The sequence below is a fragment of the Pan troglodytes genome, chromosome 4 (assembly GCF_028858775.2).
Source record: "Pan troglodytes isolate AG18354 chromosome 4, NHGRI_mPanTro3-v2.0_pri, whole genome shotgun sequence".
NCBI lineage: Eukaryota > Metazoa > Chordata > Mammalia > Primates > Hominidae > Pan > Pan troglodytes.
The window spans coordinates 147685368-147944771 of NC_072402.2; the positions used below are offsets into that span (position 1 = coordinate 147685368).

General features: G+C 48.6%; 7 protein-coding genes, 1 non-coding gene and 1 pseudogene across 16 annotated transcripts; 4 read left to right on the forward strand and 5 right to left on the reverse strand.

The window, feature by feature from the left end:
* The first annotated feature begins 326 nt into the window (after positions 1-326).
* On the forward strand, positions 327-28190 carry SLC26A2 (solute carrier family 26 member 2). Of its 2 annotated transcripts, none has more exons than XM_016954023.3 (3): positions 327-524; positions 18423-19146; positions 21090-22811. In XM_016954023.3, the coding sequence occupies exons 1-3, from the start codon at positions 463-465 to the stop codon at positions 22608-22610; spliced, it is 2307 nt and encodes a 768-aa protein (XP_016809512.1). In that variant the 5' UTR covers positions 327-462; the 3' UTR covers positions 22611-22811. The 2 variants fall into 2 exon arrangements, with proteins under 2 accessions (XP_016809512.1, XP_016809513.1); XM_016954024.3 differs by lacking the exon at positions 327-524 and adding an exon at positions 1637-1769 and having other exon boundaries at positions 21090-28190.
* A 5726-nt stretch (positions 28191-33916) lies between these two features.
* On the reverse strand, positions 33917-41954 carry TIGD6 (tigger transposable element derived 6). Of its 2 annotated transcripts, XM_054684056.2 has the most exons (3): positions 41261-41367; positions 40715-41103; positions 33917-37222 (listed from the first exon to the last, which is right to left on the reverse strand). In XM_054684056.2, exon 3 carries the CDS (start codon positions 37139-37141, stop codon positions 35576-35578), a length of 1566 nt encoding a protein of 521 aa, XP_054540031.1. In that variant the 5' UTR covers positions 37142-37222; positions 40715-41103; positions 41261-41367; the 3' UTR covers positions 33917-35575.
* On the forward strand, positions 41491-94679 carry HMGXB3 (HMG-box containing 3). Of its 2 annotated transcripts, XM_009449938.4 has the most exons (20): positions 41491-41966; positions 45636-45774; positions 47267-47441; positions 50897-51394; positions 53032-53130; positions 59670-59801; positions 65379-65797; positions 67850-68025; positions 68164-68261; positions 72271-72369; positions 73983-74132; positions 78167-78468; positions 78928-79055; positions 82273-82404; positions 83314-83498; positions 86992-87211; positions 89176-89309; positions 90120-90236; positions 91802-92011; positions 93275-94679. In XM_009449938.4, the coding sequence occupies exons 2-20, from the start codon at positions 45638-45640 to the stop codon at positions 93740-93742; spliced, it is 3879 nt and encodes a 1292-aa protein (XP_009448213.1). In that variant the 5' UTR covers positions 41491-41966; positions 45636-45637; the 3' UTR covers positions 93743-94679. The 2 variants fall into 2 exon arrangements, with proteins under 2 accessions (XP_009448213.1, XP_063666881.1); XM_063810811.1 differs by lacking the exon at positions 50897-51394 and having other exon boundaries at positions 41833-41966.
* LOC107974544 (small ribosomal subunit protein uS10-like) lies at positions 62648-63440 on the reverse strand (annotated as a pseudogene).
* Positions 70879-70982, reverse strand: LOC112209369 (small nucleolar RNA U13). Its single transcript, XR_002944106.1, has one exon. It is a non-coding gene; the product is annotated as a small nucleolar RNA U13 (small nucleolar RNA).
* Positions 94680-94845: 166 nt separating the features above from the next.
* CSF1R (colony stimulating factor 1 receptor) lies at positions 94846-134137 on the reverse strand. Its single transcript, XM_016954026.4, has 23 exons — positions 134052-134137; positions 132986-133090; positions 127919-128147; positions 122401-122658; positions 121687-121971; positions 119753-119889; positions 118927-119086; positions 114938-115130; positions 112088-112203; positions 111814-111934; positions 111505-111695; positions 109818-109933; positions 103305-103431; positions 103072-103176; positions 102443-102553; positions 101285-101447; positions 99050-99138; positions 98833-98930; positions 97762-97884; positions 97569-97680; positions 96784-96883; positions 95869-95977; positions 94846-95771 (listed from the first exon to the last, which is right to left on the reverse strand). The coding sequence occupies exons 3-23, from the start codon at positions 127965-127967 to the stop codon at positions 95616-95618; spliced, it is 2919 nt and encodes a 972-aa protein (XP_016809515.2). The 5' UTR covers positions 127968-128147; positions 132986-133090; positions 134052-134137; the 3' UTR covers positions 94846-95615.
* Positions 134138-154496: 20359 nt separating this feature from the next.
* PDGFRB (platelet derived growth factor receptor beta) lies at positions 154497-196499 on the reverse strand. Of its 5 annotated transcripts, none has more exons than XM_016954030.3 (24): positions 196018-196499; positions 178064-178114; positions 177672-177717; positions 176219-176542; positions 175414-175680; positions 174545-174672; positions 174250-174424; positions 173398-173590; positions 172627-172742; positions 171187-171310; positions 170405-170616; positions 167158-167252; positions 166084-166216; positions 165366-165470; positions 164889-164999; positions 163681-163840; positions 162539-162699; positions 161867-161985; positions 161551-161673; positions 160675-160786; positions 160130-160229; positions 159410-159515; positions 158281-158513; positions 154497-156603 (listed from the first exon to the last, which is right to left on the reverse strand). In XM_016954030.3, exons 3-24 carry the CDS (start codon positions 177709-177711, stop codon positions 156420-156422), a joined length of 3321 nt encoding a protein of 1106 aa, XP_016809519.2. In that variant the 5' UTR covers positions 177712-177717; positions 178064-178114; positions 196018-196499; the 3' UTR covers positions 154497-156419. The 5 variants fall into 5 exon arrangements, with proteins under 5 accessions (XP_016809519.2, XP_054540672.1, XP_016809517.2 ...); XM_054684697.2 differs by lacking the exon at positions 178064-178114 and adding an exon at positions 183624-183772; XM_016954028.3 differs by lacking the exon at positions 178064-178114.
* Positions 196500-207472: 10973 nt separating this feature from the next.
* CDX1 (caudal type homeobox 1) lies at positions 207473-225147 on the forward strand. The gene is made up of 3 exons (XM_016954032.3): positions 207473-207917; positions 223356-223501; positions 224062-225147. Exons 1-3 carry the CDS (start codon positions 207473-207475, stop codon positions 224266-224268), a joined length of 798 nt encoding a protein of 265 aa, XP_016809521.2. The 3' UTR covers positions 224269-225147.
* A 5310-nt stretch (positions 225148-230457) lies between these two features.
* Positions 230458-251500, forward strand: SLC6A7 (solute carrier family 6 member 7). Of its 2 annotated transcripts, XM_527072.7 has the most exons (14): positions 230458-230860; positions 235219-235402; positions 237208-237339; positions 237534-237768; positions 239655-239793; positions 241516-241650; positions 242774-242877; positions 243006-243130; positions 244096-244208; positions 244325-244456; positions 244954-245053; positions 245249-245349; positions 245882-246049; positions 249835-251500. In XM_527072.7, exons 1-14 carry the CDS (start codon positions 230828-230830, stop codon positions 250042-250044), a joined length of 1911 nt encoding a protein of 636 aa, XP_527072.4. In that variant the 5' UTR covers positions 230458-230827; the 3' UTR covers positions 250045-251500. The 2 variants fall into 2 exon arrangements, with proteins under 2 accessions (XP_527072.4, XP_054540673.1); XM_054684698.1 differs by lacking the exons at positions 230458-230860; positions 235219-235402 and adding an exon at positions 235411-237029.
* Positions 251501-259404: the final 7904 nt, after the last annotated feature.

Sequence of the window (259404 nt, forward strand, 5' to 3'; positions counted from 1 at the left end):
TCACCAAAAAAAGAAGAATCATAATATGGCACCTCCTCTAAAGCTGTTGTGAGGATTAACTCATGTAATGAATGTGAAGAGTTCTGTGCAGGCACGTGATAAACATCCAGAAACTGTTTATTCTGCTTGTTGTGCAGTCTTTAGGGCTTAAACAAAGTAGTTTACACTGATTGCCTTACCTGACCCTCTCCAGGACTCTGGGTGCTAGGGCATTAACTACCCTTTGAAAGGTGAAAACATTGATGCCCATTGAGGTGAAATGATTTGTCTTCAGCCACAAGGGGCAGCATCAGGAGTAGAACCCAAGTGTTCGTGTTCTGATTCCCAAGACAGCTTATGACGTTTTGGAAACTCTGAATCTGATGGGTGACAGAAACTTGGGGATCATCTCTAGATAAGAAAGGGAGTTCCTTGAATGACTGTGAAGACGTTCACCGGAAAGGGAAGGAAAGGAAGTTAATTATGCTTCCTTCACAGGCCCTCCTTCACCCCCATCTAGTGGGCACATGCAAGCTACAAACAAGGTGAGGAATGAACAAATTAATACATACTCAATAGTGGCCAGTTCGAGGCAGATAATTAAATCAAGATGACCTGAAAGGATGTGACTGGCTGTGGCTAGTTTACACCCTGTGGCTAGTTTACACAGGGTGGTCAGGGACGGCCTCGCCATGGAGAGGGCTGGTGTTTTGGCTGAGACCTGAGAGACCAGAAGAAATCTGATAGCCAGAACCAATGTTTAGGTCCCTAAAGAGAACAAGCGTGGCGAGCAAAGGGGGCCAGTATGGGTGGAGATCAGCGAGGGAGGGGGGCAGAGATGAGTGCCCGAAGCACACAGTACCTTGGCATAGGGAGGGTTTGATTTTACCTACAAATGCCATTAAACCCACTAAGGATTTTAACAAAAACTACAATTACATTTTAATTTACATTTTATTTTTTATAGAGACAAGGTTCCGCTATACTGCCCAGGTTGACCTCGAACCCCTGGGTTCAAGCGATCCTCCCTACTCGGTCCCCCAAAGTGCTGGGATTACAAGCGTGAGCCACTGCGCCCGGCCTTTTCATTTACATTTTAGCCTTCTGGTTACTGGACTCTTTGACGGGGAATGAGTTATAGTGAGGCAAGAGCCTCTAACATTCTAGGAGCTCTTTTCCCGTTCGGGGCCTCAATTTCCCGTTCTACAAAGGCGGGTGGGAGGGAACGGGGTCCCAAGAAGTACTGGATAAAGAGGTGGCCGATCGCAAACGCTGAGCACTTCAAAACTCTGGGCAGAGCGCTTCCGCGCCTCTCCTGCTATTTCACCCTGGCCACAGGCTAGCCGCCGAGGCCGGTCATCCGCTCTTTCCGCGGAGGAGTCAACGCCACAGAAGCAGCGGCGGAACCTCTCTAAGAATCCGTCCAGCTTGTGCTCTTCTGTCCAGGGCAGCCAATCGCGAGGAGGAGAGTAGTCAGAGGGCGGCACCCTCCCCGGTCTGGGCCGAGTTATTGGCTGGTGGTAGCGTCGCTCGCCCGGCAGTACCACGTGACGGCCTCGGCCGCGGGCGTTTACACTGGCTCTGCCTCCGGCATCTCTTCGCCGGTGCGTCCTCGCCGCGCCCGTAGGTCCCGGCAGCCGGGCCCCGCCTCCTTCGGAGTCCGAGCGATGGGCGGGGAAAGGGACGGGCAGGTATAGCTCTGTCGGCGCCGCGGTGTCCACCTCAGTCCGGCCACGGTGGAAGACGCGTGCCGCGGCGCCTGGTTGCCTGCAGCGGCCCGGACCCGAGAGGTGAGAAGAGGGAAGCGGACCAGGGAAGAGGGAGGGAGCGGTGCTGGCCGCCAAGCGGTCAGCGGGCCCCTCCCAGAGTCATTCTGCCTGGGTCCCCGCGCGGTAGAATCCCAGATCAGGGGTCGCCGCCGTGGAGCGGGGCGTGCGTCAGGTTATTTCCCGGGTGGTCCGGGGCCGGGCGAGTCGCACTGCACCCTGGTGATCCGGGCCTGCCCGTCTGGCTGGCGGCTGCCCACCCGCCCTCCATCCCGCGTATCTCGCCGTATCTCGCCGGGTGCCACGCACTCCGCTGCTTTTCCAGTCCTCGTTGATCCGTCTCGAACCTAGATATCTGGAATAGGGATCGAGGAGATAGGAGCCACCACCACCTCGGACAGATGGGGAAACTGAGGCCGGCACAGGCGAGACGGCTTGGTTATCTTGGTTATTAAGAATCACACACCCGATTAAGTACAAAATCAGGACCTGTTCTTTCGGACTCACACACTAAGTTGGAATTATTTCACTGGATGGATGGAAACACTGAGAAGATAGAGAGGGCCCAGAGCCTTGCCTAAAAATACACAGCAAGTCTTTTGCAGAGCTGGGACTTGTACCCAGCTCTCCAAACTCATAGACTATCAGGCTGGGCTCCTTCCTTGCACAGATTGGGGATCACAGTGAGTTAGAAACGTTCAGAACTTAAATTGCCTTCCGGCGCCCATTCTAGTTAACCTGTTTTTTCTCCTTGTCCCCAACAGTTCTTTATGTGAAATCTACAACTAATGTGATATGCAATACTAGATTAAGCAGAACTTTCTGTTTTTGAAAATTGAATCAATAAGAAATGGAGGGCCAAAGCTGTGGGAAAGGAATGGACCCTTTAAAAACAGGAATCTCAAGGCAGGATATAGCAAGGGACAGAGACTAATAGCTGTCGTTTATTGAGTAAATGCTATGTGCCAGGCACTGTGGTAGGTAGTTGTGTTAGCCTTACAAACCAGCAAGTTAGGTAATGTTACTCCATTTTACAGGTCAGAAATTGATGCTGAGTACAGTGAAGTTTTCCAAAACCATTGCCATACGACTGCTGAGCAGTATAGCTGGGATCTGAACAGAGATCTGTTTGACTTCCAGAACACATCCAGTGATTCTCCAAGTGTGGTCCTAAGCTCACTGGTTCAGCATCATCTAGCGTGTGGAGTCCTGGATCTCATCCTTGGATTTGCAGGGGTGGTCCTAGGAAGCTAACGGCTCTCTGTATTTGACAATTATTGTACTGTAATGTGCTGCCTCCTAGGGGAAGATCTAGAGATGAACATACTCTGGGCTAGGGGTAATTTTTGAGGAAAAAAAAAATCACTTTTTTTTATTTCTGATTTGACTTTTTTTTTTTTGAGACCAGGTCTCACTCTGTCATCCAGGCTAGGAGTGCAGGGGCGCGATCTAGGCTCACTGCAGCATTGACCTCGTGGGTTCAAGCAAACCTTCCACCTCAGCTTCCTGAGTAGCTGGAACCACAGGTGCACGCTACCATACCTGGCTAGTTTTGTAGTTTTTGTAGAGATGGTGTTTCACCATGTTGCCCAGTCAGGTTTCAAACTCCTGAGCTCAAGCAATCCTCCTGCCTTGGCCTTCCAAAGTGCTGGGATTACAGGCATGAGCCACTGTGCACTGCCCACACTTTTATTTTTTATTTTCCCCCGTGATTGACAGAAGGATAATCACACTTTTAGTGAATGTAAACCCCCAGGCAGATGCTTGCCAAGCTTAATTTCTTGACATAAGCTTGGTTTTGGCATGTGGGGGCGGAAGAGTGGGGTTGGAGAGTTAAGTGAGAATGGGGAAAGTAACTCCTTTTTCCTTATCATATAGCTGTTAAATTCTAATTCACTCAACAGATACTTGCTAAGCATTTATTAGGTGCAAGACATGTTCAAGACACTGAGAATACAGCTTTGAACAAAACAGAGCAAGTCAGTGCCCTCATGTGAAAGACAATTAACAATGTGTGGTATGGAATGGTGAGAAGAGCTATGGAGAAAAATAAAGCAAAGGGCATAGGAGTGCAAGGCAGGGCTGGGCCCAGGAGGAAGACATGGAAATGGCAGCAATGGCAGTGGTGCTATATATATATATATTTTTTTTTTTTTTTTTTTTTTGAGATGGAGTTTCACTCTTGTTGCCCAGGCTGGAGTGCGGTGGCGCCATCTTGGCTCACTACAATCTCTGCCTCCTGGGTTCAAGTGATTCTCCTTTGTCAGCCTCCCAAGTAGCTGGGATTACAGGCACATGCCACCACGCCTGGCTAATTTTTTTTTTTTTTCTTTTTTTGAGACAGAGTCTCACTTTGTCTCCAGGCTGGAGTGCAGTGGCGCGATCTTGGCTCACTGCAACCTCTGCCTCCCAGGTTCAGGTGATTCTCCTGCCTCAGCCTCCCGAGTAGCTGGGACCACAGGCATGTGCCACCACGTCCGGCTAATCTTTTTATTTTTAGTAGAGACGGGGTTTCACCATGTTGGCCAGGATGGTCTCAATTTCATGACCTCGTGATCCGCCTGCCTCCGCCTCCCAAAGTACTGGGATTACAAGCGTGAGCCACCGCGCCTGGCCTAATTTTTTGTATTTTTTAGTAGAGAGGGGGTTTCACCATGTTGGCCAGGCTGGTCTCGAACTCCTGGCCTCAGGTGATCCACCTGCCTTGGCCCCCCAAAGTGCTAGGATTACAGGCATGAGCCCCTGCACCCGGCCTGCTATTTTGCATATTTGTTTAACTTTTTTTTTTTTTTTTTGTGGAGATAAGATCTTGCTATGTTACCCAGGCTGGTCTCGAACTCCTGGCCTCAAAGTGATCTTCCTGCCTTGGCCTCTCAAAGCGCTGGGATTACAGACATGAACCACTGTGCCTGGCCTTTGTTTTATATATTGTGTCTAGGAAGGGACCGATTTATATAAGGTGTCATTTGAGGTTGGGCAATGAGCAAAGGCCCCAAGGGCAAAGGCTGCTTGATATTTTCATGGACTGGTGATTGGAACACTAGTGCATAGGAGGAAGCAAGACAGTGGCAGTTTTAGGCTCATGCATAGAAGCTTATACCAACGTTTTTAGACCATATTTGGTAGGAGGTAGGGAGCCAGTGCAGATTTTTGGGGAGCATATCCAAATGGTTGACCTCATCTTGCTAATGAATGCTTCTTTTGAAGAAGAGGCATAGTGCTTTAAAAATGTAGGTTCAGGCTGAGCTCTTCCTTGGCTCATGCGTATAATCCCAGCAATTTGGGAGGCCGTGGCAGGCAGATCACTTGAGCTCAGGAGTTCAAGACCAGCCTGGACAACATGGCGAAAACCTGTCTCTACAAAAAATACAAAAAAATAGCTGGGCATGGTGGCGTGCACTTGTGATCCCAGCTACTCAGGAGGCTGAGGTGGGAGGATCGCTTGAGCCCAGGAGGTGGAGGTTGCAGTGAACTGAGATCATGCCACTGCACTCCAGCCTGGATAACAGAGTGAGACCCCATCTCAAAAATAAAAATAAAAAATAGCCAGGCGTGGTGGCTCACGCCTGTAATCCCAGCACTTTAGGAGGCCGAGGCGGGCGGATCACGAGGTCAGGAGCTCGAGACCATCCTGGCTAACACGGTGAAACTCTGTCTCTACTAAAAATACAAAAAATTAGCCAGGTGTGGTGGCGGGCACCTGTAGTCCCAGCTACTTGGGAGGCTTAGGCAGGAGAATGGCATGAACCCAGGAGGAGGAGCTTGCAGTGAGCCAAGATTGCGCCACTGCACTCCAGCCTGGGCAACAGAGTAAGACTCTGTCTCAAAAATAAAAAATTTAAAAAAAAAATGTAGGTTCAGTATTAGAGGAAACTGAGTGACCATTATACAGGAACTGTATACTATTTTTGCAACTTTTCTGCAAGTCCACAGTTATTTCAAAATAAAATTTTTTTTTAAATGTAGGTTCAATAAAGTGTTTAAGGCTGAACTATGCCTGCAACTTTCAAATAGTTGAAAAACAATAACGACAAAACCCATATAAGTATGAAGAGAGAGTGTGTTAACTTATGAACTGTAAAATTGCTAAATAGGTGAATTGTTAGTATGGAAGTGTTCCATGTATCATTCTTTCAACTTTTCTGAAGATTTAAAAACAGCTTCAAAATAAGCAATCAAGCGACAGTATACGTTTGAATCAGGCAGGCTTGTTCAAGTCATGATTCCCCTACTTACAAGCTGTGTGTGGCTGGGCGCGGTGGCTCACGCCTGTAATCCCAGCAGTTTGGGAGGCTGAGGCAGGCGGATCACAAGGTCTGGAGATGAGACCATCCTGGCCAACATGGTGAAACCCTGTCTCTACTAAAAATACAAAAATTAGCCGGGCATGGTGGCAGGCGCCTGTAGTCCCAGCTACTCAGGTGGCTGAGGCAGGAGAATCGCTTGAACCTGGGAGATGGAGGTTGCAGTGAGCCGAGATCACACCACTGCATTTCAGCCTGGGCAACAGAGCAAGACTCTGTCTCAAAAAAAAAAAAAAAAAAAAACTGTGTGAAGTATTGGAAAATTATTTCTAAACTACATATTCTAGTCTAGTTTATTTTTATTAAAAATATATTTTTAATTTTTTTTTTTCTTACACTGTAGCTCTTACCAGTCTAGTCTGAGATTTTTCCATATAAGAGAGGAGACTTACTTTGGTTGTTGACTTGTTCACATTAATGCTGGGTTAATGTTAAGACTTCAGGTTTTCCACAAACTTGAGATCTTTAGGTTGTTTTTAGGTCGACTCTAGTTTTCCTGTAATTATCTGATGTATATACACTTACAGAGACTGGCATAGGCAATCTATTAGAGGAAAAAGGTTAGGAGTCAGGATACTTGGGTTCTGGATCCATCTCTGCCTTTAAGTAGCAAATGATTTCACTAATCTGAACCTTTATTTATTTATTTTATTTTATTTTTTGAGACAGAGTCTTGTCTGTCACCTAGGCTAGAGTGCAGTGGCGCAATCTCAACTCACTGCAACCTCCGTCTCCTGGGTTCAAGTGATTCTTGTGCCTCAGCCTCCCAAGTAGCAGGGATTATAGGCATGTGCTACCACGCCTGGCTAATTTTTGGATTTTTAGTAGAGATAGAATTTCACCATGTGGGCCAGGCTGGTCTTGGACTCCTGAGCTCAAGTGATCCGCATGCCTCGGCCTTCCTAAGTGCTGAGATTATAGTTGTAAACCACTGGTACCCAGCTGAACTCTTATTTCTTACCAAAAAATCATGGCGGTTGGATTTCTTGATCTCTGTCTAGCTCTAAAGTCCTGTAATTCAGGAAAACTACCACTTAATGATTTGATCATTTAGTTTGAACTGTCTCATGGTTGGGACAGAGGGTTATGACTGCCTGGAGTCCAGGGCTCCTGACAACAGGTTACTTTTTCTACTGACCCTCACTGCCTGTGGTTTTAGATTGTGTTATGTGTTAAAAGCAGTTACTTAAACACACATACACAAACATGCATATCACACCATATTTACAACAGGTTGTGAAGCTCAGTTTTAAATGGCGTAGATTTCTTAGGAAAATCCCGGTACAGGTTGAGTATCCCTTATCTGAAATGCTTGGGACTGGCAGTGTTTCCAATTTCTGAATTTTTTTTTAAATATTTGTTTTATACTTACTAGTTGAGCATCTCCAATCTGGAAATCCAAATTGCTCCAGTGAGCATTTCTTTTGAGCATCATGTTGGTGCTCAAAAGTTTCAGATTTTGGTGCATTTTTGATTTTGGATTTTTGAATTAGGGATACTCAACCTGTATCTGATTAATATGTCATCAAATCTATCCAATGAAGCTGTCATATTTTAAAACTAAATATAACTGTTTTTAGAAAAATATTACAAAAAGAAATAAAACCTTGCTTAGATACTTCCTCCCAAAGTTGTGTGTGTCTGGGGACTTAAGAAATACATTTCCCAAGGCTGCGTATCCAGAGTATTGGAACATTCAGTGACGATTTCTTAGGAATTGAAATATAAACTGCAATTGAAAACAAAATGACTTAGCTGGGCACAGCGGCGTGTGTCCATAATACCAGCTAATCTGGAAGCTGAAGTGGGGGATTGTTTGAGGCCAGGAGTTCAAGGCTGCAGTGAACTATGATCATGCCACTGCACTCCAGTCTGAGCAACAGAGTGAGACTGTGTCTCTTAAAGAAAAGAAAAAGAAAATTATGTAACAGGTTATATTCAAGCTACTCTTTTCCCCTTCAGATAAGAATTAGACTTTATAGCTTTATTGTAGTATAATTGACATACAATAAGCTGTACATATTTCAAAGGTACTCTCTCTATATATATACATAAAACTGTCACCACAATCAAGATAGTGAACATATCCATCAATCCCCAAAATCTCCTCATGCCCCTTTGTAATCTCTCCCTCCTACCCCACCTTACTTCCTATCCTGAAATAGCCACTGATTTACTTTCTGTCACTATAAATTAGTATAAACTTTTTTTCTTTCTTTCTTTTGGTGGAGGTGTCAGGAAATGAACTTGAGGACTGATTAGTTTGCACTTTGTAAAGTTTCTGTTCCTGAAATCTCCTTCATCTAATATTAATGTAGTGTACAATGCAGTGGCACGAAGTACGTGCACAATGGTGTGTAACCATTACTACTATTTATTTCCAAAACTTGAAATGGAAACTCTGTAACCAGTAACACCACTTCCCCCAGTACCCAGTAAACTCTATTTGCTTTCTCTATGTATATGCCTATTCTCTCTCTCTCTCTGTATATATATATTTTTGTTGTTGTTGTTGTTATTCTGTCACCTGGGCTAGAGTGCAGTGGCATGATCATAGCTCACTTCAACCTTGACCTCCTTGGCTCAAGCAATCCTCCCTCCTCAGCCTCCCAAAGTGCTGGGATTATAAGCATGAGCCACCCTGCCTGGCCCGTTTTGCCTTTTCTAGATATTTTGTATAGGTGGAATCATACAATACTTGTCCTTTTGTGTCCTTTTTTTTTTTTTTAGATCCAGCTCTTTTTTTTTTATTTTTTATTTGTTTGCATCGTGTCTGTCTTTTGCTTAACATAAGGGTGTTAAGGTTCCTCCATGTTGTAGATGAAGAGTATCAGAACTTAATTCCTTTTTAATAGTCAAATAATATTGCATTTTATGGTTATACCATGCTTTATCTGTTCATCTGTTGATGGACACTTGGATTGTTTTCACCTTTTGGCTATTGTAAATAGTGCTGTTATGAACATTAGTATACAAATATCTGTCTGAGTTACAGTTTTTAGTCCTTTGAGTATAAGCGGAATTACTAGGTCATATAGCAGTGCTGTGTTTAACTTTTTGAGGAACCACCAAACTGTTTTTCCACAGTGTTGGCACCATTTTACATTTCTACCAGCAATTTATCAAATGTATCAACTTTTTTTTAAATTTTATTTATTTTATTTTTTACACAGAGTCTCGCTCTGTCACTCAGGCTGGAGTGCAGTGGCGCAATCTTGGCTCACTGCAAGCTCCGCCTCCTGGGTTCACGCCATTCTCCTGCCTCAGCTGCCTGAGTAGCTGGGACTACAGGCGCCCGCCACCACGCCCGGCTAATTTTTTTTTTTTTTTTTTTTTTTGTATTTTTAGTAGAGATGGGGTTTCACCATGTTAGCCAGGATGGTCTTGATCTCCTGACCTTGTGATCCGCGTGCCTCGGCCTCCCAAAGTGCTGGGATTACAGGCGTGAGCTACCGTGCCCGGCCTCAACTGTCTTTTTTTTGAGACGGACTCTCGCTCTGTTGCCCCAGCTGGAGTGCAGTGGCGCGATCTTGGCTCACTGCAACCTCCACCTCCTGGGTTCAAGTGATTCTTTGTGTCTCAGCTTGCTGAGTAGCTGGGATTACAGGTGTGCGGGTGTACACCACCACACCCAGCTTATTTTTGTATTTTTGGTAGAGACAGGGTTTTGCCATGTTGCCCAGGCTGGTCTCGAACTCCTGACCTCAAGCGATTCACCCGCCTTGGCCTCCCAAAGTGCTGGGATTACACGTGTGAGCCACTGTGCCCGGCCTCAAATGTCTTTTAAAGAAACAAATATTTTTGTCCAACAAAAGTCAAAGCTAATTCTTCTTGGAGAAGTTTTTGTTAAAATAACTTTTTAAAATAAAAACCATTCTGTCCATCAAAAACTTTATTAGATACTTCCTGTATGTGCCTAATTCTATGCTAGGTATTATGATAGTACACAAAAAGTGTAGAACATCTTGAATAATTTTAATCTAGTTAGGAAGATAAAGCACATATTCAACAAACGTTTATTGAACATATAAATGGAATTCAGCGGAGAATGAGATACTGTAGACCTTTCACTCTGCCCCATTTATTTTTCCAATTTTGGCTTCTCTCCTGTACTTGAGAACCACATTTCTAATTGCCTGCTGGACACACCATCTGGACATATTATAAAAATCTCAAATCTAAAAAACCCAAAGTCAGATTTTTTGCTGCTTCCTATCTTTCCATTTTCTTCTCCATCTTCCTGTATATCATCCTTCCTTTTGTGTGGTCCTTCTCAGATTTCATCTTAGATTTGCCTGTGTATGTCCTTTAAGCACCACCTCTTACCTAGTTGTACCACTGAAATGGCAAACCTCCTGCCCTTTCCTGCCTTGGAAGTTAGGCCTTTGGTAACTGTAGCTTAGAGGATGAACTCGTGACTTCTTGGAATTACATAAAAACTAATCTTTCACTCCAGCCTTATCTCCTACAACTTCGCCCTTGGAACCTAGTGTGACCTTTTCCTGGGTCTTGGACTATACTGTGATCTTTCACTTGCCTGAGTTATCTTTTCCCTTTTTATTAACGTTGCAGCTTCCTACTTCACGTTGGCCTGCAGTGTATTCTCTACTCTCAGAATACTCTAAACCTTTCTGTTATGGTACCTAGAATGCTGTTTAAAACTCTGTCTTAATCCACTGATTTTGGGTAGAAATTGGGTTCTTATTCATTTTAGCAAGAATTTACTGAACCTCTACTGTATGTGCTAAGCATCGTTCTAGATAATGGAAATATAATAAGTACAAGAAAGACTGTAAATAATAGTTTTGCTTATAAGTAATATAATTTCAGAAGTCTGAAGTGCTATGAAGAAAATAAAGCCAGATAAGGATATAGGGAATGCTGGGAAGGAGGTGTTATTTTATTTGGTTGGGATGGTCAAGGAAGGTTTCTGTGAGGAGGTGACATATAAACTGAGGCCAGGCATGGTGGCTCACACCTGTAATCCCAGCACTTTGGGAGGCAGAAGTGGAAGAATTGATTGAGCCCAGGAGTTCGAGACCAGCCTGGGAAACATAGCAAGACCCTGTCTCTACAAAGAAATAAAAACAAATTAGCCAGGTATCGTGGCGTGTACCTGTAGTCCTAGCTACTTGGGAGGCTGAGGTGGGAGGATTGCTTGGGCCTAGGAGTTCAAGGCTGTAGTGAGCTATGACCATGCCACTGCACTCTAACCTGAGTGACAGAGTGAGATCCTGTCACTAAAAAAGAAAAATAAAAGCTGAGACCCAAAGGATGAGAACATACCTGTATAGCTCTGGGAGATTATTATTCTAGGCAAAGACAACTTGAGCAAGTACAGTGACCCTAAGAATGGAATCAACTTGGCATGTTCCAGCAACTGCAAAAAAGCCAGTAGGGCAAAAAGGGAGGCAGTGTTCAGATCTTGCAGGCTACTAGAATATTCCAGGTGAGAGAGGATGGTAGGACAATAGTAAGAAGTGACTGGATTACAAATAGTTTGGGCAGTGGGGAGAAGATAAATATATTATTCAAGGCACAACAGACAGGATTTACTGATGGATTATATATGGGAGCATGGCATAGAGGAAAGAAAGATTGACACCTAAGTTTGGGGTCTAGGTTCTGATGCATTGTGTCTAGCACAGTGGTTAGCTTATAGTAGGAGCTTAAAATATGTGTGTAATTTAATGAAGACCAGTACCCAACCTCTAGGAGCTCACATAGAAACGTTAGCCAATCCAGCTGGAGAAGGCTTGTTGACACTTGAGGACATTCATGGAGTAAGCATGGGTTGCAGGCCCATTTAACACAGATGGATCTGAGTTTTCCTCTGATGAGTTGTTGTCTTCCTCCAAAGGATCCTTTTCCTCTCACAGTATTAACTTCTCAATCTAGGGCAAGGGCCTGGAAAGTAGCCTGTGCCATCCTGGTTGTAGGCATCAGTGAATGAAATGGAGAGGAATACAGAAGGCTTTGCTCATCCTTGGCATCCCTGGGCCTTTATAGTGCTGTGATCTTCCCTGGACTTGTCTGACAACAGTGAGTTAGAGGATCCGATGGTACTATATACATGGAGAATCTGTCTTGGTTGTACCTGTTTATAGTTTAGTTTTCTTTTTCTTTTTTCTTTTCTTTTTCTGAGGGTCTCATTCTGTCACCCAGGCTAGAGTACAGTGGTGTGATCTCAGCTCACTTCAGCCTCCACCTCCCAGATTCAAGCGATTCTCCTGCCTCAGCCTCCTGAGTAGCTGGGATTACAGGCATGCGCCACCACGTCTGGCTGACTTTTCTATTTTTAGTAGAAATGGGTTTTCATCATGTTGCCCAGGCTGATCTCGAACTCCTGGCCTCAAGCAAGCCACCTGCCTCAGCCTCCCAAAGTGCTGGGATTACAGGTGTGAGCCACTGTGCCTGGCCTAGTTTTGTTTTTCTAAAACCACCTTCAACTATTTTTTATCTGTAAAAGACAAAAGGTAAAATATTAGTTGCTTTAGTGGAAAAAGAATGAAATAATATAACATCAGACCAGAAGATATATAATTATTTGCCAAATGAGTAGATATAGTAAGTGACTTTCTCAAAATCTTTCAGGGCCTATGCATTGCCTGCAGATTCAAGTCTAGCTTTCTTAACCCGGCATAAAGGGCCCTCCAGAATCCCCCTCAGGTACCTTTATGGGCTCCTCCCACTAATCCCCCATAACCATTCTCTGTTTTAAACATAACATTCTCATTTCTGATTCTTTTCCTCCAACATTAGAACTATTGCTGTTTGTTTTTTCTTCTCCCTTACCCATATTCCAAGTCTTCTTTCATCCTTTCAAACCTGACCTAGACTTCAGAGCCCAGGTTAGATATGTTCCTCCCTTGAAAACTTTCTAAACAAACTATTCTTAAACTCCTTCATATTTCTCCCCTGCTTAGATGCCATAATCATAGTAGTCAGCAGCTTCTAGTTTTATTTAGCAGTGAGTTTGTAGCATACATACAGAGGTAAACCAAAGCATGATTATGGAACTTTGTGGGTTCAGACTGGTGGCTGAATTAGTTCTACTCGTAGGACTGTTTCTGAGTGAATACATAAGTTTCTAAGAGCTAGAGATGGGAAAGGACCATGGCCATGAATGTAGAGAAAGGGAGAGTTGGGAACAACATTGTTGATATTATTACTGGATCACTTTGTGTAGCAGCTAGGTGAAACTGGAATGTGTAGAGTAGCTGAATTTTAAGGTGTTCAGAAATATCTGAAATTAGAGAAGCTAATTATAGGTAGGTGGTAGGAGTAGTACCATATTAAAAAAGGATCTTTTCTTGGGATCCCAAAATATGCATTTTATTACCTTGCTCTGTCATTTATAAGCTGAATAAATTACTAAATTGGGCCAGTCCTTTCACTTTTAACCTATGTATGTCTTTATATTTAAAGTGGGTTTCAAGTAGACAGCATATACTTGGGTCTTATTTTTTAATCCTATCTGACAGTCTCCATTTTTAATTAGCATGTTTAGACCATTCATATTTAATACGATATGTTTGGATTAAACTCTACCATCTTACTGGCTGTCTTCCGTTTGTTCCATCTGTTTTTTATGTTTTATCTTCCTTTTCTACTTTCTCTTGAGTTGAGAGTTTTTTATGATTCTATTTTATCTCTACTATTATTACTTATACCTTTTTAAAAATGTAGTGGTTACTGTTAGGTTTAAATGTACATGTTTAATCAGAGCCTATGTTCAAATAAGATACCATTTCACATCTAGTGTAAGACCTTACAGTTTGCTGAGCATGGTGGCTCATGCCTGTAGTCCCAGCACTTTGGGAGACCAAAGTAGGAGGATCACTTGAGCCCAGGAGTTTGAGACCAGCCTGGGCAACATAGTGAGACCTCATCTCTATTTAAAAAAATAATAATAATCAGAAAATTTTAAAAAGACTTTAAAATTCCCAATTCCCCCTCCCATTCTGTGTGGTTGTTGTCACACATTTATTTTGCATATGCTATAAAGTACATTCCCATTTTTGGTTTAAACAGTTATCTTTTAGAGCAATTAAACATTTTTTAATTGAAAAAATGAATTTTACTTTATCTTCATTTGTTCCATTTCCTGGACTTTCTTTGTTATGTAGAACTGAATTTCTGATTGGTGTATTCTTTTTGGCTAAAGAACCTTCCTGAAACTGTCTCTCTCTCTCTCTGTGTCTCTCTCTGTGTTTCTCTCTCTTTCCCCATCTCTTCTTCTCCTTCCCACTCCCTCTCTGTCTCTCTCCCTGTCTCCCCTCCTCTCTCTCTCCCCTTCCCCCCACATATATATGGTGCTGGTCTGCTGGCCTTAAATCCTCTCGGTGTTTATCTGAGAAAGTTTTTATTTCTTTTTCATATTTTATTTTATTTAAGACAGAGTCTCTCCCTGTCACCCAGGCTAAAGTGCAGTGGTGTGATCACGGCTCATTGCAGCCTCAACCTCTTAGGCTCAAGCAGTCTTCCTACCTCAGCCTCCCAAGTAGCTGGGACCATAGGCACACACCACCATGCCTGGCCTCTTATCTTTTAAAATATTTTTTCTAGGTAAAGAATTCTATGTTAAAAGTTATATTTCTGGGGTCAGATGTGGTGGCTCACACCTGTAATCCTAGCACTTTGGGAGGCCAGGGTGGGAGGATCACTTGAGGCCAAGAGTTTGGGAACCAGCCTGGGGAGCTTAGTAGCAAGACCTTGTCTCTACAAAAAAATTAAAAAATTAGCCAGGCTTGGTCGTGCATACCTGTAATCCTCGCTACTCAGGAGGCTGAGGTGGGAGAATCACTTGAGCCCAGGAGTTCGAGGCCATGGTGAGCCATAATTGCATGTCACTGCACTTCAGCCTGGGCAACAGGGCAAGACCCTATTTCTATAAAAGATATATATTTCTTTGATACAAAGATACCACTCCATCATGTTCTGGCCTCCATGATTTCCAATAAGAAGTCTGCTATAATTCTTATTTTTGTTTCTGTATAAGTAATATATGTTTTTTCTTTGTCTTCAGGATTTTCTCTTTATCTTTTGTTTTCAGCAGCTTTAATATCATATGTGTAGGTGAGGGTTTTTGTTTTCTTTTTGTTTTTATATTTACTCTTCTTGGAATTCTCTAAGATTCTTGGAGATAGATTATATATTATATATATATGTATTTTTTTTTTGAGACAGAGTTTTGCTTTGTCACCATGCTGGAGTGCAGTGGCGCGATCTTGGCTCGCTGCAGCCTCCGCCTCCCAGGTTCAAGCAATTCTCCTGCCTCAGCCTCCTGAGTAGCTGGGACTACAGGAGCGCGCCACCATGCCCAGCTAATTTTTGTATTTTTTTAGAAGAGACGGGGTTTCACCATGTTGGCCAGGATGGTCTTGATCTCTTGACCTTGTGATCTGCCTGCTTTGGCCTCCGGAAGTGTTGGAATTACAGGTGTGAGCCACTGCGCCCGGCCTTTTTTTTCTTTTCTTTTTTTTTTGAGAAGGAGTTTTCCTCTTGCTGTCCAGACAGGAGTGCAATGGCGTGATCTCGGCTCACTGCAACCTCCAGTTCCTGGGTTCCAGTGATTCTCCTGCCTCGGCCTCCTGAGTAGCTGGGATTACAGGCGTGTGCCACCATGCCTGACTAATTTTGTATTTTTAGTAGAGACCGGGTTTCACCATGTTGGTCATGCTGGTCTCGAACTCCTGGCCTCAGGTTACTTGGATCTATATTTTGATGTCTCTTATTAATTTTGGAAATTTCTTGGCCATTATATCTTGAAATGTTTCTTCTGCCCATTCTCTCTCTTCTTTTGGTATTCTAATTATGCATATGTTTGATACTTTGATGTGTCCCGCAGCTCTTGGATGTTATGTTACATTGTTGATATTGGGGTTTTTTTGTTTTGTTTCGTTATTTAAACTGTTTCTGCGTTTTAGTTTAGCTAATTTCTGTTTATCTGTCTTTTTGAGTTCATTGATTCTTTCTTTGGCTTTCAGGTCTACTAATGATCCTATCGAAGGCATTCATCATCTCTGTTACTGTGTTTTTCACTTTTAGCATTCCTTGTTTGATTTTTTCTTACAGTTTCCATTTCTTTGTTTTACTTTCTATGTGAATTTTTATCTATATTCTTCCCAGATAGCAGCCATACTGGGCAAGATTTGGATTCCCTTAGTTTTTTCTTATGTCTCTTTTGCATATCTTAGGTTTGGAAAAACCTTTTCACCCAGAAATCACCAAGAGCTCTCCAAAATAGGACGTTGGTGCACTCAAGCTAGCTCTAGAAAGCAGGAAATGACAGGAGAGTCACAGACTGGTTGCATTGTAGAGCAAAGAGCTGCTGGGTGTATCCATCAACCTGACTGATTTTCTCAGGGTCAGTGGTCACCTAAGTCTATTCTTTCTTTCCTTATCTACTTCAGAAGACCATCAAAATATTTACTCATGTTAAACCTAAACAAAATGAATATGGGTTACTTTTACATATCTTGTGTTCTTGAATAAGTCATAGGTCCTGGATTTTGGCAGTTTGGTAACATAAGGTTTATAGAACTTCACAAGGGCCCATTTTTCTGTCAGTTCCAAAACAAGAAACTTCCTGAGTCCTTCATCTAAAATATATTGTCTCGGCTGGGTGCGGTGGCTCGTGCCTGTTATCCCAGCACTTTGGGAGGCTGAGGCGGATGGATCACCTGAGGTTAGGAGTTCGAGACCAGCCTGACCAATATGGTGAAACCCTGTCTCTACTAAAAATGCAAAAATTAGCCGGGCGTGGTGGCATGCACCTGTAATCCCAGCTACTCAGGAGGCTGAGATAAGAGAATTGCTTGAACCCAGGAGGAGGAGGTTGTAGTGAGCTGAGATTGCACCACTGCACTCCAGCCTGGGCGACAGAGTGAAACTCTGTCTCAAAAAAAAAAAATTGTCTCTATCTGGCCACAGTCACAAATGTTTGTTCATTTGTTCATTCATTCATTCAAATGTTTTGTAAGCCTGCTATCTCAGCGTTACTACATTACATTCAGATTACACTGATGAACAAGATGTCTTTCCTCCAGGAGCTAGAGACATTCCTACTTCACTAATACAAGAGTGTGGTTAGTACTCTAATGGAGGTGCAACATGCTATGGGACACAGAGGGTGTAGTATTTCATTTGGGCTAGGGGAGATTGGTTAGTGCTTTCTGGAAAAGGTAGCATTGTAACTGGGTTTTAAAAAATTATTAAGATCTTGACAGGCAAAGAGGTGGATGGCCATTCTAAGCTAAGTAAACAGCTTATGTAAAGGCACTAATTCATGAAGCATTTGGTAAACAATTTATGTTCTATTCCTTTGAGAGCCTGGTTCATTTTCTTCTCTTACTCCGGTTATTAGACTTATTATTTGTTGTTGTCCTTTCTCTTTTTCTGGCTATTTTTACCTCCTTTGTTTTCCTGTAGTTCCTCATGGTAGATCTTATGGCATTAGTTTTATAGTCTAGGACACAGAGATGAAGGATCACCTGTATTGCCTCCAAGTGGAAGTGCAGGGCAACATTATTTCTCTATTTAACCTGTGTTTCAGAGTGTGTACTTAGAATAGTAAAGTGAATCTTGCATGAATGTAGGCCCTGCCCACAGGGCAGATGACTCCATACTAGAACATAGTGGAATAGACAAAAACCTTCTACAGCATGTATGAGACACTTGGCCCATCGACCCTCTTCATGCCCTTTACAGTCAGCACCCTCATATTGACTTCTCTCTCCTCTTTCCTACCAAGCAAGGGAGTACTGTTCAAAGACGCAAATGCATTCTGCCCTAGTTTCTTTTTATTGCTAAAAACATTTATCTTTACCCTGCAACCTACTTTTTCTTCTATTTATTTTCAACATTTAGCAGGTTGTTTAAAAAGCGACCAAAAAATAAAAAAGGACCATCTTCCTTGTTTCAGGGACTGGTAGGCAGGGGTTAAGGTTAAGGTAGGGGTTAAGACCAGATCCTATTTTGCAGTCTGCCCGGGAGGTGAAAAACCTGGGAAGAAGACCGCTGGTAGCATATGTATGGAAAGGAGACAGGCTGCCCTTACATCTTTTCAGGAGGAAAAACTGCCAGGGGGAGCCAGGCATATATGGAGAAGAATCCTTAATGGTTTATACTCTTGGGAAGTCCTATACCCAGCCAGTTATTTGCTTTGACTTGGCTGTTTAAGGTCTGGTTCTGGTCTTTTTTTTTTCCCCTAACCAAGACAAATGAGGCTCAATTAAGGAAAAGGGACATAAGATACCTATTCCAAAACTGAATTCCTTTTAACTCTCATGAAATGACAAATAGAATTGTTAGTATATGTGAGCACTGAGAATTACTTTATTGATGAACACTGGTATTTTCTCTGGTGTAGGAAGCTGAACCATCTATCTCCAGAAATGTCTTCAGAAAGTAAAGAGCAACATGACGTTTCACCCAGAGACTCAGCTGAAGGAAATGACAGTTATCCATCTGGGATCCATCTGGAACTTCAAAGGGAATCAAGTACTGACTTCAAGCAATTTGAGACCAATGATCAATGCAGACCTTATCATAGGATCCTTATTGAGCGTCAAGAGAAATCAGATACAAACTTCAAGGAGTTTGTTATTAAAAAGCTGCAGAAGAATTGCCAGTGCAGTCCAGCCAAAGCCAAAAATATGATTTTAGGTTTCCTTCCTGTTTTGCAGTGGCTCCCAAAATACGACCTAAAGAAAAACATTTTAGGGGATGTGATGTCAGGCTTGATTGTGGGCATATTATTGGTGCCCCAGTCCATTGCTTATTCCCTGCTGGCTGGCCAAGAACCTGTCTATGGTCTGTACACATCTTTTTTTGCCAGCATCATTTATTTTCTCTTGGGTACCTCCCGTCACATCTCTGTGGGCATTTTTGGAGTACTGTGCCTTATGATTGGTGAGACAGTTGACCGAGAACTACAGAAAGCTGGCTATGACAATGCCCATAGTGCTCCTTCCTTAGGAATGGTTTCAAATGGGAGCACATTATTAAATCATACATCAGACAGGATATGTGACAAAAGTTGCTATGCAATTATGGTTGGCAGCACTGTAACCTTTATAGCTGGAGTTTATCAGGTAAGCAGCAATGAAACAATTGGTTATTTCTAGAAAAGTAATCTAGTACATGAAATCTCATATCTCTAAGGGATCTGAGGAATCACAATAATTAAAGGTATCATTTATTGAGAGTTCAGGATATATGAAGGGTAGAGGCAAAATTCAAACCCTAACCTGACTCCACAGGTAATATAAGGCTGGTTCACTGGACCTCCACCACCCAGTACAACTCCTTAATTTTACATGTCAGAAAATCTTGGCTTTGCTTGAGATTATTTGTGGCTGGTTATTGGCAGAGTCAGCATTAGCAGTTAGGCAAGTGGGTAACAGAATGGGGTTGAGAGTGCAGGAGTTTCTCACTTTTTTTTTTTTTTTTTCTGGAGACAGGGTCTCACTCTGTCACGCTGGAGTACAGTGGCACTATCTTAGTTCACTGCAATGTCCGCCTCCCTGGCTCAAGCAGTCCTCCTACCTCAACCTCCTGAGTAGCTAGGACTACAGGCACATGCTACCACACCTGGCTAATTTTATTTTATTTTATTTTATTTATTTATTTATTTTTTTTGTGGAGAGAGGGTTTTGCCACGTTGCCCAGGCTGGTTTCCAACTCCTGAGCTCAAGCAATCCTCCCGTCTTGGCCTCCCAAAGTGCTGGGATTATAGCCATGAGCCACCACACCCAGCCTCAAATTCTAAATGTCTCTTGCCTTCCATTAAAATTGCTGATCTATTGAGCAACTCTTACTAAAGGTAGTGGTTGTCTTGGATTGTTGGGGAGGGAGGGAAAAAGTTGGGGACCACAGTTTCATATTATCAGCCAGGAGAAAGGATAAGAAATCAAATTCTTGAGTCTCCCATAGAATCCACTAATCTGTCATTATCATCATGCCCCTGGCTTTTGGCATCCAGGAGTCAGTGCCAGGATTAAACCTTCTCTAATGCAGGCATTTCAAACCAACAAGGGAAGGGGAAGAGTAGCTCACTTTAGTTGGTGCTCAGATGAGTGGGGAGGGAGAGTGAAGATGGTGTGAAGATGAGCTGTCTACTCATATATAATGGTAAATAATAAGTCTACTTACTTATTTATTATTTATTCATTTATTTATAAAGAGACAGGGTCTCTCTATGACCAAACTCCTGGGCTCAAGTGATCCTCCCAATATTGCCTCCCCAAATGCTGGGATTACAGGCATGAGCCATCACGCCCAACCAACTTTTGCCTTTTTGTTAGTATGTCCCACCAAGAAGGAAGAAGGCATAACAATTCTGAAAACTTATTAGACAGAGGAAAATATAAAGAAGTAAAAATGCAGAATTTTTATTAATATGGGAGACAGTGTGGCATAAGTACATATATACTGCATGAGAATGGTTTCTTAGTATGAGGTTAAAGATAAGTCTACAATAATTTTTAAAGTGTGATTCTACTTTGATGTAAATCTAATTTTTTGTTTTACCAATTAAAACTTCACTTGTACACTTGCTCTTAGCCAAGAGGCTGAGAAGCAGTAAGACTTCACTTTTACAGTAGTGATTTGTAATTTAAGGAAAATACATGGTTTCTTAACTAGAAGAATTTTTTCCAATTTGAAGTTTTCTTGTGGATCCTTGAGAATGTTTTTCTTTTAAAAGAGGTCTGTTCTTTGTGATGGGAAGAATGAAAAAAAAAAAGAGGTATGAACCTTATTCAAGTTTAAGAAATGTATGAAAAGAAAGAAATCCAAAGTTCCTGTCTCACCTGGGTTAATAAGTAACAGTGTGACCTTGGGCAAGTTGCTTAGCCCTTTAAACATAATTTTCATCTTTGTAAAATGAGAAGATTGATATATGATTGTGTTTATTCTAGCTCTGACATTCTGTGATGCTCTGATGATATGTCTCCATGCAAGAAATGTCAGGATAATATAAAATTTAGAAGTTCTTTTCCATTTATATTTAACACTTCTATATCCTTCCTTCCAGGTAGCGATGGGCTTCTTTCAAGTGGGTTTTGTTTCTGTCTACCTCTCAGATGCCTTGCTGAGTGGATTTGTCACTGGTGCCTCCTTCACTATTCTTACATCTCAGGCCAAGTATCTTCTTGGGCTCAACCTTCCTCGGACTAATGGTGTGGGCTCACTCATCACTACCTGGATACATGTCTTCAGAAACATCCATAAGACCAATCTCTGTGATCTTATCACCAGCCTTTTGTGCCTTTTGGTTCTTTTGCCAACCAAAGAACTCAATGAACACTTCAAATCCAAGCTTAAGGCACCGATTCCTATTGAACTTGTTGTTGTTGTAGCAGCCACATTAGCCTCTCATTTTGGAAAACTACATGAAAATTATAATTCTAGTATTGCTGGACATATTCCCACTGGGTTTATGCCACCCAAAGTACCAGAATGGAACCTAATTCCTAGTGTGGCTGTAGATGCAATAGCTATTTCCATCATTGGTTTTGCTATCACTGTATCACTTTCTGAGATGTTTGCCAAGAAACATGGTTACACAGTCAAAGCAAACCAGGAAATGTATGCCATTGGCTTTTGTAATATCATCCCTTCCTTCTTCCACTGTTTTACTACTAGTGCAGCTCTTGCAAAGACATTGGTTAAAGAATCAACAGGCTGCCATACTCAGCTTTCTGGTGTGGTAACAGCCCTGGTTCTTTTGTTGGTCCTCCTAGTAATAGCTCCTTTGTTCTATTCCCTTCAAAAAAGTGTCCTTGGTGTGATCACAATTGTAAATCTACGGGGAGCCCTTCGTAAATTTAGGGATCTTCCCAAAATGTGGAGTATTAGTAGAATGGATACAGTTATCTGGTTTGTTACTATGCTGTCCTCTGCACTGCTAAGTACTGAAATAGGCCTACTTGTTGGGGTTTGTTTTTCTATGTTTTGTGTCATCCTCCGCACTCAGAAGCCAAAGAGTTCATTGCTTGGCTTGGTGGAAGAGTCTGAGGTCTTTGAATCTGTGTCTGCTTACAAGAACCTTCAGACTAAGCCAGGCATCAAGATTTTCCGCTTTGTAGCCCCTCTCTACTACATAAACAAAGAATGCTTTAAATCTGCTTTATACAAACAAACTGTCAACCCAATCTTAATAAAGGTGGCTTGGAAGAAGGCAGCAAAGAGAAAGATCAAAGAAAAAGTAGTGACTCTTGGTGGAATCCAGGATGAAATGTCAGTGCAACTTTCCCATGATCCCTTAGAGCTGCATACTATAGTGATTGACTGCAGTGCAATTCAATTTTTAGATACAGCAGGGATCCACACACTGAAAGAAGTTCGCAGAGATTATGAAGCCATTGGAATCCAGGTTCTGCTGGCTCAGTGCAATCCCTCTGTGAGGGATTCCCTAATCAACGGAGAATATTGCAAAAAGGAAGAAGAAAACCTTCTCTTCTATAGTGTGTATGAAGCGATGGCTTTTGCAGAAGTATCTAAAAATCAGAAAGGAGTATGTGTTCCCAATGGTCTGAGTCTTAGTAGTGATTAATTGAGAAGGTAGATAGAAGAATGTCTAGCCAATAGGTTAAAATTTCAAGTGTCCAACATTTCCCAGTTCCACAGTGGGAAATTTTGCACACTTGAAATTTTAACCAAGTGGCTAGATATTATTCCTCCTTTGAAGCTAATGGCATTTGTATATACACACTGCAGCAGAGCTTGTAGCTGGACAGAGTCAAAAAGAAGAAAATACGGTTTCAGGCTTTCTTGCAGATATGAAGTATTCTTGGAATGCAATAAGTATGTACTGAACTGTACTGTAAAGTAGCTCCAAAACTTAATTACTCTCCTGTTTTAGGGGTTATACATTTGGACTGTGCATTCTCCAAGAGATGAAGCGGTGAAGTTGGGATTTACATTGGAAGTGCTGTAGACTTCTTTATGTGGCTCAGTGGAGAGAGGGAAAGAATGTTGCACCTGCTCTAGTACCATAGGTCAAGAGGCTTCTGGATCACAAAGTCATAACTAGACAGGTTTGTTCTTGTAGTTTTCTATCCCCAGTCTTTGCTCCCCAGATGGCAGTAGTTTTTAGTAGGAAAGTGCCATTCCTGTCCTTAAGGCACAGTCTCATCAGAAGTCTAATACCTGGGCAGGTTTGTAACATCCTGAGAGCCAGCCTGACATTAGACAGAATACCCTTTGTAATACATTGGAAATTTTTACTCATGCCTTTTTGTTTAGGATAAATAGGTAAGCACAAAGAGCTCTTCAAAATCAGAAAAAACAATAGGAGTCCTTCCTTGTCTTTTCTGTGATCTCTGTCCTTGTTTCTGAGACTTTCTCTACCATTAAGCTCTATTTTAGCTTTTAGTTATTCTAGTTTGTTTCCCATGGAATCTGTCCTAAACTGGTGTTTTTGTCAGTGACAGTCTTGCCAGTCAGCAATTTCTAACAGCATTTTAAATGAGTTTGATGTACAGTAAATATTGATGACAATGACAGCTTTTAACTCTTCAAGTCACCTAAAGCTATTATGCGGGAGGATTTAGAAGTCACATTCATAAAACCCAAGTGCTATGGGTGTATTATTCATGATAGCTGGTCCACAGGTCATGAATTCAGGAGGAATTTGCTTTCAAAAAGCAAGAATGTCCAACACTGAAAGTTTATAGTTTTATATTTGGACCTTGAAAGGTAAGAAAAAACCAGGTTCTCCAAAGTTAGGAATAGGGAACTAATTTATGAAACAGCCATCTTTAAAAAAAAAAAAAAAAGTAAACTGCAAAAGTACAAAATCATTTTTCAATCTGTTCCCAGTTTCTAAACAATTTCAAATATTTATGAGAAGCAAACCCTATGTGTAGGGCATCTGTTGGAGTGGGATGCTTTTAGACATATATTAAGTATGTACATGTTTAATATGTATATTTAAAATGCATATATATTTTATTATATCTATATTATCCTATATAGATATATGTAACTTAGCTTTATTGTTAGCTCCATAAGCTGCCAGTGTTGCTTTTCTGTTGGTAGAGCTCTCCCATTTGGTGACATGGAAAATACCTTTCCATTATCACAACAAAGCAGTTGCTCAGTAGAAAGTCTGGATTTCTGTCTTATAGGTGATTTCTGTCTTATAGGTGATTATAATCAAGTGTAGGCTTCCTGAATTTTGACATCCTTTTAGAACTTGGGTCTGGAATTCCAGAAATGTTAATTGCTGCTTGTATTTGTTCTTGTTTGTTTTTAGCCAGTATTTGCCCTTTCTATCCAGCCTTATGAATAATAGCAGTAAAATCACAGTATCTTGGTCAGTCTTTATTTTTTTCCTTTTTTCTTTTTTAAGAGACAGTCATCCAGGCCAGAGTGCAGTTTGATCATAGCTTACTGAAGCTTCCAACTCCTGGGCTCAAGTTATCCTTCCATTTTGGCCGCCTGAGTAGCTAGACCATAGGTATGCATCACCACACCCTGCTAATTCTTTAAATTTTTTCTAGAGAGAGGGTCTCACTGTGTTGCCCAGGCTGGTCTCAAACTCCAGGCTCAAGCAATCCTTCAGCCTCAGCCTCCCAGAGTGTTGGGATTACAGGCGTGAGCCACTGCACTTGGCCCAGTTATTTATTTTTAATCTCTCTTGCCCTTCTCCCAAGGCAGGCTTAAGTTGAGACTATTATAGGTGTCTAATAACCTGTAACAGAGTAATGAGTACATGCTTAAGATGTTATAATTAGCCAACACCAACACAGCAAAAAATATAATTCCAGCCAAAGATTTTGGAAAATCCCTCAGAAGGAGGGATAACAGGATTTGACCTTTACCAGCGATTTCTGTCCATATGTGGATGTAAACAGTTCTGGAACGTTATGCATGCAGTTAGCGAATCCTTGAATTATGTTCTGGTTTGTACTTGTCCCATCCATCCAAACAAACAAGAGATTCTGCTTTTGGTAGCCATCTGTAGAAACATTTAAGATGTCACTAGAATTTACATTTCATCCTCTCTACTTGGGTTGAGGTTGCCTATACTTGCATATTGTTAAAATGTTTTGGTTGCTGATATTCAGAGGAATGAAACCTGGAACCAAAGCCTAATTTGCCGATAAAAAAACTGTTTTTGGCCAGGTGCAGTGGCTCATGCCTGTAATCCCAGCACGTTGGGAGGCCAAGGCGGGTGGATCACCTGAATTCAGGAGTTCGAGACCATCCTGGCTAACACTGTGAAACCTCGTCTCTACTAAAAATACAAAAAATTAGCGGGGCATGGTGGCACGCACCTGTAGTCCCAGCTACTCAGGAGGCTGAGGCAGGAGAATTACTTGAACCCAGGAGGCAGAGGTTGCAGTAAGCAGAGATTGTGCCACTGGACTCCAGCCTGGGTGACAGAGGGAGACTCCGTCTCAAACAAACAAACAAAAAACTGTTTTCATTTGCTCTCTTGACCAAAGGATAGGACTTTAGTTCATTAAGCATTATTTTAAACACTATATTGATACAAAAATATCTTGCTTACTCTAAACTTTAGAGTCTAAATGAAGCTTTTTCTCAGTACAAAATTCTGAGTATCATAAAATGGTTATTTAATTGAAACGTAGTGTGGTATACTCTTGATGGTTAGAACTCTTACAGCCTTATTTATTTTTAAATTTGTTACAGCCAAAGGGTTGGAGTGTGCCAGTGCACAGGTAGACTAAGGAAAACATTATAGAGGAGCGAAGGGAACAGACCATTGAAAAGACTATTATCTGACCAGTGGAGGCAGAAAAGAGAGGAACCCGGTTGAATAGGATCCAATCCCTGGTTAGCCTCCACACAATAATAGGGAGACAAGGATTAGGAGCCATACCTCCGAGAGCAAGGTCTCTTTCTAGAGCAAATTTCTCTTTCTAGAAGGGGAGGGTCACAGGGTCACAGATTCACCAAAGCTGAAAGGGCTGAGGAGCTCATGGTAGCCTGGGTTGACCTACTCTGGAGCACGGTGTCTTCCTTCTAAACTGAGTGACTGTAGTACTATCTGTGCCTCTGATGGTAATAAAACTGACAGATGTCTATTTTTTTTTTAAGTAGGACCAAAGGAAAACAAGATTTAGATAGTCTGACTTTGCTTTTGAACAACAGACATTGCAAGTCAAAATTGTTGTCAAATTTACATATGGTAAATGATGAACTTTAAAAATGTGTCCAGGTGTTAGATGAGTTCATTAGACTCTTTTAATGCTAATGGCTAGTACGTTTTAACAAAACAGCAGTTCTCTGCTGCAATATTCCCATAGTAAGTGGTCATTTAAGAACATGTTAGGGTTAGCCCTGATCTGAATATAGAAGTGAGAAAAGGGCTACAGTGCATTTCTTGGTAACTTAAATTGAGTCTTGAAGTTATAATGATCCATTCGAGTTCTGTGATCCTTATTGTTCTTAATTGTGTTTCTCTATGTATTGTTACAGATGAGCCATACGTTTCTTTGTATCAATGTAGACATGACTTCAGATACCTCTGAGGACCTACCCAGCAGTCTAGGACCCTGGGCCAAGTGCTGGGACTATGGTACTAAATCCAGTAGATGGGCTGTGTAGCAACTCTCCCAGGGAACACACTAGGGTACTTAGGGAGGTGCTTTGTGGAGCATGTTGAAGCTTTGAGATCTGAGCAGGAGGCAGTGATGTCCCTGGTCTATTCAGGGAAAGATTTCAGTGTGAAATGGTAAACATCCAATTGACAGGATTTAGATTTTGCTTAGTTTTTCTGCTTTTTAATGTTTCTATCCCCCATCTCAGTGTTTTCTTTATCCATCCCAGTGATGCCTTATTTGAAACTGGGCTTAAACTGCAAAAAGAATGAAGTTGGATTTAGGGAGCTGTTAGATCATTGAGTGGTGTTGAGAGTGAAGTTTCACTAGCAGTGAAGTTTCCTTGAGCCTAAAATAAAAAGAAAAAATTAAAAAGAATCAGTTTTTTAAATTAAAAAAATAGAAAGCTGTTAGGCTCCTAATTTGTGGGGTTTTTTTTGTAAAAACAGTTTAGATAATCCTGAATGCAATCATTAACTTGGTTGCTAATTACAAGAATGAAAATTATAATGGAAAAGGACAAAATAATATACCAGCTGGTTTGTTATTATAGTCCGTGTATTAAAATACTATTGAAATACGTTAAAGGTAAATTTTTAAGGTTTAAAAAAAATTTAGTAACTTACAGGGATGGAGAATTTAGATGTCAGAGGTGGGGAGATTTATTTTTATAAGGTAATTTTTATCCTGATAAGGACTTAAAAAAAAGTTTTGCAACTGAAATTTTAAAGTAAACATGTTAAGTACAGTTAAAAAGTAATATAAGCATTATAGTAAATAGTGGATTCTCTGGTGTGTATTTTTTATCTCAGTGTTGAAAATTGGAAAAGAATGGACTGAAGTCTAAAAACTGGAATAATGAAGGACACTAAATGCCTTTATTGTAGATACTATGTTTGTAAGTCTATAGCTAAGCAACTTAAGCCAAAAAGGTCTTTCAACTGAAGCTTTAATCAACTTATTTTGGAGATGTTCTCTTCCCTTATCTCATGCGCCATCCCTAAAATAATAAGATACATGGGATCAAATAGCCCTTGCCTTTTCAACACAAATCAGTTGGAAAATTATGGTTTGAGTCCTGTTGCTGCCATGGCTTCTGTTTCTCAGAAATGAGTGTGTATGAACATACCGATCTATGTAATAGGCTACCTTTTTTTGTCTTCTTTGGAACTTTGTACACAAACCAAGACAATATCAGGCTGACAGGTGAATGAACTTAAATTCTCAGTCTTGTCTATTCACCAAAAAAGTATACTGCCTGTTTTTTCTTTAATTATTCAAGGTTGATGACTTTTAGGAACATGTTTTATACTGTATTTTTTAATTAAAGCAAGTGCCTTGATGTAATTCCATGTAAATCATTGCTTAACCCTCTTATGGGATGAGGATGAGTTATTAATGTATTGCAGCCTACTGGAAAGGAGGGGGAGTTGGTTAATAGCAGATACTTTTCTTCTAGAAGCTTATGTTTTATGCTGTTTATTATGTAAGATCCTGTATGTGTTGAGATTTAGAGGTTTCATTTATTTTGTCTGCTAATAAATTGTTACTCTAATAATACATTACTCTGTATTTAAATTATTTAAGTGCAAGGAGGGTTCTGACTAAAACACATTTAGGCCCCAGTGAGTTTTAAAATACCATCTGTTGGCCAGGCTCAGTGGCCCACACCTATAATCCCAGCATTTTGGGAGGCTGAGGCGGGTGCATCACCTGAAGTCAGGAGTTCAAGACCAGCCTGGCCAACGTGGTGAAACCCCGTCTCTACTAAAAATGCAAAAATTAGCTGGGTTTGGTGATGCACACCTGTAGTCCCAGCTACTCAAGAGGCTGGGGCATGAGAATTGCTCGAACCTGGGAGGCAGAGGTTGCAGTGAGCCGAGATCACACCACTGCACTCCAGGCTGGGTGACAGAGCGAGACTCTGTCTCAAAAAAATACATAAATAAAATAAAATATGATGTGTTAGGCTGGGCGCGGTGGCTCACGCCTGTAATCCCAGCACTTTGGGAGGCTGAGGCAGGTGGATCACGAGGTCAGGAGTTCAAGACCAGCCTGGCCAAGATGGTGAAACCCCGTCTCTACTAAAAATACAAAAACTAGCTGCGCGTGGTGGCAGGCACCTGTAATCCCAGCTACTCGGGAGGCTTGCGGCAGAGAATTGCTTGAACCCAGGAGGCAGGGGTTGCAGTGAGCCAAGATCAGGCCATTGCACTCCAGCCTGGACGACAGAGCGAAACTCCATCTAAAGAAAAAAAAAAATCATCTGTTACATTTGGAGAGTAATTCAGTCATTGATGTTTCCCAGTCATAACAAAAGGATCTGTCCTCGGAGAAGGACATAAAGAAATCCAATTCTTTTTCCTTTATGGTCTTGAATGAGTCACTTAAACCTTTGGTGAAGAGGGGAGGAGGACTAGATTGCTTGAGGACCCTTTTTGTTTTTTGTTTGTTTGTTTTGAGACAGGGTCTTGCTCTGTCGCTCAGGCTAGAAGTGCAGTGGTGCAATCATGGCTCACTGCAGTCTTGACCTGGGCTTAATCAATCCTCCTGCTTCAGCCTCCTGAGCAGCTGGGGCTATAGGTGTGTGCCACTACACTCCGGCTAGTCTCTTCTATTTTTCGTAGAGACGGGGTTTTACCATGTTGCCCAGGTTGATCTTGAACTCCTGGGCTCAAGCATTCCTCCCGCCTTGGCCTTCCAAAATGCTGGGATTATAGGCGTGCGTGACTCCTATTCCATACAGTGCTGGGATCAGAAAGCCCAATTTTGGATCATGTTTTACTACTATCTTAACTCTGAATTTGGGCAAGTGACCTTTGAGCCACATTTTTTTTCCATCAGTAAATAGAGGCTAACACCTTCTGATGACTAAGTGAGAGAACTAGGAGTAGACTCCTGATTGGAGCACACCATTTTGTAAGGAAATAGAGCACTACTCTCACCCTATACATGCCATGAAGCCTCTCCCAGAATGTCCTCCTCTTTATGCCTCGCTCAGTTCATGAGGGTACAGGGTTAAGGACAGTTTTTAGTCCTCCTTTTGCAGTAACCCTGAGCATTCTCCCAACCTCATTCCCACCTCACAGAGTGAAGGAGTTGAATAGTCTAAGGGTCCTTCCAGTCTTACCGTAGTGTGCACTCCTGCCTGTGAGCAGCACCTAGGATCCAGAGCCCTGTGAGGTACACTCAGTCATTCTCGAGCATCTCTGTCAGCCATCTTGGAGGGCCTCACTTCCCCATCTGTCCTTTCAGGGCTTGTGTCCTTGGCCTCTTCTCTCTTCACTTAATACCACTGCTTAAGTATTTTGTTTTCAGATCCAGTGGAGGCTGATGAAAGTATGACTCAGGGAGATAGCCACATGTGCAGGTATACACGTACAGTTCTAAAAAGGTTGGCTCATGGACTCTCATATGTTGAACACCTTGCATTATAAGCCCACTCTACATAACTTCATCCACATGTATGTCCTCAATCACCTTGCTATCTGTGGCAGCCAAAAAATATTTCTAGCCTAACCATTCTAGAACGCCAAACAGTCTGTCTGTCTGTATATAAATCTCCAGGGCTGGTTGTTAACAGACAACTGCCTGGATGCCCAGAGACATCTCACATGTAACATGACCCTCAAACTTGTCTTCCTTTCCCCTGGTAACATACATTGATCATGGCACGACCCAGCCACTTAAGCAGAAACCTGAAATTTCATGAAATGTCCCTTTACAACTCCCACACTAAATCCATCTTACCTTGTAAATGCCTCTCAAATCCAACGTTTTTCCTACCCCTCAGTGTTAATTATTTCTCTTCAGTACTATACCACAGCCTAACTAGTTTATCTGCTTTTCTACAATCTAACCTCCATACTAGTTATCAATTATTTCACTTAAAAAGAAGTTGACCATTGCTACTTGTCAGGGCAAGTAGAAGGGGTCTCTAGTGTCTTTAGGATAAGTTCAAAATAAATGGTCTAACCCACAAGACTTAAAAAACTCTGCCCTTACATCTTCAGCCTTTCATTCTACCACACATCCTTTGCTTGGCATACCACCCACCAACCTTAGGTGCTCCCAAATGGGCCATTAAAAAAAAATACCCCAGGCCTTTATATATGCTGTTCTGCCAGGAGTTGCCTCCCAGCCCCATCTCCCTAACTCCCTACTTTTCATTCCAGATACTTATCAAATGTCCCTTTTCCTTAGCAACATTTCCTACTGAATTCCTCTTCTCTCATTCAGGGGCTCCTTTAGGGTCCACCTCTATACTCCTGTATATCTTTGCATATCCTCTAAAATGACATTTACCACTCATAAAGAGTAAAATATATTATTTGCATATTCTCTGAAATGACATTTACCACTCACTCCCCCACGTCCCGTCTATCTCTTCTACTAAGCTGCTTGAGAGTAGGGCCATGTGCTCCATCCTTAGAGCTCCTATGACCTGCAGTGGGTTTATAAGGTTAAAGAAGTTATTACTGCAAACATGGATATGTTTGTTGTGTAATTATTTCCCTAATACTGCCTCATTTCCAGAGCTTGAGTGTCTATCCACGATCAGTTACATAGCCTATGTTTTTTTGGTTTTGGGTTTTTGCCTTTTTTTGAGACAGGGTCTTGCTCTTTCACCCAGGCTGGAGTGCAGTGGCACAATCATGGCTCACTGCAGTCTCAAACTCCTAGGCTCAAGTAATTCTTCCGCCTCAGCCTTCCGAGTAGCTGGGATTACAGGCATGAGCCACCACATCTGACTAATTTCATTTTTGTAGGAACGGGGTCTTGCTATGTTGCTCAGGCTGCTCTCAAACTCCTGGGCTCAAGCATTCATCCTGCCTCAGCCACCCAAAGTGCTGGGATTATAGACATGAGCCACCATGCTCAGCCTGGCCTATGGTTATTAATAGGTTGGGAAAAGTCTCTAGAGAAGAGATGGTATGTAATGGAGGGGATTAGGTGGTCCCAGGCAGTTACTTCTAGGTAAATTGTTTGAACAAGTCCAACATCCTATGTCTCTTCCTTCTTTCCTTGTTGCCTTCCCTCTCAATCTGTACCACATCAGAGAAATTACAAGTGGCAGCTCCGAAGGTTTCTTCAGTTGACGCTGTCTCCCTATGTAGTCCACCTGTGCCCTCTGGTGGCCACAGTATGCTACCACATTCCACTTTAAAGATAAGTCTGGCTTCAGGTAGCATGAACAGCAGTTTAATAGGTCCACAACCTTGGAATTAAATTATCTGAGTCTACTGTGGTTTTGTATTATGATTTACTAAAAATATTAAATAATAAGTAAACAGTGCTTGAAATATAATAGACAATAAATCTTAACTTTACTTGCTTTTGAATCAGGGCCCCTATGAGTAATGGCACAGAAAACTCCTTGAATTATCATCTATTGATTAGGCTGGTGGCTCTCAAACACTGAACCCCAAGACCTGTCAGTGAACCCCAAGACCTGCTGATAAGGCAGGTCCTTGACTCTAGATGATACTCATTATGTTCCAAATAGGGATGGAATGACAATAGAGTGCATTTATAGAACACTTAGTCTCAGGTACACCTTTTTATCCTCATGACAACACAATTGAGGTAGGTGCCTAGGTATAGTATGTTGGCCTACAGAGAGGATTAGTCAACTGGAGCAGAAGTGGGGTTGCCACTCAAGTGAGGTTGGAGTGACCAAAGAGGCATGGAGAAGCCACAGAAAGCCTGACGAGGGATAATATCAACCTCTTTTAGCTTAACAAAGTACCAAAAACCCCTGATATCCAATAGAATCGAAGTGTTAGCCAGTGTAAACTGAACTAAAAATTTTTCTTTTTCGGATGATTTCCATCTTCCGATGGAAGTCCAGGATCTAAATCATGATAAATTAAGTAAATCAAGAATGTTAAATTTGTTATTATTATTATTATTATTATTTTAGATGGTGTTTCACTCTGTCACCCAGGCTGGAGTGCAGTGGCAACCTCCACCTCTAGGGTTCAAGCGGTTCTCCTGCCTCACTCTCCCAAGTAGCTGGTATTACAGGTGCCCACCATCATGCCCAGCTAATTTTTGTATTTTTAGTAGAGACAGGGTTTCACCATGTTGGCCAGGCTGGTCTCTAACTCCTGACCTCAGGCAAACTGCCCGCCTCGGCTTCCCAAAGTGCTGGGATGTGTGAGCCACCACACCCGGCCAGGGACGTTAAATTTGTTTTTTTAAAAAAGCAAGTTTAAGCACATATTTACTGAACATCTACTATATGCAAAGCACTTAGACAAGCCCTTTCATACTAAAGTCCTGTGTGTACAAATGAAAGCCAACAGAAGTCCTGCAATGACTTTTTGGTGGAGGGACATGGGTTCAACTATAAATAGTATATATTCTATATACTTATCAAATTACATTATATATAATTCATTATCAAAGAACAGAGATTATAACCTGGATTGGAATTATATTTGAGGCAACTATATTCATGGAAAAATTTTGCAAACCCTTTTAAATGGAATAAAACCCTACCTTATCTCCAAGCCATTTCTATTAGAATCAATGCTTAATACAGCTTTAAAAATAAGGTGGCTTCAACACATTGTACGTGTCTATCAATTTATACACAAATGTTTTTTGAAGTGCCTATGATGTGTCCAGCACAGTCCTAGGCACCGTTAAGATTATAAAGGTTGACTGATCCCTGCTGTTATGGAACTTACAGTCTAAAGAGCCAGAGAACATCTAGAAAACATCTAAGTATTTGAGTGGTACAGACAAGAAGTTTGGAGGAGATGAGGGGAAAACAGGTGGAGTAGTTGCTGGAGTCTCCAAGAAAGCCTGGAAGAAAGAGGATTCCAGTTAGTTCCTGAATGTGTAGGGCCTAGCTTAGAAAACAGGATGAGGCATTTGGGCAAGGCACACAGGCAGAAGTCGGTATGCAGTAAAAGAAAACAATGGCCTCTTCGGGGAGCATTATGTACACAGAATTGTATCGAGCTAACAAGTTGGAAATGCAGGTTGTAGTCAACTATAGAGGATACTAAAACTCAGCTGAATAGTTTTTTTTGTAGGCATTTGAAAGCCACTACAGACACTTGGGCAGGGGAAATGGTGTGATGCCAATAGATCAAACAATATGTGCAGAATGGACTGCAGGAGAAAGGTGAGGGAAGGAATTAGATACTGTGGCAGTAATCCTGACACAAGAGGATGATGACAGCAATTAAGGAGCTGACAAAGAAATACAACCACAGGACTTAGCCAGAAGAGTTTGCCTCTCCCACATGTTAAGAATTTAAAATATGTACAGTACTTTTAATTCAAATGATCATATTAGTTTATTAAAAGAAAAAATATCCAAAATAAGCTATAAAATAAGCAATTTAAACATCTGCTTTTTTCAGTGATTGTTTTGTTAATGTGGAAGCAACATTTTCTATGATTAATCTGCTGTTATCTGTTTTGACTGAGCTACTACAGAAAGAAAAATCACTGAATTGCTATGGGTTTCTGAAATATCCAAAAAATTAACCTGAAGCAGGGGGAAAAATGACATCACACCATTAGCAGGTATTGTGTGAAACTTCTAAAAATGAAACTGACATTTATCTGACTTATTAGGAATAAATACTCTCTAATGAACTCTCTAATGATCCTCTCACCCTTTCTGGAAAGTGAGAGGCACGCTGGGCTGTACGTTCTCCCCCATGATTCTGATTAACAGGATGCTCTATTATTATAACCTCCCTCCCTGGTTGTGTCCATGTCTTATTAAATTTTTTTTTTTTTAGAGATGAGGGTCTCGCTGTGTTGGCCAGTCTGGTCTCAAACTCCTTGCCTCAAGTGATCTTCCCAATGTGCTGGGATTACAGGCATGAGCCACCATGCCCAGCCTATGTCTTAAATGCACTGTATTTCCTTGTACTCCAGATCCCTATTAGTGAAATGCCTATTAAAACATTTCGTAAGGCCAGCATGGCAGTGTGCATTCAGTTGTCCCATCTATTTGGGGGGATGGCTTGAGGCCAGGAGTTAGAGAGAGTAGTGTGTTATAATCATGCCTGTGAATAACCACTGCATTCCAGCCTAGGCAATATAACAAGACCCCATCTTTAAAAACAAACAAACAAACAAACAAATGAACAAACAGAAGTCTTGTAGTGCTTCCAGCAAATCAGCAGAAAGGAAAAAAGAGCTCTAGAGTAAGAACAGTTGATTCTTTTTTTAACAATTAGTGATGGGGGAGTATTCAGATGGCCAGCTAAAGAGAGAAGTTCTAGAACTCAGCTAGACCAGTGTATTGCTTTATTTAAATTGGCTCAATATCCTATCTAAAGCTAGACCAGTGGTTTTCAAAGCATGGACTGCATCAGCTGAGAATGTGTTAGAAATGCAAATTTTTGGGTCCCACCTGAGGTCTACTGTATCAAACTCTGGGGGTGGGCCTAGCAGCCTTGGGTTTTAACAAGCCTTCCAAGTGATTCTGATGTGAGCTAAATTTGGAAGCCCCTGAGATACACTTACTGGAAAGAAGCTGGACCCAGGCCCACAGTGTACTTGATGTTCCTGTGGTTGGTTCAGTTTTCAAATTTGTCTGCACATTGCAATCACCTGGAGAGCTTCAAAACTACCAATGCCTGTGACCCATCACCAAAGATTGTGATTTAATAGGCCTGGGATATGGCCTGAGCTTTGGAATTTTTAAAGGATTCTCAAGTGATCCTAATTTGCAGACAAGTTTGGAAACCCTTGGATGAATCAAAATACATCTTGAATCAAGGACCAGAGACAGCCAAAAACAAAAGAAAAGAAAACACACATATTAGTCAAATTCCATTCAAAGAAGTTTCCTGGCTATTTCAGAGTACTGGAATGTTGTCATAATAACATTGCTTTACTTAAATTGGCTCAACAACCTATCTAAAGAAATCTTTATTCTTGTAAACTACATTTTCTGAAATAAATTCCTGCATTATTTTGTTTGGAGGAAATCTGTAATTTTGGAATCAATAAGGGTTTGTGTCACTCTTTTCATTAAATATTCATCTATGCCATTTAATTGTCCAAAAATGGCATCAGGAATGTCTACACAAGTGGAAAGGAACTGTCTAAGTTTCTGTACACTTGATATGGCTTCTATGATGGTGACTTTTGGTTGCTCTGGTAAAGATACCTCCCCTTCATCTTCACTTCCTGCTTCACTGGTATTTTCGCCAGCCACCATGTCCTGGATGATGTCTGTGTCCTGAGAGATAATGAGATCATCATCTGCAGTAACAAAGTCCTGGAAATTTACTTCATTTGGGACACAGGTGGCAATAGCCACTGTGTGCCACAACTTTTCAATGGCAATGTCTGGTTCACTGGCTGCTGATTCTGTGTCACATTCTGCAAATTCCATAGGGATGATGCCTGCCTTCTGCCAACATTTCACCACTGTGGATGGCTTGACTGACCACCACGCTGCAGCAATCATGTCGATGGCCTGCTTGATGTCCACCTCTTCTTGATCCTCACTGCTGTTGAGCTTGAGGAGGATCTGTTTTAGAAGGTGGCTCCGGTACAGTACTTTCATGGTGTGAATTATGCCAAGATTCAGTGGCTGCAGGACAGCAGTACAGTTGGAGGGCAGATACCCAACCTGAATCCTTTCCAAGTGTGGAAGCATGTTATGAGCAGAGCAGTTGTCTATGAGCAAGAGGATCCGGCGTTCCGCCCTCTTCATCCTGGCATCCACTTGCATCAGCCACTCATTAAACAGATCCCTTGTCATCCAAGCCCACTGGTTGGCTCGGTAATCACAAGGGAGGGAATGAATGTTCTTGAGGCAGTGTGGGCTGGCTGACCTACCAACAATCAATGGTCTCATTTTTTCAGTCCCCGAGGCATTGCAACAAAAGAGTGCTGTCAACCGCTGCTTTGCTTTCTTGCCCCCTCTACAGTGGTCTCCTTTAGCAGCAAGTGTGTGCTGGGGAAGCAACTGGAAAAACACTCCTGTCTCATCAGCATTAAAGATATCATCTGGGCTGTAGTCAGCAATCAGTTTTATAATTTCCCCTGCATGCCACTCGTTAATCTTATCTATTCCTAGACCATTCATTAACCTGTCACTATCTTCTCTACAGACTGCTTTCAAAGCAATTCCGTGGCGATCTCTAAATCTGTTCAGCCAGCCCACACTTGCTTGAAAATTGTCATAGCCAAGCATGTTGGCCAAGTTTAGTGCTTTTTTCCGAATGACAGAACCAGTCACAAGAATGTTTTTGGCATGGATTTCTTGAAGCCAAGCAAAAACAGCCTTATCAATGTCATCATAAAGAGCGCTCCTCAACCTTTTCCGCTGGGGTCCCACGGATGCCTCCCGCACCTTTTCTTCAAATTTGGTGCGATCCTTTAAGAATGTAGATAAAGTAGAGGGAGTGATACCAAATTCTTTTGCCACATCACCTTTCCTCTTGCCTGAGTCTACAGCTCCCACAACTTTCATTTTCTCCTCCAGAGAGAACTGCCGACGCTTCTTGTTCCCCTTGTTTGCCATTTCCAGGGAATGAGGGCTGGCCACAACTAACAGGACTGTCTGGTTCCTCCTCGTGGCTTGCTTTGCCCCAAGTGTGGAAAACTGAGAAGACAAAAAGGAGTACCTATCAGGAAACAATGGATTTCCCCTAAAAGATGGTTCAGGATTTTTACAAATTGTATTAGGAAAGGACAATTTACGGTCAAAGTAAAGAGAAGATAGGATTCATGCTACTGACTTTCTGTAGAGGCTACTTGTAAAGACTCATAGAATGTTTGAAACAGAAGTGATCTTATCTAGTTTACTTAAACATTCTGAACCTCCATAAAAATGGGAATAACAATGTTTGCTCTGCCTACCATGAGAACAGATTGAAATAACAGGCAGTGAAAGAGCTTTGCAAATAGCATTGCACTGTATACATTCCGAGTTATTATCCAGCTTCTTTGATGGACACAGAAACTGGGGCCCTGGGAAGGGGCCTACCCGGGTTCATGCAGCTTAGATTTCTTAACTCAGATTACTATTTCTGCCAGGCCATGGTCCTGCTTGAAATTCCACCAAAATGAGATCTTCAAAGCTCTACCACCATCTGGCCTGGAAAGATTTTTACTGTGGGAAGATGTTTCTGGTAGCCATACATTCATTTTATATTTACAGGTGCCAAGCTTTAAGGGTAGAGTAATGAACAAAAGAGTCAAGGTCCCTGTTCTTATGAAATATAAAATGTGGTGGGAAAGATAAAAAGTAAACAGATAATTACAGAGGGTGATACGTGCTATAAAGGAAATAAAGACTATGACAAGGAATAAAAGAGGAAGATCTACTTATTATACAAAGGGTGGTCAGGGATGTCCTCACTAAGATGGCACTGAAGCTGAGATCTCCAAGAATATGGGGAAAGGGCTGTCCAGCAAAAGACATAGCATCAGCAAAACCTCAAAAGCAAAAATAGGCCAGGCGCTGTGGCTCATGACTGTAATCCCAGCACTTTGGGAGGCCAAGGCGGCCAGACCAGCCTGGCCAACATGGCGAAACTCCGATTCTACTAAAAATACAAAAATTAGCTGGGCTTGGTGGCGGGTGCCTGTAATCCCAGCTACTTGGGATGCTAAGGCAGGAGAATCACTTGAACCCAGGAGGCAGAGGTTGCAGTGAGCTGAGATCGTACATTTGCATTCTAGCCTGGGCAACAAGAGCAAGATTCTGTCTCAAAAACAACAACAACAACAACAACAAAACAAAACAAAAAAACACACACACACACCAAAAATAGCTTGAGGTATTCAGGGAACTGAAATATTTGCATGAATCCAAGTATATGACAAAGATGGGTGGCCAGACCATTCAAAGATGCCATGGTAGGCTGGATGGGGTGGCTTACGCCTTAATCCCAGCACTTTGGGAGGCCGACGCGGGTGGATCACGAGGTCAGGATATCGAGACCATCCTGGCCAACATGGTGAAACCCTGTCTCTACTAAAAATACAAAAAAAATTAGCCGGGCGTGGTGGCGGGCGCCTGTAGTCCCAGCTACTCGGGAGGCTGAGGCAGGAGAATGGTGTGAACCCGGGAGGCGGAGCTTGCAGTGAGCTGAGATCGCGCCACTGCACTCCAGTCTGAGTGACAGAGCAAGACTCTGTCTCAAAAAAAAAAAAAAAAAATTAACTGGGTGTGTTGGCGCATGCCTGTAATCCCAGCTACTCGGGAGGCAGAGGCACAAGAATCGCTTGAACCCAGGAGGCGGAGGTTGCAGTGGGCCAAGATCACACCACTGCACTCCAGCCTGGAGACAGAGCGAGCCTCCATCTCAAACAAACAAACAAAAAAAGATGCCATGGTAAAGAATTGGTATTTTGAGTGCAACAGAAATCCACGGATGTTTTCAGGCATTTTAAAAGGATCACTTTGGCTGTTTTGTGGAAAATGGATCAAAGAGGCAAAGAGACCAATTAGGTGACAGATTATGGCAGAAGTGATGGGCAGGTTGTAGTACAGTCCCTCTCTGGGCCTATTTTCTTTTTTTCCTTTTTTTTAAAATATATATTTTTGAAAAGTCCCATGGTTGCAAACCACAAGCCCAGATGATGCCTAAGGTCCTTCCAGATTTAAGTCTTGGACCCTAGATAGGTGCTTCAAACTCAAATGCCTTTAGGGGCCAGGATGGTGGCGTAAGTGAGTGAAACAGGGATTGAAGTATTTGGAGAATGGTGTGGTGTATCCTGTCTAGAAGTACTCAGAATTTAAAACAAACAGTCCCCCTGCCCCACGCTGGTCCAACAAAACATGATCCAGCAGTAGCAGTTTTGGGTAATTGCCTTCGTAGGCATTTTATCATGAGAATCCTCAAAGGACAAGAGAACCTGCTGTGACTTTATGCTATGACTGTCCCTTCTCAAGGGTAGATTTTTACTATCACCTCTATACATGTATCCATCCATTCATGACATGTACTATGTATAAAGCAGTATGCTTGATGCCAGCCATACAGAGATGAATGGAGCATAGTGCCCACCTTTGAGGAGCCTACCAGGGAAGACAAACACTAGAGCATGTGAAAACTAAATCAGAGGTTACGGAGTACTACTGGAACATAAAAGTGCAGATAATCAACTGGAATGGAGCATGGATGGGCAGTGCACTTCAAAGAGGGAATAATATGGTGGGCCTTAAAGAATAAACAAATAGGAACTCATGAGATGAAAGGAAATATTTAACATGAAAGGCAATGAAATACTATATAGGAAATAGAATGTCCTGGTCAGGAACAAAAAATTCTTTGGAGAAGAAAGCAAGGACCAAATCACAGGAAGTCCTAGTTAGGTTTCTAGCTTGCTTTGGGGGCATTAAGAGGCTTTTGACGGTTTTTTGGTTTTGTTTTTCTGGAATGACATGATCAGATTTACAATACAGTCTTTTGGTTGCAGGGTAGAGAACCTAATGGGTAAAGTTGATTTTCCTAAGAGATGGCCTTAAATCTGAAGATAAAAGCAGGCTAAACAGTTTGGATGTTAATTTGAGTGCAATAGGAAGCTACTGAAGGATTTTAAGGAAGGAGAGATGACTGCTGTGTAAAGAATGGAAGGGTATCAGAGAAAAAAGCAGGAGTCCACATGAGATAATGGTGGCTTGGATTAGAGTAGTAATAGAGAGATGGTGAGTAGTAGTCAGTCTGGGGCTGTTTTTGCAAGCCCTGTGCTGGACCGGATGTGAGGTGAAGGAGGAGTCAAGGATAACGCCCAGGTTTCTGGTTTGAGCACTGAGGAATCCAGCGGATGATGGTGCCATTTACTGAGGTGGGAGGATCTACTGCGTAAACCTCATTTGTTAAGCACTTTACATGCTTAATATTGCTTACTTGTGGCAGGGCTGGGATTCAAACCCAGGAGGCTCACAACAAAGCTAGCACTCCAAACACTACAGAGTGCTAGATAGCTGGTTCTGGGAACTACTAATATTGAGAGGAGACATAGAAAGAGAATGAAGCAAGAGCCAAATCAGACAAGTCTTGGTCAAGCTAAGACGTCTGAATTTTATTTTAAGTGAATGAGACACTGGAGGGTTTTAAGCAGGGAGTGACTTGATCAGACTTACAGTGCAAAATGATCAATCTGACTGCTTCGTGGAGAATAGATTGTAGAGGGGATGTGGGGAGAACTACATCAGTCCAGGCAGGAGATGATGGTGGCTAGAAGGTTGGTGATGGCGGTAGATGCAGAGAAGTAGGCAGACTGGAATACAGTGAGGGTTGTGCGGGAACTTGTACAAATGTGGACAACTTGTGACACTGGAGAGAAAGGACAATCCAATCCAATCCCTATTTGATTTACGGAGGCTCTCCATACGGTCATTCAGCTCAGCTTGAGTCACTCCAGGAACTCACTACCATCACTATTCGTGGGCCAGTGGGAGAGACGGATTGAGGGCAGATCACTGGAGTGATGAAGGCGCTACTTGATGCGGCACTACGTATGAACCCGATCCTGAATGAGAGGGAAAGACTGAGACAGGCTGAGGTCAGGCCTTGAACGTCGTGCTGAGGAGGGGGTGGTATTGTAGGCTTCCCAGCGCCCGACGTGGCTCTGAAAGGTGAGGCGGGGCCTAGATCCCTCACGCTCAGCACAGCCCCGCCCCCGTTACCTGAACGCCCCACAGCAGTGCCCGGGGTCTGAGCGGCCGGGGCGTCCCACCGCCGGCAGCTACAGCTTCCTCCTCCGCCCGGGACCTCTGGCCGGAAGCAGTCCGTTCGCCTTACTAGACCCCCTCCAAGCCTTTGAGCAGTTCGTGTGGGTCCGCCCCCAAGCTAGGGCTGGGCTGTTGCGCTTGCGCCAGGGGTCGCATGCAGTCACGCGCCGCCGACCGCTTCCGGTGCGCCGCGAGGGCCGCCGGGACGGGTCTCCCTGGCGATCCGTGGTGTGCCGCTCCTGCCGGTGCAGCCGCCAAACCGGTGCCTCGGTGACGACCGTGTCCCTGCCGTCTTCCTCGAGCTCCCCGGGGCTTGACCCCCGGGGCCCTCGGCAGGCATCGGTGAGGAGCCTGCGGAGCGAACCTGTGCTCCTATTCTTGCCCTTCAGGACCCCATATCGCGACTCCGAGGAGGGGAAGCGAGAGGGGCTGTCGCGACTCCGCGCCGTGTGTCGCCGGGCGGGGCCGCGGGGCCGGGGCTCCTTCAGCCCCCGGGATGCGCGCGCGAGCCCTCGCCTCCACTTCCTTGTTGCTGCTGTCACGACTGGAGCCGCCTCTCGCCGACAGCGGGGAGCGCGAGTGCGCCAGCCATCCCCCTCGTCGAGCCGCCGGGCCAAGCGCCTCCGGGAATGTGAGCGGCGCAGCTTGCACGCTCCTCCGGGTAAGTCCCGCCTTCGAGGGCCGCGCCGAGCCGCTGGGCGACCTCGAGTTGGATGCTGCGGCTCTCTGAGCCTCTACTGAGTCTTCCACAAAGTAGGGCCACTGAGCCTTAGTGTCCTCCTTCCGCAATCCGTATGGGACATTCGGATGTCCCAGACGTCTTAGCTTGACCAAGACTTTGTCTGGTTTGGCTCTTGCTTCATTCATGACCCAGAATGAGGGAAAGGAGCTAGCCCAGAGTCAAACTGTGGCCCATGGCTGAGCCCTCAAAGGCCATCTCGTGAGATTCCAAGGAGGATCTGATGGGACAGAGAAAGTGTCTCGCATATTTCAGGTATTGACCTTAACTCTGTTTTACAGATGAAATAACGGAGACTTAGGGTAAGTGGATTTGCTTAAGGTCAGAGGTCCCCGTGCTGGTGCGACTGGTGTAGCCTGTACTAGAACCCGGATTTTCTGTCCTCTAGAGCCCTTCGTTTTTAACCTTAAATTGTCCTGCCTCGAGTCTGATAACAAACTTGTACTCAGGCTTAGAACAGGGTAATAAAACAAACAAAACCGTAGGGTGTTGTCTTCCTGCCCTCAGCCCAAGGTGGCTGTAATGACTGTTTCCTAACCCGTTTTGCGCAGGGTGCTTAGTACCCTATATGCCATTCATTACAGATGCTCTCCTGCAGTTACTGCCCTTCTCCACAAGGCTTTCAGCCGCCCAGAAGTCAATTCAGGGCAAAAAAGCGCAGTCCCCACGTAGCCTTGATTTGAACTACTGCTTCCCTTATCCTTTACTGGCCTATTGCTTACCCAGCCAAGTTGTAGACTGTGTTCTCTTCCTGGGTTGCACTATGGCAGTTAGAATGTAGGTTTTTGTTTTGTTTTTCTTTGTTAGTTTAGTTTTTGTTTTTAATAGGAAGAGGAATCATTTAGAGATGACAGAGAACTAGGAAGAACCTAAGGAATAATGTGTGCTTTACCTGGGGTATATCCTGAAAATTATAGGTGAAATACAGTGTGTCTGCAATTTCTAGGAGAGGTTTTTTGTTGTTGTAGTTGTTTGTTTGTTTTTTTAAGCTTTCGCAACATTGTCAAAAGAATAGGATTCTTGCCTCCAAAATACTAGGAGCCACTGGGTTCATCCTTTTCTCACAGTAGAAACAGTTGAAATTTAGGATGTGGAATAGACTTCTCTGAGATCATAAGGTTAGAGTTTAGGTCTCTTGACTCCACATGCAGTGCTCATTATACCTTATTTGTGGAGTGAGGTCTAAATGAGAGGTGTGTGGGCTTTGTACTGCACGTATCAGTCCCATATTTACCACCACAACTGCCTCTTCCCAGAATTCTAAATTTCCTCCTGACAGATTTTCAGGGGCAACTATGTTATTTCCTTCTTGTCAAATTCAAGTGGTTTCTGTGAGCCTTTCTCCCTCCAAGGATTGAGACTTGTGGTAAAAGTCCAATTTAGAACTTGGCTACAAAAAAAACCTAACTCTTCTTGAACTGGTTATTAAGTTTTTTATGCCTCTTTTCCTAGACATAAAAGCTGTTAGTAGATTCTCTGTTTTTTAGCCCAGCACCAGAGAGCTGATGTTGGTTGGTCAGATAACTGTTTAGATCTGTGCTGTCTCTAGCTCCTAGCATATGTTGCTATTTCAGTTAATTACAATTGGCCAGGTGTGGTGGTGGCTCATGCCTGTAATCCCAGCACTTTGGGAGGCCAAGGCAGGAGGATTGCTTGAGCCTAGGAGTTTGAGACCAGCTTGGATAATATAATGAGATCTCATCTCTACAAACAATTTAAAAATTTGCCAGACGTGGTGGTGCACATGTGTAGTCCCAGCTACTTGGGAGGCCAAGGTGGGAAGATCACTTGAGCCTGGGAGGTGGAGACTGCAGTGAGACAGGATCTCATCACTGCACTCCAGCCCAGGGGACAGAGTGAGACCTTGTCTTAAAAATAAATAAATTTAAAAATAAAACTAATTCAATTCTTCAGTCACACTAGCCATATTTCAAGTGCTCGATAGCCATATGTGGCTGGTGGCTACTATATTTGACAGCACAGATGTAGAACATTTCCATCATCAGAGTTTATTGAACAGTGCTGGTTTGGAGGGTTGCCAGTAGAGATGGATAGCAGTGTAGCATAATGAAAGAAGGCCCAGGGAGTTGGATTTTTGAGTTAAAAATCTCTCTCTCAAGTCCCTGCTTGGGCTTGGTGGCCTTGGGAAGGTTGTTAAGCATCTCAGACACAGATAATAGTCTTTAACAGAGGCTAGATGTGGTGGCTCACGCTTGTAATTACAGCACTTTGGGAGGCTGAGGTAAGAGGATCGCTTGAGCCCAGGAGTTCAAGACCAGCCTGGACAACATAGCGAGATTTCATCTCTATTATTATTTTTTAAATTATATAAAATAAAAAAAAAAACTTAATGAACTCTTCCATTTTTTTTTTTCTGCCAATTACCTGACTTTAGGATTGAACCCAGCTGGGCACAGTGTAATCCCACTCATGCCTGTAATACCAACAGTTTGAGAGGCCAAGGTGGGCAGATCGCCTGAGTCCAGGATTTTGAGACCAGCCTGGCCAACATGGCAAAACCCCATCTCTCCAAAAAATTAGCCAGGTGTGATGACATCACCTGTAGTCCCAGCTACTCAGGAGGCTGAGGTGGAAGGATTGCTTGAGCCCAGGAGGTCAAGACTGTAGTGAGCCCAGAGTGTGCCACTGTACTCTAGTGACAGAGTGAGACCCTGTCTCAAAAAACAAAAACAAAAAACCCAAAAACAAACCCTTTTCATTTGCATAGCACTTGACTATTTTCTTTTTTTTTTTTAATTAAAAAAGATTTTTATTTTTTTAATAGAGATGGGGTCTCACTATGTTGACCAAGCTGGCTGGCCTCAAACTCCTGGCCTCAAGCAACCCTCCCATCTCAGCCTCCCAAAGTGCTGAGATTATAGGCGTGAGTCACTGCGCCCATCCAATTATTTTTAAATAGAGTTGTGTCTATTGTATCCTTTGAGTCTTATCACTATATATCTGTGGGAAGGTAGTTGAGACATGTCTTTTTTTATACATGAGAGAAAGAAAGCTGAACAAAAAGCAGCTAAAAGACCTGCCCAAAATTGCACAAGCTGGCAGAGTATAAAGAAATCTTTTACATACAGGCCCTTACTACATGTTTGAGTGAATCAATGAAGGCATTTGCTTAAGTTGATGAAACATAGGAGGAATGGGCCAGAACTTCTGATTCCTGGCCAAGCATTTTTTTTAACCTGTTTCCATATAGAATTGTTATAATTTGGGGCTAATAAATTTTTGTGTTAAAGGGGTGGGTGGGTACTGTATCCCATGAATGTAAGTGAATATAAGTGAAAAGTATTTCTAAGGCAGTGGTCACAAACTTGCCCGGTCTGAGGAATCACCTGAGGCATTTGTTAAGCATGTGGATTTCCATACCCTCGGGAGATTCTGCTCCAGGAGGGCTGAAGTGGAGCTCTGGAATCTGTATGTTAAACAACCAAGCCAGGTGCTTCTTAGGATATATTGGGTTTGGGAAATGTCTAAGCCTTAAGGCACTGGCAGAGGTAAGGGGTTATTTGATCAGGAAGCTGCTGCCCCTCTTAGGGTAGATTCTGGAAACTTTATTTTGACTTTCCTTTCCTTTAGCCATGGACGCATCATATGATGGTACTGAGGTAACTGTCGTGATGGAGGAAATTGAGGAAGCCTATTGTTACACCTCTCCTGGGCCACCCAAGAAGAAGAAAAAGTATAAAATACATGGAGAAAAGACAAAGAAACCCAGGTTAGCCAACACATTTTGGTTGCTGCTAGCATTTATAAACAGAAGTTGCTTGGAGAGCTGCATTGAGGAAAACTTTTAAGACTCTTTGAAAAAGAGTGTTATTATTGAAGTCCTGTGTCGAGGGATGGGGAGTGGGAAGTGGAGGGATTTCTGCCAGCATTGCCATTACTGGCCAGACTTTGCTTTTGTTTTCAAGTTGTCACAGGAAATTGTACCATACCGATGGTAGAAGCTAGGTACAAAAGAGCTACATTATTTATTATTATGCCATTGTTGTTATTTAAACATTTAAAACAAAGCATTAATAAAATTACAAAATTAGAAATAAGGCTGGGCGTGATGGCTCATGCCTGTAATCCCAGCACTTTGGAAGGCTGAGACGGGTGGATCACCTGAGGTCAGGAGTTCGAGACCAGCCTGACCAACGTGGAGAAACCCCGTCTCTACTAAAAATACAAAATTAGCCGGGCGTGGTGGCGCACACCTGTAATCCCAGCTGCTTGGGAGGCTGAGGCAGGAGAATCACTTGAATCTGGGAAGCGGAGGTTGCGGTGAGCTAAGATTGTGCCATTGCACTACAGCTTGGCCAACAAGAACGAAACTCCTCTCAAAAAAAAAAAAAGAAAAGAAAAGAAAAAAAAACCACACAAAAAGAAAGAATACCAATTATATCTGTACAGAATATCCAAATTGTAGCTCTAATTTCGCTCTTGACTGTGAATACCTCAAACTTGCTGAAACTACCAGCATTGGTCATTTTGATTGGTCTGCTTGCTTCCCTCTCTCATCCTTGGGGAGGTGCCATCGACCAGGTTGGTGACCAAAGGCTGCGTAGAGGAGTACGGAGTGTGAGTGATAACCAGCCCCTTGAGGAAGCTTTCCCTGAGAGTGGAATGACAGGACAGGACACCTGTATCTATCTTTGCTTCTGTTGGGTTTAAAATCATTCCTGCACAAAAAGCGATCTTTAGGAAAGCCGGTCAAATGAGCCTTTGCTTCCAGGTTTCTGAAGGGGAAACAGCCACTTGCTATCTTTACCATTCATTTTCCCCTCCTCCCTTGGAGCCCCTTATCTTCCTGGGTAGTTACTCCTGACTGTAATATAGTGGCTCTAATGTAGTAACTTTAATATGGTAGCTTATATAAGCATTTCTCCTATACCATGAGTTTTTATATTACAAATTGATTGTAATATAATTTGTGTTGTACTGACAGCTATCAGTTATAATCAGGAATAAGATTATAACTTATTATAACACCATTTGAGGATGTTATTTAAATGTTTGTTTGCTTGACTTTCAGTCCCTATTTAGATAAATGCTTAGAAATGAGAAGCTAGGTTTTATCAACCTCTTGACTACCCATATCTTAGCATAGTAGTACTTACTGGTTGAATGAAGTCCTGGGTCGAGGGATGGGGAGTGGGAAGTGGAGGGATTTCTGCCAGCATTGCCATTACTGGGAAAGCCTGAAGAAGTCATTGCTTCCTCAGGTCTGCTTACCTTCTGTACTATTACGACATCTACCTGAAAGTGCAGCAGGAGCTCCCCCACCTCCCTCAGTCTGAGATCAATAAGAAGATTAGTGAGAGTTGGAGGCTTCTCAGCGTGGCCGAGAGGAGTTACTACTTGGAGAAAGCCAAACTAGAGAAGGAAGGTTTGGATCCTGTAAGTAATTTTTTTTTCCAGCTATTTTTTCCACTGGTTTAGTGATGAAGGCCTTGGGGAAACCAAGCCCCTTGTTCTGTTTCCTTTTCTTTTTTTGGGAAAACTTTCATCGTTTTATCCTTCTTGACTCTGAGCTTGCTTGTTTCCATTTTGATAATGCCCTGCACTCTCTTGTCCTCTTCGGTTGCAGCAATACGTGGAGCTGACATTTTTTTGTGTTTTCTGCAGTGAGCCTTAGGTTCCTTTTCTAAGTTTTAGTGTAACTTGGAGCCCCTCGTAGTTATTATAAATAGTAGCTTTAATGTAGTAAACTTTAATATAGTAGTTTATATAGGCATTTCTCCTACACCATGAGTTTTCATATTACAGATTGAATGTAATATATTGTACTAACTGCTATCAGTTATAATCAGGAATAAGGTTTGCATGTTTAGAGGTAGATAGAGCTGCTTGTGTAATACAGTACCACATTATTTTGTTAGCACTGGTGGTTGGAAACTATGCTAAAAGCAAAAATGCAAGTAAAGCCAAAGATGGTGGAGGAGACCAAGGCTTTGGGTGCTTGGGTTAAAGGACTAACAAGGAAGCATTTAGAATTATGTCTGTCAGCATTTTCTTATTTCTAGTTCACAATAACAAAATACACTGACAGCTATTTAAACTGCTGGGTTTTTGTTTTTTTGAGAGTATCCCTGTCATGGCATAAACTGCTGTTTTTTTAAACTGAAATTCCTGCAGGAAGAATAACCTTGCTGTTGCAGGCTGGAACCTTTTATCCTTAACTCCTTATTTCAATAGAAACAATTGTCTGTAACTTCTATTTTGGTAATGTAGAGCAACAGCAACAACTACGTTATAGCAGAACAAGTTGTATTTTCCCTTATTGGAGCTCATCAGCTACTGCCATTTAAATTATTTTTGTGCTTATTGGCCTGGCATTCTTTCTGGGAGAGCTTTGTCTTACCTACAGGCTTGGAGATGCTACTCTCTGCTCCCTCCTCTAGGTGATTTGTTTATTAACAGTGAATCTGGGAAATAATCCCTGTAGTGGAGTGGAGATGGAGTCTAAGAAAAGCTTATCTACTCCCTTTGGTTTCCTTATTATAATAAAATCAGCTGTCTAGGCTGGGTGTGGTAGCTCATGCCCATAATCCCAGCACTTTAGGAGGCTGAGGTGGGAGGATCACTTGAGCCCAGGAGTTTAAGACTAGCCTGGGCAAGATGGTGAAACTCTATCTCTACAAAAAATAGGAAAAGATTAGCCAGGCGTGGTGGCATACACCTGTAGTCCCAGCCACTCAGGAAGCTGATGTGGGAGGATCACTTGAGCCGGGGAAGTGGAGGTTGCAGTGAGCCGTGATTGTGCCACTGCACTCTAGCCTGGGCAACAGAGTGAGACTGTTTCACACACACACACACACACACACACACACACACACACACAAATCAGCAATCTTTTTGTGCATGATAAAATCCTACGTAATCCTGGAGTGATTTGATTTTTAAAACTACACACTAATGTAGATCATTATCAAGACTTTAAAAAAATTTAAATCATCTGCAATGATTCTTCCTTATTTACATGCTTATTTCTATCTACCACTATCTCTACCACTGCCACCAAGAACATGAGTAGGTTAGTTCTGATAATAGCTGAGTGACCATTTTAACTTTTGAGTCTTGGTTTCCTCATCTGTAAAATGGCAGTAGTCTCTTCTCATAATGTTTAAAATAGGTAATGTAAATCACCTAGCTGAATTCTTGATAATACTGACATAATAAATATTACCCTTTAGTAGATTAAACATTCATTGACTATATAATAAGGAAAAGTGGCATTTATTGAGTACCTGGAATGTAGTAAGACTGAGTGAAGCTTTATGTGCTGTGTTTGACCTCTCCCAGACTGCCTGGTGTGATGGGAAGACCCTCAATGCCCACATACCTTGGGAGCCTGTCAGAGCCCTGTGGCAGGCTGTCCTCCTTAGCAGCCCTTCAGGTCTCTTGCCAAGTGCAGGTTCCAGTGTTATGCCTTCTAGTCTATAAAATGAGTATCATTCAGGCCTTCCAGGTTTCTTTGTGCTTGGATTTGTGAAGTCCAGGCCATGCTGTGTGTATTTGCCACCATTTAGTCTTGTTCTCCTAACATGGCTGCTTCAAAGGGTGGCTTGAGAATGCCATTTCCCCATTACCTCTCCAATAAAGGCTCCATAAAAGATTCAGTCCATCTGCTTTTATGTTTCATCTGAGTGCTGCTTTTAACTTTTCATTTCTGAGTGCTTCCTTTATGCCTTAAGTAGTCTCATCGACTTCTTGCCTTTGATTTATTGAAGAATCCTTTTGTAGTTGACTTTAGTGTTCATTTTAAAAGATACTTCTGAAATTATTTTTTTGTTCTGTTTAATTTTAGGTCTCATTTAACTGTTCACTTTGAACTTTTCTGTTTTCCTTATTGGGTGCCTTTAAGTTTAAATTGAAAAAATAAAACATAAATGACTTTTTCTTGGTGCCAATTAGCCATTCAGGACTGTGCTTTTTAGTACCTGGCCTTCTTGATACTTAGAAGACCTGGCCTGGAGTCCCAGCTTTACTGTTTACTAATTTTGTGTTTAGGGAAAGTTTACCTCCCTGAGTTTCATCCTAAATTTTCTCATTTGTTAAATGGGAATAATAATCTTATCTAACATAATAGTGTTGTTTTTAAGATAAAATCAGATAATGTGTTTGAAAACATTTTCTAAACCTGAAGGTACTGGGTCATTGTTAATATTCACATTTTTTTCCGTAGTATATTCAGGACCTTGTCACATAACCCCTTCTATATATACTTTCTGTCACGAAGCCTTCTAATGAAGACCCTTAGCTTTGTGATCTGTTCATCCTCTTCTTTGTAAGTCTGGGGAAAACCAGTGAGGTCAGAATGCTTACTTGCTGCCTTGAGTTTCATCTTAGCCTGTTAACTTGTATTTTATGCTTTTTGGGTTTTTATTGAGCGTTATACATTCTAATGTTTGAATCTTATGCTGCTTTGGAATCCTAAAGTATCAGAGCTCAAAAGGAACTCATAAATTGCCAGATTTAGCTCCCTTGTTTTACAGATGGGGCAGCTGAGGCCTCAGGAGGGGAAAGGATTTGCTCAAGGCTATGCCAGACCTCAGGTTCCAGCTCACAGTTTCATATGGCAAGACCAGTGCTCTTTCCAGAGTTCAGTCCATGCTGTTTCCTGTGTGACTGAGTGAATAAGCTACATTGGCTAAATTGTGATTCAAATGAAGATGACACTGCTGTTGACAGGGGCTGACCTTATCTGAATTAGGTCAAGAGAGTAGAGTTTTTCCAGTCCCTTTGGAGGAAAAAAAAAAGAACTTAACACATATATATATCTTTCTCTCTCCATGTGGTCTTAGTCCATTTATCTCTGCTTGTCTCCCCCTTCCTGGCTTCCTCATCCTCAGAACTCTAAGCTCTCTGCACTGACTGCTGTGGTTCCGGACATCCCAGGTTTCCGCAAGATCCTCCCACGCTCAGATTATATCATCATCCCCAAGAGCAGCCTGCAGGAGGACCGGAGCTGCCCTCAGCTAGAGCTATGTGTGGCTCAGAACCAGATGTCCCCGAAAGGACCTCCTCTTGTGTCCAACACTGCCCCGGAGACAGTGCCCAGCCATGCAGGCATGGCAGAGCAGTGCCTGGCTGTGGAGGCCCTGGCTGAGGAGGTGGGAGCCCTTACCCAGTCAGGTGCTGTACAGGAGATTGCCACCTCAGAGATCCTCAGCCAGGATGTGCTCCTAGAGGACGCTTCCCTAGAAGTAGGGGAGAGCCACCAACCTTACCAGACAAGCCTGGTAATTGAAGAGACCTTGGTGAATGGCTCACCAGACCTCCCCACTGGAAGCCTGGCTGTGCCCCACCCCCAGGTTGGGGAGAGTGTATCAGTGGTAACAGTCATGAGGGTAAGTGGCTTTGGTACTGAAGTCTTTGGCTTTGTCTGGAGTTACTTAAAGGGCAGCTAGCACCATACGGTGTGATTCCAGAGCAGTGGTAATCAAGAGTACTGGTGTGGCACTTACTGATACTGCAGTTCTCTTGAATGTGTCTTGCCCCTGGGCTCACTCCAGAGTTCTTTGAAATTTCTCAGGCACTCTTACCAACTCTTTGCCCAGCTTAGCCAGAATTTTCTTCACATGAGATGGTTCATAAGCTACATTAGCAAGAAAGCTGCAAATTGTATTTGAATTATCCACGAGTCAAAGCTAGGATCTGTCAGGCAATTTAGTATCAGTCAGGATTTTATGTTTTCTGAAGACTGCTTCCTTTTCTTGAAATAATGGGATTTCACTCTGTTGCCCAAGCTGGTCTTGCATTCCTGGGCTTAAGCAGTCCTCCTGCCTCAGCCTCCCAAGTAGCCAGGATTATAGGCTTGTCCACCACACTGGCTCCCTGAAGACTATTTCAGCAAACAGTGGCACCTTGAGCTGTGTAGAAGAATTTTCACACAAGACCTGTACCCAGGTCTTCCTGGATTCAGATGGGGTAGGAAGAAAAAAGTTATCTTCAAGGCCAGGTTGATGGGACTAACCTCTGAGAAAGAGGAAGCAAGTTTCTACAGTGGCCTAAGTGTCATTCTCAGTTGAGGGGAAAACAGCACTTTTAGTGATCCCAACAACCTCATCCCCTAGAAGTGGAAGTGGAGAGAAACTGCTACCATGCCATAGTATAATATATAACCTGCCCTCTATAACCTTGGAGAGGATAGCATTCTCAGAGATGGGAGTCTTTCTGTGCAGGCTAAGAGGACCAGCTTGCTGTAGCCCTTATGGCCTGGGCAGAAGAGAACAAGTACCCCTGCAATCTGTCCCAGGGCTAAATCCTTATTTATTGCCTCAGTGCTGTTTATGATAATGAAGCGTGCAACTAGCTGGTTCTTGTTGTTGTTGGTTGGTTTTTTTTTTTTTGAGACGGAGTTTTGCTCTTGTCACCCAGGCTGGAGTGCAGTGGCACAATCTCTGCTCACTGCAACCTCCACCTCCCGGGTTCAAGAGATTCTCCTGCCTCAGCCTCCAAGTAGCTGGGATTACAAGCATGCGCCACCACGCCTGGCTAATTTTTGTATTTTTTTTTTTAGTAGAGATAGGGTTTCACCACGTTGGCCAGGCTGGTCTTGAACTCCTGACCTCAGGTGATCCGCCCGCCTCGGCCTCCCAAAGTGCTGGGATTACAGGCGTGAGCCGCCGCACCCGGCCGCCACTAGCCTGTTTAAAGCAGGTAAATAGGGTGCTGAGAACACTTGAAAGGGTTAGAATTGGATTCTCTCACTAACTGCTTATGTGATCTTAGAAGTCCTAAATGTCTTAGAACCTCAGTTTTCTCATCTATAAAATAAACATAGCACACTTCCTGTGGAAATAGTTTTCTCTTTGTTCTTAATTAAACTTTTTGAGATAATCATAAATTCATTCCTTTTGATAAGTACATTGGGATGAGTATACTGTCTGTTATTAAACTTAATCCAGGCTTCCAGTGTTGAGTGGCCTGGGTGTTCTTTATTACTCTGTTTCAGTGAAACTGTCCTTCTCTTCATTGCCCATAGGATTCCAGTGAGAGTAGCTCCTCTGCACCAGCCACACAGTTCATCATGTTGCCTCTGCCTGCCTACTCGGTTGTGGAGAACCCCACCTCCATCAAACTGGTCAGTACTGTATGTGGGGGATTGATGGCAATTAGGGTGTCATAAGCATTTTTTTTCTAAGTAAATTTGTCTTTTTTTCTTTCTGAGCTACCAGTTGTAGGACCAAGAAGATTTCTAAAAGTCTTAGAACCTCAGGATGCGAGGACTGGCAAAGATTTCAGGGATTATGTGGTCCATATGTTCTTAATGAGGGTGAGGGGGTTGTAGATAGATCTCCATGGGATCCATGAACTCACCTCAAGTTTTATGCAAACTTTTTTCCTGGAATGGATTCCATGACTTTTATAAAATTTTCGTAAGCATACATGATTTAGGAAAATGAGCAGCCACTGATCTAATTCAATACTGTGATCGTACAGATTAGGAAAAGGGCCATAGGAGAGAAAGGACTTGTTCAAGGTTACAAGACAAGTCAGACTGGATTCGTTTCTTGATTCCCAGTTGATATTTTTTTCAGCATCGGGGCTGAGATTTATCCCTGTTTATCTTTTTCTCACACTATTATAAATGGCATTTTTAGAAAATTTTCAATATCTGATTGCCTACAACTAGTATATCATAATACAATTGATTGCTTTGTATATTGGGCTTGTATGCTGCAACTTTGCTTAACTCACTTATTAGTTCTGATAACTTTTGTAGATGCTGTTGGGTTTTCTACAAAGTTAATCATGCTGTCTACAAGTAATGACAGTTTTATATCTCCTTTCTGATTTGAATTCCTTCTTTTTCTTGCCTTATGATATTGTCTAGGACTTCTGGTACAATGCTGAATAGAAGTGGTAAGAGCAGACATCTTTGTCTTGTCCTCATGTAAGGAGGAAAGGATTCAGTCCTTCTTCATTAAGTATATTAACTATAGGTTTTTCCTACATGCCCTTTATCATGTTTAGGTAGTTCCCTCTATTCCTAATTTCTGAAAGCTTTTATCAGGAATGCATGTTGGATTTTGTCAAATGCTTTTTCTGTGTCTATTGAGAGTATTATAAGAATTTTCCGGAAGTTGGTTAAGGTGGTGAATTTCACTATTACTCAAATTTTAAACCACCCTTGTATTCCTGGGACAAACCCCATTTGACAGTGATGTATTATCCCTCTCATAGATTGTTGGATTTCATTTGCTAAAAAGTTTGCTCAGAATTTGGCTCAGAATTTCCTTATACAGTCTCTGTCCACTTTTCATATCAGGGTAATGCTTGCCTCTTAAAATGACTTGGGAAGTATTTTCTCCACCTCAGTTCTTTTCCTTAAATGGTAGTATTACCAGTGAAGTCATCTGGGCCTGGAGTTTTCTTTGTGAGAAGGTTTTTAACTGCAAGCCCAATTTTAAAAATATATATAGGACTATTCAGACTGTCTCTTTGAGTGAGCATTTGGTATTTTGGCTTTCAAGGAATTTGTCCATTTCATTTAGGCTGTCAAATTTATTGACATAAAGTTGTTCATAACATTCCCTTATTACCCTGTAATAGGCAATGTACTTATCTACAAAGATAATTTGAACTGTTGTTTCCCTATTGCTGACAGATGAAAAAGTTTAGACCTTAAAATAATACCTGATTGTTGGCCACTTCTGGTTAAGGCCACTCTTTCCAGCTTTCCAGTGACAGGTAATGCTTTACATTACAACCAACTAATATTCTAAGATTCTTAGAAATGGACAAACCACTTGTTGCTTATTTTGGTTGTTTCTGGACAGTTACTACCTGTGTGGAAAAATTCAGGGTGCTAAACAACAGTGTCACTTTATGGCCTGGTACTACACTAGAGCATGTCACAAGTTCGCAAGGGCGGTGGCTGCTCCCTCTACTAACGGATACTACCAGAGACCTTCACACAGTGCAGGCCTCGGTTACTAACACCTAAATATTAACACCCATGGGATTTGCAGTCCCTATGTTCATGTCTAGTACTTGGGTAAGCTCCACACCAGGCACATATTGTTTTATGCAATCTTTAAAGACATCTGCAATAGACAATATGCAGTTTAAACAAACTGTGAGGTTTATAAACAGAGAATTCTTTACATTTGCTATTATGTCATAACAGGCACAATCTGAAATACAATTTTGTACTAGCAGTGTATAAAAATACTTTTAAACGATACTTTCGATAGGTACAGTAGCACTTTAAAGAAAACCACTGTGTAGTTATTCCTTTTGAGGACCTACTAAAACAGTTCAACTTACTGCCCCCAGCTACATCTAAAGCACGAATGTGGAAAGCAAGTTCTCTTACCCAGGTACACACCACACACACCCACATGCTGAAACAGTCTCCATTTATGATGCATGCTGATGAGGCATCAATCTCAAACAGAGTATGAGATGACAGTGTTTGGTGCCTGTTTCCATTTCCAGGTTTGGTATGAATGAACAAGAGGCAAAGGCAAGGTGGAGTCTGTGTATGGGCCCTCTCTAGGAGTTTAATCTGGCATATCAATATTTAACTTGGGAGGTGGGGGAACATATTTCCCAGGGCTCTGGATTAAAACTACCTGGTCTTCCCAAACACTGGAGCAATTTTCGGAGCTTCTGGAACCAATATTTCTTCAGCACCTTCGCTATCTTCCTGATGGAGATCATATGAAATGTTCCCATATTCTCTTAAAAATGGGAAAATTTCAAGCAGAAACTGGCAGAAGTCTCTGCGAATACCAAACCACCAATGATTGCCCCTTTTTGGCCTAAATGTTGTGGTCATTAAAGTTAGTAACAAAAGCCAAAGGGGGACAAATATGGAGATATAGGAGAATGTATTGCGGCCATCCAGTCTGTGAACCAGCAGGACCTCAAAGGTGAGCAGGGCACGATGACAGTCGTTATCCAGCTGATGGCCATGGTCACGTGTGTTCTTCACTGCCCTGGTAGTTCTCATTTGTTCTTTTTCTAGTTTCTTAAGGTAGAAGCTGATGTCATTGATTCAAAACCTTTCTTTTCTTTTCTTTTTTTTTGGTAGATAAGGTTTCACTCTGTTGCCCATGTTAGAGTGCAGTGGCACAATCATGGCTTACTGCATCCTTGACTTCCTGGGATCCACCTACCTGCCCCAGTCTCTCAGGTAGCTGGGACCACAGGTGCATACCACCACACCCAGCTAATTGTTTTAAATTATTTGCAGAGATGGGGGTCTTTCTATGTTGCCCAGGCTGGTCTTAGAACTCCTGGGCTCAAGCAATCCTCCTGCCTTGGCCTCCAAAAGTATTGGAATTACAGGTGTGAGCCACCGTGCCCAGCTCTTTCTTTCTTTTCTTTTTTTTTTTTTTTTTTTTTTTTTTGAGACGGAGTCTCGCTCTGTCGCCCAGGCTGGAGTGCAGTGGCGCGATCTCGGCTCACTGCAAGCTCTGCCCCCCGGGTTCACGCCATTCTCCTGCCTCAGCCTCCCGAGTAGCTGGGACTACAGGCGCCCGCTATCACGCCCGGCTAATTTTTTGTATTTTTAGTAGAGACGGGGTTTCACCGTGTTAGCCAGGATGGTCTCGATCTCCTGACCTCGTGATCCGCCCGCCTCGGCCTCCCAAAGTGCTGGGATTACAGGCGTGAGCCACCGCGCCCGGCCTCTTTCTTTCTTTTCTAATGTAGGTGCTTACTGCTATGAATTTCCCTCTAAGCACTGCTTTAGTGGCATTCCACAAATTCTGATATGGTGTGTTTTCATTTTCATTCAATTCAAATACTTTCTAATTTACTTCTTTGACCTATAAGATATTTAGAAGCGTATTATTTACTCTGCAAATATTTGGGGATTTTCCAGATATCTTTCTCTTATTGATTAATAATTTAATTCCACTGTGGCCTGACCTTTTTGATTTATTTAAACTGAATCCCTTTAAATTTATTGAGACTTGTCTTACGGCCCAGAATGTGGTCTGTCTTGATAAATGTTATGTACACTTGAAGAGAATGCGTAGTCTGCTATTGGGTGGAATGTTCTATACATATCTAATTAGGTCAAGTTGATTGATAACGTTCAACCCTTTTATATCCTTACTGATTTTGTCTACTTGTTCTATCAATTACAAGAGAAGGCATCTGGCCGGGCACAGTGATATGTGCCTGTAACCCTAGCACTTTGAGAGACTGAGGCAGAAGGATTGCTTGAGCCCAGGAGTTCAAGACCAGCCTGGACAAGGCAGGGAGACCCTGTCTCTACAAAAAGCAATAAATAGTTGAGTGTGGTGGTACACACCTATAGTCCCAGCTACTCAGGGCTGAGGTGGGAGGATTGCTTGGGCCCAGTAGTTGGAGGATACAGTGAGCTGTGATCGTGCCACTGCACTGTAGCCTGAGCAACAGAGTGAGACTCTGTCTCAAAAAAAAAAAAAAAAGGAGGTGACATTTAACTATCCTTGTAGATTTGTCTGTTTCTTACAGTTCTCTTAATTTTTGTCACAAATTTTGACTCTCTTGCGAAGTATGTAAACATGTAGGATTGTTGTGCCCTCTTGATAAATTGACCCCTTTGTTATTACAAAATGACCTTTATCTCTAGTAATCTTTGCTCTGAAATCTACTTTGTCTAATATCTAGCTTTTAAAAATTATTGTTACATCAAGAAATATATTTTTCCATCCTTTTAACTAATTTATATCTACGTAAAGTGTTTTTGTTTTGTTCTGCTTTGTGTAGATAGCATATAGTTTCAATATAAAAGCAAGACCCTCTGACAGTCTCTGTCTTTAAAAGAGGTGGTTTAAGCCATTTATATTTAATATGATTATTGATATGGTTACATTTAGATCTATTATCTTATTATTTGTCTCATCAATTTTGTTCTGCCTTCTTCTGATATAAGTATTTTTTATGGATCTGCTTTCTTTTATTGGCTTATTAGCTATTGACTTTGTTTTGGTTATTTTAGTAGTTTCTTTAGGGCTGAAGTACATATTTTTAACTTATAAGTTTATCTTCAGAAATCTCTGCTGCAGATAAACAATATGTTGTAGATAATAAAGCTGCAATATTTTAAAATAGGAACAGCCTGCAGCTTTGACTCATGGAGAAACTGGTTATTTCTCCTGAGTCTTTATTCTCCTGGAAATTACTGTTCTTTCATGCTCTAATAAATGTCAGCCAAGCACTTCAAAAAAAGTGTTTTATGATTAATACTTAGGACTGAAATGTCATCCTTGAACATTAGCACTTTTTTTCCTAAAGTCATTTCTCTAGCCTACTTAACAATGTTAAGAATTTCCAAGTTCATGGTAATTTACTTATGAAACTAACCTATCTTAAATTTTTACTCTGCTTTCTTGAGGTGTTCAGAATGAGAATTATACATTGGCCACAACCTGAGAAAGGATCAGAGATGTTTTATATTCCAGTATTAATAGTCTCTCACAAGCATGTAGAATCTAAGTGAATGTTTTCTCATTTCTTATCTCACTTTCTCAGCAAGACACGCCTATAAAATAGGAAGAACAGGCGATTTTACAGAGGAAGAAACTCAGGGCCCAAGAGTTAAGGTTCCTTACCACCAGGTCACTCAGTGTATTAGTGGCAAAATTGGAACCCAAAGCCTGGTCTTCCTCTTTTTGGTGCCATACCACTTCACGCTCATCCTTGACTTAATACCACTGTCATAATTGGAAGCCATAATTGAAGCCTTTTCCTTAGGCTTCCTTGCAGAGGTAGCTAATGGTAGTTTGGTGTTTCCCCAAGGAAGCTTTTTGCATTTTGGCTGGGCTAGGGAAGCTGGGATTAATAGCTGAGTAAATATTCATATGTGACAGAACAAATATGACAGAGAAATGGGTTTTTTTCCAGCCTTAATCTAGAAGCGGAGCATGACTAATGAATGAGTCGTTTTTATTTGTAGCTGAAATATTATAACCCATAGTAATACATTTTGCTCAAAGGGAGATCAGTGGAGATGATAAGAGCCAGTGGCTATATATATTAATATGCAAATAACTACATTCTGTTGAGTATCAAAGGATAGGGCCTGGCTTATAGTCCTGAACTGCCCTTATTTTTTCAGTGACCATGGATCTATTTTTATTCTGAATCCCAGGTCCTTGGTTGTCTGAAGAATGAAGATGAAGCAAATTCTTTGAAGTATTTAGACCAGAGGGTGCAGCTGGATGCATAGAAGGAATGTTGGGCCAAGAATAGAGAAATATGGGTTCTAGGTCTAGCTCTGCCCTTGATTGATGATTTGAGGCAAAGCATTTAAACCTCAGTAGTAATAATACGTACTTAATACGATTGCTGAGAGTATTAAATGAAATATTGGTAAAGTGTTTAGCACTGTGTGGTGCCTAGCTCAATGCATAGCAACTATCACTTTCTTCATTCTTCTGGTACCTAACTGTAATGTTGGGCAGTTGTCTTTCCCCATTTGAACTTAGTTTCTCCATTTCTAAAGAGTGAATTTGTTGTATTGTAGGACCTTTCCAACACTGACCTTTTCTGATATGATTATGAATTGGTTATCTTTCCACAAGCTTGTGACCTCCTGGTGTTGCTGTGATTATAGTGGTCATCAGTCTGAGAGAGGTTGGATTGTTCTGTTGATTCTGATGTGCTCTTTATTTACAGACCACTACATATACCCGCCGGGGCCATGGGACATGCACCAGCCCAGGGTGCTCCTTTACATATGTCACCAGGCACAAGCCACCTAAGTGCCCTACCTGTGGTAACTTCCTAGGAGGGAAGTGGATCCCAAAGGTAAGGTCCATTGGCTGTTGCTGCTTTGGAAGCCTCACAGAATAGACTTTCTGTTTGCCATTAGGAACAGGTGATTTTTAAAAAGTTAACATTTGTTTTTACTGTCTGACTATACAAGTAAATCATTTCCATTGTATATAGTTTGTTTAAAAAATACAAAAGAGAAATGGAATAAATTGTTATCCAAACTCATATACCATCCAAAGAAAAGCCATTATTAACATTTTGGTGTACTTCTTTCCAGTCTTTTTTTCTGTGAATAAGTTCTGTATCTGTTTTTTTCTTCTTCTTTCCCTTCTTTTTTTTTTTTCCAGTAGAGATGGGGTCTTCCTTTGTTGCTCTGGCCTCAAACAGTCTCCTGTCTCGGCCTCCCAAAGTGCTGGGATTACAGCACTGTGAGCACTGTTTTCCCTTTTATTTTTCTTTCTGTTTTTTCGTGGATATCTCCAATACTATAATATTTTGCTTTTTTTAGTTTAACATATCATGCCTTTAAATATTCTTCAAAATAGTACCTGTTTCATAATTTCCATGAACTACTACACCATGTTTATTTACTTGTTTCTGTCATCCCCCGTCTGTATTTAGAGATGTCTGTATCTATATGTCTTTAACATTTTTATTTAACACTCATCATCAGTTAACAATGTTTCTGTTTATGTCACATTGTGAGTTCCTTAATGACCTTGGTATCTCCCACAGCCTTTGCCCATAGAAGACACTCAATAAATAAATGAGCATCACAGCTGTGCCCTTCTGAAGTTCCGTTTAACACGTTGTCACCTGTGTATGCTTGGTGCGAACTAGATAAAACATACATACTTGCCACATTTTTTATATGAAACTATACATTTTAAGGGCTAAAATGGATGGAAGAGGCAGTAAATTCTCACCTAGTTCAGAGAGGAGAGACATTTATAAGGACTGGGACAGACAGGGAAGGTTTTATAGAAGAGAGAGAGTTGAAGATTCAACAGAATTTGGGTGGGTAGAAAAGGAAAGAGAGGACATTATTTTAGTGAAAATGGCTTAGGTTAGGTTTGTGATTATCACATGTTTAACTCAGCATGGTCCAAACTTGTATGTGTAGAAAAACCTTGTATAGCAGCATACCTTAAACTTCTCTGGGGCAATTTTCACATCTCTTTGAGAAATACTGGGATGGTGACTTTTGCCCTCTGGATGAGTGTTTTGGCTTCTGGCTAAGTTCAGGGTAGCACTAATTCCAGGAGACAGGATAGTTAAGAACACAATTCTGGAGTTAGCTACCTCAGTTCAGACCCCTGCTTCCCAAGGTTTTTAACTATGTAATCTTGGTCAAGACAGTCTATATCTGTTCCTGGATTTAAGTTTTGTCTCATCTGTCAATGGAAGTTAGTACCTACTTCATTAGGGATGTTAGCAGGGTCAAATAAGATTATCCATATAGACTAAATGGCAGTTTCTGGTACATATTAAATCCTCAGTGAATGTCCTGCTATCATCATGATAGACATCAATGTAATTATTAGCCCTACTATTGCTCTTCATGTTGTCAGGAAGGGCCTAGGGCTAATGTCTCACAGGAGGTTTTGTCTAAGGCTCTTGTGCCATCTTCTCTGATGTGCCTCTGTGAAGCCATCAGTGTATTCACAATGTATTCCCCAAAAAGGCAGTTCTCTAACTGCAGTGGGGAGATTGAACTGGATAGTAGTCAGAATCTTCCTTGGCCTTTCTTGACCAATGCGAAGCAGGTCTCTCAAATGACCATATTTCCTGTGCTTATGCATGAAAGACTGTCAGTGATCACTGTGGGCTTATCCCTCCTTCAGGCTATTTTTACTTTGGCTTTTTCATTTCTTGTATGTGTGGCTTTCTTTTTCATTTCTTGTATGTGTGGTTTTTTTTCCACTTTGAAATAACTTTTTTTTGGGGGGACAGAGTCTCTTGCTATGTTGCCTAGGCCCATTTCAAATTCTTGGTCTCAAGTGATCCTCCTGCCTCAGCTTCCTGAGTAGCTGGTACTATAGGCATATGACATCATACCATCATACCTGGCTTTAACTGAAACAACTTTTTTTTTTTTTTTTTTTTTTGAAGATAGAGTCTTGCTCTATTGTCCAGGCTGGATAGCACGATCTCAGCTCACTGCAACCTCTACCTCCCTGGTTCAAGTGATCCTTATGTCTCAGCCTCCCGAGTAGCTGGGATTACAGGCATGTGCCACCACAGCCAGCTAGGTTTTTTTGTATTTTTAGTAGAAATGGGATTTCACCATGTTGGCCAGGCTGGTGTCGAACTCCTGGCCTCAAGTGATCCACCTGCCTCGGCCTCCCAAAGTGTTGGGATTACATGTGTGAGCCATGGTGCCCAGCCTGAAAAACTTTAGAGCCATGGTTCTCTTACTAAGATCAAGCTCATGGCATGAAAACAATTTTTTTCTTAGCTACCTTCCCCCTATCTTGACTTGCTAAGTCAGAATTTACCAATGTGTTTTGCAAGGATTACCATGTCAAGAGTAGATACTGTGATTTCTAAAGCTTATAGAAACAGAATGAGTGAGAGAAGACAGGTAACATTTTACCATCAGTGCACTTAGAATTTTAGAAATAAATTGACTTTGATTATCAGCTACTTCAACTCTTTTGAGTTTCCAGCTAAGGAAAAATAGATTTTGAAAAAGCGACTTACTAAATTCACACAGCCAATTATCCCATTGCCTTTTCCACTAAACCACACTTCTCAGGCATTGCTACGCTGTTTAGCTGCAGAATGTAAGACAAGCTTGTCCAACCTATGGCCCAGGATGGCTTTGAATGAAGCCCAACACAAATTCATAAACTATCTTAAAACATTGAGATTTTTTGTTTTTTAACAACTGGTAATCAATGTATTAAAATAGTTGACTTAAGCATCTGCAGTGGTGACTTGCACCTCAACTCCTGGCTCAGTACTGATGGAAGTAATTTGCTTAACAATCTCAGAAGGACTGTGCAAGTCAATTAGTTGCTTGTGGATTCTCCTATGGAAACATTCCTATGTCTTAGAACCTTGACCACAAGTTTTTCTTGTAGTGATTCTCAAAGTCTTGGTAGGCATTCGAACTGATCCTTTCACTGAGATTCTTTTCCTTTGCTCCTCTGATCAAGTCAGCACACATCTTCTCCAGGGATTTTATGTTGCAGCTCGTTAGAGTGATTTGAATTCGGTGAATTGCCACCTCCAGCTCCATGGGTGTTTTTCCGGTGTCTTTAAAAGCCTTGGCTGCAGCGGGCTTCCTGACCGACTTGTTCCTTGGCGAGAGAGAACAGCGGTGAGTCAGGAGCAGGAGCGGGCAGGAGCGGGCGGACCGCAGCTCCGCACCACCTACGACCGTGTCTTCCTCAAAGAGCAAAACATTATGATATTTTTTTGTGTGTGATTATTTTTATTTTTTTAGGCTCATCAGCTATTGTTAGTGTTAGTGTATTTTATGTGTGACTCAAGACAATTCTTCCAGTGTGGCCCAGGGAAGCCAAAATTGGACACCCCGATCTATTAATAAGATTTCTTGAATTCTGATTTTTGAGGCAGCAAGTATAATTTGTCTCTAAAAGCTCTAAGTGTGTTTGTGCCAGCCAGGAAATGACTCACCTTTTGTTGTATTGTTCTAGAGTTCATACTGGCTAAAATTAGCCCAAGAAATATGTGGCATAGTTCCCAAAGAGTTGGATAAAACAAAAGATAGTATATAAGGCTGTTTAGCTCAAGGTTTCATTCTTAAGGCTCTCTGATGGCAGCAGTTGAGGTCTCTCTGAGCCTGCAGCCTCAGAGAATTTTGAAAGTAACATCTAAAATGAGTAGGCTGAGTTAATGAAATGTGAGATCACCAGGTAGAGTTGTTTTGCTCAGATTGCTTAAATTACCCAATCTTTCTGCGGTGATTTTTGTCTAAAATAGCCTACTTAGTAGGCAGTGTTTGCTCAAAAATCTTATCTCAAAAAATGAGTTTAGTCTCCTGTTTTTCTATAAAATTTTCCCTCTCCTGCAGTAAATAAGCTCTGTGCACTTGACTTGGAATTTTTCTCCATGTTAACTCACTCTTAGGGGCTATTATGTGTTAGAATCTGAGAATGCTTTACCAAAGAGCTCTTAAGAGGTCACCTGTTACTGGCTCTTTTTTTTTTTTTTTTTTCCAGACAGGGACAGGGTCTCGCTCTGTCACCCAGGCATGAATACAGCTCGTGCAGCCTCAGCCTCCTGGGGTCAAGTGATCCTGCCACCTCAGCCTCTCGAGTAGCTGGGAACACAGGCACACAGGCTGCATACCACCATGCCTGGTTAATTTTTTTTTTTTTTTTTTTTTGTAGAGATGTGGTCTTGCCATGTTTCCCAAACTGGTCTTGAACTCCTGGGCTTAGGTGAGCCTCTTGCCTCAGTTTCCCAAAGACTTAGGATCACGGGCATGAGCCATGACGCCTGGCTGTTACCAGTTCCGAACTAGAAGTGCAATATGCAGATGGCTTTGGAAATGTTGAGGGTTTTTTGGGTAGTAAGCGACTGGGAGATAAATCATTGAAATTTAGTGACATTGGCACAGACACTAAACTTTCTGTAATGTGCAGGGAGGTCCTACACACTATAGAATTAGGTCACCCAAAATGCTGTCTGGCTCCTGTTGACAAATACTGAGAGCCCAATCCTTTGCTATTTCATAAGGGGAAATGAGGATTCAATTGAAGCTTGCCTTATACCACATAACTAATTAGGAGGGGAGCTAAGCTTGATAGAACCCAGCCTTTATGTTTCCTAGTTTACAGTGCCCTTCATGATATACATGGTGGGTAGAAAACCTTTCTGAAGACAACCACTATTTAAAAACATTTTTTAAAAGCGTATGTGTGTATATATAATACTATTATTTCCACTGCAGTGCTAATTGGATAAAAGCTAAGACACCAAGGACTTTTTAAAGCCAGGTCTAGCTAAAATAGCAGCTGCCATTTTTAGTGAGTTTGAATATTTGTAGCACATAATAATGCATGAGTTAATTTGATCCAGTGCAAAGTATGTGACATATGTGTAAGTCATTCTTAAGACTCACCTTAAAGAATCTGGGACAAAAAACAGAATTTTTCCCAAAGGAGATGGGAAAATTTGAATCTGTCCGCATGAGGTTGCGGCCACATTGGGATTAACTGAATCTCATAAAAGGACCACCAAGGTGAACAACTTAGGGCCTTTAGGCCCTGTATGGCAGTATGTCACCCTCTTTCTAGACACACAGAAGTAGGCTTTGAATAATGTAAAACTAAATGTAAAACTAAAAAATGCCAACATTTGGTTGATGAGACCTGGAGAAGCTTTTCAATAAGAATTTATTAGAAGATGAACAGTTTTATTCAAATGAAGGCATTTAATACTATAGTGAAAGGAACCTGTAGCCAGAAAACTTAGATTCAGGCTAGTTTTACACTTGAGATCTTAAGTTAACTTCTTCCTTTCATGGACCTTAGTTTCCTTATTTGTTGCCCATATGTTATTAAAAATGAGAGAATGTTTGTGAATGTCATCAACTGTAAAATCCCTTATGTATACAAGGCATTCTTATTTTTCTAGGAAAAGCCAGCCAAAGTAAAAGTGGAATTGGCTTCTGGCGTCTCTTCCAAAGGCTCTGTGGTGAAAAGAAATCAGCAACCTGTCACCACTGAGCAAAATTCCTCTAAGGAAAATGCCTCCAAACTGACTCTGGAGAATTCGGAAGCTGTAAGCCAGCTCCTGAACGTAGCTCCTCCCAGAGAAGTAGGTGAGGAGAGTGAGTGGGAGGAAGTGATCATCTCCGATGCCCATGTTTTGATTAAGGAAGCTCCTGGGAATTGTGGTACAGCAGTCACTAAGACGCCAGTCGTCAAAAGTGGTGTGCAGCCTGAGGTCACTCTGGGGACAACTGACAATGACAGTCCTGGAGCAGACGTACCAACACCATCCGAGGGGACAAGTACCTCCAGTCCACTCCCTGCTCCTAAAAAACCTACAGGGTAAGTCAGTGTGTTTGTATAATATAGAGTTGTATTTAAAATAACAGCTTTGGAAATGCCCCATGTTTCTTTTATCCCATGTCTGTACAGCATGCCTGAGAGAGGCAGCAGAGACCAGGCAATGGTTCCTGTTTTAGAGATACAGAAACCAAGGCCTAGAGATATATAAAGATTGTCCCTCCCCCTGGACTCTGCTATTCATGTACTGCTGTCAGATTACTTACACATCTCTTCTTGTCAGTCTCCCTAAAGCATTAATTAGAGTCTTGCTGGTATAGGCTCTGGGCAGTATTAAAACTATGAGTTACCAGTCCTGGATACTGGATTTGGAAAGAGAATCTTTATTAAAAGCATCCTGTAGAAAGGGTTCTGGCCTTATAGTCAGAGAACTCAGTACTGGTTCTGACTGTTTCTGGCTTCTGTTTGACCTTGGGCATTGTCACTTCATGTCTCTTCACCTCAGTTCTCTCCTCTGAAGAATCTTGAGTTGGATATAGAAAATCTTATCCTCACAGGCTGACTGTACAAACTGAAGATTGTATATAAAACATGCAACCAAGTACCTTGCAAGTCGGAGGAAGTCACTATCTTTTTCTCCCCTTTTCCTCCTTAAATGCTTAATTGGATTCTGTGTATATCCCTTCCCTGAGGAAGTTGTGTTCTTGTAACTGAAGACCCTTATTTGTATCAGTGGTTCTCAACTGGTAACAATTGTGCCCACAATGAACACCAGAAGCCAATTCCACTTTTAACTTTGGCTGGCTTTTCCTGGAAAAATAAGAATACCTTGTATACCTTGTATGCAAATATGTATGTGTGTGTGTGTATATATATTTTTCCCACTTTTTTTTTTTAACACAAATCATAGCACAACATACATACTTCTACATCTTGTTTTTTATTTTTATGTTTATTTTTATTGTTTGAGACATGATCTCTCTTTGTCATTCAGTCTGGAGTGCAGTGGTGCGAACACAGCTCCCTGAAGCCTCACCCTCCCAGGCTCAATCGATCTTCCCACCTCAGCCTCTGGAGTAGGTGGGACTACAGGCACGCACTACCACACCTGGCTAATTTTTGTATTTTTTTTTTTTTGTAGAGATGGGGTTTTGCCATGTTGCCCACACTGGTCTTGAACTCCTGGGCTCAGGTGATCTGCCCGCCTTGGCCTCCCAAATACATCTTGCTTTTTTTTGGGATGGAATCTCGCTCTGTCGCCCAGGCTGGAGTGCAGTGGCGCCATCTCATCTCACTGCAAGCTCCGCCTCCCGGGTCCATGCCATTCTCCTGCCTCAGCCTCCCGAGTAGCTGGGACTACAGGCACCTGCCACCACGCCTGGCTAATTTTTTGTATTTTTAGTAGAGATGGAGTTTCACCGTGTTAGCCAGGATGGTCTTGATCTCCTGACCTTGTGATCCACCCGCCTTGGCCTCCCAAAGTGCTGGGATTACAGGCATGAGCTACCGCGCCCGGCCCCATCTTGCTTTTTTTAAAAAAAATCATGTAGCAATATACTTTGGCGATGGTTTTGTATATTTAAAGGATGAAGCTGTGCACTTTAGACCTTTCGTTTGAGACACGTAAATCACTCTAGCAAATGTTTATTGAGGCCTCCTCTGTGGTATAGGCCATGTGCTCAACATTGGTGCTGCAAAGATGAAGCAAACATGGACTCTGTTCTCTAGGGTCTCTAAGCTGCTGTCATAAGTATATGCTCTAACTAGAGGTAGATTAGATGTTATAGCTATAATAGCGATTGGCATTACACTCTATAGACATCGTTTTACACTTCTGTGTCTTCGCAATGACCCCATACTGTATAGGTAATTACTGTTCCATTTTACATATTAGAAACTTGAAGTTAACAGAAGAATGAAATTACTTGTCCAGGGCCACACAGCTATTTAGTGGTTGAATTTGAACTCAATCTGTCTAAAGCTTGACAGTTTAACCCCAATACTATCCTCTAAGAAAGCACTATATAGAGACTGCGCTTTGGTTTTCTTCCCTTTGTTCCAGAATTTCCAGATTTCTCTTCTTATTCTTTTCAGAGTTGACCTGCTTACCCCTGGGTCCAGGGCTCCAGAGCTTAAAGGCAGAGCACGGGGCAAGCCCTCATTACTGGCTGCAGCAAGACCCATGAGAGCAATTTTGCCAGCCCCAGTTAACGTGGGGCGAGGCAGCAGCATGGGACTGCCCAGGGCCAGGCAGGCCTTTTCCCTGAGTGGTAAGGGCTGGGACATACCTGGGATGGAGGGGCTGTCTGACAGGAAAGGGACAGGAGTGGGGGGTTGAGAACGGACATAGAGACTTGGGGAGACTCTGAATGCACTTAAGTCACCAGTTTGGCTCCTGGTTCTCTCAGATAAGACTCCCTCTGTGAGGACTTGTGGTCTGAAGCCAAGCACACTGAAGCAGCTGGGCCAGCCCATTCAACAGCCATCTGGCCCTGGTGAGGTGAAGGTAAGGCCCATTTTCCAGAGTGGGAGCTGTTTGAGGGTCTGGCTGCTTCCATTTAATGTATCAAAGCTATAGGTAAAGGCACATCCCAGTTCTTACACGTTGGCAGACCTCTGGGTGAAGGTTAACATGAATGATTTATCTGTTTTTTAAGTAATTTCTTAAAACTTAAGTGAATACATGTTTTTAAACCTTTTACTTAGAAATAATTTATAACTTAGAAAAAAGTCACAAAAATAAAAATAGTACAGAGAACACCCATATACTCTTTACCCATAGTGACCTATTGTTAATGTATTATCCCATTTTGCTTTATCTTTTATGTTCATGTGTGTTCCCCCACCATATGTGGGTGTGTACACATTGCATGTGTGTAAAATACACATTATAGCGTAAGTTATGCCTTTATGCTTGTTTGTGTATTTCATAAGAATGGGGATTTTTTTTTTTTGGTGGCAGGGTCTCACTCTGTCACCCAGGCTGGAGTGCAGTGGCACAATCTTGGCTCACTGCAACCTCCACCTCCTGGGTTCAAGTGGTTCTCCTGCCTCAGCCTTTCCTGAGTAGCTGGGATTACAGGAGCACACCACCACGCCCGGCTAACTTTTGTATTGTTGGTAGATATGGGGTTTCACCATGTTGGCCAGGCTGGCCTTGAACTCCTGACCTCAAGTGATCCACCCACCTCCAAAGTGCTGGGATTACAGGCGTGAGCCACCACGCCCGGCCTAGAATAGGGATATTCTTTTACTGAAACATTGATGTATACCTTTACTCTCCCATTCATATTCCAAATTGTGTCAATTCGACCTGTGAACCCTGAAAATCTGAGACAGGTCTCAGTTAATTTAGAAATTTGGCTTATTTTGCCAAAATTGAGGACATGCACCTGGGACACAGCCTCAGGAGGTCCTGATGACATGTGTCCAAGGTGGTCAGAGCACAGTTTGGTTTTATACATTCTAGGGGGACATCAGTCAACATACACAAGATGAACATTGGTTCAGTCTGGAAAGGCAGGACAACTGGAAGCAAAGGCAGGAAGACTCAAAGCAGGGAGGGGACTTATAGGTTATAGGTAGGTAAGAGACAAGTGGTTGCATCCTTCTGAGTTTCTGATTAGCATTTCCAAAGGACACAGTCAGATATGCATTTATCTCAGTGAGCAGAGGGTGACTTTGAATAGAATGGGAGGCAGGTTGGCCCTAAGCAGTTCCCAGCTTGACTTTTCCGTTTAGCATAGAGATTTGGGGGCCCCAAGATTTATTTTCTTTTCACAGACCCAATTTTATATATATATATGTATATATATATGTATGTGTGTATATATATGTGTATATATATATGTGTGTGATATATATGTGTATATATGTGTGTGTATATATATAATATATATATAATATATAATATATATATTATATATTATATATTATAATATATATATTTATATATATATTTATATATATATTTATATATATATAATATAAATAATATAAATATATTATATTTATATATATTATATATATTTATATAATATAATATAAATAATATAAATATATTATATTTATATATTATATATAAATATATAATATATAAATATATATAATATATAAATATATAAAAAATATAAATATATAAATAAAATAAATATAAATAAATATATATATATATATAAATATATATAATTATATATAAATATATATAAAATATATTATATATATAAATATTTATATATATATTATATAAATTTATATATATATAAATATATATATTTATATAATATATAAAATATATATATATTTTTTTCTCCAGAAACAAGGTCTTGCTTTGTTGCCCAGGCCGGAGTGCAGTGGTGCAGTCATAGCTCACTGCAGCCTCTAACTCCTGGGCTCAAGGAATCCTCCCAACTCAGCCTCCTGAGTAGCTGGGTACACAGGCAGGTACCACCATACCAAGCTAATTTTTAAATTTTTTTTTTGTAGAAACGGGGTGTCTTGCTATGTTGCCCAGGCTGATCTCAAACTCCTGGCCTTAAGCGATCCTCTTCCCTCCTCGGCCTCCCAAAGTACTGGGATTACAGGCATTAGCCACCTCCCCAGTGTCTTCTTTATTTTATTGTATATTTTTAAAGCCCCTCCTATTCTAGGACAGTTCCTTTATATAGCATATTTTTCTCCAGTCTGTGATCCAGTCTAGGATCAGATATTAACATTTAGTTGTCATGTCTCTTTAGCTTCCTTTTAAAAATGAATGCATGGTTGTAAAAAATATAGAAAATTCAGGTAAAGGAGAAAGAAAAGTCCCTCATGATCCTGCCACCCAGAATGACCATCTGATGTGCTTTCAGGTCTTTTCCTGAATTTGTGTGTGTTTATTTTTTAATACAGTTTTTTAAAAATCAGAAACTTGGCATGTGTTTATTTTTTAATACAGTTTTTTAAAAATCAGAAACTTGGCTCTTACTCCATATACTAGTTTGTGGCTTATATTTTTCACTTCATTTAGTGATACAGATATTAAAAATTTTCTGTGTGTCCAAATTCCATGGATTAGTGGGGTTGGTTGGTTGGTTTTTTGGCTATATGTAGCTAGAATAGTTATCAAGTTTTTTTTTTTTTCATGTCAAATGGGTAATGTGCTGACGTTATAATGAGGTTTGAGGGAGGCACATCTCACCCATGTGCATGAATACCAGATTGTCATACTTGTGAGCTATAAAAGGATCTCTCAAAATTTCCTAAGTTAGCATTTTTCAAGCTTTTGATCATGACCCTCAGTAACAGGCATATTTTTTATTACTGCCCAGTAAACATATATACTAAAGGTTTAATGAAGCTGTGCCCTTACTATATGCAGTCACTTTTTTTTTCTCATTCCTATTTGCAAAATGCTGGTTTCAACCCATTAAATTAATGTTATGACACCTCATTGGATTGTGACCTGTAGTTTGAAAACTGTGTCATGGACCAGGTTGGAATAGGAAAACGGGTCTGCCATCTCCCTTGTCATGTGTTCTTTGTCAGTTAACTTCCTTTCTTTAACAGTTTTACATTTGCCCTGACAGGAATATCAACTGGCTTTTACTTTGAGAACTGTTTTGTTTTCCACACAGATGTGGCAGCTCTGGGTGTATGTGTGATCTTGCGGTGTAGAAGGAAGGTATCTGGTTAGCGTCGGTAGTTTTGTAGATTTCCAGCCCCTAGATTCCCTTCGTGTACACTCTGTTACTTGGGTAAACCCCAGTCTTCTCTGTAAATAGTTTCCTTTTGATTGGTGACATTGGGTATTTGTTAAAAGCCACAAGCTCTTTTACTAGTCTTAAACCAGTAAAGAGGTACATGAGATATTCAGAAAATCAACTTAAATTCATTATTATAGAATAATTTTAATTTTGTATGCTTTATCTTTTCTTTCTTTTTTTTAGCTATATAAGTAAAATATACATTCCTTATAAAACATTTGAGGCCAGGCTTGGTGGCTCATGCCTGTAATCCCAGCACTTTGGGAGGCTGAGGTGGGAGCATTGCTTGAGTCCAGCAGTTCAAGACCAGCCTGGGCAACATAGTGAGACCCACATCGCTACCAAAAAAAAAGCAAATTTTGTAGATAGTGGTAAAGAGGGAGAAACAACCATGATTGTCCTCTTACCCTGTGACATTTTAGTGAATAGTCTTTCAGACATCTTTCTATGCAAAGTTGTTCAACCATGTATTTATATGTATAAAAGCTATTATGTGCTTTTATAACTCAGTAGTAGTTGTAAATCTGATTCATGGTGTTTCTAATACATGGTATTAGAAACTGCACAGAAGCATGTGGCAAGGCCTGGACTTGAGCATGACACTCAGCCTTTGGTGGGCTGGTGACTGCCAACTGGCAGTCCAGAGGGCTCATTTGGAGAATAGCTCTACAAATTCCCCAGGAAAGCATTCCCTCAAGTCGTTTCAGGACATGGGACCTCAGGAGTTTGGCTAAGGTTCAAAAGCACTAAATAATTTGTTCTGATCCACAGCTACCAAGTGGCCCATCCAACAGGACTTCTCAGGTGAAAGTTGTGGAGGTCAAGCCCGATATGTTTCCTCCATATAAGTACAGCTGCACTGTCACATTGGTAAGTATGCAGCTAGGTGGTGGTGGGTTGACATGGAGGTTGTTTTGATTTTGTGGTTGAAGGTCAGTAGGAGGCTGGGGGAGAGGGTGGTGGTAGCTGGGATGGAGAACAGGGTCAGGTATAGATTGTTAATGATGAAGATCCCATCCCTGATGCAAATAATAGCTACTGGATGAATCTGCTGGGTTGTTTTGGTCTCTTTCCAGGTGAGATTTATAAAGTGTAGGACAGCTGAGATTAGTGTATTTTTATTGAGAGTTGCCAGAGATGAGAATCTAGTCCAGATTTAACATTTAGCTGTCTTGGAACCTTTTAGCTTAGAAAGGGTGTTCCACAGTACATTTAGGCGACGTTGCCTTTTTCTCCCTAAAACAGAGTCCAGTTCAACACGAGTATCTTAAAGTAAAATAGAGAAGTACTTTAGTAAAGCAGCTTATTTTGTTTAGCCTAGTGTTTCCCACAGGGTTTTCCCTTTATTTTTAACATAACACATATTAACATCCTAATAGACAAATGTGTGACATTGGGATCACCCTTTTGTAGGGCAGGCAGCATAGAGCAGGGAAATAAATGCTAGACAGCTGAGAGACCTGGTCCAAAAGGAGTTCTGGCTCTGCTGCTAGCATGCCATATGCCACTGGGCAAGATTCTTTCCTTCTGTGGTCCTCAGTTTCACTATCTATAAAGTGCTGCATTGGTTTAGACATCTTTGGGGCATCTGTCACTCTCAACATTCTCTAATTCTGTTGATGCTTAAAGTATCAACCAGCCAGATGTCTTTTGGCAGTTTCTCTAGCTGATTTGATTAAGATGAACAGATTTTGAGAGAACAGCTAGATTTTTTTAAAGTCTTGCCTCATAATGGCAGACAGGTTCAGAAAGGGTCATTCATTCCTTCAAAAAATATTTATTGAGCCCATATTCTGTGCCAGGATCTGTACTGGGGATTCAGTAGCAAACAAGACAGCACAATGTGATGGGTTAATGTCTGGCCTGACCTGATCCCTAAGGAGAATGTGTCTCTTATCCTGGAGATCTGCTCAGGTTTCTTTCTCTTGTGACCTAAATATAATCACTACCTTTTCCATGCCTTCACTCACCACTCCCTTTGGCTACAGGAGGCAACTAGATTTACCATTTAGGGGGAACTACCCCTGAGTAGACCCTCTCTTCTGCTGATTAGATAGTAACTTGTCATAGGAGCTTAGATGCTAGAGCTTTGAGCTTTAATAGTCTGTAAGTCACAGTTTGTCTTCAGGCAGGGCTTGAACTCTTTAGTTCACCAGTCTCAAGCACTCTTTGTTTAAACAGACCTGCTTTACTCCACCAACTGCCTGGACCCTGAAGGCATTTGAGTTTCTGACCATTGAGAGTCAACTCTCCTGTTTCACAGATAGGGAAGGACTGGACTGGATTTGCCAAAAATTTACAGCCTGTATTAAAAGTAAAAGAGTTAACTGCAGAAAAGGTTAAGGCTCTTGAAGTTAGGCTGAATCTGGTTTGCAGTTGCCACTCTCTTCTCTGATTTACTGTCAGCTGCTCATTCTGGTTCTGGGTTCTGCCCAGGTTTAATTTAATTTTTGTAGAATTGAACACTGGTCTTACTTTTTTAGGATTTGGGCCTGGCTACATCAAGAGGCCGGGGAAAGTGCAAGAATCCCTCTTGTAGCTATGTCTACACCAACAGGCACAAACCTCGGATTTGTCCCAGCTGTGGTGTTAACCTTGCCAAAGACCGGACTGAGAAAACCACCAAGGCTATCGTGAGTTCCTTCCCCCAAACACATCCCCTGGCCTGTTCTGGGCTCTGTTAGTGAACCTGTCTTAGTAGAAATAAGAAGATTTTTAAAGTACATGGTGGTAGTTAGAGCATCCAAACTGGAACCAGTTGGTGGGTTCTGAACCTGAGCAAGTGCCGCCTTTTCTCTGAGCCTCCTTGTCCCCATTGCCAGGGTGAAGGGGTTGACTAGGTATCTTGATCTCTGAGAACCAAGAGTTCACTCACTGCAGAGAATGATGTAGCACAGGCCTTAAGTAGGAGTGAAAGGAGAGGGACGAAAGGGTTGCATCCTCTTACCGCTGAGGCCTGATACAAGACCTGTAAGTTGATTTACTGTTTCGGTAAATAGAGAATGCCAACCTAAGACTTTGCAGATTAGACCACCGCTGCTTTCTCAGGCTCCTTGGAAAGCTTTTAGTTAATCAAAGCTTTATTTCTAGCAGTCTAGGCAGCCCTCCTCTCTGAAGTTGGGCCAAACTACTTGGGTAGTAAAATACATTCCACTTGGCTCCTTAGGGCTGCTATTATTATTATTACTATTACCAGGAAAAATGGGCATTTTCAGAGGTCCTCAGAATTTCCATATGAGTTTTTTAAAGTGAACAGAAAATGGTGGCACTTGAGGCAGCAAATGGAAGGACTAAAATAAGGGTGAGAAGAGAAATGTCACTGGTCTGCCTTGGGGAAAGAGGGGATGGCACACAGAACAGGTCAGGACCTGAGATGGAGCCTGGTCACTCCAGATCAAGGCTGGACCTTGAAAGGCAGGCACGTTTTGAATGGAAGGGGAAGGCATGCCATACTTAAGTCTCTCCCACTAGACTGTAGTCTGGTGAGTGAACATGAAGTGTGAGTATGGATAAAGATAAGTGTGAGTGATAAGGATAAGTGTGAGTGAACATGAAGAGTGTTCCATTTGGCTGGAGGAGATGGCGTGGGGGCATGGGGTGGGAGAAGGGGTGTTACGGAAAATAAGACGTGAAAAGCATCTTGGAACCATGTCATGGAAGGTCTTGTCAGTTTGTTCTTTAGTCAGTGGGGTCCTACTGAATGTCCTTGAGCCGGGGAGAAGCCTAGAGGAAAGTTATTTCAAGAGGGGAATTTATGGGATGAGAGTTTGGGAGTAGACAGGACTACAGAGGTGGGGAGAACTGCTTCAAGCTTAAAGGTTTATTTGTATATGGAGGGAGGCCTTTTTGATGATGAATCTCACCCTGGTCTCCAGAGTCTGTTTCTGTGCTTGAGGTGATGTTCTGAGGTTATTGTCCTTGTGAGAAAGGAAAGTGGAACCAAAGTATGTGGGCACTAATGGCTTGGTGGGAAAAACACTGGGGCTGGGAGTGACCCTGAGTTGGAAGCTTCCCTCTCCCGAGCTTTAGTTTCTCCATTGGTAAAGTAAGGTGGGAAAGGTAGATTGGATCTGGGCATTTTACTCTTAGAGACAGGAGCCTTAGAGAAGACTGATAATTGAGTTTCAAGGAGTTTATAAATCCCTGAAATTGCATGCAAAATGGGTCCGTAGCTTTCATCAGATTCTCTTGCTCCACTGGATGCCTGCTGCTGGAAGTAAGCTTTCTTCCCGGATTTTCAGTGGGTTTCAATGTGCTCTTCTTGCCATAGCATTGATCACACCCCATATTGACTGCTTTTCTTAACTCCCTGTGAGACCACAATCTCTTCTAGGGCAGGTATGTCTGTTTTTCCTGCACCTTCTAACCCTGGAGCTTACATATACAAAGTGTGTCTATCTGTAATTAGGAGATAGAATTGAGTTCTGTGTAGGTAGAAGCTCTGAGCGTTCCTTTCTCCTTCCAGTTCATTTTAGCTATTTGCGCGGTTTGCAGTGGAAGTGGGTGTTACTCTCTAGATCTAGGATGATGAAGGAACTTAACTTCTCAGGTGACATAGGAAATTATCTAGGGACCTCTTGCCAATTTCAAATCCCACTCTTAAACTTACATCCATCTGTATTTGGTTAACTGAGAACTGCCCACCCCCAGGACCCTCATCTGCAGACCTTCCATCACTTTCCAATCTCCTAAAGTTTGGAGAAATACAGTGTAATTACTGCTTTCCAGAAAATAAAGCACTGGTCAGAACCACGGGGACCTTCTTGTGTGTTGTCATTTGGAGCCCCCTGGTAGCCAGATGTTTTCACATCTCTGAGCTGGAATGGTCTTTAGTCCTTTCTATCCTTCATCTCTGGCGAGAGTCACGGGACAGTATTCCTGCCAAGTGGTCTTCCAGCTGTGGTTTCATAGTCATGACTGAGAACACACAGCCTCTCGGGGCAGCTCATTCTAGTGTTAGTCAGCTCTTCTGTAGCCACTGATTAATTAATTCTCTCAGCCAGCATATATTGAATGCCTGCTATGGGCCAGGCTTTCAGAGATGAATAGGACATGGCCCTTTCCCTTGAAGAGCTTACAGTCTATTGGGAGAGAAAGATAACCAAGCTATTACAAATGAAAGTTGTCATAGGTATGCAGAGTTAATAAAAAGCTCCTTATTAAGTGTCCTAGTCTGTTTTGTGATGCTATAAAAGAATACCTGAGGCTAGGCAATTTATAAAGCAAAGAGGTTTATGTGGCTCATAATTTGGCAGTCTGTACAAGAAGCATAGCACCAACATCTTTTTTGGTGAGGGCCTCAGACTGCCTCCACTCATGGTGGAAGGCAAGGGGAGCCAGCATGCATAGAGATCACATACAGAAAGAGGAAGCGAAACTCATTCACCACCTGTCTTGCCCCTGCCCCACGATAATCTACTCATGAGGGATCTGCCCCCCTGACCCAAGTACCTCCCTTTAGGACCTGCCTCCAACGTTGGGGATCACATTTCAACATGAGATTTGGAGACGGTAAACATCCAAACTATAGCATTAAGCATTTAACTTCTACAGAGCCATGTATAATATGTCCATCACATATGAATCAGTATCTTATGTGTGTCTCAGGCATCATGCTGGTTGGGAATCAGTAAATAAGCAGAATCCTACCCTTACTGAAGCGGGGAGGGTGGTGGTTTAGCAGCTATCAGATGATGAATTCTGCAGTCAAGGGGTGCACTCAGAGAACACAAAGCGGGGAGTGATTTATGCAGCCTTGGCAAAAAGGATCAGGGAGAAGCTCCATTGAAGAGAGACCTGCTTGAGAAAGACCTATTTTTAATGAGTATTTCAGAACATTGTTCCTGGAAGCCTCTGACTGGTATACAAAATTACCTTGTACCCAGAAGCCACCGAGAATTAAAGACAGATAACTTTAAGCAGTGCAGATACTTGTTTTTGTATCAAAACTATCATTCATAGAGCCTTCATTGCACCATAGGCATTGTGCTAAGTGCTTTACTTATAATATCTTACTTAATCTGTATAATGGCTCTAAGAGATTACTATTTTTATGCCCCATTTCACAGATGAGGAAATTGAGACTCAGAAAGATTAAGTAAATTGCCTTGGGTCCCACATAAACAGCTGTTAAGTGGCATATCCAGAACTGAAACCTGGGTCTGTTATCCTCTAAACCCCATACCTGATGAATGAGAGCTAAGTGTTGAATCCATTACCAAGAGTTGTATATAATCCTCTCATTTACTGATACAGGTTGACTATCCCGTATCTGAAGTGCTTGATACCAGAAGTGTTTTGGATTATTTCATAATTTGCAATATTTGCAGAATACATACTGCTTGAGCATCCCTAATCCAGTTATTCAAAATCTGAGATGTCTAATGAGCATATCCCTTGAATGTTGTCTCAGTGGTCAAAAAATTTCAGATTTCAGAGCATTTTGGATCGGGGTGCTCAACCTGTAGAGAAACTGAGCCCCACAGAGAAAAATAACCAGCCTTTAGTCACACAGTGAGTTATTAGCTGAGCTGGTTAGGAACCTAGGTTTGCCACCTATCAGTCATGGGCCCCATCTGTCTGCTGCTCCCAGACTTTTATTATTTTAGCCTGAAGCTGGCTCTTTTCTTGCTCTGAGTGCTTGGTGATCAATCCACTCTCTTCCCAGGAGGTGAGCTCACCACTCCCAGATGTACTGAATGCCACAGAGCCCCTGAGCACAGCCCAGAGGGAGATCCAGCGCCAGTCCACACTGCAGCTGCTGCGCAAAGTCCTGCAGATTCCTGAGAATGAGTCAGAGCTGGCTGAGGTCTTCGCCTTGATTCATGAACTCAACAGCTCTCGACTTATCTTGTCCAACGTGAGTGAGGAGACAGTCACCATCGAGCAAACCTCTTGGTCGAATTATTATGAGTCTCCATCCACGCAGTGCCTTCTCTGTAGCAGCCCATTATTCAAAGGGGGACAAAAGTAAGCACCCCTTAACTCTGCCCCTAGCTGCCCCATCCCATTTGGCTCATACTGCTCTTTTCTTCAGAAAACATTAAAACTATAACTGTGAAGATGTTATTCTCTGCCGTTTTTAGGCTTCCTTTAACTTTCTGATTGCTGAAAGTAAAGTAATTGGTAATTATCATTTCTGTTGAAATGCCTGAAAGTTATCACCAGATTAGGATTTAGTTTACATCTGGACTGCCCCACACAATATTTAGGTTTGGGAGTTCATTGGGATTGGTTAAATTATGTAATAAATTCAGAGTTACATTAATTGTAGGGACGATTCCACAGATTCCAACAAAGTGGAAATACCTACCTAGAAAATCCTAAGCTCCAGCAAATGAGAATTTGCCATTGATCACTGAGCCCTGGAACTCCATAAAGAAGTCTCTTTCCCTTCTTTTTTTTTGTTGGTGATGTTTCTGGTACTAGCTCCCTGGCTGGGCCCCAGGAGTGCTGGCTGCTGACAGCCAGCCGTCTGCAGACAGTGACTGCCCAGGTGAAGATGTGTCTGAACCCCCATTGTCTGGCCCTGCACAGCTTCATAGACATCTACACAGGTGGGTGCCAACCTTCTCTTCCCTCAGAGCATCCCAAAGCAGGCTTGGGAACTGCCTCTATGGATGAGACCTCTGGCCCTTTGAGGACTGGGCCTTCTCAGATGGGGCTTCTGAGGAAGGGGGAGTCTTCCTAAATGTCTTAGTCCCACAAGATGACTTTGACCTCTCAAGTGTTGAAGCTCTCAACTGGGATCTTTAAAATAACAGATCTTCATTGTGGAAGGGCTGGAAAATGCAGACAAATAAAAAGAGGAAACAAAAAATCAAGAGCATTGCTACTGCCATGAGATAAACACTTATTTAACGATGTGATCAATCTTCCAGAAATGTTTATTCATCTGTGCAGAATATAAGAAATTATAGGATGTATAGGTTTATAGTCTTTCTTTGAACAAAAGTACGGTTGTGCTAGATGTTGTTTTGGAATGTGCTTTTTAAACTTAGGGGTACATCGTGGGCATCTTCCTGTGCCAGCAAGTAGAGAAGTACATGACCATTTTTATAGGGATTATGGTGCTCCAGTTTACACTTTTGTGATTCAGTCTTTGTGTACAGCCCTAATTTGTCTTTTGGACAAATACTCAGAAGTGGAATTGCTGCACATTTACCCTTTCCTCCCCTATTATTCATCAACATCAGGCATTTGTGGAACACTCACCGTGTACCAGCCATTTTAAGACTTTGGTCAAATCCTAAGTTTTGTTTGTAGAATTGAGTGCTGAAGATGAAAGTGTATTTTTGATGTATTCTCTTTGTCTTAGAACTTAATGGTGCTTTATTTTGAATTCATGTTTTTAATGTCTTATATTATTAGATTGAGTTTGTACTATTTTATGCTCTTGCCAACAGTTAACAAAAGTGCCTATTACCCTGTTGTCTATCCAGGCTAGTACTCAGGATTATATATTTATTTAGTCAAGATGTATTTTAAAATTTACATGTAGTTAAGTGTGTTGCTCCAAGTTCCATAAGTTCTGACAGATGCACTAAGTGGTGTAACTACCTTCACAATCAATATATAGAACAGGTCTATCACCCAAAACATTCTCTTTTACTGTTCCTTTGTATTTAAACCCATCCCTCTCCCCCAACCTCTGGTAACTGTTTGATCTCATCTTTATCCATATAGTGTTCTCTTTCCCAGAATGTCATGTAAAAGCAATTATGGCACGTAGCCTTTTGAGTCTGGCTTCTTTCAGTAAGTTAATCCTTTGAGAGTCATCCATATTGTGTTTATCAGTGATTTATTCCTTTTTATTGTGGAGTAGTTTTCTGTGGTGTGGATGTACCACAGGTTGTTTATCTGTTCCCCATGGGAGGATATTTGGTTTGCTACCGGTGTTTGGCAGTTACAAATAGAGCTGCTACAAATATTTGTGTACCAGCTTTTGTGTGAACCTAAGTTTTCATTTCTCTTGGGTAAATACCTAGGAGTCAGATTGCTGGGTCATGTGGTAAGTGTGTGTTTAATTTTATAAGAAAACTGCATTACCAAAGTGGCTGTACCATTTTGCATTCGTTCCCACAAAGCGTAAAAGTTACAGTTTGCTCTACATGCCAATACTTAGCATTATCTGTTTTTGTTTTTCAGCCATTCTAATAGGTGTGTCTCCGTATAAATTGTAGAGTCAGCTTGTCAATATCTACAAAGTCCTGCTTGAATTTTAATTGAATTGTGTTCAATCTGTACACATCAATTTGGGAAATTTTGACATGCCTAACAATGTTGAATCTTCCAGTCCATAGTCTTTCTCTCCATTTTAATAGGTTGTCAGTTTTTCTAGTTTCAGCATATAGGTCCTGCCCATATTTTGGTAGACTTACATATAAGTATTTTACTTTTTTTTTTCAGTGCTAAATGACATGGTTCAATTTCTAGCTATTCATTGCTAGTATAGAAATATAATTAAGTTTGTTGACTTTGTTTTTGTAAATATTATAATTTTTTTAAGTTTATCAATTTTATAGGTAAAAACTTGTGTATAATCAGGTAATTTGTTGTATTTCTTTGTAGTAGGTAGAGTATATGTCCTTTTTATGATCCTTTATGGGTTTTTTTTCTATAGTAAATTTCTTTTGTGTTTTCATTCTTCTTTTGGGCTTTTTTGTTGACAGTTTTCTCCCAGTTTATCGCTCTATTTATTCCGTTTTACCTCTAGCCTGTCAGAATGTGATATCAGTTGTCTTTTACATTTGTACTTGGTGATTTCTGGGGGCGTCATGACTTTTTTGCTTTTTAAAAAATATTTGTATGGGACCAGAGCTTTGCTCTCCCTTGTGATTTCAGCCTTTGCACTTCTCCTTACCCTTCTTCACTGGGAACACATATTCCAAAATTAGCTTTTGTGCAGATTAGTGCATTATGTTTTGTGCACATATAAAATCACCCACTTTTATTTGTCTTAAATTGACTGCGCTTAAATTCCTCAGATTCATTCATTTCAGGATTTGGTGTTGGAGTGATTTCATAGCCTTTGTTGTACCCCTTACACATTCATGAGCTAAAGGATGCTCCTGGCCTTTCCCCAGGTGAAGTTGTGTGAGGTGTAAAGGAAGAGTGATACCTTTGGTCCTGAGGACTGAGCTGGGTGGGAAGAAAGTGTTTCTTTTTTTTATTGAGGGAAAAAAAGATCTACTATATGTACTATTTCATTATTGTTTGTTTGTTTGTTTATTGATGTATTATAGGCAACTTTGTGTCAGAACAGTTAGATCTACTTCTTTTTAAAAAAAAATGGATTCCATGTTGGAATACTTTATTCTTTTTAATGCTTTCTATTTTATGAATTCACCATAAATTAATTAACCCTTTCCCTATTGATGGGCATTTAGTTGTGGGGTTTTTGTTTTGCCTTTTTTAAGATATATAACTTGAATAAAATAGAGATGGGGCTTTGCTGTGTTGTCCAGGCTGGTCTTGAACTCCTGGGCTCAAGCGATCCTCCCACCTTGGGAGACTACAGGTCTCCCAAAGTGCTGAGACTACAGGCATGAGATTACAGGCCATACCTGGCCTGTTTTGTTTTTTTGAGATGGAGTCTCTCACTGTGTTACCCAAGCTAGTCGACAACTTCTGGGCTCAAGCGATCCTCCTGCCTCATCCTCCCAAGTGCCTGCAACTACAGGCACGCGCCACCGCACCCAGCTGGTGTGTATTCTATTTTTTGCCGTTGTGTATGATACATTAATTTCCTTGTTGCCTCTTCTTAACCTGCAGGTCTCTTTAATGTGGGGAACAAGCTGCTGGTAAGCCTGGACTTGCTTTTTGCAATCAGAAATCAGATCAAGCTCGGAGAGGACCCCAGAGTGTCCATCAATGTTGTTCTGAAGTCGGTGCAGGAGCAGACAGGTAAAAGTTGTTTTCTTCCCTTTCCCAAGGTTAGTCCTAAGCTCCCTGGGAATTTTCAGTGATGGCATTTGGTTAAAAGACTCATTTTGAAGAAGAGTCTGATTATTTTGAAAAGGAAACATTCTTGACTTCCTAATACACTCTTCCTTTTGAATTTTACAAATGCCAAACTAATTTTGGAAAGCATGAATCTTTCTGTGCATCCAGGGACCCTTAGCAAGAGATTACGAGTGACTTGTAGAAGTACCTTCTTTGGTCATAGGGAGACTTGGCCCCATTGCATGTTAGACTCATTCTGACCACACAGCTCCTGGATATCTGCTTCCAGTCCCAAGGCTCATGCCAAGACCTAAGAGTGAGGACCATCCTTTCTGTCTAGAATATTTTTCCTCCATGCCCTCTTTACTCCTATTAGTGCTTTTCCCATCCCATTCCTATAGGCTCCAATCCCCCTCTACCTTACCTGCTGTGAGAACAGATGGAGTAGAGCAAAGGTGCTAGAGTTACATGGGCCTGTGTTTCAGTCTTGGCTCTGCCACTGTTGCAGTGTGATTTTGAGCAAGTTATTCTTGTGCCTCTGTTTCTCCAGTTATAAAATGAGGATAATAGCTCCTCATTCATAAAGAATTAAATTGAGGTGAGATTAATGACATAACATATCCAAAGCTTTCAGCACAGCATCTAGTACTTAGTACAAGGCAGCTATCACTCCAGTGGGAATTGCTCTTTGGGTTGCCACCTGAGCACTTGCAGGCCAGATCCCTGACCCTCAGGGTAGGTAGTACACTGGAGTGTTCTTTAAGGTGAATCAGTCTGGCAGAATTGCTCTACTTACTACCCACTGGCTCATCCCTAGTGGCTTCAGTGTCTTTTTCTGTGCCCTTCTCAGTGTTCTTGCTCTTCTTCCAGAGAAGACTCTGACCTCGGAGGAGCTGAGCCAGCTGCAGGAGCTGCTGTGCAATGGCTATTGGGCCTTTGAGTGCCTCACTGTCCGAGACTACAATGACATGATCTGTGGCATCTGTGGTGTGGCCCCCAAAGTGGAAATGGCTCAGAGGAGTGAAGAGAATGTGCTAGCACTGAAGAGCGTGGAGGTAAGTGCCTCTTAGCCACCGTGAGGGACCTGCGGAATTTTCTCATTTTGGCACCTCCCTTCCTATATGATATCCCCAGGGGGTGGATAGCTCCAGTCCTGTCTAGGTGAGGCAAGTGAGTTTTTCCTCCCACAGCCCAAGATTTCATTTAGGGAATGCCAGATGGAAATGGAGGCATTTGTTTATTCAGTTACTCACTTGAAAAATGTATTTATCCAGTGAATAAGTATCAAAAAATATATATAGTAAATATATTGAACATAAACTAAATGCATGTTTTAGACACATGGGAGATAGTAGTTAAACAAAGTTTCTGTCCTCATGGAGCTCACTTTCTGGTTTGGAGGACACAGGAAACAAATATCTGTCCAGGAGTAGTGAGTGCTGTGAAGCACAGTAAAGCTGGGTAAGAGAGAGAGAACAGTGTCATGGGAAAGGGCATTTGTATTTTATAGAGGGCAGTGAGGGGGGAAGGCCTCTCTGATACAGTAGCATTTGAGTAGAGATCTGAAACCCATGTGGCTTTGTGGAGGAATATTCCAGGCAGAGGGAACAGCAAGAACATGGTCTGAGGAAGGCTTGCTGGGCATGATTGAGGACCAGCAAGGAGACCAGTGGTGCAGCTCAGAGTGTGGGAGGGAGGGAGGGAGTGGTGGGGTGTATGAGGTCCAGACAGTGCAGGAGGCCGACGCTATGTAGGGTAACGTGGGCTATTTTAAGGACTTACACAGAGTGAAATGGAGAACCACTGAAGGGGCTGGAGGAAAAGAGTGACCTGAGCTGACTTAGCTTCTGAACTGAAAAATTTTCACACAATAATAACATCAAACTCAGATGGCTTCATAGATTAATTAGAACAAATATCCAAGAAATATTATTCCAAACATAGGCAAGTAACAAAAGTGGGCATGTTTCCCCAACTCATCATATAAGGTTGTATAACTTTGGAAACCAAATCAGACATTTGATGTAAGAGAAGAAATTGGGGCTGAATGTACTCATGAATATAGATGAAAGTCTGAATAAAATAATAGCAAATCAGATCTAACACAGTAATGCATCATGACAAAGTTGATCACAGGAAAGCAAGGTTGTTTCATCAGTAGGAAATATGTTAATGTAATTCACTACTTAACTGATTAAAGGGGAAACCCTATATGATAATTTCATTAAATGTATGGGGAAAAAAAAGTTGTCCAGTGTGATTCTACACCCATATTTCTGATAAAACTCTTAGCAAACAGAACAATAGGAAATCTTCCTTAACCTTCTTTAGAGTTTAAAAAAGAATCCCATAGATTACTTTTCCCTGTGATCATGCCATGAGGTCTGGTCTACACTCACAGGCAGGCACTGCCCCTTGAATATGCCAGTAGTTGCATAGGAGTGTGAGGTTTCCATCTCTGAACTCTACCATAGTAAACAAGAGCCTGGGACATGAGCTGACTTTCAGGTACTGGACTTGGATCTCATGTGTTCACTGATCAGGCAGGTGCAGAACCTGTAGAGAACAGCTTTGGTGTATTCTGGCAGGACCACTAGACATATTAAGGGTTGAATGCATAGTCCTGTCTTTTACTTCCCAAGTAAAAAACCAGGCAACTAAACCATTTTGTTTGTGTTATCTCATCTAGAGGCTGTTTCCAGATTGATTCAAATCTGCTTGCCTAGTAGTAGTGTTAATAATAATGCAGCTAAGATTTATTGAGCATTTTATTACTATGCCAAGTTCTTAATCTGTGCTAAGTGCTTTACTATATGACTTAATTTTCCCTACAACCCCATGAGGTTTTTATAGACATAGGCACTGAAGCCCAAGGGCCTTGCCCAAGCTCACCCAGCCAGAGAAGGGTGGGGCTGAGATTGACCTTGCTCTTTCTCAGCCACTGACTGTGGAGTCTGCACCCTAAGCACTGCCATTCTCACCAGTACCTCCTATGACTCTGAGTTCTGTTTCTTCTGATCATATCTGGCCACAGCAAGTTTATGGTTTCCAAGAATAGACAGAGGCCCACCTCCCTGCAAAGGTGCCATCTCCTAGTCCTGCCTGGCACCCGTCCTGTCCCAATCAAGGCTTCTCTGTCCCAGAATGGAGTAGCATTCCCTTCACTCTCAGTTTGCTTGTCTCTTCCCTTCAGTGGTACCAGCTACTTTCATAGAGGTACTTCTTTGTTCTGTGTGTGGAGAGTAGTGTGGTATGTGTGTGGAGAGAGTATCCTGAAGTCTATGAACTAAAACAGGAAGTTATTGAAGAAAACTTAAATATGCTGTTATCCATGAAGAGACTTGTCAGCCCCTCTCTCGGAGTTGTATAAAGGAGGACCCTGTGGTTAGTTTGTGTACTGGGTTGGCATTTCCTGTTCCCTTGCTCCTTGTGGAGAGGATAGACTCAGCTGGCCTCATTCCCCTAGGTGTGCCATTTACACAGAGCATGCACTAAGCACCCCTGTGAGGTGGTGAACAAAGAGGAATAAGGTGAGGAGAGGAGCCTTTATGGGGAGCAGTGGTTCTTGGACTTTAGTGGGTATAAGAACTACATAGGGCAGTGGTTCTCACAACTTTTTAAAGTGGAGGGCTTGCTGGGTCCCACCCACAGGATTTCTGACTCAGGAGATCTGGAGTGGGGCCAGGAATTTGCATTTCTAACAAGTTTTCAGATGATACTCTTGCTGCTTGTCCAGGACCACCCTTTGAGAACCATTACTCTGAGGAAACTTTTTTAAATGCAAAATTAGGAGTTTAGTTCATACAGCTCAAGATGTGGCCAAGGTTTTTACATTTCTAATAAGTAACCTATACAACTGTGATTGAGGTATTAGGATCCGGGTCACGTTTTGAGAGCCATATAAGAGGGCATTGCAAGAAGAAAAATTGAGTAGCACAAGCGCTATTCATAGATGTCTATAAGAGATAAGTAAATGCTGCCCTGGGTAGAGGAGATAGCTGTGTGCTGATGATGTGTGGGAGGATGTCGGCAATCCACAGGGCCTTGGAAAATGGCTGGAATTTTACTCAATAGGATTCTGCTCGTTCTTGCCAGCCTGGTATCAGCAGTAAGGGTTTGGGCTTTGGAACTAGACCTGTGTTGACATGATTGTTCTGTCTCTTCGAGTGCTTGAATACTCACCTCAGCCATCCCCAGACTTGTTTTTTAGTAGTTCATTACAAAGTGTCTGGCACATAACAGGTACTCAAATGGTAGCTCCACTTTCTTTGTAAGACAGGGAAAATGACATGAACAAAGGTATAGAAACAGAAGGGATTTAGGAACTATTCATGTCTGGGAGAGTACTATGGTGTGAGGGAAAGAAATGTGACCAAAAGGCAGGTGGGTACAGAGCTGTCAAATTCAAGGCCCCGTGGCAGTGCCTGGCTGTCTGACTTCCCTTCACCAAGCCTTGGCTTCCCTGTGTGTATAATGACAGGGTAGACTGTTGTGTTGCTGATGTTCTGTGACTCCCACAGTTTGACCTTCTTTATCCTGACCTTCTAGTTCACCTGGCCTGAATTCCTGGGCTCTAATGAGGTAAATGTGGAGGACTTTTGGGCCACGATGGAGACAGAGGTGATTGAGCAGGTGGCATTTCCTGCCAGCATCCCTATCACCAAATTTGATGCGTCTGTTATTGCCCCCTTCTTCCCACCACTCATGAGAGGAGCTGTGGTCGTCAACACTGAGAAAGACAAAAACCTGGATGTGCAGCCAGTACCTGGTAAGGCCACCTGGTGGCTGACTGGGGTCAAAAAAGGGCTCAGTCAAGAGTCTGGGACGTTGTCCATGGCAAGATAGCACAGTGGTAGCGAGAGGGCCAGGCCCCGCTGGAGGACTTCTTTCAGAAAGATAATAACAGCCCGTGTCAAAATCCCCTAGAGTTTAAAGCTGTGGTGCAGAGTTTTGAAGAGCTGTCCTCCATCTTACATAGCAGGGGCGCACAGCTCATTGTCAGCCTTCTGGGATACACACACTGAGTAGCAGAACTCCTATAAAAAATGCTGATAAGGCTCCATCCCCAAAGGTTTTCATTGAGCAAGTGTAGGGGCAGGCCAAGGAATCTGCCTTCAAAACAGGCCTCCCAGATGGTTTTGCAGCTAGTTTTATGGCTTAGACATTGAGAAACCCTGGACTAGCGGGTAAGATGATAGGTTTCTAACAGCTTGAGTTTGATTCCCAGCTTTGCCACTTAGCTGTGTGACCCTCTGTCAGGTCCCATCATTGCCCTAAGCCACTGTTGCTTCTTTTACAAAGAGGGTGTGATAATAGCTACCCACTTCCTAGATCACTGAAGATAAAGTGAGCTAATGCGGTTAGAGTGATAGCCGCCTTTTTTAACTGTAACTCATAGTGAGAAATACATTTTGTGTCATGACGCAGAATGATATTCGTACATATGCAAGTGTGTATAACTGAAACATTCCCAAAACAGTATTTTTCTTTACCAAGTGCAATACACTTTATTTTCTATCTTATTTCATTTTTGAATTTTTGGATATGACCCACTTAATTGATATTGTAATCACTTAATATGTTGTGATCCACTGGTTCTCAAACAGTGCTTCCTAATATTAGATATTGAGGCTGGGCACGGTGGCTCACGCCTGTAATCCCAGCACTTTGGGAGGCCCAGGCGGGCGGATCACGAGGTCAGGAGATCGAGACCATCCTGGCTAACACGGTGAAACACCATCTCTACTAAAAACACAAAAAATTAGCAGGGCATGGTGGCGGGCGCCTGTAGTCCCAGCTACTCAGGAGGCTGAGGCAGGAGAATGGCGTGAACCCGGGAGGTGGAGATTGCAGTGAGCCGAGATTGCGCCACTGCACTCCAGCCTGGGCGACAGAGCGAGACTCCGTCTCAAGAAAAATAAATAAAAATAAAAAGATACTGAGGTCCACCTCATATTCCTACTAATATTTTAAGGGCCCAGGCATCTTTTTTTTTTTTTTTTTTTTTTTTTTGAGACGGAGTCCTGCTCTGTTGCCCAGGCTGGAGTGCAGTGTTGTGATCTGGGCTCACTGCAACTCTGCCTTCCGGGTTCAAGCAGTTCTCCTGTCTCAGCCTCCCAAGTTGCCGAGACTATAGGCGCACGCCACCACACCACCACACCTGGCTAATTTTTTGTATTTTTAGAAGAGATGGGGTTTCACCATATTGGTCAGGCTGGTCTCGAACTTCTGACTTCAGATAATCCACCTGCCTCGGCCTCCTAAAGTGCTAGGATTACAGGTGTGAGCCACCGCACCCGGCCCCCAGGGATTATTTTTTTAAGGTGCCCCCACATAGTTCTCTTGTGCTAGCCAGGTTCAGGAACGTTGTGTAGAGGGCACTTTTAAAACGAGAGCTGCTGTTCTCTTCTTATTGATGCAGTCATGGTAAGCATCTGAGGTCTTGGTTCTGAAAAACCTTAGAAGACTGGATTAAAAGCTGACTTATTTTAGGGTTTTTTTCAGTGGCTGTCTGCAGGATATCTCACTCAGATGTTCCAGGGCAGAAAGCCAGTTCTAATAGATTTCAAATATCTGCAGAAAGCATGGACCTGACTTGAGTTCCACCTCTGCCAGCACTGGGGGAGGGCTTGGTGCAGAGCTGGCTTCCACTGTTTGCTGTTTTGTGGGCCTAGCCTTGGCCTCTGGTGACTGGCAGCAGCACCCTCCCACCAGCACTGTTGTCTCTTGCAGGCAGTGGCAGTGCCTTGGTGAGGCTGCTCCAGGAGGGCACCTGCAAGCTTGATGAGATTGGCTCCTACAGTGAAGAGAAGCTGCAGCACCTGCTAAGGCAGTGTGGAATCCCCTTTGGGGCAGAAGACTCCAAGGTGAGTGTCAAGGGCAGTGGTGGATATCGGGGCTTCTGGAGTAGGCGATTGGTCCACTTTGCAGGGCAGGGATATGAATATCTGTGATGGCATCTGCCTTGGACACAAGGTGCTAGCAGTCAGGGATGCCTAGGAGATGGTCAACAGCTAGATGTGACATGTATGTGGGGCCTGGCCTCTAGCAGTTCCTCCTGTTGAAGGTTGTGAGCCTAGGCTCTGGGGTCAGGAATCCTGGCTCTCCTCCTTACTGTGTGTGACCTTGGATAAACTGCTTTATATTTTGAGCTTCATTTTCCTTGTTTGTAAAATGGAAATAACCAAAATACTAACCTTGTGAGATTGTTGTAAGGAATGCACTTTACACAGTGTCTGGTTACTACCTATGCAAGCTCTTAGAAAATGCCTGCTGTTACATAGTGTATGTGTCTGTGTGTTTTATTCATACATTATTTACTTTCCCTTTCATATTTCTGTGCTGTTGAAAATGTTATGCTTCCTTTAAGATCAGATTCAAATGTTAGCTCCCCTTTGATGGTTTCTTTGCCCTGTAAAAAGTGAAAGGACTCAGGCCTCAGAGTCTGGCAGCTTGATCAGCAGTCTGGCTGGCTTTGTCTGTGACCTAATCCTTTCAGGGCCTCCAATTGCTTACCTGTACCTAGAGGAGGTTGGGCTGATGAGGCTCCAAGGCCCGCTCTGACCCAGGCAGTTTATTCTTTTGCTTTGGGTGTTGGGTGAGTGTGTGATGCTGAGCACCAGCTGTGGTCCCTTAGCATTCGCCCTTATGTTTTTAATCTTGTCCTTCTACTCCAGGACCAGCTCTGCTTCTCCTTGTTGGCCCTCTACGAATCTGTACAGAATGGAGCTAGAGCTATACGGCCCCCCCGTCACTTCACAGGTGGTAAAATCTACAAGGTGTGCCCCCATCAGGTAAGAAAATAACTAGGGGGAGCTTGGAGTGAATTTGCTAATGTTGAACTTCCCATACAGGGACTGATCCAGCTCAGTTTTGGGGGACTAGACTTAGGTCACTGGGCAACCTCTGGCATAGCTGCCCATGGGTCAGGTGCTACCCCGTGGGCTAGGGAGGGAGGCTGGGTCTTCTGTCAGTATTTTTTAAGCACCCTACCACATCCTGGGCATCAGCTGTTGAGGGTATAAGGGCGAGCTTGTATAAAGAATGACAAAGATGTCGTTCCTCCCTAGTTGACCGTATATTTTAGTGGGGAAATAAAGTCACCACAGCTTGTGGCATTGGCTCTGAAGAAATTAGATAAGGGCCTAAGATAGAAAGTAACAGGGAGGAACCTGCTGTCTGAGGTGGCAGAGAAGACTGAGACCTGCAGGATAGGGAGGAGCCCAGTGGTAAGCCAGGGAAGGAGTGTCGCAGCCAAGGGACCACCAAGGCCGTGAGTGGGGAGACAGAGTGAGCTGAGAGGAGGGGGTGTTGGAGGGCTCCCCAGGGGGGCCAGATCACATAGAGCTCTCTAGGCCAGAGTAACAGTTCATATTTTATTCTGACTGATGAGGGACCTTTTGGACGGTTTTGAGTGGGAAATCTGTGGAAGGGTGTGGACAAGGTGGCACTGGGTTAGCTCCAGGACAGGTTATGTACTAGATGACAGAGTGGGCCCAGGTAGATCTTGGGACGGAAACCCCCCCCTTAACAGGTACTGAATGGGAGAGAGGTGGCTTATCAGAGCCTTCAATGAAGCACATGAGTCAGCAGGGGGATCTAGCTGTAAAAAGAGAATCCAGTTCCCAACTACTTTAACAGAAGCTGTGTCTGAAGGAGATGCTTAATGCTTCTACTCTGGGCAGATCAGAGCCTGCTCAGGGAATTGTGTTCATGCGACAGGGGATCATCTCATGAGAAGCAGCTGACAGCACAGGGAGAGCTGTAGATCTTGGGGGCTGTGATGGGAGTGGCATCACTTGGAGGTGACAGCCAAGTGGGTGTACCCAGAGTTGTGGAATGGTGCTTGGGGGGCCCTGTCAGTGGAGGTGTTTACTAGGCTACATTGTGGATTCCCATCTGGGCAACAAGCCCACTGGGGTCTGGTGGGGAGGTTGCTCAAAATACAGATGCTTAGACCCTACTTCAGAGACCTTAGTTTCTTAGGTTTGACCTCGGGCCCAGGCATCTCCATTCTTAACCAGCTCTTAGCTGCTGCTGCTGCTGTGTAGCTAGCATAGTGAACTGGTAGGTGATGTGGAGAGAGTGGGGTTTTGAAAGATGTTCTGAGGTGCCTTTCAGCCTAAGTTGAGGACAGGATGCTCCCAGCTGTCTCTCAGAAGGGCAAGGATGAGCTGGTGACTTCATTTAAGGACAGAAGTAGGAAGGGAGCAGCATGCCATGGGCTCTGGCAGGATGGCCATGGCTTCGGCCATGAAGCTGATTGCTCGTCTTCCTGGGAAGAAGCGAGTGAGAACTGTACACTCTCTGCAGACTGGCTTCCTAATTAACCCTGCGCCCCCTGCCCTTCATCTCCCAGGTGGTCTGCGGCTCCAAGTATCTTGTGCGAGGTGAGAGTGCCCGTGACCATGTGGACCTGCTTGCCTCTTCCCGCCACTGGCCGCCTGTCTATGTGGTAGATATGGCCACGTCAGTGGCCCTGTGTGCTGACCTCTGCTACCCAGAGCTGACTAACCAGATGTGGGGGAGGAACCAGGGCTGTTTCTCTAGCCCCACGGAGCCACCTGTGGTGAGTCACCTCCTGAGGAACTGCCATGTCTCCTCAAGCCTACCATGTCTTGCTCTGTCGCCCAGGCTGGAGTGCAGTGGCGTTATCTCGGCTCACTGCAACCTCTGCCTCCCAGGTTCAAGCAGTTCTCGTGCCTCAGCCTCCCGAGTAGCTGGGATTACAGGCACACACCACCACACCTGGCTAATTTTTGTGTTTTAGTAGAGATGGGGTTTGGCCATTTTGCCCAGGCCGTTCTCAAACTCCTGGGCTCAAGCAATGCACATGCCTCAGCCTGTCAAAGTGCTGAGATTACAGGCATGAGCCACCATGCCTAGCCTACTCCGTAAGTTTTTACTGACCAAGCCCTCTGTTTGAGGCCACAGTATATCACTTAGTGTGCCCAGGATATCCCAAACCTTGTGTTAAAAGAGGTTGCCTTCCAGAGAAGCCTAGAAAGTTGCCACCTTTGAGAGTCATTGTGCACACTGACATATTAAAGGCCCCAGCCAGCCCTGGATTAGTTTAATTCACCATGTCTTACATTTAGTTGACCATGGATAACACTGTATGGCATGCCTGTTGTGATCTGAAGATACACTGGTTTAGAAAACACTCATCTTATCCAACCCTCTCCTTTTGTTAAAAGGGTAAGCTAAGGCCCAGAGGAGGAAGTGGACTTTTCCGGGTCACACAGCAGATTAGTGGCAGAGCCCTTGTCTCTGTGTCTTGGTATATTGTACCAGACAGTATTTCTCACCAGTCATGTACCCTCCAAGGCCAGCAGGCCAGCCTTTGGCCTTTGCTGAAATAGATGTCAGAACTGATAATTAGGAAGAAGGGAAGAATAACAAAGGTTGAGTGCCCCAGCCAGGATGCATTATAGGAAGTGAAGGCCTCTGGCTTTGCCTTGGAGGAGTCATTATTGTCATTACTCCCTGGGGCTCACTGGCTCCATGAGCATGCTGGGGACTCCAGAAAAGTGTCTTAACCTCAGTCAGAGCCTGATCTTTCTGCTCCCCTGTAGCCACTGGCCTGAATGGACCGGGGGCAATAATAGCATAAGTAATCCAACATCTGTTCTGGAAGGTGGCCACTGTTACTGTCCCTGTTCTCACATGAGGAAATGGAGGCACTGGCGGGCAGTGGTTGGCCTAGGAGACACAGTACATGGTGATGTTAGGATTCAAACAGGGCTGGCTGAGCCTAGAGTGTTCTCATCACCAGATGGGTTCCACCTTAGTCATTCCTTCTTGTCAAAATGCATTCTCATTTCTCTTCTAGAGTGTGTCCTGCCCAGAGCTCTTGGACCAGCATTATACTGTGGACATGACAGAAACTGAGCACTCTATCCAGCACCCAGTCACCAAGACTGCCACGCGGCGCATCGTCCATGCAGGCATACAGCCCAATCCTGGTGACCCCAGTGCTGGGCACCACTCCTTGGCCCTGTGCCCTGAATTGGCACCTTACGCAACCATCCTGGCCTCCATCGTGGACAGCAAACCAAACAGTGTCCGCCAGCGGCCCATTGCCTTCGACAATGCCACTCACTATTACCTCTACAACCGCCTCATGGACTTCCTCACCAGCCGCGAAATTGTCAATCGTCAGATCCATGACATTGTACAGAGCTGCCAGCCTGGTGAGGTGGTCATTCGTGACACCCTCTACCGCCTTGGGGTTGCTCAGATCAAGACAGAGACAGAGGAGGAGGGTGAGGAAGAGGAGGTGGCCACAGTGGCAGAATAAGCCAGGCTGTTGTACAGGGACTACACCATCTCTCAAGCCATAGTAAGGCCCTTGCCTGAGGCAGAGCTATCCAGGGGACCTGCAGAAGTGGTCTCCTGTGGGGAGGGCCTCTGACTGCTGGGACTGACCAAAGAGCTTCCATTCCCTGAGCATGGTGGGACCCAGGGTCCTCAGTTCTCAACCCTCCAGGGGTCAGGAGTGGTACCAGGAAACCTCTTCTGGCCCCAAGAGAGCACTTGGGGGACACGGTATGTTTAATGGAGGGGAGGCTGAGGGAAAGGCTGGTAGCTGGTGGGTTCCATGGGGCCTGCTGTGTGGGTCAGGGTGGAGATCCTGGGTGGGCTAAGGTGTGAGCCCCAGCACTAGGTGGGAAGGCTGCTGAGGTCTCTCCCACCCCTGAGGAACCCTGGTTTCAGCCCCCTCAGTCTGATGAATTGCTTAGCCTGTTGCCTTTGACTAGGGGCCTGGGTGGCCTCATTAACTCTAGGGGTCCCTTTGGGCTCTTGATTCTCCCTGAAGGAGGGATGCTTTTCTCTCTTGCTCTTCCTGTACCCACATTTGGGGGAAGCTGAGGAGGGAGGAACAGTCAGCCACAGTTCTCTTCCAGCACTGTCCTCTCCACCCCAAGCTTTGAGGAAGAGCATCCCCTTCCTCCTTTCCCTGGCCACTGCTGCTGCAGCCAATATCCTCTCTGGGCCTGGGACCCTCTCCACAGAGGGGATGTGGTCCCTGGTCATGACATAACCTAGCAGCAGTAGGAAAAAAATCCCTTCTATGAAGGGGAAGCAGACTGGGCCATAAGGAAACAGCAGGACTGGCTCAAGTGCCCAAGGTTTGTTTAGGGCCTGGGAATTGGCCATGTGTTAATTTATTGAGTGGAGTAGGTGGCTTTTTTTCCCTCCCTCTTCCCCCAACAAGAATAAAGTTTATTAAATTATCTGGTTTTGGTGTAGCAGGAGTCAATTCCATGCACATCGTATGGGGCACAGTGTGGTCAAGCTCCACAGCTGTGAGCTCGTCACTTCATGTGAAGGAGGGAAGGAAAGAAAGACGTTCCAGGGAATTTGCAGGTACTCATGTGGCACAAAGAACCAGAGGCTGACTGCATTAATGCTGTTAGTTTAATGTGGACAGAGACATCCCACGGCGTGACTGTTAGTTAGGATGAGTCAGCTTGGGGGAGTTTGTGCTTCCTGCTTGGTGTGGCCAGCCACGTGCCAAGGTCCCCTGCCTTCTAGCCCAGAATGACAGGGGACTGGGCAGAACACCCCCAACTTTTAGCTGCCACTTGGCTCATTACAGCAGTACCAGTATGGGGGTGGGAGGGGTGAGGCTGTGGAGTGAAGAAGGCGTATAGGGCAGAGACTAAGAGGTCCTGTGAGATTCTTAGAGGAACCATCCTGCTCCGAGGGGCCTGAGCTGAGCGTGGTCTGAGCATCTGCTGCTCCTCTCGGAGAGGGAGATCTCACTCTCTGCCAGTCTGTCTAGCCCCAAAGAGCCTGGTTTTCTCAGTATCAGTGTAGCTCCTGGGGACTTCATAGGCATAAAGTCAGTCCATTTCCATGAAGATAAGGGGATTAGGAAAGAAGGTTCTACTAGTTGGCATAGCAAACACGAGGCCAACACCATGAGAACAGTAGAGGGGGGGTGAGGGCTCAGCCCCCAGCCCCTGACTGGCAGTGATGGCCCATGCTCAGGAAGTGGGATCCTCTGACCTCCCCTGAATCCCTCACCTTCCCAAGTTTCAGAGCTGGGCCGAGCTGTTGAGTGAAATGACCGAAGGCAGAGTTTGTATGTTCTCCCCGTGTCGCCCCATCCATGGAGGAGTTGAAGTTTGGAGGAGGGGAGAGTGGTACTCCCTGTCGTCAACTCCTCAGCAGAACTGATAGTTGTTGGGCTGCAGCAAGGGCTGGGCGATATCCCCTTGCTCGCAGCAGGTCAGGTGCTCACTAGAGCTCTCCTCCTCCAGCTCACTGCTGCTGCTGCCACTGCCACCACTTCTGCTGCTGCTCGGCAGATTGGTATAGTCCTGAGGGTGGGAGGGACCAGAAACTGTCAGTCCAGATCCATCAGGCCCAGCCCAACCTGCTTTACCGGCCACCCACCCCAAGCCTCACCCCACTCACCCGCTCTCTCCTGTCCTCTTGGGCCTGCTCCTGAAGGAAGGAGCAGATCTGCTGGAAGGTGGGTCTGTGGGTGGGCTCCAAGGCCCAGCAGGCCTGCATGATGCTGTATCTGGGAGATAGGACAGAGGATGCCCATGGGCAGCTCCCTAGGGTCCAGGGGCCATTAACACACACCCCTGGAGAGACCTACCCAGCAGAGGTCCCCAAACCCAGTCAAAGTAAGTTTAGTATAAAATCTATGCCAAGTCCTTGGCATGCTTTACCATTTAATCCTCACAGTAACCCTTGCAGAAGGGTACTCTCATCACCCTCATTTTGACAGATGAGGCCATTTTGGTATCCTCAGGGTCACTGTAATAACAATCTCTTAAAAGTCTAAGTTTAGGGACAGGTGCAGTGGCTCATTCCTGTAATCCCAACACTTTGGGAGGTTGACGCAGGAGGATTGCATAAGGCCAGGAGTTCCAGACCAGCCTGGACAACATAGTGAGATCCCATCTCTACTAAAAAATTTTTTAAAAATAGCTGGGCTTGGTGGTGCACACCTGTAGTCCCAGCTGTTTGGGAGGCTGAGGCCAAAGGATTGCTTGAGCCCTGAAGATTGAGGCTGCAGTGAGCTATGATCGCACATCACTGCGCTCCAGCCCGGGCTACAGAGCAAGATGCTGTCTCAAAAAAAAAAAAAAAAAAAAAGGAAAAGTGGTCAGTTAGGACCAGCCCTAGTGAACAGCTGCTTCTCTGAGAACATCCCCCATAGCTTGAACTCAAAAGGGGCTTGTTGTGTCCACTATGGGAGAGATAAAGTCTGACCCGGGAACATTTTGGACAAGGAAAGATCAGGGCCACACAGCCTTCCATCCCTTTCCAGCGAAAGCCTGGGGTGTCCTTTTCCCTCCCTGGGATCCCTTCGCTTACATATTCTTTGGGGCAAATGCAGGCTGGGCCATTTGGTATCCATCCTTCACCAGTTTATAGAACTTGCTGTTCACCAGGATGCCAGGGTAGGGATTCAGCCCTGCAAAGGCCAAGATCAGGTAAGAGGCCATGCCCATCGTCTTCTCCCCATTCCCGCACACCCACACACATCTTAGACTGGGTTTAAAGGGTCCCACTTGACAACACTGCAACAGCAGCTACTCTTATCCAGTGCCTCCTGTGTGCCAGCCAGTGTGTGGCAGGCTTAGGCTTTAGGAAGGTGTGAGCCTCCATCCAGGCCTTATCACACCAAACATTCTTGCGCAGGCTTTGGAATCAGACCAAAGCTTCAGTTGTGTATTGTTAAAGTTGGGACAGTCAGGTGGTTATGAGGGTGTAGGAGCAGCGTATTTAAGAACTGAGTACAAGTCCTTGTGCCTAGTCCTCAGGAAATGGCAGTTCTACTAGAGCCTAGTAGTAGAGAGCTGCATCTTCAAGGGTCTGTAGATTTCAGACAAAGGAGGGAAACAGTGACAAAGGAGGATAACAGGTAGCAGCAACTGAGCAGAGACAAACGAGGGAAGAGCCAGAAAGGAGCGCCTGTCAGGGGCAGAGGGTCTGCCGAGTCCCGCAGGAGCCACGATGCTGGGTTTCGAGAGCCCTTGCCCATTCCTGCACTCTCACCAACCCTGGCTGTGTCCTGGGCACCAAACAGCTTTGTCCACCAGTGGGGCAACCAGAGGAGCCAGCCCCAGGCTCTGCCTGGAGTGGGCCCAGTGGCTCACCAAGTGAGAAGATCTCCCAGAGGAGGATGCCATAGGACCAGACGTCGCTCTGAACCGTGTAGACACAGTCAAAGATGCTCTCTGGGGCCATCCACTTCACAGGCAGGCGGGCCTGGGATGACAGTCCCCAGTTATTTTGGGCCCTGACTCTTCACCCCCTCCCCAGCCTGGCCCAAGCCCTCCTAGCACTTACATTGCCCTTGACAATGTAGTTGGAGTCATTCATGATGTCCCTGGCCAGCCCGAAGTCCCCAATCTTGGCCACATGACCATTGGTCAACAGCACGTTACGTGCTGCCACGTCCCGGTGGATGCACTGAGGGAAAGCACCGCAGGGTTAGTCTTGGGCCTTCTCCTACTTGAGCCTGAGGTGAGGAGGATGGCAGGGAGGACCCCAGATGGCTTTGGGGTCCCTGCTGGAGTGAACAACAGTTTTGGTCCTTTACCACAAACCCTTGTCTATACCTTCTACCAGGGCCCAGGATCTGAGAATGTGTAGCGTGATCTGATCATTTAATGCTTAGAAACCCCCATTACCCTGAGCAGCCATGGCCCTTCTCACCCTTTGTCCTCTGACTGGTCTGCTCAGGCCCCAGAAGCGAAGGGCTTCCATGCGGAGAGCAGTCTCCAAACCCTACCGTTACTTCTGATCATAGCAGCTGCTATCTGCCAGGCCCTTCCCTAAACTCTGCACACATTGAACCCTTTTTCTTTTCAAACAATCGTTATGCCCATTTTTATAGTTGTAGAAACTGAGGCACAGAATTTAAATAGTTGCTTAAAGTCACAGAGCAGGTGGCAGAGCCAACAATCAAACCACTGACTCCCGAATCTGTTCTAAGGAAGATGGCAGGAGCTCCCATTCCCTGGCACTTCTTCCTAGGCTGACCGCACTTTATACATTATCTAATATCCCCAGAATTCTATGAGGAAGCTTCCATTATCATCCCCACCAGACCGTGTGCTTCATGAGCAGAGACAACTGTTGTCTCTTGTACACTATTTAGTAAAAACGAATGAAGAAAGCCTGGTACCCTTCCTCATCTTCACACTGGGGACACAGGTGCCCAGCCCCGGAGCTCCAGCCCTGGGCACAGCTTTCTCCCACTCATCCTTGCAGCTGCTGCCCAAATGACTCTCTCATACTCTGTCTCCTCCCCTACACCCTCACAGGCTCCCGTTTCCTCCTCCCCATCGTCACTCATCCAGCCTCCCCGGAACACAGACCTGGGTGGCTACGAGCCAGGGCCAGGTTCCTACTCACATTCTTGGAAGCGAGGAAGGCCATGCCCTGGGCTACTTGGCTGGAGAAGTGAAGCAGGTCCCGGAGCTCCAGGGGCCGTCCATCCTCCTTGTCCAGGTCTAGGGTGGGAAGAGGCGTCAGGGCAGCCCTGCCACACTCCCCACCCCTCACCCCAGCAGCCCCTTCTCCTTTTCCCTTGTTATCAAGTAAATGGGGCCTGGCCCTGGGACCTCCTCACCTTGCTCAGAGAAGGAGTCATTTGAAGAAGTGGAGACAGGCCTCATCTCCACATAGGTGTCCACACCCTGGCTGGAGAAGCCACTGTCCCTACATAGGAGAGAGGGTTGGGGGGCAGAGGTCAGTCCCCATCACTGCACTGCTCAGCTCAGGCCTTGACCACCCACCACCCCATGGTCAACTGGAACCTCCCTTTCTGATAAGAAACCTCCTGCCACACTCCATCTGAGTGAGCATTGGTCTCTGCTTGGCTGTCCCCGGTAAGGGAGCTTACAACCCATTCTGGTTTTGGGCAGCTCTGCCTGTGAGAAAGTTCTTCACTGTTCTAATGCCAATCTACCGCTGAGATTTTCCTCCTAGCCCCTGCTCTACCCTCAAGGGCCACAGAGAAGTTGGAGTCCTCTTCCCCATAACAGCCCTACTAGAATTGGGGCATATCCTAGGGCCCCTTGAGTCCTCTCTTCTCTGGACAGTGCCTCACACCCCTGGCTTCACATTAAAATCACTTCAGGAGCTTTTAGGATCAGGCTAATTACTAATACTTAGCCTGATCCTAAACTAACTCTAGGGACAAAACAGTCATTCACAGATTTAAATCTCCCCAGGTGACCACAAAGTGCAGCCTAAGCTGAGGCCCACTGGTCTAGAGCACTGTTTAAGCTCCAATTCATGTGCAGATAAATCACCCTGGGAATCTCTGCAATGCAGATTTTGAATCAGCAGGCCTGGGTGGATGGGCCTGAGGTGGTGCACTTCCAACAGTCCTCAAGAGATGCCTATGAGAGCACACTTGGGGTAGAGAATTTGAGAAGCACTACTGTAGACTGAAGCACTACTGCTCCTAACATTCCAGCCAGATAGGATTTCTCTCTCCCTCCTGTCCCCTCTGCGCTAGAGATGTGTACCTTGACAATGTCCATATTCTAGTGTTCCCAGAAGGAGAAACCGATGTTTTATTTATGATCTGACCATGGCAAAACCTTCCGCTCCCTTGTTGTAGAAACTATGCTTCTGTTAACAGCCTGGAATCCTTTTGGCAGAGTTGGTTTACAGGCCATTTGCCCTCGAAATTACCCACTCTGGGAATACTTTCCCCATCTGCGTATTTGAAGATGGAAGCTAATACTTTCCTTTGGTGCTCATTTTGATCTGATCTTCAGAGGCCTAGTGTGTGCCACCCTCATAGAAGTGTCAGGGAATCAGAAGAGGAAGCGATGCTGCCAGGCCCCCATTTTTAGGGCCCTGAGTGAAGAGATGGCCTCCTTCTCTTTTGCCTCCCCAGGCATGGCAGCTGACAGTATCTAGGATGAGGGCGCAGTATACACCCTTCTTGTTCTGATCCTGTCCTGATCCCACAAGCCCCTGAGACAGAGACCTCCAGGACAGCAGTGTGGCTTGGGTGACTCCTGGACTGGAAGTCAAGAGAGCAAGATTCTAGTCCAGGCTCCACCTCTAACCCTGACTCATGTGTGACATGAATCTCCCCACTTCCTCTCTTTGGTTCCCCATGTGGCTCTGTCTGTTGGATGGCTCTGTTCTGGATGGCTTCCAGGAATCACAGCAACAGGACAACAGAGCCATCTCTCTTTTTTTTTGAGACGGAGTTTCGTTCTTGTTGCCCAGGCTGGAGTGCAATGGTGTGATCTCAGCTCACAGCAACCTCTGCCTCCTGGGTTCAAGCAATTCTCCCGCCTCAGCCTCCCGAGTAGCTGGGATTATAGGCATGCGCCACCACGCCCGGCTAATTTTGTATATTTAATAGAGACGGGGTTTCACCATGTTGGTCAGGCTGGTCTCGAACTCCCAACCTCAGGTGATCTGCCCGCCTCAGCCTCCCAAAGTGCTGAGATTACAGGCATGAGCCACTGCGCCCAGCCACATCTGCCCATCTCTTACTAGGGCTCCAGGCACAGATCTTGGTTGATCTTTTACACACACACTGGGTGGTGATTTCATTGATGCATATCTCCACCAGATTATGAGCTGCCCATCTTTGCCCTCCCACACTCCCAGAACACGGTTGGTGTTCAAATATTTGTTGAATGAAGGGGAAAAGGAGTAGAGAAACAAGAGATGCCCATAAAACCTGTGGTGGCTACTTCCCATGATACAGGTGGCAGGTGAGGGCCGCATAGCCACCCATTCATGAGCCATCCAACCCTGAGCTGGCTTTGAAGACAGACTCGGATCCTGCCTCCCAGACCTGGCCTTTTTCTTGTCCTTTGCCAGGGGCTACCTGCGGACATATTTCTTCTCGAGGTGGATGTTCTTATAGTCGACGCCTCCCTCGGGGTCCTGGCCGGGGCTCAGGCTGGGTCCCAGCATGGCCTCAGCCTTCCTTCGCAGAAAGTTGAGCAGGTCGCCATAGCAACAGTACTCCGTGATGACCAGTACAGGGCCTAGAGCAGCCAAGGGTGTGGGGTGAGGGAGGTGCTGAGTGCTCCCCTCCATGAACAGGAGCATGAGACTGGGGGCAGTGAGGCCACTGGACCTGGACTCAGCATAGCTGAGTTCTAACCTCGGCTCTGTGAGCAAGTTTCCTTGTGCCTCAGTAGTTCCATCTGTTTAAAACAGATGGCTTTGGCGGGGCGCGGTGGCTCACGCCTGTAATCTCAGCACTTTGGGAGGCCAAGGTGGGTGGATCACAAGGTCAGGAGATCGAGACCATCCTGGCTAACATGGTGAAACCCCATCTCTACAAAAATACAAAAAAATTAGCCGGGCATGGTGGCATGTGCCTGTAGTTCCAACTACTCAGGAGGTTGAGGCAGGAGAATTGCTTGAACCTGGGAGGCAGAGGTTGCAGTGAGCCAAGATCGCGCCACTGCACTCCAGCCTGGGTGACAGAGTGAGGCTCCGTCTCAAGAAAAAAAAACAAAAAACAAAAAAAAGACAACCTTAAAAAAAATGTAGCCCAAGAATTATTTCTTCAAAGGAAAGCTATGGCGGCTCACTGTAGGTCAGAGCCGCTATCAGTGAAGAGGATGTGGGGCACTTGGAGTCCCAACAAAGCCCGGGGCACCTTTGTGGGCCCTGGGGAGAGTGTCCAAGCATCCTTGAATGGAGGCTTCATAAGAGGTAGGCGGGGGGCTTCACTCCAGACCCACAGGATCTGGCTCCCTGGAAGCAGGGCCTAGGAGCTTGCACATTCATCTCCTCCTCCAAGGGCTCCGATGCTCCCTCTCAGTCTCTCTCTATACCTCAGGCTGCCTGTGCAGCTCCTGACTATTCCAGGAGATGGGCCCAGGAGTTTAAGGGATGCTGTGACCGGGATCCCACTGACACTTGGAGCAGTAGGATCCTGAGAAGGGGAAGACGGAACAAGGTAGCCCTGGGGCCCTGAGATTCCCCAGAGGCCCCAAGACCTTGGCCCCAGGAACACCAAGGCCCTTACCTCCATGGGTACAGGCTCCCAGAAGGTTGACGATGTTCTCGTGCTGTCCCAGGTGGCTCATGATCTTCAGCTCAGACATGAGGGCCTCCTTCTCATCAGCATGGGCCGTGGCTGGGAGGAAGAACCACAGTCCCACAGACAGGGAGAGGGCAGGACAGAGAGCACCACACAGATACATGGGGACCAAATGCAGAGACCCAGGGGAGAAAGCAGGGCATACCCCAAGACCCGGAGTGACCAGAAGCCAAAAGGAGGAGAAGGAAAAATGCAGACACACAGATGGCAGAGAGAGAGAGAGGAGGGATGAGCCTGTCACTGAGCTGGTCTTCAGGTGACAGGAAGCCAAACTGTGGCCAGGCCATGGCCATAGGTGGCCTTTCTGCACCCCCAGACTTTTTGGAGCTCAGTCAGAAGCCCCTTCACAACTAAAGGGTAACCTAGACCTTCTTGGAGCCGGGAGTCAGAGGGTGCCTGGAGCTCACAAGGAAACCCAAGTCCTCACCCCTGAGCTCTGTCCCCCAGGCTTCAACAGGTTGAAATGTGTGTGATGCCTCTTGTGACACCAGGGCCAGCCCACCCCCAGCATCTACCACCCCCCATCCCTTCCCTCATCCCCTCCCCTCACTCACACTTCAGCATCTTCACAGCCACCTTCAGGACAGCATCCTCCTTGCCCAGACCAAAGGCCGTGGCCTCCACCACCTTCCCAAAGGCTCCAGCTCCGAGGGTCTTACCTGCCACGCACACAGGTCCCTTAAGTCCCTGGGCACCAAAGGGACCTCTGTCCAAGGGCCCATGGGCTCCCTGCAACCCCCACAGGCCCTGTGATAGGAAGCTGTGGAGTGCTGAGCTGCCATCTCACCAAACTGCAGGTTGTTCCGGGGGAACTCCCACTTCTCATTGTAAGGCAGCTGCGTGGGGTCGATGAAAGTATAACTGTTGCCCTCATAGCTCTCGATGATCTTCCAGCGGACCTGGTACTTGGGCTTCTGCAGAAGAGGAAGGGAGCACGTGGCAGTCGGGGCTGGCAGGCAGTTCCTGGACCTTGTTTCTGACTCCCAAGAGCAGGGGTGTGGGCAGTCCCAAGGCGCCCAGTGGGAGAAGGCAGGGCAAGGCCTGCTCTGGGCTGAGAGAGGTCGTCTCATGAACATAGCACTGAGAGCATGTTCCTGCTTGACTCTGCCTTGTTGTGTGACCTTCCCTTCTCCAAGCCTCAGTTTCACTATTTGCGTATTGAAGACCTTGGACAAGACAACCTCTGAGGGCCCTGATATCTCTGATAATCTGGTAATTCCTGAGCCAGGAGGGAGGGTGGAACTTGAGATCTTATCCATCCGTTCATCTGTCCATCCATCTACACATCCATCCACCCACCCAACCTCCCATCCAAATATATATATATTTTTTTTTAATTGTGATAAAACATACATGAAATTTACCATTTCAACCATTTTTAAGTGTATGGTTCAGTAGTATTAAGTAAGTTACATTCTACCTTGTGCAACCAGTTTCCAGAGCTCTTTTCATCTTGCAAAACTGAAACTCTGTTCCTGTTAAAAAGCAACTCCCCTTTCCCTCCTCCAGCCCCTGGCAACCATGATTCTGCTGTCTCTGTGAATTGCACTGCTCTAGGCACTGCACCTCAGTGGACTCACACAGCATGTGTCTATTGGGATTGCCTTATTTCACCCAGCGTAATGTCTTCAAGGTTCATTCATGCTGCAGCATAGGTCAGAATTCCCTTCCTTTTTAAGGCTGAATAATAGTAGCCCATCCACATACTTTCTTGAACATCTATTTGTGTCAGGCACCGCTGATTCAGAGTTGAACAGGACAAAGTCCCTGCCCCTCCATGGAGTTTGCATTCTAGTGGCTGAGAGAGGCATTAATAACGCAAATAAACATGTATCTAGGAAATTCTCAAGTGGTGCTATGAAGAAAATAAAGATAAGTCAGGGAAGGCCCCTAAAGAGCCCACCATGTGACCATCAGAGGAAGAATTTTCCAGGAACAGTGCATGGAAATGCTGTATGCTTGACATGGGAATGATCCTGGCAAGTTTGAGCTATAGGAAGGCAGCCATCATGGCTTGAAGGAAGTTGGGGGGCAGATTCCAGAAACAGGAAGGTCTTGAGGGCTATGATAAGGTGAGTGGGTTCCCTTTTGGGATTTTTTTTTTTTTTTTTCCAAGACAGGATCTCTGTCCCCCAGACTGGCATGCAGTGGGGGCAGTCTTGGCTCACTACAGCCTCCACCCCCGAGGTTCAAGCAATCCTCCCACCTCAGTCTCCCAAGCAGCCGGGACTACAAGCATGTGGCACCACACCTGGCTAATTTTTGTAGAGACGGGGCTTTGTCGCAGCCTAGGCTGGTCTTGAACTCGTGAGCTCAAGCAGTTTGCCTGCCTCGGTCTCTCAAAGTGCTGGGATTACAGGCATGAGCTACCATGCCTGGCCGGGCAGTGAGAGACCCTGAGAGTTTGACACAGGTGAGTCGCCATCTGACTTTTTTTTTTTTTTTGAGACAGGGTCTTGCTCCTTCACTCATGCCGGAGTGCAGTGGCACGATCATAGCTCACTAGGCTCAAACTCCTGGGCTCAAGCAATCCTTCTGCCTTGGCCTCTCAAAGTGCTGGGATTATAGGAGTGAGCCATCGCACCCAGCCTTGACTTTACCTTTTTGAGAGAGAAAGAGAGACGCTGCTCACTAGATAGATTCTGGAGGACCAGCACCTTTGGAAAGACCAGATTTCCTTCCTTAGGCTCTCCATGCTGTTACCACCCAGCCAGGGGAGGCAAGCCCTGGGATGTGGGGAGGAGGAATGGCTGCCCCTGTTTCTTGCCCAGGGGTCAGCTGCTGAGGGGGGAGTACCATGCTAAGGGTTGCCCATAAGAAATGCTGATGGAAGACCAAGTTGAGGGGGAAAGTGGAAGCTGGGCTGGGGCGGTGGAGGACACTGAGGCCCTGGGTCAGCAGAGCAACTCTTTCCGGCCAGGCCTTGGGGATGGGACAAGCTTGACTGTGCCTGCAGCTGGACTCCTTCCCTGGGCACCCGAGCTAGAAACTTAAAGGAAGTGTGGACCGGTGCTAGGGAGGAGGCTGGCCTTTAGCTGCAAGTCCTGGTTGAGAGAGAAGATTCCAGTCATGTCCTTTGCAGCAACATGGTGCAGCTGAAGGCCATCATCCTAAGCAAATTAACACAGAAACAGAAAACCTACATGCCGCATGTTCTCACTTATAAGTGGGAGCTAAATATTGAGTATGCATGGGCATAAAGATGGCACCAACAGACACTGGGGGCTACTAGAGCAGGGAGGGTGGAAGCGGGCGAGGGTTGAAAGACTATGGAAGCTATGCTGAGTACCAGGTGATGGGATCCATATTCCAAAGCTCAGCATCACGAAACATACGCATGCAACAAACCTGTACGTCTATCCCCTGAATCAAAAATAAAATGTGGACATTTTTAAAGAGAGAGACAGGGAGAAAGCTTCCAGCTAACCATCAGAAAGAACTTCTAGCTGGTAGTTAGGGAGAAGAGACTGCAATTAGAAATGGAAGGAACTAACTTCCAGGCTCTGATTCGGAAGGGCGGACTACAGGTGAACTTCAGAGTCTCTGTGTTATAGCTTGGGTGAGAGTCTGAAATGGGACACAGGGAGAAGAACTTCCCAAGCCTCTGAGGATGCAAATCCTGCCCGTGGGTGCCTTCCCAGCCCAAAAGACAGCAACTGGGCGAGGAGGGGATTCTTCAACCTCTCCTGGCCACTTCCATCTCTAGGAGCCTCTGTGGCTAAGACTGTTTTTTCTCACCACTTCTTGTTCCTCTGTCCCTCTGCAGCTGGGCTGAGTCAGCCCCTCCCTGCCCCCAGCTGGGCAGGGGGCACTGTTGAAAGGGAGGGGATCAAGGAGGAAGAGGTTTGGCTGGATTCTCAGATTTCTGAATCCTAGGCTCCTAATTCCTGGAAGCAGACCAAGCTGCCTTCTGCCTGCCTCAGGAACCCTCCCCTGCCCCTGCTGGGCATGTAAACCTCCCAGGGCACCTGTGCCATCCCTGGAAAGGGCTCATGGGCGTCTACCCAGAGGCAGCCTCTCTTCCAAAGAACTATGAGTGAGAGATCAAGAGGTGGGGATGGGCGAGGCTTCCTGAGAAGGGTGGACGTAATTGTCATGATGGCAGCGAGTTCTTCCTGAGCTCTTCCTGGGAGTGGGGCGCTGGGCTAGATGCTTGAAGCACATCACCCCATCCATTCCTTGCAATGGGCCTAAGCCCCAGGCCCACCCCCCGACTTCTTCCCTTCCTCCCATCCACCCCACCAAAGGGGGCATGGAGACAAAGTCCCGGTCCCCTCCCCATCTAGGCCTGCTGGTTCTGGGTGAGTGGATGTTCTCCATCCCAGGAAGGTGGAGATCTGAACAATTCCCAGTGGAATCTTTGGGGACCCTCCTGTCACTCCTCAGAGCTCAGTTCCAGCCCCCAGAATCGTAGTCTTTCCAGCAGCCTCCCTGGACCCTCCCTTCCCTGCTGCCTCAGCCATTTCCCTGTGCGCCTCCTCCTCCAGGGGAGCCTGCTGACTCCTGCCCTTTTCTCTTCCCCCACGGCCCCCCTTGTGGTCACTCTGGGGGACAGAAAGGTGATGACTCAGCCCTGAGGCAGAACAAACACTCCCCACAGACAGGCCACTACTTTCCCCAGGCCTGGGCAATGAGGAGAGGCTGGGCTGAGTCCCCAGTGAAGGGGCAAGGCTCCGAACCTCATGCAGCAAGTCAGAGGAGGATGGGAGGGCAGGCACTTAGCATGGGCATGACCATCCTGACCCCTCAAAGTCCGGTCCCATGGGTGGACACCTCGGCCTGGAGCTAAAGGGTCTGTGAATGGGTGTAGGGGAGGAGGGTAGCTGCAAGTCTTCTCGCAGCCTTGCATGGGCTCCAGGGGCAGCTGAATTTCCTGGACAGGAAGTGTGGAGGTGACATGTTCCAAAAATGGTCCCGTGGAGAGGGGATACAGAGTTCCTAAACCACAGCCAAGGGGGCTGGCCAGCCCAAGGCAGAAAGGGCCGCAGGGGGCCCTAGGCCCTTCTCTGGAATCTCTGCATGACTGTCCTGGCAGCTCTGTGGGCACTGCGAGGCAGTTTTCAGTTCCATGTAAGGAAGAACTTTGCAAACATTGGAGCTGCTCAGAGAAGGAACGGGTGGCCCCGAGAGTGAGTAAGGTCCTGTCCCTGGAGGTGGGTGGGCTGGGCCAAACAACTGCTTTGGGTGTGTAGTCAAGGAGATGATGCCCAACCTCAGACCTCCCCCTCCTTCCACCATCCCAAGAGGCATGAGCTAACTCTGGTTCCCCAACGAACTTCCTCCTGGGACAAGAGTGTGCAGCTCCCATCACAGAGACTGTCTCGTCCAGCACCCCGCTCAGTCCTCTATGTGCGTTGTGGTACGGAATCCCTCACAACAGGCTGTTAATGATCCCATTTTACAAATGGAGAAGAGACTTAGACACACCAACTTTCTCATCATCCCATAGCCAGAGCTTGGCAGAGGCAGGATTTGGACCCAGATTCACGGAAGTCCAAGTTTCTGGTTCTTAAACTAGACCACCAGTGGGCTCTTGGCATGTCAGAGGAGGAGGGGCTGTTAAAGAACACCCAGACCCATGGTACAAGAGGGGAAACTAAGGCCCAGAGAGGACAGCGAGTCAGCTGAGGTTACATGGCAAAACAGTGTCAGAGCTGGACCTAGATCCAGAGGTATTGACCGGGGCTGCCCTCAGAGCAGCCTTCTCATGCTGAGTGCTGGCAGGAGTAGAGATCCCGATCCATGTGCCCCTGGGGCTCCCCCAACATCCTTCCCACCCTGCCCACTTCAAGCCCTCTTCTCACAAAAGCCCCAAGGGGGTGTGGGGAAGAAAAGGTAGCCAAGGGGACACAAGATGGGTCATTCAGTCCTTGATCACACCACTCCCTTGTTCAAACCCACTGATGGCCTTGGACCGACAGGGTGGGGTCCAACCCTTCAGACCCCCAACCCCACCCTGGTCCTCCCCTCACCTGCACCTCTGCACACTCTGCCCTCTCCCCCAGAGATACCCTTTCCCTTAGTCTCATCTCCCCTGCTGCATCCCTCATCCTCCAAAGCCCATCCCACCAATGCCAAGCCACCTCCTCCAGGCAGTCTCCCTTACCCACCAGCCTGAAAAGTCCATCCACCTCTGAACTCCCACAGCCCTCTGGCCTGGTCCTCTCAACTTCTGATCACATTGCACATGGTCTTTGTATGGGCAGGCAGGCAGTGGAGGCCATGGGCTCTAGGGACAGAAGCCCCTGGGGCCCAGTGCCAACCCTATCCCTCAGCCCCTTGGGGGTTTTTTTTTTAACCTTGCTGAGCCTCAGCTTCCTGATGGGTAAGATACTGACTAGTATACTTCCTGCCTCCAGCTTCTTGTGAGGGTAAAATAAGATGAGTCAATGTTTCACATAATGATTGGGACATGCTTTGGAGTGAGTCCTCCTTCAGGGTTAAAAACCAGACTCTGCCTTTGACCAGCTGTAGACAAGGGCAACTGTCCCAACCTCTCAGAACCTCAGTTTACAACTCTGTAAAATAGACTGATGCTAGCTGCATACAGTGGTTGCTGAGGGCATTAAATGAGATGATGTAGGTAACATGCTATAGAAAAATGCCCCTCAAATCACTGTCATATACTGAGCAGGCAGTGACAGGAAGCACACTATATGCAACATGCACTAAATTGTGGCTTTGGCTAATAGGACAGTAACATGAAATAATGAAGAGGATGATGGTCACAGGCCCTCGTCTTCACTAGACCATGTGCTTCTTAGGGCAGGGCTCAGGCCTGGCCCAGGGGACACCACGCTTGTATATCCATTTCTTCTGCCCCGTGCTGGGTGCCAGGACACCCCTGGGCTAAGACAGGATCCCAGGGCTGCGCTGCCTCAGAATGCCATTCCTCTCCTCATAGCCTCTCACTCTATAATCCATGCTCTTGCTTTCATGGCTTTTTGTTTGTTTTTTTGGGCTGGGATCTGGCTGTATCACCCAGGCTGGTCCCTAACTCCTGGCCTCAAGCAATCCCCCTGCCTTAACCTCCCAAGTAGCTGGGATTACAGGTGTGCCCTTGCTTTAATGGCTATTTGATTAGCACCTGTCTCTCGCACTAGACAGTAAACGCTATTAGGGCAGAGCCTCAGAGGCCACCCAGCAGCCGGCTCATGTTGGCATACAGTAGGCACCCACTAAAGAGCTGTTAGCTGATGGACTGACTGAGGAGGAGGAAGGGTGAATCCATGCAGCCTGGGGGTACCATCCAAATCTGGCTCACTCAGGCACCTGGCAGCCCCGCTCCGCTCCGGCTCACCTGCTTATACTTGTACAATAGCAGCAGGAGCAGCAGCAGCAGCAAGGCCATGATGGACATGCAGGCGACCACCACTGGTGTGAAGAGGAACTCATCCGGGGGATGCGTGTGGGCTCCTGGAAGGCATGAAGCAAAGCAGTGAGCAGGCAGGGGTGCCTCCGAGCCCCCTGAGGTCAGGCCTGCACACTGCCTGGAACACAGTGGGTGCTCAATAAATGCTTGTTGACTGAATGAAGCATCCTCCACTGGAAGCCTCTGGAGCCTCTCCTGCACACCCTCCCCGAGAAAGGCAGAGAGGACAGCCTCTTCAGCTCTGCTCATGCCCAGCCCCAAACCCTGTCCAGAGTCACAGCCTCCTGTGGCTGGGGGTAGGGAGCCTCTGGGGTCATGCAGTCTCACCCTCTACCAGTGCAAGAAACCTCTCTGCAGCGGCCTGGCCTGGTGCCCAGCCATGGCTTGCATGCACACCCCCAGTGACGGGAGGCAAAGAGCATGCACTACACCTCCAGGAAGCTCGTTCAGAAAGGCCTTCTGGAGGTCACACTGCAACCTTCCTCTCCTGCATTTCCCGTGCAGCTTCTCCACATGCCTTTGGAATCATACAGCCCTTCTGAGGGTCTAGCAAGCCCGGCTTGTGGCCCCTGAGTCTCCTCTTCCCAGAATCTATACTCCTAGTTCTAGCGATGTTTTGGAGAACATAATTTCCACTTCCTTGCTCAGATCAGTAACTTAGATCTGCAGTCAAGTTTCACCTGTGCCACTTGGGAGCTGTGTGACATTGAGCCTAGGGAAAATTCTATTTATTTCCTAGGTTTGTAGGAGTTAATCGAGATAATCCCCATAAAGAGCTTAACACAGTGCCTGGCGCAGCAGAAGCCTTCAACAAAATGTTGGCTTTATTATAATATACAACCTCCAGCAGTGAGACCCAGCGTGGCCGCAGGCTCCTGCTTGCAGTTGGACCCTGGTAGCAGTTGCTCCAAGGCCAGCAGCTGGGGACATGAGTGACCACCTCTGAGCCAGGCAGATGCCAGGGTCTGGCACACAGTGGGTGCCAGAGCCTGGTTGTCAAAAGCCTGAGGATGCTGTGGGCCTCTGAGAATCACAGAACTAGCTGGTAAGGAGCCTTTGTGTAAAGCAGAGAGGCAGCCTGTGTTGTGCACAGGGCCGGGCATCATCCCCCGGGGCAGCCTCTTGCACAGCAACCTCAAATGGATAGACTGTGTCTGGAGCAAGAGGGGAGAGTTGGAGAAGGCCATCCTGAGCTGGCCCTGAGCTGGAGATGGACTGTTTCCTTGCTCATTGCCTGCCTCCCTCATCAGCCTCTAAGCTCTGGGGAGGCACTGCTTCCCTGCATAGGGCACGTCCCTGGCACACGGTGCATAATGCCTGCACATACTTGTGAATAAATGCATGAGTTAGAGTGCAGGGACAAGAGTGGGGGCCAGTTTCTTCAGGCTGCTTTCTCTCTGCTTTCTCAGAGACTACCCCGTCCTACTGCTTCGGGAGACCTGCCAGGCAGGAGGGGCTTGGACTGGCCCAGAGAGGTAGACCTTGGTATTGCTAGGATCTGCTCCAAAGGTGGAGCCGACCCCAGCTCCCTCGGTGGGGGGTGGGGGAGGAGCCGCCTAAAGGAGCGGGGGGGGGGCGGGGGGGGTGCGGTGCGGGTGCGAAGGCTCCCTCTCACCTGCAGAGATGGGTATGAAGGCCCAGGAGCCACTCCCCACGCTGTTGTGGGCCCTGCACTCGTAGGTTTGGTTGTGCTCTAAGGTCTCAACAGTCAGCAGGCTCTGCACAGTCACCTTGTGGAAGGGCTCCTGGCTCAGGACCTCAGGGTATGGGTCATCCCAGACCTGCAGCACTTGGGCCTCATCACACCTGGCAAAAGCAGAATGTGGCTCAGAGCTTCAGGGTTCCCAGCGCCAGCATATCCCTCCCACTCACAGGGTGCCCAGCCCCTGAGCCCAGGTGAGGGAGGTGAGTGGAGCCCACTTACCTATCAGTGTGGCCACTGCACTGCAGCCATGTCACGTTGGGCTGGGGGTACCCAGAGGCAGCACACAAAAGGGTGCCAGAGCCGTTGATGAATGTCCATATGACGCTTACCTCTGGGGGGTCTGAGGAAGAAAGGAGGAGGCCCCAAGTCACACTTTCCCCGCCACCTCCCAATCTCCCAGTACCTACTTCCCTGTGCCCTGCCCCAGTCAACCCCATCCCTCCAGGCAGTCCCAGGGCCTCCGCCCCAGGCGGCGCTCGGCCCCAGCACTCACATCGAAGGGTGAGCTCAAACGTCAGAGCTCTCCAGCCTCCTGGGTTTCTGGCCAGGAAGGAGTAGCGGCCAGCCTCAGAGGGCTTCAGGCGGGGCAGAGAGAGGGTGAAGGTGTGCCTGCAGGAGAGAATCAGGTGGTGTTGGTGAGCCCCAGCCTAGTATGGCCCCTGCCAGGATTGCAGTCAGATAACAGCCTTAAAGGGGTTTATTTTATTTTTGGTAAAATATTCAGGGCCCAACGGCCTTGGGTAAGCCAGATACTAAGGCAGGGTGCCATTGAGACATGCAAAAACCACCAATCCCATTGCCTTAGTTGGTTTTCTTATCTGAAAGTGTTTTTTTCCTGAGGTTTAATAGAGGTGATGTCTTCAAGGTGCGGGGAGGCATATCACAGGTCGCCTACGTTGACCACTGTCACTGGACTAAGCTTTCATGAAAGCTGCAATCCCTGCTAAAAATCCCTGAAGTGCCAACCTTGCCAAGAGGGACTGAGAAAGAGACAAGAGGCAGGACGTAGGGCCCTGGGTTCTGAGCCATGTTGCTGCAGAGACTGGGGTTCAAGTCCTGGTGCTGCCGTTTCTTGGCTGTGTGATCTTAGACAAGTACTTAACCTCTCTGATCCCTCACTTCCTTTGCTGTGAGAGTGATATCGATGGTTATTAATTCACAGGCTTGGCCTGGGGATTAAAGGGCTTTTTTAGGGTGCTTGACACAGAAGTTGAATCTTTGTGGGCACTCAATTTAATGGTACCCTTTATTACAGAAAAGGCCCGGGAGCAAAAACTAACAATAAAAATCATCTTTGGCTGATTCTGGGAAATTTTTTGTTTTATTCTTTCTTTAATCTCTATTTTACAATTTGTCCATAATGAACATGTGTTGTTTAGGTAATAAATACATTTTTTAAAAAGGCCCCCAGTTCACTGTCAAAATAAATAAAATTTTAAAAATTATAGCAAATGGCCAGTTCTTGCTTGGGAAATGTCTGCAGCTACTACTAGACTAAAATCTATGGTATTCAGAGAGCAGTCTCATCCAGCCAGACCCTGGGCATATACAAGCCCTCTGCCCAGGTCACTTCTTGAGATAACTAACCCCTTTAACTAAAAATAATTTGACTTTTTTGGATAATTGAAAGTCACCATTATGAACAACCCATCACATGAATGAAAATTCTGTGGCTGTTTGGTGTCCGGGCTTGTCTGCCTTGTGCTGAATGAGCCCAGACTACTGTGTTTTAGGGGATCTCGTGTTCCTTTCCTCAATGTCTCTGTGGCTTATGGACCCATTAAACCGATCCATGGACCAACCCCCTCCAAAGGGCCTACACATTCCAGATTCAGAACTTCTGCTTTAAATGAGAGGAAGACAGAGACCTGGCCAGAAAGGACCAGAAGGGAACTGAGAGGAGGAAGATGAGGACAAGAAAACATCCTTGTTGCTTCTGACAATTGACAAGCAAGATTGTGGGAATCAATGAGGTTTGGGCTTCCAGAGCTAGAACGAGAATCCCAAAGAGTTTTGGAGTTGTCTAAGGGATCCACACAGGGATGACAAACAGATCTCTCACGAGCCAACTATGCTGGAAATACTGCCTGGGGCCTGTGTTGAGGAGGACTCTGAGGCCACATCTACACTCTGCAGAAGAGAGTTGCAGAAACAAGAATGAGAGTGAGTGTGGCATGCACACCACGTATTTGCTGCCCTTAAGCTGTACTGTCTCGTTCTGAAAGGGCAGGGTATGAATGATTATTTCAGGCCAGGCACGATGGCTCACACCTGTAATCCTAGCACCTTGGGAGGCCGAGGCAGGCAGATCACCTGAGGTCAGGAGTTCGAGACCAGCCTGGCCAACATGGTGAAACTCTGTCTCTACTAAAAATACAAAAATTAGCTGGGTTTGGTGGTGGGCATCTGTAATCCCAGCTACTCGGGAGGCTGAGGCAGGAGAATCACTTGAACCCGGGAGGCCGAGGTTGCAGTGAGCCGAGATTGTGCCATTGCACTCCAGCAAAAAGAGCAAAACTCCATCTAAAAAAAATAATAAAAAGAAAGGAAAGAAAAGAAAGAACTATTTTAATACCTGAGTTAATAACTGATATACCTGGTATGAGTGTTCCTCTTAGGCACAAAGCTTTCTTATTTAGAACCTACCTGCTTAAGCCACTTTGGATGAGAAAGCAAGACCCCAAGAACACAGTTCACAAGCAGACAGGAAAAAGATTTCTAAAATGTGTGTGGAATACACAGGATTGTGGGAGTGGAGAGACGGAAGAAGAGGGGTGTGGAGTTATTATAGATTGCACTTCATGGGAAGAGTTTTGAGCTTACAGAGAAGAGCAGCCAGTGAGAAATTCTTGGGGCTGGGTGATCACAATCCTTTAAAGAACATTTCATGTATCTGTGATTGTGTGATCTTAATTCCCTCTTCCCCTCCCTCCAAGCTTTTGTATGTAGCAGATAACTTGTGCAGTCATTATCAGGAGTGTGTCTATGAGTGGGGCTGTTTTCTGCATTTAGATTGGCTCCAAGAGAGGAAAATGAATGAGGCTGAGGGTTCTTGAGGGACCAATGAGAATGCACACTCCCAAGAAATGGTAGAATCCCTGGGTGGGGCATTGACTATCCCAAGGATGTGGGATGGAGAGGTAGGTCAATTTCATCTAGATCTCAAACACAGATGACCAATATTGGGATTCCATGAAGTCAGGGAAAGCGAAGCCCAGAAAGGGGCAGGGACTTGCTCAAGGTCATACACCAAGGTTGGGACATGAGCCAAGTGTCCTGATGCTTGCTGAAGCATACCCCATCTGGTTGTCGGGCTGTGTAGACGGGAGCTGATAAGTGGTACCTGTATGTGTCCTTGGTGGTAGCATTAGCAAGCTTGGGCTCAGGCTGGTGGTCAGAAAAGGGTCCCAGGTAGGTCCAGTTAAAACCTTGCAGGCCTGGGTAGGCCTCCACCATGACTTTGAGGTTGAGCCCCTCCCCCACGGTCACCTCCTGGATGAGGTTCTGCTCAGAGCTCAAGTTCAAGTAGGCACTCTCTGGAAAGCAGAACACACAAGCATCTGGCATTAGTGGGAAGATGTCCTTGTTTATTTGTCCATTTTGTCATCCACCCATTGATCCAGTCCCTGAGCAGCTATGTCACAGGTACATAGTCCCCACCACCCAAGACAGGTCCTCTGACACCCCTCTTCTCACCACCCCCTTCAGAATCCCTGGATCAAAACTTTTCTCACTGAAGCCCTAGGAGAACCTGGGCAAATTCCTATCCCCATTTGTGCCTCCATCTCCTTATTTGTGTAATGAAGAGATTGAATATATCTGTGATTTTCCAAGTTTTTGAAAAATTTTTGGCAAGCAAGAAAACACACACACACATACACACACAATTTCACGTGTCCTCATCCATTTCCCTTTCTTCTGGTCATAAATCAGTCAATGCGGCTTCCAAATATAGCTCTGGAGTAGGTGTGTAACCCAGGCCAACCAATGAGGGTACTCTGTCCCCTCTGGCCCGGTGATTGGTTTGGGTTACCATGAATCCATGAGTCCATAACACTCAATTCCATGATTTTTGTTAAGACTCTGGGAAAAGAGAAGCCCTCATTTTACTGGTGTTGCTAGATCAGATACTACAAGGCGGATAGTCGGAGTCCTACAAGGGGAAAGCCTTCCTGGCAGAGCTGAGAGTTGGGGAGTCATAGATTCTTTCCAGCATCAGCTGAACACCTGGATCCAAGTGTTCCTGAAGCTGACATCCATGAGCTTTTTAGCTATAAGGAAAAAAATCCTTTTAATTAGGCCAGTTTGAGTTGGTTTCTATTACTTGTATCTGAAAGAGTCCTGACTAGTTTTTTTTGTTTGTTTGTTTGTTTGTTTTTTTTTTTTTTGATACAGAGTCTTGCTCTGTCATCCAGGCTGGAGTGCAGTGGCACAGTCTCTGCTCACTGCAACCTCCGCCTCCCAGGTTCAAGCGATTCTCCGGCCTCAGCCTCCCGAGTAGCTGGGACAACAGTTGCATGCCACCATGCCCAGCTACTAACTAGTTTCTCCTAATGACATTTTGCACAGATTGTAATACAGCTGCTCTTGTTGAATCTCAGGCAAGGGAATTGTGGCAAGAACCCCAATTCACTCAGCCTCTCCGTGCCTGTCATGGTAGCCCCTGACATGCCTTCTTAAAACCTCAGGGCTCTGCCACAAGCCCTGGACTAGATGATTTCTAAGAGCTCCTCTCCTTACTCTATTCTGTCTAAAAATCTGAAATTCACCCTTCTACACTGATATATGTCTACTCAAAAGCCCTCTATGGCGTCCCATTGCCTCCATTATTCAGCGTGGCATTCAAGGCTCTCAATCAAATCAGGTCTCACTGTGCTCATCCAGCCACCTCCCCTCTTCCTTCCTACACACACACACTCAACGCTCCACCCATCTGGGTCTCCTAACATCCCTGAACACACCATAGTCATTCCAACCTTGGAGGTTTTGCTCAAGCAATTTCCTCCACCAGAAATCCCATCCTCCTCCTTTTCATTATAGAGGCCCCTTTATCCTTTAAGATTCACCCCCATGAGGGAGTCTCTACTCAGTGCTCCAGGACACAGGAACCTCTCACTCCACTCGACTTTTGCTGCCCTTCCAGACTACACACTCATTAGGCACCACATCTGCACTGCTTTATGCATCTGGTTCTCCCTCCAGGTAGCTTTCTTCTCTCTCCAAGTAGTCTGTGAGCTTTTGGGGGCAAGGCTGTTCTCTTCTCTGTTTCTCTCAACAATCCATCTATCTATTATTCATCCATCCATTCGTCCATTCATCCATCCAAACACCAACAACTTCCTGCTGCCTTCACCATTACCACTCTAGTCCACCCACCATCAGCTCCAGCCTGGACCACTGCGGTAGCCTCCTCCTTTCATCTCACCATCCCACTTTAGCTCTCTGACCTCACCTGAGACCACTTTTTTTCTCACTCTCTCCCCGCAGCCACACTGGCCCACTTGTCCCCTGAACATGGCAAGCACAGTCCTGCTGCAGGATGGAGCTCCCTTCTCCAAAATGGCCGCATGGCTTGCTCCTTCAGCAATTTAAGCCTTTGCTGAAATATCAGCTTTCCAGTGAGATCTTCCTTGGTGAACACCTTATCTGAAGCTGCAAATGCTATATAATTTGTTTTTAAATAATTTACTTGGCTTATTGCTTGCCCACTCCCAGCTAGAGCACACACTTCATGAGTCGGGGGTTGTTGTATCTGTTTCACTTGCAGCTGTATCCTCGATGTCTAGAACAGTGTCTGGCCCAAAGTGTGAGTGAACATAAACATTTATTGAGTGATGACTGTATGCCTGTACTAGAAAGCAGACAGGATTAGAAGCCGTAACTGAATTCTTGTGCTTTTGCTCTTCCTCCCCTTTACCCTGCCAAAGCTCCCAGTGCAGATTGGGGTCCACAGCAGAGCTCACAATCTGCTGCAAGTCCAGTGCCTTGCACATACTCTAGGGGTAGTGATGCTCATGATTCTCATGCTCCTCGCCACCTCCATCTCCCATAACATTCAACACATGAGGCACAGCCAGACCTAAATGTCTCAGAGCCTGCTCCCACTCCGATGAGCTCCTGCCTTGCTTCAGGGTCTGAGTCCAGTGACTGCCACTGCCTGCACCCAATCACCATAGCCAGAGACCTGGAGGTCATCCTTATCTCCTTTCTCTTCCTCATCCCTGCATCTCAGACTCTTCCACACACCACTGGCCATCTTCAGCCCATTCTCCAGCCTCCAGGTTCCCACCCAACCCACGTGGTACCAGACTGAGCCTTCTCAGATACTATCTCCTGGTGCACACTTGGACAGCATTTCCTGTGTCAGACCCTGTTCTAAGTACTTCCTATCTATCTATCTATCTATCTATCTATCTATCTATCTATCTATCTATCTAATCTATCTTCTATCTATGAAGGCAGTTACTGTTAATATCTTCATTTTACAGGTAGGAAAACTGAGACACAGGGGGGTTAGCAACCTGCTAGTCCTTGGCAGACTCAGGTTGGAACACTGCCCTGGAGCGTGTGCTCCTGACCACCACGCAGTGCCTCCTCTGTACAATCTGACCCCATCACTCTCCTCTTTACAATGACCTCCCAATAGGTTAAGATGCAGTTATTATTTCTCACTTTAAGACACCTTTACCTCCGGCTTCTGCCGCCTCCTCTGCTCCCCTGTGGCCACTCCTCACACCACTCCACATCCCAGCTGTTGTCAAGTTCTTTCAGTGTTCCAAATGATCTATGCTCTCTTTGCCTTTGAGCCTTGCATATGTTCCTCCCTCTGCCAGAAGTGCTGTTCCCCTTCCTTTCCCACCCTTCTGCCCGGCCAACTCACCTTCATTCTTCCCATCCCAGTTTAGAGGCCACCTTCTCGAAGCCTGGGTTGGGGGGACTCTTCAGTGTTCCCAGGACACTTTGTGCTTCCCCCATAATCACTGGGTGATCATTGTCTTTTCATGTTTCCATAAAGGAATGCATGAAAGAATGAACAAATGAAGTCCAGTAGGGAGCTACTGGACCCCAATCCCCAAATAAACAAAAAATGGCACTAAGGTGCACCCAATGCAGCCATGCAGTGTAAGAGCTCCAAGATGGGAGAGAGGTCCCAGGAGAGGGTAAGGGAAAGCTCCTGGAGAGTGGCTCCTTAGCCAGGCCTTGGATAAACAAACTCCAGCAGAGATATCCTCAGCAGGTCTCCTTCCCTGACATCAGCTTCCTCCTCAAAACCCTTCTGCTCACACTCCTGCAGGATCCCTACCAACTGTCCACCACCACCCTGATGCTTACCTACCACCCGGAAGAACATGGAGGTGGAGTGCTTGCCCTGCACGTTGCTGGCCACGCAGGAGTAGTTGCCGGCATGTTGGAAATCTACTTGATCGAGGTTGAGGGTCAGGACTTTTTGGTAACAGTTATTATGAAAGTCAGATTGTTGAGGGATTGCGAGCTGCAGCCAGAAGGAATAGAGATGTTATACCAAGGTAGTTTAGGGATTAGAAAGATCTGGGTTCCAATCCTCAGCCTTTAAGGATTACTATCTGCCTTTCCTCTGAGCCTGTTTCTTCACTTGTAAAATGGGGCTAATACTGGCTCCCTGCCCCAAGACTGTAGTGAGGAGTAAATGAGATATGCATGCAAGTGGCTTAGGGCTGTGTCTGGCACACGGCAGGTGCAGTGGGAAGGGAGGGGGCTCTTAGAGGCAGCCCAGCGTGATTCCCTCCTGGAATCCTCCCTCTCTCCCAAAGTCTTTCTGAAATAGCTGTTATATTCCTGGGCTTCAATGGTGGCCTAGGAAACCCTTGCTAAATCAGAAGTGAGCTCACCTCTGGCTTTTGTCTAAAGGCTGGGGCAAAGGCCATGTGTCAAGGTGACAGAGAACCACCTCCCCCCACCCACCCCCACAAAGTTCAGCGGCACAAGCATGAGTCCTGGTTCTGTGTCAGCTACTGACTGGGAGTGAGATCTCGGGCGAGTCTGCGCCCCTCTCTGGAGTCTGAGCTGTGCCTTCAGCTAAGACAGCCAGTATGGAGTTGGGGGCCCAGGACTCCACCGTGGGAAACCTGGTGTGCTGGGAGGATGGCCAGACTTCACCTTGTGATCTGCAGGGACTGACCTTGGTGTTGTTGTGTTGGAGGAAGACATCAAAGTTAACATCAACGCTGCTGGCTGAGCACACGATCTGGGCAGCCTCCCCTCGAATCCGCACCAGCTCTGCAGGCGCCAGTGTCAAGGCTGGGGGCCCTGGGATGACTGAGACCGGGGGAGAGACCCCTGAACACCCAGGCTCCCTGAACATGATAGAGATATTGCTCTCCTCCCTGCCATGGGCCAGGTCACACTGGCCAGGGTCCCCACCACTGCCCCATCCCAAATCCTGGGAGGCAGCCTTGATGCTCCCAGTCCCCCCACTGCAAGGCCTGTCCTAAAGAGACCTTGGAAAGTCTACTTTCTCCATCACCTCTACCCCTCCCCAGTCCCGTCACCATTCTCCACTCTGGACTTCTGCACCAGCCTCCTCAGAGACCTCCCTGCCTCCCTCCAAGCCCCCTACACCTGGATTCTTCACCAAAGTGACCTCTTACAAATATAAATGGGACCATGCCTCTCTCCTCTGTAAACATTTGGGGCTTCCTATTACTCTCAGAAAATAAGTCAAAGTCCTTCCACACCCCAACCTGTTTCTGACCGCCCTGATAACCCCAACCCCTTGTTCACTGCACTGCAGCCCGCTGGACCTCTTTCCTACCACAGGGCCTTTGCACCCACCTTTCCCTCCTGGAATGCCTTTCCTCCCACACTTTAAATGGGAGGCTGTTCTCATCCTTCAGAACTTTAGCTGAAAAATTCCTCAGCAAGGCCTCTGTGACCAGCTGATATGAATTAGCCTCCCCAGCACCTCCATGCCCGCCACTCCCCAGCTTGGTTTCTTGCTCATCACATTTGTATTTACTTTCTATTTAATAGTTAGACTCTAGTCGAATGTCAAATCCGTGACAGGAATATTCCAGCAGCCAGCAAGATGCCTGATGCACAGTAGGCCTTGAATTCATATTTATGCCCATTGCTGCTGTTGAAAGATAATCTAATCCAGATTCCTAAGGCCCAGGGACATGAAAGGACTCACCCAAGGTCCCTGAGAGGGGGTCAAGGCCGAACCAGGACCTTTGGCTCTTGGCCAGCCCAGGGCTCTGCAGGATGAAATGCCAGGAAAGAGCCCTAATGGCCTCCTCTGCCCACACAGCTGGGGTCCTTTGACCCCCCTGGGCAGGTTTAGTGGCTTCAGATCCCAGTGGCATTGGGCTAGCTGCTTCACTCTGACCCTGGCCCTCGTTACAGGGACTGATTGCTGTCTCAAGCCCAGGTCCTCAGGCTGGGGTCCTGCTTGCTCTCACCAGTCCTCCCAGAAACCAGAATCCTGCCTGCCATCCCAGCAGGGTGAGACTCCACCTCCACTGTTACCTGGCCACCGCGAGAGCCGTCACACGCGCCCACCATCTCCTCCCTGCCTCTTGGCTCAGCATCCCTCCTACACATGCCCAGCACCTGGCCTTAGGCAGGCCCCCAGTGGGAAATCCATGTCTGAGGCTGAGCTTCCGTCCTCTTTCCACACCTAGAACATTCAGAGCCTGTCCCCACCTCACCACTTGGTACTCACTGTCCCCCTGCTGAAGCAGATCTTTGCACAGCCACCTTCTTCATGTCATTCAGATTTCCACTCTAATAAAGTGTTTCCTTCTCAGTGAGGCTCCCCCGCCCCACACACTCCTTATTCAGCTACCCTGTTGAATGTTTATTTTTGTAGCATGTCTAATGACCTGAGATGACCTTGCCCAGAGTTATTTGCTCACATGTGGTTTGTCTCCCTGCCCCGACACCTTGTCAGTCCGGCCCCATAGATGATCGTGGACCCATCGAGGGGAAGAAGTGAAAGAAAGAGGACATCCCACTACCCCCCATCACACCCAGTCCCCAGTCACCACCCATGTGGCCGCCGGCTCTCTGTCCCCACTCTTCAGGCCTGGCTGCCGGTCCCCATGCCCCACGCACCTTTCTGCACTTTCAGCCGGATGCTGATGGACATCACCTTCCTGCCACCCATCAGGGCACTGCATTGATAGTCCTGGCTCTGAATGAACTTGGCCCTGTGGATGGTGAAGCCATGCCAGGGCGAGAAGGAGTAGTTGGTGTGGCGCATGAGGGGCCGGCCACGCACACGCACCAGCGAGACGCCTGCTTCCAGCACCGGGTCTGTGAGCAGACAGGGCAGTAGTGCGTCCTGGTCCTCGAACACGACCACCTCCTGTGCTAGCACGTTCCAGGGCCGGGCAGGGTCTAGAGTAGAGGAGGGCACAGGGTTACAACTGCCCTCCCTCCACTGGGCCAAGGAGTACCTGGACAGAGGTGACAAGGAAGCTCAGGAGGCTGATCATTCATCTGAGGTCACACCACGCCAGGACAGTTCAGCGGATGCTTCAGCGTGGTGGCTCCAGAGTCAGACGCACCTGGGCTCCAGTCTAGTCCCATTATGTGAGGCTGCGTGACCTTGGATAACCTCCCTGCACTTCTAGAAAATGCATCATCATAGACCCGACTTGCAGGGTTGTTGTGAGGACTGCATTACATTAGCAGCTCTTCCAGGTCCTTGCTCATAGCCAGCACTCAGTAAATGCAGAGCTGAATTGTTACGATTGTTAATGTTAGGGCCCATTGTAGTGGGGCCTGCCGGGCCAGGCCTCTTGGGAGGAGGCTCAGACTCCTCACCTTTGACATAGAGGTGGATGGCGGCGCTGCCTCCCAGGGGGTCTCCAGGCTCAGTGCAGCGATAGGTCCCCGTGTTTTGGAAGGTAGCGTTGTTGGTGCTGAGGATGCTGCTGGAGCCATCAGAGTACAGGGTCCAGTGAGGTGATGGGGGGCCATCCCATTCCACGCTGCCATTGCCCACACATCGCAAGGTCACCGTTGCTCCTGGCTTCACGACCAGCTCAGGGACACTGGGCTCTATCACTGGGATTCCCTGACCTGGTGGGAGGGAGGGACAGCAGACAGAAGTGAGGTCTAGGATGTGCCCCTTGGGCCGTCCTGACTCTGAGATGGGTGGTAGCTTGGCAGGGATGGTGCTGTGCCATCAAGGGACCACCCTGAACGAGCCCCTGCCCCCTGGTCATTTGCTCAGCTCCTAACCCTCAACCTGCTCAGGGATAGACTGACGCCTCTGATGTCCAGGAGGTCCCTCTTCTGAGAAAGGGGGCTTGCAGCTTGCTCAGCCTCTCACCCAGGCCTCTGTCCCCCTGGGGTCCTCAGCCTCCTGCCTCAGTCTTCCCTGCTGTGATGCCATCTTTCTTCTCCCCAGGAATGGACTCTTTTAACCCTGTGTACAAAGTGGACGTATTTCTACCACCGAATGAAGAAACAAATGAATGGAATGTTCACGGCCAAGTCCTCAGCTTAATTCATATGGGAAAGAAAAAAAAGAGATGTAGGATCTTAGCCCAGCAGAGTTAGAGAGGTCCCAAGAATCTCCTGGTGTGCCCACTCCCACCAATGGACATCTGGTCTGCAGCACAGTGGGATTGGGAGGTGCCATGCCTCAGTTTCCCCACCTATAAAACAGGGACAATCATCGTACCTACTCATTGGTATGTTAGGCATTTTAAATGCATGGGAAGCCTTTAGAACATCACCTGTCACCAAATAAATGGCTCGGTAAGAGTTAGTCACTATGTTTATTACCTAGTCTACACCCAGCAGCTCACCCCTGCACCCCCACACATCTGTGTTTACTGGGAAGCCAATCTCTTTTAAGGAAAATTTTCTTGAAGGAGAAAAGAGAACTTGAAACCCCTATCAGGCTGTCCGGGAAGAAGGCCTGTTGCCTCTGCAGCGTCAGCATTTTTCCAGGGCCTAAAATAGGGGCAAAGGAGGGAAGTGAGAGCTGATTCAAGCCTCCGAGGGGCTGCCAGGCGCCCCCCAGCCTGTGTGGGCGGAAACACATTGTTGGCGTCAGGCTCAGCCCCCGGTTTCCGCTCAGCCTGTGGCCCTTCTACAGGGATGTTCTCACTTCTGCTTCCCCAGCCTCCTAGCCACTGTCCTCTCTCCAGGCAGGGAGAGGGAGTGCCACTTGCGGGGCAGCTGCGAGGCTGGGCTCTGACGCTGACCCACTGGCTGACCCTGGCCATCCAACTCCTCAGCTCTGGCCCTTCCTCTTCCCAGTGATGGGGGCACAATGACAGGCTAGCCCCGAGGGCTTTCGGTGAATTCAGGGTTTCTCCATTGTTCTCTGCAAACCCCCTTGAAATGGAAATTCCCCCTGCCCCACCATAGAGCCCAGAATTGGAAAGGTTTCCTCTCTCAAGTCCTTTCAGGATGGCTTAATTCATGTTTTGATTTTGTATTCATCAGAATGTGCATCCCTTCTCCCCAAGACTCTGATCAGCAAACGGGATTGAGTGAATTGTGAATACTGCCAAGCCTGCCACCTGGGGTTGTAGCCCTCCTATGCAGTGCAACTGCCAGGAAGAGGGACAAGTGTCATTTCTAGCAGCCTTTTTAGCAAATCTCAACAGAGCTGGGGATGCCCTATCACTGCTGCAGCAATCTAGGGCCCCCAGGCCAGGGTTTTATAGCAGGAAACAGCTTGGAGTGTGGGCTCACACCAACTTGGGTTTGGATCTTGGTTCTTCCCTTACTAGCTGGGTTAGTTTCTTAACCTCTTTGAGCCTCAGGCTATTCTTCTGTCTGATGGGAATAATCCCAGCTCCCACCCTAAAAACTTCAGCTGGAGGTTGAGTGAGATGATGTATAGAACTACTCCTGCCCTGGGCACCTGCTTTAATTGCTACATTTCTAATGTCCCTTCTGGGCCAACTCTGATCGCTCAAGATTTTAACCTTGGATTCTGTGATTCCATTTGTTCCTTTTTTACACCTGCCTCACGCCTCACAGTGGGCTTCTCCCATCCCTTCCCCCAGCCTGTCTCTCTAGACCCTGCCTTGGCCTCCAGGAAATGTGGTCAGGGAGCGGTGTCTGCCATATTTTGTCCTATCCTATTGTCCCAGATATTCACGCAGGATAAGGCTGATACCCGCAACTTCCGCAGCCAACTTCCCCTGCTGGCTTGGCTAGCAGGGAAGGAAGCCGGCTTGGCCCCCATCCTCCTCGGGGTGGGGGCATGGGCTTATGAACATTAACTGAGGTCCCCTTCTGTGCCTGTCCATTCTTCCCCCCTCTCATCTCCACTCCCCAATTCTCCCCATGCCCCACACCTCTCCACTAGCTCCCACTTGCCTGGAAGCCCCTCCCTCATCACTTCCAGAATGTGCCCCAATCTCTACTCTTCTCTCCCAACACACACACACACACACACACACACACACGCACACTGCATACTAAGGCTGGACACAGCCCCTCTTCAGCCCAGGATCTCATTGCAGTAATGAAGAGAGAGCCCCCCTCTCTCTCTAGGGTCCTCCAATACCATCCCCAGTCTCCTCACAGTGGCCCCTCATCCACTCATCATTGGTCTATTGGGCTGAAAACTTAGGTTTCCAGCCTCCCCATCTCTTCTTTCTCTTGGGACTGGACCCTAGACAACCATCTGGCCCCCCTCCCACACACCATGCCCCTGTGAAGGGAAAATAAAAACTCGGGACCCTAATTCACTCTGCCAAAAGGAAAAACTCAAGCTGAAAACTGAGTCATGCAAGAAGCTGCCTTGCCTTTTATTCCTAAGCAGATAGCGACAGATAAAAGGTAAAATATCCCACAGGCAGCTCCTCTATGTTCACTTTCTCTATGTAAAGAGCCAATTTACTGAACCGAGATAATTGACTGTTCCCCTACCTGCTGCTTTTCTTTTGCAACATGTGGATTACCACAACCTCCCCTTTTCCCCTCCAGCCCACTTTCCCCTTTAAATATTAAAGCCCTCGAATTCATCCAGAATGGCACAGACCACGGAATGTTTTTGTGACTCCATGTTTTTTTCTCGCCAGCATGTCCTTAACCTTGGCAAAATAAACTTCTAAATTGATTGAAGCCAGGCACAGTGGCTCATGCCTGTAATCCCAGCACTTTGGGAGGCCAAGGCAGGGGGATCGCTTGAGTTCAGGAGTTCGAGACCAGCATGGCCAGCATGATAAAACCCTGTCTCTACCAAAAATGAAAAAATTAGCTGGGTGTGGTGGCAGGCACCAGTAATCACAGCTACTCAGGAGTGGCAGAATTGCTTGAACCCCGGAGGCGGAGGTTGCAGTGAGCCGAGATAATGCCATTGCACTCCAGCCTGGGCGACAGAGCAAGACTCGGTCTCAAAAAGAAAGAAAAAAGAAAGAAAGAAAGGAGATGGAGTCTTGCTCTGTCGCCTAGGCTGGAGTGCAGTGGCATGATCTCAGCTCACTGCAACCTCTGCCTCCTGGGTTCAAGTGATTCTCCCACCTCAGCCTCCTGAGTAGCTGGAACTACAGGCACCCGCCACCACACCCGGCTAATTTTTGTATTTTTTAGTAGAGAGGGGGCTTCACCATATTGGCGAGGCTGGTCTGAAACTCCTGATCTTGTGATCCACCCACCTCGGCCTCCCAGAGTGCTGGGATTACAGGTGTGAGCCACCATGCCTGGCCACAAGACTCCATCTCAATAAAAAAAAATAAAATTAAATTGAGACCTGGCTCAGATACTTTTCGGTTTTCGCCCCACAGGCAGGTTCTGGGTGTAAGGATAGGACAAGGCAGTGAAATCAAACCTGTGGGACTCTCTGAGATGAAGGGGGTGGCGGGTACACTGTGTGTGCATTTGTCAGACCTCATTGAACTTAAGAACCTGTGCTTTCTACTGCATGTAAGTTACATTGCAAAATAAGAAGTCCAGGCCGGGCGCCGTGACTCACACCAGTAATCCCAACACTTTGGGAGGCCAAGGCAGGTGGATCACCTGAGGTCAGGAGTTCGAGACCAGCTTGGCCAACATGGTGAAATCCCATCTCTACTAAAAATACAAAAACTAGCCAGTCATGATGGTGTGTGCCTGTAATCCCAGCTTGGGAGGCTGAGACAGGAGAAACACTTGAACCCGGGAGGTGGAGGTTGCAGTGAGCCGAGATTGTGCCACTGTACTCCAGCCTGGTGACAGAGAGAGACTCTGTCTCAGGAAAAAAAAAAAAAAAAAAAAAAAAAAAAAAAAAAAAAAAAAAAAACCAAATACTCAAGCTCAGTGTGATTGCCTGGGCCAGAGAAGGATGGTCAGTGGGCCATCTCCTCCTCATCAGGGACCAGAAGCACAACGGCCCTAGGGTCCTTCTGTGAAGAGGCCAGTATGAGGCTGTCCTTTCTCCCCTTCAATCCCCATCCTCCCACAAGATCCCTTTGAATAAGCAGGCAATAGAATAGAAATGTGTTTGTTGGGCCAACAAGCCAAGCACAGCAGCCCCTCACCTCTAGTCATGTTCCCTCCCAGATGGAAATTCTGCAGAACTGCTGCAGCCTGAGGACCTCCTGAGACTTGGCAACCTGTGTCTGGGAGGGCTCTGGTCCAGGAGACCCTCGCTGGCCTCTTCCCAATCCCTCCTCTAGCCCTATACCTATTTCACCCCGAATTCCCCTCTCCTGAGCCCTGGGCCAGAGAGGCCAACCTCTTGTCTCTCCCCTCTGACCCCTTACACAAGCCACCTAAGGAAGAACCACCACCCCTATCAGGCCCTTCCAAATCAGATCTTGCATAGAATCATCGAATCACAGGCTGGCATAGCTGCCAGAGCCATCAGGAGCTCTCCAGGTCCTCCCAACTCAGTGCAGGTCTGGACCAGCAGTGCCGGCATCTCACATCTCCCAGGAGTGTGTTGGATATACAGAATCTCAGGTCGCACCTGAGACCGACTGAGTCTGAATCTGCATTGTAACAAAATCCTCAGGTAACTTGTATGCACAGGAAAGTATGAAAAGCACTGCTCTGGTCTAGTCTATCACTGCCCCCCTGCCCCCAACACCTGCAATTGAATAGAAGTGGACACTGAAGCCTCAAGAGTATCAGAGGCTTGCTCAGGACACACAGTGAGTCACTGGCAGAGCTGGGACAGATCCACAGCACCAGGTGGACCAGTTCCACCACACCCGTCTCTTTTCACCCCACTACCTCTCCAAAGCAGATACCCACAAGCCTGCAGTCCAGTGCTGGGGAGACTAAAACAGCCTGAGGACACCCAGTGAGGGGCAAGGACTTAATCCTTTCACAGGGGTCTTCTCCGTCACACCCCAACAAAGTCCCCCACCCCCCGTTCTGCTCTTACCATGCCAAGCTGTGGCCACCAGCAGGAGCAGCAGAACTCCTGGGCCCATGGCCTCGGTGGGGAAGCGGCAGGCAGGTGCAGGGCTGCAAGGTGCCCAGGGCACAGAGCTCTCAGCTACTAGCTCCGCAGGGATCGGGACACTGGACACACGTTCCTCTCCTCTGCACTGGCTGTTTGTCTTGTTTTCCTCTTCCTCCTCCTTGGGCTGATCCTCTTCTTCCCCTTTTAGCTAGGCAAGGCAACCACAGAGTTTGGAAATCTTGGGTCTTTAAGAAGAAAACAAAGCCTTGAACCCAAGAGGGAGGGGTCGCAGTCTGGGGCAGGGCCAGCCTGAGCTTGGGGGGAGCTAGCTAAGTTTGGGGCCCTTCTAAAGCCATCTTCAAGGGGTCTTGGGAGAAGAGACATGTCCAAGAGCAGCCAGTTAGTCAGTAGCACAAATGAGGGTCTTCAGAGTGATCAGGTGGCTCTGGCAGATCCCAAAGAGAAGTTAGGTTGCATGATATTGTGACATATATATTTTTGCTTTACCCCGATGTCCTGGCTTACAACTCCTAAAATCCTTGGAATCTCCAAAGTAATACATATCTTTTAAAAATTTATTATTATTATTTTAGAGACAGAGTTTCACTCTCTTGCCCAGGCTGGAGCTCTGTGGCTCGATCATAGCTCACTGCAGCCTCAAACTCCTGGCTCAAGCCTTCGAGCTGTGAGATCTGACGTTATCTCTGGGTAAATATAGTGTTCAAATTGAATCGGAGGGCACCAGATTAGTGTCTGCTGCAGAATCTGAACAATTGGTTGATTGCTTGGTGTATGGGGAAATATGCCCCATCCTCTACATCTGGGGTCAGAAGTATTTTGTGTTGTGAGACTATAGGAGAAACAGAGTTTGTTTTCTTCCTGTATACAGGTTGGTCTGGGAGAGCCTGATAATATTGGCAATAAGCTTCCTTTTACAGGACATTTACTAGCCAAACCTTTTACATTCACTGTCTCCTTTAGTACTGCAAAACTTTATGTAGGTAAGTACTATTGTCGTTCTCATTTCACAGATGGGAAAACTAAAGCTCAGAGAGATCAAATGCCTTAAGCTTGTCCATAGTCAAACAGCTACCAAATGGTGGAGATAGGATTTGGATCCCAGCAGTCTGGTTATAAAACTATCTTTTGTGGGTTACTTACATTGTTTATTTATTTTTACAAAGAATCTAATTGTTCTGCATAATTCTTAAAATATATAGCATTCCTTTGCTCCCTCTTTTCCTGGAGGCAATTGCTTTTACCTCTTTTAGTTGATTCGCTTAGTATTTTACTTCTTATCTCTAAAGAACATTGTCATTTCTTCTCCTTCTTTTCTTTTTTTTTTTTTTTGAGACAGGGTTTGGTTCTGTCACCCAGGCTGGAGTGCAGTAGTGTGATCTCGGCTCACTGCAACCTCCACCTCCCGGACTCAAGCCATCCTCCTACCTCATCCTCCTGAGTAGTTGGGACTACAGGGGCATGTGCCACCATTCCTAGCAAATTTCTGTATTTTTGGTAGACATGGGGTTTCACCATGTTGTCCAGGCTGGTCTCAAACCCCTGAGCTCAAGTGATTCACATACCTTGGCTTCGCAAAGTACTGGGATTATAGGTATGAGCCACCATACCCAGCCTAAAGTTCGTTCTTGAAATTGAAAAATCCTGATATAACATTGATCCAGGAAAATGATCATTTCCGTGTACTCAGGTGTGTGTGTAGTGTGCATGCGTGTGTTTGTATGTATATTTATGAGTGTATATATGTACTTTCTTTTTCAGAAAAGTGTTTTGAACCTTTAGCAATCATGAATGTCAATCAAAGCTCACTCAAGAAGAAAAAGAAAATCCAAATAAACCTATAACAAGAAAAGAAATTTAATCAGTAGTCAAAAACCTCCCAACAAAGCAAAGCCCAGGACCAGATGGCTTCACTGGTGAATTCTCCCAAACATTTAAAGAAGAATTAATACCAATCCTTTTCAACTCATTCTATGAAGCCAGCGTTTTTCTGGTACCAAAGCTAGACCAAGACATTGCCAGAAAAGATAACTACAGACCAATATAAATGCATGAATATAGAGAGCAAAAATTTTCAAAAATGTACTAGCAAACCAAATCTTTTTTTTTTCTTTCTTTTTTGAGACAGGGTCTCACTCTGTCACTCAGGCTGGAGTGCAGTGGAGCAATCTCGGCTCACTGCAACCTCTGCCTCCCGCGTTCAAGCTATTCTCGTGCCTCAAACTCCCGAGTAGCTGGGATTACAGGCATGTGCCACCATGCTCAGCTAATTTTTGTATTTTTTGTAGAGATGGGGTTTCACCATGTTGGCCAGGCTGGTCTTGAACTCCTGACCTCAAGCAGTCTGCCCATCTTGGCCTCCCAAAGTGTTGGGATTACAGGCATGAGCCACTGCACCCAGCCACCAGCAAACCAAATCTAACAGCATATTAAAATGATTATATACCACGATGAAGTGGGATTTGTCCAAGAAATACAACGGTGGTTTAACACATGAAAATCAGGGTAATACATCACATTAATAGAACGAAAAAAATCCTCATATGATCATGTCACTTGATGTAACTGTAAAACCCAACATGCTTTCATTAAAAACAAAACAAAACCCACCCAACAAACTAGCAATAAAAGGGAACAGCCTCAACGTGATTAAGGGCACATGTGAAAAAGCACAACTAATTCAATGGTAAAAGACTGAGAGCTGGTCCCTTTAGATCAGGAACAAGACAAAGATGCCTGTTCTCGCCACTTCTGTTCAACATAGTACTGGAAGTCCTAGCCAGAGCAATCAGGAAGAAAAAGAAACAGAAGGCATCCAAATTAAAAAAGAAGAAGTAAAACTATCTCTGTTCACAGATGACATGATCCTATATATAGATAAATCCTAAAAGATCTACAAAAAGCAACTATTAGAGTTAATATACAAATTCAGCAAACCTGCAGGATACAAGATCAACATACGTAACTCTATAGTACTGGCAATACTCCAATAAGGAAATTAAGAAAACAATTTAATTTGCAATAGTATCAAAAATAAAATATTTTGGAATAAACTTAACAAAGGAGATGCATGACTTTCCAATGAAAACTACAAAACACTGTTGAAAGAAATTTAGAAGACCTTAATAAATGAAAAACCACCTTGTTTTCATAAGTTGGAGGATTTAATAAGACAGCGGTACTCTCAAAGTGAGACTGATTTATAGGTTCAATATAATCCCTATCAAAATCCCAACAGCCTTTTTCTGCAGAAATGGAAAAGCTGATTCTCAAATTCATATGGAATCTCAAGGGACATTGAATATGCAAAACAATCTTGGAGGAGTCACACTTTTCAATTTCAAAACTTACTATAAAACTACAGAAATCAAAATAGTGTGGTATCAGCATAAGAATAACTATATGGATCAACAGAATAAAATTGAGAGTCAGGAAGTAAACTCTCACATTCATGGACAACTGATATTCAACAAGGGTGGCAAGACCATCCAATGGAGAATGACCAGTTTTTTCAACATAGGTGCTAAAAGAACTAGATAGTCACATGCAGAAGAATGAAGTTGAATCCTTATTTTACATCACATATAAAAATTAACTCAAAATGAATTAAAGACCTAAATATAAAAGCTAAAATTATTAAAACCTTAAAAGAAACCATAAAGGTAATATTCATGACCTTGGAATTGGAAATGATTTCTCAGATATGTTTCTAAAAGCACAAGCAACCAAAGAAAAATTGGACATAATAAAAATTAAACATTTTTGTGCATCAAAGGACACTGTCAAGAGAATAAAAAGATAACACACAGAATGAATATTTATATCCAGAATAAATAAATATATCCAGAATATATACAGAATGAAAGTTGTAGTGTTTCCTCAGCAAAAATCACTCTTGGTGCACAGTTCTATGAGTTTTGACAAATATATATAACAATGTAACCACCACTGTAGTCAAGATATAGAACAGCTCCATCACTCTAGAAAATGTTTCTCATGCTGCTCCTTTATAGTAAAGCCCTCCCCAAACCCCTTACACCAAACCACGGATCTGTTCTCCATCCCTACAGTTTTACCTTTTCCACAATGTCTTTGTGCTTTACAGGATAATGTCATATAAATGGAATCATACAGTGTGTAGCTAAACAATGTATGTAGAATCACACAATATGTAGCTAAAGCCACTCTATTGTCCCTCACAATTAATAAATATTTATGGGAAAATAAATTTAAAAAAAGAATGAAAGTTGTAGTGTTGCCTACAACAACAAAAAAACAATTAAATTTAAAAATAGGCAAATTCAAATATTGCATGTCCTCACTTATAAGTGGGAGCCAAACAAAGGGTCCACATGGATATAAAGATGGAGAGAATAGACTCCAAAAGTGGAAGGATAGAAGGAAAGGGGAAAGGGCAAAAAGGAAGTGAAAAATTACCTATTGGGTATAGTGTTCAGTATTTGGGTACTGGGTACACTGGAAGCCAAATTCACCATTATGCAATGTACCCATGTAATAAACATGCACATGTACTCCCGAGTCTAAAATAATTTTTTTAAAAAACAGGCAAAACATTGAATAGATATTTCTCCAGAGCACATGAAAAAATACTCAATATCATTAGTCATTAAGGAAGTGCAAATCAGAACCACCTTGAGATACCACTTCATATCTACTAGGATCATCATAATAAAAAAAATCGGATAACAAGTGTTGGTGAGGATGTGGAGAAATTGGAACCTTTGTACAAAGTTGGTGAAAATGAAAAATGGTGCAGCTGCTATGGTAATCAGTTTGACAGTTCCTCAAAAAGTTAAACATAGAATTGTCATATGATCCAGAAATATCACTTCTAGGTAAAACCAAAAGAATGGAAAACAGGGACCCAAATAAATACATGCACACAAATATTCAACGCAGCACAATTTACAGTAGCCAAAAGGTGGAAACAGTTGACAGCTAAACAAAATGTGGTGTGTCCATACAATTGAATATTATTCAGCTATAAAGGGAATGAAATACTGGTACCTGCTACACTGTGGATGAACCTTGAAAACACTGTGTTAAGTCAATGAAGCCAGTAGCAAAATGTCATACGACTCCATCTATATGAAACATCCAGAACAGGTAAACCTATAGAGGCAGACGGTTGACGAGTGGTTACCAGGGGCTGTGGCAAGGGAGAATGGGGAGTGATTGCTTATGAGGAGGTGGTTTTGTTTCGGGGTGATGAAATGTCTTGGAACTAGATAAAGGTGATGGCTGCCCAGCATTGTATTTGTCCTAAATGCCGTTGTACACCTTAAAATGGTTAATGTTTAATTTTATGTTATGTGAATTTTATCTCAAAAAAAGAGAAGGGATAAAGATTATCTTAGACAAACAAAAACTAAGAGAATTCATTGCCAGCAGACCCACACTACAAAAAAAAAAAAAATCCTAAGGGAAGTTCTTTAGGTAAAAGGAGTATGATACCAGCTAGAAAGTTGGATATACATTAAAAAATAAGAAGTGCTGGAAATGGAATAAAGGTAAGCATAAAAAATATGATTGCTTTTTAAATGCTTGAAAAGATAACTATTTAAAACAGACATTGAAAAATTTTTTCCTGTCAAGGACCAAATAGTAAGTATTTTAGGTTTTGTGGCCATACGGTCTTTGGGGCAACTGCTTAATTCTGCCATTGCAGTGCAAAAGCAGCCATAGCCAATACATAAACTACCGAGCGTGCTATGTTCCAATCATACCTTATTTACAAAAACAGGAGGCAGGCTACATTTGGTCCACAGGCTATAGTTTGCCAATCTCTGATTTAAAGCAAAAGTAGTAGCAATGCATTGTATATTTATAGCAGATTAAAAGTGAAACATATTGTTGTCATACATTTCACTTTTACATATGCGTTTACAGCAATCTCCACAGGGGATACATTCCAGTAACCCTGGTGTATGCCTGAAACTGCAGATAGCACTAAACCCTGTATATGCCATGTTTTTTTTCCTATACCTACTGTATTAGTCTGTTCTCATACTGCTAATAAAGACATACCCGAGACTGGGTAATTTCTAAAGGAAAGGAGGTTTAATTGACTCACAGTTCAGCATGGCTGAGGAGGCCTCAGAATCATAGTGGAAGGCAAAGGAGGAGCAGAGTCACATCCAACATGATGGCAGGCAAAAGAGTATATGCGGGGGAACTCCCATTTATAAAACCATCAGATCTCGTGAGACTTAATCACTACCACGAGAACAGTATGGGGAAAACTGCCCCCATGATTCAATTATCTCCACCTGGCCCCACCCTTGACATGTGGGAATTATTACAATTCAAGGTGAGAATTGGGTGGGGACACAGCCAAACCATATCACCTACGTACCTATGATAAAGTTTATCAGTTAGGCAAAGTAAGAGATCAACAATAATAACTAATAATACAATAAGACAATTATAACACTACACTGTGATAAAAGCCATGTGAATGTAGTCTCTCTCTCTCTCTCAAAGCACCTTCATATTTTTGGACATGGATTGATCACAAGTAACTGAAATTGCCAATAAGGGGGAACTACTGCACTATGAAAAACGGGAAGAAAGGGTGTGCAGTCTACTCTTGTCAGGTCCTCATGCTATATTTATTTTTCTTGTTTGTTTTTTGAGATGGAGTCTCACTCTGTCACCCAGGCTGGAGGGCAGTGGCGTGATCTTGGCTCACTGCAACCTCCACCTCCCAGGTTCAAGCGATTCTCACGCATCAGCCTCCCAAGTAGCTGGGATTACAGACACCTGCCACCGTGTCTGGCTAATTTTTGCATTTTTAGTAGAGACAGGGTTTCACCATGTTGGCTAAGCTGGTCTTGAATTCCTGACTTCAGGTCATCTGTCTGCTTCGGCCTCCCAAAGTGCTGGGATTACAGGTGTGAGCCACAGCACCAGCCCTCATGCTATATTTAAAGTAACATTTTATCATTTAAAGGTAGACTTTGATTAATTTAAGATATAAGTCGTAAAACCTAGGACACTCCCTAAAAATTTTTCTCTCTTTTTAATCACTCAGAAATTTTTGAAGAGGTATAAATTATAAGCCAATAGTGGAAATGAAATGGAGACATAATACATACTCAATCCAAAGGAAGACAAAGATGGAAAGAAATAAGACCAGATAGAATGAATAGAAAACACCTAACAAAATGGTAGAAGAGAGGATTTTGAATGTTCTCACCATAAGAAATGATAAATGTTTAAGGCAATAGACATGCTAATTACCCTGATGTGATCATTACACAATATATACATGTATCAAAACATCATATTGTACTCCATAAACATATACAATTATTGAGGCCGGGTGCAGTGGCTCACACCTGTAATCCCAGCACTTTGGGAGGCCAAGGTGGGCAGATCACCTGAGGTCAGGAGTTCAAGACTAGCCTGACCAACATGGCAAAACCCCGTCTCTACTAAAAATATAAAATTAGCTGGGTGTGGTGGCAGGTGCCTGTAATCCCAGCTACTTGGGAGGCTGAGGCAGCAGAATTGCTTAAACCTGGGAGGCAGAGGTTGCAGTGACCCAAGATCAAGCCATTGCACTCCAGCCTGGGCAACAAGAGTGAAATTCCGTCTCAAAAAAAAAAAAAAGTACAATTATTATGTGTCAATCAAAAATAAAATAAAACTTGAAGAAAGCTGGAGTAGCTGTATTAATATCAGACAAAATAGACTTCAGAACAAGAAATATTTCCAGGCATAATGAGGGACATTACATAGTGAAGACAGAATCAATTTCACAAGAAGACATAACAATCCTGGGTGTGTATGCACTTCAGAACAGAGCTTCAAACTACATGAAACAAAACTGATAGACCCGAAAGGAGAGATATAAAAATCTCTGGTAACACCCCTCTCCCAGTTGTAGGTGGTATAAGTAGGGAGAAAATCAGCAAGGTTATAGAAAACCTGAATAAAATCGTAAACCATTGACCTAATTGATTTTTATCCACCTAACAATTGCAGAATACACATTCATCTCAAGGACATATAGAACATTCACCAAGATATACCATATTCTATCACTTAAGATACATCTTTAAAAGTTTAAATAAGTTATACAAAGTATTTCTTGCATCACAACAGAATCAAACTTGAAATTATTAACAAAAAGGTGTCTGGGAAATTGAAAATATTTGGAAATTAAACACACTTATAAACAACCCATGAGTCAAAGAAGAAATCACATAAAAAATTAGAAAATATTTTGAATTGGATAAGAAAACAATGGTCTAAGGCTACCACCTTAAGAAACTAGAAAAAGAAGAACAAATTAAATCCAAATTGACCATAGGAAGGAAATAAGGCATGAGAAGAAATCAATAAAATCCAGAACAAAAGAGTTAGGGAAAATTAATAAAACCAAAAGCTTTTTCACTGGAAAAAAAAGTAATAACATTTACCGAGAAAAAAAAAAACAACAACAAGAAAAACACAAATTGCAAATATCAAGAATGGAAAGTGTACATCAATACCAACCCTACCAACACTAAAAGAATAATAAGGGAATACTATGAACTACTCTATGTCAACAAATTCACTAAGTTGCATAAAATGGACAAATTATTTGAAAGGTACAAACCGCTAAAATTCTCTTAAGAAGAAATAGATAACATGAACAGTCCTGTATCTATTTTTAAAAACTAAACTTGTAGTTAAAAACCTTCTAACCAAAAACAAACAAAAAAACTCTTCAGGTTCAAGTGGTTTTACTGGCAAATTCTACCAAACAATTAAGAAATAAATAATACTGACCTGGCCCAGTGGCTCACGCCTGTAATCCCAGTACTTTGGGAGACCGAGGCGGGCAGATCATGTGAGGTCAGAAGTTCGAGACCAGCCTGGCCAACATGGTGAAACCCCATCTCTACTAAAAATACAAAAATTAGCCAAGCATGGTGGCAGGCACCTGTAATCCCAGCTACTTGGGAGGCTGAGGTAGGAGAATTGCTTGAACCCGGGAGGCAGAGGTTGCTGTGAGCTGAGATCGTGCCATTGCACTCCAGCCTGGGCAACAAGACTGAAACTCCATCTCAAAAGAAAGAAAGAAAGAAAGAATACCAATTCTACAAAAACTGTTTAAGAATATAGCATAGGAGAGATCGCTTTTTAATTCATTGTGTGATACCAGCAGTATCCCAATATCATGACCACACAAAGATATTGCAAGAAAATAAAATTATGGACCAATATCCCTTATGAAAATAGATGCAAAAATTCTGAAGAAAATCTTAGCAAATCAAATTTAAGTATATATAAAAAGGATAATGCATCATGTCCAAGTGGTATTTATTATAAGAGTTAAAGGTTGAAACGTTCAACACTCAAAAATCAAGCAATATAATTTACCATATCAAGATTTAAAAAATCACATAGGCTTCTTAATAGCTGCAGAATAATGCTTTGACAAAATTCAATATTCATTTCTAAAGGAAATTTCTTCAATATGGTAAAAGGCATCTGTAAAAACCCTACCACTAACATTAAACTTAGTGGTGAAAGATTGTATATTTTCCCTCTAAGATGAGAAACAAGGCAAGGATGTCTGTTCAACATTATACAGTGTACTGGAGATCCTAGACACTGTAGTAAGGCAAGAAAAAGAAATAGACCAGGTGTGGTGACTCACAATGTAAGCTCAGCACTTTGGGGGGCCAAGGTAGGAGGATCACCTGAGTCCAGGAGTTTGAGACCAGCCCGGGCAACATAGGCAGACCCTGTCTCTACAAAAAAATTAAAAAATAACCTAGCATGGTGATGCACACTTATAGTCCTAGCTACTTGGAAGGCTGATCACTTGAGCTCAGGATGTCTAGCCTACAATGAGCAGGGACTATGCCACTGCACTCTAGCCTGGGTGACAAAGTGACACTCAGTCTCAAAAAAAGAAAGGGAAAGAAGGAAGGAAGGAAGGAGAAGGAGAAGGGAAGGGAAAGGGAAAGGGGAAGGGGAAGGAGAAGGGAGGAAGGGAGGTAGGGAAGGAGGAAGAGAGAGAAAGAGAAGGAAAGAAGGAAAAGAAGCGAAAGAAGAAGAAAGAAAGAAAAAGAAAGAAAGAAAAGAAGAAGAAAGAAGAAAGAAAGTGAAAGAAAAAGAGTTCAAAAGAAGAAATATAATGGTCTCTGTTTGGAGATGAAATGATTGTCTTCATAGAAAATGCCAAAGAATCTACAAAAAAGTTACTAGAACTGTAAGTAAACTTAGCAAGATCACAGAATACAAGGTCAATATCAAAAATCAGATTAAAAGTGAAATTTATTTTTTACAAATACTATTTACAATAGCACTGAAAAAAACATGAAACACTTAGGTATAAATCTTACTAAATATGTGCAAGATCTGCATACTGTGTACAAAACGCTGAGAAAAGAAAATGAATGAGACCTAAATAAATGGTTAGATATACAATGTTTGTGGGTTTGAAGACTCAATATTTTTGAGCATGCTGATTCTTCTCCAGGTTAACCTACAGATTCAACAAAGTGCCAATCAAAATTTCTGCAGGAAGTTTTGTGTAAATTGACAAGCTGATTCTAAAATTTATATGGAAGCATAAATGAATTAGATTAGCCAAAATAATTTAGGAAAAGAACAAAGTTGAAGCCCTCATACTACCTGGTTGACAGACTCTATAAAGCTATAATATAGTACTGGTGAAAGGATAGACATGTACATCAATGGAACAGAATACAGTTCAGAAATAGAACTGCACATATGTGGCCAATTGATTTTTGACAAAGTTGCAAAAGTAATTAAATGAATAAAGAATAGGCGTTCCAAAAAGTGGTACTGGAACAACTGGCTATCCACATGCAAAAAGAAAAAAATAAAAATCAAACAAACATAGAAAACATTGATCTCTAACTTAAGCCTTATACAAAATTATCTCAAAATGGATCAAAGACCTAAATGCAAGACCATACAACTATTACAAGAAATAGAGAAAATCTTTGTGACCTTGAGGGTTATGGAAAGATTTCTTAAACACAACACTTAAAAAAATCCATATAATCCATAAAATAAAAAAAAAAAAGGCTGTCTGAGTGCAGTGGTGTTTACAACAAATTGATCACAACCAGTTACAGGTTTCTTTGTTCCTTCTCCACTCCCACTGTTTCACTTGGCTTACCTTAAAAAGTAAATCTATAAATTGGACTTCATCAACATTTAAAACTTCTACTCTTTTAAAGAGATGGTTAAAAGACAAAATACAGACCAAGAGAGAATATTCAACATTGCATATCTTATAAAGGACTTATATCAAGAGTACATAAAGAACTTTCAATACTCAATATGAAAATAAATGATTCAGTAAAAACAAGGAAAACATTGAACAAATAATATATATAAATGATAAGGTAATTTGCCATATAAAAGATGCTCAATATCAATATTTGTTAGGAAAATACAAACTAAAACCACAATGAAATACCACTACATACTTAATTAAATGGCTGAAACCAAAAATCAGAAAACCTGACAGTTTCAAGTGCTGATAAGGATGAGAATACAAACAACTTTTTTTTTTTTTTTTGAGATAGAGTCTTGCTCTTGTCACCCAGGCTATAGTGCAGTGGGATGATCTTGGCTCACTGCAACCTCCACCTCCCAGGTTCAAGCGATTCTCCTGCCTCAACCTCCCAAGTAGCTGGGATTGCAGGCGCCCGCCACCACGCCCGGCTAATTTTTTTTTTTTATTTTTTTTTTGTATTTTTAGGAGAGACATGTTTCACCATGTTGGCCAAGCTGATCTCAAACTCTTGACCTCAGATGATCTGCCCACCTCGGCCTCCCAAAGTGCTGGGATTACAGGCGTGAGCCACCGTGCCTGGCCACGAACGACTATTAATAGAACTCTCATATATGTATTGGTAGTCAGGATGCAAAAGAGCCACCACTTTGGAAATCAGTCTGGCAGTATCTTATAAAGTTAAAAAGGAAACTTTTACCATGATTCATAATTTTAAGAAGAAAACTCTTACCATAATTCAGTAATCCTACTCCTAGGCATTCCAAGTAAAATGGAAATTGATGTTCACAAAAGGCCCTCTAAGCAAATGTTTTAGTGGCTTTATTTGTAATCAGCTCAAACTGGAAACAACTCAAATGTCCCTTAGCTGTTAAATGGATAAATAAACTGTGGTATATCCATACAATAGAACACTACTCAGCAATTAAGTGGAACAAACTTCTGATGTACACAACGATGTGGATGACTCTCAAATTCTTTATGCTAAGTGAAAGAAGCCAGATTCAAAAGGCTTCATACTCTTTGATCTTACTCATATGACACTCTTGTAAACAGATAGAAAATAGATCATTGGCTGCCAGGGGCTGGAGATGGAGGGAGGGCTTCAAAGAACCCGCGGGGGGATGGGGGGTTGGGGAATTTTTTTGGTGATGGAAATATAGCTTCATTGTGACAGTGATAAACATGACTATATACATTTGTCAAAAGTAGCAGAATTGTAGACTAAAAAGGGTCCATTTTATTGTGTGTAAATTAAATTTTCATAAAACAATGGGAAAAAAATGTAAAGGGCCAAGAATAACCAAGACAGTCTTAAAGAAAATGAAAAAAGGGGAAGTCTTTCTATAGTAGATATCAAGAAATATTATAAAGATAGTTAAGACAGTTTGATGTTGCCTCACAGATAGACAAATAGACTGGTGGTACAAAATAAAGGTCCTAGTATCTGGGCACAGTGGCACGCACCCGTGCCAGTTATCCAGGAGGCTGAGGCAGGAGGATCCCTTGAGCCCAGAAGTTCGAGTCCAGCCTGGACAACATAGTGAGAGCCTATCTCTTAAAAAAAAATTCCTAGATATGGATCATATGGACACTTGACAGATGATAGAACCAGTGGGGATGGGGGAGGGAAAGACAGTTTTAAGTGAACCTAAGAACATTGGCTAACCATTTTTTTTTTTTTTTTTTTTTTTTTTTGAGACGGAGTCTTGCTCTGTCACCCAGGTTGGAGTACAGTGGCCCAATCTCGGCTCACTGCAACCTCCGCCTCCCGGGTTCACGCCATTCTTCTGCCTCAGCCTCCCGAGTAGCTGGGACTACAGGTACCCGCCACCATGCCCGGCTAATTTTTTGTATTTTTAGTAGAGACGGGGTTTCACCATGTGGCTAACCATTATTTTTTAAAAGTACTGTTCATTTCCGGCTATACAACATATACAGAAATGAACTCCCTTACCAAGTGTTGGCTAAGATTTGGAGCAACGGGAAATCTCATACACTGCTGGTAAGGGTATAAATTGATACAACCACTTGGGAAAACAGTTTAGCATTATTTACTTAGATTGACAAAAATGCATTATCTTACCATCCAACAAATTCTACTCCCTGGCAGGCATACGTGCCATAGAAATGTGTGCACAAGTGTACTAAGATACATAGCAGCATTTGTCATAATAGCTCAAACTGGAAAAAAAAATGAAATATCCATCAATAATAGAATAGTAAAAAGTAGTATTTATATAATAGTATAATATAAACCAAATAAACAAGTGAAATACAGCTACGCACAATTATACGCATGCTTGGTTACATGGTGGCAAATGCCTTCTCCCATTCTGTGGTTTGTCTCTCCCCTCTTTATGGTATCCAAAGGAGATCGCATGAATGGTCCCAATTCTTCATTCCTTTCAGTACCCGATCTCCTTGCCATGTGACTTAGCAGTTGCTCTCAGAAAAAAAAAAAAAGGTGATACCTATTTCTCCACCCCTTGAATCTGGGCTTGGTCGTGCAGGTGCTGCTTTGGCCGATAGAATGAGACGGAAGTGAGGGTGTTCCAGTTTCAAGCCCAGGCCACAAGAGGCATTGCATGTTTCTCCTTGCCTGCGGATGCTGCTAACATCACTATGAGAAAGACGTGCCTGAGCTGGCATGGCTAAGGTATCCTAGCCAAGGCTAGATTAAAGCAGAGTCCCCAGCTGCCCCAGATGCATGAGAAAACCCTAGCAATCCAGCCAGATCAGCTGAATACTGTAGATGAGTAAGAAATACGTGTTTATTGGTATATGTCACTGCAGCTTTGTAGGGTTGTTTGCTATGCAACAACAGCTAACTGATAGAGTGAGCTAAGGGAAGAGGTAGGCCTGGGAAGGTTGGATTTTGCCAGGCAGAGGCAGGGAAGAGAAAGAAGGGCATCTGAAAAGAAATGAACAGCAAAGGCAATCAGCAGGTCCACCAGTCTGCCACCAGCCGTCACAGGACCCAGGCAGAGAGTGGCGGTGCTGGCAATCCCCTCCCACTCCTTGCTTGCTTTCCTTGCCTTCTTTTTTTTTTTAATACTAGTGGTCACTGTAAGATATTCATCCATAAAGAGATACACTGTCCCCATAAATGGAAGGCCCCCCAAACCCTTATTCTCCTAATCACAGCCTCTCTCCCCGCCTCAACTGCTTGTAAGAGTGTGTGTATACTCTTCCCAGCATTTGCCTGGGCACAGACGAGCTCATCCATCTGTCCACCCATCCATCCCATCCCTACTTTATAGTTTTAAAAATAGTATCCTATGCTATTTAATCATTCAACACATCTTAGAAATCTTTCCATATTAGTTCATAGAGATTTACCATATTTTTAAAATTGCTTCACTGTATCTCATGGTATGGGTGTACCATAATTTATCTCACTATTCCTCTAACAAATGGACACTCTAGTTCCTTCTAATTTTTCTCCATTGCAAACAATGCTCAGTGGACATCCTTGCACATGAATCGTTGTGCAAATACGCTGTCATTGGAGCAGGATCCATTCATAGAAGTGGGATCGCCGGGTCAAATGGTAGGTACGTTAAAACATGGAGATATTGTTAAATTGTTCCCCGAAGAAGGCCGTGTGGATGTGCATTCTCACCAACAGTGTGTGAGAAATGCAGCATCACTGTACACTTGCTGACATGGGATATCACTGATCTTTAAAATTGTTCACAGTCTGGTAGGAAAAAATGTTAATTCGTTGAGGTTTCATGTGCATTTTCTGTATGAGTGATGAAATAAACATTTTTTCCATGTGTGTATTGGCTATTGGTATTTCTTCTACAGATATCCTTTGTCCGTTTTTTTGTCTTTATTGATTCATTGGACTATTTATTTCTTTATTTTTGAGGCCGAGTCTCGCTCTATCACGCAGGCTGGAGTGCAGTGGCGCAATCTTGGCTCACTGCAACCTCTGACTCCCAGGTTCAAGCGATTCTCCTGCCTCAGCCTCCCGAGTAGCTGGGATTACAGGCGCCCACCACCACGGCCAATTAATTTTTGTATTTTTACTAGAAGTGGGGTTTCACCATGTTGACCAGGCTGGTCTCGAACTCCAGACCTCAAGTGATCTGCATGCCTTGGTCTCCCAAAGTGCTGGGATTATAGGCATGAGCCACTGCACCCAGCTTATTGAACTATTCGTTATCTGTATTATGTCTGCTAACCCAATTATCAGAAATGCTGAAAATATTTTCCATCAGTTTGCCACTTCTCTGCTAATGTTCTTTTGGTTTGTGTATTCACACAGAAGTTTTTACTGTGTGTAGTCAAATCTGTTGTCTTTTCATTTCTGACTTCTGGGTTTCATGTTTTGTTTAGGAAGGCTGAGCCATTTATTGTTTACGAGGCACTTTCGTTTCCATTTTCTCATACAGGCCTGGGTCACAGGCAATCAGTGAAGTGCATATCTCTATTGCATAGATAAGAAAAAGGAAGGTCAAGGAGGGTTTGTGACTTATCTCAGCTCACACAGCTACTTTGGGGAAGACTCAGAGCCAGAATCCGAATTTTCTGAGTCGAAGGCCTAGGTAGCTGGGCGCCACTCCCCACTACCTGGATTGTCTGGCCAATACCATTCCCTGTGCCCCTTGGCGCATTTCTGACAGGTCACCTGCATCCATCTGTTGTGGGAAGCAGTTAGCCCATGCTTCCCTATCTGGCCCAGATCTGCCTCCCTGTGACACCCACCTGTCGCTCTGGACCCTCAGGCAGCTCTGTTCCCTGTCCCTTGACAGGCCTCCAGTGATGCAGAACAGCACTTGTGGTCCCCGGAGGTACTACTTCTCCAGGGTGAGCACTCTGGTTTCTTAGTAGTCTTTCCTGGGACATGGTCTCCAAGCACATCTGGCCTCCCTTACTCTCATCAGATCAACAACATGCAAGGTCATCAATGTGACATTAACTTCTTAAAGTCCAACACATTTGGAGGCAAGCCCCTAAGTGTTGTAACATAAGCACAATCAGATGGCGCTGGGGAACAGAAGATGGAGAGTCTGTGAGGTCTTCCAGAGCAGTGGCATTGGAGCTGGGCCTTGAAGGAGGAGCAGCAACCCTTCAGGCAGAAAGGAAATCCCAGGAGAGGGAATAGCATAGGGGCAGTGAGGGTGAAAAATCAGGACTCTCCGGGGCCAACCAGAGTGTGAAGGAATGGAGTGGAGATGGGAGTAGAAAGGGGGTGAGGTCCAAGTACTAAGAGTCCCTGACCACCTGGCAGGGTGCCAGGGCTTGATCCTATAGGCCATGGGTCCTTAATGGCCTGGACGCCTCTAGAGGGGTGCACCTCCAAGTGCAGTTCAGGGACCCCAGCCTCAGAATCACAGGGGTAACTGTTAAAATGAAGACTCCAGGACCATCCCAGGCCTGCTGACTTAGGGGTGGGAGGTGGGTACCTGCACAGGTAACAAGCTCTCTAGCGGATTCTCATGCTCCCTCATGGCTGAGGCCACTGCCTTTGAAAGTCCCTGGATGGCCTTGAGGAAACCTGGGCACCCCTAACACGGATGCAAAGTTTGTGTGTGATCTTGCCCAGCTTTCATGCAATTCTCACCAACCCAGGGTCTCTCCCTGACCCAGGCTGGCAGAGACCCCTCTCTGGTGGAACATGTTTAGGCGGAGGAGGGGTATAACCAGCAAGAGGGGTGGAGGCTACAGTAGTCCTGAGGGATGGCCTAGGCCACCTTGGCAGGACCTGTCTCTGTCCCCACGATCAAAGGATGCTGCTTGTCCTGTCATTTCTATCCATCCAGCTAATTCCTATAGCTCCTTCAGACTCGCTGCCTCCTGGAAGCCTCCCTGTTCCTGCCAGATGGGCAGGTATCCTTATTATGCATCCCAGGCCTTTTGGGCTCAACCACATCCCAGCATTTTCCTTGCATGGCAGGCTTCAAAGGTTTATCAGGTGCTCACTATGTGAAAGGCAGCACGCCCAGTGCTCTTTGGAATTTTCTCATTGAATCCTCAACTCTGGAGGTAGGTGTGGTTATTATCCTTGTTTTACTGAAGAGCAAACCAAGGCTCAGAGAAGTTAAGTCACTTTCCCAAGATCACACAGCTGGTGAGGGCATTTCTGCCTCCTGTGGTACAGGTATACCTGACCATTCTGATCCACTGATTTTAGATGTATGAAGAGTGAATGAGTTAATGAATGAATGCTGTATGCCAAAGCCCCGTGAGCAGGAAGGTACTCTGTCTGCCTGGAAAAAATGGCATTTAGAGGCCTAATCCTTTCTCTTTGTTTCATTTGTTCTTTTTTTTTTTTTTTTTTTTTTTTGAGATGGAGTTTCATTCTGTCACCCAGGCTGGAGTGCAGTGGCGTGATCTCAGCTCACTGCAACCTCCATCTCCTGGGTTCAAGTGATTCTCTTGCCTCAGCCTCCTGAGTAGCTGGGACTATAGGCACCCACCACCACACCCAGCTAATTTTTTAATATTTTTGACAGAGGCTGGGTGCGGTGGCTCACACCTATAATCCCAGCACTTTGGGAGGCCCAGGCAGGTGGATCACGAGATCAGGAGATGGAGACCAGCCTGGCTAACACAGTGAAACCCCGTCTCTCCTAAAAATACAAGACATTAGCCAGGCGTGGTGGCACGTGGCTGTAGTCCCAGCCGCTCAGGAGGCTGAGGCAGGAGAATCACTTGAACCCAGGAGGCGGAGGTTGCAGTGAGCCAACATTGTGCCACTGCACTCCAGCCTGGGTGACAGAGCGAGACTCCGTCTCAAAAAAAAAAAAAATATATATATATATATATATATATATTTTTTTTTTTTTTAATAGAGGCAGGGTTACCATGTTGGCGAGGCTGATCTCGAACTCCTGACCTCAAGTGATCTGCCCGTTTTGGCTTCCCAAAATGCTGGGGTTACAGGCGTGAGCCACTACACCTGGCCTCTTTTTTTTCCTTTTTCCCTTTTTTTTATAGGCAAGTCTCATTCTGTTGCCAGGCTAGAGTACAGTGTCAGAGTTACAGCTCACTGAAGCCTCAAACTCCTCGGCTCAAGCAATCCTCCTGCCTCAGCCTCCTGAGTAGTTAGGACTACAGGCACACACCGCCCACTTGACTAATTTTCTATTTCTTTTTGTTGAGACAGGGTCTCACTGTGTTGCTCCAGCTGGTCTCAAACTCCTCCTGGCATCAAGCGATCCTCCTGCCTTGGCTTCCCAAAGGGCTGAGATTACATGTGTGAGCCACCACACTGGACTCCCTAATATTTTCTGAGTGCCGTTTATGTGCCAGGCACCACAGCAGGCTCTTTCCATATTTATCTAATTTAGTGCTTTTAACACATGAGGCTGATTCTATTAATTATCGCCATTTTGCCGATGAGGAAACCAAGGCTCAGAGAGGTTAGTTCGCTTGCCCAAAGTCCCAGAGCCAGGGAATGACAGAGCTGAGACCGGAAGCAGGCAGTCTGGCTGCAGAGCCTACGCTAATGACCAGCACACTGCACAGGGCGATCCTGACCTCCCCCAGCAGTGGGTGTGCTGACCACTAGTGGACACGGAGTGGGGAAGTGCCATGGGACTCAGTGGGGTAAGCCCTGACTGAGGAAGCCTTGGTGATGCTGCCGGGAAGGTGACAAACAAGAATCCCAGATTGACATTACCCCTTCCTGTGGCAGAGGAACTTTGAGAGGAGTTTGCATGACAGCCCAAGGATTAGGAAATTCTGAAGAAATGTGTGGGCCATGTCACACTTCACATACTGAGAGCCTAGTTTTCATCTCCCTGCCTGACTCCTGGACCCTGGAACCTCCAGACCCCAGGTCAAGGACAGCTTAGCCCCCACCCTCCTGCCCAGTTAACCCCAACTGCAGCCCATGCCCTGGGACCCAGGAGGTTCCCCACCAGAGAGTGGAGTGGGCCCAAGCTAGGAGCCAGGGACCCAGACAGAATAATGGCAATTTGGCAACTGGTTCCTCTTTGACCCTGGACCACAAAGGTTCGACCACACCTATCTCTAGGCCTGAGGATTGAGCTCTAGTGTCTGAATTGGAGTACTATGGGGTATTTGCTCCCATTACTATTCCAGCTCCATAGAGCAGATCAAGGCCATACCCTGTAGCAGGGCTTACAGGGGCCTTTGCAATCTGATCTCTGCCTCTTCTCTCTCCATCCACCCTCCCTGCTGTACTGAACACTTGCAGCTCCTGCATACACCCCCACACTCCTTCTTCCTGTTCCACATACTTCTGCTTCCACCTGGCCCATAAGCCTCCCTTTGCCTGACTGAGTCCCTGTCTTATAGTCTCTCGTGTCTCCCTGAGTTTCCTGGCACTTCTCGCTGTCAACAGAAGCACAGTTATGAGAGTGGTTATTGGTGTGATGTCATTCTGACCCCTTTGTTCTGCAGCAGGAGTTTCCTGGTAGGGCCAGTCTCCCTTCCGGTCTTCTTTATACCCTCTACACCTGGCCCTGCCTGGCAGATGAGCGCTCAGTCAATGCCAGATGCATGAAGAAATGTATAAACATTCCAATGAATGAATGAATAAATGAAGAGCAAGGAGAAGCTCTCCACCCTCCAAAAGCAATTTATTCAGCAAATGCTTCATGTGTCAGGCCTTGTTCTGGGCCCAGGAAGGCCAAGGCTCAGAGCACTTTCCTGCGTGCAGGGACCTCACCGCCTGGTGGGAGGTAAGGCAAGTAGCTAAGTGGTGTTATACAGTGCAGCTGATAATATCTGACATCTATGGACATTAACATGATTTGTAATCCAATTTGGAACCTTTGAGACTGGAAGGGGTGCTATTAATAATTGCATTAACACAGGGGCATGAAGAAGGACTGTTCTGGGTCATCCATTGGGCACACTCTTCATGCCAGTCTCTGGACTGAGTTATTTGCACAGATCATCTCATTGATTCTCCCAGCCACCTTAGGGGAAAGCTGTAATTACTCCATGTTACAGATGAAGAAAGACAGGCTCAAAGATGGTAAGTAACCTGCCTGGAGTTATACAGCTAAGTGGCAGAGCTGGGTTTTGAACCCCGGAACTCAGAGCCAGAGCCCACATGTTCAACCACTGACTTTCATCAATGGCAGGGGCTCTCAGGAGGATCGAGGGTAAAGGGGAACAGCCTAGGCTTTGGAGCCAGATAGACCAGGAATTCATTCCCCACTCCTAACCACAGCCAGGTCCCCGGCCTTTCAAGGCCTTGTTTCTTCATTATGTAAAATGGGGAAGGGGCTATTGACTCAGATCCAGTGAGACAATAATGCAGGTGAAGGGCATGCAACAGATATTTCTCAATCACTGTCCCTGGCCCTGGGGACATGGTGGTGAACAGGTCGGCTGTGGTCCCTCCCTTCTGCAACTCACAGGCTATTGTCAGAGCCAGGAGAGGAACCAGGCCACTGGGGGAGTTGCAAGATGTCCTGGGATCACCGGAGAGAAGAGTCAAGGAAGGCCCTATCTGAGTTGAGAGGAAGTGAGAAGGGTGAGGAGTTGGGGGAGAGATACAGGGAGGAGGAAGGAATGTTCCATGAAGGAGAAACAGCACAGTAAAGGCCTGGAGGCGTAAGAGTGCACAGGGTATGGGAGGCTAAGAATGCTGAACAGATGTGAGGGCCCATAAGAGGCACGGACAAAGGAATGCGAAGAGAAACCACTTTCAGCTGAAGAATGAGGAAAGCTTCTTGGAGAAAGTAGCTTTTGCTGGGCTGGAAGCTTGAGCAAGACTTTGACCTTCAGCTATAAAAGACTGGGCATTCTAGGTCGTGACGGCAGCACCAAAAAAAGGGGCAGAGGTCAGGAAGCTAGTGGCCCACACAAGGTGGATGGACCTTGGAGGGCAGATGTGGGAGAGGCAGTAGGAGAGGTTGGAATCAGATCAGGGAGGGCCTTAAAGATTCCATGAAGGAGTCTCGACTTTGCTGGGCCACGGGGAGCCACTGAAGATGTTTGAGCAAGGGAACACCAAGACCATCACTATGCTTCAGGAAGATCAAGAATGAAGAAGAAAAATTTTCAGATGGGGAAGCTTCCCTCTTGTCTCTTCAGAAGGGAAAACAGGGACTTAGAATTCTGTGATTTTCCAGAAACTGTGTTACTTCCCCATGTTTGTGACCTTTCTAGTTCCTGCAGTGAAGACCCACAAAATCTAAAACCAGAGACTGTGGATCTGCAAAGGGGAGCTGGGCAAGGGCAGCCTGCTGTGAAGCCCTGCAGGAGAAGGCGAGGAGCCCTGAGCAGGTGGGGGGTGGGAGCTGCTGGAGAGGGCAGACCTGTATGCCAAGAACACGTGGGTGAGGGAAGAGCCAGCTGGGAGGGGGTGGTACACGGAGACAGTTTGGCTTCTGTGATGTCCCCAGGTCCCTGCCCCAGGCCAATGGCCCCTCGCCAGACCCCTACACAGCGGTGGCAGATTTTCTTCCAAGCTGTGGGAAACTTTCATGGCCCAGAGCGGCCCCAGAACCCCATCCCAAGGAGAAGCCCGCCCCCCCAACCCAAGAAATTCCAGGAGCCACATTCTGTGTAGGCAGCTGGCCCCTGACCCCAGGGCTCAGCCTGCTGGCCACTCTGAGATCTGGAACTGGACCTAGACACCCCCCCGGGAAGGTAGGAGCGGGGAGGCTGGAAGGCAAGAGCCTCCCTGCAGTGACTGTAGCCAAGCCACTTGATAGCTCTGAGCCTCAGCTTCCTCATCTGGAGGCTCCTCTCACAGGCTAATCGTGAGGATCCGATGGGACCCCTGGTAGGAGCACACCCTACACCACGAGGGACTGGGGCAGAGCAGGGTGGTGAGGGAAGGCTGGGTTTCCCGACGGGTGGGATGCCCTGTCTAGATGTGGGGTGATGGATTAGTAGAGCTGCAGCAGCACTGAATGGCACTGTGGGAAGCTTCCTGCCTTGCCAAGTCCTCTTGGTGTTTCTGGTTATGCCAAGGAGAATGTTTCAGCTTGGCGCATTTCTGTCTTCAATTCTTTTCTGTCACCCACTTATGACTTTTCTCAATAAACCAAAGAGGGTCCATACTTCCTCCACCAGTCCAGGGTACTTAGCTAGAATTAAATAACGTTGTTTCTGTTGTTTGTATGTTTGATTTTCTTAGCCGCCCAGGGCACTATATGTACTTAAAAGGGAATTTTTAGACTTCAGTAACGTTTTAAATGTTTATTCTCTTTACTCAACAACTCAATGTCTAGGAATTTATGCTATGGAAACAAATACTTAAATATGCAAAAACAAACATACTTTATAAATAATGGCCATTGTAGCATAACTTATAACTCTAAAAAATGGGAAATAGTCCAAATGCCCCTCAGTAGGAGATTGGTGTTAAATATAGTGAACCCCAAGTTTCTCTTCAAAGAATCAGTATGTCAATATGTTCAGCTCTCTTATTCTTTGATTCTCCATTTTAAAGTTTAACTTCCTGGATCTCTTCGCCCCCTTGCTTCTGGTTTCAGTAAACAACTTTCCCACCAGTCCTAATCAGTAGTTCACATCTGTTCCCCTGGTCACCTGCTTTGACCTGAGTCACCTGCTCCATCCTGACTCATCCTGAGCCACCTGTTCTGTATCCACCCTTCCCACCAAACTACTCACCCCGGCACTCCAGCTCATACTCCTGCTCTTTTTTTCGAATAACCAATTGGAATTAGCTTAGACTATGCGGTCCAACCCTAGCCAATAGGGGAACAATGCAGCAGTAGAGGCTACCTGTGTCAGGAATAAGAACCTCTTCCCCTCCCCTGTCAAGGTGTGCTCTCGCCATTGTTCCATCTGCCAGGAGCACCCTTTCTGCAGAAAGTAAAAATTGCCTTGCTGAGGAAATTAAATTTATGTTCGAGTGCTATTTCTTTGTGGCACTGGGGAACAAGCATTTTGCATTTCTGACATTGGTTAAATAATGTCTGGCACAGGCTTGCTTTTAAACTATGTGCATCTCTCAAAATGAATGCATTAATATCTGTATTTCCCATGGACCTATGAGTATGCCCATGATATAGTGTTAAGTGAAAAACAAAAAGTTGCACAATGACAAATGGGAGTTTTGTTGAAGATTATAGCTATATTCTATGTAGATAGGTACAGATACAAATATTAGTATGGATATAAAGAAAACAACTTTGAAAAATATAACTAAACTATTTATAGTGAGAGGCAGAATTTCAACAAGATAAATTTGTACACACAGAGTTGCTGAATAAAGAGAATAAAGATTTAAAATGTTACTGCATTTAACATATAAAAATACTCAAAGAAGACCTTCTCTTTCTATATTATGTATTTTGGTAATGGATTTTTAAATACAGGCATATATGACATAAATACTTGTATCAAGTAGTTTTTTTTTTTTGTCAGATCACAGGACCTTATTAAGATGGAATCACTGCTAATTACGTAGAAGCCACTTGCCTAAGCCAAAATCCATGAGGTTCACGTGAAGTTATAGTTGCACAAATTAGAAACAAAAGGCATATTCAAAGACAGAAGGAAATATCCTGATGCCCATTAAAAATAATTTTTAATTGCAAAACCGAACATTATAACTAAAATAAAAGGGGTCTGTTAGAGACGGTGCCCTGATTCAAAGAAGAAGGGACGTGAATGGGAGCTGTGAGACCCTCATCAGCTGCAGGTCAGGGCCCCGGCAGAAATAGCTCCTTTCAGTCTTTCCCTCTTTTTCCAGGAACAAGAACCCCGGCCGTGAGTGGGGTGGCGGAAGAATTGTGCAGTCCAAGTGGCTCATCTGTCTGGGAGGAAAATCCCAGCTCACCCGTCTTCCCTGGGCCCGCCTGAGGGGAGAAACTGGGAGGCAGGAGCCCAGCAGGGGCTGACCTGTGGTTACCCCAGACCCTGCCTGCCCTCTGCACAGGGGCCTGAGAGGCCCAAGCCCTCCCACAAATGAGTTTTTATTATTTTTCTCTAGCTCTCAGATGATGTTAGCTTTCCTTTCTCATCCAGTCCTTTCCTATCCTTTCTCTTGGGGAAACACAGTACCAGAAGGTCTGGAGACAGAAGATAGGAGTTTTGTCGCAGGCTTCCCCAGTCCCTAGCTCTGCAACTTTGGGTGGGTGCTTTACCTCCCTGAGTGCTGACTTGGGAGTCAGTCTGACCTGGGCTCCTCTCCCATCCCTGCCACACTGACCAGATGATCTTGGGCAAGTCACTTCAAAACCTCCCTGAATGCACATTTGATTTGGTTTGAATGCAAATCAAAATTGTAAAAATAAAATAAAATTTCAGGAGCTCCCCAATTCATTATGCCAATGGGAAAAGTTAAGCCCTGGAAACTGAGTCACATCACAGGACTGCTCTCTGACCATTGCCTCTTGATTTTTGTGTTGAGAATGTTATACTTTAACCAGGCTCCCCATTCTTTATTCAAACCTGGACTAAATGACACGCTGGTGATCATTACCTCTTTACAAATGAGTGTTAAGCAGCCCCCTTAAAGTGTAGTCAATAGTAGCCAATCAAATCTTGTAGCTCTACGTTAACCTTTGTATGGAAAATGTAATTGTGTTACCCACCCCTGTTTCTGGCTATATAAACCATCCTCACCTTGCCCCACACAGGGAAGCACTGATCACCATTCTCTGGTTTTCCTGTTTCCTGACGACTACCCTCACACTTTGCCCTTGAATAAACTTCTTTAACTAGAAAAACAAAAACAAAACAAAACAACAACAGCTTGGACTGGTGTCTCATCTGTAACATGGGATAATAGTAGGACTCAGGTCACTGGGCTTTTGGGAGAGTAAAATGAGCTAATGTGTGTGAAGCAACCAGACAGCCTTGGGGCATAGTAACTGTTGGATAGTGGTAGTCAGATTTTTATCATCCTTTGTCTTAGTGTGGCATCTAGCTCCATTTACCTCTGGGGAAACTGAGGCCTGATGTGGTGTAATCCACTCAAGTTCCCATAAGGAGCAGGCCTGAGACACAGGGAGCTGAGATCTTCTGACCTCCAGACAGAGGCTTTTGCATCAGCAAAGATAATCCCTGTCTGGAATGTGGGCTAGTTATTTTCTTTACAAGGCAGATCCGGGTATCACCTCATTCATCTCCTGCCACAGCTAGAAGAGAAGTCACAGGCTCTGGGTGTTTTCTGAAGCCAGGATCCCTGGGACGGTGGGCTTTGTATGGCCAGGCCTTATAGCCGTCGGGTATTTTCCCTGGTGTGGCTCAGCTGCCCCTGAGTTGGCGGCTGGGCCTGTGAGTCAGAGCTGTCCCATGGCTCCATTCTTTTCCCCACTTGAAGCCACAGCCCCAGACTCCTGGAGGCAGTCCAGGGAGGCCTGTGGTTCCAAAATGAGGTCCTTCCCGCACCCACTCAAATGAAGATGCCGTTTCCCCAGCTCAGAGAGAGCAAGGGAGGGGCTGAGGACACACAGTGATGGATCTGAGGCTGACACCTGGTCCACCTCAAGTGAGCCAAGTACAGGACTCTGGGCCCAGGTGGGAGGGCCCTAGCACTCTGTCCCCTGCCCCCAGCAACCCTATTGCCCCTGGCCCTGTGTTGCTGCCGGGGTCCCACAGGCCTGGGCTCGGCAGGAGAGCCTATGACTCGTGCCGGCCCCACAACCCCTGAGATGCTGCAGCCGTGAGGGGTCTGGGTCCTGCCAGGTCTACACCCCTCTGCCCTCAAAGCCACAGCCTGGTCGCCACCCTATTCCCTCCCCTATCCTTACCCTGGCCGCAGTTCCCTCCGCTTCCTCTCTTCCTCTTCCTCTTCCTCTTCTCTCTTCTCCACCTTCTCCTCACTTCGTGCTCTCACGCTTTTGGACACTCTGTCTGCCCTTCTCCTACCTGGGGCCTGATCATGACTCACCTGGACCTGGAATCTGGGCTCTAGCAGCTGCCTGTCACAGAGCACGCCAGCCTCAATCCGGGCCTGTGGGCGGAGTGGAGGGGAGGGTGTCCCAGCTGATAGCCAAAGCCAAAGCACATGGTGGAGGCAGTGAGACGCCTCAGCACCAGAGCCTTGGAGCAGCCCTGCAGCCCCACACCCTCCTGCCCGACTCAAGGCCAGGCTCTGTGGAGCCAGAAAAGCCTGCTCGCTTCCCACCTTGGGAAACCAAGCCCAAGGTCTAGGCCCCCCAGCTTCCAGCGAGGGGTGGGAGAGCGAAAATCCCCACTTTACAGATGAATGAAATGAGACTCAGAGCTGAAGGGACCTGTCTGGGGGTCTGCGTCTGGGTGAGCCTCATGTGCCCCACTCCACACTCCCTACGGGCAGGAACCCAAACCCGAGAGAGACCACAAAGTCTGTGAGTGAGAAGCACCAGGTTTAATATTAAAATCTTTCCCTTAAAAAAAAGTACACAGATAGAAAAACTTAACAGCATACAAAATAGCATTTCTGCTGTATAAATGTGAGTTAACGTGAGTCCTAAAAATATTTGTAAACCTAGGTGATTATATCTTTGGTACCGTATTGAGAACCCACTCTCCCTCCTTGGACCAACTCTGGGGATCCCAGGGAAGTAAGGTGCCAACCTGCAATGCAGGGTTGGTGCCCAGAGGGGTTGAGCTTCCTGCACCCCCTTCCCAACCCTCCCCGTGCGGGGGCGTCTTGGCTACAACCCTGACTCCCCTGGCACCTTCAATGCCCACTGGGCTGGGGACAATGAGATGTCACTGCTAGGTCTGGGCAGTGACAAAACCATACCCCCATGGAGCGCTGCCTCAGGGATGGGGCAGCTGGTGGGTGAGGGGCAAACCTCCAAAGCGCCCACCTCTCACATCCTTCTTGGGGTACCCATCTGAAGCTTCTTGTCTTTTACAAGACATAACTGTCCTCACTGTCCATTCTGTCTTCGACGCAGACCTCGGCACAGGTGCTGGAGTGGTGGGCTGCAGGAGGTGATCTCATTTGCCCTCTTTGTCCCTTTTGCCCAGGATACCCCCGGAGGTCATCGTGGGTAGTGAAAGAGGTCCCGTGGTCTTCCCATGTCCCTGGGGCAGCTGCTGGGGGCTTTCCAGGACACCGGCTGTCACTCTAAGTCAAGGCCTGTGCAGCTGTGTTCTTGAGACTTGCTGGGGGCCTGGGGAAGGGGCATGGTTCCTGAGTCCCCAGAGTGTGATGTGTGATCTGGAATCTCCCAGGAGCCCAGCTGACCCCCAGGATGGAAGTTTAGGGTATATGGCCTTGCTTCATCTGGACAAATGTGCAACCACCTGGAATACTCTAGAAGGTTAGTGCTGGCAAGGCACTCAGAGTTAATAAGTCCGACTTATTCATTTTTTGAAGGGGAAAACTGAGGCCCAGAGAGGGTGAGGGATTCCTCTAAAGCCTCATAGCAGGTCCAATGCAGAGCCAGGGCCATATACTGGCACACACACGTGGCCACTCCACACTGGCACATTTACATTCTCATCACAGATGCGGGGCCCGTCTGGCCTTCTAGACTCTGGTGAATGGATTAAGACTGAGGGTGATAAAGAAAAAGCCCCAGGACTGATGGGCCTGAAGGACAGGGACACGGGCACTTGCTATGGCCACGTGTGCTCCAAGTGCCCTGGGCAAGGGCTGCAGGCTGGGGGTGTCCTGTACTTGGCTCAGCCTCCAGCATTAACTAGGCTGCCTAATGGCCCCAGACCAGCTCGGGCCAGGGAACGCAGGGACTGGCATCATAGGGAGGAGACTGGCTTTCTTCTGGATGAGGCAACACTGCTCAAGGCTAGGCCCTAGCTCAGCCAGCAGCCAGGGATGCTAGGGTCTCTTCCCTAGCTCCTAGGTGGATAAAAGTGCGAGGAGAGAGCTATGATTCCTTGAGGGGTAGCTGGCTGAACAGAAAAAAGTTAATTTACCACCTCAGTAACTCCAAGAATCTTCCCAGGGAGGGATTCGGTCTCCCTACCTGTCAGCCAGGGAGAGAATCCTAGATTCTGGGTCATCAAGCCCAACTTTCTCATCTTACATATGGGAAAACTGAGTTCCCTGGGGGAACCCTGGCTCAGAGTCAGTTGGCCTCCCTGGAGGCAGAGGGCTGGTCACGGCCCCTGCAGTTTTCTTGCCTCCTAAGCCAGCCCCAGGGTTTGGGGCACAACACGTCAGGAGCAGAAAGCTTCCAGAAGGGGACAGCTGATAAGGGCAGCCTGGCTGACAGGAAGCCCGGCCAGGCCAGGCCAGGAGATGCTGGGTGCTGGCAGAGGGGGAGCTTCAGGCAGGGCAGGGTAGGGGCCAGCCCCCTACAGGAAGCTATCCTCTGCTTCCGCCCGAGGCGCAGGGCACCCCGAATCCGGCAACTGTTCCAGCTCTGGCTCCGGCTCCACCTGGAGCTCAAGCTGGGGCTCTGGCTCTGGTTCGTCCTGGGGCTCCAGGGGGCTGTCACAGGAGATGGTTGAGGAGGTGTTGACTTCATTCAGGGTGGAGCTAGAGGAAAGAGGCAGTGAGTGAGGGGCTAGGAAGGAGCCCAGGAGGATTCCAGCAGCAGTCATGAAGAGCCTTCGGTGTGTCCACCCCTGCACTGTAGGCTTCACACACTCCAGCTCATTTAACTCTTGTGAAAACTATGCAAGGCCTGCACCGTGAGGAAAGTGTGGCTCAGAGAGGTTATATCACTGCCCCACTTCACACAGCAGGGAAGTGCAGGAGCTGGAACTTCAGAGCAGGGTCAGCTGGCTCCAAAGCTCATTTCTCACCCACCAGCATCTCCCTCCTCTGCACTCCTAAAGGTGTATGCTATCTCATTTAATCCTTGCAATGACTGCCTAATAGAAGTACTTTTACTGTTTGTATTTTATAGAAGAAGACACTGGCCGGGCGTGGTGGCTCACATCTATAATCCCAGCACTTTGGGAGGCCGAGGCAGGCGGATCACCTGAGGTCAGGAGGTCGAGACCAGCCTCACATGGAGAAACCCCATCTCTACTAAAAATACAAAATTAGCCAGGCGTGGTGCTGCATGCCTGTAATTCCAGCTACTTGGGAGGCTGAGGCAGGAGAATTGCTTGAACCTGGGAGGTGGAGGTTGCAGTGAGCCGAGATCACGCCATTGCACTCCAGCCTGGGCAACAAGAGCGAAACTCCATCTCAAAAATAAATAAATAAATAAATAAAAATAATAAAAAAAAAAAAGAAGAGGACACCAATGTTTAGACAGTGAAGCAGCTTGTCTGAGGGCACAAAACAGGGTGAGCATTCACACCTCAAGCTGTGTGAGCGCTGCACTTCACTCCTCTGCGCCATCCACTGGGACTCTTGGATGGTTGGCCTCTTCAACAGTTAGAGCAATGAGGGCCTTCGGAGCCTTCTAAGGCCGGTGTGCACTCCTGGCACATATGGAGAAACTGAGGCTCGCAGAGGAGAAGCCTTCCCAGGTCTCAGCGGCTAGTGGCAGAGTTGGGACAGTACCCCAGCCTGGGGCTCCAGCCACTTCACCTTGGGCTGGATCTCGCTTTGGAGGTGGGCGTAGCCTCATGGGGAGCCCTTCTCTCCAGTTAAGGGGAGATCCTGTGTGGACATCAAGTCCACGCAACAGCAGGGTCCTCCTATAAGGCCCCCTCTGAGCTGTAACTTCACCACTTCCCAAGGCAAAAGAAAACCACGAATCTCCTTCCCAGTCTGAATTCTGTCCTGAATTCCTTTAGGCACCTCTGACTCCTACAACCAAGCAGGCTCCCTCTGGCCCCAGGGCATGGTGCTGAAGAACAGAACATAGGCCTCAGGCTGGCCATGAGTAACAGCTGGGGTGCTGGGGATGCTAAATAGGTTTGCTTCTACTTCTTGGGGCTAGGACAGGACCTAGAGATAAGAGAGTATAGATAACCTCTGGGGGCTCCCTTAAAGGAAATAGCTACCTTGCAAGTAAGTCCCAGCCCATACTTTTGTTTTTACTAGCCTGCCCTTTCCACCTCAGGGCATCAAAGTTCAAATGAGTTCCATTCTCTCTTCTATTCATTGGTAGGGATAAGTACTTACCCTACGTAACTTACCTCTGAGGCAAACCTGACAGAGCGCGCGCGCGCACACACACACACACACACACACACACACACACACACACACACACTGTGCACAATTTCCTTGGCCCCAAGCCAGGGTGGCTACCTGGCTAGGCTGGGGGAACCCTCCAGTGGGCCCTCGTCAGCAACCTCGGGTTTGGGGTCAGGCAGGGGGATGATATAGTCGTTGTCACCCTCATTGGGCTGCACGGCAGTATAGAGGACGGAGCTGGTGTCCAGGGGAGATCGGAGGCCATGGAACCCAGGCAAGCGGGCCTGGGACCGAAGGATGGCTGGGTGGTCACTCCTCAGAAACTCCTCATCCACCTGCTGGTACTTCTGCTCCCGGGGCAGGGAGAACCAAAGAAACAGGGATGGTCAGGCCAGAAATGCCTTCAGGGATCTTCTAACCGAGCCCATCCCCCTTTGTATAAATAAGACCCCCGCTGCTCAGAGGGGAAAGGGATTTGCCCAAGCCACACGGTTGAGCTGCCCTCCTACCTCACATAGAATCTTACAAGGCATGGTGAGCTCAGAACCACCCAGGGAGGGGCAGTTATCAGACCAGCACCCAGGACTCTAACTCTTCCCCCACTTCAGAGCAGACAGGCACAGGCTCTCATGCTGCCTCAGCGTCCTTCTTCAGGGCCTCAGTTTCCTTTGCTGTGAAGTGGTGATGACCTTACTCCATCTCCCAGGTCCCTGGGACCATCCCCGGGGGGCAGTGGGGGTGAGAAATGGACCCAAAGAAGGAGCTGCCTCTGTGTCAAAGGCCATGTATATTTCCTCCTCACTTGGACCCGTGTTGTTGGACGGGGCAGGGTTTCAGGGCCCTACTGGCTCTTTGGGCCTTGGACAATCCTGTGACAGGATCCAAGTGGTCAGGCGGTTCATGGTCATGTAACCTGGGGTTATTCACACTTCTGAAGGAGCCCCACGGTTCGGTATGGAGGTAAAGGCCTGAGGGAGGCAGCAGGACAGACAGTGCTCTAGGCCCCCTCCCTGCATCTAATCAATCAGCTTCCATGTAGGATTCCATTTCATAAAGCTCTCTGCTGCTAAAATAAACTCATAGCGCCAGCCCATCCCCTCCTAGAACCAGCAGGGAAACTGAGGCCCAGAGAGGACAAAGGGTGGTCCCCTAAATGCCAGCCCATCACGCAGAGCCTTGTACTCGGTGTCTGACTTCTGCACCAGAGCTCTCCATGCTCCACCCCTACCCTGCCTCAACATACCTTTTTGTAACCTTCGCCCAACAGTCTCTCGAGAAGCAGCACCAGCTGGGAGAAGGGGGGCCGAATCTCAAACTTCTCTTCCCAGCACTTCTGCATGATCTCATAGCTGGGGATAGGGAGAAGGGTCAGGGCCTCTGGCCCAGGGTTCAGGAGACAAGGCAGGGCTGGGGGAGCAGGAGGCTGCTGCCTCTCAGAACAAGGTGAGCCATGGAAAGGAGCTGGAGGGAAGTGGTGGCTGGGTGTATCCAGAGGTCCTGTCTCTGGATATTCCCTTGGGAGGCTCTCTCAGAGCCCCCATTCCACATGGTTCCAGAGGTTGACTACGCCTGGGTGAGCACAGGAGCCAACCTTCGCCAACAGTTTTCAGCCCTGCAGTTTCCACAGTTGGTTCTTGATGGCATGTGACCCCACCTGAGCCCTTGAAGGTCAGCTCTGGGACTTTTGCTGGCACTATGGAGCAAGCAGTAGGACATGAGACTGGCACTGCTGGTAGCCATTTGGGCAATGCTGGCCTGAAAATGAGGCCACACAGAGCAAAGCAGAGCTCAGGGCTAGAACAAGAGGTTCCTGATGCCATCCTTTGAATGGCTGGATCCAGTTACACCAAGGCTTTCTAGATTTCTGAGCTAACAAATCTCTCATCTTTGGTTTAAGCCAGTAGAGTTGGATATCTATTGTTTGCAGCACAAAATCCTCCCAAATGCATGAGACTCCACTCACATCTCGTCGGAGGCATGGGCAGGCTGGGCCATGCGGTAACCCCGTTTGATGGCATTGTAGAACTGCTCGTTCATGGGCAGCTCTGGGTAAGGGGTGCCACCTGTTGGGGAGCAGAGACAAGAGATACACAGGCTCAGGGGTGGAAAAGTGGCAGGGCACCCTCTTCTACAGGACAAGGAGAGCCATGCTGGCCCTGGTATGGGTAAGGGGGCAGTGCCCCTGGCATTTGGAACTGTGGGCTCCTTCATGGGCTCTGGACAGAGACCACAACCCTCCCCAGGATAGACAGCCAGAATGTGAGAGCCAAGCAGGCTTTCTGATGTCACTGTTCAAACCTGTCAATACTCAGACAGGGAGATAAAGAGACCCAGAGAGGGCAAAGAATTTGCTAACATCACACAGCAGGGAGAAGGTAGCAGAGCTGGGACCTGAACCAGGATCCCTGTATCAGGGCTTGTCCCATAGCCCCACCAGGCCAGAGGCATGAGTGGTCGAGGTAGACACCAGGCCAGGATGCCGAGGGCTGGAGGAGGAAGCAAGCATACCCAAGGTGAAGATCTCCCAGAGCAGGATCCCAAAGGACCACACGTCACTCAGGGTGGTGTAGAGGCTGTTGAAGATGCTCTCCGGAGCCATCCACTTCAAAGGCAAAAAGGTCTGTAGGGAGGTCAGGACAGGTGCTGAGTGCAAGGAAGGACCTCAGCCCCACTCTGCACCTGGGATGGGAGGAGGGTATCTGGCAGCTCCCACCCACAACCACTTCTCCCTCCCATTCCCTGTGAGGGCCCTGGTCTCTGCGCAGCACAGTTCCCTTGTCCATCCCAGGGCTGGCCAGAGGACCAGAGGCTGTTTCTTTTCTCACTAGCTGGGGACAAGGCAGCCCCTGTCCCTGGGGAAAAGCCCCAGGGTCTGAGTAGTGAAGTGTGGGAACCAGGGACTTGTCAAGGCACCCCACAAGCTCTTATCCTGGCTGCCTTTGATCTCTGGGCCTAGCGTCCCTCCATCTGGGGTTTGCTGAAAAGTGGGGAGATGAGAGACAGGCAGGATGATCATGTTTTAACCAGACCAATCCCTGCTACTGCATGTGACCTGCTCATCTTTCTTGCCCTGTCACCTGGGCTTCTTCCTCTGCCCACCACCACTGGAACAACACATTCGGCCTGTTCCCCCTTCCCCCACCCTGGACCCATTATAGCCAGCCCTCCCCGCCGCTATACTTGCTCCATGCACTCCTGGGCGGCTCCCCTTCCTGTCCCTGCACACATAGCTGGGCAGGCACAGCCCATCACCGCTGTCAGGGCAGGCCACAAGGAGCCCCACACAGATTTCCTATGAGCTGCAGCCACACTGGTCAGGAGGGAATCGGTTCCTGCAGTCACAGGCACTGTAACTGCCCTGCAGGGGCCAGGGAAGGTACTCACACTGCCTTTGGAGATGTAATTCGAGTCCCGCATGATGTCTCGAGCCAGGCCAAAGTCACAGATCTTGACCAGCTTGCCTTCACAGATGAGCACGTTCCTAGCCGCCAGGTCTCTGTGGACGCACTGGGTTTGGGGAGAGGGGAGCTGAGGCCTTGGGGACAATTGTGGGGAAAGACCCTTCATGTCAAGGGCTTTGGGAAAATACAACACTGCCCATGTGCGAGAGGCCACCCTGGTGTGCTCTTGGAGGATGCTGGCTGGCTGGGTGACCCACCTCCCCACAGCCCCCACTCTGCCCCACCAAAACCACACGTACGTTCTTGGAGGCCAGAAACTCCATGCCATTGGCCACCTGGTAGCTGAAGCCCACGAGGTCCATGTAGCTTAGCACTGGAGACTCGTTGATCAAAGTTGCCCGGCAGGTCCTCTCAGGGGCTAGAGGAGAAGCAGAGGGTCACCTGCTATCTTATATCTCCTTCTGGCCCACAGGACCCCTGCCCTTTGCCTCCTGGGAGACTGAATGTCCAAGACAGGTGGCTACTTATCGTCTAGGTCTCCCCTAAAAGGAGAATGATTTCTTAATATCAAACTCAAAGTTCTCCTGCTTTATCAGTGCCCTCGTTGGCCTTTTGGCATTAGCCCTTGGGCCACTTTTGCCCAGCCTGGCCTGCCTGCCTCTCAGGGACACTAGACCAGCCTGGGGCTGAAGCTGAGTAGATCACTTTCCCTATCACGACAAAAGGCCAGGTCCTCCCACATCCCTGCTCTCTCCCTCCCTGAGGGTTCTATGCATGTTTCCGGATCCATAAACAGGGCTTCTGTTTAGGGGTCCACTACAGATCAGTTTTGGCCAGGTGGCTAGCCTCAATTTCTACATCTATGAAATGGGCACGAGGCTCCCTTCTTCTCAGGGTTTTTGGCAAGCCTGGGCATGTGAAGAGCATCAGCCTGTTTGGGTGTGGGGTACTATGTCACTATGTCCACCCACCAGAGGGAACGTAGTTATCGTAAGGGGCCATGTAGTTGGAGGACTCGATGTCTGCATATTTGACGTCTCCTTTCATGTCCAGCATGGGCACATAGTCCACCGACTCGTCCTTGCTCATGTCCATGTAGCCACCGTCGCTCTCGCCGGTCAAGGACACATGGCTGGGGGTAAAGGAGCATCACAGGAGATCCTGCACGCTTTGCCTTCCCCTCCCCTCCTGCCCCTTGCCACTCATGAATTTCTTCTCTCACTCACACACTCATTCATCTTTCTTCAGTCTATCCCAGTAGGAAAGCCTGTGGATCGAGCCTTTTCAACCAACCTGCTGGGCCAAGCTGGGCACTGAGGCTACCAAAATGACAATTAGAACCCAGAGAGCTCACACCCAGAGGCGATTACAGCACCCCAGGGCAAAGGTCACAAGATGGGTGTGTTCAGAGGCGCCTTCCTGTGGCCTCCCCAGCGCCACCTGGCCATGGGAGTGCCTGACTGCAACCCAGCATAGGCAGCCAGGATTCACCCCGATACCTATGCCTGTAGCATCAGCTCCCCAAAGAGCTGTGGGGCTCTACACACTTCTGTCTCTATAGGCAGGAAAAAGATGGGAAGGAAATTGATCAAAACATTGGAGGGGGCAGGAGTGGGTTTTAAGGTCTTTTATGCTTTTCTGAAGCTACTCTTGTCTTTGTTTTTGTAATCAGCAACAGAACTAAGAAATGTTCTTTTTGGAAAAGACAAAGACAGGAGTTGAGCTCCCTGAGAGGCAGTGTGGAGGCTGATGTGTAGAGGCTGCAGAGAGGAACACAGCCTGGAGCACCACTGTGCAAATTGGGAGGCTTGGCTGTCATCTCACCACAGCCTCTGCCCCTTCCTCCATCACTGCCTGCCCTGGACTGAAGGGCAAACACCCACGACACAGGGATGACATATCACATCTGTAGAGGGCTTAGCAGCACAGGGCCTGGCATTACTGTTATTCCCTCATCTGGGGTGGACCATCTTGTGGAACAGCCCTAGCTCCAGGAGTGATTCTGTCCCCTGCCCTGTCACAGCCTCAGCTTCTCCTCCTGGACAAAAGGAGGGGAAGGAGCGGTGCTCCTCAGGTATCCCAAAGATTCAGTCCCTGGCCTCCCTCCTGGTACCTGGGCAGGGGGAGCCCAACGGGCAGTGCATTGCTGTAGAGCTCCGCGCTGGGCGGGCGGCGCTTGTCGGAGTGGTGCTGCAGGAAGGTATGTTTGTTGCGGTGCAGGTAGTCCACCAGGTCTCCGTAGCGGCAGTACTCAGTGATGATATAGATGGGTCCTGCGGAGGGACAGGCTCAGGGACAGTCCCTACGGAGGCCTCAGGCGTCCCCTCGAGGCCACGAGGCTAATCAGGGGCTGGATGTGGGAGAGACACTTTGGCATGACGGCTGGGAGGCTTTAGTGCCTTGCAAATCTGGATTCTTTTCCTGCCTCTGTGGTGGAGAGCAAGGTACTTAGTCTCCCTGAGCCTTACCTTCCCCAGCTGTTAAGTGGGGCTAATTAAACCCACCACAAAGCACTGTCATGAGGATTAATGAGATGATGTCTTTATTGGCTGGGTACGTGGCGAGCCCGCAGTGTTGGCTCTTATTGATATGTCTTCAAACTAAAGCTTACTTTGGAGCCCAGTATAGAAAGCAGATAAAGGCCACTGTTTACAACGATCACTTTAGTAGTTAAATTCAACTACAATGCATTTACTTAAAGTCAATCAGTGAGAACTTGAAGATATCTACGCAAACGAAAATGTTGAAATGAGCGATCATTGCAAACGTGAATAAGTCTATGTACCCAACATACTTCTGTATTTTATTTTGGTTGCATAATGCTGAGGAAAATCCCAAATCTCACAATAAGCAGCTGCAAATGGTGATAACATTTTTTTTCAGCCTAACTGGCAATCAGAGCTTCAAATAGACCCAGTTGGCCACAGAGACTTTCTTCTATGATCAAATGAAGGTAGCTCCCAAGTAGCAAGCTGGTGGTCTCCAATGGTGGGCATATAACTCATCTTAATGTCATGTGAGCTGTTATTTATTGGTTTTCAAAATGTATTGGGAAAATAAAAAAGTGTCAGCCAACACCATGGTCTGGAAGCTGCTGGGACTGGTGACCTGACTAATCCTTCAGCCTTGAAGGTGTTGTGATTTTGTGAGTTTCTAAACCCCACCGCCCTCTGGGACCGTGCAGTGAGGGCGCTGGAGCGGGTGGGCACGGACCCACCAGCAGGAGTGTGCTGTTGTGCGAGGCCTGAGGAGGGGGTAGGCGGGGCCTGGCCTTGGTGGTGGGCACTTTCCCTGAGTCCTCTGGGGTAGTGGGTTCGGTACCTCCTTTGGTGCAGGCCCCCAACAGGTTGACCACGTTCAGGTGGGGCCCAAGGTGACTCATGATCTTCAGCTCCGACATAAGGGCTTGCTTCTCACTGCTGCGGGCTGTGGCTGAGGAAATTGGGGGCCCCAGGCCAGGCCCAGTCATGGAGGCTCCATGGAGGCCCCACCACAGGAGCCTATTCTGACTCTTCTGCCCCGCCCTGTGCTGCAAGACCCAGGCAGCCTGGCGGGGGTGAGCACCCACACTCTGAGGAGGGGAAGAGGCCAGGGTAGGGGGAAGCAGGCCGAGGAGGCCAGGGTGAGGAACGCTCTTTCCCAAACCAGACCCAGACTCGGGAGCAGCGCCTGCTGCAGTGTGATGGCCCCTCTAGTGCCTGCAAATCAGCATCAGGCCACCCTGGGAGACGCTAAGTGTGTGGGGAGGGGCAGGGAGAGGTGAGGGCCCAGATGTGGAGGGCTCCAAGGACTACTCACATTTAAGCATCTTGACGGCCACTTTCATCGTGGCCTGAGAATGGCTCAGGCCATGAGCCGTGGCCTCCACCACCTGCCCAAAGGCCCCAGAGCCGAGGGTGCGTCCTGGTGCAGAGATGATCCATTAGCTCCTGGCCTACCAGGAAGCTGCACCGCTCCCCCAGCTGCCCCCCTCCCCCCACTCCCCTACCCCCGGCCGCTATCACCCTTCCTGCCCAGTGAGGGGAAAGAGCCACTCTCTTAGGTCAACCTAGACCTTACTTAAACCACCTTGGACTCAGGGTATTCCCTAAACACACTCCTGCAACCACAATGCCTCCCTGTCTTTCCTGGTATCTCATCTAAGTCCTGCCTGCTTTCTGCCCAATCTTTAATCTCTGGAAAGTTTCTTCCCTCCCAAGGGAGCACGCTTCTCTGTACCTCCTCAGCTTCCCCAGCCAGACCAGGCCTGCTACTCAGCCTGTCCTCAATCCTTCCACTTTTGCCACATAGGGATCCCGTCTCACAGGGTCACAGGATCATAGAACCTCAATGCTAGGCAGTTCCTGGGGGATGGTCTTGCTCTCATTGTACATAGTAGGAGATGGAGGGCCAGAGAAGGCAGGACACCAGCCCTAGGTCTCATAGCTAGTCATGGCAAGGCTGGGACCAGACCTCAGAGAGTCTTCCCACCCAACTTGAGTCCCCACACTGCCACATGAGGCCTCTCAGGACTGACCCAGCACAAGCTGGTCCCGCGGCAGCTCCCACGTGGAGTCATAGGGCAGCTGCATGGGGTCCACGTAGATGTACTCATGGCCGTCAGAGCTCACAGACTCAATCACCTTCCATCGGATCTCGTAACGTGGCTTCTGGAGGACCAACCCCAGGAATTAGTTATCAGAGGGAGTCTCAGGCCCTGAGGCCCATTAGGTTCGTTCGTCTAGGACACATGGGGCAGGAGACCCTGAGGCCCAGAGAGGGGCAGGGGCATATTTGAAGTCACACAGCAAGTGCTCAACTGAGCCAAGGTCTTCATGGGCTTGGAGGGAACAGGGACCAAGGGGCCCCAGAGGAGGCTTCAGGACTTGGCAGACTGAGGAGCAACTGGCAGCTGAGGGCCTGGCTCATGAGAACCTCCTCTCTAGCTTCTCTCCCAGCCTTCGCTGCTCCTCAGATGGAAGTAGTAGAGCAGGTGACCCCAGAAAGTGACACCAGGTAGGGTACTCAGCTGGATGTGGATGGCCCTCCCCATGCTGGGCAAGTCAGAAAGATGTAAGCTTAGAATGTTGACATCTTAAGGTGTTGGAACCACAGGACTGGAATTTTAGAAAGATGGGATCATGAGGTGCTGCAATCCTGATTCAGGAAGCTTAAAATGTTGGAATCACAGAATGGTAAAATCTCAAAGCAGAACACTGAAATTACAGACTAATAGGATCAGAATGCATTTCAGTAGAATCACAGGTTCTCCATGGGTGAGACCTGGAAGAATCCTGGAGCCCATGCAGTCCACCTCAAAGGTCCCATGCTCCATGGCTAGGATGAGAGGAATGGTGTCTCAGCAGGACCCGGGGACTTAATGACACAGTAGGGGAAGGGAATCCTGGATAGCTCGGGCCAGGCTCAGGTTGGCCCAGACTGCTGGGGGTGGAGGAAGCTGAGACAGCCAGTGTCACAAGTCCCCACCTGAGTTCCATGCTGAGCCCTGCATGTGGCCAGATCACGCAGCATTCAAGGAGGGCAGAGGGGTGGAATTTATGCAAAATAATGATGTGCCAGTCTTCACCCACTGGGCCAGGGAGGGGCTTACCTTCTGCCAAAGCATGATGAGGATGATAAGGGAGATGATGGTGAGCACCACCAGGGCCAGGATGGCTGAGATCACCACCACCTTAAAGGGCAAGGCTGGAGGCAGAGATGAGAGCAGGCCATGAGCAAACTGGGCAGCTGCCCTCCCCTCACCCCATCTCTGGCATCATAGATCCCTCCGTACACATCCTGTCCAGAATAGAAGCGCCCACCTCCCCATCAGCCTGCAGTGTCAGACCCTCAGCATCTCGCTCTAGGCCACATGTTCAGACTGTCCTGTAAATACTCCATCCCCTCAGTAACTACCCCCACTCAGATCACTGCTGGCCTCCACGTCCCTTCAGCCCTGCCAGTCAGTCTGGCCTTGCTGCCAGAGCTCTGGACGGGGTGCAAATCCTGTTCTGAGTTCCTGTCCATTGCCTGGACCTCCCATTAGCCCTGGAGCCCCTGAGGGCTGGGTTGTGGCTTACCTCTCCTCTGAGTCCACACCCTTGCTGGGGCTGCCACAGCTCGGTCAGACTCCAAGCTCCATGCCTGACCGAGTGGCCAGTGGACTGAGTGAGTGGCCACTGAGGGAGCAATGGCTGAGACCCCCAGCCTGATGAATCCAGACCTCAGCACGGAGGCCACTTCTCCCCACTTCACCCAAAGGGCCCAGTTGGGGTTGGAGTGGTGACGGTAGTTAACAAAGTGGGGCTCACACTGGCCCTTACAAGCCTCGAGTCTCCTCCACCCTCAAGGCCTCAGCCTCTTCGCTGTACAGCTTCCCACTCTCCTCATCCAGCCCCGCCAGACCTGCCTCTCCCCTGCCCTGCCCCACTGGCCACCCATGAGGTCCTATGGAACTCATTCCCTCCTCTTCTGTCCCCAATCTATGCTTCTTTGCTCCCCAGGGAGTCCTGTCCCACCTCCTCCTCCCCATCCATTGCTATAACCTCAGTCCCTAAAACCACACCTGGCACATGGTAGGTACCTGGTACTATTTGTTGAATTACTAAGTGAATGCCATTGTTATGCTTAAAATCTTTGGATGCAGGCTGGGCGCAGTGGCTCATGCCTGTAATCCCAGCACTTTGGGAGGCCAAGGTGGGCGGATCACGAGGTCAGGAGTTCAAGACCAGCCTGGCCAATATGGTGAAATCCCATTTCTACTAAAAATACAAAAAATAGCTGGGTGTGCTGGTGGACTGCTGTCATCCCAGCTATTCGGGAGGCTGAGGCAGGAGAATTGTTTGAACCCGGGAGGCAGAGCTTGCAGTGAGCCGAGATCACACCACTGTACTCCAGCCTGGGCAACAGAGCCAGACTCCATCTTAAAAACAAACAAACAAACAAAAAAACAAAAAAAAAACTTTGGATGCTTCCCCATGTTATCAGTAAAGGAAAAAGGCTAAACTCCTAAAATGGCACATAAGGCAGAGGCTTCATGACTCTACCTCTGCTTCCCTCTCCAACTTCGTGTCTCACCCCTTATCCATTCTCCCTTACCCTTACCTATCCTCGCCATGCCTTCCTCCTCAGGGTCCCAGACCAACATCCCTCTTCTCCTCCCTCCTCCTGCTCATCACACATCTCGGTCCTGGGAAGGAAGCCTGCATCTTCTAGGCAGCCATCGCTGGAGGCATGAAGGAGCCCTCTTGCAGCCATCCTAGGCCCTGTGTGCTGGTGCTCAGCTTCCCGCTCAGGCTTTAGTCACACAGAAGTGTCACATCTGCCTTGGCTCAGAGCTGGTCTTCCACTCAGGCTGTCCACACTGTCTGCCCAGATACCCACTTGCTCAGAGAATGTGTATGCATGTGTGGGAGCATGGGTGAAATGAGGGGATGAAAGAAGCCCACCCATCCACCACAGGGCAGGGGACAGGAGGCAGCTCTAGACAGGCACGTGCCTGAACACGCCCAGGGACCTGCATACACAGAGACCAAGACGCCTCACATGGCCTTTGGAGCCCTGCCTGCTCTAGATCTGCCGACCCCCGTAGCTCCATCCCATAGCACTTCCTTCCCCTTTATCTGCCGCCCTTCCAGCCCCTAAGTATCCACACACTCGATCCTCCAGCCAGATTGAGTTGAATTCTTTTCATTTCTAGGAACTCATTTTGCCTCTGGGCTTTTACACAGGCCATTCCCTCTGAGTGGGACACCATTCCTTACCAGGCTAACTTCTAGTCATTTTTTAGGTTTTCACCTAAAGGTTCCTTTTCTAGAATACTTTCCTGAATCCCATAGCAGGGCATGGGACCCCTTCTCCCTCCAGGCTTTGCCCCTAATGTGGTGATCCCGGAGGGAATTGCCTAGTTCCTTGTCTGCCTTCTCTCTCTGGACTATGGGTACTAGGAGGTCCAGGCAGCGCTGAGCCCTTTGACCTTTATACTTCAATGAGAAGTTGGGTCCTCATATTTATCGAATGAAGAAGAAAGGTGAATAAATGAAGCACACTCATACAGGTGCATGTATGCATAAGGACGGGCAGGTAGATACACAAAAGCATCAAGACACTGGTAGGCATTGTTCATACACACAGAAATTACACATGTATGTGTACCTGCTAACAGATGTACATTGTACAGCAGGCACATGTGTACGAGAATTATGCTTGTACACTTTTCTAGAAAGGTGTGCTCCAATTATATGCTTACAGACATGCACTATGCCAGTTTGCATGCATGCAAAGGAATTGTACATGCATTGCTTGTACACATGTACAGGAATTGTGTACCCACCGGTACATGCATACAGACATACACTGTGGGGTTGAAACAGATGTCTGGGAATTAGGCATGCTCATGTACATGGCTTACAAACACGTGGTGGGTTTACACACATGGACAGGCATAGTGCACAGGTGTATGCTTATACACATACACTCTAGCTTTACAGGAGTGACTGGAGATTGGGCATTCTTCAGTAGACGATTTACATATCTACACACAGAGGATTTGCACCTATGTTCAAGGAACAGGCATGCTCATGTACATGGCTTACGACATACATATAGTATATGTACACCACACTGAAGGATATTCATATCCATGGCTTATAGACTTGTGTTTGTACACGTGTGTACCCATATTGTGTTTGCCAGAATGTGTTCCTATGCATGTACACAACAGGGTTTCACAATGCTCCTGTTTGCCCCTGGGCATGCTAACTCCTTTGGCCTGCTGTGGGTGCATGGGCACATTACCAATTAGGCAGGGTTAAGGTAGGGATTGGGATCGTCAGGGGCCACCGAGGCTGGGGACTCACAGTGTGGCACCACGATGACCTCCTGCGTGTCCTGGCCCACAGCGTTGCGCAGCGTGCAGCGCACCGACAGCGGCCGATCCACGTGCTGCAGACGCAGTGTGCTCACCACCTCAAACTCCTGCTCCTCCTCCCAGTACGTCACGTTAGTCTCCAGCTGGCTCTCCTCTTCGGAACTGTTCCCCAGCAGCGTGGGCGGCAGCTCGCGTGGACACCTGCCAGGAGAGCCGGTAGGGTTGGCTGCCAGCCCCTTCCCCTTGCAGACAGGGAAACTGAGGAGAAACTGGTGGAAGGAGGCAGGATGTGTCCAGTTCCTATGTCCCACTGCCTGTTTCCGAGCGGGCTCCTCCTGTGCTCCCTCTACTGGTCAGCAGGGGGTGCTCCCATCCCAGAACTGACAACGCGGATTGCAAAATCCATTCTTATTTGACCCACGGGGTCACACAGCGTATCGGGTAGAGGCAGAACCTGCACTGAATCCTGCCTCTGTCCACTACATTAGAATCGACCTGGCCAGGAGTGCAGAACTGATCTACAGGGCGGGTGAGGTCTCTGGGGCTCAGACCCTGCACTTTGCTAGGCCAAACTGCCCAGGGGTAAAGGTAAGGAAAAGGGACCATTTAGGTCATACAGAGTAGGACCAAGGAGGTGGTGACCTGGCCTCCTACGATGCAACTCTATGCCTGGAACAATATGCCAAGAAGAACGGGCGGGACTAGATAACCTTCACGAGCTTTTTCTAGCCAGCTGGGGACACTGGGAGACTGAGGCCCGGGTCTGCTCACCTTTTGAGGTCTCTGCAGGCAGACCAGATGATGTTCGGCTGGGGCATGCCCCGGCCACGACAGCGGACTGTCTGTTCCCCACTGTCAGGGTGGCTCTCACTTAGCTCCAGCACTCGGACAGGGACTGCATGGAGAGAGCACTGAGTTAGGAGGCGGGAGGGTCAGGACAGTTAACAGGACAGGTCCTCAGGGGAGGACCTGGCCCACAGTCTCTCTTGGGGGAGGAGGGCTGTAGACTGCAGGTGAACATTAAATACCAGGAATCAGTGTGAAAACCGATGGGTTCCCTTCTGGGTACTTCAAAGGGAACGCCTCAGCAGGGTGCTAGTCTGTCTTTAACACCTCTCTGAGACTTGCTAATCTTCCCTTTTAACAAAGGGAGGCTAGGCCTCAAGCTCAGAGCCCTGGGCCACCAAGCTCATGAAGCCAGCATTTAATAGCATTGTTTGGTCTTCTCTGAGTTTATTTTAGTGGTTGCTTTATATTTATGACATGTGATGCCGATTTTCCACCTACAATAGAGAGGTTACATTTTGTCTTTCAAAATAAATTTGTTTTTAGAAAGTCAATTAACAAAACATTAAGTCATTATCATGTCATTTCTCTGCTCAAAACCCTGCCATGGCTCTTCATTTCGGTCATAGTAAAAGCCAAAGTCTGCACCAGGCCCACAAAGACCTATGCGATTTGCCCTTCTCCCAGCCCCCACTGCCCTATCCCCGTTCTGACTTCATCTCCCACCACTCTCCCCAACAGCCCTGTTCCAACCACACAAGCCTTTCAGTGATTGCTCTGGCCTTTGCACTGCCCGAGGTACCCTTTCCCCAAATATCCACTGAGCTAATGTCCTCACCTTCTTCAGGTCTTCATGCAAATGTCACTTCCTCAGCCCTGATCACTGTATCAAAAATGCAACTCTCACCATCACTCTGTGCCCAGCACTCTCAACCTTCCCTACCCGGCCCCTGTTTTTCCTCTCCCGCAGTGTTGGTTACCTTCTAACCTATGTAATTTGCTGGGGTTTTCCTCCCTACTGTTAGTGTTTGTCTTCCCCTACTTGGATGCAAGCTGCACAAAGGCAGGGAGGGAAGTTCAAGAACCTTGAACAGACAGGCATATGGTAGTTGCTCAATAAATACCTATCGAGTTAATAGTACAGTATAAGTGGAATGTGAGAAGGGAAAATCATGGCCTTGGTACCTAAGTGCCTGAAGTTTTGGAAACACCAATCTAGCCAGATGGCCTCCTTATACAGCTGGGGAAACTGAGGCCCAGAGGCCAGGTTCACACGGCAGTGGGTCAGTGGCCTAGAATCCATCTCCTGAGTTCCAGGCTTCCTCTCCCACTCCTCCTATGGGTGGGTGGACAGTGCAGGAAGGGAGAGGGAACGGGGGCAGGGAGGGGAAGGAGCAGGGACATGGCGAGGGGCGTGCTCATCACCATTGATCTGTAGCTGGAAGGAGAGCTGGACCTCAGCATCCTCATGGAAGGCCCGCATGGTGTAGTGGCCAGCCTCTGCCACCTTCACGCGAACCAGTGTCAGCTCTGACACATACCTGGGGAGCAGGAAAGGCAGCTGTCAGAGTCGGAAGGACTCTTACAGTTCTCCCCACCCTCCTGGTATAAAGAGGAACAAGGCCCAGGGAGGGGAAGGGCTTGCCAAGGTCATCTCGGCATTGGTAGCAGAGCCGGGACTCAAACGAGGTCTCGTAAATCCTCACCCATAGGCAGTTCCCCTAGGCCAAGAGGGAGGGTTGAGATGAACTGTGGGTGGGGGTGGGGAGCATTGAAGGAAAGTCCTATTTCTCTCCCCTTCAGAAAGGTGGACACTGCTCCATCCTAACCTACCACAGTCTCTGTCAGCCAGCAAATCTCCAGCCTCAGGGATACCACAGGCCATGAGTGGCCTGCCTGGCACCCTCTTCCCCAGTCATCTGCCCGTTTACTTCTTGGCTGCTACTGCTGGCCCCACCCATCACAAGGACAACTAAACATCTGGGTGATCATCTGACCGGCGTCTGTTTCCTCCACTAGACTAGAAACTCTAGGAGGGATGAACTGTCAGCTCTGGTCGCTGCAGCATCCCCAGCACCTGGCACCTAATATGCTCTCAGAAAGCTGGGCCTAGGTTTGTGGCTGAAAGCTGAGGGCTGCCTGGCGGCTGCAAAGAAAAATAACTTCAAGAATGGGATGGGAGAGCGAGCTGCTCACCGGGTCTCCGACACGTTGCGCGTGGACAGGGCGATTTCGCCAGCGCTGGAGTCGCCCAGGGTGCGGTTGTCTTTGAACCACAGGACAGTGGGCGGTGGGTAGGCCTCGAACACTACCTGCAGTGTCCGGCTCCGATGCAGCTCAGCAAACTGTAGTGTGCCCACCTCTCCCAGGAGCCGCACGTAGCCGCTCTCTGCAAGGGGTGACCGTCAGGGGCGGGGCCCTGGGGGCAGGGCACCAACTGAATCCCAAAGGAGGCCAGCCTGTGGGGTGGGGCTTCAGGCCTGGGGACCCTGCCAGCCATGGAGTTTCTGGAGCTGAGGTTGAAATTGGGCTGGGGACGGGGCCTGGAGAAGGGGCCGAATTTGGGGCTAATGTGGATGCTGTGGCCGGCTCCCAGGTTGGGACCAGAGTTGTACTAACAGTTCTCTGTTCTGGGTCAGTACTGTGGCTGATGCTGGGACTAGTGATAAGGTTGAACTAGTGATAAGGTTGAATTTGGGGATGGGGCTTCCCGGACCTGGGATGGCAGTTGGGCTTGGAAGTCAGGTTGGGGCTGGGGCTCTGGCTAGTCAGAAAGTCTAGGTTGAGATAGGGTTGGATTTGGGGCTGACACTACATTTTGGTTTGGGTTTATCCTGGAATTGGGGTTTTGGTTGGCACAGAGGCTAGCTAGGGCTGCACTGGAGTGTGGCTGACTATACCCCGGGGCTGTGACAGACACTGGGTCCAGCTCAGCCCTGATCACTGTATCAAAAATGCAACTCTCACCATCACTCTGCACCCAGCAGAGTGGGTGAGGGTGGGGAGCGTTGAAGGAAATGGGGATTGGGCTGAGCCCAAGGCACACACCAACCACGGTGATGTTGATGGCCTTTTCATCCTGATGGTCATTCACACTCTCCGTCACGTTGCAGGTGTAGGTCCCCGAGTCTTCTAACTCAGCACTGGGGATGTGCAGGATGGAGCGGATGTGGTAAGGCATATCCAAGAGGAAGTCAGTCACCGGCTCCACCAGCCGCCCACTCTGCAGCAACAGGTTGGGCAGGCCCCCCAAATCAGGAGGGGCCGGGGAGAAATCAGCCTGCAAGCCAGATATCCACCCGTTCCTGGCCCCTCCTCCGACCCCTGCCTGGCCCCACATTACTTCTTTGCGGGGGTATGTCCACTCGAAGTTGACCACCTCATTCCCGATCACAATGCACATGAGGGTGATGTTCTCACCCTGGCGGACCACAGTCTGCACTGCGTTCACAGAGACGTTGATGGATGACACTGGTAGAGAGAGATTGGCTTAGGTCTGGGGAAGTCACCACCAGCCACTAGCACTTCAGCTTGGGGATAGGGTAGGGGGCTAGAGAGGGAAAGGATGACTGATGTAGAAGATTCATTCATTCAACAAATATTTACTGAATACCTACTACATGCCAAGTACTATTCTGGACACTGGAGCAACAGTAGTGAACAAAGTGGACAAAATCTCTGTTCTTATGGAGCTGACGTTCTAGAAGGGATAACAGTCTGGAAATCAAAGTACCCTCTGGAGATCTATGTACAGGAGAAATGTATTGAGCACATAACATGTGCCAGGTACTCTCCATCTTTTATTTAATCTTCACAATTGATCCTATGAGGTAGGCAGCCATTGTTATCCCCACGTTACAAGAGGGGAAGCAGGCTCAGAGAGATTATGTGCTTTGTGTAAAGTCACTCAGACAGGAAATAGCAAAGCTGGGATTTCGACCCAGCTGGCTCTGAAGCTTGTGCCCTCACTGACCATGTTACACAGGCCAGCTCTGCCACTATCGAATTCTGCGACAGGGGACAAGCTCCATCCTCTCTCTGCGCCTGAGTTTCCCTCTTCTGTAACATGGGGAAAACACTATCTTCCTTCGAAGGCTGTGGTGAGAATCCACTGGGAAGTGGAGTCCCACACTTTGTAAACTGTAAAGGGCTATTCCTCTGTGGAGGGTTATACTTGCCTCTGCTGAGCATCAGGCCAGAAAGGGGGCTCACCCTGGAGTCTGTAGACATAGTAGGCATCGGAATCCACCTCCCTGTCCCCAATGGTGGTTTTGCAGATGTAGCTTCTGTCCTCAAAGATACCAGAAAAGCCACGTTGGTGATCATAGGGGACAGGCAGTGCAACGTCCCCTTTCTTCTCGTGCAGTGTTACCACCAGCTGTGGGTCTGTTACTCGGCATGGAATGGTGATCTCAGTTATTTCCGTGAGAAAGATGAATAGTTCCTCGGCATCATTAGGGAGGAAGCCCACGGTGGGATCTGCCAGGAGTGGAGCCGTGAATGAATCAGGGGAACTGGGTTTCTGGCCAACCCCTGAATTGCTGTGTGGCAAGTCATTTGCCATCTCTGGCCCTCTGTCTCCCCGTTACAGAATAGGGATGCTCCCAGAAGAGCATAAATCAAATGTTAGAGCTGGTCCCTTCCAGCTCTAATGTTTGATATTGACAGTGCCAGGGTAAGAAAGAAGGCAAGTCACAAGTTGAAATGCAGCTGATATCTGGAGCTTGGAGAATGGGGAAGAAGGGATGTGGGGTCAAGAGGGAGCAGATTGGAAGCAGCTGAGAATATAGAGTTCTTGGGAGGCAGGAATAGGGTGACTGGCAGGGAGCAGGCAGATCATCCAGACCAAGGAGTGGGGGCGAACACACTCCCCGACTGAGCCAGGCTGGTTCCATGATTGTCTGCTTTTCTAGGACGGCTGCATTTCGCAATAAACTAAAGCACTCTCTGGACTTCCCCTGATGCCTCCAGTTGACAAGAGGGGTAAGGAGTGGGCACACAGGCTGGGAGCCCTTACCTGGCACAAAGATGTAGAGCCGTTTCCGCTCATCGGTCTCCAGTCCACGGGAGTCATTGTGGGTGCAAAAGTATTCTCCCGTGTCTAGCCCAGTGAGGTTGGTCAGTGTGAGCACGCTGGAGAAGGTGCCGTCCTGGGCCTTGGCCATTTCCTGTGGGGGCTCCTGGGACATCCGTTCCCACACCACCGGAGCTGAACCCGAGCAGGTCAGAACGAAGGTGCTGGAGACATTGAGGACAAGCTCTGGCCCCGGGGGTGTGACGACCAGGCCCTGAGAGATCTGTGGTTCCAGCAGTAACAGGAGGGGCAGCAACAGCAGCTCGCCTTTGGGAGAGGAGGTATCAGACATCAGGAAACAGGAGCTTCAGCACCTCTCCCAAGGCTGAGCCTGCGAGGAGGCCACGTATGCACAGCCCTCAGGTCCTTGAGGAGCACAGCTCCTTTATCCGACAGACTGGGGCTCTCCAGCCATGGCTCTGAGGACCGCTCACCCAGCTCCAAGGCCCCAGGGATTCCTCTGGACTGCCTATGTCAGTCCCTTTAGACCCCAGCCTCTGAGTCCTTCAGCAGTGCCGTGTGTAGGCAGTAGGCACCAGAAGGGGCCAGGAAATCCTCGGGAAGCAATTCCCTGGCCTCCAGTTCCTGCATTGCTTCCCAGGTCACTTTCTGAGCCTCTTCCCTACAGCTCTCTGCCCCCTCCCCCGACTGCCCAGGCTCTGCCCAAGGCCCAGAGGTGGCTCTGGGTGGGAGAGAGATGGGAGGGAGGGGCTCAGGTAGCTCAGAGTGGGGCCAGAAAAGATGCTGAGGCCCTTTTGGGCTGGAGGGAACTGGGGTTGGGGGTGTGTGTGTGTCAAGTGATTGGTCCCCCTCCACGACATCCCCTGGAGAAGGATTTTTCAGGCCACGCCCTCCATGCCCCCTGGTGATACAGATCAGGAGGGGAGGTGGGCGGTCAGGCAGCCAGTCCATCTTATGGCCAGCTGCCGGGCAGGCTGCTGGCTGGTCATTAATTGCTGGGTCAGTCGCTCAGCCTCTGCAGAGCTGAAGACATGTTAACGGGCAGGAGTGAGGGGTGGGGTGTGCTGAGAAGCCCAGCAGGGACTTGGAAGCTCCCAGCCAATGAGGGGTCCAAGCCGAGTGCCACAGATCCACCAGACCGAGGATAGGAGGCCACGGGTGTGTGCCAGAAGGTGGGATGGGGTCTGGAGGGCCAATCAAAGGATTTGAGCTGATGGTTCTGGACAAGCAGGGGCCCACTGACGCTTTCTGAGCTGAAGGGCTGGCAGCTGGAGGCCTCCACAGAGCCCACTGGAAATCCTGAAAACTAAAGCTGAAGAGCAGGGCAGTGTGCCTGGTGCTTCACGCCCTGCCACCAGCACACATCACCCCTGCCAGCTCCAGGGTTCCACTCCGCAGCCCCCCGGGTCCCCTACCTTATCTCCCATCTACCCACCTTTGAGGGCCAGAGCTGGCATCGCACCCGGAAGCCGCATGGTGTCCTGCAGAGTTAAACAGGAGTCAGGGCCCAGGGCAGGTGGAGGCAGCGACAGGAGCTATCTCACCACCTGGCTCCTGAAGAATGAGCCCCAGCTTGGGCCACCCAGCCTTCATGTCCGAGGGGCTGAAGTCAAAAGCCACCACGTCCCAAGCCTGAAAGGGCACTCATGACCACAGGCTGTCTCCTCTCCATCCCGGACTTAGCCTTGGGGTCCTGGCCTTTGCTTTGGCTCTGCTTGTGACTCTCACGTGGCCTCGGCTGCATCCCCAGACTCTCTCCGGGCCTTAGTTTCCCCGTCTGTACAGTGAGGGAGGGGAAGTTGGGCTGGATGGTGTCCAGTAGCCTACCAGCTCTGACAGCCTGTCCTCCGGGTGACAGTTCCAATACCAGGCTCTTATCTGCCAGGACAAATATTTGGGAAAGTGTGATGAAAGGCATGGGAGGAGGAGGGGGGAGGCCAGAACCCAGAGAACTCCCGCAGCTCCACAAGCACAACAGGAAATGGAGGAGGCTGTGGGCTGTGGGAAGGGAAGCGGGGGAGCCGGGGCTGTGGAATGTGGGAGGTGGGCCTGGACACCTTTACTCAGCCCAGAGCATACAGGGAGGCCCAGGGGACAGCGGCTAGGGGCTGGGCCCAGGAGAGGCCCCATCGAGCAGCCAGGCCTCACAGGTCCTTGGAGACCAGTGAAGCCAGGCTCCCCACCCCCACCCCCAGGGTGCAGATGGGGAAACTGAGGCTCTGAGAAGGTGAGAAGTTTACCCAAGATTCCACAGCAGAGCCTTTCTGAGAGGGAGACAGAGAGAAAGAGACCTGGAATGACAGAAGTAGAAAGAGACAAAGACACAGAGACAGAGGGGAGGTGCCCAGAGAGACAGCACCAGAGGCACTAAGAGACAGAAGCAAGGACAAAGACAGAGACAGAAGCAAGGACAAAGACAGAGACAGAAGCAAGGACAAAGACAGAGACAGACTGAATGGGGTGGCCCTTGCTCTCCTCTATCTTGGAAGACACACCTCAGGTCCCAAGAGGCCACCAGGAGCCAGGTATGCCAAGAGTCTGCCTGCAGCATTGGCAGGAAGGACGCCAGAGGACAGGGGTCGCAGAGCATGAGCTTTGGGAGGTGACAGCATGATGAGGCAACAAGGAGCCTCCTCTGGCTGTGGGGCTGCCCAGCCTGGCCTGCCTCTGAAGGCCATGCCCAGCTTGCCCCTACCTCCCCATCTCACCCCTTTTAGTTTTCAGTTTAGGGCTGCAGACCGGGTTCAGGCCCCAGCATGCCACCTCTTGTGCCATTGCTCTCCCTGTGGCCTAAGTCCCCAGCTCTGGAAGTGGATGATGGTGAGTACCTCACCTACCAGGGCTGCATTCACATGTCAGGGGTGGGACAGAGGCAAGGTTCCTCCCGCCTATGGACCCCCAATCTTAGCTCTGCCCAACACCCCAAGAAACAGTCTGAGCAAATCAGCTCTTCTCCTCCCTCCTCCCTTTCAGACTGCCTGCCTGAAGGTCTCCTCGTTTCTTCCTCTCCCCTCTCTGAACTGTTCCTGACTCAAAGCCCAGCCCTTCTGATGCCCCCTCCAGCCTCTGCTCCCCACCATTCCTCTGCCCCAGCCCCTCCAGCTGGATGCCAGGCCTTCTTGGTCAGGAGGGAGCAGCGCCAAGGCGGAGCCAGCAGCCCCCACAGAGGCCCATCTGCCCCTCCGTCGGTGCCCCTCTGGCTGCCCCCTTCCTGCTAGAGATCTCAGCCAAGGAAAATCATTAGCAGAGGCTGGGGGAGGGGGTCACTTCAGCTTCCCTGCCCCTCCTCTCCCAGTCTCCCTGGCTGGCCACACTGTTTATTATTCTAAAGGAGGAATTTGGCCGGCTGGCCAGGAGAAGGGAGGTCACTGCAGTGGGGCTGGCCTGGCTCTGGAAGGCTGGGCTGGCTATGTGGGCTGGGCCCTCATGGCATGCAGCCCCCGACCCTCCTCCCATGTGGCACTCCATCCTCTCCCCTTCAGGCTCTCTTCTGCTAGGCCTGGGGCTGGGGGTGGCTTAGAGACTCTGAGCTAGGAGGTATGCTTTTTGAATGGGCAGCAGAGGCCCAGAGAAGGACAGAAGCATGCCCCAGTCACACAGCAAAAAGGCAGATTCAAGCTGTGGGGAGAGGACAGGCAGGCAGTGTGGATGCCATAGGGAGGGTGTAGGCACCCCAGGGATCTCGGACTGGCTTCACTATGAATAGAGCAATCAGCTCCCCTCATAAGCACCCTGGGACCCACTGTGAGACTGAGCGAGTCTCCAGCCTCTCTGAACTCTGCGTCCCCATCCACATAGAGAGGTTGGCAGGTGTCATCTCAAAGAGCTGTCCCTATGGTGAAGCTATGCCTTTCTGACAGGCCAAAGAGAAAATTCTAGTCACCATGAATCTTACCGGGGTGTTTTGAGGAGGTGGGGGCTAGTAAGCAGGAGGGGGCTACATTCCTGAGGCTAGAGTCACATAAGAATCCACCAGCCATCTCGCTCCACGAAAGGAATTTCCATGACTATTCAGCCACAGACTTGCTGTGCGGGCTCTGACAAGTTGTTTCCCTCTCTGGGCCTCAGTTTCCCCATCTATACAATTAAGAGTTAGACAACAGGCTGGGCACGGTGGCTCATGCCTGTAATCCCAGCACTTTGGGAGGCCGAGGCAGGCGGATCACGAGGTTGAGAGATCGAGACCAACCTAGCCAACATGGTGAAACCCCGTCTCTACTAAAAATACAAAAATTAGCTGGGCATGGTGGCAAGTGCCTGTAGTCCCAGCTACTCAGGAGGCCGAGGCAGGAGAATCGCTTGAACCCAGGAGGCGGAGGTTGCAGTGAGCTGAGATCACGCCACTATACTCCAGCCTGGTGACAGAGTGAGGCTCTGTCTCAAAAAAAAAAAAAAAAAAAAAAGTTAGACAACAGTGTTTCAACAGTGTTTCAGGGGACTTTCCGCTGGTGATGTGGAACCCCAGGAGGTGGCAAGGAAAGAGTGGTAGGGACAAGAGGCTGGAGGGCCAGGGAGGGCAGAGTAGGGCTTAGAGCACCCAGACATGACTTCCCAGGCCATCCTGGATGACTCCCTGATACCCCACATTGTCCACCCAATGCGTTAGGCCTCTTTGTACTTCCCAGAGGCTGTTCTGGTTCCAGCCAATCCCAGGGAGACCCAGGAAGCTGACTTGGTGGTAGTGGGCTTGCCTGTGACAACTTCCCCTCTTTAGGAGGACTGTACTCTAGGGAAGGGCCACCTAGGACAACTTGGATGTCACAGTCAGAGAGCAGGCACTCCCCCTATCTGCTGTACTCTCCTGCCCAGGGAGGCCTCTAGAGCAGAGAGAGGGAGGGCACCCCTAGGTGTCCCCCTTTTGCCCATGAAGAGAGTGCTATGTGCCAGGAACCCCTCCTGATTCCTCCTATTCTGGCCAGGTTGTAGGCTCAGAGGCCCAAAGTGGAGATCATGCCCAGCTCCTCACATGACTCAGAGGGACCCCTTAGGGGAGCAGAGTGAGGACCCCAAGTCCGGGGCACAGAGTAGAACCCCAAGTTCAGGGGAGAGGAGTGGGGGGCCCCAAGTCTAGGGGAGCGGAGTAAGGACCCCAAGTCCAGGGGAGCAGACTGGGAACTCCAAGTCAAAAGGAAGCAGAGTGGGGACCCCAAGTCAAAGGAGCAGAGTAAGGACCCCAAGTCCAGGGGAGAGGAGTGGGTGCCCCAAGTCCAGGAGAGCAAGCATGCTTGGGGAGTCATTCTCAGAGCCCCAGACTTCCCTCCTCCCAGCACGTACAATTCTCCACTCCATTCCCACCGCCTTAATCTAAATAAATCCAGCCCATCTTGGCCACATCCGCCAGCAACAGCTTCCCTCCCTCAGGGTCCTGAGGCTCCCACGACACAGGCAGGCCAGGGAGGGGGCCCTGCATTGCTGCGGGGGTTGATGGGGGGAGCCTGCACATGGTCAGCACATACACACAGCACAGATGCACAGATGCCTGCCTACGCACTTCCTCGCACGCTCCTCTGAAACACATACGTATGCAACAGGCCATGTGGGTGCCAAGCCCTCATGCAGGTACTAAACATGTACACACCCACACAAAACACATGTGCGCAGCTCCCACTGTGCCTAGCACCCGTGGAGATGCACCCGTGTGCAACAGTTCACATGTGTATGCAGCACATACAACATGCACAGAACATGTGCACATAGAACCCCAAATTCACCTGAACACACAGCCATATGCATGAACAGACAAGCCAGAAAGCCCGTGTTACTGCACCAGGAACCATTCTGAGCATTTGGCACATATTGGGCTCACTTGATTCTCCATCAACTCTATGAGGTAGATACAGTGATCATTTCCATTTTACAGTGGGGAAACTGAGGCAGAGGGCATTTAATAACTGGGCTAGGAACACAGAGCCAGAAGGGGTAGAGCAGAGATTAAAGTGAAGTGGTGTGACTCCGTGTTCTATGCCACCAGCTCCACCGCTTCTCTGACCAACGTGCATGTTTGGTTGGGTCTGGGGAGAAGGCAGTGGGGACTGAAAAAAACAGATGGATTTGAGAGTTACTTAGCTGAGAATCGACAGGACTGGGTGACTTAATATTGAGGGGCTGGAGAGGGAGGTATGCACCTCTGTATCTGGCTTAGAATACTGGGAGGCAGAAGTGTGTGTGTGTGTGTGTGTACACGCGCACGTGCTGAGGGGACGATGCCATTTTCTGAGATGAGAATGAGGTCAAAGAGCAGGAGTGAGAGCTGCAAATGAGCAGGTTTAGGATAGGGAGGGTCTGTGGGCACTGAGGGGATAGTGGGATGTTCAGTCTGGAGGCCAGGAACAGGCCGGGTAGAAACAGCAGTGAGATGAGAGAGAGAGGGCCGTGCTGCAGGGAGAGGGGGATGCTGGGGGCAGGCAGTCTCAGGCCTGGGATGCTCTGAATAAACCAAATGCCTGAGGGAGGAGGAGGCCTGGCCATGGGGTTATGGGGTCAGAGTCTTGGAATGTCAGCACGCCAGAGCCCTCAGGGATCATCTATCTGATCTAACTGCCTTCCTGTGCTCCATTGTGCTTGTGGGGAAACTGAGGCTTAGGGAAGGAAAGCAAGAGGGCCCATTGTTTTGGCCTAGACAAGATGGGCTCGGGTGGTTAGTGGGGCTGAAGCTCACCTGCCTGCGCAGCTCCCCGCCTCCAGCCCCTGCTAAGATGTGAGGCTGGTGGCTCAAGGCCCCAGGCTTCAGGCTATAGCTGCCCCTGCCCTCTCCACAGCACACCTCTGTCCTGCCACACATTGACCTTTGTTTCAAAGTCACATTCTCTGCACGAGCCCAGCCAGGCAGGGATTGGCAACTGAGACTCAGAGGAGGTAATTTGCTAAGTTGTTGGGAGAAGTGAGCCAGACTCCAGGCTCCTGACCCAGTCCAGTCTTCTGTCCTCCGTACCGGGGCACTTTACAGGCCTGGGACAGACTTTGGAGGGGGGTTGGGGTGGGAAGTAAGAAGACCTGGCTCTAGTCCCGGCTGTGACACCCACTTATAGGATAGTGGTCCCCCCTATCTGCAGGGAATACATTCCAAGGCCCCAGTAGATGCCTGAAACTTTGGATAAAACCAAACCCCATACATACTATGTTCTTTTCCCTACAAATACATACCTATTATAAAGTTTTATTTATAAATAAGGCACAGTAAGAGATGAACAACAATAATAATAAAATAATAAAACAATGATAAAAATATACTGTAATAAAAGTCATGTGACTGTGTTCTCTCTCTTAAAATATCTTACTGTATCGTTCACTCTTCTTGTGAAGACGTGGAATGACACGGTGCCTACGTGATAAGAGGAAGTGAGGTGATGGCGTAAGCATTGTGAAGTAGCGTTAGGCTACTACTGACCTCCAGACATTATCAGAAGGATCAGGTCATCTGCTCCAAGTGATCCTGGACCACCGAGCCACGATGGTGTTGATGGCTGGATGTCAGAAGTGGACTTTGTTGATGACTAACAGGTGGGTAGCGTATATGGACAAAGGGATGATTCACTCCTGGGCGGGACAGACAGGACAGTGCAAGATTTCATCACACTACTCAGAACAGCACAAAATTTAAAGCTTGTAAGTTGTTTATTTCTGGAATTTTCCATTTAATGTTTTTGGACCACAGTTGATCTGGGGTAACTGAAACTTCAGAAAGTGAAACTGCAGCTAAGGGTGACTACTGTACAGTCCTGACCCTCTCTGAGCCTCAGTTTCCTTATCTGTGCAAAAGGGTGGGCAAGACTGTCTTGGGAGCACTTTAAGGGCTGACATGCTGTGGCCCTCAGGGCTCCACTCTGGGAAGGCAGCTGTGCTGAGCTGGAATGCTGGGCTCAGGGTGGGGGTGCTGGGGAGGGACCCATGTCATGACTCAGCTCAGAGAAGGCTGCCAGTTCCAGGCCTGGGAGTCTGTGGGGGCAAGAGGCATCTGGAGCCAGGGATGAAGTCCTCCCGCCAGCAGCTAAAGAGTAGGAAAGGGATAGCAGCACAGCCTGGGCCTGGTGGCAAGTCTGGTCCATGTGGCTGTCCCCAAGCAGGCTGAGATGTGGGTGTGATTGGGTCATGTGATCAGGGAGCCCCATCCTGGGAGCCAGAGAAGAGAGCAGGATCGGAGGGTGAGGAGACAGTTACAGGTGGAGGGGAGAAACTGGGGAAGTGGCCGAGGCTCCCACCCGCCCCCTTCAATCCTATGCTCGCTCCACTTCCAGTTGTTGGAGAAGGCTCAGTGCTCCACCCCTGCACCACGAACCTCCCCACCAGCCTCGGGATCACTCTAAGGGCTACAGAAAGAGAGCAGCCCGGCGCAGGCCACTCAGTGTTGGAGCCATTCTCTGTGCCACGCTGCTTCTAGGCCCGGGGTCCTTTTTATGTTTCTCCAGGTACCTACAAAGTCCCCTGCACAAAGCAGCAGAAATCGACTAAGATGGGGCCTGGCGTGTGCTCCCGCTGCTCTGGAAGTCCAAACTGGATGGAAGAATAGCGCTGGTTCCCTGGAAGGCTGCTAAGCCCCCTGCACCCACCCCTCCAGCACAGGCTCAGCTGCCTCTGGCTGTCCCACCGCCAATCTCCTCACCTCCAATCTGTCCCCTCCACCTGTTCTCACACCCCAGCCAGAGGGACCTTTCTGAAATACCTATGTGACCTCTCCGGCCCTCCTCTGCTCTCCATCCCCCTCAGGCAAAGGCTGGCTTCTCTGCCCAGCCTTTCAGAATCTTCCGGCCCGGCCCTGACAGCTCCCTCACAACCGAGGGAGGAAGGCGGCTGCCCCTCCAGCTCCCCAGGGCCCAAGCCAGGCCCTCACACTCGTCACTCACTGCGTGCTCCTCTCCCCATGAGGCCTCCCCAGGGAACACAATGGAAAGAAATGACCTATTTTCTGGAAGTCCAAAATAAGATGAAACATCTGTCTGGAATGGGGCCAGGCTGATAAAGAACGGGCTGATCTCCCCAGCCCGAGCCCCGCTCTCCTGCAGCAAACACCCCCTCACCCGTCAGAGTGCGCGTGCTTGGGGGTGGGGGCAGCGATGCGGCTGGCTACTTGGAACAGTGCGTGGGAAAGCGCTCAGTGTGTGCCTCACGGCTGCTGGGGGCCCAGGGGAGGGGGCCTGGGTCCCCAGGAAGGCTGGGAAGCAGCCTGAGAAGGAGGTCAGTGAGGGAGGGAGGCCTGCTGCACACCCCTGCCCACCGGCTGCAGAGCAAGCACTTCCTGCCTCCTGCGGTGCCTTGAGGGTTACCCCCAGGGCCCTGTGGATTCCTGGCCCAGAGTCCCCCCACCCACCCCGGCCCCATCTGGGCCTCCAACAGCCTTAAAAATAACAATAATAATAATAGCTACCTCTGATTTAGTATAGTTGACCCTTGAACTACACAGGTTTGAACTGTGCAGGTCCACTAACACGTGAATGTTTCACACACGTGAAACATCCACCTCCTTCCCACCCTTCCACTCCTCCACCTCCTCCGCCTCTGCCACCCCTGAAAGCAAGGCCAACCCTTCCTCTTCCTCCTCCTTCCCAGTCTACTTAACGTGCAGACAAGGGTGAAGACTTTTTCAGTGATCTACTTCCACTTAATATAAACTGAATGTATTTTCTCTTCCTTGTGATTTTCTTTCATCTAGCTTACTTTATTGTAAGAACATAGTATATAATATACATAACAGACAAAATATGTGTTAATTGACTTTACGTTATCAGTAAGGCCCACAGTAGGCTGGCTATTAGCAGTTAAGTTTTTGGGGAGTCAAAAGCTATACATGAATTTTCGACTTTGCAGTTGGTGGCTGTCCCCAGCCCCCTCATTGTTCAAGGGTCTGCTGTACTTATCACCCACTATCTATGCTAAGCTCCTTATATGAATGATCTCACCAAGTCCTCAGAACAATCCCATGACATCAGTACTGCTTCCTCATTTTACAGATGTAGAAACTGAGGCACAGACTGTTTACATTGTTTGCCCAACAGCTTGCCAGTGGTGTCTCCAGTGTTTAATACTGGGCAGACAGGCTCCAGAGCACACAGCCCAATGCCCATGAGACAGCCCCTCTGTGGCAGGAGGCAAAGATAAGGAGGCCTGCAAAAAGGACAGCCCAGTACCTGGCACAGAACAAGCTCAAATAAAAAAAAATAAAAGTTAATTAGCCAGGCGTGGTAGAAGGCGCCTGTAATCCCAGCTTCTCGGGAGGCTGAGTCAGGAGAATTGCTTGAACCCGAGATCGCGCCACTGCACTCCAGCCTGGGCAACAAGAGTGAAACTCCATCTCAAAAAAATAAATTAAAAAATAAAGTCGTCAGCCTTATCTTTTCGCCTTCTTTGTCCCAACTTCTCCTTTCACTCTTTCACGCTGTCTTTTGAGCTGGGTAAAGCTGAAGCTGACAGTTTGAGTGGGAAACAGTCACTCCATTTTTCACAGAGCCCTACAATCTTAGTACATTCCCCCTATTCACATCTCCCCCACCTTCTCTGCAATTGCACACCTCCCATGACAGGGCTCTCACCACCTCACCTGTGGCCCATTTCATTCTTAGCCAGCTTAGAATCTTCAGAGGGCAGACTATTGAGAATTGTTAATTACACTGAGTACAGTTTATCTCACTGTATTCTCTGCTCATTGGTCTTGCTTCTATCCACCAACCACCCTCTACCCAAATACAGGACATCTTTCTAGTTATTGTTCTGATCCCCCCCAATCTGGAAACAAACAAAAGTCCCTACTAATTTAGAGCCAGGCACTCTGCTAAATGAGATGATCTGGAGATTTTGTTTCATCCTCACGACCACCCTGTGAGGGGGGTACACTCATTATTCCCATTTTACAGAGGAGAATACTGAGTCTCAGAGACTTTTGGTAACTTTCCCAAGGTCACACAATAAGTAAGATGCAAAGGAACGGGAATGCAAACTCAGGCCGGCCTGACTCCAAAGCCTATATTCTTTCTTTTTTTTAGAGACAGGGTCTCGCTCTGTTGCCCACGCTGGAGTACAGTGGTGTGGTGGCATGATCATAGCTCACAGCTCACTATAGCCTCAAACTCCTGGGCTCAAGTGATCCTCCCGCCTCAGCCTCCTGAGTAGCTGGGACTACAGGTGCGCATCACCACAACTGCCAAAACCTGAATTCTTGCCCGTCATGCCAGACTGTCTGTCTCCTGACCAGAAACAGTTCTGTCCATCTGTCCACAGAGAAACGTTCTCCCTCTAACGGCGTCCATACGGAATCCAGGATCTCAGGGATGAGAAGATCCTCAGGGATCTGGGTCCCGCCTCTGCTCTGACTGAGGGGCAGTGTATGCGGGAGGCCTGCCCCGGGTCACCAATAATTTTAAAGTCGAGCTAGGGATAGAACCCAGGACTAGGGATAGAACTCCACAACTTCGCTGCGAGGCTGAGGGTGAGCACACAAGGCTGAGGAGAGAGTTTTTGCTTAGGAAAGCCAGGGTCTGGCAGGGGCAGTGCTCCTGCGGGATACAGCATCCGGGCAATCAGCCCAGGTGTGTGGCTGGCTCTGCCACAGGCCTGCTGTGCTCAGGGTCCAGGCCTGCCCCTGTGGGGGCCCCAGCACCCCCTTCCACTGTTTGCAGAGGGCCAGGGCCTCTGTAGCTGCAGAGTTCCAGGCCTCCACCATCCTGCGGCTGCCCTCCCCACCCCCACCCCCCAGAGCCTCATCTCCGGCCGGTGCCATGGCAACAGGGAGTGCCAGGCCCTGGCAGCCAAAGGAGCCCCTGAGAGGGGTCCCAGGCTGAGACTGAGGAGGGGGGTGCGGCAGGCGCAGACAAGCAAACCTTCTGTTCCCCGGGCTGCTGCCAGCCCGGAGCAGCCATGGGCTGGGGTGGGGGCCGCAAATAGAATGGGTTCTCAGAGCCAAGTGGGCAGGGGACAGGCAGGCCTTGGGCCATTCACACTGACCCACCAGCACACAGCCTTCCCCCACAGGCCCAGGGCCTGCAAATAGGGGAGGGGTAGCTAGCTAATGAGTAAACCCTTCACTTATCAGTGCCAATTACCAAACATTGAGATTCCCCTCAGAGCCCTCCTGGGCGGCAGAGCAGGAGGGCAGAGAACCCCCATGTTTCACTGACCCTCTCACTGTCTCAGCATCTGTCTTCCCACCCCTGTCTTCGGTCATTCACTTAACCACCCCTCTGTGCCTCAGTTTTCTCATCTGTAGATTGGGGCTCATCACTGGGTTGTCAGGGCTATTGAAGGAGTTAACACAAGCAAAATGTTTAGAATAGGGCCTGGCACACAGCCCTCTGCAAAGTTGGTGGCCACATTATTATTATTCATTCACTCAAGGGAGAAGAAGTCACTCACTCACTCGGCCTTGCGCACACAGCCAAGACTCCACGGGACTAGGCTTCTCAGCAAAGTGATGCATGTGATAAATGAGACGGTGCAAGAAAGCCTCTCCCAAAAGACGCTCCTCAGGAAGAGGTAGCTGCTGATTATTGGTACAATCAGTAGCAACAGCCCTTTTCAGTGTCCTGAGGCTCAGTGAGGAGTGTCTCATCCTAGCACACTCGGCGATTCGGTGGCCAACCTAAGGCCAGACCCATCTAATCACCACTGTCTGTCAATTACTTCTTTCCTGAACTTTTGTCTTAGTCCTTTAATATGACTTCCCACAAATCAGGATACCTACCTAACAACGATCTGGACTCTCTCCAACTTCCTAATATGGAATTAGGCCTACAGTAGGTGCTCAGTAAATGCTTACACGATATGAGAGATTAAATGGCTCTGTAGGGTCAGCTCTTCAGTCCTGGGCCCTCGGCTGCCTCCTAATAACACAGGATTCACTAGGCTAGGGAACTGGCATGGATAGGCAATGGTGACTCTTTCCTTCCAGGGAGGTGATGGAGATGAGCTGGTGAGGGCAGAACAGACATATGGCACTCTGAAGCCAACAGGCTGCGCCTGATGCCATCCAGGGCAGGGATGGGAGCCCCGCCAGGCTGGGAGCAGTGGTTCCAGCTGGAAGCCACTTATTCCTGGGTCCAAGCCCCAGTTCTCTGAGTTTAACTTATCTGAGTCCCAATTTCCTGGGAAATGGCATGGGAGACCTCCTTTTCCATTTCTGGGAGGGCCAGAGATGATGACGCACAGCACTTGGCACATGATAGGTGCCCAGTAAATGGTAACTAACAACAGTATATGATTACTCCAGTGGGGAGAGCGGGTATGGCTTCCTGAGGGAGGTGGCCTTGAGCTAGGCCTCCAGGGTTTCTTGAGATTTTTGGCAGATGATGCCAGGGAAAGGTATGGCCAGGGCTCTGGGAGAGATGAAAGGCATCTGGGAGAAATGGCAGGGAGAGATCTGTTGGGCTAGAAACTGGGGCTCTTCAGCAAACAGGTAGGTGATGGCCTGGGAAGGAGGCAGCAGGAGGCCAGGGAAGGAGGCAGGGAGACTTCAGGAAAGGTCTGCGGTGCTGTGTGAGGATTTTCTCTGGACCACCAACTTTTCAAGGTGTTGATAGTGATGGCGGGTAGTAGCTGCTGGCTTGGCAGGGCAATGCTGTAACTCCAGGCACTGTGGGGAGGGGGCCTCCATGCAGGAGGATGACACCAGCAGGCTGGCATTTAGTGGGAGGCTGTGGATTAGGATGGGGACAGTGGAGGTTGCAAGGCCAGTGTTGGGGATGAAGCCGTCCCAAACTCAGCCTGAACTCCTTGGCAGGACAAGCTACATAATTTGTGGGGCAAGCACAAAATGGAAATGCAGGGCTCTTTGTTAAAAATTATTAACAATTTCAAAATGATGACTGCAGAGCATTAAACCAAACATAGGCCCTTCTAAGCATGGGGCCCTCAGGAGGATGAGTACTCATGAAGCCATCTCTGTGCCCTGGACTAAAGGGGAGGCCATCTGTCTGTCTCCATCGATTTATCCATCCATCCATCCATCCATCCACCCACCCACCAATCCATTTATGCATCTCTACATGCATTTATTTATCTAGTGATTATTTCACTATCCATTCAGCAGATAGGCCCTGGGTTGGACACTGATAAGGACACAAATACAGGTGAGATGGGAGCCACCCACAGTCCACCAGGTCAAACCTGCACCTTTACCTTCAATGCTCTGGGCCAGGAGGGGCCAGGGCTTCTGTGACATGTTTAGAAAGCTGAGCCCTACCCCTCTAAGGCTAACTGGAAACCCTGCCCCACCCTATAACCACTGAGGCTCAGCCTCAGAAGTGAAGAAGCTGGTGGTGTCACTGCCCTTGGGTTTCCACTTCTCAGAAGGGAAGGTAACAGAGCAGCAGCAATGAGGATGTGGCAAAACAGTCACAAGAAGCATGGTAGGAACTCTCAGGGGCTAAGGGCAGAGCTGGATGGACCTCTGGGGTCCATCCCTTGGCTTCTCCCCACTTTATTATAAGAGGAAACTATGATTAGAATGAAGAAGTGGTATGGCCAAAAGCTCGGGGGTCCAGCAAACCACCCAGGAAGATTCCCATTTCTTGTTGGGACGGCTTTGCTCCTTTTCAGCCCATAGCCCAGACAGACCTGGAGGCTGAGCCCTGAACCACAGAGGTGGAGCTGGGTCTCTCCAGGCCTTCAGAGAGATGGTGGAACAAAGGCGAGCCCAGGTCCCAGGCTCAGGTCATCACCAATGATCTGTACGGACCTTAGGTGCAACCCTTCCCCTCTCTGGACCTTAGTTCCCATCCATACAATAAAGCAGTTGGATCAGGTGACCCCCAAAAGTCCTTTTCATCTCTGACATTCAGGAACTTTCAGACCCCCTGACCCTCCCAAGGGACAGCCCTCTCCATCACAGGGCGGAGAAGCTGGTACCTCTGGCAGATAAAAGGTTTCAGGCACCTGAGACATCAAATAGCCCTGATCTGAACTGAGGAGAGGAGGGGATTTTAATGCGGTTAAAGCAGTACACTTTGATTTTCAGCCTCCTGCACCAGGCTGGGGGTGGGCTACCCCAGGAAGCATGTGGTGGATGTAGGGGGCGGGGGCAGGGTGGGCTCTGGGGCTAAGGCTTGGAGGTTCAGAAAGACTTTATCCTGAGGATCTGGGCCTGAGGGCTCAGGAGGGATGTGAGGTGGGCTTCCACACTGGAAGCAACAAGCATGCGAATTTCACACCCACTCCCACCAGAGGTAGGTCCCTGTGTCCATTTCCCCCCTCACCTCTGGATCCCATCACTCATCTGGGCCAAAGCCTTGCTTCCTCTTGAAATTAGAGCATATGAGGTTTGAAAACGCAGCACTGGGAGAGACCTAAAGGGTTACAGCATCCACACGCAGCCTCTAGTGGGCCTTCCTCCCCGACCCTCCCTGCTCAGTATCCCAGGAAAATGGGCATGTGGGAACTGTAGGAGCCCTCTGAGCTCCTCAACAAACTGAGCACGTTAAGGGGCCACACTAATTGTCAGAAAGTTCCTCATTGTTATTGCGGGTTAAAGTTTTCCATTAGTGGTCATCGATCCTGACCTCTTTCTGTAATGTGTAGAAAAAGGGTAAGAAAAAAACCCTTTCATTGTGAAATTAAATATGCATGATCCCTGAGTACACAGCAAGGCTTGTGCAGCTGCCAATCTGGGCTGGCATGGCTTGGAATCCTGAAATTGTTTTAGGGCTGGAAGAAAGATTTACCATCATCTGGGTCAACCTCCTTGTTTGACTGATGGGAAAACTGAGGCCCCAGAAGGGAACGATTTGTGCACAGTCCCATAGGGTTCTAGGGTCTGATGACTACCTCTGGAATGCTGAGGGCCCCCACAGCTGAGGCACATTCTCAGGGTTTACACTGGATCCCCAGGGGCATCCCAGGCCCCATCCAGCCTCTCATCAAGGGGATCTGGAGTCAGAAACACCCAGGTGCAAATCCCAGCTCCGCCACTTCCGAGCTGTGGGACTTTAGGCAACTGACTCTGCGCACTTTCTCACCTGTAAAATGGGGAGAGTTTAGCTGGGTGCGGTGGCTCACGCCTGTAATCCCAGCACTTTGGGAGTCTGAGGCAGGCGGATCACTTGAGGTCAGGTAGTTCGAGACCAGCCTGGCCAACACGGTGAAACCCCATCTGTACTAAAAATATAAAAATTAGCTGGGCATGGTGGCGCACACGCCTGTAATCCCAGCTACTTGGGAGGCTGAGGCAGGAGAATCACTTGAGCTTGGGAAGCGGAGGTTGCGGTGAGCCAAGATCATACCATTGCACTCCAGCCTGGGCAACAGAGTGAGACTCCATCTCAAAAAAAAAAAAAAAAAGTGGGGAGAGTTTATATATCTAATTTTGAGGTTGCTGTGACGGTTTATTTATTTATTTATTTATTTATTTATTTATTTTGAGACAGTCTTGCCCTGTCGCTTAGGCTCACTGCAATCTCCGCCTCCTGGATTCAAGCAATTCTAGTGCCTCAGCCTCCTGAGTAGCTGGGATACAGGTGCGCGCCACCACGTCTCGCTAATTTTTGTATTTTTAGTAGAGACAGGGTTTCACCATGTTGGCCAGGCTGGTCTCAAACTCCAGACCTCGGGTGATCCACCCGCCTCGGCCTCCCAAAGTGCAGGGATTACATGTGTGAGCCACCGTGCCCAGCCTCGATGGTTAAATTAATCCAGTAAATATTTATTAAGAATGTCCTGAATGCCCAGCATGTTCCAAGTGCTGAGGAATACAGCAGCAACTTTGAGGTAACAGATGTAAAGCACAATTGAAGTAGACACAGAAAGTGCTAAGAACGAGTTGGTTCCTGTTATATCATCATGCTCACACTGCTTCCCAGCTGAGGTGCTACAAGCCCTGACCCTGGGAAGGGGCCCAACACCCCTTCCCTTCCCTCCTAACGCTCTGGGTCAGAAGACAGGGGGCACCAAAAAGATTCCCATTCCAAGAACCCACTGCCCACTGGGTTCTGAATCAAATGCAAGAAATGGGTGGGCATTTCAGAAGACCTTTTCATCCCTTTCTCCCTTCCCACTGCATTCAGCAGCAGCCTGTTCTGAGCCAATGCCCAGAGCACCCTCCTTTAGCCTAGAAGGCAGCTGGTCTCAGAGTCAGACTGTGGCCTGTGCCTGGAGGACGGACACGGATCTTTGGAACATACATGGTGTCCAGGTCCCTTCCGTGGGCAGAGCCTTTTGCAGGTTGCAGATTAATTTCACAGCCAAGTGTTCCAATGCAGGAGGCCAGGAGAGCAGTGGTTCTCTCAGCCAGTGGCCAGAGGTCCAGCTGTGAAGTGCAGGAACTGTGGTAAGCACCTTGCCAATGCTGTTGTCTCATGGAGCCCACACACGGTCCTGCTGCTCACAGAGAAGGAGATTGAGGCCCAGAGAGGCAAGGTGCTGCCCCGGGGTCACACAGTCAGCCAGAAACTGACTCGGGGTCAATGCATAGTCATCTGATGCCCAAGCCTGGTGCTGGTTACCCACAGCGCTCACTGCCTCCCAGCTACAGAAGGAGCCCAGAGATGGGATGTGGGGGGTCTGAGGTTGGCCACACGGTGGATTTAAATCGAGCCAGGGCAAGCACTGGGTCTCCTGACTCTGGATCCACGGTGCTTTCCACTGCCTGCCCCACATCTGTGGGCAATTATAAGTCCCAGCTCTTCTTCCCGCAGAGGAGGGGGGCTGCTGATAACTGCTGTCTGGGAGGAGGGTGCTGACCAGATGGTCTCTTTCCTCTCTCAAGACCAAGCCAGGGCCCGGGCAGACCTTGGAGCAGTCAGACCTGAGGCTGCACTTTCTGCTGGGGAAGGTGCTGAAGCCAGGAGCAGGCTCTGCAGGAGGATGGAGATTCTTCCCTCTGACTGGGAGCTTCCCGGGGAGCACGAGGTAAGCCTTTAGAGTCAGGCAGACTTCAGCCTAAACACCACCTTAACTCACCGTATGGCCCTGGGAAAGTCACTTAGCCTCTCCAGATCTCAGCTTCCTCATCTACAAAAAGTAGGTAATAACATTGATTTCAAAAACTTGCCATGAGGACTCCAAGGTGTGTGAAGTACCAGGCTCTATGCCTGCATGAGGTAGGTGTTCAGGGACTGTATGTCCCTGAAGGCTGTGGATTCAGGGTCTCCTGCTTGGAGACAGGGGAGGACTGCATGACTTCAGAACTTGTCACTAGAGGCCTCTGTGCAATCGGGAGGTCACAGAGGGAAGCAGAGATACTCCTCCCTGCTTGCAATGGAGGAATGCTGCCTGGAGTAGCCACACGATGTCCTGGAAGGGCACCTGTGAGAAGGCTGGAGGCCTGGGTTCTAGTCTCACACTTGGGAGCAGAAGGTCTTCAGTGAGCTCCTCCTCCCTTTCACCAGGACATTTTTTCAGCCGCACTGCCTATCCAGGGCTGGGCACTTGGGGCAGAGCACAGGATGGGGAAACCTTAAACCTTTCCCCAGCAGAAAGTGCGGCCTCAGTTCTGACTGCTGGGGCCTGAACAATCTCTGATGAACAAACACAACATAAACAGATCACCAACAGGGGAGGGCCAAGTAACATGGCTTCAGCACAAAGTGCATGGCTAGCACTTGGAAGACACGAAGAACCTAGGAAGGCTGCCTGGAAGAGGTGGTGTATGGAATATCCCTGAAAGAAAAGTGATGAGGAAGGGCATTCCAGAAAGGGGGAAGAGGGAGGGCAAATGCCCACAAGCAGGATGGTGCGCATTCCTTCTGGGAATTCTGGGATCTGACTGGCGGGAACAAAAGGCCCAAGTTTGGAGTAATGGGGCACGGGGAGATTCCAACCTCTCCAGGCTGTGCCACTTACTAGCTGTGTGGCTACAGTTATGTGGCTGCGTGAGCCTCAAGTTCCTCATGTATAAAACGGAGGTAAAAACATTCACTGCCTCTGGGGTTGCTGGTGAGCATTACATGAGATCAGTCTCATAAAGCACTCAGCACAGTTGCGGCGTGCAGTAAGTGTCAAGCAGTGGCAGCCTCTGTTAGGAGCTGGGACTTTCTCCAGGCACTGGGGAGCCATAGGCGGATCCTGGGCAGGGAGGTGGTGTGATTGGATTTATGCTTTAGAACGGCATGGAGAAGGGGTAGAGTCCAGAAGGAGGGAGACAACGAGGAGGCCTGAGCAGCTGCCTGGGACCAAAGGAAATGGCCCAGTGGCTGACCCCTTCTTCACAGAGGAGCCCCCAGATCTGACAGCCAGGTCCCAGCCCCCAGACCCAGCAGCATGACCGCTAGGGGGTTGCCATGGCCTCCCATCACCCTCGAACTTTCCTAGCCCTCAAACTTTTCTAGCTGCTGGGGGTTTAGAAGGATATCTTAAGAATCTAGAAAATTTGCAAATCCATTTAAATCCCCAAAGGTTGCCTGGCGGCTGACTGGCCTAAAGCCAGACTGATTCTTAGAAACAAGGCTTGGGCCAAGGAACAGCGGCTATGGTCCTGAGGTCCCCAGTCCCCTGCTTTCTGTGTACCCTGCCTACCTTCTCCCAATTCCCCTCTCCCGCTCTTCCCAGCTCTCCTCACTCCCCATTGACTGTGCTGTACTTTGGAGGCCCCCAGTCAGCACCCAGAAACCCCTGAGGATTGTTTGATGAAGGCAGGAGCAGCAGGGATGATGAGGTGGAGGCCACTCAACCCAGAGCAGGGGAAAGGAGAAAACTGGCTCCTCCAGCCCTGACATCACCCACAGTCTCCCAGCCTCCTCTCATCTTGTTTTGTTAAAAATATCTTCCCTTTTTTTTTTTTTTTTTTTTTTTTACCTACTCGAAGAGATGCAGGTTAGGGCAAAGGGACAGGGCATGGGGCTGGGGTTCCCACTTTTTCCAGCACTTACCTTGCTGCTGATGGCTTCTGGTGTGGGCACAGTTCCAGGCTCTGGACAGTCACCCCCTCCAGGAAGTCCTCCTTACTGCCCTCTCCCAGTTATCAGAAAGACTGCTGGTCCCAGAGTGGGTAACAGCTGAGTAGAAGGACAGGCAGGACCGGTGCAGGCTCCTGAAGGCTCAGGAGAACAGAGGGATGGAGGAAGGGGGCTGCTGCAGGGGAGAGAAGCGGCCCAGCTTCGCCTCACTCCCCAAGCATCCTTCGGGAGGAGCAGAGCCGCCAGAGGGGCCGCCCTGGGTCTGGCTGTCTGCGTTGGGCAGGGCGAGCGCAGGCTGCTGCTGGGCAGCAGGGCTGAGGGGCCGGCTCTCTCCTCCTCCTTGTTGATCTCCTCTCTGGCTCCAAGTTGCTCACAGAGCGATCCTGGGTCCCAGATAGGGCGGGCAGTCACTGCTGGCTGCTGGCAGCCTCAGGAGCTCACACCACTGTGGGCTTCCATGCCCCCCCACTTCCCCCGCCACTTTGGGGGAAAGGCTGCAGGGTGGCTTCTGATTGGCCCAGCTGGGAGAAGGGGGGGGCGGCGGGGCAGGGAGGGTGGACGCGTGCGTCTGTTTTCAATTTCAGTTTTTTCCCCCCTCTCTCTTTCTTTTCCCCCAAGTTTCTTGTTTTTCTTCTTTTCCCTCTGCTTACTCCCTCCCATCGCCCGTTCGCTCAGGATGTGAGGGGATGCTTAGAAATTCCACAGCCCACGCCAGCCGCCGGCTGCTGAGTCACTTTTGTCAAAGACTGGCCTCGGCCCCACTTTCCCGATGCCCATGTCGGGTGGCGGCCTCCCCTTGCCATGGCACGCAGGGAGATCATTGCTCAGTGCCTCAGTTTCCCCATCTGTAAAGGAGACTCTGATCATCTCTGTGGTTGATTCAGTCAACCTTCATTCATTGAACAAGCATACTGAGCACTTACTACATTCTAACACTGTACTGGGTGCAGGGAACACTAGCAAGACGTGGTCCTGACCTCAGAAGCACCAGGCTAGTGAGCAAGATATTCATTGGGCAAGCAGGTGCCCGGTGGGCAGACAGGAGGCTGAGAGTGCATTTAGAAGGACCCCTAACGGAAGCCTGAGAGAATCAGAGAGCACTGCTGAGAAGAGGTGACATGGAGGAGATGGAAAGATCCTCCAAGATGATCAGCCATTTTTCAGAAGGACAAACCAAGGCCCAGGGGTGAATTGGCACAGAGAGGGAATGTGATTTGGTCAAGGTCATCCAGCACAGATTGGATATCTCTGGATATTGACAGATACATTCCTTTTCACGTCTCAAAGCCCCTGGGGTGCAAAGAGAGGATTATTTGCCCCATTTTATAGATGGGGCACTGAGGCCCAGAGGAGCAAAATAAGCTTCCCAAGCTTACGCAGCAATGGCAGAGCTGGGGCAGAACTAGGTCTCATGAGACACATGATGGAAGAGACACAAGTCATCTGACCCCCACCCGAGACCCTTATTCCAGTGTAGATGAACCCCCTGCCCTGCTTTCTTCCTAGGTTCCCCCTGTGGCTCTTTCATTCAGTCACTCAACAAGATACTTTCTTTTTTTTTTGAGACGGAGTCTTGCTCTGGAGTGCAATGGCGCAGTCCAGGCTCACTGCAACCTCCGCCTCCCAGGTTCAAGTGACTCTCCTGCCTCAGACTCCCAAGTAGCTGGGATTACAGGTGCACACCACCACACCTGGCTATTTTTGTATTTTTTGTAGAGACCGGGTTTCACTATGTTGGCCAGGCTGGTCTCAAACCCCTGACTTCATGATCCACCCACCTCAGCCTCCCAAAGTGCTGGGATTACAGGCTTGAGCCACCTCACCCAGCCTCAACAAGATACTTTCAAGTATCCGTTTTGTTCCATTTCCATTCTCTGGCTCTCCTTTCCTACCAGGGTCTGCCAAGACTCCTCCAGTTCCCCCAGCTGGGTCTCTTCTTCCACCCTCAGCTTCTCAGATCAGAAGACATCTCCAGTTACAGACTCCTAGCCCTCAGATGGCAAAGGGCATTATTTTAGAAGGGCATATAGAGTGGGCTTACCACCCCTGCTCCCACTACTGCACCCACGGGGCAACTGAATTCCAGAGGGTGAAGAAAGGTGTCCCAGGTGACACAGGTAGAGGCTGGCTCTGCCCTCCTTCCCTCTGCGCCGCTAAGTCTTTCCTCCTCAGCTTCCCCCAGGCCCCTGTTCACAGAGCAGAGGATTTGCGTGAGCTGGGATTCCATGCCCACCACAGTCAACTATCTTGCATTTCTTGGTCTAGTCCCAATCGGGATTGCCCAGCAGAGCATCTGGGCTGGACCACATAGAAGGAGAAGTGTTCTCAGACTGGCTCCCAGCCGTGGGTTGGGGACCATAAGAGTACCCCGAGAGAGGGGGCCTGGCCAGGTCTTTGTGGCAACAGGGAAATAGGGGAATGTGAAAAGATCCCACAGGCCACAAGGTCAGGCTTGCACAGGGATTTCTTGTGCCCAAAGATTCCGTCAGAAATTTACGACTCCCCTCCTAGCATCTGCCTGGGCCATTCACCTCTGAATCCTTGGCTGACCCTCTGCAGCCAGGCCAGCCTGGGGGAGGCCACGAGACACACCAACCCCCTAGTCCCCAAAGAAGCTAGTCTGGGAGTCAGAAGACCCAGCCACAGATTTATCAGGAGAACTTGAATAAGTCCCTTGCCCTGCCTGAGCCTCGGTTTCCCTATCTGTACATAACAGTTGTGGACTCACTGTGCTACAAGGCCCTTGGGATGGTCTGTCTGCAATTTCCCTTAGAGCTGGACTCTAGCAAGGGAGAGGAGGCTGGTGGGCCCTAGGGCAGGGGTACAGCTGGGGCCAGAGATGCAGCACAAAGGGGAGGGGCAGTTGGCGGTGGCTCCCCTGGGAAGCTGGCGGCCTCCAGTTTCCGGCCAGCCCAGCCGTCCTGAGGCCCATCTGGAATTACTTAGCCCCTACTGCCATTAACCCTTGGTGGGCACCAGGACTGTCACTCCTCCTCTCAACTGAGATATGGGTGGGAGGCGCAGAGCTACAGGGAGCACCCCAGGGCACTCACCAAGGGGCAAAATTGTCATGATTGACAGAGGAGGTTGGAGAGCTAGAGATAGAGCTGGGTTCGAATCCCAGCTGCTCCAGTTTCAAGCTACATGAGCTTAGGCAAGTCACTTAAACTCCTGGCCTTGGTTTCCTCCTCTGGAAAATGGAGACAAGTCAAAGACTGATTCATAAGACTCTTCGGTTTGTACAAAGGACTTAGTACATTGCCTCAAAGTGTACTAAGTGTACACTATTACTGAAATAGTGAGTTTCCTCATTCGAGCAGCATTCCATCACTGTGTCTTCCTGGGCGGAGCCCTCCCTTTTCTGAGTCTTGGATTCCCCTTGTGCACTCTGCCTTCAGCGGCAATGGACGGGGCACATGGGCAGTGCAGCACCATCACCCTGGGGTGGTCAGCATGGCCCCCAGCCCCACTGTGGACAGGACAAGCTATGAACATCCTCACACCTACACAGATACTGGGAACCCAGTCCAGCCTTGGACAATGCTGTCTTGGGGAAGCCTGGGCTGAGAGTAGGTGGGCAGAGCATGGAATGTGGGGAGCCCTGCCTGAAGTGGACTGGGATGGGGTACAGTGGGAGAGGGGGGCTCTGGGCCTTAGGGTTCCACACTGCCTTCCCCCACAGCACGGTGGCACCCTCAAGAGTTAAATGTCTGGACTCTGATGTTGGCAGCTCCAACCCAGCTCCACCACTTCCCAGCCATGTGACGCTGGGCGATGATATGACCTGAGCTCTCTGAGCCTCAGTACCTTCAACTGTGAAATGGGGACACATGTGCCTACCTCACAGGGTTGTGGAGAGACCTGAATAAGCCATGCCCACAGGCATTTTGTCAAGCCCTCGAGCAAAACAAGAAAGTGCCACAAAAGGTGACTGATCCAGCTGGGCGCGGTGGCTCACGCCTATAATCCCAGCACTTTGGGAGGCCAAGGTGGGTGGATCACCTGAGGTCAGGAGTTTGAGACCAGCCTGGCCAACATGGAGAAACCCAGTCTCCACTAAAAATACAAAATTAGCTGGGTGTGGTGGTGCATGCCTGTAATCCCAGCTACTCGGGAGGCTGAGGCCAGAGAATTGCTTGAACCCGGGAGGCAGATGTTGTGGTGAGCTGAGATGGCGCCATTGCACTCCAGTCTGGGCAACAAGAGTGAAACTCCGTCTCAAAAAAAAAAAAAAAAAAAAAAAGGTGACTGATCCTCAGGTGTTACCAAGAGCTGCTGTCATAGAAGTCCACCATCAGGGCTGGAGGGAAGCTCACCAACATGCTCATTTCACAGCCGGTATGACTGAGGCCAGTGATGGAAAGGAACTTGTGCAAGGCCTTGTGATGTGTCAGCCACAGACTGGGACTGGAACCGAGGCTTTCTGTCTAGACTCATAGGCCCATGCTCTTCCCCAGAGGAGGGAACCAGGCTGAACAGACCCCCGTGCTAAGACCCCCCTCCCCCACCCACGCTTGTCAGAGCCGGAAGTTGCTGCTCTCAGTGGGGCAGGGGGAGGGAACCGGAAAGGGAGCCTGAGTGGGAGAATTCCCAGGAGGCCGCTCAGCCCTCACTCAGGCAGGCCAGCGGCCACCACATCTGGCTCTCCCACGCTCCCGGCTCTGCCCCCACTCCCAGGCTCCCCAGGCAGAGTTGTGGGGTGGGGGTGGGGGGTGATGAGGAAGCAGCACACATACCCCAGGCGCTCACACAGTCATCTTAGACGTCAGGACCCTAAGATATGTCCCTTCTGCTGGCATGGACACTGAGGCCCAGAGAGTGGAGGGGACTTGTCTGAGGTTCACGGTGGGGCTGAGGGAAGCTAGAATACAGGACTCCTGATCCCCAGCTCAGTGTCCTTCCACCCATGCATGCCCTGAGCAGAGCACGTAGATCCTTGTGCCTGTGGCTGGGGAGCCAGAGAGGCACAGACCGGGAACTGTCCCCCTACCTCCTGGACACTCAGTGTAGTGGCTTTCTGAGTGGGCAAAAGACCAGCAGGGGCCTTGGGCCACATTCCCTCCCTAGATTCTTAGGACTGTCTTACTGAGCCAGACTGTAGCCACCGAGGTCTGCCAGGGTCCCAGGAGATAAAGCCTTCAAGACACTGCCCATTCAGCCTCTCCTCGCCCCCTTGCTGGCCTCCCTCTCAGCCCCAGGACCGTGGGCAACTTGAGTGTGTCCATCTGGTACACGCAGATGGCTCATAGATCCCCAGAAGAGCAGGGCCCTCACCCTCACTGAATACACTGGCTCCTAAGGTCCGGAGAGCACCAGAACTTTTTTGAGGGCACACAGCAGGCCTAGGGTGGGGCCTCTCCATCTAACACCCAGTTATCACTAAGATAACTGTTCCTCCAACCATCCATCCATGCGATAGAAGTTAATTGAGGACCTACTATGTGCCCTGTCCTCCTGTCCTCACAGAGTTCACAAGCAAACACCGAGGAAACCACAAATTAATAATATCAAATTGTGATGAGTGTGATGAAAGAGACAGAGAGAATAATGAGCTGGGTGGGTGGGAGTTCTTGTTCAGGTACAAAAGGGCTTCTGTGGGGAGGAAGCAGGCCTGTGAGGCCACACACATTCAGGAGTAGGAACAGTGTTCGAGGCAGGGGGAAAAGCATCTGCAAAAGCTTGGAGGCCAGAGAGATCTTGATGGGTTCGAACAAAGAGAAAAGAATGGTTGAGGCAGAGAGCCGGCAGTGGGGTGGAAGATTGGAGAGGTGGTCAGTGGCCAGGCATCAGGGCTTTGTGGGCTCGAGGGAGTCTGACTTTTATCCTGAGGGTCAGTAGGGGCCACTGCAGGATTTTAAACAGGGGACTGATGAGACCAGGTCACCCGAGTACACTGTGGAGGATGGACTAAAGGGGGCAGGAGGGAGGCATGGGACGAGTGTGGAGGCTGCAGTGGCCAATCATGGACTGAACACTGCACACACACACACCCCTACTCCGTGCTGCCCCTAACTCTTTATCCACCTGAGAGGCTGCAGGAATGCATCTCAACAGGGAGTTTGGGCTTCTGTGTCCCAGCCTGTGCCTGGCCACTTGACTCACAGTATGGCCTTTTTCCTTCCCTGGCCTCTGTATCCTCCTCAGCACGGTGGGTCAGACACAGTGCTTCTCTGATAAGGACATCTATGCCCTGGGCCTCTGGTTCTAGCATCCCCTCTACTACCTAAGTGTCTGTGTCCTGGGGACTGCCACCCTTCCCTACACCTCTGTTTCCCTAGGATAATCAGTGGCATCCGGGCATTACTGAGACAAGGCAACAGTACGGCGCGTCCTCCAGCAGTACCCAGGAGTGCCAGCAGGTGGCGCCCCCAGCCCCTGGAGGGGTAGGAGGAGAAGAAAGGTGTTGGGAGGAGAGAGGCTTCTGGAAGGCAAAGATGCCTCACAGGAGTCCCCCGCATCTGTCCCTACCTGGAGGTGGGCAGGGCAGGAATTAAGATCCCCGATTCTGAGGTGGAAGCAGGGACTCAGAGAGGGGAGTTAATGTGTCCAAGGTCACAGAGCGAGACTAAGGGTTGGCTGGGATGGGCCCCCCATCCAAAGCCCTTGGACTACAGTCCAGAGAGAGCTTCAAGAGGCTGGCAGTGCAGTGCAGTGGGCCTAACACTGGCCCTGGTGCCCACCAGCTTCTCTTAGGCAAACTATTTGCAACAGAAAGCTGAGCCCAGAAACTTTTCTCTTCTAGGGCCATAAACCTGATTGAAAAACCAAGTTATCACTAAGATCTTTATGAGGCCATCAGCTCTGTGCCCCACCCCAGGAGGCCCTGGCTGGGTGTGTGAGAGCAGCCTGGAGGGAGGGCTTCCAGGGGGAAGAGGGGCCTACCCAGGAGCCAGAGGAAGGAGGGGTCCAATAAACAGCCACTCCTAGGGGCAGGCGATATCAGAGAGGAAGAGGCTGCCCACAGGACAGGGTAGACAGGGCCTTCTCCACGCACAGAGCCATGCTGGACTGCTATCCCAGTCCCAGTGAGCACAGGGGGAGACTGAGGCCCAGGGGCTCAGGGTCACAAGGCGAGTCAGAAGCCAAGGTGGGAAGACCTGCAATTTCAGACTCCCAGCCTGGGTCATTTAAACAAGGTTACAGTGTCCTGGTTGGGGGGAAACTGGGGATGCCACATAGGGCTGGCTCAGGACTTCCACAGGGGGTCCACCTAGGGTTGAGGGCGAAGGGAGAGCAGAGGCTTTTTTGCATGAAGAAGTCAGAGGAGGAAGAGGAACCAGCTATTTGTTTAAGCAAAATCCCAACTAACAAACTAGGGGGCAGGGAGGCACACACAGCTCGCTATCCTGGCAGCGGGGGCCAGATGTAGAAGAGAAACTTTGGCCTGGCACGGTGGCTCACGCCTGTAATCACAGCACTTTGGGAGGCCAAGGCGGGTGGATCACCTGAGGTCAGGAGTTCGAGACCAGCCTGACCAACATGGAGAAACCCCATCTCTACTAAAAATACAAAATTAGCCGGGCGTGGTAGCAGGCACCTGTAATCCCACCTACTCAGGAGGCTGAGGCAGGACAATCGCTTGAACCCAGGAAGCGGAGGCTGCAGTGAGCCGAGATTGCTCCACTGCACTCCAGCCTGGGCAACAATAGCAAAACTCTGTCTCAAAAAAAAAAAAAAAAGAAAGATAAAAAAAAACTTCCAGCTAGGATATTGACTTCTGTGTGACTTCAGGCAGATGACTTTGCTTCTCTGAGCTCCAGCTTCCTCCCTGCAAAATGGGGCTAACAATCAACCCCACCTCGTTGTGCTGCTGTGAGGAGGAACTGAGATAACACATGCAAAGGGCTTGGGATGATGCCTGGCACTTAGTAAATGCTTAATACACAGCAGTGCTATTGTTGTTATTATTACTCCAGCAAAATGTCAAGGGCCAAACCCTGAAATCTCAGAGAGAACTGAGCTAGGAGTCAGAAAGCCTAGTACAGGGGAATCCACAGGAAGTGTGGGGGCCCAATCCAGGATGTGTCCGTGGAGTGGGAGGGACATCCACCCTGGGAGGGCACACTACTAATGGGACCACAGAGCAGCTGGAGGGGCTCCCCAGGTCGTGCGGGTCCCTGGCTCTGCCCTCTGCCTGATCAGGAAAACAGACTTTGCTCTGCTGGGAAAGGACTGCCGCTTTGACCCCCATCTCTCAGCCACCACCTAGTCCTGGCCACCATCTCCACCACTGCTGGACCCCTTCCCGGCTTCCTGCTGCTCTCTGGCGCCCCGCCTCTCCTCTGGCTCATTCTCCACACACCAGCCACAGCTGTCTTCCCGCCACTGCCCTCCACCACTCTACCCCTAGATAATACCCTTCCACACCCTCATCAGGCTTGTCCCACCAGGGCCTGCTCTGCCCCTTGCCGGACTCCTCTCTTGCCCCTACCACTCCAGACTGGCCTTTAAGTGCTAAGGGAACAAGTGTCCCCTCGGGCCTCAGGGCCTCTGTTCATACTGACCCTTGACCCCTGCCGCCCTTCCCCACTCCCCAGGGCCTTGACTCACGTGTCACTTCCTCCTGCAAGTCTTCCCTGACTCCTCCCTCTGGGTCAAATCTCCCTATTCCTGGCCCTTGCCAAGATGTAACTTTACCTTTATTTGTGATTATTCGATTCATACCTGTCCACCCCCGCCAGACCCCAACTGTAATTACTGCAAGGGCAGGGCCTCACTCAGTACCTAACATAGTGTCAGCACAAAGGAGGTGTGTTAATATATATTTTTCAAATAAATAAATACATAAAGAAATGAATTTGTACGCCTATTTCCAACCTTTAAGCCTACCATTTAGGCCTGACAGAGCACACTCTTGAAACTAGAGGGCACTTAGAGAGCACCCTTCCCCCGGGATAGGCATCCTTTCCCCAGCATCCCTAATGTGAGACTGACCTCCAGCACTCACTTACATACCTCCTGTGATCATGAGCTCACTCTCTCTCATGACAGCCCATTTCCTGACAGATGGCCCCTTACAGAGCACTTTCTTACGTATGGGTGGGCTGAAATCCACATCTGTAGCCTGCAGTTTCCTCCCTGAGGTCCCAAGTCTGCCCTGTCTTCCTCCCCAGACTCAGACCCCACTCCAGGTTTTCTCTTCCTTCAGTCCAAGCAGTCCCAGTTCTCTCAGCTCAGAAAGTGGAGTTCAGTCCTCTTGGGCCTCTTCTCCCTCCTCTGTGTACTTGCCAATTTCCCACCAATCCCTTGAAAACTTGAGTCCTAAGCAGAGCCCAGAGCTCCAGAGAAACATTTCAGCACCGCATCCACTTCCTGACCTGGGAAAGTGGGATCTTCCCTGCTGAGGCAGCCATGTGCTCATCTGTGTCATGTGCTGATCCACACACATGTGGACAGCCATGTGCTCCTGCAAGGTAGCCAAGGGCTCCGCCCGGTCAGCAACAGCCAGGATTTCCCTTCCCCTCTCCTACAGGCAGCCTTCATGTTGCTGCAAACACTGGGCATTACTCCTTTCCTTTCTGAGCCTCAATGCTTCTACCTGTGCAATGGAAAGGGTTCCTCTGAGCAGGAAGCGGAGGGAGCCCTGTGCTGGCTGAGTCTCTGGCTCTATCACATATCAGAGCCCCAGAAGAGCAAGAGTCTCACCAGGGCCAGCTTCCCAGGCGGGTCACCATTGCAGTCACACAGAACCCAGTGTGTGGAAGGGCCCCGGGCTCAGGTGAATGCTCTGCTGCCACCATCCTGAAATCCTTAATCATTTTTGAACAAGGGACCTTATATTTTTTATTTTGCTCCGGGCCCTGCAAATTATGTCCTGATCCCAAAACATCTGCCCAGCCCTGAGATGATACTGACCAGCCCCCAGCTAATATGGTGACCCAAGAGAGAGACGGGTTGAACAGATAAGACCCTGATTCTGACCTTCTTCTGGGGACCACACATCCCTGCACAATGAGAGGAACCCAGGAAATGTGGGCCCATCCAATCCCACAGGGGGCTTCTGCACAGCTCCCTGGCACAAAGCCCTTGTGGGGAGGGACCCCATCTGACTTCCTGACCCAGAGCCCTGTCCTTCATGCACCCTTCCCCAAATCCCTCAGCCTTGTCCCCACTCCCAGTTCACTGACACCCCCTCAAGTGTTCCCAGCCCCCACTCCCCCTTAGGTAGCTATGAAATGTTTGCCAGTCCTTCATATGGGGTGGAGGAACACGTGATGCATTTAAAATCCCAAGGGGGCTCCAGCCATAATAAATGGATCAGGGCTTTTGGATCCCGATTCACACAAACCGACTGCTAAAAAGACATTTTTGAATCAATTGGAGTACTTTGAATACGAACTGTGTGTTAGGTAATACCCAGGAATTTGTGTTAATTTTGCTAGATGTGATAATGGCATATTATGTAAGAAAATGTCCATGTGTTTTAGAGATGCGTGCTGAAGTATGTAGGGGTAAAATGACATGATGTCTGGAATTTGTTTTAAAATACTTCAGAAAAGCGGGGAGTAGGTGAAATAAGTGTGACAAAACCTTAATAGTTGTTGAAGCGGGGTGATGGGTACACAGCAGTTCATTATACAATTCTACTTTTGTGTATGCTTGAAACCTCTCAATTAAAAAAAGAGGGTAGAGAGTCATCAAGATAATTTACTAAAAGTTTCCTGTAATGTCCCCAGAAGACCCCCCTAACTCACACACACACACCCCCACACACACACTGCCTTTTGAGAACTTTCTCTAGAAGGCCAACCCAGGCAGTCCCCCAACTGTAAGGAAGACTCGTGTATGTATGTGCATATGTGCATTTCCCCAGGGAAAAACATCCACAGCTTCCATGACGAGAGGGGTCGTGACCCCTCCCCGCCAAAAGATTAAGGACCTGCGATCCTACAGACCGGAGCCCTGTTTGAAGTCTGCGTTGCCCCTCACCTCAAGCTGGTCACTGTGTGAAGTTGGCCTAGAATCCCCCGGCCCCTGGGAGCTTGTTCCTCCGCCTGTAAAATGGGGCTGCAGGGCCGTCCACGCGGCCACCGGAAGGACAAGGTGTTCAGGCCGCTAGGCCGCTCCCTGGCAAGCGATTCCCACTCGCAGCGCGGCCTCGACCCTCGCCCAAGACGCACCCTCCGCGCCCCCACCCCCTCCAGGCCCTGGCCAGTCCACCTCCCGCTTGGGGCGGCAATTTGTCTCCTTTTGAACCCCCCGCCCCCGACGGGTTTCCCCCTTTGATTCGCGGCCCGGAGGCTTCCCCCCGCTTTGAAATGCAAACCCGCCTCGGCTGGGGCCGCGGGCGGCCCGGAGCTATAAAAGGCCTGGGTGGGGCGGGCGCGGCGGCAGGACAGCCGAGTTCAGGTGAGCGGTTGCTCGTCGTCGGGGCGGCCGGCAGCGGCGGCTCCAGGGCCCAGCATGCGCGGGGGGCCCCGCGGCCACCATGTATGTGGGCTATGTGCTGGACAAGGATTCGCCCGTGTACCCCGGCCCAGCCAGGCCAGCCAGCCTCGGCCTGGGCCCGCAAGCCTACGGCCCCCCGGCCCCGCCCCCGGCGCCCCCGCAGTACCCCGACTTCTCCAGCTACTCTCACGTGGAGCCGGCCCCCGCGCCCCCGACGGCCTGGGGGGCGCCCTTCCCTGCGCCCAAGGACGACTGGGCCGCCCCCTACGGCCCGGGCCCCGCGGCCCCTGCCGCCAGCCCAGCTTCGCTGGCATTCGGGCCCCCTCCAGACTTTAGCCCGGTGCCGGCGCCCCCTGGGCCCGGCCCGGGCCTCCTGGCGCAGCCCCTCGGGGGCCCGGGCACACCGTCCTCGCCCGGAGCGCAGAGGCGGACGCCCTACGAGTGGATGCGGCGCAGCGTGGCGGCCGGAGGCGGCGGTGGCAGCGGTAAGGACCCTTCCCTCGCCCTGCGCCTCTGGACCTGCAGGTGCTCGGGCGCGGCCCAGGCCGCCCCCTGTCTGACCTCTGCTCCGGCCCTGCTCGGGTTCCCGGGAGTGTGGCCCTCCTGTCCACCCTCGCCCTGGGGGGCTGCTCTTTGGCTCCCTCTCCTGAGTCTCAGGCTATCGGAGCCTTCAGCAGCACAGCCTAACCCTCTCTCTGTACAGATAGGGAAACCGAGACCCCCTGCGAAGTGCGGAAATGCGCCTGCGGCCGCGGAGCAAGACCCGAACTGGAACGCAGGCTCCCAGACTCGTGTCCCACACTCATTTAGCAACACCGACTCCGTGCTCTTCATCTGCTTCTTCCACTCCTAACCCAGCCCTAGGCAAAGGCGGCAAGTTCGCCCCAGAAGGGACGATTAACTAACTGTGTGAACAGGGCAGGTGACTTTCCTGGCCAGGGCTGCGTCTCCCCATCACACAGTCAAGACATTGCTGGGTCATATCCTTCAGGCTGAAAAAGAGCCCTCTTTGGCCAGACTGGGGCAAGGGGTCTGTACCTTACCTTCTCAGGGTCCTCCCTGAACTCTTGACCCCGGGGGAGGGGAAGCGGGAGCAGTGGGAAGGGGGGCTACTGTTTGGCTCCTGAGCCTGTGAACCTCCTGCCCCCAGGCAGGCCTCTCTGATCCGCCCTCTTCAAAGGCAGGGTAGGGAGCAGGACAAAGGGCCCAACTTTAATGAGGGGCGGCTTGACCTCCGTTATGGGTCCCCCCTTTGTCATGCAACTGGCTCTGCCTTGGCTCGGTAGTGACTCCTGTTGGCCGGAAAGTGAACACGACGTTCCATTGTCCGGACTGTGTCCGGCCTGTCCTGACAAAGGCCACCTAGCCTTGGGGGCGGGAAGCTGGCCTGCCCACCCTTTGATGTCCAGCCCCTCCTCCCCTTACCCCAGCTGCGAATAATCCTGGGACTTCTCCCACCTCCTCGCACTCTTCACCCCCATCTCCCCACACACACCCAGCTTGCCTCGGGGCAGATGCTGGGTTGGTCTTGATCAGGAGCTACGGGTTCTGGCCATAATCATATCCCCTTTTTGGAAGTCCCGGGGATACATAACCTCCTATCTGCCTCCAGGGAGATGCAGGGAACCAGACTCTGCCACTTGCTTCTGTGGCCTTGATTAAATAACAGCTAATGTTTTGGAACACTTAACTAACGGACCAGGCATGACCTAAGTAAGATCTTGCATGCATTAACTCCTTTAACTCTTAAAACATCATCGTAGGTACTATTATCACCCCCATTTTAAGATGAAGAAACTATGGCATAGAGAGTTTAAGTACTTGCCCAAGGCCATATAACCTGTAACTAGTGGGGCTGGGATTTGAACCCAGGTGGACTAACCACTAAGTCTGTGCTCTAATTCTCTACACAACAGCTCCTCTTAAATCAGTCATCTTTTCTGGGTTTCAGTTCTACTGTCTGTGAAATTAGAGAGAAGGGAGATTATGCAGTGGTTTGTACCCTTGTTTAAGTTACAAAAGGACTCCTTTGAAAAATCTGCTGAAAGGTACAAATGTTGCATCATTGGGCAATTTCAGGGGTTCTGGAGGCTACCAGAAGCTTTATCCATAAATCCGGGGTTAAGAACCCTGTGTTCTATGAGAGGAGGTGGTGGCAGCACCAGTGCTCAGGATCCTGCAGTTCCCAGTCTGTGAGGCTCTGGAGAAGGAAGCCTGTGTTTCCTGCTCCTGTGTTCCACTTTCTGCTTCCTGCTCATGGGGTGACTTTGGAGATGAATGGGGAGGTTCCCTATGGGTAGGGACTTGGAGAGAGGCCATCACTGTGTAAGGGAAAAGGAGTGTGTCAGTGGGGGTCAGGGGACTGGGTATCCTGGAGGAGTTTCCAGGAGCTTCCATACAAATCACCTCGTGTCTCTGGGCACGAGAGCTGCTGAACCTGGCTCATCCTCTGGTCTCAAAAGTCGCTTGAAAACTGTTGTCTGCAGGCAGATGAGTCTACCCCAGGCAAAAAAGCATTTCCCCCTCCTTGCTCTCCGAGAGTAGAGGGAAAGGCAGAAGGAGGTCTGGGGGTTCCCAAGGCTCCAGGAAAGGGACTTCCCTGGAGCCAGGTTAGCCCTCTTCTGCAGAGGATGCAGGAACCCTGACCTTCTTGAAGCCAGAAGGTGCTGCCTGTCTTCCCGGGGCATCTGACTGTCTATTCAGTGCTCCTGAAGTGGGGGCAGAATTGGGTTGGCACTGTTGACCCTCCCTGAGAGAGAGGCCAAGCCCCTCCTGTCTTTGGCCTCAGTTTCTCCTTCTGGGCAATGAAGGCATAGGGTTTCCAGGGGTGCTTCCTGTGCAGTGCTGCTGTCCAGGACAGCTGAAGGAGGATCAGTGCATGCCACTGCCCTCCTAATCCCCACTGGCACTGGCCACCAGGTCTTCAGCCTGCCACCAATCCTGGCTAGCCCCCTTTTGCCCCACTTCTGAGCCTCCAGCATTCGAGAGTGGACAAACTGGACAGTTAGAGACCACACATGTAGACGAGGGAACCAAGGTACAGAGACTGTGAAGAATGTTCCAGTTTCACACAAGCGGGGCTGAGCTGGGCTAGATGTCAGAAGAATTGGTTTAGAATTTTCCTATGGTTTCCCATCATATGTAGGATAAACCCCACATTCCTTCCTGAGGTCTACAAGACTACAGCATTTGCACCTGCCTGCCTCCCTGACCTCATCCCCGGCTGCTCTCACCTTGGCTTCCAAGCTCTAGCCATTCCAGACTTCTTTTAGTTCCTCAGACCTGCCAAGTCCTACTGCAGATCTTGCGCACATGCTGTTCTCTCTTCCAGGAAAGCTCTTTCCCCTGATTCTGTGCAAGAGTGGAACCTTCTTACCCTTCAGATCTTAGTTTAATCGTCACCTCCTCTGTGAAGCCCTCCATCATTTCCCAAAGTGGACTCCCCACTACACCCATCACGAATCTTTGCTGTGTTTCCTTCAGAGCACTAATTCCAATCTACTCACTTCCTTACACTTGTTTGTATGTTGTCCATTCCCGTGAGGTCCAGAACTATGTCTGCTTAACCCACTACTGCATCCTGGCACCCAGCTCAGTGCATGGCATTTAGTAGGTGCTCAATATATTTTGTTGAGTGAATGAACAGGGCAAGTGTGAGGGACAAAAGGCATCTCTGGGGAACAGGGGAGTGGGTGAGATCTTGGCTTTCACACAGGTTTCTGAGGTCCCAGCCCTAGGATTGGGACCTGTGACTGTCAAGCCAAGCAGTTCAGGTCAATGGAAACCTGGCTGCCTCTGTCTCTCCACTTGGATGGTACCCCAACTCACCTGGGGAAGTGGGGTTGCTGAGGCTGGGACTAAGACTTCAGTTTCTTCTAAGGAGGGGGCAGTGACAATGGGAAAGATGAGAGAGAGGCTGTTGGGCTTCAATCAGTCTCCGATTCCAAAAGACAATATTAATCAGTTATGAGTGATCAGCATCATTTGACTGAGGCCAGGATAGGAAATGACTACAAGACGTTCTTTTTTTTCCTTTTCTCTTTGCATTTTCATGAGGAGGGTTTTAAATATCATCATTTTCATTAGGATGGTTACACATCATCCTTCTGTGGAAGGCTCAGCCTCCAATTCCTTTGAATAAAGCTGCTCCACAGGTTAATGGCCCACTGGGGTGGCTGAGGTCTCAGGACTGGGGAGATGTTCATGTGGATGAGACTGTGGGAGCAAGGTTTAGATCTTGGTCCAACCCTGTCAACTTTCAGATGGGGAAACTGAGGCCCATGAAGGATATGAATCCTCCCCTCCCCCCACATTGCAGGTCCTCTCCCTTGGCCCATTGCCACAGCCACCAACCTGCTGTCTCACCTTCAGCCTTTCTGTACTGCTCCAGCTGTCTTCTAAAACCATTGCCATATTTACCTTCTCAAGGCACATGCCCTGCTCAAGAGCATTCTGTGGCTCCCTACTGACATGGAATTGCCATTTCATTTTATGCCATTTTTTTTTCTTTTTTTTGAGACAGAATCTTGCTATGTCACCCACGCTGGAGTACAGTGGTGCGATCTCGGCTCACTGCAAGCTCCGCCTCCCAGGTTCACGCCATTCTGCTGCCTCAGCTTCCCCAGCAGCTGGGACTACAAGCGCACGCTGCCATGCCCGGCTAATTTTTTTGTATTTTTAGTAGAGACGGGGTTTCACCGTGTTAGCCAGGATGGTCTCGATCTCCTGACCTCGTGATCCGCCCGCCTCGGCCTCCCGAAGTGCTGGGATTACAGGCGTGAGCCACCGTGTCCGGCCTTTTATGCCATTTCTTTGTTGTAAAATCCAGCTCCATTTCTATGGCAATCAGAGCCTTCTTGAGAACTGGCCTCAACCATCTATTGAAGCCATTCTCCTGCTACTTTGCCTAGATAAGGCAAGTTAAGAGCCAGGGCTTGGGAGTCTCAGAGCTGGGATTGCATTTCCATAAGAAGCTGTATAGCTTTGGACAAGTTAATTTGGATCATTTCTTGGAGCCTGGGCTGCTTCTGCTGTAACAGGATAATAATAGGATTGCATCTCAGAAGAGATGCCTGTAAAGCACCGCCCTGCAGCTGGCACACAGTAGGTGCTTAGGGCATCGGTGCCTGTGACCACCTCTACCAGTCCTCAGCAGGTGCACTGGAGCACACACCTCACGCTCCCAGCCTCTCTAGTCTGGTCCCTCGACCTGCATTGCCCTCCCTTCCCTCTCCTGCATCTTCACCGGCTCAAATGCTGCTCCTTCTCCGAGGCTGTCTCCTGTAGGAAGCCCTCCCTGATTCCTCCCTCCCAAGCACTGTATCAGGCCCTTGTTTTCATGACACTTACCACTGCCTGTCTACTTTCATTGTCTTGTTTATCCCTGCCACTGACCATCTGTAGTCCCTCAAGGACCAGTCCTAATCAGTCCCATCCTCACCCTGTCTTGCACATAGTAAGAGCTCGTGATAAAGCAAATAACTGCGGCATTGGCTAAATCTTTACTGTGTGCCAGGCACTGTGCCAATAACTTTGCATGGGTGATCTCACTTAAGTCTCATGATAGCCCTGAGTGGTGTAAGGATCTAGTATACTCATTTGATAGATCAGGATAATGAGGCTCAGAGAGGGTAAGGTGGCCTGCCCAAGCTCATACAGCTAGGACATGGCAGCACAGTGTTTACACCCAGTCTACAGCCCAGCAATCGTCTGTGAAATAAAGACACACTCACGAAGGGGAGCCTGAGACCCCCCTTCCCCATGGGCATCCCAGCCAGGTTGGGGGGAAAGGAGGCCAGGCAGGGGATGTACTGTAAGAGGCTGGGGGAGGAGGGGGCCCAGCAGGGGCCTGGCTGTTTAGAACCGATTCTCCAGGCAGAAGCTACATTTGACACCTCATCGCTCAGATGTAGCTGGGAAAGGGAATGACCCAGTTAGAAGGTGGCAGAAGGCTTTTTTTTTGGTTGGGTGTTTTCTCCCTGCTGCTTTGGCAGATATTGCTGCTCAGAGCTTAGGGAATCATTGTGAAGGTCCAAAATGGTTTGTTAGCAGCAGGGTCTGGTGTGTCCATAGGAAGTTATCTTAATGGGCCGGCCTCTCAGGTTTTTGTGTTGGAGCTCCTGGGATATGGAAACAACAATCACATCTGGAGTCAAGGCCGTCACCATGTTAGCACGCCAGACCCTCCCCATGCCACGCTCACCCCTCAGGCTTGTGGGGGCACCCCACATGGATCCCCCCCATCAACAGAAAGAAGGAGCAAGCTAGGCTCCACACCCTCCCATGGCTTCCTTTTGTTCTTGAAACCAAATCCATATCCCTCTCCTACAGAATCTGCTGGCCTCTCCAGCCCCATCTTGTGCCTCTCTCATTCATTCATTCATTCAAGCAGGCAAGCAGTAATATTCTCTGAGTGAGTGTCTTCTGTCCTGAACTTGCTCCTAGGCATTGGAGATGATGGCCTGAACAAGGCAGACGGGTCCACCTGCACGCAGAGAGCTGCCCTCTCTGCCCTCACTCTGCTCCTCCCTGCCTGGGGGCCTTTGCACCTGCTTCTCACTCTCCCTGGAATGTCTTTCCCTGTTCATGACATGGAAGCCTCCTTCTCAACCTCAGGTCTTGGCTTAAATGTGGTCTGTTCCTGGAGACCTCCCCCAGCTAAGTAAAGTAGCATTCTTACCCCCACCTCACCAGTCGGTTTAGCTCATTGCTCACTTTCCTTCCTGCTACTTATCCCAGTTTGTCATTATTTCATTTGTTTGTTTTTAATCTACCTCCCCTGCCATGAAGGAGATAATGAACTATTTACCAAATAAGTACTGAGCAGTTATTATGGTAATCATAATGCGAACCAGCATCTATTGGGTGCTCAGTGTGTTCAGCATTTTTTCAAATGCAAGATTTCTGTCCCCGGAACAGCACATTTCTTCTCCATCAAATGAGTGGCTTGGACTAAGCTTTAGGAGCAATGGAGATGGACAGAAGGCTGTGCTTTGGAGGCTGAGCCAGCAGCTGCTGGAGTGGACGTGGGGAGCAAGGGAGACAGGACTGAGAGGTGCCACCTTGGCTTTTGATCTGAATGGCTGGAGGATGGAGGTGCTGTTTATTGAGTTAAGGAAGCAGAGGAAGTAGCAGGTTTGTTTTATGTATTCACCAAGGATTCATCAAGTACTCACTGTGTGTTTCAGGCACGTGATAGGTGCTGGTGAGCTAAATGGCATGGCCCTACCCTCAAAGAGCATTCAGGGAGCCAAGGCCTAAGGGGAGGGTCTTCACCAAGGTCACACAGCCAGCTAGGGGTAGGAAGGGGCTGGAGGCAGAGCCCCTCACTGCAGCCCCACCTCGAATGTGAGACTTCGGGAGCCACACCTACAGTGGAGTAGCAAGGGCTTCACTCTCAGACTAGTCTAGTGGAAGATGGCCAGGGGGGCAGTGGCCTGGAAACTCCACCAGGAAACAGTTCAGAGAGGCCTCAAGTTCTTCGGCCTCGGAGAAGACCTGAAGGGATGCAGTTGCTGTTTGTAAATCTTAAATGGCTGTCTTGGGCTCAGGGTGCCCCTGTGGAAAAACTCAGGAAGGATATAAATGGGTGGCAGATGCAAGAACTGGCTGCTTTGCAGCTAGTAGGCGTGTGCTGCAGTGTGGGCGTCCGGACCCTGGTAGGAGTTTGATCTAGCAGCGTTTGTCCAGTAGGACTTTGCGCCAGGATGGAAATGCTCTGATCTGTGCTGTCCAGTAGGCAGCCACCAGCTGCACGTGGCTGTTGAACACTTGAAATACAGCTAGTGTGACTGAGAGACAGAATTTTATATTTTATTTAATTAATGTGGCTAGTTGCTGTCATATTGGACAGTGCAGAAAAATCCCTCTCAAGAGTTCCCAGAATGGAAATCCATTCTGCATAAGCTCCTTGTTCTTGCATTGAGGAATCTCTCCTGCCTTTTTTTTTTTTTTTTTCCTGAGATGGAGTTTTGCTCTTGTCGCCCAGGCTGGACTGCAATGGCGCAATCTCGGCTCACTGCAACGTCCGCCTCCTGGACTCAAGCGATTCTCCTGCCTCAGCCTCCAGAGTAGCTGGGATTACAGGCGCACGCCACCACGCCCAGCTAATTATTGTATTTTTAGTAGAGACAGAGTTTCATCATGTTGGTCAGGCTGGTCTCGAACTCCTGACCTCAGGTGATCCACCCACCTCAGCCTCCCAAAGTGCTGGGATTACAGGCATGAGCCACCTCGCCTGGCCTCTCTCCTGCCTCTTTCAGCTTCTTTGTCTCTGTAGTATCATCATCATCATCATAGTTTTTATTAATAAGTACTTTGTTAAGTAGGTTATTACTTTGGTCTCCATAACTACCATATAAAGAAAGTATTCATGTCTTCATTTTAAAGATAAATAAACTGAAACTCAAAGAGGTCCAGCAACTTGCCCAGGGACATACCACTGGCACATGGCCAGACTGGGGGAGGGCCACCGGTCTCTGTCTGACTCTAAAGTCCCTTCCTCTTTGCTACCTCCCAAAGCTGGGTCAGATTGTGGACCTTGATGAAGAAGATAGGGCAGCAGATGATGCAAAGGTGGCCCTGGAGGAGGAGGGTGCAGAGATGATGAAGAACTCTAACTAGGAAGGAGGGTGACAGTGAGGAGGAGAATCTGGCTAAGGCTGTAGGACTCCCAAAATGGCTGGCCTGGCCATTGTCCCCCTTTCCCCGCCCCCATGCCAGCTTCATCCCTGCTCAGGGCTTGAGTGAGGAACCATGATATTAGCAGCCGGGGACTGCCAGATCAGCCAAGACAAGGACCCAACTATGGGTCAGGCAGAAAGCCTGATGTCCCAGGAAGGGTATCCATCCATTGTAGAGCTGGTGAGGTTAGGGCACAGTGGAGAGCCCTCCCCCTGGTGGTACAGATGGGGAAACAGGCCCAAATAAGGGATCACATGTCCAGCTGGTGAGCCAGCCAGATCTCCCCACTCCCAGGCCAGTGTGTTCTTGGCCCTATGGCTCCCCATTAGGCGACATTCCTCTCTCTCACGAGGGACTCCACCAACATGCCCACTTCTGCAAATAGTTCTGTTTTCTCCTTTTTGTCTCCATAGCTTTTTACCCTTTCCAGACTGCTCTCACAGCCATTCTGTTCCCCAGGCAGGGGAAGGAAAGCCCAGGGAAATTCAGTCACTTGTCAAGTCCTTCAACTAAGATGACCAGGCTGGACCACAGCCCAGGTCTCTGCCACCAGGCAAGGTCTAGAAGCTCGCCCCAAACACCCAGCCTTTCCCAAACCTCAGTAGAGTGTGACGCTGCTACAATTTAGGCCCCTCACCAGAAGTGCCACCACCTCTGAGCTGGCCCACAGCCTGCCACCCTTGCAGCGCTCCTACAAGTATTATCTGGGGTGAGATCAGTCCTCCTGAGCCCCTTTTTCCCACCCTTTCCTTTGCCTATTGGCCTTGCAGTCATCCACAGCAAGTGACCTATAAGCTCTCTGGACTTGCTTCCTTATCTTGGAAAAGGGGGCTCTTTGCAGTAGCATTCTATGGCTACCCTATTCCCACCTCCCCTGAGCCCCCTCCTGCCAAAAGCCCTATGCCCTTCGTTTGTCATTCCTAGGCTGGCATCACAGACACGGGTGAGCTCCCCATCGCCTGTTGCCGCATGTAGTGTGGGTCTCTGAGGGACTTGGCTGGAGGGCGTGTGGGGCAGGTGCTCCCTGTGGGGGTTGCCTGGGGTGGCAGGCAGCAAGGTGGCAGGGGGGGCCAGGAGGTCTGATCTTTAAGGGAAGGCTCAAAGCTGCACAAAGGGCTCAAAACTGCAGAGTCTCGAGGGCACTTGGACTGGTGCACAGGCTAAACCAATGCCCAGAGGAGAGGAGGAACTAATTCTAGGCCACACAGATGGCATGGGACTGGGACCAGGACCCACTGACTTTAGCTGGTGGTTCAGAATCCACAGGGGCTTCGTTAAAGATGACAGAGAAATTAGGATGCAGTAGATCTGGAGTGGGGCCTGGGAATCTGTATTTTTAGCAAGCCCTTGTGTGTACAGACGTGCATGCCTGTGTGCATGTGTGTGTTGGGGTTAGGATCTTGAAGCACAGCCAGCTGGGGCTGGACCACCCAGGGAGGAGTCACAAAGGTTTTCGGAGCTGGATTTGTGGTCCAGGCCTGGGGGGCCAAAGCTGGTCATCCCCCAGGGCCACACACCCGGCAGGAAGAGGGCAAAGGAAGTGCTGACCTAGGGGCCATTTGATTGTGCTGGAGCAGAGGCCACACTCTGTCCTTGCCTGGCCCAGGCTGGATGGGGAGCCCCCACTGCAGGCCACTGTGGCTCCTGTCCCCATCCTCCCCCTGGGCAGGCCCAGTGTCTAGACTCTCAGACTGAAATTGGTCTTAGAATTCTTTCAGCTACAATAACAAACACAATCAGAGAATCAACAAACATTGGGAGGTTCACGTTTCCAAGTTGGAAGGGACCTTATAAGTAAACGGTCATTTCTAGCAGGCCGCCCATTGCACAGATCCATTCCCTGGCATTCCTGCCAGATGGTCATCCCACAACTGTTGGAAATGAGTAAGATCTGCCCTTCCCCATGCACCTCCTGCATGCTAGACATTGTCCATCTATCTCAAGTGAGCCCCTGTATGCCGCAGGGTTGGAGAGAACTACAAGAAACCTTGTACCATTTGATTGATAGGTTCTACTGCTGTTTCTGAGGCCAGATAGACCTGGTTTTGAATCCCACCTGCCTGATGCGTGGTCCTCTCTGACCCTGAGTTTTCTCATCTGTAAAATAGAGTGATAGTTGCCCAACTCCATGGGTCATTGAGAGATGTATACAAAGGGCCCAGCACATGGATGTGTTGGCTATTATTAGAATATTAATTTTCCCCATTTTACAAATACAGAAAATGAGGCTCAGAGAGGTGGGGAGACTGTCCTAGGTTACCCAGCCAATGAGCAGCTGCACTCCACAACCCCAGAGGTTTAGTTTTAATGACATCCAGGAGCTCTGGGCTGGAACTCCTGACTGCCCCGAGACACCTCTGGAGTCACAGAGTGTACCTCTGTTGGGCTCCACAGCCCCTCTCCAGAGCCCAGAGAAGGGTGACAAGGTCTGTGGGCCAGGTCTTCACCGGCAGCCTTGCCAGGACAAAGAGGAGTAATTATGGAGCTAAAGCCCAACCAACCACACGTTAGGGTCACCTGGAAAACTATTCAAGTACCAAATTTTGAGACCCATTTTAGCGCCACTAAATTTGAATTTCTGGGGCCAGAATCTGCAGTGTGAAAAAGCTTCCCAGGCAGTTCCAAGGCTGCTGGTCAGGCACTGGGAGCCATTGGCCTGTACCGTGCATGCATTAGGGGACGGGAGTTTGCTACCTCTCATGGTGGCCTAATCCACATGGATGGGACATTCTGCGCATCCCAAAACTGGAGAGAGAAAGCCTCCCATTTCGGTGAGTTACCCAAGGCTCTTCCCCTCTGTGCTCACCCCTGAAGAGCTGAGGGGGCTCCCCATTCTCCCTCCCACCCATTCACACTGGCATCTGGCCCAGAGGATTACTCATGAGGTGGCTGGGAGTGGCCCGCCCCTCAGCAGACACCTGTTATAGGAGCCTGGACTTCCCCCTTAGCTCCAGCGTCCCAGGGGCCTGTAAATAATTCATCCCCAGCCCTCTCCCCACCCCACTGCTCTCACACACCTCCCTGCCCCCTCCTTCCCAGGCTCCAGAGGTATCTTGGGGCAGTTGGGAGTTCCAGCCCAGAGCTGGGACTGGAGCCCAGGGCTCCTGGCTGTCATTAAAAATACAAATTAACACATACACTTGATAAAGATTTAAAAAACCCAAAGTCTCCCTCCTACCTGTGGCTTTCCAACCTCCGGTGCCCTCTCCAGAGGCAGCCCCTATTACTGGCTTCTTGTATATTCTTTCAGAAAGAACTATGTTTGGGTATGTGTGTGTCTCCCCCGTTTTTATACACAAATGGTAACATACTTTACACTATTCTGTCTTGCTTTTTTTTTCACACGTCTTAGAAATTGCTCCATACTGGGACATATGGGGTTTTGAAATTTCTTTTTAATGACTGCATAATGCTCCTCTCCACGAATGCACCATCCCTTCTCTCACCAGCTCCCTGCTTGTACACATGTACATTGTTTTTTGTCTTGTGTTATCAGAAACAGATGGAGCTTTGGGCAGCTCTTGGTCGGATCAGTTACTGGAAGTGGGATTCTTCGGTCAAAGGGTATGTGCCTGTTAAATGAGGCTAGATATCGCCAAGTTGGGCGCTAAGGAGGATGTTTCAGTTCTCACTCCTGGAACAGCATATGGGATTCCCTGGTTTCTGAGCCACACGGTGTGATAGCAAACATTTTGTTCTTTGGCAGAGCCATTTTCTTGCACGAAAATTGTGTCTTTCAAGCAGCTCCACCAGAGAGAAGTTGGCCAATGGGTTCCTGAGCCCACCAGCTCCTCTCCAGAGCCCAGAGAGGAGTGACAAGGCCTGTGGGCCAGGTCTTCACTGGCAGCCTTGCCAGGAGAGAGAGGAGTAATTGTGCAGCTAAACCCTATCTCCATCTGGTCTCACTCCTGACCCCCTCCCTTGTGGAAGAGCTGGGCCTGAGGTCAGAAACCTGAGTCCTGGTTCATACCATGACCAGTCAGGACAGCCCTCTGCAAGTGCCCTTTCTGAGCCCATTTCCCCCCACCTATGAAATGGCTCTCGTGGGTCTGGGCTTGCTCGTCAGAAGAGGCAGGAGTGGATGCTAGGACTCTAAGGAAAAAGCACCTTCAGGACCACTGCCTGTGATCTCTAGGCGAAGGTCTGGGTGGGCAGGGAGCCTCATGCCCTACCTCAGGCCTGTCCTCCTGGGGGTGGCTGTGAGTCCTCTGGGCATTTTAAGGGCCCCCAGCCTGGGGCTCTCAGTGGCCTTCCCTCACCATGGTCTGGGCTGTCCTTTCCCAGAAGTAGCAATGGAGGGGTGGTCTGCTATTTAAGCTTCTGTTACCAACACTTTGGGGCTCCATGGCAGGCTCAGTGGGCCCTAAATTTGGCAGCATGCGGAATTGTACCCTGGAGAGGCAGCAAGAGCTCTAGAGCATGGGGCATGGCCTTGGGCAGGCCCGTGCCTGCCTGGGCCTCAGTGACCCTGACTACACACGGAGGTAGGACTGGAAGGGCTCACCAGGCCTCTTCTTTGGCCCTCCAGCTGCCATGCAACCATTGTGAACCCCGATCTCTTCCTCAGTAAAGTGCGAGGAGACTAAACTCTCACAACCCCTTCCAGCTTTAGCCCAGTGAACCCAATGGGTCTGTGGATTCAGAGCCATGTTGGCCTCCAGTGCTGGTGGCATTAGGCAGAACTGTTTTTGAGCCGGCGTTGCATTTTCTAGGCCAAGGAGGGGCCCAATCTGGAGCCAAGGCCTGGGCAGCCACTCCCTTATCCCTTTCCTGGGGCCAAACCTGGCTGAAGGCCGAGGCTATCCCGTGCGATGCTGGGCAGCGGACTGAGGTCAGTGGACATGGAAGCGTCCGGTGTGGTTCCTCTGCTCTGGCAGGAAACCCAGGGAAAAGCTGCCCAGGAACATCTGCTGCCTCCCATTCTCCACAAAGCCATTTGGCTCACGGAGAGCCCAGTGGCTGTCCTGCCAAGCTGCGTGGGCTTGGTGGAGGGGGACAGGCGTCAGAATGGGGGCGGGTGAGTGGTTAGTACAGGGGTGCTGAGGGACAGGCAGGGCCAGGGCTGAAACCCAAGAAGGTGAAGGCTGGGCTGTGGTGGGGACACTTGCGAGAGGCGGGAGGGGTTGATGGTCTTTCAGAGACCCGCCATGCCCTGGTGGGAGCGTGTGTGGGTCTGGAAGTGCTTGCGTGCGCCTCCTATTTATAGCCACGTGCTCAGCTTCTTATAAAGGAAACTGGTGCTTAGCCAGGCCCCACACAAGCCCAGGCCAAGCATGACTCTTAGTATTCTCTCCAGACAGACCTCTGATCCCAGTCCCAAAGAAAGTCCTGACATTAACCTCAGCTGGTCCTCAAATCCAGCTCTGGGCCCCAGGCTGAGCCTCATAAAGAAGCCAAGGCACCGCCCTCTCTCCTGGGTTACGGCAGCTCTCCCTGCACTTCCCCTTCCTCTTGCAAATCTGTTCTCCATGCAGTAGCCAGAGTAATATTAAAACCTACATCAGACTTCATGTCTCCTCTGCTCAGAATCCTGCAATGGCTCCTGTCCCAGACAGAGGAAAACCCAGAGTCCCTCCCCTTGTCTCCTGTCCCGTCCCCCTTCTCACTGCACCTCAGCTCCACCAGCTTCCTCACAGCTCCTCACTGTCAGACAGCAGGCAGACAGCAGGCATGCCCCACCTTGGGGCCTTTGCACTTGCTGTTCCCTCTGCCTAGAAGCCTCTCCCCAGATGTCTGCATGACTCTTTTTTTTGTTTATTTTTCTTGAGACGGAGTCTCACTCGATCACCCAGGCTAGAATGCAGTGGTGTAATCCTGGCTCACCACAACCTCCACCTCCCAGTTTCAAGCAATTCTCCTGTTTTCCCGCCTCAGCCTCCTGGGTAGCTGGGATTACAGATGTATGCCACCACGCCCGGCTAATTTTTGTATTTTTTAGTAGAGATGAGGTTTCACCATGTTGGCCAGGCTGGTCTTGAACCCCTGACCTCACGTGATCCACCTCCCTCAGCCTCCCATAAAGTGCTGGGATTACAGTTGTGAGCCACCGCGCCTGGCCCTGCATGACTCTTTCCTGTACCTCCTTTACACCTTTGCTGAAATTCCCCTTTTCAGCAAGGCCTTCACGGCCCATTCTATTTAAAATCACAGACCACCTCCTCCCTAAATTCCCAGTCCTCCTTCCCTGCCTCCTTTTCTTCTGAAACACTTATCAACTAGTGTATCAAATATTTTATTTTTCTTTTCATCATCTCCCTCCCCTAGAAGCTAAGCATCACGAGGGCAGGGGTTTTATTTTGCTCAGTGCTGTAGCCCAGAGCTTGGCTCACAGCAGGAGCTCAGTGAGGATCTGTGGGATGAGCTGCATCTCTCCTGCCCGGTGCCTGGACACAGGGGGATGTGTGGACGGCTTGGGCAGACCAGCCTCCGGCCTCTGGTGCAGGCCCAGCTCAGGGCTTGGTATCGTGAGCCAGAGCCTTTGAGGTAACTGGCAGGTCCTAGGGGTCCATCAGCAGCCCCAGTCCTCCCTGTCTGATGTTGAGGCCATCCCCAGGCATTCGGCAAGAACTAGGGAGCCCACACCTGGGACAGTTCCAGATTCTTTCTGCTTCCACCTCTACCTGTGGTGGCTCTTCCCTTCTCTCTTCTCTTGCACAGGAGGAAGGAGCAGCTGCCATCTCATTAGTCTTGATCACCCTTGCCTGCCCGGTATCCCCTCCATGTCTCCAGCATTCAAACCTATCTGATATCTGACCACAGAGTGGAGAGTTTGTTAAAAATGCAGATTCCACCCCCAGGCTTTCTGACTAACTGGTCAGGGATGCCCAGAACCTGTGTTCTTCACAAGCTCCTGGAGAATGGCTGCTGTGCAGCCACATCTGGAAGCTGCTGGCTTAAAGTTGTTGGAGCTGGCCTTCAGAATAGGGCTCTGGGTCAGGAGACCTGGGCTGAAGCCGCAGCTCCGTCAGCAGCCTGCTGTGTAACCCTGAGCCGGTTGTTTTGCCTACCTCACTGCCTCCCTGATGGGCATGGGAGGAGTACTTGCCTCCCAGACTGTGAGTCTGTGGGTCTGAGTCTGGGAAATGACTGTTTCCCCTGAACCTGGAGTGTATGTCTCTCCCCACCTCAGGGTCCTACTTCAGGGAGCCTGGATTGTCTTCCTCCTGGGGGTCCTGCCTGGGCCTTTTTTGCAGCCTCCTCCTCTCAACTCACCTTCCTTCCCGGCTCCTTCTGCTTCTCAGGTAAGACTCGGACCAAGGACAAGTACCGCGTGGTCTACACCGACCACCAACGCCTGGAGCTGGAGAAGGAGTTTCATTACAGCCGTTACATCACAATCCGGCGGAAATCAGAGCTGGCTGCCAATCTGGGGCTCACTGAACGGCAGGTGTGTCTGTCTTCCTATCTCAGCCATAGGAGCAGTGCGAGGACTCTGGTCTCCAGGCTGCCAGGCAGAGTACAGAGCTCAGTAGGAGGAAAACAGAGAGGTTGAGTCTCCAGGCCATTGTCACACAGCACAGCAGAAACTGAGGTGCTACCAGCACCCTCCCTTAACAAAACCCAATATCCTTGCCCCCAAAGGCAGGGGTAAGGGGATCTGATTAGCCACAGGCTACAGCAGGCTATGATTAGTGCTGTAGGAGGTGCACGTGCTATTTACATTAGGGGAGCAGTCACAGGGATAACAAGGAAGGCTTCCTGGAAGAAGTGTGGCCTGGGAAGATGGAGAGGGGGAAGGTTACAAAGAAGGGCATCTCCAGGGTAGGGGTGCAATGTTTAGAGGGGGAGAATGAATTCAGGGTCCATGTGGTCTGGGAGGCTGGAGAGGAGATAAGCCACAAAGCCACATGGAGAAATAGGGGCTCACTGTCCTCGTCTCTCCTTCTTGCACTCTCTCTTTCACTCTCTCCCTGCTGCCCACTCCATCTCTGTCCTCCAACCCCACAGGTGAAGATCTGGTTCCAAAACCGGCGGGCAAAGGAGCGCAAAGTGAACAAAAAGAAACAGCAGCAGCAACAGCCCCCACAGCCGCCGACGGCCCACGACATCACGGCCACCCCAGCCGGGCCATCCCTGGGGGGCCTGTGTCCCAGCAACACCAGCCTCCTGGCCACCTCCTCTCCAATGCCTGTGAAAGAGGAGTTTCTGCCATAGCCCCATGCCCAGCCTGTGCGCCGGGGGACCTGGGGACTCGGGTGCTGGGACTGTGGCTCCTGTGGGCCCAGGAGGTCTGGTCCGAGTCTCAGCCCTGACCTTCTGGGACATGGTGGACAGTCACCTATCCACCCTCTGCATCCCCTTGGCCCATCTGTGCAGTAAGCCTGTTGGATAAAGACCTTCCAGCTCCTGTGTTCTAGACCTCTGGGGGATAAGGGAGTCCAGGGTGGATGATCTCAATCTCCCGTGGGCATCTCAAGCCCCAAATGGTTGGGGGAGGGGCCTAGACAAGGCTCCAGGCCCCACCTCCTCCTCCATACGTTCAGAGGTGCAGCTGGAGGCTGCTGTGGGGACCACACTGATCCTGGAGAAAAGGGATGGAGCTAAAAAAGATGGAATGCTTGCAGAGCATGACCTGAGGAGGGAGGAACGTGGTCAACTCACACCTGCCTCTTCCTGCAGCCTCACCTCTACCTGCCCCCATCATAAGGGCACTGAGCCCTTCCCAGGCTGGATACTAAGCACAAAGCCCATAGCACTGGGCTCTGATGGCTGCTCCACTGGGTTACAGAATCACAGCCCTCATGATCATTCTCAGTCAGGGCTCTGGATTGAGAGGGAGGCCCTGGGAGGAGAGAAGGGGGCAGAGTCTTCCCTACCAGGTTTCTACACCCCCACCAGGCTGCCCATCAGGGCCCAGGGAGCCCCCAGAGGACTTTATTCGGACCAAGCAGAGCTCACAGCTGGACAGGTGTTGTATATAGAGTGGAATCTCTTGGATGCAGCTTCAAGAATAAATTTTTCTTCTCTTTTCAAAAATGTATAAAAATCATTATACATAGCATTAAAGAAACATTTTTGAGAAGTACAAATCATCCTCACCTTCTCCAGCAATTGTGTATTCCTTTCCCGTTGGTTTAGGCCCACAACAAGGTCACCTTTAAAATACATTTGAAAGATCAAAACAGAACACCATTCATGTAGGTCTATGAGACTACGTAAAAATGTGAGTCCATTTTGTAAGCAGAATCATCAGACTCAACATATCAGTCTTTTGAATTTTTCAGATATGTTCAGTTCAGGTTTTTCTTTCAATAATGACATTCATTGCTCACCCCATGTGCTACGCGTGGCTGGGCCTGGGAAGCACACAGTCCTTGTCCCCTAGACTGGAGAAGGGGTGTGAGATCATGTCTTGGGAAGATGTGGAGGGGGAAGGTTACAGAGAAGGGCATCTCCAGGGTAGGAGGGCAAGATCTAGAGGGGGAGAATGCATTCAGAGTCCATGTGGTCTGGGCAGCTGGAGCAGGAGAGAAGCCACAAAGCCCCCCTTAGGGTCTGACTTCAGGGGTCCTGAATTGCTCTGCAGAAGTCCCCAGTCCAGTGGGGAAGACTGCCATGCACACAGATGACACTAATATAACAGGATAAGGGCCAATCTGAGCGTCAGGGGAGCCAGGGCATCCAACGAGAGCAGAGCACATGCCTAGCTTATCCTGGAAGGCTTCCTGGAGGAGGTAATGTTTGAACTGAGACCGAAAAGGACTAGCGAGTGTGGATCAGGCCAAGAAGGGAATAAAGGAGAAAAGGAACTTGAGCAATATGAACTGAAAGTATAATTTTTTTTGAACTCGGGAGTCTACTACCCGGGGCCTTCTCTCCCCGGGGGCTCTGGTGCCAGCTGCCTGCCCCTCTGTTTACTGTTCTGGGAGGTGGCCAGGCCATAAAAAGTGTGCACAGCCTGCCTGACATCGCCCTTTGCTCCCATGATAACAGTGCACAAGGTGGATCCTGGCCTGGCACAGGCCCCTGAAGTGCAGCAGGTACTTCTCTCTCTCCTCCTACCAGTGGCCTGGGAGACAGTGGGCATTCATTAGTAATGGTGGACACCTGAGGCTTGGGAAAGAACCAGGGTTCCAAGAGTAGAGGGAGAGGGGCTGGTGAAAAGGTGGCTGGCCTGGACTGAATAGAGTTTTCTGATCTTCAAAAAATATGTTCTGTGACCCTAGGGTAACTGCTTCCCCTCTTTGGGCCTGCATTGCCCCATCTGTAAACCTGGGGAAGTTGTCTATCAAAAAGAAATAACTCTGGTCAAGTAAGTTTGGGAAATCCTGCTGAAGCCACTTCTCTGATAGAGTCACAGTGGGTCATTAGCACATCAAAGTCTCTGACAAGCCCCACAGCAAAGAAACCCCTTGAATTTTCTTTCATCTGGCCTTCCCCTGTGCTTTGCTACCTAGGAGGCCCCTACTCACACCTCCCAGCATCCCACTGAACTCCACGCACTCTGCAGTGCTGGGATGTTCAGGCTGGAGGGCCTCACCTTCTCTGTGTCTCAGTATTTAGCAGCAGGTTTTGTCGTCAAATGGCCTGGATTTCAGCGTGACTACTTCCAAACTGCAAGACTTCAGGCAAGTTACTTAGCTTCTTGGAGCCTCGGCCTCCTCATGTGTCAAATGGAAATAAAATAGTCTAACTGAGCTTAGAATTGTGTTTCGCTCAGGGCCCAGCACATAAGAAGTGCCTGTTTTTGAGCCACCTGCTCACGGGGCTGCTGCTGCATCCCAGTGTGAGAGGCTGGCAGGCGTGGCTGATGTTCTACCCACCTGAAGGAGGACAAGCCTGTCTCCGCATTAGGAAGACCTCTGCCCGGCAGGAGGTCAGTGGCCACTCCTCTGATAGAGTCACAGCGGCGCATTACCACATCAAAGGGTGAGCTGCAGCAGTTGCCCACATGGGAGGTCAGGAGGTTGGATGCGACCCACAGGTTGGGTTGGTGCTCACCTACCAATGGGTGTTTAGCCCCATGAAAAAGGAAACTCATCTAAGACAACTTCCAAGCAGTGCAAAATCTAGTCAAATCTTACAGCCACCCCAGGGGTAAGAGGTGTTCAGCTCTCCTATCAGGAATGGCCCATGCTGCTTTGCGTACAGTGACTTTGTGCTGGCCCTCCAAGGCCCACAGACTGCTTATGTCTTCTAGCAAATCAGAATTGTGCATGTCAACACTGTTTACATACAATTTCAGGGAGTCCATAGACTCCTAACCCTGGGCTGAGAACCTGTCTTATGGAAAAGCCAATCCCATCATTGATTGCCGAGAGATTGGTGTGGACTGAGCAGAACAGTTGCAGCACTACTCTAGGGAGGGACTTGGGGTGGGGAATGGAGTATTCTGAGAGAGGAGGGCTCCAGCAGTCAAGGGTGTGTGTGTGTGTGTGTGTGTGTGTGTAATGGGCTGTGATAGGGGTACAAGGGTTAGAACAGGAGGACTGTGGAGCTCTGAGGAAATCAGCCCGGCTCTGAGTGTTTGAGATGATCTGCCAGAGGGATGCAGAGCTGGGGAGCACAGCCAGCCTCTGCCAGGGCAGCTTTGGAGGGCAATCCCGTTCCAACCAGGCAGCTCTGGGATCACTTCCTCTGAACCACTCCAGATGGACTAGCAGCCTGGAACCTTGTTTTTTACAGTCGTCACTCCCTAGTGTGACAAAACACATGCTCTACAGTGATAAAATCTGAATATTTAAGCAAATTAAAAATGTTTATTTATATACATTTAAAAATATCTCCCTATATAATAAAAGGAAGTACGTTTCATCTGACACTTTCCTTAAATCACACACACACATCTCCATTGCACTTCTGGTTTGATATGAGATCAGAACAGGGAGAGAAGGGGGAAAGGGAGAGTGAATATTTACCATTTGGATTCCTAAGCAGTCATTTTGCCATGAATCAAGCAAACCCCCTCTGGAATGGGGGAGAGGAGATGGTGGTGACAGCAATTGTCACATGTGCTTGGTTGCCAGACTCCTGGCCAGTTGTATGATCATAAAATTGGAGCTTCAGTGGGTAGATTGATTTATGTGGATAATGTCTTTTAGAAAATCTTGGAGTTTTGGCTGGGCACAGTGGCTCATGCCTGTAATCCCAGCACTTTGGGAGGCAGAGGCAGAAAGATCCCTTGATCTCAAGAGTTCAAGATCAGCCTGGGTAATATAGCAAGACCCTGTCTCTACAAAAAAATACAAAAATTAGCCAGTCATGGTGGCACACACCTGTAGTCCCAGTTGCTTGGGAGGCTGAGGTGGGAGGGTAGCTTGAGTTCAGGAAGCGAAGGTTGTGGTGAGCCGAGATGGAGCCACTGCACATCAACCTGGGTAATAGAGCAAGACTCTGTCTCAAAACAATAAAGAAAAGAAAATCTTTGAGTTTTGTTTGTTTTATGAAAGGGCACACTTTCCCCACCAGGGCTGCGGGGATGGAGGAGATGGTGGCAGAGAGGTATGAGCTAGAGGGCAGAGCCTGGGTGAGGTCAGACTCCTAGGTTATAGACATGATCCTGTCTTTACTGAATCACTGAGTGATTTTGCAAATCCTGCCCCTCTGGGTCTCAGTTTCCCCATCGGAAAGGCATGGGCCTAGATCCATTTGCACCTCACAGCCCCAGTGACTGCCACAGTGGCTCAGTGGTCACCCCCTGATGTGTCTGCTCAAGGGAAGCTAAAGCCCTGGTCCACTCCCTTCTTCTCCCCCAGGGCTGGGTCCGTGAAGTGGGAGGAGCAGGTGCTGCTACGAAGGGTCATAAAGAGGCCAGTCTTCTTGGCTCCTGAGCCAACTGCCTCATCCCTGCTCGCTGTCCCTGTGGCCCTCTGTGCCTTCCAAAGGGTCTCATGAAACCCAAGTGCCAATGGGAGGGAGTGGTTGAGCAAGGTTGAGCCTCTTTTGTACAAGATGCATTGACAAGCCCTGGGTGAGGGATGGGGAAGTTTCCTGCCTGGGCCTCCTTGGATTCAGGAGCCCTTGGCTTCTGCCTCTCCCAGCCATGACCCACAGCTTTCCTGGCTTCATCCCCAACGCCCAGTGCATGACTTCACTCCTCTGGGACAGTTTCCTCAGGTGTAAAATGAGATGCACAAACATGTCTTCCCAGACAGTTGGAAAGAATTAAAAATTAGATGTTGGATGCAAAAATCCTTCATAATGCACACAGTAGGGCTCCATAAATGCTCCTTCTCTTCACACTCACAGCCACTCTTGGCCCCATATGGGTCAGCAGGCAGGGGGCAGAGGAGACACCTTCCTCCTGGGTCTGGAGAGCCCCTGGTTTGCCCTTTGTGGCCAGGCTCAAAGGGGAGAGAAGTTTGATAGGACCTGGGCAGGGGAAGGGGTGGACTGGAGCCTGGCCAGGCCTTTACCCAAGTCCATGCTTTGACTTAAACCCCTCCAACCTTTTTTCAAGCTCCAGAGGTGGGAGAGAGCAGACCCTTATTCTCATCTCTCCCCAAAGGCCTCCCACCATGTCAACTGATAGTGAGCCAAACAGATGTATGGTTAATGTCTAAACTGGGACACTTGCGAGGGTGAAAAGGACACAATTTGTAATGTATATACTGATCCACTAGTGTCTATCAGTCAGTCCCAGCAAACCAATGTGTGCCATTGCTCCAGCTCATCATTTCCCATCCTAGCCACAGGCTCACTGGACCCTCAGAACATTCTGAGGCAGCAATGCATGGGCGGCTCATGGCCCATTTTACAGATATGAAATTAGAACTTTCCAGAAGCCATACTGCTGCTGGACAGGAAACCAGTTACTAATCATCTAAGTCACAGATCACAGTGACACTGTGGCACTTGCCTGTCCCTTCTGCTCACCCAAACCTCCCCATTTTGCTTTCATCTTAAGGAAAGGAGGAGAGTTGAAGACTCTACTAGCCTAAAGGTCCATGAAGCCTGACTCTGTCCCTGGTGTCACTCATTAGCCCCGTGACTTTGAGTAAGTAACTTAACTTCCCTGTCCCTCAGCTTCCTCATCTGTAGAATAGGAGTAACGACACCTGTCTCTCCAGGCTGAGAAAATAGGACACCTAGTTCAGGACCTGGCACATTTTAGGTGCTCAATAAATACTGATAGATTGAATAATTGGACTAATGGTGGCGTGGGCAACCCACAGTCAGTGAATAAATGTTAACTGAGCACCTACTAAGTGTCAGGTTCTTTGTGCTAGATGTTTTCTATGCTCCATCTTCCTGAATTGCTCACACTCCTGTAAGAGAGGAGAGATTCTTATCCCCTAAGGTCGCACAGCAAAGACGACGCAGGGGGGTGGGCTGTTAGTGTTCCTTGCCCAACTGTGGAAAGGGAGTCCCAGAGAGGGCAGGTCGCTTGCCCAAGGTCACGCAGAAAGCCGAGGGTTTCCGTCGCGAACCCCCCTCCCCACTCGCCCAGGGCTCTCCAATCCGCAGCTCTGCGTGCGGGGGCGCGCGCATCCCCCCGCCGTCCGTCCGTCAGCTGTCTGTCTGGGTGTCTACGCGGGCGCAGCAGTGCACCCTTCCCCAGCCTCGGGCGCTGCGCAGGGACAGACAAGGCGTTCGCAGCGCCCTGCCCGCGCTCCACGCCCGCACCCGCCAGACGGCAGCGCCTGCGTCCGTGCCCGCCCCAGCCGGTGCGCGGGAGCCGCGGGGGCAAAGGCGCAGTGGCCAGCGGACCATCTCTCGTGCCCTCGCTCTCTGCGCTCCGGGGCAGCTGAGCCCCGGCCACCCGCTCTCCAAGATGAAGAAGCTCCAGGGAGCTCACCTCCGCAAGGTAGGGCACGAGGGCGGGGGCGCTGGGGGTGCACCTGGAGGAGGGTTGGAGAGACCCGCCCCCAACGAGGCCCCTGGGGAAGGTCTGAGGACGCACCCAGACCAGCTTCGGGCTCTGGGGAAGGCCCGACTCAGCTGGATAACAGGGAGGGTCAGGGTCACGGTCTGCGCCCCCACCTCTGCCCCTGCCATCTGGGGTTCGGGATGTAGTATGAGGGGAGTCCTGATTCACTGGGCCAGGCCTATGAACAGGTGTCTGCAGTCCCCGGAGGCGCGGGGTAGGGGCGGCCGGGGCCAGGCACCCACCTCTTCCCCAATTCCACCCTGCTGCTCCCCGCCAGGAGCTGATTGCCGGGTGTGGGGGGTATTGGAATACCTGAGCGTTGAGCTGGACTCATCTGAGGGGTGGGGAGTGGGAGGCGGTCATCCATACTGAAGCCGGCTCCCTGAGCCTGCGGGAAGACTCTCCTCTTTCCTGCCTGCTCCCTCCCCGCCCCCTTAGCTTGCCTGCTGAGACCCCAGGTTGCCCCTCAGCAGGGCTGAAGGGAGGCAAAGACAGGGAGGGGGCTATCGGAGGCAGGAGGATATGATCAATGAAGATGGAAGCTGGTATGGGAGAGTGGCGTGGGCCCAGACCTCAGGCTCTCCCTACCTTGCCTTGTGGGATTGGACCTCTCAGTCAAGCTGTCAGGATATGGGGAGGGGGAATACTGGGGGACGTTTTCTGGCTTGTACCAGTCCTAACTAAGGAGTCAGATCTCCTGAGTACTATTTCTGCCGCTGCCACTTGCCTGGTGACTTTGGACAAGTTCATTCTCTAACCTGAACCTCCTCTGGCTAAGCCCTAGCCTGGAGGCACCAAAACAGGCCCCACTGGGTGTGTGAGGTGTGGGGAAGAATGCTAAAGGGCTGGTAGATGTGAGAAGACTGTTCTCAGGGGCTGGTGTTATCAACCTCCCTACATACACACACATTCACACTCACACTCACTCACACACACACTCATTCATTCAAGTTCTCTGCTCTGGGGCAGCTGGGCTTGGAACCACTGTGGTGTGTCTTTTTTCTTTTTTTTTTTTTTTTTTTTTGAGACAGAGTCTCGCTCTGTCGCCCAGGTTGGAGTGCAGTGGTGCGATCTCGGCTCACTGCAAGCTCTGCCTCCCAGGTTCACGCCATTCTCCTGCCTCAGCCTCCCGAGTAGCTGGGACTGTAGGCGCCCACCACCACGCCTGGCTAATGTTTTGTATTTTTAGTAGAGACGGGGTTTCACCGTGTTAGCCAGGATGGTCTTGATCTCCTGACCTCGTGATCCGCCCGCCTCGGCCTCCCAAAGTGCTGGGATTACAGGTGTGAGCCACTGCGCCCAGCTGGTATGTCTTTTTTATTCACTGACATGAGTGACTTCTTGAGACCATTTGTGAGTCTCTTGGGTCCTGTTTCCATTCTTTCCCACTCTCCTTCTCTTCCCTCTCTGCCCTCCCTCCCCACAAGAGGCCCTGTCCCTCTTGCTGGGTGCTGGGCTGGGGGTTAGCAAGCTTTATCTCATTTAATCCTTTAACACTTTCAGGGGCTAGGTCTTAGTAGCCCCATTTTATAAATAAGGCAACTGAGGCACAGAGGGGTGAGACTCACTGCTTACTTGCTGGCAGGCTAGGCAACCTAGAGCCAACAGGGCAGAGGGTTGGTTCTAGGTTGCTACCTCCTCTCAGGGTCCTTTCCCTTTTCTCAAGCAGAATTGGGCGGGAATGAGAAAATGCCAGATTTCTGCAAAGGAGCAGCATTGCTCAGAGATGAACACTGGACTTAGAGTCAGGGGATCTAGGTCCAAGTCTTGCTGTGCCTTTAACTTGCTGTTTGACCTTGGGCTCATCCCTTCTTCCTGAAACTCGGTTTCCTAATCTGCACAATGATGAAGTTGGACCCCAGATTCCTATTGTCTCTCTCTGTCCTGAAGAGTCTTGGCTTGGGCAGTCTTGAGTCTCGCAGCCCCTGCTGTGAGTCCCTAAAGGCGAGCATGCAGGTCTGACAAACTCACCTGTGTGTTCCTGCATGCCCCTGGGGTAGGGAGTGGGAGATTCAGGAGTGGGAGCCTTACACCCAGGAAGAAGTATGAAGCAACTCATTCAGCTTCCAGCCCTGCCCCAGCTATTTGATTGCTTTCTTCCATCTCCCAACCAGCCCCATCCTCACTGTGCCAGCCTCCTGGGATTCACCCCATGGTGGGGTTGGGAACTCCAGTTGGGCTCCTGATTGGCTCAGCTTTGGAGGACCCCATCTCCTGCCCCTGGAGCAGAAGCAGGCTTCCCTCTGATTGGGGGAGGAGGGGGACGAGCTGGCAGCATCCTGCTCTTGGAACTCTTGTCACCATGGAAACAGAGAACCGGGACCGCTCCGTGAGCATGGAAAGGGCAGCTTCTCTGGAGGGATCAGAGGAGCCTCATTACTGGGACCTCCTGCTAACTGGCCTGAATGGTGCTGGGATGGGCAGGGAGTGTCTCAGGGTAACAGGCCTGCTCACCACCCAACACCAGGAACAGTGGCAACCATTCCTCCCGGAGCTCACCTGGGAGTGAGAGGTTGCTGAAGGCTGATGCTCACCCAGCTGGAGAGGCAGCCTCAGGGAAAGGGGCATTGGAGGGGAAGGGTGGGTTTCACGTAAGTCTGGGATCTGCTGCTCCTGTCACCTCAGCATGTCCATGATCACAGCTAAAGAACTTCCAGGCATGTATTTGTTTCATCCCTTGCAGCCTAGTTACTTTAAAAACAGCTCTTCATGCTCTGTCATTGTCATCATCACCCATAATAATGTCTGGCTGTTCCTGTCACCACGGCCCCTGTGGCCAATAGCCAGTTTCTGGCAAAATCACCACTGTGGTCACCATCACTGAGGGTCTCCTAAGGGAGAATGCCCCATGGACCTCTCACCCACTTTGAAGCATGAAAGGAGACCTTAGGAACAGCTGGCCTCCGCTCCCCTCTGGGCATGCATCTCCTCTCCAGGGACAGCAAGATTATGACTTTCTGAGACAGATCACGGCTTAAGTACCTTCTTCCTGCTCATGAGCCAAAATTCACAAAATTCACCCAGACCTCAGGCTCTCCCTAACTTGCCTGGTGGGGTTGGACCCCCCCCCCCCAGCCAAGCTGTCAGCATGCAGGGAGGGGGAGTATTGGGGGAAGTTTTCTGGCTTGTGACTGAAAAGTACCAGTCCTAACCGGAGTCAGATCTCCTTGGTTCTTAGTAGGCCCCGTTTGAGCCACGGAGCATAAGTGGACTCCCTCCCTCAGGGGAACTCCAGGTCCCTCCAAGTCCTCTCCTTTCTATGCTGAGGGCTCCCAGCTTCTTCCTGTTGTCCTCCTATCACCTCTTTTCCTGAACACCCTCCAGCCTGGCCACCTGCCCTTTGGACATGCTCCATATTGTCTGCATCTTTCTTAAAATACGGTGCCCGGAACGGAGGAACAAAACTCCAGCACTGGTGGGTGAAGGAGACCTGGCTTTCGCATCAGGAAGCCTTGGGCTCCAGACCTAGTTCTTCCACTCACCAACCTGGTAGAAACCTTGGGTATGTCATGACACCTCTTTGAGCCTCAGTTTTCCTCATGATGAAAATGGAGCTTAGATGAATACTGAGCTCAAAAAGTTGTTCTGAGAATGAAATCAGGTAATGTGAGTGAGATGTCTAGTGCAGTGGGCACATAGTAAGTGCTCAATATACAGTAACTTACTAAGATCATCATCATGCTCTTCATCTTCGTCATCCTCATCCTCATCAAAATAGGACCATCCAGCCGGCCACGGTGGCTCATGCCTGTAATCCCAGCACTTTGGGAGGCCGAGGCGGGTGGATCACGAGGTCAGGAGACCAAGACCATCCTGGCTAACACGGTGAAACCCTGTCTCTACTAAAAATACAAAACATTAGCCGGGTGTGGTGGTGGGCGCCTGTAGTCCCAGCTACTCGGGAGGCTGAGACGGGAGAATTGCTTGAACCCGGGAGGTGGAGGTTGCGGTGTGCTGAGGTCGTACCACTGCACTCCAGGCTGGGCAACAGAGGGAGACTCTTTCTCAAAAAAAAAAGGACCATCCCTTGATTTGACATCTGTGTTAGCCAGACTAAGGTCAGGGTAGCTTTGTTAGTGCCTAAGCTACCCTGCTGGCCCAGTAAGTTTTGGTTGCCTAAAATCCTGAGGCTCTCCTGCGTATGACAAGGTTAGTCCAGTTGAGAGCACTTGATTATCTGGACTGAGAATGTCTTTTCATTTAGCCCTGTTCAATTCCAGAGTCTTGTCTTGAGGTCACATTTCTGGCCTGGCCTCAGTCTTCTCCCCAACCTCTTTGGTCTCTCTCATTGGCAGCCTGTCACCCCAGACCTGCTGATGACCCCCAGTGACCAGGGCGATGTCGACCTGGATGTGGACTTTGCTGCAGACCGGGGGAACTGGACAGGCAAGCTGGACTTCCTGCTGTCCTGCATTGGCTACTGTGTAGGCCTGGGGAATGTCTGGCGCTTCCCCTATCGAGCGTACACCAATGGAGGAGGTATGGGCCTGAGGTCCTGTCGGAGGGTGTCTGGGGTGATGGGCCAAGGCCCTGGGGTAGAGTGAGCTTTTAGGTGGCCTCAGCCACTGTCTCCTAGGCGACCTTGGGCAGAATTCATTGAAAGTGGTTTATAGTAACTTGGGGCTGGGAGGAAGGAGTTTACCCTGTCTTGTCCTTCTCATCACCCAAGCCCTTCCTTCCTCCCTCTCATCCCCAGGAAGGATACCCACATGGTTCCCTCTCTAAGGCTGGCCACGCCACGCCCTGCATGGTGGGCAGAGGGAGCTGCCTCTGCTTCGTGATAAGGAGCTGTATCTGCCTGCCGATGATCACTGCACTTTCAGTGTTCTCCCCACCCCCTCCTTCCTCCACCTCCTCCTGAGCTGTGCTCCATCAATCATTCCCTCTCTTGAGTCTCCAATCTTTCCTCCTCTCTTGGTTCCTTCCATTCAGGCTGCAAACACAAAGTCTCTCCCATCTTAAACAAATTTCCTTTCGTCCCTGCTTCTCCATCGAGTGACGGTTCCAAGTCTCATTAGCAAAAGCTGGGGCTGAGCGCTTACCACCTGCCAGGCCCTGGGCTTGGTGCTTTCTGTGCCCATCTCATTTAACCCTGGTGATGACCCTATTGGGTAGGCACCATGGATATGATGAGGTAGCTGAAACTTGAAGAGACCAGCGTCCTTGCCCAAGGTCACAGGGTGGCAGACCCAACATTCCAACCCAGGACTATCTCCTCCCTAGCCAGTGTGCTCTCACCAGTACTCTGTATCTCCTTCTGTCTCTAGCAAACTCTGAAGGAAGCATATATTGAGAAAGTGAGAGAAATCCAAATAAAGCTAGATGAAGCAAAGAAAGGATAAATTTACATGACTAGGATGTGTGGGACTGGAGCTGGCCTCTGAAGCTCTAGGACCTTGATGACACCCATGGTGTCTCTCGGCAAGCACTCTCCCCATGTCCCTACTCTTCCTCTCTGTGTGCTGGCCTCATTTTGTCCTGAGACAGGCTTCCTCCCCGCAGTTGGTGGGGGACAGGCCTTGTGGGGAGGTGGCCACAGACGACTCTGCAATGACTTCATCCTCAAATGGGTTTAGCAACCCAAGAGCTTTGCAGAACTGCTCTGTCTGAATGAATCTATACAGAATTGCAGGGAAGGCCTCTGATAGGCCTGGCTTTGGATAGGTGCCCACGGAGGAAGGAGGAGAGGGCGGTGAACTCCCTCCTCCCAGCCCCAGGTTATGATAAAACACTTCCAACTAATTCTGCCCAAGGTCGCCTCGGAGGGGGTTGGTTGATGTGACTGGCAGCCCTTCCAGAGCCATATGGTGGTGGGCAGTTCTCTAAAGAAGTGACTGCCAATGTGAGAACCAAAGGGGAAGGGCTATTGGGCCCACGGAACCACAGGTGGCAGTCACAAGTACCTGAGGCGGCATGGTGGGGAGGGGCAGGCAGATAGAGTGAAGCCAGATTCTGAAGGGTGCTGGTTTCTGTACTGAGGAGTCTGCACTTTCTTCAGTAGGAAATTCACACATTCTCTCCCTCATTCATTCATTCACTCCCTCAGCAGGCGTTTCTCAGCGTCTGCGCTGAGCCCAGCACTGTTCTGGGCACTGGGGCTCCAGAGGTGAGTAAATCCCTGCTGGCCACTCTGGCCCTCAGCAGTCTGGTGTAGAAGAGAAGAAACCTACAGTGTTCCATCAGGTCTGAGGGGGCATCTGCAGGCCAGGGGAGGGGCAGGGCTAGAGCTGGGCTTTTGGGGGAGCTGCCCCCAAGGCCCTTGCTGACCACCCCGCTCCCGGCAGGCGCCTTCCTCGTGCCCTACTTCCTCATGCTGGCCATCTGTGGCATCCCCCTCTTCTTCCTGGAGCTCTCCCTGGGCCAGTTCTCCAGCCTAGGGCCCCTGGCTGTCTGGAAAATCAGCCCCCTCTTCAAAGGTGAGGCCTCAGTGGTCCCCAGGGAGGGAAGGGCTCAGGGTCTGGGGGAGGCAGGGAGGTTGCCCCCAGAACCCCTGCCAGCTCCAGGCAGAGATGGAAGTGAAGCCCAGATAGCTGCCAGCTCCCCGGAAGCCACTCCACCCGGCTGGCAGAGGGCTTGGCCTGGGCAGCCCAGCAGCCTCTCCCCACACCAGGCGCCGGCGCAGCCATGCTGCTCATCGTGGGCTTGGTGGCCATCTACTACAACATGATCATCGCCTACGTGCTCTTCTACCTCTTCGCCTCCCTCACCAGCGACCTACCCTGGGAGCACTGTGGCAACTGGTGGAACACAGAACTCTGCCTGGAGCACAGAGTCTCCAAGGACGGCAACGGGGCCCTGCCCCTCAACCTCACCTGCACCGTCAGCCCCAGCGAGGAGTACTGGAGGTCAGGCAGCTGCTGGCCCCGCGGCATCTGAGGGGACCCTGCACTGCTGAGGGTGGCCAGAGGGCATCCCCAACAGGCTCAGCATGCACCGCCATGATGAGCTCAGGTGGTGATGGCAGGTGGACTCTGGCTTCTAATCCCAGCTCTTCACCTGACCAGCTGTGTGGCCTCGAACAATTTATTTGGCTTCTGTTGCTTTATCTGTAGCATGAGGGCAATAATACTAGGTATCTCAGAAAGGTTGTTGTGAAGATTAAAGGAGAGAAAGCATATATTAATAAATTGTGCAGTCCAGTCTGGTGGATAGTAAGTGCTCAATAAATACTAGCTGAGAATGATGATGATGATGATAACAGTAATAGTAACATTATGGAGTCTCAGTTTCCTCCTCTGTAACAGGGGTTGGTAACAGTACCTGCTTCATAAGGTGTTATCCAGTTAGTCATTTACCCACTTATTCATTCTTTTAATAAATATTTATTGAGCAACTGCTATATCATAGGTAAAGCACTTAGCATAAGGCCAGGACGTACATAGTAAGGACCATCTCAGACTCCTCTAATAGAGATAGGACTATAATAGAGTAAGGGACTGTCATCAGAATTAAACAACATAATGCAGGTGAAACCATTATCACGGTGCTGGGCACACAGTGGGTCCTGGGAATGGTGGGTGTCGGAAGGACGTTGCACTCATCAGCCTATCCCAATGCCCCATTTTATGGTCAATAAAACAAAGCCTTGTCACTGCATTCTGCCTTTAAAAGAAGAAAGGAAAGAAGAAAGAAAGAAAGAAAGAAAGAAAGAAAGAAAGAAAGAAAGAAAGAAAGCAAAGCCCAGAGGCTTGCTCAGTATTGCTCAGTAATTAGTGACAGAGATGGTATTGACACTAAGAACTCCTGAGTCCTGATCCTGTTCTGGAACATTCTAAAATAGCCTGGTCCCTAGGTGGGACTGTTGGCTGGCCAGAGAACACAGACCCTATAACCCCATCCCTTCACCTACAAAGGACTGCTGTTAGGAGATTTCTCCCAGATAGGCTCCGTGTCTTGAAATGTTTTGGTCTTTAACCTGCCTGTAGTACATAGTTCATTCATTTGTCCACTTCAAGTCCATCTGAAGTGTCCGCACCTGCTGAAGAGTTTATCTGACCAGTGGGAAAGAATCAGCCTGAGTTTGCAGCTTAAAGCCAAAGGATTTGATACAGTCACTGGCAGCTGCCAGGGTGGTCTCCATGGCCATGCCACAGCCCACTGCATCAGTCAGGATGCAGGCAGGAGGCCGATGGATTGTCAGAGGGTTTCACTGAAGGGAGTTTAGTGAAGGGACTTTTCAGAGGGTCATGGAAGCCACAGCAAAAAGTGAAGCATCAGTGACTAGCAACAGGGACAGCTATCACCACCCCTGAACCTAGGAGGCAATGGGAGGGAACCAGGAGAGAATCAGAGCCTTGGAAGAGGGGCTGCCTAAAGAACACAGTCATGGCCAGGCCCTGGATGGTGTGTGTGTGTGTGTGTGTGTGTGGTATACACATGTATATGCAAATACCCAGACCCCTCATTCCTCCCCTCACTGCAGTATCCCGCTGTTGCCTCCCATAAGCCAAACCCACACAGAAGCTGAAGAGGAAGGAAGAAGAGGAAGGGTGGTGTCGAACTCCTATCCTCAAGTGATCTTCCTTCCTCAGCCTCCCAAAGCTGAGGAAGGGGTAAGGTCTGGTGAGGCCAGCCTCCTGGGTCAGAGTTGGTCAGAGAAGGTTGGAGAAGGATCAAGAGGGCGTCAAGTGGAGAACAGCAGTAGAGCCTTGCGGGCTGGACATGGCTTGACTCCATGTCTGTGGAGCCTGGCGGGGTGACCAGGGGACACTGAGACCTTTGTCTCCCACAGCCGCTACGTCCTCCACATCCAAGGCAGCCAGGGCATCGGCAGCCCTGGGGAGATCCGCTGGAACCTCTGCCTCTGCCTGCTGCTGGCCTGGGTCATCGTGTTCCTCTGTATCCTCAAGGGTGTGAAGTCTTCGGGCAAGGTGAAGCCTGGGAGGCCCCAGAGGCCTGAGGGACTGGATGGGGTGAAGGCTTCCTGGAGAAGGCAGGGCATGGACTGAGCATGAGAAGATGAAGAGACTTCGGCTGGGAAGAGGGGAAGGGAGAGAGCCTTGAGACTGGGGGATGAGGGCTGCTTGAAGAGAGACATGGAGGTGAGGACGCACGGGGGCAAGGCTGCTTTACTAGACTGGAAGCTCACCAAGGCAGGGTCTACATTCAGCTGTGTCCTGACCCAGTGCTTGGCACTTTGAATGAGCTCAGCAAGAGTTTGTTGAACACTTAGAGGGTGAGTACGTGAGTTAGGGGGCTCTTTGTGATGCAGGTGACCAGAACCCAGTTATCACACTCAGTTGGAAAGTCCAGAGGGTGTGCTTCAGGCACAGCTGGGTCTAGGGGTTCAATCAGTGTCATCAGGAAGCTGGTTCTCTGGGTCTGTCAGTAGTGCTTCCTTCCAGGATGGCTTCCTTCTGAGGCTTCATTCTTCATGAGGTCACCCTAGCAGCTCTAGGCGTACATCTAAGCTTGGTAAAGGGTTGTCTTTCCCCAGTTTGCAAATATTTTAGAATTGAGTCTCATTGGATGAGCAGGGCTGTGCACCCATCCCTAAATTAATCCCTGTGGCCAGGAGGATGGAATGCTTTTCTTGGCTGGGCGTGGGTCATGTATCCACCCCTGGAGCTGGGAATGGAGTCAGCTCCATGGTGGGAAAGTCAGGTACGGTTATCTGAAAAAGGTAAACTAGAGACTGGAAGACAAAGCCACGGATGTCTACTTTAGGTGATGAAGGGGTGGAAAGGACAATAAAGCCATTTTGAAAAAACTCGGGGCCGGAGGTGGTGGCTCAAGCCTGTAATCCTAGCACTTTGGGAAGCCGAGGTGGGTGGATCACCTGAGGTCAGGAATTCAAGACCAGCCTGGCCAACATGGTGAAACCCTGTCTCTACTAAAAATACAAAAATTAGCTGGGCATGATGGCAGGTGCCTGTAATCCCAGCTACTCGGGAGGCTGAGACAGGAGAATCGCTTGAACCTGGGAGACGGTAGTTGCAGTGAGCCAAGATTGTGCCACTGCACTCCAGCCTGGGAGGCTGAGTGAGACTCCGTCTCAGAAAAAAAAAAAAAGAAAAACTCAGAAACCTTCAGGATGGCTTGCCCAATCATTGGTAAATCAGAACTTGTTTCCTCTGCAAGATGCAGACAATACCAGAAGTATCATTTACAAGGAACAGAGCCATTTAAGACAAAAAAGACAGGGTAGAAACCATATAGAAAGAGAGAAGAGGTTATGGTCAAAGCCAAGGCAGTGAGGACGCTGAGACTTGATGGTGTTTGCTGAAGGGGTGGCTGGAAGTTTGGGAAAAGAAGGAAAGAGGGAGGAGTGAGTTTGGGAATGTTGAATGTCTGAGGATGATGCAGAGTGAGTTTGCAGGGGCAGGGAGTGGACACGGGGAGGAGGAGGCTTTTATAACCAACAATGGCGGCCTGGACCAGGGGCTGCAGTGGACATGGCCTTGGGAAGCAAGGTGGTGGTGCTTTGCCGATGCTGGGTGTGTGAAGGGAGGAGGGAAGCCTCCAGGATGAAGGCCGGTTCCTGGCTGGGGCTACCCAAAGGCTGGGGAGGCAAGTGACACAGATGAGTTTACAAGGAATGGCACTGAGTGAAGGTCCCCGATGCCATCAGCTCGTCACTTATCATCTCTCAGGTGGTGTATTTCACGGCCACGTTCCCCTACCTCATCCTGCTCATGCTGCTGGTCCGTGGAGTCACCCTCCCAGGGGCCTGGAAGGGCATCCAGTTCTATCTCACCCCCCAGTTCCACCACCTGTTGTCTTCCAAGGTGAGCCCCTCCGGGCGGGGTGCAGAGGGAGGGGCCAGGCCTGAGCTGGAGAGTGGAAAGAGGGCTCCCTGGGACACCGCAGTACCAGGCACTCTGCTCAGCCCTTCTTGCGTCTTTTTTATTTATTATTATTGTTATTTTTTTCTATTTTTAAATTGATAGGTAAAATTTTATGTATTTATCATGTACAACATGATGTTTTGAAGCATATGTACCTGGGGGAACTGTTAAATCTAGCTAATTAGCATATGTATTATCTCACATAATTATCATTTTTGTAGTGAGAACACTTAACATCCACTCTCTTAGCATTCTCCAAGAATACAATATATTGTCACTAACTGCATATTATACTTCATTTATTATTATTAACAATCATGTAAACACTATCCTCATTTTACAGAGGAATAAACTGAGGCTCAAAAGGGTTCTTATTAAGCTTAAGGTCATACAGCTAGGGGATCGCAGAACAGGGATCCCAGCCCAGATTTGTGTGACTGTAAACCCCAAGGAGGGCATTAGTGACGATGGTGATAACAATGGTACTGACAGCTAATGTTAATATTTATTGACTGGGGACTGTGCCTGACCTTGCCCTAGTGTTTTACATGCACGTGTGTAGTGATTTAACCCACCCTCCTCCCATGAAGTAGGCACTATTCCTATCCCCTCGTTACAGATAGGGATCCTGCGGTCCAGAGGGGTGACCTGGCTTGTTCAGGCTGCACAGCTAGAAAATGGTGAAGCTGGGGTCCAAATCCAGGTGCCAGGATTCCAGAAAGGAAGTAAAAGGGTTATGCAGGCTTACTGCCAATACAAATCTCCTGCACACTTTACATTAGGCTCTGTGTCCTTCAGAACTGGACCAAGCTTAGAGACCATCTTCTAGATCCTGGGTGGGAAACTGAAGCCCGCGGAAGGGAAGGGACTTGCCCATGTCCCACCGTGGAAGTGTTGGGGGAGGCTTTGCTCCTGGTCCACGTCACTTGTGAGCCAGGCTCATGACCACGCCATCCCTCGTGACCACGCCATCCCTGGAGCTGTCACACCGTCTTCATTCACTGCCTTCCTTCTCTGTCCTTGACCATCCGCACACCCTCCCTTTCCATCCTTCCTGGCACAGGTGTGGATTGAAGCTGCTCTTCAGATCTTCTATTCCCTGGGTGTGGGCTTCGGGGGGCTCCTCACCTTTGCCTCCTACAACACGTTTCACCAGAACATCTATAGGTCAGTGTCCCACAGCCTCCCAGACCCTGGGGTCCAAAGCAGGGAGGAGAGTGGCTGGCCAGGGAGGGCCTCAGAGATTGAAAGGAAGGCCCACTCACCCTGGCCCGCACCTGGACTTCTTCTGGTAGAGACACTTTCATCGTCACTCTGGGCAACGCCATCACCAGCATCCTGGCTGGCTTTGCCATCTTCTCCGTGCTGGGCTACATGTCTCAGGAGCTGGGCGTGCCTGTGGACCAAGTAGCCAAAGCAGGTGGGCAGGCTGCCAGGCCTCAGTGGGGTGAGCATGTGTGTTGGGTAGAGATGGGGCTGGGCCAGTGGACCAGCAAGATTATGGATGGGGGCCAGGCGCGGTGGCTCACGCCTGTGATCCCAGCACTTTGGGAGGCCAAGGTGGGCGGATCGCTTGAGGTCAGGAGTTCGAGACCAGCCTGGTCAACCTGGTGAGTCCCAGTGTCTACTAAAAATACAAAAAGTAGCTGGGTGTGGTGGCACATGCCTGTAATCCCAGTACTCAGGAGGCTGAGGCAGGAGAATTGCTTGAACCCAGGAGGTGGAGGTTTCAATGAGCCAAGATTGGGTCACTGCACTCTAGCATGGGCAACAGAGCAAGACTCCGCCTCAAAAAAAAAAAAAAAAAAGATTGTGGATGGGTATGTCATGTGTGTGCATATGCACACATGTACGTGCAAAGGAACATGTCCTAGCTGGTCTCTGGTGGTCCATGTGCAAGGGGATGGGTGAGCAAACGAGTGTGCATTAACCCATGTCTGGAGGCAAATGAGTTTCTGTGCAAAATTGTCACGTTTTGTGCTTTGGTTGCACAAATAAGTCGTATTGTGTGTGGAGGTGTCTATGTGCAAGTGAAAAGGGTGAGAATGATCTTGTGAATCACTGTGTCTTTTGCCAGTGGATGCATGTAAATGTGTGTGTTAGTGGGGTTATTTGTACCAATAATTGTATACATAAGTATATTTCAATGAAGTTTTATATTGGGGTCTTGTGTTTGTTTATCAACCTATGTTTATCGAGCACCTACAGTGTGCTGGCGTAGGTCCTGGGAGTTAAGGAAGTGTCAGAGGGTGCATTTAAGTGGGCATCTCTGGGTTAGGCGAAACAAATGGCCCAAATGAGTGTAAGTGGCCGTGTGTGTCTGAGTGTGCGTATGGGAGCCCACCGCATGACCCAAGCTGCTGACCCCGTGTGCCCCTGGCCCAGGCCCTGGCCTGGCCTTTGTCGTCTACCCACAGGCCATGACCATGCTGCCTCTGTCACCCTTCTGGTCCTTCCTCTTCTTCTTCATGCTTCTGACTCTCGGCCTAGACAGCCAGGTGAGTCTCGTCTGTGGCAGCAGGCACCCCGTGTGTGTGTGTGTGTGTGTGTGTGTGTGTGTGTGTGTGTGTGGTGGGGATAGAATTCTGACCCCCAGCCCCTCCTCTCTCCTCAGTTTGCTTTTCTGGAAACCATTGTGACAGCTGTGACAGATGAGTTCCCATACTACCTGCGGCCCAAGAAGGCAGTGTTCTCAGGGCTCATCTGCGTGGCCATGTACCTGATGGGGCTGATCCTCACCACTGATGTGAGTGGCGCTGCAGGGAGGATGGCAGGTGGGCGGGACAAGGGCAGATGCCTGCAACGAGATCTCTGGCCCAGCTGAGCACTTGCTGGGCCCCCTCCATCTTCCTCTTTGCAAAGAACCCAGTCCCTCCCCGGCCCTATCTCCCAAGGGAGGCAGTTTGGCCTTGTGATCCAGAGTCCTGGCTGTGGAGATTTCGTCTGCAAGATCTGGGTTCAAACCTGACTCCTGCACTTGCTGAGGGGGCTTCAGGATAAATGATTTCCCCTCCCTGAGACTGTTTTTCCTTATCAGTAAAAGGAGGGTTCTATAATAGACGGCTGTCTTGGGACTCAGATAAGACAAGGCCTAGAAGGGCTGGGCTGGCAGCCAGTGGTCACCCTGTCATCTTGTGTTCCCTGTCAGCATGGCTGCTTCCTGCTCACTTCTTGCCAGGAGAAGGGGCTGCAGCAGAGAGCGAGGCCCAGGAAGGGGACACCAGAACTGTGCTTGTGTTTTAGGGGGGCATGTACTGGCTGGTCCTTCTGGATGACTACAGCGCCAGCTTCGGGCTGATGGTGGTGGTTATCACCACGTGCCTTGCCGTGACACGGGTGTATGGTGAGAAGAGCCGTGGGAGGCGGAGTCGAGCTCTCCGCAGTGGGAGAATGGGAGTCTACCCTGGGGAGCCCCAGTACCTGGGTCCCTGGTCCCAAGGGCCAGGGTTTCCAGTGGGGGCAGCTGGGGTAGAGGAGGGGCTGCTGGCGCTTGTGGGGCCGGCGGGTGGGGCCATTCCTCCTCCCCTCCCCTGTGCAGGCATTCAGAGATTCTGCCGAGACATCCACATGATGCTGGGCTTCAAGCCGGGCCTCTACTTCAGGGCCTGCTGGCTGTTCCTGTCCCCAGCCACGCTCTTGGTAACTGGGGAGGGCGGGAGGGTTTCTGGCTGGGGCCCCAGAACTGAGAGCGGGAGTCCCCTCTGCACGTTCAGTCTGGTAGGGCCACCCTGGCCCGCAGTGGAGGGCTGTGGGGTGGCCACCAGAATCCTAGTCCATCCCCTCCCCTGATGTTCCCAGCTTCTGTAGCTGTGCTGGGCCTGGCCCTAGTTCAGTTGGTTAAATGGGTGGGTCTTTCCCAGGACCCAGGGCCTCAGGATTGGAGCCTTTAGGCTGTGATTTCTGTCTTGGGGTTAGAGCAGCTAAGGGTTTGGGGTGCTTCAGAACTGTGCTGCTGCAGGCCCTGGTGTTGGGTCAGCTTCGAGCTGGGCTGGCTCAAGCCCTGCAAAGGCTCCAGAGATGGACCACTTCAGGTTCCGGTACAGCTTAGGATCCTGGGTAGCTCTGGGCTGGACTGTCTCAGGCCTTGGGCTGGCACTAGGCTGGGCTACCTCGGGCCTTAAGGCGGTTTAGACAAAAGCCCGCAGTGATGCTGGGAGTCCCCACTCTGCAGGCCCTGCTGGTGTATAGCATCGTCAAGTACCAGCCCTCGGAGTATGGCAGTTACCGCTTCCCGCCCTGGGCTGAGCTGCTGGGCATCCTGATGGGCCTGCTGTCCTGCCTCATGATCCCAGCTGGCATGCTGGTGGCTGTGCTTCGAGAAGAGGGCTCACTCTGGGAGGTGAGTCTGCCCACCCTGTCCACTCTCAGCCTTCCTGACCTGTGGCCTGACCCTAGGTCCCCCTGCTAGAACAGAAAACATATGCACCCACGCCTTATCCAGCTTCTTTCAGCCTGAGGAGACTTGCCTGGGCTGAGGCAGATTCAGGGGCTGGAGTCCTGCCCTGTGGCACTTTGTACCACATGAAGCCTTAGGGGAGTGGGTGGCACAATCTAAAGACCACTGTTAACCAGGGACTGGCCCCAGGTCCCACCGTGGGTTGGGGGTGTGTCAGGTCTTGAACTCAGGTCACCAGCCCAGAGCTTGCTTCTGGAACTCAGGGTCAAGTGGCGACAGTGAGGGACCCCAGAGGGCAGGCTATCACCCTACTCCTGTGCCCAGGAGTCCTGCTGTGTCCCACTGGTGGCCCGGGATAGAATGATGGTGTGAGCCCTGCCCACGCCTAGGGTTTTGGGGAGGGACTCAGACAAACGTAGAGAGTGCACTCTGCCACAGGGTCTGAGGCCTTGGAAGAGAGGAGTAGTGACCCTTTGTGGGCCAGCAGAAGTGGTGTGGTCTGAGCCTCACTGCACCCTCTGAACACTGAGGCCAGCACTTCCGCCGCCGCTGGTGTGGAGTCCTCCGGTGGCAAGAGGCCATCATAATGAATGCAGCTTTAGTGAGCCCGATGGATGGCATCCAGAGAGAGCCTGGAGGCACCCACAACATACACATCCCACCAGAAGTGTGCTGGAGCCAGCTAGCACTGGTTCATCCTTAAATATTCAGGAATGTGTGAGCTAGGTGTTCAACCATTGGTAGCTAGGAATTGGCAATGGTGGAGATATTTACACCACAGAAAATGGCTACAAAGCGGGCCTCCATTGCACCCCACCCCACAGTCTGCTTACCAGCACACTACTGCCTCTCCTCCACTTCCCCCGTGTAGCTCCTGCCCCTCAGCTCCCCCACCACAAGGCTCCACCTGCAGGGGTTGCTCAGGAGGCAGAAATGGTTTATGCCTCCCCCATCCTGCTGCCAGACCACAGGGGCACCCTGGAGTCTAGCCTCTGCACTGCCTCCAATTGCTGTGTGACTTGGGGCAAACTCCTTCCCTTCTCTGAACCTCAGGAGCTCCACCTCTGCTCCTTGCTTGAGAGCCAGGGTACCTGCAAAGGGAGGGAAGAGAGGGGAGTTGCTCAGGGGGGAGGCTCCAGCTCCCAGGAAGCTCATGGTCCCCAAGCCTTGCTAATGAGCCACTAGGAATGCTGGGCTCTCCAGCAGTCACCACCGCCCCGCTGCCCTGCTGCCCTGTCCCACAGCCAGGTGGAAGGGGCATGTTTTGGGGGGCTCGAGAGCTGTGGTGAACACTGCGGAAGAGGCATTCCCCAGCTCAGGAGTGCCAGCTTCAGAGGCCAGGGCTTCCAGCACTGACCCTAGGATCAGAATCCTGCCTCTGCCATTTGCCAGCCTCGTGGCCCTAAGCAAGTTACTGCACTTCCCAGAACCTCAGCTTCTCTGTCTTTATTTTTATTTTATTTTAATTTTATTTTTTGTTGTTGTTGTTGAGACAGAGTGTTGCTCTGTCACCCAGGCTGGAGTGCAGTGCAGTGGAGACAGTAAACATAGTATCCAATAGGCAGTTTTTTTTTGTCTTTTTTTGTTTGCGTTTTGAGACAGAGTTTCACTTTGTCACCCAGGCTGGGGTGCAGTGACGCCATCTTGGCTCACTGCAACCTCCGCCTCCCGGGTTCAAGTGATTCTCCTGCCTCAGCCTCCCAAGTAGCTGGGATGACAAGCACCTGCCACCACGTCCAGCTAATTTCTGTATTTTTAGTAGAGACAGGGCCAGGCTGGTCTTAAACTCCTGGCCTCAAGTGATCCACGCACTTCGGCCTCCCAAAGTGCTGGGATTAAGTGTCTTTGTCTTTAAAATGGAGACAGTGATACCTACTTTTAGGCCTGCTATGAGAAGAAAAGAAGCTTATCAATATAGTCTGCATTGTGAAAGGCAGAAAAGCAAAATATTTTACAGGTTCAGGATGGGGTCAGGACGGGTTCAAATCCCAACGCCACCACTTCCCACCTGTGTGACTTTGGCCAACTTAACTGATCTCTCTGAGCTTTAATACTCAGATAATATAAGTGCGGGCGGATGGTAAAAGTACTAATACCCCTCTCATTAGGACACTGTAAAGATTAAATTAGCCAATGCTTGGCACAGAGCTGGAGTGCACTGGGTGCTCAATTTTAGGCCAGGGGTTCTCACAGGGGGTGATTTTGCCATTGGGGGACATTTGGCAATGTCTGGAGACATTGTTGGTTGTCGTGGAGGGGAGAGGGATACAAGGAGGAGTGCTCCTGTCATCTAGTGGGCAGAGTTCAGGGATACTGCTAAACAACCTTCCATGCACAGGACAGCCCCCATAACACAGAATTCTCTAGACCAAAATGTCAGGAGCACTCAGGTTAAGAAACTGGTCTGAGCACCCCCGTTTTCAGCTGGAAACAAATCTAAGTCCTTGTTCTCAGGGAGCTTGTATTTTATTGTGAGGGACAGGCAATAAAGAAATACGTAAAGGTAAGTTCTGCACTTAAAAAAATAAAGGAGTACAGGAATAAATGGAGAGTGGTACTTTGGCCAGGATGGTCAGAGAAGACCTCTCTGAGGAGGTGGCACCTGACTAACTGGACACGGTGATCCATGTAGGTATCTAGGGTAAGAGCATTCCAGGCAGAAAGGCAACACGTGCAAAGGCCCTGAGGCAGGGGGCTGGCATGTTTAAGAACAGCATGGAGGCCAGTGCTGCAGCTGGAGCAGAGGGGGTGGAGAGAACTGGTGGAGCTGATATCAGGGAGGTAGGCAGGGGCCAGGAGCTGGAGGCCCTGGTGCACACTTTGGATTTCATTTCCAGTGAGATGTGCAGCCATTGGCAGGCTTCTGAGCAGTGGGGTAGCATGCGCGCAACACATCTTCCTAAGTATCACTGTGCTATGAGTACCAAGCTGTGGGAGACCCCAGCTAAAGGCATCACACATGGTATCTCCCTTGGAACCTGCCCAGTGGGCTGCCCAAATGTTAATTGCCTCCTTTCTTTAAGGACACAGGGGCTCTCTCTTCTCCCTGGCATGACAGGCAGAGGGATTTGGGAATGTGGTTGAGGAAGAAGGAACTCTGGAATCTCCAGGCTTAGTCATCATCTTAGTCACCCCGACTCCGTCCATGGAAACTGGGGCTCTACAAGGGAAAGGTCAGAGGCAGAAGGAGGCAGGTCGGGGCTGGAAGAAACCGGGAAAGCCAGCTACAAGCCCACCGCAGTTCTCCCGGTTCATGGCTCTTTTCCAAAAGCCCCCAGCTCCTTAAGATTCAGCATTTAGGGAAAGGCTCCTGGATCGGCATTCAGACACTCTGAGGAGGGGCCCGCCGCGTAATTATAGCAACAGCCGCCACTTCCCAGGCCTTACCCTGTTCCCAGCACCCTGCTAAGTGCGTCATCTCAGTGCCTTCACAACAACCCTATGACAGGACTGGGATTCCCGAATTACAGACCAGCAAGCAGAGCACCCAGAGCCGAGCGGCATTGCCAAGAGCCATCCAGCTTGCAAGTGGTAGAACAGGATTCTCACCCAAGCAGGTGGATCCCTCCCCTGGGGAAGTCATAGTGCCCCCCACTTCCCCGCCAGGGGGCTGTGGCCAGGACTCACCCAGTGATGTGGTCAGGTGTTTGCTGGGTGCCTGGCCACAGTGAACCCTCCACCAGCGCTGCCTGTTTCCTGTTTTCACTGCTCTCGTTTCTTTGCTGCAGCGGCTTCAACAGGCCAGCCGGCCGGCCATGGACTGGGGACCATCGCTGGAGGAGAACCGGACGGGCATGTATGTGGCCACGCTGGCTGGGAGCCAGTCACCAAAGCCACTGATGGTGCACATGCGCAAGTACGGGGGCATCACCAGCTTCGAGAACACGGCCATCGAGGTGGACCGTGAGATTGCAGAGGAGGAGGAGTCGATGATGTGAGGCAGGAGGCAGGTGGGCAGAAGGCCCTGCCCGGGACCTCACAGTCCCTTCTTAGAAGCCTGCAAAGGTCGGCTGTGCCCTCTGGGATTCTGAGAGGCTATGGAGGGCCTGCCATAGGGATGCCAGTCCCCCAATGGGGGTCCCTCCTGCAGCCTCTGCCTCTCCTGAAACCTCTGACAACCCCCTACACACACACACAGGCATACTCAGACCCACTCAAAGCTGAGAATGATCCAACTCAGCCCTACTTTGCGGATGGACATATTAAGGCCAGGAGGGGAGGGACTTGCCCCAGGTCGCATGGCAGAGGGGACTTGAACCCACGCCTCCTGACCAGCCAGCTCCCTTTCCCATGGGGCAGCCGGCACCACCTTCTCATCTCTCTTCAGGGCCTACACCCCTCCCTTTTTTGGGGGATCCTGTCCCCACACACCTCAGCACAACCAGAATCTTGAGTTGGGCAGGGAGGGTCAGGGCTACAGAGGCTCTTGAGGCTCCGAGGCCCCGGGGATCAAAGGTCAATGAGTTAGGTGGGGAGAAAGATCCCTGGGGGCTCCTGTATGCAGGAGTCCTGAAGGAGGTGGGAGCTGAGGGCCCTGGAGGATGGGGAAGGTTTGCAGAGAGAGGAAGAAGAGGGCAGGGTGGGGAGGAGCTCTGGGCCAGAGGATGCTGAGCTGCCTGGACAGAGACCAAGAGGGTTGGAGACACTAGTTTTACCAGGTTACAGGAGGGTTCAAGACAGAAGGAAAACTAACAGAGGGGGAGCCAGGGATGATGGGGTGGGCAGGGGATTTGCATGATGAAGAATATCATTCCAGATCTGTGCAGAGCGGATCGGAGGGGACAGGGTGGAGCGGGGAGGCCTGTGCAAAGTGGGAAAGAGCTGCCGGTGGCCTGAGCCAGGGTGCTGGGGCTGCGGGTGGGGAAAGGAGGCCCCAGCACTTCAGACAAAGGCCACCCCTTCACCCACTGGACCCCAAGCCACAAAAGCTGGGGAGGTAGGAAGGGTCACTGTGAGGGCCCAGGGCCCCTCTCTTCCCATCTCCCTTGTCCTGGTGGCCTTCAGTGTCTCTTCCAGTTCCAGGAGCTGCTGGGAAGCTGGCCTTCATTGTTGGTGACAGGGCAACCATGGGACTAGGAGGTGGCCCATACACATGGCTGGCTGGTCCTGAGGCCACCCACCTTGTTCCAGGACATGGGCCCGGGCCCGGTGTGGGGGTAGACGCAGAGGGCAGAGGGTAGCCCTTGGTACTGTGGGTCCCTCAAAGAGGAGAGTGGGGTGCAGAAATGCCTCAGCATAGCTCATGCACACAGCATTCTCCCGTGGGGCAGGGTTCCCTCATGCAACAGGCCTCCCTGTGGCCAGCCTCTATGCCTGTCTCTCACTGTGTCCCCCCAACCCCTTGTGTTCTGTTGGTTCATTGTTAATAAATATCAAATGAGGTCATGCTCCTTACCCCGTCTCCTTACTGCTGAGAGCCGTGAGGTGGGCAGCACAGGGCTCCCCAGCTCCCACTGGACAGGGGAGGAAACAGGCTCTGCTCCCTCCTTCCCCGGCTCTCCTGGCTTCTGCCCTGGGTCTGACATTTCCCTGTGGCCGTGGGGGGTGGGTGGGGCTCAGAAAGGAAGACAACTCCAGGCCCTTACAGACTACTTAGTTCCCTGTTATACAGACAGACAAACCGAGGCCCACGGAGGGAAGGAGGCTTGCTCAAGTTTACCCAGCCAAGCCGGGCAGAGCCTGGCGCAGCAGGGGCCAGCAAAGCGGAGCCCATGAGCCCGCTGCCTCCTTCCCTCTCCCACTCCTCCTCAGCCCTGCCTGCAGGTGAAGGCTGGAGCTGAAGACCAGGGCTAGGAGGAGCCAAGAGTTTCCCAGGCCGGAAGAATCTCTGGGTTCCACCCACCCCCTCCTGGCAGGGCCTTGTCATATAAAAGAGCCCCAGGGCCTTTCAAATGCGAGGCCCAGGTGTTTGCAAAGGCTTTGATTGGGGGTGGAAAGGAAGGGCGGCTGCATATTTCAGATATTAATAAATTCCCCCTAACAAAGGGCCAGGCCCCCCTCCCACTCCTCTTTGTTTGGGGCTCTGGGTGAGGGGAAAGAGATGAATTTGCTAATTTGCAAAGTGTGTGAGAATGGTCTTCAGAATTCAGGTGCTTCTTCCCACGGGGCAGGCTCCAGCCCTGCTGGCAGCGCCCTGGTACTCAGCCTTCTCAGCATGCCTTGTCTGGGGAGGTGGTGCTCTCTGCCTGGGCACGGGGCCATGGACTTTCGAATATTCCTCACCAGCCTCTCGGCTGCAGCCAGGTGTCCTGGGAGTCAGGAAAGGAGCATCTTGGGAGTCTAGGCTTCCTTTCTCCTCAGATTCCAAGTGTGAGATTGGAGGGTTGTAGGAGTCCATGGGTCCCACCAGCTTCACTTCCTCCTGCCTCCCCAACCCCTGCCCGCTCCTGCCACCGGGCCTGTGGTCCCTGTCCTGCCCTCCCTGGCCCAGTCTTCCAGTTTCTCCTGCTTTTTCCATTTCCTCTGCTCTCAGACAGCTTTTCCTGCCGCTCTACCTTCTCCTCCCTCCGTTGCCGGCAACATCTCCCAACTGCTCCGGTCCTGATCCCTGTATTGACTTTAGGTCTCCCTGGCTCAGAACAGCCCCCAGCCTGGCCCTGATTACAGTGGGAACTGACTGGGGAACAGGCAGCTCCAGCTAGGGAACCCACGACAGCATAGCAGGCAGCTCAGAGAAAACATCAGCCCTGTCTGGAGTTGGATCCCACCCTGCAAACCTCGAATGTCCTACCCGGTGGCAAACTCACATCCTACAGGGCCAGCCAGGAACCTGGGTGAGGAAAGCTGTTGGTATGAGCAGGAGAATATGTGGCAACTGACCCTCCATGAGTGCTGGAGAGGCAAGAGGGAGTGGTAGGGACTGTGGTGAACTAGACAAGAAAGCACGCCTATCTTAAGAGGGAGGCCACCTCTCAGAAGTATGGGCCCAGGCTGCCAGATCTCCGGGCTTTTTAAGGGCAGCTGGAAATCTGGATTTTTATGAGAAATTTCCCAATGTGCAATGTGGATGACTGATTTAAAAGTTGTAAGAATGGGCCCGGGCGGGGTGGCTCATGCCTGTAATCCCAGCACTTTGGGAGGCCAAGGCGGGGGGATCACGAGGTCAGGAGATCGAGACCATCCTGGCTAACACGGTGAAACCCCATCTACTAAAAATACAAAAAATTAGCCGGGCATGGTGGCTCGTGCCTGTAGTCCCAGCTACTCAGGAGGCTGAGGCAGAAGAATCGCTTGAACCCAGGAGGCAGAGGTTGCAGTGAGCCGAGATCGTGCCACTGCACTCCAGCCTGGGGGACAGACAGAGACTCCATCTCAAAAAAAAAAAAAAGTTGTAAGCCCAGCTCAGTTAGGGCCTCCTGTCAGCCTCTCTGCAGGCTGACTGTTCTGCAGTCTCAAGGGATGAGCAGCCTAGAGGGTTTACCCAGGTCCCATGGGGAGAATGTTCTGGAGCTGAGGCCAGACCCCAGGGCTCTCCACCCTCACTCAGTCCTCTAATGTCCTGTCTCATCTGATCTGTGTGTCCATGGACCCCTGAACTTGGGAGGCTGGTGTGGAGCCTTGGGAGGCATCGTACGTGCCTGGCTGGAGTGTGGGGTAGGGTGCCCCGGGGCCCTTCATTCCTGTTCTGGGGCTTGTTAGAGGGTGCCCTTGGGCACCAGGAAATGCTGAGATGAGAAGCCTGGCTATACACAGCCACTGCCAACGTGTGGTCTCTGTGGCGGGGAAGGAGGGAAGGCAGTGGAGGGGCAGGGGCTCCTACCCACACCATTAGGTCAGCCATATTCCTGAGGCCAAGTGAGGGTCAACAGGCTCCAGGGGTCACACTGGTTACCTGAGTGTTCGGTCCTCAGTGGGCCCCGAGCCCTGTGTTCCTGTCCCTCACCCCAGCCCAGCTTATGCTCCTGAGCAGGCCCCGGCTGTCCTGCCTTCCAACCTTGGCTTAGGCAGGGCCTTCCGCCTTGATCCAGTGTCTTCCTGCCCACCCTTTGGGATCCTAGCCATCCTTTAAGTCCCTCCTGAATATACCCTCCCCTGTAAGCCTTCCTCAATTCCCTAACCAGATGTGGACGCCTAGAATCTTCAGGGGGTCTGACTCAGCCCTACATCTGGTGAGTCCTGACAGCCCAGCCCTGCCTGCCCAGGGCACTCACATCCTTTTGAGACAGTGCATTTTGTTTCCACATAGTGAAGACTCTCCTTGGACCCCAGAGTGCTTTGGGGCCACAGCAGGGCATGGTGCAGAGGCCTCAGGCTGCTCAGCCACACTGATCTGGATTTATTTCCAGCCCTGCTCCTCCCTGGCTGTGTGGTCTTGGGGAAGTCACTTAACCTCTCTAAGCTCTCATTCTTTTACCTGTAAAATGTGGGCAATGACAGCTCCTACCTCGTAGCAGCATCACCCATTGGCTTGGTGGGCATGTGATACACATTTATTGATTGGAGGAACACACTTGTGTCTACCATCTCTGTCCCACTACCAACTCCTCCAGGACAGAGACTGGACTCTCCTCATCTCTCAGTCACCCCAGTGACTCCACAAGGCTGGTTCACAGCTTTGCACCATGAAGCATCAAACTGAACACAGTTCTTGGGTGGCTCTGGGGATATCCAGCAAAGAGTTAAGACAGTCGCAGGCCCCTCAGAATCCCACGTGACCCTTAGTTGCTGAGCCCCAGGGTCTGCGGTAGACAGGCTCCTCCAGACTCATTTTTTGCTGGTGGCTCATGGAAAGTTTGGTTCCTTGAGCTCCAGGCCACTCCCTCTGGGGCCTGAGTCCTCGCTGAAGCTGGTCCTGCCCTGGAAGGGCGTCCAGGGCTGGCTGCCCGTCTGCGGATCCTTGGCCAACAGTCCCCCCTGCTCTGTCTCCGCCTGACTTCCTGCTGCCTTGGCCTTCTCCCCCAGGACAGAGCAGCAGCCCGCCCCCTCTGGCCACAGGGAGGCCTTTTCTCAGCACCCCCATTCAGAATCACTTTTGGTTTTGGGAAAGAAAGCCTTTTCCTGCTCAAGTCCATAGGCTCTGTGAGCAGCAACCCTAGAAAATTGCAGCCAGGGAGCCAGGTTCAGTGGCTGGTGCCTGTAATCCCAGCTGCTCAGGAGGCGGAGGCCACAGGACCACTTGAGGCCAAGAGTTCGGGACTAGCTTGGGCGATGTAGCAAGACCTCATCTCTACATTTTTTAGAAGCCAGGCTTAGTGGTTTGTGCCTGTAGTCTCAGCTACTCAGGAGGCTGAGGTGGGAGGATTGCTTTTTTTGTTGTTGTTTTGTGGAGTTTTTTTGAGAAAGGCTCTCCTTCTGTCACCCAGGCTGGAGTGCAATGGCACAATCACAGCTCACTGCAGCCTTGACCTCCCAGGCTCAAGCGATCCTCCCACCTCAGCCTCCCTACTAGCTAGGATCACAGGTGTACACCACCACGCCAGCAATTTTTTTTTTTTTTTCTGTAGAGACAGGGTCTCACTTTGTTGTCCAGGCTGGTCTGGAACTCCTGGGCTCAAGCAATCTTCCTGTCTCAGCCTCCAAAGTGTTAGGATTACAGGTTTAAGCCACCTTACCCAGCTGGGAGGATCTCTTGAGTGACAGGCTAAGAACCCTTCTCTAAAAAGAAAAGCAAACTGTGGGCAGTAGGAGCCAAGGAGGCTTTAGGCATCTGCTGGTCAGAGTGGAACCCTGGCTCCATGGCCCCTCTGAATCTGCTGCTTCACCTCTCTGAACCCCGGTGTTCTCAGATGTGAAAAGGGGAGAATAGCTTTCCCTTGGCAGGGGATTAAATGAGATAAATTAGGTGCTCAATACATATTTTTTAAATGTGATCAAAGTGCTTAGCACAAAATGTGGCATGCAGGAACCCTCTAGATGGGATGCGTCTCATTAGCCAGCTCTCCCTTGTACAGATAAGGAAACTGAGGCTCAGCTCCCACCTCCAACCAGCCTGGGGAGAAAGAGGCTGGGAGTTGGTGTGCCTGGAGCCAGGGACAGGCTAAACTGGAGGCCCAGGCTTGCCAGCACCATCTGTGTGCCCTGAGGACCCAGCCTCAGTGTCCCCATCTATAAAACAAGTGGGTTGAACAAGGACAGAGGGCTCTGCAGAGGTGCCTTGGTGGAGGGAGGTGAGGAAAGGGGAGCTGTCTGCTCCCACCCACTCCATGCAGCCTTCTGCTGGGGACCATGCCACGGGAGCTAGGGAGGGGAGCAGCACCCCTCTTCAGAGATGGATTGGGATTGGCTCTGCCTAGTGGGAAGGAAGTCTCAGTTCTCTTGCAGGATGAGTTTAAGGATTCAGAGTCCTGAAGGTTTCTCCAGTGAGCCAAATGCCCTGCCCAATCACTAGGAGTAGGGGGATACAGGGTGAGCGTGGGCACAGCAATAAAATCATCACAGTCCCAAGCCTGGCTTGACCTTGATTCTGCTGATCCAAGGTCAGGGTCTCAGAGAGCTTTGGGGCTTAGGGTGGTAGGACTTAGAGGCAGGGGAGGGGCCTATGGTCAATATTGATCTAGCTGAGTCAGGGGAGGACAGGGAAGTGGGAAGCCTGGGGTGGGGCTCCCTGATAACTGCATCTTCAGGCTGCCATTGTGACTGTAGAAACGGGGTGGGGACAATGCGGGGAGGGGGAAGGGATGCTCCATGCAAATTCCCAAACCTGGGCTTTTACTAAAACTACAGCTGCCTGGACCTCTGCCCAGAAGAATGGCTCTTATTCTCTGAGGGTGGGGCCCAAAACATCTGTATGTTTAGCAAACTCCCTGGTGAATCTGCAGCAGCCAGCTCAGTTCTCACATATGGGGCCCACAGGTTCAGTGTCATTGTAATATGAGGAAACTAAGGCCCAGAGAGGGGATGTGACTCCTCCAAGGTCACTTTGGGAGAGGATGCTGACAGTCCTCCCTTTTCTCCTGGAAGGAAGGAGTCATCCCCCTCCAGCTCCCTCCACCTCCAGTTGAGGCCCTGGGTCTGGGAAGGAATGGCTGGGCCAGGGCGTCCTGAGGGAAGTGGCCTCTGAGACGTTGGTAGCCCTGGGTGGAGAAGGGAGGGCAGGGCTGGTCCCAGGAGGAAGGACAAGGAGAGGGCATTTCCACAGGACTGGACCTGCCCCACCTTGCCCTATGGACACCCCCAAGCACCTGCCAGGGGACGTTTCCTGAAAGATTTAGCACAACCCAGGCCTGGGGAAGGCCGTTTCCACTGCTGGGGCCTACCCATGCCCTGAGAAGGCACCACATCATGGCAGATTCGGGGCTCACTCAGCCCTTAGACACCTCCGGCCCCCATGGCCTCCTCCCAAGCCTGTTCTGCTCACCCTGCCGCCACAGCTCTGGGCTCCCAGCCTTTGTTCTGGCCTCCACACTCTCCCTGCCTCCATCCCATCAAGCACCCCATGAAGTTTTATCCAGCCCAGTCACCATCTCTCCTTCTCCTTTCTCTGGGCTCCTGCACACTTTGCACCTCCAGATCCAGCCCCCATCCCAGCCTTCCTTGAGTTCTTGCTCTCTGCATGTCTCTCACTGTCTGGAATGGCATCAGAGATTCCTGGGGGACAGGAGTCATGAGACAGGTCTAGCTTATCACTGAGCCCTCCTTGGAGCCCAGCCCAGCCACAGCATGCCCCAGGGAAGCAGGTGTGGGAAGCAGGTGTTCACAGCAGCTGAGAGCCTCAATCTCACCTCCCTCCCTCGTGCCCTGGGCCATCTTGGGTGGGTTCCTTTCCTCTGGGCACCTTCTTATTAATGGAATAAAGAGAATAGCAGTGCCCTCAGTGGAGGGGTATGCTAAAGATCGAGAGAGCGCCTATAAAAGAGGTGGGGCGTGCCTGGCACTCAGTCAGTTCCCACTGTTAACCGTTGTTATTTCTGGGTGGGTGGAATACTCATGCCCACACAGCCTCCACTCCTCCTTCATTCCAGGGGCACATCTGCTAGGGGTCTTCTCTATGCAAGAATGACAGTATCTGCCGCGTGCATCGGGAGCACGGACAAGATGCTGTCCTGCCTTCAAGGAGCACACAGTTCTGCAGAAACTTGCTTAGGTGACTTCAAACCAGAGATCTGTGGTGAGGAAGGTGGAGCAGATTGTGGAAGCCCATGGAGGGACCTAGCCCAGGGTACGGGGGAGGCTGGGGAGGGCGAGGGAACTTCCCAGAGAAGATGCTGGAGCCATATCCTGAAGGGTGAGAAGGTGTCACAGTGCGCTCAGTGGGAAAATGCAAGGGAAATGGCCCTCTGCAGTGCCCTTTGGAGTATGGAGACTGTGGGTGTAGACAACCGAGAGAGAAGGCAGTAGCTGGAAGGGGACAGAGTGTCAAAAGGGGAGGAGGTCCTAAGAATCCCAGTCACTCCTCGCTGGCTGTCCAGAGACCAGGGACAGGGCAGCACCGACCAGGCAGGGGAGGCCCCTGGAGGGAACAGAGCACTGTGCTCTGAGTTAGAAGGCTGGGGTGAGCACTGGTCAGAGTCTTACAAGAAGTCTCTTTGCCTTTGAGTCTCATCATTTTCATCTTCAAAATAGGACTGTTGTAACTAGGACAAGAGGTGTTGTGAAAGCACTTTGTGAACTGTAGAGCATCATTCTCCTGTGAGATAATAATAGTGTTTTAAGTGGAGTCGGTACTTTTTGAGAGTTAAAGGATATCTCACAGGGCGTGGTAGACATGCTAGGGCCAAGGACCGCCTGAAACCTGCTCCTGTGCTGCCACCTGCTGGTGAAGAGACACAATGACCACCCAAGCCCTCAAAGCTTTCTGCAGGGCCCAGGCAGGAGCCGCTGGGACAAGTGAAGGCAGGGCTGGGAGGACGCCTGCCACTAAGCCCTTGAGGACATCGGTGATGTCCGCAATAATAAAAAACTCTTCATTTTTTACTATTGGCATCTAATTCAAATTTAAAACATCATCCGCAAAGGTGGCAAATGGAAGCCCCCAAGCCTCTCTTGCTTTTCTCAGCCTTGGCCTGTGCTCTTACTGTGAAGGTCCTCCCCTGTGTGCAAGGGGCACACTCCCTACAGACACTGCCCCTGGCCATTCCACACACCAGCAGTGAGGATAGACCCGGAAAGCGTCTGGTGCAGGGATTCTGGAGTGCCAGGCACCCGGAGTATGGTCTAGAGGGAACTGTGGGCTCCGATGGGCACCTTTCCTTGGCCCCGTGGCATCCAGGCCTCTGGGCAATGGATGGGTGACCAGCTTGTCTGGTTGGCCTGGTGCTGTCCTGTTTTGAGCACTGAAAATCTCACACAGGTAGCCGGGAAGGTTGGCCACTCTACCGTGGCCTGAAGGTGGCCAAAGCCTCTGCATCACCACTTTGGCT

What these genes read in the sequence shown, in the direction of transcription:
- CDX1 (XM_016954032.3), top strand. Translation starts at nt 207,473, where the DNA reads ATGTATGTGGGCTATGTGCTGGACAAGGATTCGCCCGTGTACCCCGGC. An exon ending in CGGAGGCGGCGGTGGCAGCG is followed by an intron (nt 207,918 to 223,355) that starts GTAAGGACCCTT and finishes TCTGCTTCTCAG; the next exon opens with GTAAGACTCGGACCAAGGAC. An exon ending in TGGGGCTCACTGAACGGCAG is followed by an intron (nt 223,502 to 224,061) that starts GTGTGTCTGTCT and finishes CCAACCCCACAG; the next exon opens with GTGAAGATCTGGTTCCAAAA.
- SLC6A7 (XM_527072.7), top strand. Translation starts at nt 230,828, where the DNA reads ATGAAGAAGCTCCAGGGAGCTCACCTCCGCAAG. An exon ending in GTGTGAAGTCTTCGGGCAAG is followed by an intron (nt 239,794 to 241,515) that starts GTGAAGCCTGGG and finishes ATCATCTCTCAG; the next exon opens with GTGGTGTATTTCACGGCCAC. An exon ending in TTTCACCAGAACATCTATAG is followed by an intron (nt 242,878 to 243,005) that starts GTCAGTGTCCCA and finishes TTCTTCTGGTAG; the next exon opens with AGACACTTTCATCGTCACTC.
- CSF1R (XM_016954026.4), bottom strand. Translation starts at nt 127,967, where the DNA reads ATGGGCCCAGGAGTTCTGCTGCTCCTGCTGGTGGCCACAGCTTGGCAT. An exon ending in GTTTGAGCTCACCCTTCGAT is followed by an intron (nt 111,935 to 112,087) that starts GTGAGTGCTGGG and finishes TTTCTTCCTCAG; the next exon opens with ACCCCCCAGAGGTAAGCGTC. An exon ending in GAGAAGAAATATGTCCGCAG is followed by an intron (nt 99,139 to 101,284) that starts GTAGCCCCTGGC and finishes TCTCCTATGTAG; the next exon opens with GGACAGTGGCTTCTCCAGCC.
- PDGFRB (XM_016954028.3), bottom strand. Translation starts at nt 177,711, where the DNA reads ATGCGGCTTCCGGGTGCGATGCCAGCTCTGGCCCTCAAAG. An exon ending in CTATGTCTACAGACTCCAGG is followed by an intron (nt 174,673 to 175,413) that starts GTGAGCCCCCTT and finishes TCTCTCTACCAG; the next exon opens with TGTCATCCATCAACGTCTCT. An exon ending in GGACATACCCCCGCAAAGAA is followed by an intron (nt 174,425 to 174,544) that starts GTAATGTGGGGC and finishes CTGTTGCTGCAG; the next exon opens with AGTGGGCGGCTGGTGGAGCC.
- HMGXB3 (XM_009449938.4), top strand. Translation starts at nt 45,638, where the DNA reads ATGGACGCATCATATGATGGTACTGAGGTAACTGTCGTGATGGAGGAA. An exon ending in GGATGTGCAGCCAGTACCTG is followed by an intron (nt 87,212 to 89,175) that starts GTAAGGCCACCT and finishes TGTCTCTTGCAG; the next exon opens with GCAGTGGCAGTGCCTTGGTG. An exon ending in GCCCCACGGAGCCACCTGTG is followed by an intron (nt 92,012 to 93,274) that starts GTGAGTCACCTC and finishes TTTCTCTTCTAG; the next exon opens with AGTGTGTCCTGCCCAGAGCT.
- TIGD6 (XM_054684056.2), bottom strand. Translation starts at nt 37,141, where the DNA reads ATGGCAAACAAGGGGAACAAGAAGCGTCGGCAGTTCTCTCTGGAGGAG.
- SLC26A2 (XM_016954023.3), top strand. Translation starts at nt 463, where the DNA reads ATGCTTCCTTCACAGGCCCTCCTTCACCCCCATCTAGTGGGCACATGC. An exon ending in ACATGCAAGCTACAAACAAG is followed by an intron (nt 525 to 18,422) that starts GTGAGGAATGAA and finishes TCTCTGGTGTAG; the next exon opens with GAAGCTGAACCATCTATCTC. An exon ending in TTATAGCTGGAGTTTATCAG is followed by an intron (nt 19,147 to 21,089) that starts GTAAGCAGCAAT and finishes CCTTCCTTCCAG; the next exon opens with GTAGCGATGGGCTTCTTTCA.